The sequence below is a fragment of the Cnephaeus nilssonii genome (genome assembly GCF_951640355.1).
Source record: "Cnephaeus nilssonii genome assembly, chromosome: 20".
Lineage (NCBI taxonomy): Eukaryota > Metazoa > Chordata > Mammalia > Chiroptera > Vespertilionidae > Cnephaeus > Cnephaeus nilssonii.
Genome location: NC_137091.1, coordinates 45149340 through 45399137, shown reverse-complemented (window position 1 = coordinate 45399137; position 249798 = coordinate 45149340). Strand labels below are relative to the sequence as shown.

Here is a 249798-nt window from a genome sequence, read left to right as displayed (position 1 = left end):
CCCGCCCCTGTCTCCCCCCTTCCCACCCCTCCACCTGCTCCTGGCTCTCTCTTCCCTTCCTCTCTCCACACTCCTCTCTCTTTCTTTTCCATCCTGTTTTCTGGCCTCTTTCTCCTGTTCCGCTTCTGCTCTCTCCCCCTTCAGAACCACGTGCCGCTATCCCTCTCCCTCTGTCACCTCCTGCGCTCCCCTCCCGGTCATTTCCCCGTTTCTCTCGCCTCCTTCTCTCCTCTCTCTTCCTCCTCTCCTCTACTCTCCCTCCTCTCTCCTCTACTCTCCTCTCCTCTCTCCTCCCCTCTCATCTCCTCTACCCTCCTCTCTCCTCCTCTCTCCTCTCCTCTCATCTCTCCTCCTCTCTCCTCTCCTCTCCTCTCCCTCCTCTCTCCTCTCCTCCTCTCTCCCCTCCTCTCTCCTCTCCTCTCATCTCTCCTCCTCTCTCCTCACCTCCTCTCTCATCTCCTCTCCCCTCCTCTCCTCCTCTCTCCCCTCCTCTCCTCTCCTCTCCTCCTCTCTCCCCTCCTCTCCTCTCCTCTCCTCTCCTCTCCTCTCCTCTCCTCCTCTCTCCTCTCCTCTCCTCTCCTCTCCTCCTCTCTCCTCTCCTCTCCTCTCCTCCTCTCTCCTCTCCTCTCCTCTCCTCTCCCCTGGCCTGAGCTCTCTCTCCTCCCCGTCTTCCTTTCCTCCCACTTCTGCCTTCTCTCTTATCCCCCTTCCCTCCCTGCTCCCCGCCCCCTCAGCGCGATCCTCTCATCTCCCTCCTCCTCTTCCCCTAAGCTCCCCTTCTCTTTCTCCTGTAGTCCTAGTCCCTGCACTTCCCCCTCCCTTCTCTTCCATCTCTTTTCTCTCCTTTCTCCTCTTCCTTTGATTTCTCGCCTCTGAATCTCTCCTTTTCTTCTTCTCATCTCTCCCTCTCTGTCTTCTCGTTTCTCTCTCCGATCTCCCCCTCTCCTTTCCATCTTACTCCTTTTTCTCCTCCATGAATCTCCCCCCACCACCACCCCGGGGTTCTCCCCTTCCAGCAGCCTCCCTCCCTCTGTGCCTTGTCTCCACCCAGCATCTGTCCAGGCCCCCCCACCCCGCCATCCCTGCCCCCCTCACCCCCTCACCCCAGGGCTCCCCTCTCACTCTGCACCTCCCTCTCCTGTTCTCAAAGCTCTGGGGTTTCCCAGTCTGAGCAGGATGGGGAGCCACCCAGGGGTCCTCGCAGGCTTTGTGGAGGAGGCGGGGCGGCCAAGCCAGAGCCCTGGGGTGGGAGGACCCTTGTGACACCCATTTTCTCTCCTCTGTCTGTCCTGGACTCTGGACACTGCCTGGAGGAACCAGACCTGCCCCAGGCCCAGGAAGGAGGAAACGAAGAACAAGCTCAGAGACTGGGAGCAAGTTGCCTAAAGACACACAGCAAGTAAGTAAGTGGCAGGGCCAGGACTGGGCGGGCCTCCTGGGGTGGCCAGGAATCGGCTCCTTCATGCTGGGGACCCCTGGACTCCTGGCTAAGCTCACTGAGAAGAGGGCTACCTCCTTCCGGCTCCATTCTCCTCCCCAGCCCCCACCACCTCCTCTTCCTCAGGCCGCGGGGAGCAGAGCAGCCGCAGGGAGGACCTTGCCGCGGGCTCTCTCTGCACCGAGGAGAAAACAGGCGCCCAGTGTTCCTGAGGACCAGCATCTGCCAGGACCGAGGCTCCGTGGGAACCCGACCTTCCCCAAGGACAGGACACCAGTGCCCCCTGCAGGGCACGTCTCTCCACGGAGGGGGACCGCCTGGGTCGGCCTGAGGCCTGAGAGAATGTCTCCGCGTGACGTCCTCTGTCTCCGCCTAGTGGCAAAGGGTGGAACCGCAACCCAGCTGTATTAGACATGGGAATGGTCCACGCAAAAAGTGGACAGTGACTACAATGCAGGATGGGGAGGGGGCGCTAGTGGGGAAGGGAGGATTTCCAAAATTCTATAAAATTAAAATCCTTTTACTCCTAGTCAATACATATACATCATACTCAGCAAGCTTCTTGTGTGTGTACCAACGTAAACCTCTGGACTTCACGTTTTCAAGTCATTCTGGGGGTAGATTCTCTCCTGTGTTGCCATGGAGATACATATGGGACTGTATGGGAAACAAAGGAAGGTGGGATTTGGTGTCCACGGTTTGCTTGGGAGCCTATTTCTAGGAATTGGGACAAACTGAGTTTGTGTCCTTAGTAATGCCAGTTATAATCCTTACTGAATGGAAGTGGGTGCAAAGGTGAATGACAGCTAAAGGGGCCCCAACAATTGGCCCCTGGTCCTCACCATGGAGTCCCAGCTGAGAGATTTGCTTCCTGTAGAATTGCTTCCAGAAGCCACATGCTACAAAGCACAATTTTGGGTAGTAAAGATCTTTTAAAAATACTAAAACTAGCCATATACTAGTATGTCTTTAAAAATATTTTCTTGATTCAGTTTTATATTCTTGTGCTCTCCTTTTGTGGTTTCAGCATTAGTTTTATTTATTTTTAAATATATTTTTATTTATTTTGGATAGAAAGAGAGAGGGAGAGATAGAAACATCAATGATGAGAATCATTGATGGGTTGCCTCCTGCATGGCCGTACAGGGGACCGAACCTGCAACCTGGGAATGTGCCCTGACTGGGGATCGAACCATGACCTCCTGGTTCATAGGTCCATGCTCAACCACTGAGCCACACCAGCTGGGTGCCTTAGATATCTTTAAAAATTGTCAAACCCCATGCTAAGGACCCCCAAATGCCAACACGAAGCCCCAGGCTGGGGAAAGTGGGTTTCCCCGATGCCAGAGAGCAGGTGACATTTCGTAGGGCCAAGAGGGGCCTCCGAGGGTGAAACAGGGACACTCGCTGGGGTTACCTTGTAGGTGTTCCCCCATCTCAGACCAGAGGTCGGGAGGCTGGGGTGGGGTGTCCAGGAGGAACATGAGGGCTGAGCTAGGGGAGAAAGAAAAGAAGGGGCACAGCAGAAAGAGGGGCGGGGAAGAGGTGAGAACTGTGCCTGCCGTCCCGCCCGGTGGCCGCTAAGTGACTCCAGGCCTCAAAGGCCCGGCTGAGGGACTGTGGGACTTGGTCCTGGGGGCGCTGGGCAGCCATCGCTGTGAGCAGGAGAGGAGTGCGGTCCACTCAGCTGTCAGAAAGCCCCCATGAGGGGGGTGGGGTGGGCAGAGAGGGAATGATGGAGGCCGGGTGGAGGCGGGGCTGACGGTCCAGGTGGGAAGGATGAGCCCAGGGCTGTGGTCATGGAGACGGGATGGAGGGAGGCGGCGGCGGAGAGAGCGGTGAGGCAGGGAGCGCTCCAGCCTATGAGGCTGGGTGGGTGGTGGCACCGCTGGCTGGAATGAAGGACCCGCAGCAGCTCTGACGGGGCGATGGCGGCACCGGCTTCCCCGGTGGTTCCTGAGGCACTTCCAGGGCAGCAGCTGTGGGTCTGGAGACCAGCAGGGCCTGGGCTGGAGGCGGGTTTGGGAATCGTGGATGAGGAGGAGGTGTGGAACCTCAGCCCTCAGTGTGGCTGGGCGGGGACTGGCGCCCCCAGCAAGTCCCCACTGGGCAGTGGGGCTGCACCTACACACGCAGGAGCAAAGCGACGAGGTGCCTGGCGATTCCCACGGGAAACCCAAAGGGCCATGATGTGCCAAAGAAATCCACGGGAGCCGGTCCACAAGTGAGGACCCACTTTATTTCGTTCTTAATACAGTTTTATTGAGTTCAGAGAGGAGGGGAGAGGGAGGGAGGAACACCAGTGTGAGAATCATTGATCGGCTGCCTCCCGCACGCCCTGCACTGGGGACCAAGCCCGAACCCCGGGCATGTGCCCTGGCCAGGATTCGAACCATGACCTCCGGGTTCACAGGTTCACGTTCAACCACTGAGCCACACAGGCCGGGCTGAGGACACACTTTATATCAGAGATGGAAACCTCTCCAACTTATGTCCAGTGGGGGAGGGGGAATAAAGGCAACACGCTTTTGCAAAACTATGGACATACACGATTGACTGTCTACGTGGAGAATGCCTCCAGAACAGTGCACCGGACGGGACGGCCCAGGTGGGGGGAGACGGTGCTGGCCGGGTGAGAAGGAGGCTCTCTGCTGTGGACCCTTCTGTACCCTTTGAGGTTCATGCTGTAACCCCAGATTCCCCGGCCAATAAAACGGGGCCATGAGCGAGCTCTCCAGGGACAGGCAAGAAGCGGAAGGTTAGGAAGGACAGAGTCTGGGAGCCTGAACAGCTCAGACAAGGACTAGAACATACCACACCAGAACTGTGCCCACTTGAGAGGGATCGACAGGCTGAGAGGACAAGGGAATAGATAAAGATCTCAAACTGCAAACCACTAACGAATGACGAGCCCTGCCCGATGCGACTCCGCTGGTCGGGCGTCATCCCAATGCAGAGAGCTTGCTAGTTCAATTCCCGGTCAGGCTGGATCCCCAGTGGGGGGCGTGCAGGAGGCAGCCGATCAATGATTCTCTCTCATCATGGATATTTCTATCGCTTCCTCTCTTAAATCAATAAAAAATATATTAAAAAAGAAACAAAAAACTGGTGAGCCCTAACCGGTTTGGCTCAGTGGATAGAGCATCAGCCTGTGGACTGAAGGGTCCCGGGTTCAATTCCGGTCAAGGGCATGTACCTTGGTTGAGGGCACATCCTCAGTAGGGGGCATGCAGGAGGCAGCTGATCGATGTTTCTCTCTCATCGATGTTTCTAACTCTCTATCCCTCTCCCTTCCTCTCTGTAAAAAACCAATAAAATATATTTAAAAATAAATAAAAATTAAAAAACTGGTGAAATAACCCCAATGCTGCCGGGTGTGTCAGACACTGAGGAAATGTGGAGGCGGGACCCTGGGCCTCAGGCCGCCGGTCCCAGTGCAGGGCAGGGCTGCCTGTGGGGGCAGAGAGGGGTCACGGGAAGGGCCGCAGCTGGCCGAGGCCCCGGGCATCAGAAAACGGGGTCAGCAACACCCACGACTCCCAAGAGGATTTCAAAACGTAAACGCCACTGAGCCAAGGCCACGCTCTCAGACAATCCCGTGCCACCTCGCGCTGCCTCGTTCTGAGAGGCTGAGCTGGGCGCCTGCCGGAGGCTGCGGGAAAGCGGAGCCAGGCTGGAGGCAGCTCAGCGACGTGGGTCCGCCCAGCCTTCCGGTTCCGGGCTTCGTGTTTCTGTTAATCCTCGCCCAAGGATAGTTTCCCACCGATCTTTAGATAACGGGAGGCAGGAAGGGGGAGAGAGAACCATCGATGAGACACATTGATCAGCTGCCTCCCGCATTGGCCCCGCCCAGGGCCAGGATCCAACCTGCAACCCAGGTACGTGGCCCTTGACTGGGAATCGAACCAGAGATCCTTGGGGGTGCAGGCCAATGCTCTAACCACTGCACACACCAGCCGGGGCCCAGGGTTTTATCTTAGTTACACCTGCATGTCCCTGGTTAGCTGAGCTCAGGGGCCCCTTTTGGGGGAGCACAGGGACCAGGCCCCTCTGGGCACTGGCCAGGAAGACTGCAGCAGCGAAGCCAGTGGCAGGCGCGAGTGGAGTTCGATTCTGTGGATTCTGTGACCGGGCGGGGAGATCAACAGCGCCCCTGCTGGCCTGTGCTCATCCATCTCCAGGAGGAAAACCAAGGGGTAAAGTGATGGGGGACCACTTTCCGCCCCCGCCTCACCTGCTCATAAAAAGGCTTCTCAGCTGCCGGTGACCCCACTTCCAGTCACACGTGCCCAGGAAATCACTCCCACTCCCACCAGGGGGGCCGCGAGCTCACTGTGGGGCTGTACAACCACGTGAGGCGGGAAGCGAGCGAGACGGTGAACATTTGGGGACCAGTTTAATCAACTGCCCCCGGTACCGAGGAGCGTCCTGCAGCCGTGACAACGACGAGGCCATCCTCTGGGGTCTCTGAGTAATTCATAACGTGAACACGGGAACTCAGCAATGCCTACACCCGTACATACACGCAATGCACCAGGAGCCAGTCCCCAGTGCGCTTGGCTGCTGGAAGGGGAATATATTTCAATATGTTCTCTCAGTGGTTTAAATAGGTAAGCTTGGGGTGGGGGTAACCGCTGAGGCCCAGGGAAGGCCGCCGGCGGTGGGAGGGACATCCGGGCCTGCGCGCACGGAAGCCGTCTGCTCTGTGCGAACTCACACCTCACGGGGGCCTGGCATCCTGGGCAGAAAAGGGGCAGAGCAGGCCCGAGGGCAGGGCCAGGGAGGAGCGGAGCCAGGTGCCCACAGGGCCAGGCGCCCTCAGGGCACAGGGACGGAGTGTGGCCGACGAGGCAGGGGCCATGGAGCCCAGCGGGAGGCAGGGGAGAGCAAGGGCGCGGAGGCTGGGAGCTCCCGGACTGGGGGAGCTGGGGGACGAGGGGACGAGGGGACGAGGGGACACGGGGTCAGAGGGAGGCCTTTGGGGCTGCAGTGGGGCCACAGGGGCGGGCAGGGGGCAGCAGGGCCAGGAGTCCCACCGCCCCTCCAGACAGGAACACAGGGCCCAGGGGAGCGGCACGTGGGGAGGGGCAGCGAGTCCTTTTGGGGTGAGCAAGGCCCGGCTCTCTGGGCAGCAGGGAAGCCCCCGGCCCCTCACCGGCCACTGCCCCCTCCGCCCCCCCCCTCCCCCACCGCCCCCCTGGCCCCCGGCATCCGGTGCTCCCGACATCATGAGGAACAGGACGACAGGAATGATGTACATCCACTGTGGGCGGACAGGAGGACGGGCAACGGACAGAGAGAGAGAGAGAGAGAGAGAGAGAGAGAGAGAGAGAGAGAGAGAGAAGGGAGGTGAGTGTGAGCAGCATCCCCCCAGGGCAGGGAAGGTGGGGTCTGGCGTGAGGGGAGGCCGCGTGAGGAGAGGGCCCGGGTCCCCTACATCACTACGGGTCGGGGTCGGGTGGGGAGGGCAGGGGGGTGCACAGCGGGCAGAGGCGGGAGGGGCTCGGTCCTCACTCAGGCCTCCTGCGGAGATGGCGCGGGCCCCGGGGCAGCAGGACGCAGGGCTGTGAGCAACACGGCCCCCCCCAGGATGAGGTGCCACTGAGGAGGGAGGGGGCGCGGTCAGGGCCAGTGGTGGCCGTGGGGTCCTGCAGCCCTCGGGAGGGCGGCCAGGGAGGCCAGTTCTCGGCCTCTCTGGGCCTCAGTTTCCTCACAATCCCGAGGCTGGGCTATCCTCCGTCAGGTCCTGCGGGCACGGCGCCCAGCACTGCAGGGCTCAGCCTCCTCCCGCCCGTGGCCCTGGCTACGCCCCAGGCGGGCCGCCCCCTGCAGCAGCACCCCCAGGTCCCGGGACCCTGGGCCCGGGGCTTCTCTGGCAGCGCAGGCCTGGCCCCTCCTCAGCTCCAGACCGGCCTCCGGGCCCTTGGCCCCGAGCACTGCCACCCAATGCCCCTGCCCAGAGCCGCCTGCCTCCCGGACCTGGGGGACCCCACCAGCCCCTCCTTCCGAGCCACCCTGTTCCTCTGCCACCCTATCTCCAGCCTCACAGCCCGGCCCCGGCCCAGGCCGCGTCCTCCCCACTGGACTCTCGTCCCAGCTGCTCCTGGGGCAGCCCTTCCCCCTCCCCCACCGCCGCCCTCAGCCCTCCCCACAGGCCTCCGCTCACTGGGCTGCCTGCACCCCGCTGCCCCACCCGGCGCCCGGGCCGCACCCCAGCTCTGAGCCGCCCGCACTGAGACGGGCGCCGGGGCTCCAGCCCGCACGGCTCCGTCCAGGCCTAGGCTCAGCCCAGGGGGACACGCACCGAGGCCCGGGGGCCCGCACAGGGGCCGGGAGGAGAAGCAGGGCAGAGCGGGCCTGTCCGAAAGGGGGGGCAGGCGGAAGCGCACTCACATATTTGGCGAAAAAGGACTTCTGCTCCTGCGGGTTCTTGGCCTTCTGGGCCTGCTCCATCTCCAGGCGCTCGATGAAGGCCGCCGTCTCGGGGCTGCGGGGGAGGAGGAGACGGTGAGGGACGGAGGCAGCCACCCGAACACCAGCAGGCAGGGGGACGGCCAAGCCGGCGGGGCTGGGTGCGTCCCACGCCCTCACCCTGGGGCGGTGACCGGGCCCTCACCCTGGGGCGGTGACCGGGCCCTCACCCTGGGGCGGTGACGGGCGGCTGCAGCAGCACAGACGTGTTGAACAGCTCCAGGTCCACGTCCTCCACCTCATGGCCCCGGCAGCCCCCGGGGTGCGTCACCACCGACAGGCCCACCACGTTGCCAGCCACGTCCACATGCAGCGTCAGCTGATCCGAGAGGTGCGACTCCACCAGGGAGCACTGGGGGGGAGGGGAGCAGGGGCTGTTGCCCAGGCCTTGCCAGCACTGGGATGCCCGCCCCAGCCTCCAGCCCCTCCCACCGCCCCCACACCCACCGCCCCTCCCACCGCCCCCCACACCCACCGCCCCCCACACCCACCGCCCCCCACACCCACAGCCCCCCCACAGCCACAGCAGCATCTTTCAAGCTTCCGTGGCCACCTGCCCCTCGGGCACAAGCCCAGGCCCATGCCGCCCTGTGCTGCCCCCTCAGAGAACCCACGGCATGGACGCAGCTGGGAGGCCCTAGAGGACAAGGCCAAGTCCAAGTTCCCCTCATCCATAAATACTGGGGCACGAATGGTGGCAGCGAGGCCGGGACCAGTGGGAAGAACAAGGATGGAGGCCAGTCCTCGCCACTGACTCACCGCGGGGACGAAGGAGGAGACGTAGCCGCCAGCTTCGGGGCCATCAGGGGCGCCAGGCCGCCTCGGAACCCGGACCCGGTACAGGCCGTTGAGGGCTGCCACATCCTGCAGGGCAGGCAGCGGCGGCGGTGAGAGGGAGGACGCCAGGACCCTACCAAGCCTAGGCCCCACGGCCCGCAGCCAGGAAGGCCCGTCCACAGTCCCGCCCAGCCAGCACCACCCACTCCCGGCCGCAGCGCTGAGGATGCCCCGGGCTCTTCCCACGGGGATGGCCCTGCCCGGGGGTGAGCCCGGGACCCCCGGAGCTCCATCTGCCCAAAGGGACAGAGTGGAAGTGCACTGTGGTTTCTTTCGCCCGTTTCCCCAAAATATGGCTGTTCCCTCATCCCCTCCTCTCCCTTGTTCCCTGGAGCCTCACCGGAGCCCCAGGAACCCCTACACCTTCCTCGGGGAGGACCGAGCTGGCCTGGGAGTCCAGCCCTGGAGGAGGCCATGGAGCAGGGCTAGAGGTAACGTTCTCGTTCCATCATGGCTCCTGTGGGGTTCTCTCTCCTCAAAAGCAAACCTCATCCTAACGGACTGGCTGGTTCTGGCTGAATCTGGAAGGGTAGGAGCTGGTTGTGGGAAACTGACGGAGGAGCCCTGGCTGGTGTGGCTCAGTGGATAGAGCCTCAGCCTTCGGACTGAAGGGTCCCGGGTTCGATTCCGGTCAAGGGCACATGCCTGGGTTGCTTGCGGGCTTGATCCCCAGCAGAGGGCGTGCAGGAGGCAGGCGATCAATGATTCTCTCTCATCATTGATGTTTCTATCTCTCTCTCCCTTCCTCTCTGAAATCAATAAAAATACATTTTGTAAAAAAACTGACGGAGGAGAGGGTGTGCTGGGCGGAGGGGCAGCCCGGGCCAAGGCCCGGAGGCATGCATGCCACACGCTAGGGCACATGTGTCCCCCCTGCTCGCCGGGCCCCGGTCCCCTCCTCACCCGGAGTCGGCCGCGCTCCTCCTCGTTGAGCTGCCGCTGCGACAGGGACAAGGTGCTGTCCTGCTGGTTCCAGAGTATGGAGCCGCGCTTCCGGAAGTGGGCGTTGTCATCTGTGGGAGCCTGGGCTCAGCGAGCACCCCCCACAGCACCCTTCAACCCTTCAACCCTTGCAGTGACCAGCTTCCCCAACCTGAGCCCCCGTTTTCCCACCTGCAAGTGAGGGACACCCCACATCCTCACAGAGCAGGGCAGACGCCTGAACCCCACAGCTCCTAAGCCCTTCTGCCTTGCCAGGCGACCAGGGACATTCACATAACTGCTCTGAGCCTGTTTGCCCAGCTGCAAGATACCGGGCCGAAGAGTCCACACTCCCCCCTCAACCCACCCCCCGCCGGGCCATCACAATCAGCGTGGCTTTCTCAGGAAGATACCAGGTCTAAGAGGCCCAGCTTCAGTGTTTATAACAAGTGCCCCCCAGAGTCTGGGGCCCCAGGCTGGGCTTCCCCTCCACCCCATCCAAGTTTAAAACAAGCCGATGCTGCAAGAGGAAACTGTTACAAAAATGTACTGAGTCTGTTCAGCGGAGCCAGGAAGGGAAGCCATCTAGAAGGGGGGCAATTGGGGGAGGGACAGTGTGGGCTGAGGGGGCGACGGGCAGCGGTCAGCTAGAGATCAAGGCCTTTGTAAGCTGCAGAGGACAGCACTTGGCACGCCACCTGGGCCCCCGGCCCTGGTGGCCGGTCCTGGATGTTACATGGGGAGCTACTTCCCAGACTGGATTATTAACCCCTGGGCCTCACTGACGTCTGTGCTCTGGGGGAATCAAGGCAGTGCAGGCTGGGCCATGGAGTGTGGTGCCCTTCTGGGCCTCAGTTTCCTCTTCTGAAAAATGGGGCCATCCCTAACACCTACTCCCTTGCATGACTGTTGTGAGGATGTTGGGGTTACGACACGCAGAGCATCTAACCACTAGTGCAGGGCACAGGCAATGGGTCAGAGAAGTGCTCTCCGAGGTTCTCTCTGCTGCTGCCGTGACCTTTCTGAATTGGATTTGCCTTACAGTTAAAGGCACAGTTTCTATTCTAGTGCCCTCCCCGCCCTCCCCGCCCCCCGCCCTCCCCCCGCCCCAGGGCAATGCAAACACCCTCTCAGGGGCAAGGCTGTCAGTGAAGGGAGGGTGTCTCACACTGCACAGCACCCAAACCAAGGCTCCCGACTTCACGGGGCGCTGGGGACGCGTTCAGGCGAGGACACTGCTCGACTCACCGATCTCAAATGAGTGCTCCAGCAGCAGCCCCACGGTGCCACAGGCCTCGTCTCGACCTTCCACCCCGGCCTGCAGACAGAGGACCCCAAGTGAGGACCCACAGAGCCCTCACCTGACCCCGGACAGACTGGCATCCTGAGAGAGGAGCCTTCTTTTCATACTCATATCCAAACACGGACGCTTGCCCACGACTCCACCGCCCATTTCAAGAAAATTCAGGATCTGGACGGTCCCCAGAAAACCAGAGCCTGCAAGCAAGCTAACCTCGTTTCCAAGGCAACTATCCGCGGGTCACTTTCACGTCCAGTATCATTAATATGCCTGAGTTAAAAGGCACCCTGCGCTTCCTTTCTAAGCTAATAATATCCAAGTAGCCTCGTGTTCACCTTAACTGCCCCAAAAAGGAGGGATCCACGCCCTCCTCTTCTCCAAATCTCCAAATTTCTCCTAACTGTGCAGCATCCTCCACTCTCGGATCTGCGCAACCTCCGTTCCAGATTTCAATCCGCTCAAGATCCCGCCCCCCTCATGCATATTCAGCCACAGCACACCCCCTCCAATCTCGAGAGAGCCCTCCGCCCCGCCTTTTTCATTTTAGCGGCCCGACGTCTGATTCGCTAGTGTTCCATCCAGGCCACACCTCCTCATGCATATTCATGACTGCAGGTTCCCAGCGTCAGAACGCGGGAGAGGCGAGGCAGTCTGGCCCCGACCTTCACCGCACCGAGCGTACGAGTGCCTAGGACCTAGGTCCCACCCGAGCCCCGCCCCTCACGCTGCCCTCCCGCTTCTTGTGTGGCCTCTGCAGGTGCAGGGCTGCAAGCTCGCCTTCCACGGTGCTTTCACCTCTCTTCCCTCTCGGCCCTGCGTGGCCCCGTTCCCGCCTTAACCGACCTCACGATTTCTGTCGGCCGCGCCACTGAGTACTCACCCCCCGCGCAGCGGCCCCGGACCGGCAACCACTGCCCCGCGCGCGGCTGGGGGCTGCGGCCGCCATCAGCAAGAGCAGGAGCAGTCGAGTGGCCCTGGCGCCGGCCGCCGCCATTTTGGCCCCTTCCCACCAACCCACGGGCCAGAGTGAGCCGAGCGCCGCGGAGCACTCTGGGAGGAACGGACCGCATCCCGCCCGCGTGCGCCTGCGCCGGCTCCTCGCGTCTGCGCACTAGCGCCCACTCCCTACCGGGGCCTGACGTCAACGGGGCGGGCACCGCCCCTCGGGTGACGGCACAATCACGGGCGTCTCCCGGTCCGCTGCGTTGTGACGTCACACTGTCCGTGGCCACGCCCTCCGTTTTCTCCCCCGGCTCCTCCCTCCGATGAAGCAGAGACTAGAGCGTAGGCCGGCCCTGGATGGAACAGGTGTAGTGGGACCAGGTGGGATGGATGGCAGGTGAGAGGCGGAGCCATGCCTCAGGGGCTGGGCCAGGTGAGGGATGAGGCCGGCGATTGGAGACCGATAGCCCGGTAACCCCTACGCTCAGCGTCGGGCCCAGCCTCCTGGAATAGACACCTCCCCCGCCCCCGCCCCTGAACTTGACCCCCTAGACACACCCTCGTTTCAGCCTGTCCCACGGGCCGGCCTGGACGGCTCCAACGCCTCCTTCAGAGCGGGGAGTTCGACCAGCTGCGAGACTTCACCATCTTTGAGAGCAATTTCGTGCAGGTGTGAAGCCCCAGGACCGCCTGAGCCCCACCTCCTGACTTGGGGAACCCCGGCTCTCCCCACTTCTGACAACTCCCCCATTCCTGACCGACCCCTTTCCCCATACCTCCAGACCTTTAGCTTCTCTATGAAACCTGGCCTCTGATTCCCTTGCTTCAGTTTCCCTGACTTAACACCTATATGACTCTTGACCTTTGACCTCAGGACATCCGACTCCCGTCTTGGTGTTTCATTCACTAGGTTCATGAACCTTAATCCTTCTTGACCTCTGATCCCTCCCCAATTCTGCGCGCATGCACATACACACACACACACACACACAGCACCATCTATCCAGCTTCTAACCCTTGTGCCCCGCCCCAGGTGACCCGGTTAGGAGAAGTTGCCAACAAGGTAACCATGGGGGTGGCAGCCTCCAGTCCAGCCCTGGAACTCCCAGACCTGCTGCTGCTGGCGGGCCCTGCCAAGGAGAACGGACGCCTGCAGCTCTTCGGGTGACTGCCCCAGCCCAGCCCCGACCTCCTTCCCCAGCTCAGGGCATCCGGCTCCCTGCAGCTCCTCCTCTCGCCCAGATGACCGAGGAGCTGCCGCCACCCAGAAGAACCAGGACAGGCCGTCCACAGGGGCCAGGAACCAGGGATAGTTAGCCACGAGGGGGAGCAGTCCTCAGCCACAGCCTGGCCGGGGTCAAGAGAATGACCTGCAGCGCCCACTGCATGCCAAGCACCCCTGGGCCACTCGTCTCATCTCTGACGTCATACTCGTACAGGGTGGGGCCCTTTAGCCCCATCCTCCAAAGAGATAAACGGGGCCCAGAGCGGGGAGCCGCCTGCCCAGGGCCTCACAGTGGGTCAGGGCTGGGATCGGAACCTCAGGCTCCTCATGATGGCCGACCTCACAAAGCTCAAGCTCCTGTGTCCCACTACGCACTGCCCCTTCAGGTCTCTGGTTTTTCATGGAAAACGTAATGCAGATTCACCCCAAAGTACAAAACACACAACACAAAATATACATTTCTCCCATCCTAGGCTCCTGCATCCAACTCCAGCCGCAAATACCAAAACATGCCCATGGGTATAGTGTATTTAAAGAAGCATTCTGCCAGTGGCTTTGACTTTTTTTTTTTAATGTTTTATTTATTTTAGAGAGAGCGGAAGGGAGAGGGAGAGATAGAAACATCAATGAGAGAAACATCAATCCACTCCCTCCAGAGCACCCCCTACTGGGGATCAAGCCCAAAACCTAAGCATGTGCCCTGACCCAGAATTAAACCGTGACCTCCTGGTTCATGGGCCGATGCTCAACCACTGAGCCACGCCAGTCGGGCGGCTCTGACTTTTTTGTAATTCACTTGGTGGCAGAATCTGATTCTGACCTGAACTAAAGGCGTCTTACAGCCTTTATTTACCCCTGTCTCTGCGTTTAAAGCATTCCACAGAGCAGTATCCAGGCGTCTTATGGTGGTCTGGCATTTTCCACAACATTCCTTTTCTTTTTGGTGCTAATTGCATCCCACCAATTGATCTCCCTGCTCACTGAGCCGTGACCTGCAGTGGGAAGGATGCTAAGGGTGGCACTGAGGGAGGGCTTTGACCCCCATAATCTCCTTTAGCACCCTCCCCTCCTCCCCACCCCCGAATAAGCATACCATCCACGTAAAAGCATTGAGCTTGCTCTGCAAACTCAGCCTAAACACTCACCCTGGCCCCTCCCTGCTGACCAGCTTACATCCGGAGTTACTCTGGACCACTTCTAATGGACATCTAGTGTGTGTGTGTTGGCCCTTTAACAGTTGCAGGCACATGCTATAGGCTACTTTCCCTCCGCTCGCTCCCTCAGCAGGATGTCTATATCCACTTCCTATCAACGTGAGTACAGCCACCAGGGCCTCTTGTGGACACACACGACTGAACAGACTCTGGCCCCTCGGGCACCACTCTTTTTTTTTTTTTTAATATATTTTACTGATTTTTTTTTTTTTTCCCTACAGAGAGGAAGGGAGAGGGATAGAGAGTTAGAAACATCGATGAGAGAGAAACATCGATCAGCTGCCCCTGCACACTCCCCACTGGGCATGTGCCTGCAACCAAGATACACCCCCCTAACCGGAATCGAACCTGGGACCCCCGGAGTCTGCAGGCCGATGCTCTATCCACTGAGCCAAACTGGTCAGGGCACCACTCTTTTTTATGTGATTTTTTTTGGGGGGGGGCACCACTCTTGCTGTTCTAGGGACCATCCTTGTAATAGGGGCCATCCTTGAACAAAAGGCCACCCTCGGATGACCTAAGTTCAAATCCTGGCTTCCCCTCTTCACTAGCTTTGGCCAAGTTCCCTACCTGTCTGTGCCTCGGTTTCCTCACCTGGAACATGGGGATGAGGGGAGAGCCCCCATCCAGGGCTGCTGGGAGATAAACTGAGTAAAAGTGCTTAGAACAGCAGTGCCTGGCACAGCGTAAGCTCTGTCAATGCCAGCGGCTGTTCTTCCATTTTGAGAATATAATCATCGATAGTCCCCCCACGGAGGTTGTGTCTGGTGTCTTGGGGGCACAGCCAGTGTGGCAGGCAGGGGACACCCATGTGCCCAGGTATGAGGGTGTAAGACCAATTCCTAGAGGTAGGCTTGCTGGGCCAGAGCGGGCCTATGTGGCTCCCTAATTGCTGTGGTTAAGAACATGGACGACTGGGTCCAGATCCTGCTGTGTGACCTAGGCCAGCTTACCCACCCTCTCTGGCTTGTTTTCTCCTCTGCCTTGGACCTTGAATCAGGCTGGAGGCAGACAATCCATTTCTTCACATACTCAAGTATCCACGGCACTCGGTGTCCATCGGGGTGCTAGAGAAGCAGCAGTGACAAAATCAGCCCCAAATCTCTGCCCTCTGGCTCACCTTCTACTTGGCAGGCAGATCGAATAGATGGCAAGTTTGTCCAATGGGAGACGTATGGGGGCCCAGCGAGGGGGCCATGCGGAGGTCTGCAAGCGTGGACGTGGTTGCAAATAGGCCAAGGATTGTAAACAGACTTCCCTGAGAGAGATGAGGGGGCCAAGCCGCGGGGGTGGCTGGAGGAAGACTTCAGGCAGAGGGAACCGCCTGTGCAAAGGTCCTGAGGTCGGACCAAGCCTGGCCGGTTAATGGAACAGCGCGGAGGCCAGTGTGGCTGGAGCGGAGTGAGCCAGGGAGGTAGGCGGGAGGTGTGGGCAGAGAGGGGACAAAAGGGGCAGCCCCTGCAGGGCGTCCTGGCCAAGGTGAGGACTTTGCTTTTACTCTGAGCCACCACGGGAGGGACCCGAGCCAACTCAGGTGTTGACCGGCGCCCTCTGGCGGTCGCGTGGGGGACAGACGGGCTGGCGGCCCAGGCGGGACATTAGGGGCCGGCCCTGGTGGAGGTGCGGGGGGGTGGAAGTGGTGGGATTGTGGATAATTTTAGCAGCAGGGCCATCAGGATTCCTGGCAGGACTGCATGAGGGTGCGAGAGGGAAAGTCAGGAGCAACTCCAGGTTCCTGACCGAGCACGTGGAAGTAGTTAAAACCGGGAGGACGGAGAGGAGCGGGCTTGGGGTGGGGATAAGGTCAGAAACTGGGTGCTGGACATTTCCTGTGTCAGCTGTGGATCCAACATCCAAATGGAACTGGATTTCAAGGAGGCGGATGTGTATTCAACTCCGGGGTTTAGGAAAGAGGACTAGCCAGCGGGAGGCACACACGTGCTTTGTGGACGCCGGTAGCGGGTGGGTAAGATTCAAGCGGCAGAGAAAGTGAGAAGGACTCTGGGGAGAGACAGGGGCGGCCAGGGGGGCAGCCCCGACGCTGAGGGCGCGGGCTGCGGGGCCGGGGAAGGCGGGACCTGAGGCGCCCCTTCCGCCCCCCCAGGATGATCCCCTTGCAGTTCGTCCAGCTCTTCGTCCACGACGAAAGCCGCAGGCAGCTCAAGGTCAAGTTTCAAACCGGCCGCACCTTCTACCTGCAGCTGCGGAGTCCGCCCAGGACCGGAGACTGCGAGTTCGGCCAGTGGGTGCGGCTGCTCTACTGCCTGCGCTTCCGCTCGGCCCGGAGTAACCGGGAGGAGGACCGGGACGAGGAGGAGGATGGAGAGGAAGATGAAGAGGAGGAGGAGTATCTGACCGAGGGGGAGGAGGGAGGGATGGGGCTTCCAGGAGGGCGGTGGGTGGCGGGTGGCGGGTGGGTGGAAATGGGTTAGACCCCTGGGTCTGAGGGAGGAGGGGCTGGGGGCCTGGACCCCTGGGTCTGAGGGAGGAGGGGCTGGGGGCCTGGACCCCTGGGTCTGAGGGAGGAGGAGGCTGGGATCCGGACTCCTGGGTCTGAGGGAGGAGGGGCTGGGGTCTGGGACTCAGTGGGTCTGAGGGAGGAGGGTCTGGGGGCCTGGACCCCTGGGTCTGAGCAGGTGCTCGGGCCTGGACCCCTGGGTCTGAGGGAGGAGGGGCTGGGGGCCCAGATGCCTGGGTCTGAGGGAGGAGGGCTGGGGGCCTGGATGCCTGGGTCTGAGGGAGGAGGGCTGGGGGCCTGGACCCCTGGGTCTGAGGGAGGAGGGGCTGGGGGCCCAGATGCCTGGGTCTGAGGGAGGAGGGCTGGGGGCCTGGACCCCTGGGTCTGAGGGAGGAGGGGCTGGGGGCCCAGATGCCTGGGTCTGAGGGAGGAGGGCTGGGGGCTGGACCCCTGGGTCTGAGGGAGGAGGGGCTGGGACTCAGTGGGTCTGAGGGAGGAGGGGCTGGGACTCAGTGGGTCTGAGGGAGGAGGGGCTGGGGGCTGGGATTCAGTGGGTCTGAGGGAGGAGGGGCTGGGGGCTGGGATTCAGTGGGTCTGAGGGAGGAGGGGCTGGGGGCCTGGACCCCTGGGTCTGAGGGAGGAGGGGCTGGGACTCAGTGGGTCTGAGGGAGGAGGGGCTGGGGGCTGGGATTCAGTGGGTCTGAGGGAGGAGGGGCTGGGGGCTGGGACTCAGTGGGTCTGAGGGAGGAGGGCTGGGGGCTGGGATTCAGTGGGTCTGAGGGAGGAGGGCTGGGGGCCCGGATGCCTGGTTCTGAGAGAGGAGGGCTGGGGGCTCGGATGCCTGGGTTGACGGTGACAGTGACAGGGCTGGACTCCGAGTCCTGACAGGGTGTGCAGTCTGTGATGAAGGACAGCAGGGACGCAGCAGGGCGGGTCTCATGGCCGAGGGGGGCCAGCTAAGGTGGCTGCTGTTCCCTAACTGGGCCTCTCCCCTTCCAGCCTCTCTGCATAGGGGCATCTGGCGAGGGAATGCCTGGGCCTGAAGGGTGGGGCCAGCCAGGCCGATGCCCAGGTCCCCGTGGGTCTGAGGAGGGAGCGGCGCCTCTCTCTGAAGGTGGGGCCCCTGGAACCTGTGGGGCCCCTTGCTCTGGAGGTACCTGCTCCCCGCCTTCCCAGTAAGTACAGGGTCCCCTCCCGCCCCAACTGCAGCTACACCTGCAGCCACGGCCTCTGAGACAGACTCTGTCCGCAGCTGCGAGCCCTGGGACCGGGCAGAGCCCTCAGGCCTCCTAACTCGGGGACTCCCATTCCTCCAGCACCCTTGACGCCCCCAAAGGACCAGCGATCTAACCTCCCTACGTCAGGCGGACAGATGGATTATAAAGTGAATCAAGAACCAACAACCAGGTCATGAGCGGTTTGGCCATCGTCCCAAATTCCACGTGGGTGGCCACCCGGCCGAAGCAGCCTTCCCAGCATGCTCAGTGTGGTCTCCCACGCATGTCCTCGCACCACGTCTGGCTCCTTGAGGGCCACCCCTGAGACCTAGCGCCCCGTCCCACCGCGGCCACCTCACCAGGGAGCCTTCCCAGCCTGGCCTTGGGCTCCTCCCCGCAGCAGCCGGCCTGCCCGGTCCCCGCTCTCGGGCGCCAGTCTAAGAGGGGGGTCTTGGGTTCGCCCCTGACGCTCCGTGGTTGCCATAGCAACGTGGTTGCTCCACTAAAGTGGCTATTCCTGGACGGCGGCCTCCGGGTGGTCTGTTTCATCCAGGGGTTGCCTCAAGGCGGGGGCCGCTGCGACCTGGCTGTCCCCCCACTCCCGCCCCCCCCCCCAGGGGCCCAGCCCCTGCCCAGGAGGAAGGCGGGGCTACGGAGTCAAGAAGGACAGACACGCGTGTCTCCAGACAAGATTGTTATCTTCTCAGTGGCGGCTCCTGCAAAGAGCCGCTGTCGGGGCGGTCCGCGCAGGCTCAGCAGCCGCGATCCGGCGGTGGGGACTTCACTGCGGCACTGGGGGGACAGGAGGAGGGGGTGGCTGCGGGGGCGCCGGACCCGGCTTCCCCAAGGCAAGCGCCCCGCCAGGCCCCTCCGCCTGCTGGACTCGCTTGGCCGGCAGGGGGCGCCGTCTCCCCTTCACCACCCGGCTCCCCTCCCTCCTCTCTGCCGGGTGCCACCCCACGGCCAGCGTGCCTGTGAGGGCTGCAGCTTTGAACCCCAAACTGGGAGCATCTGAGCAGAGATTTCTGAGCAGCGGCTGGCAACAGGCTGACCCCGGAACCCTGGAGTGGGGCTATTTCTGAGCTGATTGAACAGCTGATAAAGGGGACTGAGGGGAAGACTTGGAGGTCTCTGAGCCCTGTGTAGGGTCCCTTCTGTCTGCTGTCTGGGGCCAGGGGAGGTCCCAGTCGGGGAGGGACTTCTCCGGCAGCCGCCTGGGAGGGACCTGGATAGCAGCCTCCCCACAGAGCCCGGCGTGGGGAGACGAGGAAGCGTGTTTTGGGTGGATGGAATGGCACGTGCAAAGGCCCGGGGCCAGGAGGAAGCACGGCCAGTCTGTCCTACTGCCCACAGCTCAGTGTGGCCTGAACAGCGTGGAGGAAAACGGGGGTGCATGAGGCGGGAGAGGGGCGGCGGGGGGGGGGGTCAGATGCAGAACCATGACACCAGGCTGAGGGGCGCCTGGGCTGCTGGGGAGCCCCTGGAGGGCAGGTCACCCCTGGACAGAGTGTCCTCTGGGGCTCTGTGTGGGGCGGGCTGGAGAGAGACACGAAGGCGGGGAGGCTGCCGGGGAGCATTCAGAAGGAAGAGGAGCCCTAGCCGGTTTGGCCCAGTGGATAGAGCATCGGCCTGCAAACTGAAAGGTCCCGGGTTTGATTCTGGTCAAGGGCACATGCCCGGGTTGTGGGCTCGATCCCCAGTGGGGGACTTGCAGGAGGCAGCCGATCCATGATTCTCAACATTGATGTTTCTATCTCTCTCTCTCTCTCTGAAATCAATAAAAATATATTTTTTTTAAAAAAGGAAGAGGACCAGCAGCTGAAGCTGAGGCTGTGGGCTGAGGAGGGGAAGGGGGGGGCGGGCAGAGTGGGGTTGGGGGACAGTCTGGGGCAGGCTGTGCAGGAGGGAGGTGTGCCCCCGGGCTCCCACAGCCCGGGGCCTCTGCCATAACCCACGTTTGTTTCGAGGCCGTGTCCACACGCCTCCCACTGGAGGCCGCAGGTCACTTGCTAAGCTCTCCTCACTCGCTTCTTTCTTGTCCTTCAACTCCCCTGGGGAACCTGGGACACCACCCAGGCTGGGTCAGCCGCTCCCACCCCGCCCTCCCGCCCCGGGCGGCCTCCCGCCGGTCTGACTCCCGTAGCTTTGCAAAGGGCAGGAGCGTGGGCAGCGGGCGGAGGGGTGGCCGCTCACCTCGGACCTCCAGCTTGCACTCGGCCAGCGCCTCCCCCAGCTCGTTGACCGCGAGGCAGGTGTAGGTCCCCCCGTCGAAGGGGGAGGGGCGGCGGATGTTCAGCGTCAGGATCCCCTGGTAGTTGGTCATCAGGTACTTGGGGTCTTCTCTGATTTCCATCTTGTTCTTCATCCAGACCACCTTCGGCTGCGGAGGGGGAGGGGAGGCGGGCAGCTCAGAGAGGGTGCCTGGGCCGTGGAGAACGGGCCCTGGGCGGGAGGTCCGAGTCCTCATGTTGGCTGTGCCGCCTCCTAATTATGGCCGCATGACCTTGGCCTGGTCGTGTTCCTGACCCTCGGTCAGAGGAGCTCACTCCTGTGGGTCTCCAGGGCCCAGCAGGATTTATTTATTTTTAATTTTTTATTATTTTAATATTTTTATAGATTTTAGGCAGGCTCCCACCCCAGGACCTTGGTGCTGGCCGCTTTCTCTTCCCTCCAGTCAGCACCTGCCCCACTTGGTCCTCAGCTCACACGTCACCCCCAACCTCTGGGCGGGGCCTGAGGCGTGTTTCACACTCGTGGCTGCCTGTGCTTCTCCGGCACCCTTACCGCCCTTTATAATTTACTAGAGGCCTGATGCACGAAGATTCATGCAAGAATGGGCCTTCCTTCCCCTGGCTGCTGGCATTGCCTTGGCTCTGGCCAGAGCCACCTTTCCGCCTTCCCACTCTGCCCAGAGGCCCAGAGCAGCTGGGGTGGTGCGGAATGCCTGCGTCGTTGTCATGCTGATGATGCAAGCGTCCTGCCCGCCCCCAGCTACTCCAAGCCTGTGTATGCAAATTAACCCGCCATCTTTGTTGGGTTGATTTGATACTCGCTCCTGATTGGCTGGTGGGTGTTATGAAGGTACGGTCAATTAGCATGTTACTCTTTTATTAGTGTAGATAGTCATTTGTGTGGCATTGAGTTAACCCTTTGCACTCGCTTGCTTTTTTCTCAATTCCTTTATTCTAATGCTAACGGTGTGGAGTCACACTCGACATCCGAGTGCAAAAGGTTAATGCTGTGTCCCCCAGCATATGGGAACTTCTCCAATCCACCAGCACATAAAAAGCCTTCAAAAATATGTGATAGACAGGGTGGATGAATGACTGAGTGAATGAATGATGTAAGTAAGCAAATGCAGTGAATGAATGAACTGAGGAAATGAATAGAATGGGAGGTAAATAACTAAGTGGCGTGAATGAATGAGTGGAGTCTGTGAATGAGCAGGTAGATGGAGATGGAGGAGGTGAACTCATGAACCACGGTGTGCCGACAGGGGCAAAGCTAAAAATGTGAAAGTCAGCCCTGGCCGGTGTTGCTCAATGGTTAGTGTCGGCCCAAGAATCAGAGGGTCACAGGTTCGATTCCCAGTCAAGGGCACATCCCTGGGCTGGCTGCAGGTTCGATCCCCAGCCTTGGTCACACTGTGAGAGGCAACCAATTGATGTGTCTCTCTCACATCAATGTTTCTTTCTTTCTCTCTCTCCCCTCCTCCTCCTCCTCCCACCTCATTTTCACTCTCTCTCCAAAAAAATAAATAAATTTTAAAAATGCCCGGCTGGCATGGCTCAGTGGTTGAGCATCGACCTATGAACCAGGAGGTCACGGTTCGATTCCCAGTCAGGGCACTTGCCCCGGTTGCGTGTGGGGTGTGCAGGAGGCAGCAGTCAATGATTCTCTCTCATCATTGATGTTTCTATTTCTCTCTCCTTCTCCCTTCCTCTCTGAAATCAACAAAATATATATTTAAAAAAATAAAATGAAATCAAATAAAAATGTAAAAAATATCCTCTGGTGAGGATTAACAAAAAAAAAAACACAAAACAAAACCAAAACCACTTGGAAGTCAGACCAGAAGTCAGCAAAACTTAGGTTGCAAAGGGCCAGGCAGTCACTATTTTAGGACTGTGGGCCCTGAGCTCTCTGCGGCCACAGACAATGCACAAGCGAGTGTGCAGGGCCATGTTCCAATAAAACTTTATTTAGAGAAACCGGTGGCAGGTGGGTTTGAGCAGCGGGTTGAAAGGGAGCAAAGTCCATGAACTGAGAAGAGACAAACCCGAGAGGCAGAGCTTGCTGAAGATTCCCCTTCAGGGACACACACACACACACACACACACACATACACACACACACACACATGCACACACACACGCACACACGCACATGCACGCACGTGCGCACACGCGCGCACACACACATGCACGCACGCACCTTGGGGTGGCCTCTGACGGCGCAGTTGAGAGCAGCGGTGTACCCAGCCACCACCACGCGGTCCAGCAGCGGCGTCAGGAACTTGGGGGCCATCCGGAAGTCATGCTCCTTGTACTCGGGCGGTTTCCAGGTGATGCCTGCAGACGGGCGGGCAGAGGAACCTGTGAGGCGACTGAGCCCCGCGTTCCCAGCCGCTTCTCTGCGGTCACCAGGTGCCATCCTCTTGGGGTCCAGGGGTGGGGGGTGCAGCCGAGGGGGGGACTGGACCCTGCGGAGGGGATGGCCTTACCCGTCTTGAGGATCCGGGCCGGGTCCTTAGAGACGCCGGGGGTCTCGCTGAGCCCACAGATGTTCTCACTGTAAACTCGGAAAAAGTACTCGTTGCCCACGATGAGGTCGGACACGGTGCAGTGGGTTTGGCGGTTGTGTTCATAGACGTTGAACCACTCCTGGCGGGGGGGACAGGGAGGGGCGGAAAAGTCAGGGACACAGACCCGGGAAGGGCCGGGGTGAGGACAGCACCCCCACGTGTGGGCGGAGCCAGCAAGCCCGCCCTTGGCAGCGGCCTGAAGACAGAACCACCCAAAAAGGCCCATCCGCGGATGAATGGAGAGGCACACGCGGCAGCCGCCAAGCCAGGGACTGTGCCTGGGCCAGGAAAAGGCAGGAAACACTGAAACCTGGAGAAGACCAGGCTGGGGGACAGCAGCCAGGCACTAAAGGCCACATATGGTGCGATTCCGTTCCTAGGCAACGCCCAGAAGAGGCACATCCCTAGACGCAGGGAGCGGAGTGGGGGTCGCCAGGGGATGGGGGGAGGGGAGAGGTGACTGCTTAGTGGATACGGGGTTTCCTTTCAGGTGTGAAATGCCTGGGGACTAGCCTGGCCGGCGTGGTTCCGTGGTTGGGCATCGACCTATGAACCAGGAGGTCACAGTTCGATTCCCGGTCAGGGCACACGCCCTGGTTGCAGGCTCCATCCCCGGTGTGGGGCGTGCAGGAGGCAGCTGATCAAGGATTCTCTCTCATCATGGATGTGTCTCTCTCTCTCTCTCTCTCTCTCTCTCTCTCTCTCTCTCTCTCTCTCTCTTCCTCTCTGAAATCAATAAAAATAAATTTTTTAAAAACATGTCCCGGGACTAGATAGAGGTGGCGGTTGCACACCACTGGGAATGTACTAAAAGCCACTTGAAAAGCAATGCTTAATGTTGTTATGTGAATTTTACCTCCATTTAAAGAAAGATGCCCTGGCCGGTGTTGCTCAGTGGTTAGGGGTCAGCCCTCCCACCAAAGGGCCGTGGGTTTGATTCCCAGTCAAGGGCACGTACCTGGGTTGCAGGTTTAATCCCCGGCCCTGGTCAGGATGCGTGTGGGAGGCAACAGATTGATGTGTCTCTCACATGATGTTTCTCTTTCTTCTCTCTCTCTCTCTCTCTCTCTCTCTCTCTCTCTCTCTGTCTCTCTCTCATACCCTCTCTCCTTCCCTATCACTCTCTCTAAAAATCAATGGGGGCCCTAGCCAGTTTGGCTCAGAGGATAGAGCGTTGGCCTGCGGACTCAGGGGTCCCGGGTTCGATTCCGGTCAAGGGCCCATGCCCGGGTTGTGGGCTCCGTCCCCAGTAGGGGGTGTGCGGGAGGCAGCCAATCAATAATTCCCTCTCATCATTGATGTTTCTCTCTCTTTCTCGCTCTTCCTCTCTGAAATCAATAAAAATATATTTTAAAATAAATAAATAAAAATCAAAATCAATGGGGAAAAATATCCTCGGGTGAGGATTAACAAAAAAAACAATTAAAAGGAAAGAAAACCCATCGTGCACCAAACCTCAGCCCCAGCCCGTTCTTCCAACCTCTCGGGGCCTCGGTTTCCCCAGCTGGAAAAGGGGGGGCGGCAGCGCCTGCTCTGACCCCCCTCCCGGTGGCTTTCCCACCCTGCCCCACCCCCCAGCTCACCCCGCCCCGCCCGGGCCTCCGCCTCTCACCATGGTCTTCTTGTCGGCTTTCTGGATGAAGTACCCCGTGACCTCACTGTTCCCGTCGTCTTTGGGGGGCTGCCACTCCACCAGCGCGTTGGTGCCCCACACCTCCTTCACCGTCACGTTCACCGGGGGCCCTGCCTTCTCTGGAAGGAGGTGGTTGCTACAGGCCAGCCTGGGGCCCCCTCAATGTCCACCCTCGCCTCCTCTCCTGTCCTGACCTTTCAGGCCTGCCCCCCACTCCCACGTCCTCACCTCCCACCCTGGCTCCCCCCCACCTCCTCTGTCCCCTCCTGGCCCAGGGCCCCCCGCCCGCCCCGGCCACGCACCCACGACCCGGATGCGGACGGTGGCCGTGTCCTTCATGTTCTCGATCTGCACGGTCAGCTCGTACTCCCCCGAGTCGGAGCGGGCCGCCTGGCGCACGAAGAACACGGTGTCGGTGTCGCTGGTGCGCACGTTCACGCGGGAGGCGTCCACGGGCGCCCCGCCCTTCGTCCACACCACCTGGGGCCGCGGCTTTCCCTGGGTGGGCAGCAGGGGGCAGAGGTCGGCCGGGGCTCTCCTGTGGGAACTGGCCCCTGACCCCTGACCCTGAGCCCCGACCCTGAGCCCAGCCACACACCTGGAAGGGGATGAGGAGGTTGATGGGCTCCCCTACTTTGCGGATGAAAGTCTGGCGCAGGTGGCGGGGGAGGCGGATCTTGGGTTGCTCTGCGGACACAAACCCAAGGAAGGTCAGCGCTGGGCTTGGGGGCCCTCGAGAGAGGGACGAGGAGACCGGGGTGATGAGACTGTAGGGGGGACCCTAGCGATGGCCTGGGAAGGGCTGGCCAGAAGACACCAGCTTGGTCTGCAGGAGAGCAAGGTCAGGGGTCAGGGGTCAAGGGCACTCACCCACAATCTCCCTGATGGTGACTGGCTGAGCCAGACTGGCCGGCTCGCTGCGCCCCGCGATGTTGACCCCCACGACCCGGAAAATGATTCTGGCTCCTGTGGGGAGATCCTTGACGGTGAAGCCACAGCGCTCGACGGGCTCCGTGTTGGCGGGGATCCACTCCTCGGCTGGAGAGAGGACGGGACCGGGGATCTGCCTTCCGACCTCCCGGCCGGCTGGCCCCGCAGCCCCTCGCCCCTCCCCGCCCTGAACTGGCAGCAGCTGACAGTGACTAAGCACTTATGACCAGGCTCGAAAGATGGGACTAGACTAGACACCCACGGGGACCCGGGAGCCGCCGCCCCGCCAGCCTGGCAGGCACTCACAGTCCTCCAGGCAGTACTCCACCAGGTACCCGTCGATGCCGCCCGCCCCGATCCTGTCTGGGGGCCTCCACTTGAGGGTGGTGGTGGTGTCTGTCACGTCCTCCACTGTCAGGTGCCGGGGTTCACTGGTGGGCGCTGTAAGGATCCAGGGAAAGGGGAGGTGGGGGTAAATGAGGGGTCAGGGGTCAGCAGGGAGGGTCAGGGGTCAGAGTTGGAGTCCCTGGTCAGAGAGTGGGCCAGAAGTCAATGAGCAAGGACACGTCATCAACGTGGCTCAGTGGATGCACATTGACCTATGAACCAGGAGGTCACGGTTCGATTCCCGGTCAAGGGCACGTGCCCGATCCCCAGTGGGGGGCATGTAGGAGGCAGCCGATCAATTATTCTCTCTCATCATTGATGTCTCTCTCTCTCCTTCCCCCCCCTTCCTCTTCCTTCCTCTCTGAAATCAATTGAAAATAAAAACAAGGTATCAAGGAAAAGTGAGGTCTCCAAGGACAGAGACGGATTAGTCTGCTAGGTCAGGGGTCAATGAGGTACTCAGGAGGCCAGGAATAGGCCAGGAGGGTGGGCGGGGCTCAGAGTCAATGCGCTGAGTTGTTGGATGAGAGGGGGCAGAAGCCAGCGGACTCTGTGGGGTCAGAGGTCAATGACTGCCAGGGCAGGGGTCAGAGGCAGGCAGGGGCTCAGCGAGGGGGAGGGGGGACCTCACCAATAGGCATGAAGGGCTTGGAGTTGACGCTGGGCTGGGACACCCCGATGGCGTTGACTGCGAAGACCCGCATCTCGTACAGGACGCCCTCGATCATCTTGGTGGCCTCGTAGGTCGTGTCCGTGAAGACCTCGAAGTTCAGCTTCATCCAGCGCTGGGAGCCCTTCTTCTTCCGCTCCAGGAGGTACCCTGCCCCCCCACAAGCAGAGAGTCGTGGGGGTCACGGGGAGGCCATGGAGGGGGTCGCGGGCCAGCTGGGGCAGGGAGGGTCACCTGAGACCATGACTAGCAGTCAGAGTTCACCAATCCTGGGGTCACGGATCAAGCAGGGTCACGGGTCATAAATCAGGGGGTCAGGGGTCACAGAAAATCCCAGGCTATTGCTCTGAGGGAGGATTCCGAGGTCGGTAGGGAGGAGAGTTAGGCAGAGACCAAAGGGATTGTGAGATGTCAAAGATGGAAACCAGCCCTAGTCAGTTTGGCTCGATGGATAGTGTCGGCCTGCAGACTGAAGAGTCCCGGGTTCGACTCTAGTCAAGGGCACATGCCTCGGTTGTGGGATCGATCCCCAGGAGGCAGCCGATCAGTGATTCTCTCTCATCATTGATGTTTCAATCTCTCTCTCCCTCTCCCTTCCTCTCTCTGAAATCAATAAAAATATATATTTTTTAAAAAGATGGAAACCAGGTCTCAGAGATGGGGAAGGCGGGTCATTGAGGATGCTAAGGACTCTGGGAGGTCAAAGAGAAGCCAGGGGGACCCGGAGGTCGGAGGTCATGGGAACTGGAATGCAGGCACTCACCGGTGACTGGTTGTCCCCCATCATACTTGGGTGGCTCCCAGACAAGGATGGCCCAATCCTCTCCAACGGAGGTGACGCGCACAGCCTCCGGGGGGTCGGGGACATCTGTGAGGGGAGAGAGGAGAGCCAGGGGGCTCCTCACGGCCTCGGGGAGCCACCTCCAAGCTCAGCCCCTTCGGCTCCCTCTGCTCACCCACAACCCGCACGAAGATGGAGGCCACGTCCTCGCCGGAGGGGTTGGTGACCTTGATGGTGTAGCGGCCCTCGTCTGCCCGCTCTGCACTCTCAATCACGAAGCTGCTGCACTCCACGCGCTGCTCGATGCGCATCCTGCCCTCCTTGGCCGTGAACACCTGGAACAGCGCCAGGGCCGTGGGCCGCCTCTCCCGACCAGACCTGCCTCTGCCCCTCCCCTGCTGAGTCTCCAGCAGCTTCCTGTCAGCCCCTCCTCCCCCAGACCCCAACCCCTCCTCCCTCAGACCCCCAGCCCCTCCTCCTCCAGACCCCCAGTCCCTCCTCCCTCAGACCCCCAGCCCCTCCTCCCTCAGACCCCAGCCCCTCCTCCCCCAGCCCCCCAGCCCCTCCTCCCTCAGACCCCAGCCCCTCCTCCCCCAGACCCCCAGCCCCTCCTCCCTCAAACCCCAGCCCCTCCTCCCCCAGACCCCAACCCCTCCTCCCTCAGACACCCAGCCCTCCTCCCCCAGACCCCCAGTCCCTCCTCCCTCAGACCCAGGAGTCGGGGCCCCAGCTACCAAGGCCTTGGGCCAGCACAAAGGACCCATTGGACCTGCACCGGCCTCACTCATCACTCCCTACTGCCCTCCTCGCCCTCCATTCAAAACACCAGACTGGCTCGTGCCAAGACTCTGCAGGCAATGTCCCGACCCACGGATCTCTCTGCTCTACTGCTCTCATCCTTCCGGACCTGCCCAGAAGCCACCTCTTCCAGGAAGCACTCTTGGATGCCCTCGAGGGAAAGTGACGGCCCATCCCCTGAATTCTCATCGCATCGGGCACCTCCCTGTCTCTCAGCCCCCTCACCCTGGACTCTGACTATCCGGGCGCGTGTCTGCTCTCTCCCAGAGCGAGGCTTCGGGCAGGCACGGGGCGTCTGATTCGTGGCTATCACCTATCACCGGGGTGCCTGCACGGAGAGCCTGACAGAAAGGAGAGCTCAGGGGGCGTTTGCCGACGGGAGGGATGAGTGAAGACAGAGTCTCTCCCTTTTACAGAAGGGGAAACTGAGGCCCAGAGCAGACACCTTGGGCTGTCCCAGGGCCTGGAGCATACAAGGTCAAAATATTTGTTGAGTGGAAGGTTGGATGGATGGATGGATGGATGGATGGATGGATGGATGGATGGATGGATGAGTGAATGGAAGGATGGATGGATGGATGGGTGGGTGGGTGGGTGGGTGGGTGGAAGGATGGATGAGTGGATGAGTGGATGGATGGATGAGTGGATGAGTGGATGGATGAGTGGATGGATGGATGGATGGATGAGTGGATGAGTGGATGGATGAGTGGATGGATGGATGGATGGATGGATGGGCAGATGGATGGATGGGTGGACAGGATAACTGGGTTGGCTAATGGACAAATTGATTAAGTACTGGATGAGTGGATGGATGGGTGAATTAATCGATTAACTGATGAGTGGGAAGACGGGTGGATGGAGAATGATGAATGGAGAGATGGATGGACAGAGCACCCACCATGTGCTGGGACAGTCCCCTGTGATGGACAAACTGAATCTCCAATCTTCAAAAGCACCCTCTGAAGAAGGAATCACAATCCTCGTTTTACAATGCAACGGGAGCTCAGAGAGGGAAAGCCGCTCGCCTGCAGTCGCCCAGCAGAGCCGAGCGGGACAGGTCGTCAGTGCGCGGGGGACGCCCCACATACCTCATCCCCCTTCAGCCAGGTGGCGACAGGAGGGGGCTCCCCCGTGATGGCCACGTCCAGCCTCAGCTTGTTTCCAGCCACAACCACGATGGAGTTATCCGAGGTCTTCCCCGAGCAGTCCAGGTGGATCTTCGGTGGCTCTGGGGGCAGAGACGGGATTCCGGGGACCTTGGGAGTCGGCAGCTGGTCCATCCCAAAGCCCTCCAGAGGGTCCCCGGAGAAGCTGGGTTCCCCCAGCCATAGAGACCCAGGAGTCCAGGCCCCCAGCCCCTCCTCCCTCAGACCCAGGAGTCCAGGCCCCCGGCCCCTCCTCCCTCAGACCCAGGAGTCCAGGCCCCCAGCCCCTCCTCCCTCACACCCAGGAGTCCAGGCCCCCAGCCCCTCCTCCCTCACACCCAGGAGTCCAGGCCCCCAGCCCCTCCTCCCTCAGACCCAGGAGTCCAGGCCCCCAGCCCCTCCTCCCTCAAACCCAGGAGTCCAGGCCCCCAGCCCCTCCTCCCTCAGACCCAGGAGTCCAGGCCCCCAGCCCCTCCTCCCTCACACCCAGGAGTCCAGGCCCCCAGCCCCTCCTCCCTCAGACCCAGGAGTCCAGGCCCCCAGCCCCTCCTCCCTCAGACCCAGGAGTCCAGGCCCCCAGCCCCTCCACCCTCAGACCCAGGAGTCCAGGCCCCCAGCCCCTCCTCCCTCAGACCCAGGAGTCCAGGCCCCCAGCCCCTCCTCCCTCAGACCCAGGAGTCCAGGCCCCCAGCCCCTCCACCCTCAGACCCAGGAGTCCAGGCCCCCAGCCCCTCCTCCCTCAGACCCAGGGGTCCAGGCCCCCAGCCCCTCCTCCCTCAGACCCAGGAGTCCAGGCCCCCAGTCCCTCCTCCCTCGGACCCAGGAGTCCAGGCCCCCAGTCCCTCCTCCCTCAGACCCGGGAGTCCAGGCCCCCAGTCCCTCCACCCTCAGACCCAGGAGTCCAGGCCCCCAGCCCCTCCACCCTCAGACCCAGGAGTCCAGGCCCCCAGTCCCTCCACCCTCAGACCCAGAAGTCCAGGCCCCCAGTCCCTCCTCCCTCAGACCCAGGAGTCCAGGCCCCCGGCTCCTCCTCCCTCAGACCCAGGAGTCCAGGCCCCCAGCCCCTCCTCCCTCACACCCAGGAGTCCAGGCCCCCAGCCCCTCCTCCCTCAGACCCAGGAGTCCAGGCCCCCAGCCCCTCCACCCTCAGACCCAGGAGTCCAGGCCCCCAGCCCCTCCTCCCTCAGACCCAGGACTCCAGGCCCCCGGCCCCTCCACCCTCAGACCCAGGAGTCCAGGCCCCCAGCCCCTCCTCCCTCAGACCCAGGAGTCCAGGCCCCCAGCCCCTCCACCCTCAGACCCAGGAGTCCAGGCCCCCAGCCCCTCCTCCCTCAGACCCAGGAGTCCAGGCCCCCAGTCCCTCCTCCCTCAGACCCGGGAGTCCAGGCCCCCAGTCCCTCCACCCTCAGACCCAGGAGTCCAGGCCCCCAGCCCCTCCACCCTCAGACCCAGGAGTCCAGGCCCCCAGTCCCTCCACCCTCAGACCCAGAAGTCCAGGCCCCCAGTCCCTCCTCCCTCAGACCCAGGAGTCCAGGCCCCCGGCTCCTCCTCCCTCAGACCCAGGAGTCCAGGCCCCCGGACCCTCTTCCCTCTGACCCAGGAGTCCAGGCCCCCGGACCCTCCTCCCTCAGACCCAGGAGCCCAGGCCCCGGCCCCTCCTCCCTCAGACCCAGGCCCCCAGCCCCTCCTCCGTCAGACCCAGGAGTCCAGGCCCCCGGCCCCTCCTCCCTCGGACTCAGGAGTCCAGGCCCCCAGCCCCTCCTGCCTCAGACCCAGGGGTCCAGGCCGTTACCAAAGCCATAGGGTCCCTACCTTGCTTGGGGACGTACTCCACCTTGATTTCTGGTGAACACAGGAGAGGGGATGGTTAGGTCTAAATCCATGGGGCCCGATCCCACCTTCACACCCAGAGGCAGGGGGGAGGGTCTGGGGTCACCCGGGCACCTGGGGTGCTGGGTGGGTTCAGGACCGTGACTGTCCCACAGGTCCCCACATGGTCACGCTGTGGCGGAAACAATGCTCTCCCTCATCTTCTGTCTGACTGCCCCCCCCGCCCCGTGGGCACTGAGGGACACTTACTCCTGAGGGGGCACCGGGCCCTGGGGGAGAGGAAAGGGGCCCTCACCCAGGAAGTTGAGCTTGGCGGAGAGAGACAGGGCGTAGCCATCGGGCACGAACGTGTAGTCGCCCTCGTCCTCCGGGCGGACATCATTGATCACCAGCTTGTGAATCCTAAGGGGTTGGGGGCACAGGGCAGAGGTCAAGCCAGGTCGCCCTGGGACCACCACGGAGAAACATCCTCCTCAATGCAATTTACATGCTCACACCCACCCTTTTCCTTTTTCTTTTTTTTAAAAAATATATTTTATTGATTTTTTACAGAGAGGAAGGGAGAGGAATAGAGAGTTAGAAACATCAATGAGAGAGAAACATCGACCAGCTGCTTCCTGCACACCCCCTACTGGGGATGTGCCCACAACCAAGGTACATGCCCTTGACCGGAATCGAACCTGGGACCCTTCAGTCCACAGGCCGATGCTCTATCCAGTGAGCCAAACCGGTTAGGGTACTTTTTTTTCCTTTTCTTTTCTTTTTTTCACCCTTTTTCTTTTTAATACGTTTGTTTTTTATTGATTTTAGAGAGAGGGGATAGGAGAGGGATAGAGATAGAAACATTGATCGGCTGCCTCCTGCACGCCCCCTACTGGGGATCACCCCCAATGGGGCATGTGCCCTGACAGAGAATCAAACCAGTGACCTTTTGGTTCATGGGTTGACACTCGACCACTGAGCAACCCCAGCTGGGCCACACCCACCCTTTTTATTCTGGCCTTTGGAACTCTGGGTTCAAATCCCAGCTTTGCCCCTTCCTAGCTGTGTGGCCTTAGGCAAGTTACTTAACCTCTCTGTGCCTCAGTTTTCATCTATAAAATACAAGCAATGATGCCCACCCGGTGTAGCTCAGTGGTTGAGTGTCGACCTATGAACCGGGAGGTCACGGTTTGATGCCCAGTCAGGGTGCATGCCCAGGTTGTGGGCTCAATCCCCAGGTGGGCGAATGCAGGAGGCAGCCGATCCGTGATTCTCTCTCCCTCTCCCTTCCTCTCTGAAATCAATAAAGATATATTTTAAAAAAGTACAGGTGCCCTAGCTGTTCTGGCCCAGTGGACAGAGCGTCGGCCTATGGACTGAAGGGTCCCAGGTTCAATTCCAGTCAAGGGCACATGTCTGAGTTGCAGGCTCGATCCTCAGGAGGGGGCGTGCAGGAGGCAGCTGATCGATGATTCTTTCTCAACATTGATGTTTTTCTCTCTCCCTCTCCCTTCCTCTCTGAAATCAATAAAAACATATTTAAAAAAAATACAGGCAGCCGTAACCGGTTTGGCTCAGTGGATAGAGCATCAGCCTGCGGACTGAAGGGTCCCAGGTTCTATTCCGGTCAAGGGGATGTACCTTGGTTGCGGGCACATCCCCAGTGGGGGGTGTGCAGGAGGCAGCTGATCGATGTTTCTCTCTCATCAATGTTTCTAACTCTCCTTCTCCCTTCCTCTCTGTAAAAAATCAATAAAATATATTTTAAAAAAAAAAAGGAATATGGAGGAAGCAACATGGGGATAGTTCCCAGCCCAGGCCACACAGTCACGTTCCCTTGCACGCCCTCAGAACCCATTTCTACCACATGACGATGCCAGGACCAGCCCTACTAGGAGATGAGGCATCACCAGGACCAGAGCAGACACAGCCCAGCGCCTCCAGGTCCCCACAGAGCACAGGAGGGTGAGCAGAGCTGACACTCAGCTGACCACACAAGCACCGGGAAGGCCATCCTCGATCAGCCAGCCGCCCATCGACCCACAGACTCGATTAAATAAGTCCTTGTTCTTTGAAACCACTAATTCCGGGGATGGTCGTTACGCGGCTAGAGCTAGCTGATACACACGCTCCATCCCCCAGTCACCTCCATAGTCTACTCCGCACCTCCCCGTGTGGGTCATGATGATCCTCTTGCTGGGCCGCACCTCGACCCCATTTTTGAACCATTTGCCCGTCACCTTTTCGTCAGACACCTCGCACTTGAACACGGCCTGATCTGAGGCCTTCACCGTCAGATCCGCAATGTCCTGCAGGACCTCCAGCGGTTTCACTGGACGAGGAGAGAAGGAGATGGGGCTGTCACAACTCCCGGCTGCCCACGGCCTGTGGGGGTACCCAGCGTGCCAAGGACTGTTCCGGGCACTGAGGACGCAGCCATGACCAGCCCAGAAGCAACCCACGGGCCTCGTGGAGCTCACACTGCAGCTGGGAGGCAGACAGTGAACGGGGAAACACATTCACACGTCACACAGGGAGCCGCGAAGCCTGCGGGAAGGCGGGACGAGTCCACAGGAGGATGCAGGGGCCCCGGGTAGAGAGGGCGGCATGCGCAGAGGCCGCGCGGAGCAGAGCGGGCTTTTGGAGTGGGAACAGCAGGCAGGCCAGCGTGGTAGGAGATGACACGGGCGGGGCAGCCGGGCCGACCCCGGGCTTGTGGCCCTGGAGAGGACTCTGTGTTGAGTCTGAGCAAGGCGGGAGCCGCGCGGGGTGATGGGAAGACCGCGGGGATCTGAATTACATTTTTAAAGTTTTGGCTTTTTTAAAAAAAAATAAAACAATGCAGGCCAGCGGGCGTGGCTCAGTGGTTGAGCGCTGGCCTATGAACCAGGAGGTCGTGGTTCGATTCCCAGTCCGGGCACATGCTGGTGATGATTCTCTCTCATTCTGATGTTTCTGTCTCTCTCTCCCTCTCCCTACCTCTCTGAAATCAATAAAAATATAATTTTTAAAAATGCAGTCCTGGCCGGTGTGGCTCAGTTGGTTGGAGCGTTGTCCTGTGCACCGAGAGGTTGCAGGTTCAAGTCTCAGTCAGGGCACATGCCCAGGTTGGGGGTTTGATCCCCAGCCAGGATGCTTACAAGAGGCAACCAGTTGATCTCTCTCTCTCTCTCTCTCTCTCTCTCTCTCTCTCTCTCTCTCTCTCCCTCGCTCCCTCTCTCCCTCCCTCCCTTCCCGCCTCCTCTCTCCCCTCCCCCATATGCAAATAAGAGCACTTTTGCTTTTTCTCCTAAAAAATATACAGCAGGTCCTTGAATAACGTCATTTCTTTCAACATCACTTTGTAGTAACATCGATCAAGTGTGATAGGAACTTAGCTCTTGTTTCTGTCACTTAGCCTTTGGTAAGAACGGTTTCGCTATTTGTCATTTCGCCACAGTTTTAAGAACCGATGGCGACGGGTAAGCAAGGACTTACTGTATCTTGGAAATAATTCCACATCAGTCACTTAAAAGCTGCCCATATTTATGGCTACATGTGAATATGACATAACTAACTTGGTCCCTAAATGGCTCGATTTTTTGTCATGTTTAAATATATTTTTATAGATTTCAGAGAGGAAGGGAGAGGGAAGGAGAGAGAGAAACATTAATGATGAGAGAGAATCATCGATCATCGATCGGCTGCCTCCTGCACACCCACCACTGGGGCCCGAGCCCCCAACCAGGAATCAAACCGTGACCTCCTGGTTCATAGGTCAATGCTCAACCACTGAGCCACACCGGCCACATGAGTTTTTGTCATATTTAAAGAATTATAGACTCACAGGAGTTTGCAAAAATAGTGCATGGAGTCCCATGTACTACCCTCCACCCAGCTTGCCCTGACGGTGACATCTTAGACACCCATAGTCCAATAATCAATCCAGGAGGTGGACATGGGAGCAATGCTAGTTGTCACCATCTGACTGACGTTTTACAAGGATCACTGGTTGGGGTGTGTGTGTGTGTGTGTGTGTGTGTGTGTGTGTGTGATGAGGGGAAGGCGTGGAAAGAGAACAACCAGCAAGGAGACTACTAGAATGGTCTGAGCATGAGGGGATGGAGACCGGGACCAGGGCCGGGGGGCAGGGGGGCCAGGGGGGAGGGGGGCCACGCAGGTGGGGGAAGTCAGATTCAGGAGCTCCTTTGAGGACTTGCTGGTGAACCGCATGAAGGGTGTGAGGCAAAGGGAGGCATCCGGGACAATTCCAAAGCAGCATGTGCCACGGCCCCGCCCCCCCCGGGCCCCCCCCCCCCCCCGTACCTTCCACAATGAGGTCAGCCTCGCACTGGCCGCCATTGGTCATGACCTTGAACCGACCCCCATCTTCCAGCGTCACTTCTGTGAAGATGAGAATGTGACGCTTCCCATCCTTCTTGAAGCGGTACCGCGCCTTGTAGGAGTCCTCCTTGGTCATCTCCACGCCGTCTTTCATCCTGGGCGGAGGGGACGCAAAAGCGGGGAGGGAGGGGTCTGGAGGTCAGAGGGTGAGCCATGGGCCGGAGCGACAGTCCTCAGGGGGGTCAGGGGTCCAAAGGGAGGTCACAGGAGGGAGGAGAGATTAAGGTTGGCAGAGGCAGCGGGAATGAATAGGTCACCGGTGAGGGTCACGGGGAGATGCCTCCAGGTCCCAGTTGCAGGTCAGGGGTCACAAAAAGAGGTCATGAGGAGAGGAAAGAGGTCACAGAGAAATGCCAAATAGTGTGGCCTCTGTGAATGGTGCTTCCCCTGCCTGGGACACTCCTTCCTTCCCACGTCTACCTCCTCATCACTCAACTCTCAGCTCAATCGTCACCTCCTCCAGGAAGTCTTCCCTGACTTCCTGAGTCCCTTCTTCCTATTAAAAAGTGGTTACAGCTCTAGCCAGTCTGGCTCAGTGGACAGAGCGTCGGCCTGCGGACTGAAGGGTCCCATGTTCAATTCTGGTCAGGGGCACATGCCTGGGTTGTGGGCTCGATCCCCAGTGAGGGGTCCGTGCAGAAGGCAGCCAATCAATGGTTTCCTCTCATCATTGATGTTTCTCTCTCCCTCTCTGAAATCAAAAGTAAAATATTTAGCCGAAACCGGTTTGGCTCAGTGGATAGAGCGTCGGTCTGCGGACTGAAGGGTCCCAGGTTCGATTCCGGTCAAGGGCATGTACATTAGTTGCGGGCACATCCCCGGTGAGGGGTGTGCAGGAGGCAGCTGGTCGATGTTTCTCTCTCATCGATGTTTCTAGCTCTCTATCCCTCTCCCTTCTTCTCTGTAAAAAATCAATAAAATATATATTTTTAAAAAAAGTAAAATATTTAAAAGAAAAAAAAAGTGGTCGGGTGGTTCAATGGGTTGGTGCATCATCCCATACACACACACACCCCGGTTGGATTCCTGGTCAAGACACATTCCTAGGTTGCAGGTTCGATCCGCAGTCAGGGTTCATACAGTAGGTAACTGATTGCTGTTTCTCTCTCTCTCTCTCTCTCTCTCTCTCTCTCTCTCTCTCTCTCCTTTCCTCTCTCTCTCAAATCAATTTAATAAACAACAACACATCCTCGGGTGAGGATTTTTTTTAAAGTGGTTACAGCATCAGTTACGGCTCCTCTGAAACGCTTGTCAAAACAGAACTTTAGTCTTTATTCATGTGATGACTTGACTAATGCCTGTCTCCGTCTCTCACACCCACGCTCTCCAGAAATTTACCAGATTACAAACTGCACGAGGGCAGGTGCCATGGTGACATATTATCTTCCCATGTATCTCAACATAGAGAAGGGTGCCAACACACAGTAGGTCCTTACTAAGTATCTGTCAGACGGGTGAACAGATGTGGGGACGCATGAATGGAGGGGTAGATGGGTGGGTGGGTGGGTGGGTGGGTGGATGGATGGATGGATGGATGGATGGATGGATAACTAGATGAGTGGATGGATGAGTGGATGGGGGATGGGGGATGGGGAGATGAATAGATAGGCTAGAGCAGGCGTCCTCAAACTACGGCCCGCGGGCCACATGCGGGTGTTTTTGCACATATATCAAAATAAGATATGTGCAGTGTGCATAGGAATTTGTTCATAGTTTTTTTTTAAACTATAGTCGGGCCCTCCAGCGGTCTGAGGGACAGTGAACTGGCCCCCTGTTTAAAAGGTTTGAGGACCCCTGGGCTAGAGGATGGATGATTGGTCAAATGGATGAATAAGTGATTTAATGAATCTGAAATAGCAGGGACCAGGAAAAGGGATGGCATAGATAGAAGTCAGATGTTCTTCTAGAATTTCTAGACGGTGAAGGTCAGAATTTAGAGAGAGAGGCTGAGGCCTCGGGGGGACTCTGGGGTAAAGGCCCAGGGTCTCCCAGGGAGGCCGTGAAGATCAGGCTGATGCAGAGAAGCAGTGGGCAGCTGAGTGGAGGTGGGGGGGTCAAGGGTCACTTACCACATGACCTGGGCACCTTCCTCAGACACCTCCACGGCCATTTCCACCCGGTCGCCCACAAACACCTGCTGGTCCTCAAGGGGTGTCACAATCAGCACTGGAGGTTCTGTGGGCACAGGCGGGAGGGACGGACAGGAGGTCAAGTAGTCTCAGGACCCCCTCCCGACCCCAATCCCCAAGCTCAGGCCCCAACCCCGGCCTCACCTTTGACGAAGAGCTCAGTGAAACACTTCTCGTCGCCGACAGCGACCTCATACGCGGCATCGTCCGCCAACGTGCACTTGTTGATGGTGAGAATCCGCTTCTTCCCGACGTTCTCAAACACGTACCTGGGGCAAAGGTCTCACCTCAGTCCGGGGCCTGGAGCCGACCCTGGCCCCGGGCTGAGCCGCCCACCAGTTCTCAGGGAAGGCACTCCCGCTCAGGGACAGACTGTGTGGGAGGGGTACACAGTCCGACTTCTTTTTCTTTTCTTTTTCTTTTTTTAAAATATATTTTTATTGGTTTTTTACAGAGAGGAAGGGAGAAGGATAGAGAGTTAGAAACATTGATGAGAGAGAAACATCGATTCAGCTGCCTCCTGCACACCTCCTACTGGGGATGTGCCCACAACCAAGGTACATGCCCTTGACCGGAATCGAACCTGGGACCCTTCAGTCCGCAGGCTGACGCTCTATCCACTGAGCCAAACCGGTTAGGGCTAATAAAACTTTTTATCTTATCCCAAATGCTCATGATGACAAATTGAGAAAACACAGCCAAGGGGAAATTTTGTTTTTAAAAGGAACCCATGTACATGTGCCTTGGTTGCGGGCACATCCTCAGTAGGGGGTGTGCAGGAGGCAGCTGATCCATGTTTCTCTCTCATCGATGTTTCTAACTCTCTATCCCTCTCCCTTCCTCTCTGTAAAAAATCAATAAAATATATTAAAAAAAAAAAAAGAACATAAAAGGAACCCATGTAGCCCTGGCCGGTGTGGCTCAGTCGGTTGGCTGTGGTCCCACGTACCGAAGGGTCAGTGGTTCAATCCCTGATCAGGCCACATGCCCCCGTTTCGGTCTTGATCCCCAGTAGGGGGCACGCAGGAGGCAGCTGATGGATGTTTCTCTCTCACATCGTTTTTCTCTCTCCCTCTCCCTTCCTCTCTCTCTAAAAATGAATAAAAAACCTTAAAAAAAAAAAGAACTCATCCATAACTGTCCCACCAAATGAAAACATTTTGGCCTCTGTCTTTCCAATCATTTTATCTATACACTAGAGGCCCGGTGCACAAATTCATGCATGGGTGGGGTCCCTCGGCCTGGCTGGTGATCGGGGCCATGAGGGCCGTGGGAGGTTGGCTGTGGGAGCGCACTGACCACCAGGGGCAGCTCCTGCATTGAGCATCTGCCCCCTGGTGGTCAGTGCACATCATAGTGACTGGTCAACCGGTCGACTGGTCGGTCCAGTTGTTCAGTTGCAACAGTCACTTAGGCTTTTATATATATAGATGTGCAGATAACATTTTGTGAAGCAGATGGGAACTGCGCTTCTGCACACAATAATCTTAAACAGCTTTCCAGGTTAGCATGTATTTTAGAATATCTTTACAGCACCTGGGCATGGAATTGTACATTTTGGCTGTTTTCCATGTTTTGCTATAATAGCCAAGGCTTAGGTCAGCATCCTTGCAGCTACATATACGTAAGCACTATGGTTCCCTTAAGACAGTGGTCGGCAAACTCATTAGTCAACAGAGCCCAATATCAACAGGACAACGATTGAAATTTCTTTTGAGAGCCGAAAACCAACTTCTGCACATGGGCCATGAAGTTTCGATCGCACTGTACGTGCGCACCCGCACGTGGTATTTTGTGGAAGAGCCACACTCAAGGGGCCAAAGAGCCGCATGTGGCTCGCGAGCTGCAGTTTGCCAACCACTGCCTTAAGATAAATACCTAAAATTGAATCATCAAAATGTTTTTTTTTTAAATCTTTCTTAAAATGTATTTTTATTGATTTCAGAGAGGGAGGGAGAAGGGAGAGAGAGAAACATCAGTGATGAGAGAGAATCATTGATCCGCTGCCTCCTGCACGCCCCCTACTGGGGATCGAACCCGCAACCCGGGCATGTGCCCCTGACCGGAATCGAACCCGGGACCCTTCAGTCCGCAGGCCGACGCTCTATCCACTGAGCCAAACCGGCCGGGGCTCCAAAGGCTTTTTCCTAGCACTGCCGGGTTAGTGGACTTAGCAATTCCCTTTCCCCGCAGCCGCACTGGGGACCCGCGTCCCTGAGTCCCCCTCAGCTCCGGGTCTTATCACTTTGTAACATCTCTGCCCCCTGGGAGGGCGGGAGGGCTGCCGGCTCTGACTGGCATTGTTACTGTCGCTGCTGTTCTTACCATTCGCAAGACTGAATGTGCGCTTCACGGCGCACTGGCCATTCGGGTTTGGTCTCCAGGGCTTTTGTCTAGTCTTCTCCTGAGGTACTTTTACATTTCACATGGGGGGGAGGGGGGAGTGCTCTTTCTGGGTTCAGAGGGGCCAGCCTCATTTCGGGGGGTTCTCTCTGGGCCCCAGGTCCCCGCCCCACCCCACGCAGAGACTGCCTCACACACATACTTGCTGCCCGGCTTGATCTCCTGGCCGTTCTTGTACCACTTGAGGGGAAGGTCGGGGTCGCTGATCTCCACCACCAGCTTGATCTTCTGGCCCCTGTCCACCTGGTAGGCCGGATCCAGCTTCTTCGTGAAGGCTGGAGGTGGAGGGACGCCGGGCGGGTGGAGCTCGGAGGTCCTCCCCGCCCTGGCCATCCCAGAGCTGCCAAGTCTCCCTCCCCAGACCATCAGCTCTCCAAGGTCAAAAAAAGGTCAAGGTCCAGAGCTCGGAGGTCCCTGAGAACAGGACTCTCTCTTGCTCTTCAGATCGGGGCCTCCAAAAGAGGGGTCCAGGCTCCCCACATCCGATGCCCACGATGCTGCGGTTCTTATGGACGGGGCCCCTCTCCCTCAGGCCAGCACTGACCTTCACTCTTCTTGACCTCGACCTTGGCCTTCTTGAGCCGCTTCAGCATGCCCCGGAGGTCGGTGATGCCGTACTGGAAGGCGATCTTCTCGTATTCGCTCTTCTTTGCCCCTTTCAGGAGCTCCCAGATCTCAGGCGGGATGCCCAGGTCATCGTCGTCCTTCTTCTTTTTCTTCTCCTGCTCCACCACCTCCCTGAGGGCGGGGAGAGCAGGCCAGGCCACCGCGGGGTCTCCCTCCGCCTCTCCGCCCACTCACTGCGTGCCCTGCCCGAACCCCTTTCCGTCTCTGGGCGCATTATCCTTTCTTCTCTCCCTCCTGGACCATCGCCCCAGCCTCCTCCCTGGCCTCCTGGCCTCCATCCTGTCTCTCCCCCTGCAGTCTGCCCCCCACCTGGCCTCAGAGGGACAGTTCTGGCCCCCACATCAGATGCCACCCCTTCCCTGTTCGGAACCGGGTGGCTCAGGGGAATGGCAGACGGACAGAAGGGCAGGCAGGGAGACGGCGGGTGGGTAAATGGACATGTGGGTAGACGGATGGGCAAAGGGCAGGTGGGTGGGTCGATGGATTAGTCCGCGGGTAAACAGGGAGCTGGTTGGATGGGCGGGTGAGATGGGTAGGTGGTGGGTGGGCAGATGGCGGGATCGGTGTTGGGTGGGGTGAACAAGTGGATGAGGAGGGGCCGGAGTGGATAGGAAAGTGGACGTGAGGGTGGAGGGTTAGAGGGTGGGTAGGGAGGTGAACTGGCGGGCAGACGGCTGGGTGGCTGCTGGGCGGGCGGGCAGTGGGAGGATGGAGGAGGCGGTGGAGGGGGGGGCGGGAGTCCATAGATGGCCTCGCCCACCCCCTCCTCCTCCCTGAGCCTCCGTCTTCTCCCTATGCCGGGGAGAGGGGGGGGCTCACCTCTTCTTCAGCAGGCCACTGAAATCCAGCTCGCCCGCGTCCTCGGACTTCCCTTCACCCCTGCGGCCGTGGAGAGTGGGTGTGAACTCCCCTGAGGTCCCCCCAGACTCACCTTGGGTCCCCACTCCTTGCAATCCCCGATCCTCCCTTCTCCCAAGGGGAACCCCGGGGTCCAGGGTCACTCACGAGCGCTTGAATTCTTCTAGAACCGGCCCGGAGGATTCCTGAGTCGCTGGAGAGAGGCAAAGGGGGAGAGAAGGTGAGCTGGTGGCACGTCCTGATCGAAGGCCAAGAGCAGCCCTCGGCGTGCCGCCCCCTCCGACCCGCCCCCCCCCCGCCGCCCCCTCCACCCCCTCTGGACCCTCGCCCCCCTCCAGGCCTCTGGTCCCACCTCGTGGACCAGCACCCCCTCTCTCTGAGGCCCACACACCCTCTGCTTCTGGACTCCTTTCCCTGGCTGCCACGCACCACCCTCTCGGCGGCCTATACCCCCTCACACCCGGGCCAGCACCCCCTTCTCCTCAGGCCTGGGCACCTCCTTCCCTGTGCCCTCCAGATTTAAGCACCCCCACTTCCTGGGCTATAGACCCCCGAGCCTGTGCACCCCCAGGGCTCCATGCACACGCCCCCAGGTCTGTGGAACCTCCCGCTAACCCGCACATCCTCCCCCTCCCCCACACGTCCTCCCGCTCCTGTCTCCGGCCCGGCCCGGCCCTGCAATGGGCTTCACCTGCCTCCCGAGCCTTCGCCAGCGCAGCCGACCACCCTGCACCCTTCCCCCTCACGCTCTGGGCATGCAGCCTGTCTCCCCAGTTTGGAACACCCTGGCCCCTGGGCCTGGTCCCCCACCCCAGACCCCAAACCCTCGGCCCCATCCCCGCCAGCGCACCCTCCACATCCACGTTGAAGCCACAGCTGTCGCAGAAGTCCTTGGCTTTGACCTCCAGGCGGTAATCGCCGCGGTCCCCCAGCACCACCTTCCCGATGTGCAGCTCCACGTCGTACACCTGGGGGCGAGGCCAGAGGGTGGGTGCCCGGGCCACCTCCCAGAGCCCACCCACAGCTCTCCCTCAAGCCCTCCCCACCCACCCACAGCTCTCCCTCAAGCCCTCCCCACCCACCCACAGCTCTCCCTCCAAGCCCTCCCCACCCACCCACAGCTCTCCCTCAAGCCCTCCCCACCCACCCACAGCTCTCCCTCCAAGCCCTCCCCACCCACCCACAGCTCTCCCTCAAGCCCTCCCCACCCACCCACAGCTCTCCCTCAAGCCCTCCCCACCCACCCACAGCTCTCCCTCAAGCCCTCCCCACCCACCCACAGCTCTCCCTCCAAGCCCTCCCCACCCACCCACAGCTCTCCCTCAAGCCCTCCCCACCCACCCACAGCTCTCCCTCCAAGCCCTCCCCACCCACCCACAGCTCTCCCTCAAGCCCTCCCCACCCACCCACAGCTCTCCCTCAAGCCCTCCCCACCCACCCACAGCTCTCCCTCCAAGCCCTCCCCAGAGCCCACCCACAGCTCTCCCTCAAGCCCTCCCCACCCACCCACAGCTCTCCCTCAAGCCCTCCCCACCCACCCACAGCTCTCCCTCCAAGCCCTCCCCACCCACCCACAGCTCTCCCTCAAGCCCTCCCCACCCACCCACAGCTCTCCCTCAAGCCCTCCCCACCCACCCACAGCTCTCCCTCCAAGCCCTCCCCAGAGCCCACCCACAGCTCTCCCTCAAGCCCTCCCCACCCCCCCCGCCGCCGTCCCCACCCCACCGCTGTCCCCCCCACCCCGCCGCCGTCCCCCCCACCCACCACTGTCTCCCCCACCCCCCCACCCTCTCCCCCTAGGCCTGACAATCTTGACCCTGGGCCCATGCCCTGACCCCCTGACACTTTTGGGGGAATGCACACACGGTGCCCAAGTGCCTGAAACCCAACGGTCTCCCCTCCTGCCCGACACCACCTCTACCAAGCAGCCCCGACACCTCCATCCCCGGGACCCCGGCCATGGTCACACCCAGGTGTTCACAGGCCTTCGGAGTAGCAGGGCCTGCACGGCTCCCGCCCAGGCCCCACCGTGTCCCCGGCCCCACCATGTCCCCGGCCCCACCGTGTCCCCGGCCCCACCGTGTCCCCTGACCCACCCCACCGTGTCCCTGGCCCCACCGTGTCCCCGGCCCCACCGTGTCCCCTGACCCGCCCCACCGTGTCCCTGATCCACCGTGTCCCCTGACCCGCCCCACCGTGTCCCTGATCCACCGTGTCCCCGGCCCCACCGTGTCCCCGGCCCCACCGTGTCCCTGATCCACCATGTCCCCGGCCCCACCGTGTCCCCGGCCCCACCGTGTCCCTGATCCACCATGTCCCCGGCCCCACCGTGTCCCCGGCCCCGCCGTGTCCCCGGCGCTCACGTTGTTGGCGGCGTCGTGGGTCTCCTTGAAGGAGAAGCGGGCCCCGCTCTTGATGTCCAGCTCCAGCCACTTCCCCTTGAACCACTTGATGGTCGGTTTGCCTGGGAGCTCCTTCCCGTTCACCTTGGCCACGATCACCACGTCCTTTCCTGGGGGGCGGGGGCGTGTGAAGGATGAGAGGGAGTGGTCAGGCAGGAGCCCCAGACTCCATAGAGAGGACTCTTCTCTCAGACCCTGGGGTCCGGGCCCCCGGCCCCTCCTCCCTCAGACCCTGGGGTCCAGGCCCCCAGCCCCTCCTCCCTCAGACCCAGGGGTCCAGGCCCCCAGCCCCTCCTCCCTCAGACCCTGGGGTCCAGGCTCCAGTCCCTCCTCCCTCAGACCCTGGGGTCCGGGCCCCCAGCCCCTCCTCCCTCAGACCCAGGGGCCCAGGCCCCCAGCCCCCTCCTCCCTCAGACCCAGGAGTCCGGGCCCCCAGCCCCTCCTCCCTCAGACCCAGGGGTCCAGGCCCCCAGCCCTCCTCCCTCAGACCCAGGGGTCCAGGCTCCAGTCCCTCCTCCCTCAGACCCTGGGGTCCGGGCCCCCAGCCCCTCCGCCCCCAGGCCCCCTCACCATTCTCCACAGACACAGACTCTGGCTTCTTCAGGAAAACACCAGTGGGCTCCTCGGCAGTGGGGGACTGCTCCTCAGATGGGGCTTCTGGTGGGAGACAGGGCTGGGTCTGAGGCAGCTGGGAGGGGGAGCAGGCCACTTTGGGGACGGGGCTTAGGGAGGGACCCTCTGCTCAGAAGCCAAAGGCCATGGTATGACGTGGCCTTGTCTGACCTGGGAAAGACCGCGTGACCCCAGGCAGCTGCGTGACCTTGGCCAGGCTGGCCTAGCCCCTTGGGCCTCAGTTTCCCCATCTGTGAACGGGAGGGTGGACTGCATGGTCCTGAGTGGGACTTTGCAATGGGAGAGGCACCAAGATGGAGGGGGCGCTCCGAGCGGGCAGGACTCAGTGACGAATCAGCCAGGTGTTGGGGGGCAGAAGGTGCTTGAAGGCCAGGCTGGGGGGCCGGGCTCTGTCCCAGGGGCACTGGGGAGCCATGGATGGCTGGGGAGGGGCGGGTCAGCTCTGGGGGCACCGTGGGGAGGACGGGGAGAGTGCAGAAGGGCCAGGGGAGCCTGGGGGATGAGTCCAAGCTCGGCTGAGCCCACGGGACACCATCTCACCTTTGGGGGACTCTGGGGGGGCCTCCTCTGGGGGGGCTTCCTTGGGAGCGGTTTCTTCGGGAGCAGGTTTGGCCTCATCTTTGCCTTTTGGGGCCGTTTTGGCCGCTGTGAGGTAAGTGTTCCCAAGTGAGCACAAACTCAGCGCCCTCCTCCCTCATACCCAGGGGTCCAGGCCCCCAGCCCTCCTCCCTCAGACCCAGGAGTCCAGGCCCCCAGCCCCTCCTCCCTCAGACCCAGGAGTCCAGGCCCCCAGCCTCTCCCACAGCCTCCTCCTCCCTCAGACCCAGGAGTCCAAGCCCCCGGCCCCTCCTCCCTCAGACCCAGGAGTCCAGGCCCCCAGCCTCTCCCACAGCCTCCTCCTCCCTCAGACCCAGGAGTCCAAGCCCCCGGCCCCTCCTCCCTCAGACCCAGGAGTCCAGGCCCCCAGCCCCTCCTCCCTCAGACCCAGGGGTCCAGGCCCCCAGCCCCTCCTCCCTCAGACCCAGGAGTCCAGGCCCCCAGCCCCTCCTCCCTCAGACCCAGGAGTCCAGGCCCCCAGCCCCTCCTCCCTCAGACCCAGGGGTCCAGGTCCCCGGCCCCTCCTCCCTCAGACCCAGGGGTCCAGGCCCCCGGCCCCTCCTCCCTCAGACCCAGGGGTCCAGCCCAGCCCCTCCTCCCTCAGACCCAGGGATCCAGGCCCCCAGTCCCTCCTCCCTCAGACCCAGGGGTCCAGCCCAGCCCCTCCTCCCTCAGACCCAGGGGTCCAGCCCAGCCCCTCCTCCCTCAGACCCAGGGGTCCAGCCCAGCCCCTCCTCCCTCAGACCCAGGGGTCCAGCCCAGCCCTGTTCCGGACAAATTAACTTTCCCTCTCCTCCTGAGTGTGTGGGATCAGGTTCCCGCGTCCTGGCCGGCTGTGCCCCATGCTCCAGGCCACAGGCCCTGACCTTTTGGGTCCTGAGGGTAAAATTAGCTCTTCCGCCCGGGCTGGAAATTGGACACCTGGTGCTGACCACAGCACCTCTGCGGCCGGCCGGCTTGTGGCTCCTGGCTCCAGGGGGGCCCGGGGGCAGTGAGGGGCTGGACCCCCTCCCCACTGCCTGGCTGGCCTGGTGCCAGTGGCCTGGACACCCGGGAGGTTCATTTCCCCACCGAGAGGAAGCCCCACCCCCATATCAAGGAGTGCCCCCCCATCTGCACATAAGGCTCGGAGCCCTTACAGGCAGGCAGGCCCCTGATTCTGTCCGGAAGGAGCGCCCTCGCCCTCAGAACTCTCCTCACCCCGCGGACAGGAATCCCTAACTCTGCCCGCGAGGACGGCGCCCCACAGAGAAGGGCCCGGGCCTCATGCAGAGGCCCGATCCGCACCCAGAGGACCCGTCCCCAAAGGCAGATGACCCCAGTCGCCACGCAGACACCCCGGGGTTCACACACACAGACTCCCAGGCCCCCCGGAAAGAGGACTCGAGTCCCCGTCAGAGGCAGTCCTTCCGCACCGACAGGGGCCTCCCAGGCCCTACAAAGGGACCCCTCACCCTCGCCCCACAGGGAACGGACCGTCCGCCCAGCACACAGGGTGGGACGCCCTCTCCCCACAGAGGAGGCGCCCCATTCTCCCAGCATCACAGGAGGAGGAGCCCCGTCCCCCTTCAGAGAGGACACCCCTCCGCAGAGAGGAAGTGCCCAGAGCCACCTGGTTTAGCCTCGGGCATGGCTGCGACCTCCTCCGCTCCTCTGGCCACAGCTGTCCGTCTGGGCCCTAGGGAGGCCAGGTGGGCCTCGGGGGGAGCCCTTTAAGGAGTGAGCTGACTCCCAGGAGTCTCCGGGAGGCATCCCCGGGCCTCCCCACCCTCCCATAGTCCGCCCTGGGAGCCAACAGGCACAGCCCAACAAGGGGAGAGGCTGAACGCCAGGTCCCCGGAAGGCTTGGGACGCCTGGGTCTGAGGGAGGAGGGGCTGGGGGCCTGGACTCCTGGGTCTGAGGGAGGAGGGGCTGGGGGCCTGGACTCCTGGGTCTGAGGGAGGAGGGGCTGGGGGCCTGGACTCCTGGGTCTGAGGGAGGAGGGGCTGGGGGCCTGGACTCCTGGGTCTGAGGGAGGAGGGGCTGGGGGCCTGGACTCCTGGGTCTGAGGGAGGAGGGGCTGGGGGCCTGGACTCCTGGGTCTGAGGGAGGAGGGGCTGGGGGCCTGGACCCCTGGGTCTGAGGGAGGAGGGGATGGGGGTATGGACTCCTGGGTCTGAGGGAGGAGGGGCTGGGGGCCTGGACTCCTGGGTCTGAGGGAGGAGGGGCTGGGGGCCTGGACTCCTGGGTCTGAGGGAGGAGGGGCTGGGGGCCTGTACTCCTGGGTCTGAGGGAGGAGGGGATGGGGGTATGGACTCCTGGGTCTGAGGGAGGAGGGGCTGGGGGCCTGGACCCCTGGGTCTGAGGGAGGAGGGGCTGGGGGCCTGGACTCCTGGGTCTGAGAGAGGAGGGGCTGGATCTGGACCCCTGGGTCTGAGGGAGGAGGGGCTGGGGGCCTGGACTCCTGGGTCTGAGGGAGGAGGGGCTGGGGGCCTGGACTCCTGGGTCTGAGGGAGGAGGGGCTGGGGGCCAGGACTCCTGGGTCTGAGGGAGGAGGGGCTGGGGCATGGACTCCTGGGTCTGGGGGCAGAAGGGACCTGGGGCCAGACCTTGGGTGCTGGGGGAAAGGAGAAGGATAAGGGCCTGAGCTCCTGGGTCCTAGGAAGAGGGAGAGAGGGGCTGGGGACTAAAGTGGGTGAATGGCAAGGGGGCGGGGTGGGGGCGGGGGGAGAAGACCGGGTCTAGAGAGCCATTCTTAGTATCTGCAAGTAAGGAGTTTTCGGGAAACCAGAGCCGGGGCTGGGGGAGGGGGGCCGGTTTCCCTGCGCAGGCGGGAGGGCGTCTCCGTGCTGGCAACGAGGGCCCTGGGGCTCGGGGACTCCGGAGCCCGCCCCCAGACGTGGGCACACCCAGGCCTGGGGCCCGGGCCCCCTGGGACCCCGGACTGGCCGTCACCCTCCTGGGACCGCGCCCGGCCTGTCCCCACGACGGTTCCCGGAGCGGGCGCGGCGGGCACCGGACGCGGGTGCCGCCAGCGGGGGCGGGCGGGGAGGACGGGAAGGCCCTGGAGGGGTGCCCGGGCGCTGGCGCCCTTCCCGGCAGGGAGACCTGTGGCTGCCTGAAGGAGGGGGTGGGGGACGCTCGGTGGGGGAGGGGATTGGGGGAGAAGAGGGTCTTGGGGACCCAGGTGTTGAGAGGACATGGTGGTTGGGAGGGAGGGGAAGGATGGAGGACTTGGGGTTAAGGAGGAGGATGGGGCTGGGGGGGGGGGGGTCGCAGGGCAGGGGACCCGGAGTGAGGAAGACAAGTCCCTCCCTGTGTTCTTCCGGCCCATCTCCCCCTCCCCCTTTCCAAAACCCCCTATGAGCCGGAAATGTCCCGCCTCCTAGGAGGGCCAAGCCAATCCGGAGGCGGCCTTCGTGTGGCGTCACGGGTTACCAGGCAGACTACCACACAGCTCCCCAGCCGGCGAGGGGGCAGCGCCGCGGGAGCCAGGAGGGCGGCGCTGCCACCTGGGGCCTGGGCCCTGCCCCGCCAGCCCGAGGCAGGACAGAAACCCAAGGAAGGACAGAGACCAGAAAGGGGCGGAGGGGTGGAGCCAGAGACCCAGAGAGAGAGCGCGGGCAAAGAAAGGGACGGGAGAGGACAGAAGGGCAGCAGGGCGGGGGCGGGAAGAATCCCCTTGGTCAGGAAGAGAGGAGACAAAAATTGGACGGAACCACCAGTGTCTGTAGCTCAAGCCCCTTACCCTGGCCTTCAAGGCTCAGCCTGGTCTGGCTCTTCCATCTCCTCTCTTACCCCCTCCCTGTCCCGGCGTCCCCGAGGGCCAGCAGGCCCAGTGTGCCAGCCTTGCCTTCCCCGACAAAGGGTCCCAGGAGGCCTGTCTACTTTGATTTGTTTTGTTTATTTTAGTTTATTCCACACTTGGGGTGATGATGGTTTCTGCAGAAGGTACCTCATTTGCAATGGAGGCCCCAGGGAGGAGGACATCTTGCCACCCCCCCACACGCTGGCCCCTCCCCAAGGCAGGGGGGGGGGGCGTTCTGCTCTTGCTGCTGCCAGCACCGGGCGCGCCTGCCAGGCCCTCCTCTCTCTGGGGCCCTGATGCGCCCTCCTCGGCATCCTCCGGCCATCCCTGGGGGGTGCGGTGGATTTCAGGAGATGCATCAACGGCCTGTGAGGGACTTTCACCATCTTCCTCCTCTTCCTCTCCCCTTTCACAGAAGGGACAACTGAGGCCCAGAAGCAGCAAGTCTTTGACTCGAGGTCCCCCAGCCACTGAGGCTCGAGGACTGGGCTCCGGGCCCAGCCACAGCCCCTGGCCTCGGGTTTCCAAGCCGAGCACCCACGCCCATCCAGGCTTCACCCCAGCTGGGTTCCCTCCAGGGGTCAAACTGCAGATGGCTGGGGGTCAAGGCAACTGAGAGAAGCCACCAGGGTATGACAGCCAAGGGGGTTGGGGTCCAGGACAGGTGGAGAACAGGGGCCCACGGGGAGCACCCCCTTGCTCCAGCCTCCACACCGCAAAGCCGGTCGCTGGATTGTGCAGAGTCTTAACTGGAGGATTTCACAAAATCTCCCTCCTTTGAAATGTCAGTTAAATTGGATGCCCCCTCCAAAAACAAAAGCAAAAACAAACGAACAAAACTGACCGTGAACTAAAGAAAACCCCACAGGGGGAAGGGGGCGGGGGAGGGGGACCTGACTTGCCCCGTGGGTGAGGGGTAAGGAGTGGGGAGGGGGGTCATCAGTTTGCGACCTCTGGTTAGAAATGATGGGGGTGGGGGCTGCCAAGATCACCCAGAAATCAGCTCAGTGGCCACAATGATCCGCAGAATGGGACCACAGAGGACACCCCAGGAGAGGGAGGGTTCCCATGACAACTCAGCTGCTAGTGGGGTCCCCATAGGGGGATATCAGGTGGAAATCCCAGGGAGGGGCACAGAGGTGGTTGGAGAATCCCAGGCAGACAAGGGGACACCAGACGTGGCCTGGACAGGACGAGGTTCAATGAGGTGCCCCCCCACCCCCAAACCTGACAAGTGTTTTCAGACATGACGGAAGGATCCCTGAGCCTCCCTAGCTGTGACTGGAGAATTCCAGACACAAAAAAGTGGTGGCAGGACGGTTCCAGAGAACTAGGGGATCCCAAAGATGACCGAGGGATTTGGGGGGACAGAGAGGACAAGAGTCGCAGCTGGGCACAGGGATCTGAGCTATGGTAAAGGGGTTCCAGGGGCCTCCGTCATAACTAGGAGATCTCAGATCTGACCGGAGGGACTCACAGGAGCAGAGCCCCCCCCCCCCCCGCCCCAGACCTTGGATGGGGCCTAGGCCTGCTGGCAGCGCCCCCTCCTGGTGTGAAGATCTGTGGGCTCACCCGCCCCCAGATGGGATTGTGGAATCACAGACACACAGAGGCCCCCCCAGCCTGGCTGGGGGGTCCCAGGGAAGCCCGCGGGGTTCCGGAAGCACTGGCCCGCTCCACTCCACACAGACACACAGTCCTGCGACCCAAGCCATTGAAGATCCTGGGGACCCTGGACATGACGCGGGAATCCCAGAGGGGCCCTGGGCAGGGCTTCGGGATTATGGCAGCCCCCCCACCCCCACACTGTGGGGGATCCACGGGTCCTCGGACCTTAGGGTGAGGGGACACCAACGTGACACCGGCCTGGAGCCCCGGAGAGCCCCCGAGAGCGCCCCGGGCTCAGGCGCGGCGGGCGGCCGGCAGCAGCGCAATGTCAAACTGGTAGGTGAGCTTGCGCTTGACCTTGCGGATCTCGCCCGTCTTGGCGTAGTTGCGCAGGGCGCGGGCCAGCTTCTGGTAGGTCATGCGCTTGCGGTTGCCCTTCTGCTGGCCCCAGCGGCGCGCCAGCAGCTCCTTGTGCTTGGACGAGAACTGGAAGACGCCGGCGCCCGGCTCCACCCACCACACGCACTCGCGCATGTCGCCGCGGGTCAGCAGCCCCAGCAGGAACTGGTAGAGGCGCAGCTTCTTGCGGGCCCCTGCGGAGGCGGGGCGTCAGGGAGGTGCCCGGCGGCCCGCCCCGGCCCCCCCAGCCTCAGTCTCCCCAGGGAGAGAATTGGGGAGAGGCAGGCGGCTGAGAGATACACCTGCCCGGCTCTGTCTGCGCCCCCCCGCCCCATCCCTGAAGCTGTCCCCCAGAACCCACGGCCCCTCCCTGCTCTTTCACAGGATCTGCTCCTCGCCTGTGCTCCGCCCCGCGGCCAGCGCCTAGGAATACGTATTGCCGAGCACAGGGAGGAGAGAAGCTGTGAAATGGGCTGACAGTGCGCCTCAAAGGCTCAGCACACAGCCCTGGCCGGCTTGGCTCAGTGGATAGAGCGTCGGCCTGCGGACTGAAGGGTCGCAGGTTTGATTCCGCTCAGGGCACATGCCTGGGTTGTGGGCTTGAGCCCCACTGGGGGGTGCGCAGGAGGCAGCTGATCAATGATTCTCTCTCATCATTGATGTTTCTATCTATCTCTCCCTTCCTCTAAAAAAAAAAAAAAAAAGGCTCACCACACAGCTGACTGGTGGTGGAGAGAGACCTGGGGTGGGTTCGAGTCGGCCTGGCTAGTCTCCAGCTCCGGGTCTCCCAGCCTCGCAGCCCAGAGGGACTGGGATCCTGGGAGAGGCCAGGGGCCTGACTGCCGGGCTCCTACAAGCAGCAAGGCCCCTCCCTGCCCCCCCCCAGAGCAGGGGCAGGGGGTCACAGCAGGGCACCGAGTACGAGAACCCCACCTCTGCCATTTCCAAGCTGTGTGACCCTGGGGTGATGACTTAACATCTCTGAGCGGGCCTCTCCTCAGCTGTAAATGAGGCTTACGTGTGTGTGTGTGTGTGTGTGTGTGTGTGTGTGTGTGTGTTTTACTTTTACAAACTCCGTGCCAGGTGCTTTACAATTATGAGCTCATTTCATCTTCACCACATGGGATGGGGTGACGGTGACATTTTACAGATGGGAGACTGGGGCCCAGACAGAGAAAGTGGCTAAGGACCAACCCCAACTTCCCGGAGGCTGTGCATAATGGCCGTCGGGCACGTGGGCGGAAGCAGGGCTGACGGGCTGGGACTGAGACTGGGATGGTTTCTGTTGTGCTGATGATGGTGGTGAAGACTTACTCAGCGCTCGGTCTGTGCCAAGCGCCGTTACCTCACAATATCCTCCCACTGAACCCTCCCAAACACCAGTGACGGCCACTAGGACCGTCACCCCTGTACAGACAGGAGGGCAGGGCACAGAGGCCCTGCCCCAGTCACAGCCTGGGCTGCCCTCAGAGCTGGGGTGCATAGTACACGCTTGGGAAGAAGCCACGGTCCTTCAGCCCCCTCCTCCCGCCTCCTGTGGGGGTCCCCCACCTGACCCGATCCCACTTACCTGCCTCGGATGCCCTCCCCTCGGAGCCAGCCACGAGGGCCTCATCCGACTCGCTGTCCGAGACCTCCAGGGCGGGGTTGTCCAGCAAGAGGTCCTCCTCTTCCGACAGCACGGGGCTGGGGTACGGGGCGTACGCCGGGGGGCCCAGGGTCTGCAGAAGGTCAGGGTCACCTGCCGTCCGGGCAGGGGGGTCCCCTGCTCTCCCTCCCTTGGCTTCCTCCTCCTGGGCCCTCCCCACTCCGTTTACAGCCTGGCCTCGGCTCAGACCACCATGGCGTGGCCAGGGGACTCCCGGCCACTTCCATGAAAGCCCGCCCCACACGGTGACAGCCACCTGTGCTGCCCCCGGCTCCTGCCTGTGTCTCTGGCACTGGTTTTGCAATAATGACAGCGCTCAGCCTCAGAGGGCTGTTGTGGGGAGGGAGGGAAGGAGGGAGGGAGGGAGGGGTTCAGTCACATGATGGGGGTGTCAGTGACCCCCCTGCCCCTCACCTGGCAGGCGAAGTCCTCCGTGGGGTACGCTGGGAAGCCAGGCCCCGGGGCCTCCAGGCTGGCGGCTGGGTTGAGGCTGCCCACGGGGCTGTAGGTCGAGGAGGGCCCATAGCAGAGCTGGGCGTCCTGGGGGTGGCTGAAGGTGGCCGTGGCTGGGTCGAAGGCTTCATAGGAGGTGGGGGGCACAGCCGGGACCTCCGTCCAGCCCCACAGGGAGTCTGGGGGAAGGGCCCTGAGTCAGATGCCAGGGGCTGTGGCCTTGGCCCCCTCCCCCTGGAAGCGCCAGCACAGAGGGGCCATTGTGGGCCATGCAAATGGCTGACCCCGGGGTTTGCATGGGCGAGTAGCCAGGGAGGAAGGGGAGGAGGCTGAGGGCCCGGGCTGCCCGTGCCCCGCTGAGCCATGGGACCACCCCCGCTGGGCCTCAGCTCCCCACCTGTGAAATGGGCCCAAGGGGCAGGTGGGAGGGGTCTGGGCCGGGGTCACTCACCAGGAGCCCCCTCTGAGTCGGGGTAGCCGGGGTGCTTGCAGCTGTCCAAGTCGTAGAAGATGCCATCTGGGTACTGCTGGGGGGAGGGGAGGGGGAGGGGTCAGCGGGCTGTGAGGAGCCCCCACCCCCACCCAGGACCAGCAGGGAGACGTCCACGGGGGCAGGGGAGAGGTGGGGAGAGGCAGGAGAGGCCCAGACAGAGAAGGCTGCTAACGATCAATCCCACAGACACAGGGACTCAAAGAGAGAGATGCACAGAGACAGAAAGAGACAGACAGACAGAGACCTGGCGCCAGAGAGAGACGCACAGAGAGACAGAGAGAGGAGACAGACACAACACGACAGCGGCCCGCGAAGACCCGCAGAGAGACACGCAGAGAAAGAGAGAGCAGCCCGCTCCTGCTGAGACGTCACCACCAGGAGCCCCGTGCCTCCCGGGGCTCAGTCATCGGCACAAGACTCCCCGGCCTCGCCTGCCCGGGCGGCGGGGTGAAGGGTGCGAGGGTGGAAGTTCTCTTTCGGTGTCCGTACTGCCTTTATCCACCTCCGCGTCATCGCGTCCGTTCATCTCAAGAATCGTCTGGCTTTAGCAATTAAAGACCCAAGCGGGAGCTATACCATCCCCATGCCAGCAATCGCGCGCCCAGATTTACCCGGGAAAACGCCTGTCCACAAAACAGCCTTGCCCAAGAATACCCAGAGCAGCCTCGTTCAGAGCGCCAGAGGGGACGCAGCCCCCGCGGCCACGGGCGGGGGAGTGGACACGGGCACTGTGGGGCGGGCAGGGGGACGGAGTACTATACAGCAAGGAAAAAGAGCAGGCGCCGGACACGCACTTGAGGTTGGGCAAAGGAAGCCAGACCCCACAGGGGACACTCTGTGATTCACTCAATGGAAAGTTCAAAACCAGGCAGAACGCATTCGTGGTGGAAAAGTCGGAGGGGGGATGGACGGCGAAGGGCGCGGGGTATTCCCGGGTGACGGAGCGCCGCGGCTCGGCTGGTTAGTGGTTGCGCAGGTGTGCGCCCGGGTCAGCCCTCACTGCGCTGTACACAAGATGTGTCATTTGACTGACATAAGTTATGCCTCAATTTTTTAGAAAAAGCAAAACTCGTCATGCGGGGGAGGGAGGGGCCCCGGAGGGGGTGTCTGTCAGGGCGGATGAGTAAGGCTTTATTTCTCGGACTAGACTGTGGGTTTTAGGTCGAGTATCGTGTGTCTGATCTATTACAGACTACATTTTTGAAAATATAAAGCAAGGAAGAGAAGGGAAGAGGAAGGAATGGATTTGCTGACTGTGGGCTGGACAGAGAACGAGATAGAAAGGCAGATACAAAGACCCTCCCCCCCACCCCCCACCCCGGCCCACGCCAAGGCAGCGGGCCCAGAGCCCGAGAGGAGAGACACGGAGAGACATCCGTGATGAGTGGCTGGAGGGTGGTGGCGGGAGACACTGAGAGAGTAGAAAAGACAGAGTGACAGGAAGGAGCAGAGAGGGAAACTGAGGCTGGGAGGTCATAGTAGGCCATGTGGGTCCCACCCTCCCCCCGCCTCCTGCCCTGGCCCCCAGGGCCTCAACTCACCAGACAGCTGAAGTGTGGCCCGTCGAGCCTGGAGGGGGAGAGACACAGGGGCATGTCAGGGGTGTCTGCAGCCACCTGAGTCTTGCGGTGGTTGGGGGGCCGTGGGGGAGATGGCTGCAGCTGTGACCACCGCAGCCGTCTGCTCTGTGCTCGTGTGGGAGACCAGCCCCCCACTCCCCCACTCTCTCACTGGGACAGGAAGTGGGGGGTGGGAGCCAGGCAAATGTCCCCCGTCCCCTGGGATTTGCATAGGCAGGGGCTGGTGGGGGGGGGGGGGGTAGGGAAAGTGAGGGAGAGAAAGTCCCCAGAGAGATGTGGGTGCCCGCGGGCGAATGGGGGCAGGGAGGGGGCTCCCTTAGCCGGTCCGTCTAATGGGTCCACCTTGGACCAGGAGCGCGACAGGGAAACGCCTGGGAAGAGTCTCCCCGGCGAGGGAAGGGAGAGCGGGGAAGGGAGAGAGGTATGGAGACGCTCGGCTTAGATGCAGAAGTATTTACTGAGCCCGGAGACAGAGGGATGGGGTGGGGGAGAAAAGGGGGACAGAAGTAAGACAGGTGGACAGAATTGGAAAGAGGCTGAGAGGGACAGAGGGAGCAAGAGGCAAAGGAGACCCAGAAGCGTAAAGTGGAGGCAGAACACAGAGACACAGGGAGCGGGGGGACCAGGGGGATCGGGGGGACCAGGGAGACCAGGGGGTGTCAGGGGAACAGGGTGGAGGGCCCTGGAGATGTCGGCGGGGGAGAGGGTGGGTGGCGGGGGAGGCAAGTCTCCCAGGAGGGGTCCGTGGGGTCCAGAGGGAGACAGGAGGAGGATGGAGAATCAGAGGTGGGAGGGAAGAGAGACCCAGAGGGGCAGGAGCGAGCGTGGACACCCCCCAGTGGGGCTGACAGCGGGGACCACCGCTGGGGGAGGCCTGGCAGGCGGGCAGGGGTGGGGGGGCCGGGGTCCCATGTGCAGGTTTAGGGGCCCCACTCACTGTGCAGCCTCCAGGGCGAGCATGGCGGTGCTGGGCTGGTTCACTGCCGGGCGCAGCCGCCACCCCTATTTATACCTTGGCCCGGCCCCCTGGGGGCAGGGGTGCCTGAGCTCAGCCCTCCTCGAAAATCCCCTCAGGGAGGGGGTCAGGGGAGGGGGCTGGATTGCACAACCTCTTGGTCACGTGGTGGGGAGGGCGGGCCCAGGAGCCGGCTGGATTTGGGGATCCCCACAGTTGGGAGCGGGGGTAACCCTGAGGGGTGGAAATGAGAGGAGCTGGATTTGGGGGGCCCTAAAGGGGGTCCTTGGTCAGTAAAGTGGGGGGGTCACAAGCAGGGGGGCGTGTCCCTGAGGAAAACCCAGGCCCAAAGCGGATGAGGACCCGAAGGTGGAAACATCGTGGGTGTGCGATGCGGGAGGGGGGTCCCCTGGGTCGTGGGGAGTGGGAGCCTGCGAGCCGGGGCTGCCCCAGGCCTGGAGGAAACGCCAGCACCTGGAGGGCCAGCTGCCGCAGGGAGGGCGCGCTGGGCAGAGCGGAGCTGTGGGCAGGGGGTGGGTGCCCGGAGATGCCCGCTCAGGCTCCGGGGGAGACGGGCAGGCCAGGGGGACAGGGTGGAGGGCCTGTGAGGGCTGGCAGCGGGGCGGGAGCCCAGGTGTCCTGCACAGAGGGGAGGCGGTCCAGTGGGGGTTTGGGGGTCAGGGCCTGACCGTGGACTTTGTCCCCGCCCCCAGACACCAATCACAAAGCACCAGGTAACAAAAGGTCCAAACTTTATTAGTTCTCCACCGGTCCCACCCGGCAAGGCCCGCCTGGGAAGCCCGCGGAGGTCAGAGGTCACCAGGCCTCGGGGCCAGGGGGCCCAAAGCGCCTCAGCAGCTGCTCCTGGTCCTCCAGGTCCTTCCGCACCTTCTTGCGCATGTAGAAGATGGGGCAGTCCCGGCTGCGGGCGGGCGGGCGGGCGGGTCAGGGCCAGGGCTGCTGCCGGGCTGCACCAGGCCCGATGCCCAGCCCAGGGATGGAGCGGACCGTTCCCAGGACTTTGGCCCCGGCCTGCCGCCCACCCGCCCCCCTCCCGTGTGGGGCTGTTTGCTCAGCGGGCATGGGGGGGGGGAGCGATAACAGCGGGTGCCCGAGGAGGCGCTGGGCCACCAGCCGTATATCACCTGTCACCTGGCGTGGGAACCCGCCCCGCCCACCCGTTCCCTGGGGAAAGCCCGGCCCCACCCTGGGGGAGGGGGTCGGTGCAGCCATCTCCCCCGGGGCAGATCCTGGGCGCCCGACCCTGCCCCACCCAGCAGCTCCCCACCCCGACCCCTGGGAGGGCTGGGTGAGCACGGCCGCTTTGCAGCCATGACGCTGAGGGTGAGGGGGGCTCTGCAGCCGGAAGGGGATGTGGGCGTGGGGCTGCCTGGGACCCTGGAGTGGGGGCCCAGCTCCCCGAGGGCCCGGGGCACAGGCTGCGCACCTGGTGCAGATGACGTCCTCGTGCAGGCTGCCCTGACAGCGCTGGCACTGCGTCCACAGGCGCGAGAAGCGCTCCTCAAGGGCGTTCAGGTGTGACACCTGCGGACGGACGGACGGACGGACGGGGGGCTCAGCAGCAGCCCAGGCTGGCCCCTCGCCCCAACCCTCCCCGAGCCTCACCTCCTTCTGATACAGCTCCGACTCCCGGGGCTTGCAGTACTTGCACACGGCTCCTGGGGGAGGGGGGGGCACGGGGGAGCTGGGGCCGAGCCAGGGCCCAGGCTACCCCACCCCTGCCCCTTCCCCGCCCGCTGCCCATCCCGACTTCTGAAAGTCCCCACAGACGGAGAACAAGGGAGAGAGTGTGCGGGGAAAACTCCCTGGGGAACTCCTGGGGTGGGGGGCCGGGACCCTCTTGGGGTGACTACAGAGAGGAGACCCCCACCCAGGGGAGACCCTATCTGGGCAGCCGTGCTAGCTTGTGGGCAGGGGCCGGGGACCGCGGGCGCCAGCGGAGGTGGGTAGAGGGCGGGGGGCAGGGCTGGGCCCGCTCACCCTGGTGGCTGAGGACAGTGCGGCAGCCGATGCAGCAGCTCTGCCGCTTGGCGAAGGCCAGGAGGCCGCCCACCTTGCCGGTGAGCACGGTCTTGCATCGTGTGTGGTCCCCCCCTGCAGGTGAGGGGTGAGAACAGGCGTGGGCTGGTGCCCCCAGTCCCAGGCACCCCTGCCCCCCCCCCACCCGGGGCATCCCTTACGCAGCAGCACGGCCTCGGCGCGGCCCTCGCCCAGGATGGGCTCGAAGATGCGCAGGAGCGGCTTGGCGAGCTGCTGCTCCAGGTAGTACTGCGTGTCGATGGGCAGGCTGTGCTCCAGCACGAACAGGGGGTCCTGCGGGCAGAGCGCAGGGTCACACCAGGACCAGAGCAGTGGGGGGACTGGGGCTGGGACAGAGGACACCGGGGTGACAGGCTCTGAGAACAGAGGGCTCCCCCAGCCGTGATTGGGACCATGGTGTGGGGCAGTCCCCTGGGCACAGCGCTGCCCTGCGGGGAGCAGCATCAAGGAAGGGGGAGGGAGGTTGGGATGAGGTCATAGGTCCCTGGGGGTCCCTGGCCACAGGGTCTGTGATCCATGCTGAGGTCCACAGGCGGGGCCCTCAGGTATTCAAGGAAGGGTCAGAGGTCACAGCGATGAAGGATGAAGGGGGACAAGAACTGGGTCAGAGGCTGGATAGGAACGAGGGACTGAGGAGGATGGGGTGTGGGGGTCAGAGGTTACAGACGTCTGGGCAGGATGGAGGAGGGTATAGATCTAAGGGACCCAGAGGCTGGAGGAGGGCCAAGGAGACAGAAGGGACACAGACACAGAGAGAGAAGGCGGGACGCCCTGTGCAGCGAGGCTGAACCCCTCGCAAGGGGGAGCGAGGGAGAGGTCAGACACGGGGGTAGGGGCACCCTCCAGAGGGCACAGGCGGCCTGGGAGCAGAGCACCCTGGAGCCGACGCCCGGGTGTGCTGGGGCGGCGGGCAGGGCCCCGCGGGGCCGCAGAGGGAAACACCTTCCCACCGCGGAAAGCAGAAGTGAGAGCGGGCGGGCTGGCGGCGGGCAGCCAGGTGGGCCTGACCTCGGACTTCATGTAGGCAGCCACGCCCTTGGCGGCCCCGATGATCACGTAGGGGACCCGGTCTCCCAGGCTGGGCGCGCTCCCGGGGTCCCGCTTCCTCATCCTGCGGGGAGACGGTGGGTGAGGGCAGGTGGACGGCAGGTGGGCGGGGCCAGGAAGTGGTGGGCGCAGCGGGCTGGAGGGGCTATTTCTGGACGGCCGGGCCCCCGGCGGACCTCTCGGCCAGCTCCACGTGGGCCTGCTTGCCGGCGTAGTCCGCGGCCGCGCGGGTCAGCTCCTTGGTGATGACCAGCTGCGAGATGTCGATGCGGTTGCACAGCAGGTCCGAGATGACGTCCTGTGCGTGGGACACGGCACCCGCGGGGTCTCTGTGGGCCAGATGGGGCATCACCAGTGGCTGCTGAGGGCCCGGCTGGCACCTCCACGCCCCCAAGGCTGGGGACCAGGACGGGCTCCGGGGCTGAGGTCCAGGACCCCACAGCTGTCCAGCCCCACACTCTTTCCACCGCTTCTCACTGAGGAAAAACGGGCCTGAGCCCTGTGTCCCCGAGGGAGGAGGGGCTGGGCTCCGGGTCTGAGGGCGGAGGGCTGGGGTCTGGACTCAGGGGTCTCATCCACACACCGGTCAATGAGCAGGCGGCGAAGTGAGGCGGTGACGAGGTTGGCCACCAGGGGGCAGTTGTCCCTGCGCACAGCCTCCAGGCCCTTGCAGTCCATTCGGTCATGGGTGTCCGGCCGGGAGGAGAAGAGCAGGCCAGCGTAGCGCTTCTTGCTGATGAGCAGGTAAGGGAAGTAGACCTGGGGGGGGACCCATGGCTGAGGCCCCTGAGACTGCAGGGTGTCCAATCCTGAGACACCCCCCCCAGAAAGTGACAGACAGGTGTGGTTCCTGCGATGTGGGATTGGGATGCTTGGGGGACTGGACCCTGAGACCCCAACACCTGAGCTCGGGAACACCCTCAGCTTTCCGGGGAACCCCAGACCAGGGTCCCCAAGTCTAAAACAGAGGCTGGACAAACCTAGAAACAGGCCCTAAACATGAGATCCAGACTCTGGGCTAAAGCCTTGGAAGCCCCAAATCTGGGTCTGGGGCAGAACTGAGGCAGATGGGGGCACCCCCAGAGAGGAGACGAAGGCCCAGAGTGAGCCCCGAGGCAGAGCCCTCCCCAAACTGGGAGGCTCTGAATCCAAGTGCAGGGGTGCCCCTGACCTGACCTGGTTTGAACCCTGGGGATAAAGTCCGTTGAGAGCCCCAGACAATGGCTCCCTGACCCAGGCCTGGCCCGTCAGAGTCCCCGCCCCCCCACAGGTACAGGGAAACTCCACACCAGAGACGCCCCGACTGTCACAAAACAGCACGCAGCGTGCAGAGTCCAGGCTTTGGCGGTTTCGATAGCCAAGGCCCCAAACTCAGGAGGATCCGGCAGCAAAATACCTTGACCCTGGGGCCCATGAACCCAAAGAACGGGACACCCAGAGTACCCCGATCAGCACCCCAAAAGGGAGACCCTGCGAACACTGGGTTTCCCAGATGCTGACCGGGGGAACCCCATATGTAGGCATCTGTGAGCTTTGCAGGCACCCTGAGAAAGAGGCCCCCCCGAAACTGCCAAGACCCTCACCGTACCTTCTCAAACTCCAGCCGGATGGGCGAGGGGAAGTGGCCGGACACCCAGTCCGCGGCCTCCCGCCCCAGAGCCATCGCTTCCGCCACAGAGGAGACGCCAAACCGGCACATGACGGAGTCGGTGTCGCCGTACACCACCTGGTGGGGAGGGGCGTGTGACCGAGAGGCCCCGTGCTCCCCGCACCAGGCCCACTCCGGGCAGCGGGCAGGGTGGCCCCTGACCTTGGCGCTGGCGCTGTAGCCGTTCTCCACGGTGTACTTGGACTCCACCAGCTGTTTTGTTTTCTCAATCATCTGGCGGCCAAACCCCGTGACGCTCTGTCGGGGAGATAATCACACAGTGAGGGCCCAGGAGCCCTGTGCAGTGGACACGAACTTGGGGTCCCACCTCCACGGCTTCTTGTAGGTGTGGGCTTGGGCAAGCCATCCTATCTATCTGTGCCTCAGTTTCCAAATCTGTAAAGTGGGGCTACGAAGCTGCTCCTTAACGGTCTGTTGGGAAGAGCGGACTCCTGGCACAGAGGAGGAACGGACTGCATCAAGTGGAGGTGCTGGAGCCAGAAGCAGCCATCAGCTCGGGGTCTCTCTCTCCGTGGGGGTGCCGTGACATGTGGTGACATGGCAGGCAGCTCTTCGTGGTGCAAGACCACCGATATTCATGGCCCCTTCCCTCAAAGTCAGCAGGGCCACCCTCCCCCAGCCCCCATCTTTGAGCAACTGGGAAGGACACTACACAGTCCAATGCCCCCAGGCAGGGGTTGGCACTGGCTCCGTGAAGAAACCATACCTTCCCAACAGCCTTACTTTACCGATAAGGAAACTGAGCCTGGGGGAGGGAGGAGGGGCACACGCGAGGGAAGACGGGGGTGACTCTTCTGTTTTTGTTTGTTTGGAGCCAGCCAGAAAAGCTTTGTCTTTTAACTAGAGCATGTAGGCCACTTACATTTAGTGTAATTGCTCATTCGATCTGGACTTCAACCCACCACTTTACTTAACCAGCCTTTTATTTGTTCCACCTGTTCCATGTTCCTTTTGCTTTCCAATTTTTTTTCTGGAATGATTGTGTATTTTTAAAGGATTCCATCCCCCTGCTCCCAAAAACTTGCGACAGAAATACGGAAAGAAGCTAAGAAACAGGGAAGGGACTGAGAGGGAAAAGACCTAGAGACAGGGCCAGGAAGCGGCAGTCCTCACCGAGGGGGCCCCGCGCCCCGGGGGAGCAGAGCTGCATTCCCCACCTGGCCTTGCTCAGGGGCTAAAGCCTCAGCGCCAAACACCCCGGCGGCTGAGGGAGGCCCAGGGACGGAGGGGCCCGTGGTGTGTGGTTAGCCCCTGGGGGTGAGCTTCTAGCCCTTGGAATGTCCTGCCTGGTAAGAGTCTTTGCTCGCCTGGGGCCACATGGCATCAGCTTGACCTCTACGTGGGCTGAGGACCCAGGTCAGCCACACAGGGGTCAGCCCTGCCGACGGGACCAGCCTCCAATAGAAACACTGGCGGGACGAGCGTCCCTGTGGGCCTCACCCGGGGATGCCGTCTCGCACCACCGACGGGAGGAATCAGCAGTCCGCACGACCCCCCTGGAGACAACGGACGCTGTGCCTGGTCTCCCGGGCCCTGCCCCACGGCCCTTCTCCTTCGGCTGATTTTAACCGCTCTCCTTTCACTGTATCAAATCGTAACTGTGAGGACGTGGCTTTTCTGAGTGCTCTGGATCCTCCCAGTGAGTCACTGCATCTGCGGGGTCTCGGGGCACCACTAACTGCAGGTGGGTGGGAATTCCTCCAAGCCTTTCGCCTAGAGGTGCATGAGGCCTGACACAACGGCCAGGCAGGGAGGGAGCTCCCCGTGGCTGGAGGTAACCAAGTCTGGACAGGAAGACTTTCTGAAGGACCTCTCAGGCCGTGAGCTGAGGCGCCGCTCCCAGCTGGGCAGAACCTCAGAGCCTCTGTGGTCTCACTGGGGATCTGTTTTCCTGTCCCAGGAGCACAGCTGCCTCCGGTAAACAGGCCTAGGATGCTACTGTGGGTGGGGAGCGAGGCCACGGGCCCAGTTCCTTCTCAGAGCGGAGCACTAACCAAGCACCCACTGAACATCCTCAGTGGGGTCCTCAGAGCTGGGGCAGGAGGGGGGACCCTCATGTCTAATCTGATGGTGACCAAGGGCGAGCCTGACTGTGCTTTTGGGTGACCCCCAGCCCTGCCCCCGGGCCCCCACCCCCAGCAGAGCCTGGCCTTGTTCGCCCCTGAGCAGGAGGGAGGGGGGCCTGCCCTCCACTCCCCCACCCCCATGGGGACCGGGGAGGATGTGGGCTGGGGTGCAGCTGCTGGGGACATGGGGGTGACGGTGGCAGATGAAGAATGAGCAAAGCCGCTGCTCTCCCCCACGGCCCTCGGCCTCTGCCCGCCCGGCCCCACCCCACCTGGTTCCGCCCCTGCTCGTGTGTCTGCGGGCCCTTGGAGATGACTGCCTTCCCGTGCACACTCACGCCCGCGGGCCTCTGTGTCCCCGATGGGCTGGGCGCTGCATGAGGGCAGGAACTTGCACTGGCCTTGCCACCTCTGGACCCACAGGGCACAAGGCCCAACCGCTGGCAGTCTGGCAAGCATTTGGTGAACAACGGAACGGACCCATCACTCAAGCACCCTCTCCAAAAGGCTGGCGAGCGGGGCGACCTGGGCCCTGACCTCCGGAGGCGGCCCCTCCACGTGGGCCCTGGTTCTCCCAGGACTGTGGTCGGCAAACTGCGGCTCGCGAGCCACATGCGGCTCTTTGGCCCCTTGAGTGTGGCTCTTCCACAAAATACCACGGCCTGGGCGAGTCTATTTTGAAGAAGTGACGTTAGAAGGAGTTTAAGTTTAAAAAATTTGGCTCTCCAAAGAAATTTCAATCGTTGTCCTGTTGCTATTTGGCTCTGGTGACTAATGAGTTTGCCGACCGCTGTCCCAGGAGGGTGCTGCCTGCCCCCAGCGCCCACCGTGGGGCCTGAGCACTCACCTGGGAGATCTCCAGGCACGGCAGCTTGCCCACCTGCGCGCCAGTGAAGCCGTACACAGAGTTGGCGCTCACTTTTAGCGCCAGCTGCCGCCCGTCCAGGACCTGCCGCCGCAGGGGGTCTGTCTCCTTGGCCAGCTCGGCCTTGGCCCTGGGAGGGGGGGGAGCACGGGCACTCAGGGGGCGTCCCAGGTCGCGGGGAGACGAAGCCCGGGTCTGGGCACGCAGTCAGGGCGCCTCTCCGGAAAGGCGTGTGTGGCTGTGTGGGCCGGGCACTGCACAGGGCGGCGGGCACAGGGGCGACGGGGAGCTGCCCGGAGGGGCGACCTGTTCTAATTCCCACACAGACAAAGGGAAGGTGCCCAGCAGCGCAGGGGGGACCCAGGAGGGACAGGGGGACCCACGAGGGAGCCTCAGCAGGGGGGGGCGCCGGAGCCCACCTCTTCCGGGCGCTGAGCAGGTTCTCCAGGATCTGGGGCAGCAGCCCCTTCCGCACCGACGTCTTCACAAACTCGTCCCCGGTGGGCGTCTTGATGAACTGGTCCTCAGTCAGGCTGGGTCGGGGGATGGCAGGGGGTGACGCCCGGCCTCCTCCTCGCCCCCCCCCACTCTTGCCTCTCCCCTTCCCACTATTTCTGTTCCCCACCCAACCCGCCTGAGCCCGGCCCGATGGTCTTGGGGCCCTCATGCCACAGAGGGCGCCATACCCCCGTTTCGTACCCCAGTTTCTGGGCAGCGCCGGGCCGCAGGAGCGTGGTGTAGCACAGGTTGTGGGCCATCATGATGGACGGGTACAGCGAGGAGAAGTCCAGGGTGGTGATGGGGACGTCGTAGTACCTGGGAGTGCCAGCAGTAAGGGCGAGACCCCTCGCCACCCCACACCAGCCCCGCCCGGCCAGGGGCCTCACCCTTTAAGGGGCTCGATGACCGTGGCTCCCGTGTAGTCCTCGCCGCCCTCTGTCTTCACCACGGGCATCAGCAGCCCCTCGCGCATGGCCTGGGGGGGAGAAGGCAGGAAACGGAGGGTGGGCGCGGACAGGGCAGCCCCAGGGGAACAGGCAGAGGGAGGGGCCGCCGCTGGGACCGAGACCCGCCGGGGCTCTGCCACTGACCTGCCGCAGCAGCTGCGACACCACCTTGACCTGCTGGCCGCGGGTGAGCAGGTAGCCGAGGGGCACGCCGGTGACGCGCGCCATCTCCATGGCGTTCACCAGCACCATGAGCCGCTCCAGCAGCCGCAGCGGCAGGAAGGCGTCCTTGAGGCAGTACACGGCCAGGCGGCGGCGCGTCTGGTCGTTCCCGTTCTGGGGACAGGCACCGATGGCGTCAGGGGGGCAGGGAGAGGGCCGGGGTCTGGGCGGGGAGCAGGCAGAGGTCAGGGAGTTGACAGGTGGGAGGGAGTCTGAGAGGCTGGTGTGGACGAGAACAGAATCAAGGTCATGAGAGTCGGCAGAAATAGTGACATCTGCAGGGCGGGGTCAGCGGTTAGGGGCAGGAGGACAAGGTGAAGGTCAGGAGCACAGGTGGGAGGTTGAAGTCCAAGGTCAGGAAGTCGGGTGGAAGGCTGAGGTCAGAGGAGTAGATCAGGGGCAGGAGGTGGGGTCAGAGGTCAGAGACGGGGCAGAGGTGAGAGACCAGGGGCAGGAGGTGGGGTCAGAGGTCCCGGCTGAGGGTCACCTGCAGGTCGGTGATGATGCTGTGCTGCACGTCCTCCTTCTGCTCCCCCAGGAAGTGGAAGCTCACGGCGTTGAGCGTGTAGGAGCGGAGCTTGTACTCCCGCAGCAGCACCTGGGGCGGAGGCGCAGGGTGGGCACAGGCCCCGGGCAGCGGCCCCACAAGGACACGCCCCGCCCACCGGCCCGGCCGCACCTGCAGCATGTCCATCTGCACGCGGCCCACCATGCTGACCACCTTGCTGTCCCGCCGGCCGGTCTGCTTCGACTGGAAGGACGAGTCCCGGATGGTGGAGCGGAGGCCAGCCACACGGCCCAGGAAGGGGAACCCCTGCACCTGAGGGCACAGCAGGTGGGAGCTGCGGACGGGGTCGGGCGCCTGACCCGGGACTCCCAGGCCTGTGCCAGCGGAATGGAGACCAGACCACCCATGACACTCCCCACAACACAGCTCTTCTGGCTGGGAGGGGACGGGGGGCAGGGGGGGCTGGGCGGGTGTGGACTAGAGGGGAGGACAGGAGACCGGACAGGGAGAGCCAGGGGCCTGAGGGCTGAGGGTAAAGGGGGCAAAGACGGCTCCAAATGGCTGGAGGGCTGCCCAGATGGGGAGCGGAGGAGCGGAAGGGATGATGCTCAGCTCAGCGGGAAGGTGGCGGGTGCACGGGGTGGGGGTGGGGAAGGGCCGGGTGGGAGCACAGGGTTGGCACAGAGAACCAGGTCTGGGGTCAGGAGAGGCGTCTGCCCTGGAGACGGTGGCCTGGGAGTGACCAGAGAGAGAGCAGCGGCCTGAGCTGGGCTGGAGCAATGGGGCAGAGCGGGGCGGGCCCTGACCCAATACGCCTAGATGCTCAGGACAAGGGGCGACTTGAGCAGACAGGTGCAGAGGCAGGGCGCAGCAGAGGCGGGAGAAGGCCATCTAAACCCAGGAACCCCGAGGCCACCAGACGCCGGAGAGGCCCAGAGGGCACTGAGCCTGCGGCCCCGGATCTGGGACTCCCAGCCTCCAGGCAGCCTGGTGAACTGACACACCTCACACCCTGAGCCGAGTGCAATAAGCATCTGGGTTCACCACATTCTTCAAGGAACACCCCCTCTTTCCTTATTGGTTTTTTAAAAGATTCTTTTAATTGATTTTTAGAGAGAGAGGAAGGGGTGGGAAGAGAGAGAAACATTGATGTGAGAGCAGAACACTCATCAGCTGCCTCCTGCATGCACCCCACCAGGAATCGAGCCCACAACCCGGGCATGTGCCCGGACTGGGAATCGAACCGGCAACCTTTCCATGCACAAAACATGTGACCAACTGAGCCACACTGGCCAGGAACCCATTTCCTTGTTTTGTTTATTATTATTTTTTAATCCTCACCCGAGGATATTTTTTCCACTGATTTCTAGAGAGTGGAGGGGAAGGAGGCGGGGTGGGGTGGGGGAGATGGAAGGGAGGAAGGAGAGGGAGAGAGAGAAACACCGACGTGAGAGAGACATATAGATTGGATGCCTCCTGCAAGTGCCCCTACGGGGGCTGGGGAACCTGCACCTGAGGTATGTGCCCTTGACCGGGAATAGAACCTGTGACCCTTTGGTCCAGGGGCCAACACTCTAACCACTGAGCCAACCAGCCAGGGCCCCATTTCCTTATTTGTTGCTGACGTGTGTGAAAGCCTAGATCAGGCCCTGCACCCTGCACACGCAGCCTGACCTCTGAAGGCACAAGCCTTCTGTTGCCTAACATAAACACCCTCCTAGCGTCCGCACGCACCCGGTGACCTGGACTCTGAGCAGAGCAGGGACTGGAGCTGCTGGGCGGCAGGTGCAGAGCCAGGTGGACCTCAGTGGGGACAGAGCCACGGGGGCGAGGGGGCGGGGAGAGGGAGGTGTAGGTGTTGTCTGAGGCAAGCCCACCCCCCACCCCGCCGTGGCGTGGCCTGCCCTACCTTGAGGTGCTGGGCCCGGGTGATGAGGTACGGAAGGTCGAAGTTCTGGATGTTGTAGCCGGTGATCACGTCGGGGTCTACGGTGCAGATGAAGTTCGACCAGGCCTGGCAGGGGGCGGAGGCACACGCAGGGTCACTCTGCTTGTCCTCCCGGTCACACCCCTACCACGGTCCCTCCCGCTCCTGGAATGTTCTGGAAGCCCCCAGAGCAGTCCTGGAGCCCTCCCGCTGGTGGTGCTTCTGGAAATAACCGTTCTCCCCTCCATGTGAAGGGATCCGAACTCTTGGATGTGAGTCTCAGGATCAGGAGAGCTCAGAAAATGGCCTCAAGCCCGGGCTATGAAGGTTCGGGCCGGGGGTGCGCAGGAAAGCGGGGGGACGAGGAACAAGAGTCACCTGGAGCAGCTCCTCCTCCCGCTCGTAGCTCTGCACCTGGGCCCCCAGGATGGGGGCGCAGGGCCGCAGGGTGAGCGCCAGGCGCAGGAAGGGCTCGGGCTCGCCCCAGCGCAGGCCCAGCGAGCAGATCTGGATCACGGGGTCCCGCTCGGGCTCGGGGAAGATGCCTGCTCAGGGAGGCAAGGAGGGGATGTAGGGACCTGACCCCTCCTCACCCTCAGGACACACCAGGGGGCTACACCTCTAAATCTCCCCTCTCTGTCCTGACTGCCCACAGACCCCGCCAGATCCATCCTGGCTGCCCTCTCTCTGCCTTCATTTCCCGCCTTCTCTCCCCCACACAGATGGGGATGGTCCTGCCCCAGGACCTTTGCACTTGCTGCTCTCGCTGCGGGGGGGAGGGGGGGGAATATGCTCTCCCCACCCCCACCCCGTCTGAAGCCCCCTCACGCCGCCACCACCCTGGCATCTTACAATGACCCGAGCACCTGCATGTTTACTTCCTCTTCCCCCAGAAGCACAGGGGCTCCCCGGGGGAGGCTGGCAAGTCACTGATCTAAAGGGAGGGGAGGGGAGCCCACGGCCTGGGGCAGACCTTTGCGGCCAGCGCACTCGATGTCGAAGCTGAGCACCCGCAGGGGTGCGATCCGCTGCCACTCCCCTTCGGGCGGGTGACTGACCACGTCTGACCACAGTACATCTGCCTCCAGCTGACACAGTGTGGCCTGTGGGGACAGGCGTGTCAGTGGCTGCTGGGTCCCCGGCTCCGTCCCGCACCCCTGGCAGGTTCCTACCTTCCCCTCCGGCCTCAGGACGTATTTCCCAGCAGGCAGTTCCAGCCAATTGCAGCCCACGATGTCCGCGTCCACCATGAACCTGGAGGGGGATGAGGTCAGTGGGCCGAGACCACCTGGGGGGAGTGGGGCGGGGGGGGGGGGGAGGAGAAGCGAGGTGGGGGCTGGTACCGGATCTCAAAGTCAACGTTGGCCTCGTAGGGTGCAAAGCTGGGGGTGCCCAGGCCTGCCACACGGACTCCCTGCTCCAGGAGGCGGCGGGCGGGGGCCACGAGGCGGGGCAGTGCCAGGGTGATGCGCAGGAACGGCGAGGGGCCGCGCCCATGGTACCCGAACATGCCTGCGGGGGACAGAGGAGGCTGGCACCGGCCCGGAGGGACCCCACCGGCTCAGCCCCGGGCGGCACTCACTCTCCCGGGAGCACAGCTCCACGGCCAGCACGGCCGGCCCCTTGAGCTCCTTCCCCGCGCGCTGGTCCCGGCTGATGGCCCCGTTCAGCTCCCGCTGCAGGTCCCCCAGGTGCTCGGGCCCAAAACCTGGGGGTGGGAGGGCTGGTCAGGGGCGCAGGGGCCGCCAGGGGGTCAGGAGTCAGAGGCATCGTCTGGGCCGGGGCCACTCACCCGGGGGCGCTGGGGTGTAGAAATAGGGGGCGAAGCCGTGGATGTGGCAGCAGACGGAGACGCCCTCATCGGTGACCCCAAAGGCGCGGAGCACGGGCACGGAGCTGTGGGATGGCGGAGGCGCCCCGGGCAGGGGCTGTGCTGGGCCTGGGGGTGTGACAGGGGAGGCAGGTGTCCCTCCTGCACGGGGAGCACGGCCCCCACTCCTGCAGCTCGAAGCCCTTCAGCCCCCACCAGCTTCCGCACGGCGTCTCGGCCCTTCTCCTTCCACCTGCCCCTGTGGCCCACTGCCCACCCACAGCTAGAGGGAGCCCCGCCTGTTTGTGAAAGAAAAAAAAATCTCTGAGAAAGGAAAATCGACTTGACGTGTTGTATGTGATGTTAGGAATTTGAACACGGGTGTAGGTTTGTGCAATCACCACCAAAATTGGGGATCGACCTGCAACCCCTGCAACTGAGGTCCATGCCCTTGACCGGAATCGAACCTGGGACCCTTCAGTCCTCGGTCTGACGCTCTATCCACTGGGCCAAAATGGCTAGCTGTCATTCTAAATAGCTCCCTTGAGCTGCCCCTTTGCAGTCATCCCCCCCCCCCCCGAGCCCCTGGCACATGCACCCTGACCCCCTCGCCAGACTCCTCGCTGCCCAGCCTGGGCAGCCCCAGCCCTGTCCCTCCCTCACACAGCCCTGGTCTCACAGTGGGGACTGCCTGGGACAGCTCCTCCCACACGGAGCCAGAGGGGCTGACCCGGGCCCCCCTCCGCCCAGGAGCCCGGGGCCCCACCTGCCACCCACCGGGCCTGGCCCCAAACTCACCCACATAATGGTCGATCTCCAACTGCTGGAAGATGAGGGGTTCTGTCTGGGGGTCCAGGGGGGGTGGGGAGGGCCGAAGCCAGCGGGCATCTCTGGCTGTCGGGGAGAAGTGCCCTGGGGGGGGGGTAACAAGGTGCTCAGTGATCCTCCCTCAGACCTAAGTAACCGCCCGCCCTCCCGGCCCAGCCCAGGAGGCTTCCCAAAATACAAAAGGAAAGTCAAGTGGAGGTGGTGGTGTAGATCAGGCGGGAAACTCGGAAGAGATTGCCAAGTCGAGGGGTCAAGGTCAGGGTAAAAGCAGCAGGCAACAGAGGGGGCATACTGGCATGGGGTCAAAGGTCAGCCCTTTGTGGAGCTCAAAGTGGGCCAGAGGTCAGAGTTTACAGGTCAGCTCTGTGGCTGACTCTCAGTTCAGAGGCAAGAAGGGCGGGGGTGCGGGGGCTCCCACTCCAGGTCTCACGCTCGGCAGCCCCCTCCTGGGCCGACTGCAGCTCCTCCTCCAGCTCCTGCAGCCTGCGCTCGGCCTCCATCTCCTCCATCAGCGCCAGCTCCTCCTCAAACTGGGATGGCCGAGGGGCCTCATCCTCATCCCAGAGGCCCCCGCGGGCCCGCTTCGGGGGCGCCCCGGCCCCGGCCCCCGGGCCCGGCCGCCGCTTGTCATACATCCTGGGGGCCAGTGGGGGCGGGGTGAGGGCTCCTGTCTTCCCCTCGGCCTCCCCCGCACCCAGGGCCTCAGAGGGCCTCCACCTGCAGGCTCACAGGGGCTGGCGCACCCAGACGCGCAGGCACCATCAGTGTCACTACACCCACTGCCACCCGCCTAGCCCTTCCCTCGCGTGCCCGAGCCCCCCACATCCTTCACCCGTCCGCTTGGCCCCTGCAGACCGATGTCATGGGCCCCGCACGCCCTGGCCCCCTCTCCGGCACAGGCTTGGTCCTTAGCTCACCCCTTTCTTTCCTACCAGATGCCCTCGATACCCTCGCCTACCCATCACCCATCATCACCCACTGGCCAGGCCTGTTCACCAAGCGGCTGGGAAGTGCCTCCTTCGGGCCAGTCCCGGTGCCGGGCGCCAGGGAGTGGCCCGAAACACCAATCTGACCAGGGCCCGCCCCAGCCGAACACACTTCAGAGGCTCCCATCCCGTTCAAACACAAAAACAAAAGCCCTTTTTATTTTGAACGTGAACCGTTCCCCCAGACTCCCCAAGCCGCAAGGTACTGCCCCCTTTGCTTCCACTCCCTCTACTCCCACACGTAATAGGCACGTATCAGTCATAACTTACGTATGTTTCTATGTCTTTTTTTAAAATATATTTTATTGATTTTTTTACAGAGAGGAAGGGTGAGGGAGAGAGAGTTAGAAACATCTACAAGAGAGAAACATCAGTCAGCTGCCTCCTGCACACTCCCCACTGGGGATGTGCCCGCCACCAAGGTACATGCCCTTGACCAGAATCGAACCTGGGACCCTTGAGTCCAAAGGCCAATGCTCTATCCACTGAGCCAAACCGGCTAGGGCTTGACAAGATATATTGATATAAAGGTACATATCCTCTGGTAGAGTGAAGACGGTACTCAGGTTAAGCCTATTCGATTTGGTAACTTCACTGTGGTTCAGTAAGAGAACATTCTAAGGAAATACACACTCAAGTATTCAGGGGTAAATGGCCATGATGTACACAAGCTATTCTGAAAGTGTTTTTTTAAAGTGTGCATGCAAGCCGAAACCGGTTTGGCTCAGTGGATAGAGCGTGGACCTGCGGACTGAAAGGTCCCGGGTTCAATTCCGGTCAAGGGCACGTACCTTGGTTGTGGGCATATCCCCAGTGGGAGGTGTGCAGGAGGCAGCTGATCAATGTTTCTCTCTCATCGATGTTTCTAACTCTCTATCCCTCTCCCTTCCTCTCTGTAAAAAAATCAATAAAATATATTTAAAAAAATAAACAAATAAAGTGTGCATGCAAATCAAACATAAACAGGGTAAAATGTGAAAACAGGTGAAGCTGGGTGAAGGGTAAACAAGTGCTCTTTGTCGTATACCTTCCTATACATTTGAAATTATTAAAAAAGAAAAAGTGGTAGCCCTAGCCGGTGTGGCTCAGTGGATAGTGTTGGCCCGTGCACGGAAGGGTCACCAGATCCATTCCCAGTCAAGGGCAGGGACCTGAGTTGCAGCTTTGATTCCCAGCCCCAGTCGGGGCATGTGCGAGTGGCGACCAATCAATGTGTCTTTCTCACATAAATGTTTCTCTCTCTCTTCCTCTCTTTCACTGTCTCTAAACATCAATGGGAAATATCCTTGGATGAGGATTAATATGAAAGGAAAAAAGGAAGGAAGGGAGGGAGGGAGGGGGGGGAGAGAGAGAAAGAAATGAAGAATTGTAAAATAGTACATGTCTCCCGTGGCTGAGACAGAGGATTATAGAAACCTACAGCAGACCCCAGACCCAGATGGGAGGGAGGAGGGGGTTAGGGACACATCAGCTGTCCCAGGTTCCAGGGAACACCTCTGGATCCCATAACCATCCCCCAGATCCAGTCTCTCTTTGGTCCTTTTTTTTTTGCCACACATCCTTGGTCTTGGAGGCACCACAAGCCGACAAGCTCAAGACTCCATTTCCCAGGATGCACGGCTAGGTGGTGGTCACATGATCCAGTCCTACCTAGCTCATGGACCTGGGGTGACTGTAAGGAGGGCGACTTTCAGGACAGCCTGAAGAGGAAGCCTGCTCTCCATCCTCTTTCTTCCCTCTTCCAGATGGCTGGAGCGTGAATGTGGTGCAACGAGCCGACCTTGACCACCAGGACAAGGGCGACATTGCAGGGAACACAGAGCTACAAGATGGAAGGAACCTGGGCCCTCAACAGCCTTCTGGAGCACACCTGCCTAGCTTTGGATAATTATGTGGATAAACAGATTTGTATCCTGTCTGGGTCACTGTGCCTTGGAACCTCTTTGTTACAGAGTTTAGCCTAGACCAGTGGTCGGCAAACTCATTAGTCAACAGAGCCAAATATCAACAGTACAACGACTGAAATTTCTTTTGAGAGCCAAATTTTTTAAACTTAAACTATATAGGTAGGTACATTGTTATTAACTTAATTAGGGTACTCCTAAGCTGGCCTTTGCTAAAAACTCAAGGGGCCAAAGAGCCGCATGTAGCTCGCGAGCTGCAGTTTGCCGACCACTGGCCTAGACCATGACATCACAGAAAAATTCTGGACTGGGATGTGTTACAGCAAATGCTGGTCCACAATGGAATTATTTCTCAGCATTAAAGAGGACGCAGTTCGCCCTAACCGGTGTGGCTCAGTGGATAGAGCGTCGGCCCGTGGACTCAAGGGTCCCAGGTTCGATTCCGGTCAAGGGCATGTACTTTGGTTGTGGGCACATCCCCAGTAGGAGGTGTGCAGGAGGCAGCTGATTGATGTTTCTCTCTCATTGATGTTTCTGACTCTCTCTCCCTCTCCCTTCCTCTCTGTAAAAAATAAATAAAATATATATTAAAAAGAAAAAAAAAAAAGGAGGCAGTTACTGATATACACACAGGATGGACGTATCGCAAACAGGTGTAAAAGAAGCCAGACACACGAGCGCACACTGGGGAAGTTGGGAGTGACGGCAAATGGGTGATGGAAATGTTCTTCCATTCTGTGATAACGGAAATGTTCTAGAACTAGAGAGGTGGTGGCTGCACAAGACTGTGAATGTCCTAAATGCCACTGGCTGTGCACTTTAAAATAGTTAATTTCACCTCAATTTTCTTTCCTTTTTTTTTTTGTTTTGTTGTTGTTGTTAATCTTCACCTGAGGATATTGTTCCCATTCCTTTTCAGAGAAAGTGGAAGGGAGGGAGGGAAGGAGAGAGAAACATTGATGTGAGAGAGACACATCGACTGGTGCCTTCCGCACGCTCCCTGATCGGGGTGGGGAGCAAACCCTAACCCAGGTACGTGTCCGTGACCAGATATCGAGCCTGCGACCCTTCAGTGCGCAGGCTGACACTCTAATCCCCGAGTCACACTGGCCCGGGCTCACGCCAATTTTTAAAAACTGAGTATATGTTATATGACGGCATTGCAGAGTTCTAGAATTGACTAACCCAGTGGTCGGCAAACTGTGGCTCGTGAGCCACATGCGGGCGCGCACGTACAGTGCGATTGAAACTTCGTGGTCCATGCGCAGAAGTCGGTTTTCGGCTCTCCAAAGAAATTTCAATCGTTGTACTGCTGATATTTGGCTCTGTTGACTAATGAGTTTGCCGACCACTGGACTAACCTCTGGTGCTAGAAATCAGGCTAGTGGCTGCACCTGGTGAGAGACTGACTGGGGAGGGGCCCGGGGGAATGTTCTGGGCGATGGAAACATACTGTACATCCAACTGTGCGCTTGAGACCGTGCATGTCCCTTTATGTAAATTAGACCTCAATTAAAAATGTAAAAGGGGGGGAGGCCATAATTCCACACCCAGGGGTTTATGCTGCAGGTATATTATGGCATGATGAAAAACTGCATTTACTAGGTTATTTCCGGCGGCATTGTTTGCCATCTCAAAAGACTGGAAACCACCTAAATGTTCTCCCCTGGGGGACTGTTTGAATAATCCCATTAATTCCGCCCGGTGGAATATTATGCAGCTGGATAAAGGAATGAGGAAGCGCTCTGTGTACTGATGTGGAGGGCTCTCAAAGACACATTGTTAGGGAGAGAAAGCAAGGTACCGACGGTGTACTTAGAGCGTTATCTTTTGTTCTCAAAAAGTTGTTTAAGAAAATGGGGGGCACCGGACGCTGAGGGGCTTACAGGAGCCCAGAGGGGAGGCCAGGCCCGGCCTGGCAGAGAAAGGCACCAGGGGGCCCACTGGCTGCCCTGGGTCAACGGGCCATGGCCAGCGGGGTGTGGGGCAGGGGAGGTGTCACCAGCAGCAAAGTGGAGGTTCCTTGGTGAGGCCCCTATTCAGGCACCACCCTAAATGCACCGTCAGGGAGGGCAGCATTAGAAGGAAGGAGGCCTGTGTGTCCCCTCAGGGGCCCTGGCACCAGACAGGAAGGAGCTTGGCCAGCTCTGTCCCCTTCTCGGCCCTCCCGCAGCAGAGCCTGACGGCGCCTGCAGCGCTAACACCCGCTGAGCGCCCACTGGGGTCAGGTGCTGGTTCCTCTGTGACCCGCACTCCCTCAGTGTCCCCGCTGCACTTCACCTAACCGCATGGCATTTTGTGGGGGTTTTTTGTGTGTGTTTTTAATTGCTTTTAGAGATAGAGAAAGGGAGAGGGAGAAAGAGAAGCTTCAATGTAAAAGAGAAACATCAATCGGTTGCCTCTTGTATGCTCTCCCCCGACCAGGGATCAAACCCGCAACCTGGGTATGTGCCCTGATGGGAACTGAACCCACAACCTTCCGGTGCGCGGGAGGATGCTCCAACCAACTGAGCCACACCAGCCGGGGCTCACCTCATGGCGCGAAGTGCCATCTCCACGCCGATCGCTCCTGCCTTTGTGCCTCTGGCCCAGACCTCTCCTCGGGCTCCAGGCTGACCGGTCCAGCTGCCCACTGGGAGGCTGTCTCTTCGGGCACCTCAGACTCCAAAGCCAGCCCCTGATCTCCCCCCAAACCTGCTCCTTGCACCTCATGGTCTCCCCCTATTCAATAAATGACAGCTCCCATCAGGCCAACAACTGTGGAGTCACCCCGACTTCTCTCTTCCCCTCGGACCACGCGCTCACTCTATCTGCAAACCCCGTCAGCTCTGCCTCCCGGGAGACCTAAGTCCCACAGCTTCTCAGCCCCCAGCTACTGGCCTGGCCCCTCTGTTCTCTAAGACTGTTGCTGGCGTCTTTATTTTGCGCATTGCTGTTGGTCTGTCTCCCCCTGCTGGAAGATGAGCTGTGATGGCCAGGATCGTCTGTTTGTTTACTGAAATACGGCAGGAGTCTACAAGTGCCTGACACAGAGAGGGTCCTCGAGAAATACCCGTTGAATGAGTAAAGAGCCTCTCCAGGGCTCCCTCATTCCACCCTGCCCCCCTCAGTGTATTCTCCACACAGCAGTCAGAAGGATCCTGTACAAATATGTCAGATCAGCCCATCCCTCCTCTGCTCAGAGCCCACCCCTGGGCCCATCTCATGCTGAGTTAAAGTCCGCTTCATGGCCCCCAAGACCTTGCACAATCGCTTCGTTTCCTTTCAGCCACCACCTCCCACTCTCTCCCCCCTGCTCACTCGGCTCCAGCCACTTGCCTCCTCTCGGCTCCTTAAACGCTCCAGGCTTAGTCCCTGCCTCAGGACCTTTGCACAGGCCGCTCCCTCTGCCCTGCCAACTGTTCTCCCCCAGATGGCGCTGTGGCATCCTCCCTCCCCTCCTTCAGGTCTTAGTTCAAATATCACAGTCTCAGTGAGGCCTGTTTAAAAGGGCAACCCCACTGCCCCATCCTGACCCTCTCCAACCCTTTTCCCTGCTTTCTTTTTCTTAAATATATTTTATTGATTTTTTTACAGAGAGGAAGGGAGAGGGATAGTTAGAAACATCGATGAGAGAGAAACATTGATCAGCTGCCTCCTGCAAACCCCCTACTGGGGATGTGCCCGCAACCAAGGTACATGCCCTTGACCGGAATCGAACCTGGGACCCTCAGTCCACAGGCCGACGCCCTATCCACTGAGCCAAACCAGTCAGGGCCCTGCTTTATTTTTCTTGATGCCACTTACCACTGTCTGGTGCCCTGTATCAGTTCTCCGAGTTCTGCAAGTATGGTCCCTGGATTAGCAGCTTGAGCTCTGGGTGGGAACTGGTTGGAATGCTGACTTTCAGGCCGCTGCCCAGACCCACTCAATCCGGCCCTCGGGAGTGGGGTCCAGCACTCGGGGCTCAGGTCTGAGAACCACTACACATCAGTCTTACTTACGGCCTGTCCCCACAAGGAGAACAGAGCTCTGAGAGCAGGGACTTATCTTTTGTTTCTGCTACATCTCACGCACCCTGACGAGCGCCGGGGACAGAGCACATGCTCAATAAACAGCTTCCAAAAGAATGATGGGCCCTGGCTGGTTTGGCTCAGTGGATAGAGCGGAGGCCTGGGGACTGAAGGGTCCCAGGTTCGATTCCAGTCAAGGGCACATGCCCGGGTTGCTGGCTCAATCCCCATTAGGGGGTGTTCGAGAGACAGCTGATCAATGATTCTCTCTCATCATTGATATTTCTATCTCTCTCTCTCTCTCTCTCTCTGCCCCTTCCTCTCTGAAATCAATAAAAATATATTTTTTAAAAAATAAAAGAATGATGGAGGGCACTCATGGAATTGTCACAAACACTTTTGAGGTCTGAGGTCGGTGCTGTCCTTACCCTCCAACACACACAATTACTGGGACCCAGGCCCAGAGGTGAAGCTACCGGCCCAAGGCGGCACAGACAGCTCAGAGGGAAAGCCAGGGTCCAAGCCAGGCAGGCACACTGTACTCCAGAATGCCGGCCTCCGGGCGCGCCGGGTAAGGTACACAGGGGAACTGCCCTCTGCCCAGCAGGGCAGAGACTGGGCCTCCCTGACTCCCGCTGCTCTTGTCATGCCGGGGGCCATCGGGCCTGTGTCTCAGACAGGGACCCCTCAGAGCGCAAGGCAGGGTCTGGCGCTTCTCTGAGTCGCCCGCATCGCCCAGCACAGGGCATGGCCTCCTCCTTTCCTCGGCCACCTTACTCCTCTGAATCCTCGGAGATTCCGCTGTGGCTCAAGGCCTCCCGACTGCCCCTCTGCCCCCTCGGGGCTCCCACAGCGCCTTGTGCTACTTCTGTTATTGCACATGTGCACCCCAAGCTGGGAGTGCTTCAGGCTGTGAGCGCCCCCAAAATCGGCCCAGGGTCTCGCTCAAGTCGGGGTGCCCAGCACAGTGCCAGTTTAGACTGCTCTCGAGTGTCACCAACCCGTGAGTCTTCCCTGAGCCCCAGCTCCCAGTTCCTGTCCTCCTCCCACCTGAACTGAATTTTCTTTTTTTTTTTTTAAATATATTTTATTGATTTTTTACAGAGAGGAAGGGAGAGGGATAGAGAGTCAGAAACACTGATGAGAGAGAAACATCGATCAGCTGCCTCCTGCACACCCCCTACTGGGGATGTGCCCGCAACCCAGGTACATGCACTTGACCGGAATCGAACCTGGGACCTTTCAGTCCGCAGGCCGACGCTCTATCCACTGAGCCAAACCGGTTTCGGCCTGAACTGAATTTTCACTGGTTCCCTCGTGCCCAGCAAGGGGCCTGGCACAGAGCAGTGACTGAAGGCCTGAAGAGGGAAGAGCACTGCCCAGGAGGGAAGGGCGTGGCAAAGGCCCCGAGTGGGGAAGGAACCTCTGTAAGAGATGCGGGGGGGGGGGGGGGGGGGGAGGTGGAGGAGACTGAGACATGGCAGCAACAGATTCTTGGAGTAGGTGGGGCTGCAACACTAGGACACTGACGTCACCCTGCCACTCACTCCATCTAAGCTCTGCCTGCAGAGTGGCATCCGCAAACCTGCTCTCCCTCAGCCTTCTCCATCCAGCCGCTTGCTCCGCTTCCAACAGCCCCACGTCCTGCTGGCTCAAGCCCCACAGACAAGCTGAGCCTGGCAGAGTCCTCCCGCCTGCTTGCCTCCTGCCTGGTCTTCCTCCTTCCCACCCTGGCTCCTGCTACCATTCCATCTTCACTCAGCAGGCGAGCTTCTCAAAACTAGGGCGGTTCACGCGGCTCCAAGGCTGAAAACCTCCCATGACGCCCTACTGAACCCAGAATAAAAGCCCCCCCCCCCCCCCAGCAAGGTTCACAAGGCCCTACAGGATCTGCTTCCCCGCCTCGTCCCCACCCTCACCTGTTCCCTTCCCACCTCAGGGCCTCGGCTCATGATGGTCCCTCTGCCCGGGTGTCTCTTTACATAGCTGACTTCTCTCCAATGTCACTCCCCGGAGAGGCCATTCCTGACCACTCCAGCCAAAGCAGCAGGCTACCCGGCTTACTCCACTTCGGATAAGGCATCGCAGCCTGAAAGCACTGCTTTGCCGTTACTACTAATTACTGGCCCACTCACTGTCCTGTCCTGAGGCAGGAAGCCTCTCTCACTAGTTCGTGCAGCAGCCCCTGCTTCTATAACACTGCCTGGCACCGAGTACTCAGTATTTGGTGAATAAAGAATAACACCATGCCCCCACGTGCACACTTCAGTCCTCCAGTGCCACCGGGATCCGGTGCCCCAAAGAGCGTCCAGAGTGCATGCCTCATCTCGCCCCGGGACCGGGTGCCCATCGCTGGGCCCCCAGGTGCAGGCCAAGGTACCCCCGCCCCCGTCATCTCCCCGCGCGCCCCCGCCCAGCCCCTCTTCCGCGCGCCCCCGAGCCAAGGGGGTCCCTCCCGCCGTCACGCCCTAGCGACCCCTCACGCTCCTCTCTCAGGCCTACGTGCCGGCTCCCCAAGCCCCCTGGCAGGGTCCTCGGCAATCCCCCTTGTCCCTTCACTCACCCGCTTCAAACAGCGTTTCCCGCCACGGACTGCGCCGCCGTGACCCCTGACTCCAGCGCGCGCAGGCCCAGAGGCGCAGCGCGCCGAGCCGGCCACGCCCCTCCCGCCCAAATAGGGCGAGACCACGCCCACCATAGCACCTGGCCACACCCCGTTCTTCCAATTGGGGAGAGGCCACACCCCCTCGTTCCAATTGCAGGCAAATTCTCGCAAAAACCCGCCCCCTGTTGACTTATGCGGCCCGAAGCCACGCCCCTCCTCGCGGAAGCTTCGCGGCCTTGTGAACGCTGCGCGCGCAGCCACCCTGAGGCACCACCCCCGCCAGCCCTCGGGCGCTGCGCGCGCAGCCTCCGCAACCCCTCCCGCCTGCTGCCCGCGGGGACCACCTGCGCACTGACCATCCTTGCACCGGCAGCCTGACGTCCGCCCTCCCTGCAGGAGCTGGGCTGTACGCGCTCAGGTCCCGGCCTGATCTGTTCGGTCTCACGGCCTCGTTTCCCCACCTGTAAACTAGACCTAGCGTGTGGCGGGCATACCAGTGGGGTGCCCAGCTCACCATTTGTAACTACTCTCATCTCTGCAGTCCTCTCTCCCCCGTCCCACAAACAACATAACCTTTCAGTAACCAGCCCATCTCTCTAAGCAAAACCCCCTTCACTCTCAACCAGGGCTGTCCATCCGGCTAAGAGAACTCCTCGGTGCCCCTCCCTATTCTGAACTCACCAGGGCCTCTCACCTTCCACACCCGGCATGTGCCCTACATCGTGGGGGCCCAGGCTCCTTGTTCTCAAGGTTTAGGTCCCAGCTAGGACGGGATCTTTGTGAAGCCTTGCCTTTCTCCTCCAGCACCCCCTCCCGCCTGCTGCCCCCATTCCCTTACATCCTAGCTGACCCCATTCACTCCCCCACTGCCACCTCTGAGGAGGGACTGTCTTGTTCGCTGGTTTCCAGTGCCTAAAATCGTGTTTGGCACCTAGGAAATGCTCCATAGAGACTAGAATGAATGACATGGTCTCAGAATGGACACAGGTGGCTTCAGCAAGTATTTAGGCAAGTACTTGACTGTGTGAACGTCCCAGTCCCCTCATCCACTTAAATTGTCTTCCATGAGCTGGCTCCAACTGGCCTTATACAGGGAGGTGACCCTGAGGCCACCAGGGGCCTCTCCTGAACCCACCAGTGCCTGATGACTGCGAACATCCCTCCCACCCGCCTAGCAGCCGTCTAAAGGGCCAGTGTGGAGGAAGACCCTGGCGGCCCAGCCCCAGCCCCTCTCACACTCACTCTGGCTCAGGGCAGGTTTCTATTCATATTTTATTTTCCCGTTTTTTTGTGTGTGGTTTTTCTTTTAGTTTTTATTAAATAAAAGCAGAAGGAGAGGGGACCTGTGGTCTCTCAGGCTGTGGGAGAGAGCCACGGGCCTCCCCTCCCTCTGTTCAAGGTGCACTGCGCAGTGGGCTTGAGTGTAAGCTGGGCGGGGAGAGCAGCTGGAAGTGCTTGGAGAGGTCAGAGGTCAGGGCCTGCGACCCATCCACACCTCCCAGGAAGACTCAGTGGGCAGGGAGGGAGCCCCCTGGACCCTGACTGGGGCTTATCCTGAGGGCTAAGGGCTGGCAGGGCCAGGGCTTGTGCTCCAAGCCACAAGGTGGGCCCCCAGGCTCGGCTCCTTCCCCCCACCCAGGAGGAGGAAGGCGTGGCCACGTCCATTCGTTGGAGGGTGCAGGGCTGCGGGCAGGGTTGCTGGACCCTCACTCGTGGACGTCCCAGATCTCAGACAGCAGAGGCGGCAGCTTCTTGTCCTGGAGCCGCAGGGCGAAGACCTGCTCCGAGTGCACGGAGCTGAGGGTGCGCAGGCTCACCAGCTTCATCAGCATGCGGGGGAAGCGCAGCTGGTCCTGCGGGCGGCAGGAGGACGGTGGGTGCTGGCCAGGCCCTGCGCTGTGAGGCTCGGGTCAGCCCACCGGGAGGGCCCCCTCCCCAGGCTGAGCCAGGAGAGCCAGAGTGGGCAGAGGCCAAGGAGAACGTGGGGACCCCACCCCTGTGCTTGGACCAGGCGAGCTCCTTGGTGCGGGGACAGGGCCTGAGCGCAGGCTCTGCTGAGAGGATACGGGCCAGAGCTCAGGGTGCTGCCAGGGAGGCAGACAAGCCAGGCTCAGAGCAGGAGGTGGGACCCCACGCGGGTGCCTCCCAGCCCCCAGGATTGGGTCTCCCCTGCGGGAGGGCGGAGCTGGTACCTGCGGCCTCTTGATGCGCGTGTAGGAGAGCAGCGCCTCCACGTAGGGCTGCTGCAGAGCCTCCACGCGGCTGGGCTCCTGCACGTTGGGCCGGTCGGCGGAGAAGATGTTGATGGCAATGAGGAGGGCGTACTCGGCGTCGTCCAGGCCCAGCCGCCGCATGGCCCGGGAGAACTCGAAGATGGGGTTGATGAACTCCACCTGCAGGCCTGCGGGGCGGGAGGCGGAGGCCCCCCCGATAAACACGCCGCCCGAAACCGGCCCCCACACCCCGCCTGACGCTGCCCAGCGGGATGAGGAAGACAGCAGCCACTCCAGTGTTCCTGCCTCCTCCGCTCACCCGTGTCCCCACGGCCTGGAGAGTGCCTGGCACGGAGTAGCTGTGCCATAAACCTGGCCCGAGGGGGGGAATGAGTTCTGAGAGCTGCCATTTATGCAGTAATGGCTACGCTATCGCCACCTTCACTTCTGGGCTTCTCGGGACCTCTCCTCAGGAAAAGGAAAGAGTTTTTGTTTTTGTTTTTATATATTTTTTAATTAATTTTAGAGAGGAAGGGAGAGGGAGAGAGAGATAGAAACATCAATGAGAATCAAACGGCTGCCTCCTGCACGCCCCCTATTGGGGATCAAGCCCGCAACCCAGGCATGCGCCCTTGACCAGAATCGAACCTGGGACCCTTCAGTCTGCAGGCCGAGGCGCTATCCACTGAACCAAACCGGCCAGGGCAAGGAAGGCGTTTTAAGCCCAGGTCACATTGTGTCACCCCCTGCTCTCAGTGGAACTCATTCCCAGGAGTGACTCATTCATTCATTCATTGGTCAAACTTCCTGGGGTACCTACTACGTGCCAGCGGAGAGAGCCATTTACAAGACAAAGTCCTTGCTCTGCGGAACTCACACGGGGGTTGAGGGGACAGATAACAGACAAATACGTTGCCTCTCCCGCCTGTGAGGTAGCAGTGAGGTCTAGAGAGCAGGGAAGGGTAAGGGGGCCGCTGAGAACCATGTCAGCGTCTCAGACAAGGTGGTCACCCGAGGGGGACACTGTCGGAGGGCCTCAGTGGAGGGTGACCTTGGAGCGAGGACCGGGAGGAGAGGGAGCGAGTTACGAGGAAGTGAGGGTTCCAGGCGGGGTACCACCATCTGTTCTGTCTGAACCTGTGTGGCTTTTTGGGCCACGAGACATTCGGTGTGAAAACTGGGAAGGCCCTGCGGGGGTGGCTCTGTTGGTTGTAGCATCAACCCGGGCACATACCTACCTAGGTTGTGGGTTTGATCCCCGGTCAGGGCGTGTAGGGGAGGCAACCAATTGATGTGTTTCTCTCCTTTCCCCTCTCTCTCAAATCAATAAAAACATATCCTCGGGTGAGGATTAAAAAAAAAAAATTGGGGAAAACACACACACAATCAGGAAAACAAAAACTGGGAAGGAACCGGGCACGCCAGGATGAGCTGGTGCCCTCGTTCTGGGCAAAGGGAGCAGCAAGTATAAAGGCTCTGAGCGGGAGTACGTTTGATGATTCAAATAAGAAAGAGGAGACCGGTGTGGCACGAGGAGAGTGAGTGAGGAGCGGGGGCAGGAGATGAGGAGGGAGAGGGACGGAGCCAGACCCCTCAGGCCCATGATACACGCTCCTCCCAGGGGGATGGGAGCCACGGAGGGTTCTGAGCAGCGGGACATGGGCCGATAGGGGGTTAATAGGATCCTTCTGACTATGTGAACAGACACACTGGGCAGGGGTGGAGGTGGGAGACCAGTGAGGGACCCCTGCCATGGGCTAGGGCAGTGGTCGGCAAACCGCGGCTCGCGAGCCACATGCAGCTCTTTGGCCCCTTGAGTGTTCTAACGCCACTTCTTCAAAATAGACTCGCCCAGGCCGAAAACCGACTTCTGCGCGTGGGCCACGGAGTTTCAATCGCACTGTACGTGCGCGCCCGCACATGGTATTTTGTGGAAGAGCCACACTCAAGGGGCCAAAGAGCCGCATGTGGCTCGCGAGCGGCGGTTTGCCGACCACTGGGCTAGGCAGACAACTGAGGCCTGGACTGTGGCAGTGGCAGAGGATGGGGGGGGAGCGGTGGGACCCCAACCTTTTCTCCAGCCTTATCTCTGTGCTGCAGCTGCCAAGACTTCCTTGTAGTTCCTTAAAACTGTCCAGCTCTTCTCCACCCCAGGGCCTTTGCACATGCTGACACCCTGCCCAAAACACTCCCCCGTGTGCCCTGCTGACAATCTCCCACTTAGAGGGTGACTGACCGTCCTGGGTGATGGGAGGGCCAGGAGTTGGAGGAAGGGAAGAGGGGGTGAGAAGCAGACAGGTGGCCCCGGTAGAGAGCAGGACTTCCTGAGAAAGACCAGAGGCCGAGAGAGAGGCCTCCGCACATGGGGTTCCCCTGGGCAGTGCTACTCCCACCCCCCTTTCCCGAGGTGATGCCGCTCACCCCTCAGCTTGCCTGCACCTCCTCCACCAGCCCACACCCCGGTTAAGTGCTCTGAGAGGGCGGGGACCGGGGTTGCCCTAAATAGCTGCGTAGGCTGCACACTTCACAATGGACTGCGATCCAGCCGCCCTCGGGTGGGACCGGGCTGTGGGTGGACAGACCGTCTTTTGAGTCCCACCAAGATGCCTTCCGTGACAGCAGAGACCTCTGCCTCATCCTGCACCGCGTCCTAGCGGGCGGTCAACAACCCATAAACGTGCTCTTACCGGACTGCGGGGGGGACTCAACCCTCACCCCACTTTTTTTTTTTAAAGACTTTTTTTTACTGAGAGGAAGGAAGAGGGAGAAAGAGAGAAACATCAATGTGATGTTTCTGCACGCCTCCTACTACCGGGGATCAAGGCTGCAACCGGGGCACGTGCCCTGACTGGGAATCGAACCGGCAACCTTTCGGTGCATGGGACGATGCCCAGTCCATTGAGCCACAGGCTCACCCCACTTTGGAGATGGAAAAACGGAGGCTCAGACGGGTGAGGCAGCCGAGGTCTCCCAGGCAGGTCTCCCCGCCCTGCGCCGTCCCCGCCTGCCCTCAGCCGTACCTGCGCGGTGGAAGTCGTCCTTGCTGTAGGTGAAGTCCTTCAGGAAGGTGATGCACTCCGTCTCGTGGTTATAGCGTCTGGCCGTCTCCAGCAGCATGATCTGCGGGCAGCAGGGAGGGGGGCAGGCAGGGGCGTGAGGAGGCCCTGTGACCCCTTTGGCCACCAGTCCCTCCTCTCCTGGCCTGAAAGGGGGCCCAATCTCACCAGGATCATCCCTGGTCCCTCTGCCCCCCCCTCCCCCATTCTCAGCCGCAGCAGCCTGCAGTCAGCACGCCGGACCCTCCCAGCTCTCTCCCTCCCTGTTCCAGCTCGCTCAGCACCTTCCGCTCAGGACACTCCCCCCCGGTGGTCAGGAGGCCCAGGGGAGGGATGTGTGTATTTTGTTCACTGACATGTGCCCAGCACTCGGAATGGAGCCTGGCACACACCAGGCACTCGATCCTTATTTGTGACCATTGTTTTGGTTCAAATGCCAACTCCTCCGAACAGCCTTTCTGGCACATTCTCTAAAGCGTGTCCCTCCGGCCTCAGCCCGTTTCCTTTCTCCCCCTGGCCCGTGAGAACCGCTGATGACCTTGCTTAGTATTCTGACATTCCTCCATCAGATACATCCCCACAAAGGCAAGGACTAGGGGGGGATCTTGCTTGTCCCAGGGCTTATCTTGCAGGCAGGAGGGAGGGGCCGGGCTGAGGATGGGAGGGCCGGCTGTTACCTCAATGGTAGACGCCTTTAGGAGGGCGATCTGGTCCTCACGGCCCAGCTGCAGGAAGCCGGGCACCTGCTTGGCAAAGTCCACGATCTCCTGGACTGAGATGATGGCCAGCTCCGTGAAGTGGGCAAAACGCTGCTGGCGGGCATCGCGGGACTGGGGGTCTGCGCCCAGAGGCCAGGGCTGGGACATGGGAGTGGGGGGTGGGGTGGGGGTTATTCTCTGAACTCTTCCCAAGAACCCAAGGCCAGGGGGGCAACTTGAGGCAAAGCCTGCACCCCGGGAGCTCCTCCTCTCCCAGCCCCTGCCCTCTAGAGCCTCATTCCCTTCCCATGCCAGGCCCCCGGCCCCTGAAGGCTGCGCCAGGGGCAGTACCGTGACTTTGGGCTGGTCGGAGAAGGAGCGCTTGTTGCACTGCAGCTGGGCCGCCACCAACTGCTGGATCATTAGTTCCTGAGCAGCTGTTAACTGGACACCCTCGCCTTCCCCGGAGCCCTGGCCACCCCCGTCGGACCCTCCAGGGGAGGCCCCAGGCCCCGAGGCTGAGCCGCTGCTGACTCCTGGCGTCGCCGGGGACTGCTGCTGCTGCTGCTGCTGCTTCCGGATCTTCTTCTTCCGGATCTGCTCCTCGGAGAGGACGCCTGTGGGGAGATGCGGGCCTCAGCGGGGGCCCCAGGCCTGGGCAGTGGCCAGGCTGGCTGCTCCCTCGCGGGCACTCACACTGCTCCCTCATCCCAGCCTCCTTGCACTTGCGCAGCCGGCATTGCTGGCACTTGCGTCGCATGAAGGCGTCCATCTGGCAGGTTCCACCGCCCCGGCAGGCGTAGCGCCCGGCCCCGCCTCGGACCACGCTGCGCCGGAAGAAGCCCTTGCAGCCTTCACAGCTGAGCACGTTGTAGTGGAAGCCGGAGGCCTTGTCCCCGCACACGCGGCACAGCTCGTGGCCCAGCATCTTTGGAGCCGGGCCCTTCTTACGCTTGCGCTCTGGCTCCTCCGCCGGGTCTGGGATGACTGGGGAGGGCGGACAGAAGCCACGAGAGAGTCACAAAAACAAACCGGCCAGAGAGGCCCGTGAGAGAGCAGACAGAGGCAAAGGGCCGGAGTACCGAGAGTGACCCAGGGAGATGGCGATTCAGGGGGAAAGATGTGAATGTCAGCGAACCCCAAGAACGAATCGAAATGAGAGGTGTCGAGGAGGAGAAGAAAACATATCAACAAGAAATCGGAGCCTCCTGTCCTCATGTCTGATCTTTCTCTCTTCCTGGATCCCTCCGCCTGCCTCCCATACCAACTCCCAGCCCGTTTCTGGGCCCCGTCTCACCCACGCTGCAGGCTGAGCCGACCCCATCACTGCCCGGGACATCAGGGTCCGGGCCCCCAGGCCACGGCTCAGGACGCTCCTCCTTCACAACGGGTTTAGAAGAGGGGGCGCTGGGCTGAGGGGGCGCATTTCCTGAGAGAGGGGGGTATAGTGAGTGTCTCCTGACACGTGTGTGATGGAGCAGTGGGCTGGGCTGGGCTGGGAAGGGGCTCACTCACCAGGCAAGGGGGTGTTCTGGGAACTCGAGGTAGGGGTGGACATGGTGGGGTCACGGAGCAGCCTGCAAAATTCAGGGGGACGGGGAGCCTTTGTGGGCCAGGGGAATTCAGCCACAGGTCTTGAGGGGAAACACCTTTCTTCCAGCGTTCCCAGATCCCCCCCCTCACGGCATAGAGAACCCAACCCCAGTCCCCCAATTCTAACAGGGCCCGCCCCTCCTGCTGCAGGACAGCCTCCGGCTTGGCCTCAAGCCACGTCCTCATCTAGACCCCGCCCTCCATAGGCCCCGCCCACTCCCGGCCCCGCCCACCCGCTCTGTCCTGGTACTGTCCCTTCTTCCCACTAAGTTTCATCCCACCTCCTCTCACTCCATCCCACCCCGGCTGAGGAAGGAAACCCCTCTCTCAGCCCATCCCCACCTCCTCCTATTCTGCTCCGCCCCCATCCTGTCCACCTTCCAGGTTCCACCCTCACTCCTCCCATAAAGTGCCTGCGGGTCACTTTGCCCCGCTCCATGGGTACCTTCCCCCGCCAGACCCCGACCCCTCCCCTCCCATTAAGCCCCGCCCCCACCCCGCCCATCAGGCTCCGCTCCCACACCTCTCTCCAGGTCCCGCCCCTCTCCAAACACCAGTGGGGGGCGGGGCTCATGGCTGCGCGCGAGGGTCTCGTGGGCGGTCTCTCGCGGGGTCTCCTGCTCCGGTTGCCCTGGAAACAGCCGGGGGCGACGCGAGCTACGGAAAGGAAGGGGGAGAAGGAGAGAAGGGCTGAGCAGAGAAGTGCGAGGAACTCCGGGAAGCCGCGGGCTTGGGGCGCTTCCCGCATCTCCCCACACTCGGATGCACCTGCGCCTGTCCCCTTACTCTGCTTCTCCTTCTCCTCTTCGGTGTCCCCTGTAGGCCACCGCCGCTCCGGTCTTCTCAAAAGTAACTTCGCCACTTCTTCCGGCAACCCCACTGTGTGTCACTTCCGGCAAGGGGAGGGGAGTCGGGGGTGACGGACTTCCGGTCCGCCTGGAGCTAGCCAAGTCAGTAGCCCCGCAGGGAAGTCGTGTGCCCTTTGGAAGTTGACCCTCCCGGCAGGTCCACTAGAGGCGAAAGCGTTCCGGACTCATTCGGTCAGTCGTGGCCAGTGCCAAACCTCCCCGCCAGGCGCGAGTGTTTCTCTGGGCTCCCGGGAAAAGACTTACTCGGCATATAGCTCCCCAACTAGAGCCCCTTTTCGCACAGGACGGAGTTAAAGCATGTTTGTCCCTTTTTGGTTGTTATAAGTTTCCTCATTTTGGAGATGCTCTGATTACTAGTTTTAAATAAGTTAAATTACAAATCTTGACCCAGCTTTTAAAGAAAACTCAGAATACTTGGACAGGTAAAAGATGGAAGTTGTTCCAAAGTCTTTTCTTCCCATGACAATCAGCTCTATATTGAGCATGTATACCTTTTTTTAAAAATGGGAATGTCTGACCCATGATTTTTGTAGCTTGTTTGGTCCATCTGGCATGGCCTTGAAGCTGTGAAGTTTTTCATCAGAGGATGTTACCATTAAAACGAATGGTTAAACCCAGCTGGTGTGGCTCACTGGTTGAACATGGACCTATGAACCAGGAGGTCAGGGTTCGAGTCCAGTCAGGCCACATGCCCAGATTGCCAGATGGATCCCTTGTGGGGGGCGTGCAGGAGGCAGGCAATCAATGATTCTCTCTCATCGATGTTTTTCTCTCTCTCCATCTCCCTTCCTCTCTCAAATCAATAATAAAAAATATATTTTTAAAAACACACACAAAAGAAGTGGTTAAGGTGGGCATCAGGGGGGATGGCTGAACCAATGCCTTCTTTCTCGCTGTGTAATGTTAAGCCAAGCTGTTTACCCGCCTTGTGTCTCTGTTTCTTCATCTGTAAATTGGGAACAAGACCTCACTGCACTGTCATTATGATTAATTGAAGTAAAACACATGAACTGGGCCAGGCTCAAATCAGGAGCCCGGTAAGTTGGAGCTATGTTTATTCTTGCGGATGTTAAAGTTGTGTTTAACTTTTCCCCATCAGCACAGTGCAAAGGGCTGAAATAGACTGGAGGTGAATTGCAACCGTTTTGGAGCAATTCACATTCCTCTCAGTCTCAGGGGAAATTATTTGTATTTCTTTTTGAGGCAGGACAGCAAGAAGCTAGGAGAATTCCTTCGCAAGTGGGATGAGGAAACTGAGACAGAGAGCTGAACACACCGGTGGAACAATTTACAGCCAGATACAGGTCACCAGGGCCAAAAGCCTTGGGTGCCTAGCAACGGGCAAAACTGGCGCTGAACCTGTCCCCCAGGGTGGGCTTCCCTCCCCTGACACATCCTTGGCCACTCGGTTTTGCCCCCCCCCCCCCCCCCGAGCTTTCCTCCCTGGAGATAACATCTAGGCCTCATTTGTATTTCAGCTCCAAGCCCCTGAAAAGCAAAAAGCAGCAAAACCAGGCCAGCAGCACCAGGACCAGCTAGATACTAATCACCCCTGACACTGATCAATCAGTGGAGACCGTGACCCTGAAACAATACAGCTGGAGGCCTAGCCGGGTTGGCTCAGTGGATAGAGCATCGGCCTGCGGACTCAAGAGCCCCTGGTTCGATCCCGGTCAGGGGCACATGCCTGGGTTGTCGGCTCAATCCCCAGTGCGGGGTGGGAGGCGGCTGATCAATGATCCTCTCTCATCATTAATGTTTTTATCTCTTTCTCCCTCTCCTTTCCTCTCTGAAATCAATAAAAAAATAAAAATAAACATATATATTAAAAAAGAAAACAATACACCTGGAAAAGCTGATAATATTCTGTTGAGATCCTTCCCTAAGACCTCTCCTAACTCCCAGTCTTTAAAACCCTCAAAACTAAGAACCCAGCCTGCACTTCGCCTCCAGGGAGCACGCCCAAGCCTTTCCCTTTCCCTCTTTCCCCCGCACAGGGTGCATCTCCTAAATTTTAAGGGACACCCCCCCCCCCCCATGAGACTTGCAACCAGAGGAGCAATGGGCGGCGGCAGCCAGCACACCCCCCACTGGGGATGGGCATCGAACTGTGACCTCCTGGCTCACAGGTCAATGTTCAACCACTGAGCCACGCCAGCCAGGCCCACGTGCCAATGTAAAAACGTTGTGTGCAGAGTCGACCAGTTTTATAGCGAGCATACTAATTTTTTTTTAAATATATTTTATTGATTTTTTACAGAGAGGAAGGGAGAGGGATAGAGAGTTAGAAACATCGATGAGAGAGAAACATCGATCAGCTGCCTCCTGCACACCCCCCACTGGGGACGTGCTCGCAACCAAGGTACATGCCCCTGACCAGAATCGAACCCGGGACCCTTGAGTCCGCAGGCCAACGCTCTATCCACTGAGCCAAACTGGTCTCGGCCGAGCATACTAATTTTTAAAGGACTTTCAAAAAATGTGTGTTGAGCCCTAACTGATTTGGCTCAGTGGATAAAGCCTCGGCCTGAGGACTCAAGGGTCCCGGTTCGATTCCGGTCAAGGGCATGTACCTTGGTTGCGGGCACATCCCCAGTATGGGGTGCGCAGGAGGCAGCTGATTGATGTTTCTCTCTCATCAATGTTTCTAACTCTCTCTCCCTCTCCCTTTCTCTCTGTAAAAAAATATCAATAAAATATATGTTTTAAAATGTGTGTTGAAATTTACGTGAAAAAGAAATGTAACTGTATTACTGGAATTCATGTAAAAATAGTCCATCAGAAAATACTTTCCTCATGCTGATTAGGAAATAATCACAAATCTAGCTGTTAGAAATATGGTTCATAAAGTTTGAAGAAGTCATAAACTAGGACTCTCTTAAAAGAAAACAAACAAAACCTGTGTGTGTAAATAGGACCACACCGCCACCTTGTGGCCATTTGGGAAAATGCAGGCTGGGACTGGGATAGTGCAGAACCCAGGTAGGATGATCCTGAAGGATCAAGATAAAATATTCTGCCCTGGCCGGTTTTTGGTCTCGGGTTCATGTGGGGTGCCAGATGTGAATGACCCACGTCCCGCGAGTTTCAGGGTTCAGGGTTCTGGACCTGGAAGAGGGGCCGCGCGCAAATGAAAGAGACAAGACAAGAAATAATAATTTGGAAATTGGGGGGCCAGGCGGGAGCCCAACGCAAGGGGAAGGACTTCCGCTGGTGCTCAGGCCTCGCCAACCTTTTATTCAATTTTGGATACACACCTAGCCCTTAGTCAGGCAGGTAATTGTGGTAACAGACAGACCATCCTAAAGGTCAGTAAATATTAGAAAGATTTACTCTGAGACTGTTTGGTCAGGAAATAGCTTGAGCCCTCATTGTCTGGACTAAACAATCTGTGCATAGCTCTGGCCCTTGCCAGGGGCTCAAGGGTCACCAGCGTTCTGGGATCCTTGTTTACACTTCTCTGATAGTGAGGACAATGGGTGGCTTCCCACAGGTTCAATTCTGGTCAAGAGCGTGTACCTCGGTTGTAGGCGTGACCCCCAGCCCTGGTCTGGTCGGGGCCGTGTGGGAGGCAACCAATTGAAACCAATCGATGTTTCTCTCTCTCTCTCTCTCCCTCCCCTCCCCCTCCCTCTCTCTCTCTAAAAAAAAAAAAAAATCAATGAAAAAATATCCTCTAGTGCGGAACGACCAAAAAAGAAAAGAAAGAAAGTATTCCAACTGTTGAGACAGAGGAGGGGGAGATGTGGTGAAAGTTACTAGAGAAACTGACTCTGTGCCTGCTGTGCCAGGGAAACCCCCACTGGTGCTCAAAGTGGGTTGTTAAAGAAATGGATTGAGCACTGGCTAGATGCCAGGCACTGTCCTAGGTGCTGGGGACACTGGCAAATGAAACTGACCCAGGTGCATGCCCTGGTGAAGATAAGATTCTAAGGGAAACAGGCATTAAAGGTAATAAGTAAATTACCAAGGTAGACACTATCACTGATGCTAACATGTACATGGCTCACCACCGATGACATCTTAGAATTAGGGACATGTAAGAAAGCCTTGAGTCTATGAAAAATACAGATCAGGGTGCACGGTGGGAGAATGGCTGCCATGTTCAATAGGGTGGCCAGGGTTGACTTCACGAAGAAGGGAACATTTAAGCAAAAATTTGAAGGAGGAGAGGGAGTGCCAGTGGTCTTAATCCAGCATCTAGAAGGGTTCAGGAATCTGGAGAAGGCGCTGTGTGTAAATTAATCAAGAGTCCAGAGATGAAACATGATTTTGGAAGGCATTTGGGGGGACCAGAGGAGCTTGGCTAAAGAAACCAAGTTCTCTCTTGTCTCAGGACCCCTGGCTTTTTATTAACACAAACTAGTGGAAGGGGATTAATTAGAGGAAATAATTTAATATTGCTATTTGCCCTTTCTCTATAATAGAAGTGTCAGAGATTAAAGAAAATTAGTAAAATGTATATGAAAACCTTCCTCCTGTCAGAGTCTGGGGCTCACCAGGGAACCCAGAGTCAAGTCCCCACCCACATGCGCCTCAAAATCGCATGAGACCCAGACCCGGCTGCCCCCCGCTCCGCTCCCCAATTGGGCTAGATCTAGACCTGGCCAGTCCCATCCTTGTCAAGCCCTGCTGGGCAGGGGGCGTAGCCTCAGGTCCCCTGGCCCAGTGCCAGGATGGGGGGACACGGCCTGAGATCCCTTGTCAAGCCCCACTGGGTGGGGGGCATGGCCTGAGGTCCCCCGTCAAGCCCCGCCGGGTGAGGGGTGCGGCCTGAGGTCCACAGGCCTGGTGCCAGGTGGGGAGCGTGGTCTGAAGTCCCCTGGCCTGGTGCCGGGGCAGAGGGTGAGGCCTGAGCTCCCCTGTCAAACCCCACGGGGGTGGGGGAGGGCACAGCCTCAGGTCCCTGCTGATTGCTCCTTAAGGCTCCTTAAAGGAACTTGGCCTCAGCTGTGGGTGAAGCCATCTTTGTGATGGAGTGATGGTCAATTAGCATATTCCCTCTTTATTAGATTGGATTGTCCTAAGGAACTACCTCCAGCAGTTCAGGTGTTTCACCAGGAGGAGGCAATAACATGTAGATTGAAATGCCCTCAGCTGTCTGGCAGCAAGCAATCATTTATGCATCCTTTTCAGGTTTGGGGAAATGCTCTCAGCCATCTCCAGATGATTCCGCCCTGCTCACATGCTGGAATTGGCTTCCAGCAAGGGAGCAAGGTTTTCTGGAGGGAAAACACTCAGGCAGATCAGCCTGTGCAAAGGCCCTGAGGCAGGAGCATGTCTGAGGTGTCTGAGGAATAGCAAGGAGGCCAAGGTGGCTGAATTGGAGTGAGTGAGGCAGAGAGGGAAGAGATGACGCCAGAGAGGGAGTGGGACCAAATCATAGAGGGCAGTGGTTCTCAACCTTCCTAATGCCGCGACCCTTTAATACAGTTCCTCATGTTGTGGTGACCCCCAACCATAAAATTATTTTCGTTGCTACTTCATAACTGTAATGTTGCTACTGTTAATGAATCGTAATGTAAATATCTGTGTTTTCCGATGGTCTTAGGCGACCCTGCTAGTGGCGACCCACAGGTTGAGAACCGCTGATATAGGGCCTTTCCATTCTGTAATGCCACTGGTACCTCTGACCCTTTCACCCCACCCATTTTTTCTCTCTGTTCCCTTCGCCCCCACGTCCTTCTTCAAAAGCACGGATTCTACGGTGAACCACCACAATGGAGTCCTGGCGCACGTAACGCGAACCCCCTGCTCTCTCTCCCCGGATCGTCCTTGTCTGGTGAAAGCGAACTCCCTGCCTTCTCGGAGCCGTGGGAGGACGCACTTCAGAGGTGCGACAGCGGAGACCAGCGGAGCCGTGGGAGGACGCACTCAGAGGTGCGACAGCGGAGACCAGCGGAGCCGTGGGAGGACGCACTCAGAGGTGCGACAGCGGAGACCAGCGGACCCTCAGCGGCAGCCCACAGCTCTCTTCTCCCGTCTCAGAGAAACCGTTTTCCACTTTCTCTTTCTCAACCTCCAGTACCCCTTCCTCTCTCCGTTCTCACTTCTTCTTTTGCTGCAAAAACAAAATAGAAGCGACCCCAGGGACGCTCCCCGCCCACCTGCAGAGGGGCTCGCTCGGCTGCCCCGCCCATGGCCGTGTTTGGACAAGCTGTAAGAGGCCTACCCTCCACTCAGGCGCCGACTCCCTTCCCGTCCCTACTCAACACTTGCGATATTTCCTCCTCTCCCTTGCATCATTATTTGTACAACCCTTGAGCCTTTGTTCCTTTAGGGTCCCCCTAAATGTCCCCCCTTCCTCATGGCGCTGCTGAGGAAGCTTTCTGAAACTGGGGGGGGGGGGAGATCTTAGACCCACCTCTTTGCCTGGGACACCCCCACCTTTGTAACTCCATCCTTGAAGATCCCTTTCCTCCAGGGTCCACCTAAGGGACTTTCCTTCTACACCAACCTAAACACACACACACACACACACACACACACACACACACAGGAAAACCCAAGTTCAAAAGTTGGGGCCCCCACCATCCCGAAAGCAGATCCTCCAGCCGTCAGATGACGATGACGGCAGCCTCGGCTGACATGTGTCTGCAACCCCGCGGCCAAACTGCTTTCACATTTCTAACTCAGGGAGATCACAAAAGATAATGTGGTTACTTCGGTCTTAAACCACTCCGTTTTGAGGTGATTTGTTACACAGCATTAGCTGACTAGTACACCTGCCCAAGTCTGCTTTTCTTTAGGGTTTTCCAAGTCTTGTAAATGAAAATAGCATTTACAGAGTTGTAATAATGTACATTCTAATAATGTACATTTCTGGCAATCATCTCTGTCTTTTTTTTTTTTAACTTTTTTCTGGCCCTGCCCAGGGTGGCTCAGTGGTTGGAGCATCAGCCTGTACACTGAAGGGTCTTGAGTTCAATTCCTGGTCAAGGGCATGTACCTGGGTTGCAGGTTCGATCCCCAGCCCCAGTTGGGGTTCATGTGGGAGGCAACCAATTGATGTGTTTCTCTCACATCAATGTTTCTCTCCCTCCCTCCCTCCCTATCTCTCTCCCTCACTCTCTCTTTCCCTCCCTCTCTTTCTCCTTCCCTCCTCCCCTCCCTTGCACTCACTCTAAAAATCAATGAAAATTAATCACAACAAAGACTCACAAAGATATAATATTGAGTGATAAAAATTGGACACCCAGGAAGAATTCATGTGATTCATTTTATGTGACATGCAAGAACAGGTGAAGCTAGTCTGTGGCCATAGACATCAGGGTACTCATTACTTCTGGGGGACACTGACCGGGAGACAGTGACAGAGAACTTTCTGGGGAGCAGGAAATGTGTTACATCTTGGTCCGGTATATACATAAAAGCCCAGTAAGCTGATCACGTAAATGCTCAAAAGTTAAAGGGTGAAATATGTGATGTTGGCAACTTACTTGAAATATATCTTGAGAACAGAGAGGTTGCTGGATGGAGCGGGACAACTGGTTAGATGTGTAATGAAGGAAGTCCCGCATGGTATGGTAATTGCAGAGGCTAGGTGGTGAGTAATGGGGTTTACTGTGTATTCTTTCGGCTTTGCTTCAAAATCTTCATAACAATACTAGAGGCCTGATGCACGACATCCGTGCACTGGGGGGAGGGGGAGTCCCTCAGCCCGGCCTGCACCCTCTCGCAGTCCGGGACCCCTCGGGGGATGTCTGACTGCTGGCTTAGGCCCGCGGACATCCCCCGAGGGGTCCTTAGCGCTGCTGAGGAGGCGGGTGAGCACCATCTCTGTGCTCACCAGCCGTGAGTCCGGCTTCTGGCTGAGAGGCGCTCCCTCTGTGGGAGTGCACTGGCTACCAGGGGGCAGCTACTGCATTGAGAGTCTGCCCCCTGGTGGTCAGTGTGCGTCATAGCGTCCGGTCATTCTGCCATTCAGTCGATTTGCATATTAGCCTTTTATTATATAGGATGTTTGAGAAGCTTCATCAGGGAAACATGGGGGGAGGCTTAGTGACAGAGAGTCCATGAGAATTATTTTTATGCTTTTTCTTTCTTTTTAAAATTTTCACTTATTGATTTGAGACAGAGAGAAAGATAGAGAAACAGCGGTGTGTTGTTCCACTTATTTATGCACTCATTGGTTGCTTTTTTAAAAAACTGATTTCTAGCCGAATCCGGTTTGGCTCAGTGGATGGAGCGTCAGCCTGCAGACTGAAGGGTCCCAGGTTCGATTCCGGTCAAGGGCATGTACCTTGGTTGCGGGCACATCCCCAGTAGGGGGTGTGCAGGAGGCAGCTGATTGATGTTTCTCCCTCATCGATGTTTCTAACTCTCTATCCTTCTTCCTTCCTCTCTGTAAAAAGTCAATAAAATATATATTTTTTTAAAAATTGATTTCTAGAGAGAGAGGAAGGGAGAGTGAGAGAGAAACATCCACTCGAGAGCAAAACGTGGACCGGCTGCCTCCTGCATGCCCCTGTCCTGGGGATCGAGCCTGAAACCCGGGCATGCACCCACCCGGACCAGGAATCGGACCCGCAACCTTCCAGTGCACAGGGTGACGCCCAACCATGGAGCCACACTGGCCAGGGCGGGTTGCTTCTTGTATGTGCCCAGACCAGGAATTGAACTCTCAACCTAGGCGGAGTGGGGGGGGGGGGGATGCTCTAACCAATGAGCTACCCGGCCAGGACTATGCTGTTTTGGTTGGTGGTGGGGCTATGGGCGACTTTTATTCGTGTTTCAGTTATTTCCCCAATAAAACATAGAGTGGGGGAGGGAGGTTCTGACACTCTCGAGGTCCCGCCTCACAGGGGAAGGAGAAAGTCTCGTCTAGTCCTCTCTCCCTTCCCCCAGCCCTTCCATCCACACCTCACCCACCCCTTCGCTTGCTCAAGAAAACCCTTGTGGTTAATGAGTCTCAGAAAGAGGAAGTGGAAGTTACATGTTAAAGCCAGAGTCGCTAACAGACGGGGGCTGGGGGCGCAGGAGACCCCCGCCATCACCGCCATCACCGCCACCGGAGCTGGGAGTGAGGCGCGACAGTGACACTGGATAATGCTTCTGCAAACTCCAAAAACACCCCGCACATCCGTCCAACAATACCCCCGCTTCCTCCCGAGTCAGCCCCCCTCCCCCAGGGACTCAGGTCGGGTCACCTCCAAAACCCGAGGTGGGCGGTGAGCAGGGCGGAGCCTCGGGAGAAAGAAAAGGGCGCTGGCAGGTCTGGCCCACACCCGGTCCCCGGAGATGTCACTGCCGCCTCAGCTGCTGCTGCTGCTGCTGCCGCCGCTGCTGACCGCTGGGCCCGCCGGCGCCGCGCTGATCCGGTACTGGGGACCCCCACCCCCAAACCTGGGACGGACTCTCCCCTCCTTCCCCTTCAAGTGACTGTCCACCCTGGCGCCCCAGACTCGTGAGGGCTTCCAGGGGCTCCAAACTGGGTTCTCACCCAAGGGCTCCACCCTGCCGTGTCCTAAGACCCCACTGATGTTTTTTTAGAGAGAGTGGAAGGGAGGGAGGGGAGGGAGAGAGAGAGAGAAACATCGATGTGAGAGAGACACATCCATGGGTTGCCTCCTGCAGGCGCCCTGACTGGGAACGGGGATGAACCTGCAGCCCAGGTACTGCCCTTGACCGTGAATGGCACCCACGACCCTGCAGTGCGCAGGCCCACGCCCTAACCACTGAGCCACACTCGCCAGGGCAGACCCCAGCCCTTTAAGTCCAAGATCCTCCAGCCCTGAAACCCTTGACTGGGGACCCTCCCCTCTTCTCCCTTCATGGTTTTGGGGGCCCTCTGATGAGCTGGTCCTGGGGTCTCCAGGTGCGGGAAACACCTCCCCGCAGGGACAGAGACCCAGGTCTGGGGCGTGTAAACGGGCACTCCCTCCATTCGCATCTTCCAAACTGTTTAGGTCTCAGTAAGTCCAGTTTTGGGGACGCCAATGATCCCCCCATCTGGCCAGTGCCACCCCAATCTCTCCCTTCCTCTCCCCACCCGCTGAAACTCCGGATGGGGAAGAGGGGTACACTGTTCCGGGAGCCCTTTCCCCCACTTCACATTCCTGAGCCTCTCAAGGACCAAGTCACGGAGTCACGGGGATGGGGGTGGGGTGGGGGGTGGAGGGGAGCAAAGCAGTGAGGGGGGGTGGGGCTCCAGGAGTGACGACAGGCAGGTACAAGAACTACCCCTGCACCCGAGGTTGGCTCACCGGCTGTGTTACCTAAGAGATCACGGCTGTCATTCCCCAAGTCCGGGGAGAGTGGTTCGCTGAGTGTTGTCCGGCCAACAGCAACCCCTGCAGGAACGTGTGAGAAATGCCACTTCTCAGGCTCCCTCCCAGGTCTATGCCATCAGAAGCTGAGCGCTGGGAACTTTTAAACGTACTTGTATTGATTTTAGAGAGAGAGGGCGGGAGCGGAGAGAGGAAGAGAGAGAAACATCGGTGTGAGAGCAGAACATCAATCTGCTGCCTCCTGCACACCCCCTCCCAGGGATCAAGCCTGCAACGCGGGCATTGTGCCCTGACCAGGAATCGAACCGGCAACTTTCTGGTGCATGGGACGATGCTCAACCAATTGAGCCACACCGGCCGGGCTATTTAAACATTTTACTTCTTTCTAGTGCTCTGACAATTTTACATGTCACATCAAGCTGTTGATATGTCTGGAATGTATCTATAATAATCTATAATAATAAAAGTATAATATGCTAATTAGACCGGACGTCCTTCCGGACGAAGCCAGAGGCCGGCCGGGGGAAGGCCTACTCTTGCACAAATTTCGCGCATCGAAATAGTATAAAGAGTGAAATTGGGATTTGGTGCTTATATTTTCCCCCCATGGTGGGAGAAATAGTCTCCAATGCCACCAACTAAAGCATGTGAGGATTTTTTTCACAAAGGCTAGTTTTATGTAGGGTCTTCGGAAAACTTTGTGAATGGCTTATCTTATGTTCATTGGAATGTGTCTATTACTGAAAGCTTTTGGGGTAGGTCTGGTCTGTTTCGGTTGGTTTGCTCTTGTAAAGTCTTGGGGAAATTTGCCATCATGGTCTGGTAGGTGTTTGGTAGGGTTTCTGCTAATGACTGTTACTGTCTGTAGGGCCACGAAGATGTTTGCTTTGCATCATATTCTACTAGAGGCCTGGTACACGAAATTTGTGCATGGGGGGAGGGTCCCCTCAGCCCAGCCTGCACCCTTTCCAATCCGGGACCCCTCAGGGGATGTCCGACTGCCGGTTTAGGCCCGACCCCAGGGATTGGACCTAAACCAGCAGTCGGACATCCCTCTCACAATCCGGGACTGCTGGCTCCCAACTGCTCACCTGCCTGCCTGCCTGATCGCCCCTTAACTGCCCCCCCTGCCGGCCTGGTCGCCCCCAACTGCCCCCCTCTGCCATCCTGGTCGCCTCCAAATGCCCCCCCTGCCAGCCTGGTCGCCCCTGCTGGCCTGGTCGCCCCACACAGCCTGCTGTTCAGTCATCCGTCAGGTTGTTTCAGTTGTGATGGCTGCTGGCTTTTTATATATTAGGACTAGAGGCCTGGTGCACGAAATATGTGTAAGGGTCTCAGCCCTCGCAGCCCCGGCTTTGTCTGGAAGATCGTCTGGAAGGATATCTGGAAGTTTGTTTGGCTGTCCGGTCTAATTAGCATGTTACGCTTTTATTATTATAGAGGACTAGCATTCCCGTTGCAGGAAAAATCCTGCAATAGGATTTCCTGCTGCACTCTACCCCGCCTCCGCTCCTCCCTTGTCTCCCGCCCCGCCTTCTCCGCCAGCCCGCCTGCTTTTCCCTTCGCCCCCGGCCCCGCCTTCGCTCCTCCCTTGTCGCCCGCCCCGCCTTCTCCGCCAGCCCTCCTGCTTTTCCCTTCGCCCCCGGCCCCGCCTCCGCTCCTCCCTTCTCCTCCCCCCCCCCCCGGCTTGCTTGCTTCTCCGAAGCTTTACTCCCTTCTGCAGCTCTTGGGTTCTTTGACGCTGTCTTGATATGCAAATTAGCTGCCATCTTTGTTGGGGTAATTTGCATACCCTTCCTGATTGGCTGGCGGGCGTGGCTTGGCTGGCGGGCGTGGCTTGGGTGTAGCGAAGGTGCAGTCAATTTGCATATTTGTCTATTATTAGATTAGATTTGGGAAAGACTGTGATAGAAGGTCTATGGGAAGGGTACCTTCCTAGCTGTCCGTATCCTCCTCCCCACAGGATCCCTCTTCACCGCGTCTACACTGGAAGCAGGACCCCGAACCCACTGAGGGGATGGGGGAACCCAGAAGAGCCCCTCGGGCTGGGGGCCCCATCCCCGGGGGGCAGGTCCGCCTTTGTGCCTCTCTCCAACTACATGAACGTGAGTGTCAGCCCCTCACAGCCCCGCTCTCCGGCCCTAAGGTCAAGTTCTTCACTCACCCTCTCTCCTTATTTTTTTTTTTTTTTGCCCTCAGGCCCAGTATTATGGGAAAATCGGGCTGGGGACGCCCCCACAAAACTTCTCTGTCATCTTTGACACTGGCTCCTCCAATCTCTGGGTCCCGTCCAGGAGATGCAACTTCTTCAGTCTGCCCTGCTGTGAGCTTTCGTGGGGGGGAATAAGGCTGAGTGGGGTTCAAGGGAGAAGGGGGCTAGGCCTTAGCTTCCCAAGGGGTTTTGAGGCCCCCTTCTCTTTTGACATACCCTTGCAAGGGAGACTCTGCTCCCCCAGTGACAGACCCCCGACCTTCTGACCTAGGGTTCCACCACCGCTTCGACCCCAAAGCCTCCAGCTCCTTCAAGCCAAACGGGACTACGTTTGCCATTCAGTATGGATCTGGGCGGCTAAGCGGCATCCTGAGTGAGGACAAGCTGACTGTAGGTGACCTTGACCCCAGGAAGGCTTGAACCTGGGAGAACCCCAATGTCTAAGATGATCTGGCTTAGGGAGGGGCTTGAGGAGGTGGAGCTTCCTGGGGAAATTTACAGGGCTTCCCAAGTGGGGAGGCGGGCTTCCCGGGTAAAGGGTGGGGATCCTTTGGTGGTGGGGGGGGGGGGATGAAGCTTCTCCAGCAGCTGGAGTTGTTTCCCGACGTTCCCCGGATTCAGGCCTTAGCTGGGGACCACTCAGGACTATATGGGAAATGTCCTCCCAGAAATAACTCGCCCCATTTGAATCTTCCCCTAGATTGGGGGAATCATGAATGCATCAGTGGTTTTCGGGGAGGCGCTGTGGGAGCCCAGCCTGGTCTTCGTGTTTGCCCGCTTCGATGGGATACTGGGCCTCGGTTTCCCCATTCTGGCCGTGGGAGGAGTTCGGCCCCCACTGGATGCACTGGTGGACCAAGGTCTGCTGGACAAGCCTGTCTTCTCCTTCTACCTCAACAGGTAACGTGGGAGGGTCTACCTTCCCGTGAGGCCCGGCCCCAAGGAGGAAGCTCTGCCCGCCTTCAGGAAGTCCCACCCTTCATTCAGGAAACCACTGAGCTCCTCTCCGTTTAGGAAGTCATCCACCCAACACAGGAAGTTCACATACCCCACATAAGAAACACCTGACCCCTACTGATAAGTCCCACTCACTAAGCAACACCCAAAAATATACTAGAGAAACTCGCCATCAGTTAAAAAGCTCCGTGTTTCCGACTCAGATGGGGAATGCCATGCCCGACCCCGTCAAATACTCAAGTTAAGAATCCTTCTTCACCACAAAGAAAGCCCGCCTTCCATTGGCGAGCACACAACAGAAGTCAGGAATTGCCCATTTTTTAAAAAACGTTTTTCTTGATTTCAGAGAGAAAGGAAGAGGGAGAGATTGAGACAGAAAAATCCATGAAGAGAGAGAATCATCAATCGGCTGCCTCCTGCACGTCCCCCACTGGGGATGGAGCCCACAACCCGGGCATGTGCCCTTGACGGGAATTGAACCTGGGACCCTTCAGTCCTCAGGCCGACGCTCTACCCACTGAGCCAAACCAGCTAGGGCAGGCATTGTCCATTTTAATCCAAGAAGACCCACTCACCTTTTAGGAAGCTCAGCTTTATGCTCAGACGGTCCAGGGGGGCTCCACCTTCCTGCCCAGGCCCATCTCAGAACACCCTACCCCCATTCAATGATTCTGACCTGAACCTACTCAGGAGTCGCCCACCTCTTAGTGGATCCTGCCCTCGCACACCTCCAGGAAGTCCCGCCCCCTGCCCCCATCACTCCCAGCCAACTCAGGAAAGCTATGGCCTCTGAATTGCAAGACATGGAATTCAAATAGTCTCCCCATCCACTAGGAAGCCACCCCATTCTAACACAATCCCATACGCCTTCCAGAGTCAGGTCAGAAACCCTAATGCTCCTCTTAAACACCCCTCCCCCCGCCCCCCGAAAGGAACATTGGAGATCTTGCTCCCTGGCCTATGTCGTCAGTTTTAGCTCAACTAAACTCATTAAAATTTACCCCCAAAAGTTCTACCTCCCACAGCCAAACCAGGAAGTCCCACTCCCACCCAGGCAGCCTGCAGGACCATAAAATCGGGAGGGGGGGGCAGGGCAAACTCTGGTGACACTGCAGCATTCTTGTCTCTGCAGGGACCCTGAAGCAGCTGATGGAGGAGAGCTGGTTCTGGGTGGTTCGGACCCAGCACACTACATCCCACCCCTCACCTACGTGCCAGTCACCATCCCTGCCTACTGGCAGGTCCACATGGAGCGGTGAGGGACCTGGTCTTCTAGGTTGGCAGGGGTGGGTGTTGTGTGTGTGTGTGTGGGGGGGGGAGGGCGGTGCTAAGATTGCTCTCCAGTGTCCTGGTGGGAAGGGAGCTGGTGGCTGGACTCCTGGGTCTGAGGGAGGAAGGGCTGGGGGCCTGGACTCCTGGGTGTGAGGGAGGAGGGGCTGGGGGCCTGGACTCCTGGGTTGAGGGAGGAGGGGCTGGGGGCCTGGACTCCTGGGTCTGAGGGAGGAGGGGCTGGGGGCCTGGACTCCTGGGTCTGAAGGAGCAAGGGCTGGGGGCCTGGGCTCCTGGGTCTGGGGAAGGAGGGGCTGGGGGCCTGGACTCCTGGGACACTGGCTCTAATGACTGCCCCCTTCTAAATCACAGTGTGAAGGTGGGCACAGGGCTGACTCTCTGTGCCCAGGGCTGTCCTGCCATTCTGGACACAGGCACATCTCTCATCACGGGACCCACTGAGGAGATCCGGGCCCTGCATAGAGCTATCGGGGGATTCCCCCTGTTGGGGAAGGTGAGGACCCAGTGTCTGGTAGGGGCAGGCTGGGGAGGCTGATAGGGGTTTACTGGCAGAACCTGAGCAGGATGCTGGGGCCCAAAGGCGAGAACTGGGGGCCCGGAGGCATTCCAGGGCGGAAGGCACTGGGCGCTGTGACAGGCTGGGGGGGGAAGAGGGAGGAAGCAAGGACACCGCCCACGTGTCTACAGAGTGACTCAGTGGATGGGAGGAGATGATGACAGAGGTCTGTTCAGGACTGGATGGGAGTGAGAAGGCTAGGGGACCCACGGATGTCAGCAGGGGGGCGTGTGGAAGAAGCTCAGGCGTCACATTTAGGGGCCACCAGCCCTCAGACAGTAATCACAGCCATGGAAAGGCGAGCCCTCCCGGGAGACAGAAGGGGTCCCAGGAACATCCTCGGGGAACAACCCCATGGAGTGAAAGTGGGGACAGGACAGGAGCAGCCAGAGGCAGGAAGGAGCGCCTGGAGGGGGTGGGCTCCCAGGAGCCACACAAAGGGTGTTTCCAGCATCGAGTGGGGCTCGGTGAAACCTAAGAGCTGCCCCCTCTTCCCCCTCCGGTCCTGCAGCGCCGGGTCCTTCCAGGCCTGAATCTCTGTGTCTCCATCCCTGTGCTCTTTGGCGCTTCGGAGAGGGTGGAGAGAACTCAGTTGCTGAGGTTCACGTTCAATGCCTAGGACGTCTGTAGGCCTGTAATGAGCTACAGGAGCCGGGATGTCCCAGAGGTTGTGACTGTGCGTTATCTAGGATGGAATCCAGCTCTGCCGTTTCCTGGCTGGCTGTGTGATCTTGGACAGGACAGTTAACATTCCTTGGCCTCAGTTTTCCAATCTCTAAAATGGGGCCACTGCCCTAGCCGTCTTGGCTCACTGGATAGAGCATCGGCCTGCGGACCAAAGGGTCCCAGGTTCGATTCTGGCCAAGGGCACATGCCTGGGTTTCGGGCTCGATGCCCAGTTGGGGGTGTGCAGGAGGCAGCTGATCAGTGATTCTCATCATTGATGTTTCTCTCTCTCTCTCCTTCTCCCTTCCTCTCTGAAATCAATTAACCAATCAATATATTTTAAAATGGGGTTACTAATACCCACTTCTCAGGTGTGTTGTGAGGACTGAATCGATACATCCACTTAAGGTGTTTGGAACAATGCCTTGATGCCTGTCTGTTGATATTTTCATCAACCTTGTTCTCATCATTTCCTGTCTTCCCAACTAGGTCATTCCTATTGGTTTTTCAGGAAGATAAACTTCTTGGGTTGCTAATAATAGTCTAATATTGTATTATTAGGACCTTGGGAGTGGTGGAAATTGAGGTTAACTGGAGAGGGCACACCCCATCAATCTAAAAGGGTAGCTCTCATCGACTCAGCTCCAGCCAAGTTTGCTGTCTGGGGAAAGCCAGCTCGCTGGTTTGTTGGAGAAACCTGAAATCATTTTTTTGAAAGCCCCTGATTTGTAAATAATAATAGCACTTACTATGTGTCAGGCATTTTCCCCAGCTAACTCATTTCTTTGTCACACAAGGTGAGTATTCTCACCATCTATATGTTCAGATTGGGAACTGAGCAGAGAGAGGTTAAGTAACTTGTATAAGGTTGCACAGCAGCAGGCTCCACAGGACACAACCTGTACCGCCATGGCATACAGGTGGTAATGAATTTTTAAATCATTTTAGCCTGGCCCATGTGGCTCAGTGGTTGAGCAAAGACCACAGTTCCATTCCTGGTCAGGGCGAGGGGTGGATCCTCAGTAGGGGGGCATGCAGGAGGCAGCCAATCAATGATTCTCTCTCATCATTGATGTTTCTCTCTCTCTCTCTCCCTCTCCCTTCCTCTCTGAAATGAAAAAAAATATATTTAAAAAAATCTTTCAAAAAACATTTTAGACCCAGTGTAAGACAAATTAAATACACCTGGGCACTCCAAAACGGGCTACCAGGTTTTTTCTTAAATGTCTTTTTTTTTAAATTTAATTATTGACTTTAGAGTCCTAACCGGTTTGGCTCAGTGGATAGGTCATCGGCCTGTGGACTGAAGAGTCCCAGGTTCGATTCCGGTCAAGGGCATGTACCTTGGTTGCGGGCACATCCCCAGTAGGGGGCGTGCAGGAGGCAGCTGATCAATGTTTCTCATCGATGTTTCTAACTCTCTATCCCTCTCCCTTCTCTGCAAAAAATCAATAAAATCTTTTTTTTTTTTTTTAATTATTGACTTTAGAGAGAGTGGAAGGTTGAGGGAGAGATAGAAACATCGATGAGAGGGCAACATCGACTGCCTCCTCCACGCCCCCTACTGGGGATCGAGCGCGCAACCCAGGCATGAGCCCTGACCCGGAATAGAGCTGGTGACCTCCTGGTGAATGGGTTGACGCTCAACCATTGAGCCACAACGGCTGGGTAAGGGCCACCAGTTTTTGATCTACAATTAGAGGAAAAGAAGGTCTGATCAAACAGGAGGCCAGGGGATGTGGCGACCATTACACAGGGTGAAAGAAGAGATGTGAAGGCTAGAGGAGGCAGCAGGGTCCGGCTCACAGGTTCAGAATACCCAGCTGCCCAGAACGTATGGCACTGGGGAGCCACGGAAGGAACTGGAGCAGAGCAGGAAGCCCTCATCTCCTCTTGCTCCCCTTCTCCCGCAGTACATCATCGAGTGCTCGATCATCTCAACGCTCCCTCCAGTGGCCTTCAACCTTGGGGGTGTCTGGTTTAACCTCACCTCCCAGGACTACGTCATCCAGGTAGGCAGCGGTCAGAAAGACGTCAGGGTGACGCGGTAAGTGGGGGGCGGGAGACCTCACACGCACAAGGACCGAGTAGGGGCCAGAGAAACCTTTCCTGTGCCCGGGGAGTGGGCGGGCGAAGCTTTGGCTTCCAGGGAAGAAGCAGGCTCGGAGGGCGTGACACCCCGTGGCCCGGCTTGTCACCTTGCAGATTGCTCGGGGTGGCGCCCGCCTCTGCTTGCTTGGCTTCCAGGCCCTGGACGTGCCCCCGCCGGATGGGCCCCTCTGGATCCTTGGCGATGTCTTCTTGCGCAGCTACGTGGCGGTCTTCGACCGCGGGAACCTGAAGAAAGGCGCCCGAGTGGGGCTGGCGCGCGCTCGTCCCCGCGGCGCCGGACCGCTAGGCGGTGGGTTCACGCAGGCGCAGTTCGCCGGAAGGCGTCCTGGTTAGACGCATGCGCACTGGGTGATAGCCGAGGTCCCGCTACTCAATAAAAATTCGCTATTTCCATTGAACCTACCTACCTACCTAAGTAGCTTTTATTTAAGTGTGTAGTTTTTGGAGAGAAAAACTAGTGTCTGGCTCTCTGTAGTTGAGGAAAGGGAGGATAAAGGTATCGCTCCTTTTCTTCAGGGCTCACACTGGTGTGGGTGTCTTATACTACGAGTCCCATGAAGCCCTGCGCCTACAACTGCCTCTTGTCAAAGGCTCCCGACATCGCGGAGCATCACGGACGTTGTAGTTCGGACTGTGTTCACGGCCTTGGGGGCGGGCGCAGACACAACATGCGTAGGAGGCGACAGGTCGCGGCGGCAGCGACAGGTGGCAATGGGGGTTGGATGAAATCGTAGAGTTTTCCGATTCTTATCCTAAGGGGAGGGGATATCGTCCCCGCAGACTTCATCTCCTGTTCCTCCTCTCTCCTCTTGGGTTCTCGGACCCCATAAAGGCGGGGCATGAAGCCCCTGGGTTGGGGGCGCTGTGCTGCCCCTCCTCCGGCGATGATGTCACTCCCCCTACGCAGCCTTTTGCTGCCCAGAGCTGGGTCACCCCTCCCCCCATCGCCAGCCCCGGATTCCCCCATCCCCGCCCCGCCTCGACTTGGGGTGAGTACAGAGAGGGGTAGAAGGCTCAGGGACCAGGGGCGGTGAGACAGCCCAAATCCTAGTTGTGGAGGAGGGGGACTCGGGAGACGGGGACTCGAAAATTACAGCGGAGGGATTCCCCCTTAGTAACGATCTCTTTTTTTTTGGGGGGGGGGGCGGGGGCAAGGTATTTGAAGGGTCTCGGGGGACCAAGGATCGTGGTCAGCTTAGTATCCGGGAAACCTTCTTTCCTGGATTTGGAACCGATAGGAATGGGGAGAAGGAACAATATCTTAGAAGTCCCCCAATTCCAGGGCTTTGGGGAATGGGGAAGGGAAGAGTTAGGAAGGGACGCAGAGGATGACAGGTGGAAGTTTGGAGCTTTCAGGAATTTTGTGCCTTGAGGGCCTGGGAAAGGATGGTTTGGGAAGGAGAAGGGGTGGGGAACTGATCTAAAGAGGCAGACAGGCATTGGCCTGCCCCAAACTGATGCCAGTGGCCACAAATCAAGTCCACTTGCACTGGTCTTTTTGCGAAGCTAGTGTCTCCAGAAGCACACCTCCCCCCCCCCCCCCCCTCCCGCCTCACCCCGTCCCTGCCGGGTGGAGAATCCGAGCTCACAAATCCCCCACATACTCTGCTGAGGCCTGGGGACAGCCATGGGGAGTGACGGCATCCAATTTCAAGGCCTGATGGAGTCTGGGCCATCCTGTTACTCCTGGCCCGAGGCCGCCTCCCGCCTCTCCTGGTCTCCATTCCAGGGTCTCGTGCCATACTCTCCCCTATCCAGCCCCCCACCCCCACCCCAGCCCGCACCTTCTCACACACCTGACCTTTGCAAAAAACGCTGATTTGGTAACTTGATCCCCTGCCTAGTTGCTGTCAAAAGCAGAAAATAAAAGTAGCATGGGGCGGAGGGGGGGGGGGAGGGGGAGGAGGGAAGGATAAGGGTGGATAGCTGACTAAGGTCCTTATCCTAGCCCCTACCCCCAGCCCCTAGTGCCTACCAAACCCCATGACTTGCCCAGAGCCTCATTCAACCCAAGCCCAATCCCTCACCTCAGGCGTCACTGCTTTTGCCTGGGGGCACACCAGAATTTGGGGCAGAGAGGAGTAGGAAGCCCCGATGTGTTTTCTCTGCCCTCCTGGGTCCTGTCGGGGTCTTCAGGACTGGAGGGTATGGGATCGGGGGCAGTGGGGAGCCCAGGGTCTGAGTGGTGATGGGAACTACCTCTCGGGTCTGCAGGACGAGCCCCGCTTCTGCAACTCCCTGCAGTGACGCAGCCTGGTGTCCTGGCCAGGATGGGGGTTAGAGGGGGTGATGGGGTGGGGGTGGGGGAGCCTGGAAAAAATGCCCAGAGGTCCAGAGACAGGGAAGGACAGCGGGACCGAGTCCCAAAGAAGTGGGGGCAAAGAGAGCAGGACAGAGACTCAGAGGGGGGGTGAAAAGACCTGGGGGCGGGGGGGGGGTAATAGAGACCAGTGGATGGGGACAGACAGAAAAAGGGCAGGAAGAGAAAAGGCAGTGGGGAAGTGCGGAGACAGAGGAGGGGGAAAAGGTACAGATAACAAGGGTGATGGGGACAGACCCAGATGAATGGGCAGAGATCCAGAGAGTGCGAGAATAAAGCCTGGGGTGTGGGGGGGGGCAGTGTAGGACAGAGAAACAAAGAGGGGGGACAGAGGCCCGGGAAGGTTGGGGGCGGGGGCGGGCAGAGGCCCAGAGAGCAAGGCAAGTCCCGAGGCAAAGGTATAAAGACCAACAGCAAGAGACTGGGGTTGGGAATACCGAGACACGGCGGTGGGAGCGGATACTGAGGCTTAGAAGAGGGGCAAAGCCTCTGAAGAAGGGGGACAACATTAAGAAAGCAATGGGACAGCGACCCAGAGGGAGGGAGACTTAGAAGTGTGAGAGCAGAGACGGGAGGACAAATGTTTAGAGAATGGGGCTAAAAAGAAACACAGAAATGGGAGCGGGGGTAGATGCGGTGGGGGGGGGGGCGATACGAACCAGCCGCCGCACCTGCAGGAGGAGGCGGCAGGCCAGGGACACAGCAGCGGGAGGAACCCCACAGCCCCTGACCCGCCCCCTCCGCTCCCACAGGCACCGCCTCCTCGCGCCGCAGCCCCGCCGCAGCCGCTGGCCCCGCCCCAGCCCTGCGCCCGCGCCTGCGCCCTGTCACCGCCTGCTAGGACCGCCTGGGGAGCCGGGCCGCCCGCCCCGGGACAGTAGACCTGGTTCTGGCCCCGCCCTCCATTAGCCCCGCCCACTTCCATCTCTCTCCTCCCACCAGGACTCGCCCCGCCCTATTTCCTATCGGCCCCGCCTATTGCTTCCGCCACTGTGCTCTCTGGCGCTTGGGTTTCTCCCCTCTTCCTGCCTCAGGGCTCCTTCTTCACCAGTCCTCATCCATCCTTTAGGCCTCTTCTCTGCAGTCTGCCGTCATCTAGACCTTGTCTTCTTTCCCTCACCGGTTGGAAGTTTTCGCCCCGCCCTCTAAGTCCCTATTGACCCTTTAGGACTCTCTCTCCGTTCCAGGTCCCCCCACCCCCTTGCAGCCTGGTAGCTTCGTACTCTTTCCAGGTCCCTTAGCATCCCCATCTCCCGTTCTTCCCCCTCCTCCCATCTCCCGTTCTTTACCCTCTCTTAGCCTTGCCTCGCCCCAGACTAGCCTAGTTGCTTTCATGCCCCTTAAAGCCTCGCTCCTCCTTTAGTCTCGTCTTCCCTCAGCTCATTCAAGAGGTTTTCTACCATTCTAAGACCCCGTCCACCTTCCTCAATCCTGACACTAATTATCCCGGTCCAGCCCCATCTAATGAGGCCAAGTTTGCAGCCCCGGTCCCGCCCCTTCTTTACCTTGCCCCGACGGGTATTCCTAGCCAGACGCTTTCAGGTTTACAGGGCTCGCTCATCTCCTCCCCTTCTCACTGGGTTTCAGTTCCTGTAACCCCTGCCCTGTCCCCTTTCAGTCCAGCAGCCTAGTGCCATTTCTCGAGACTGTACTCTCCACGCTCCATTTCCAGCTCCCGCCTTCGTTTAGTCCCGTCTCCTCACTCTCCAGACCAATCAAGAAGTTTCTACTATATATTTTTCCGACCCCGCCTCTTTTTTAAGATCCGCCCTTTCTAGTCCAAGTTAGGAGCCCAACCCCACAGTCTCCATCGGTCCTTCCCCACCAGATTCTGCTTATCCACTCTTTAGGTTCGGGCCCCCTTCTCTGTCCAATCAGAATGGTCTCTCTGATTGTGGCCCCGCCCCCTAGCTCAGTCTGTCAAGGCCAGTCCTGCCTCTTTAAATAGTTTGGACTTGTCCCTTTTCTCTGCTCCGCCCCATCCTTATTTTCAATTACATCTAACCCCGCCTCCTTCGTTCTCGGTGCTGCCAAGCCAGCCTACATTAGCGGTGCGTCCCGCCTTCTTTAACACCTCGCTCGCCCCTGTTTTCAGAAAGATCCAATCGGTGTGTTTCATTTGCTGCCCCGCCCCATTCAGCTCGGCCGGGTTAGAGTCCCAGCCCTTCTCTCTCTCTGCTTCAACTCCGCCCCACCACCCTCTAGGCCAATCACTTTCGTTGCTACCCTATTTAGGCCCCGCCCCCCGTTTATAGTTTCCCCCACCCAATCACGTCTGTCGTTCCCCTGAGTCCCCGCCCACCAAGGACCCGCCCCTCCAGCCCCGCCCCCTGTCCAATGCTGAGCTCAGTCTGCGTCTCGTCCTTCCGCGGGCGCCAGGGGGCCAGCAAGCAGCAGACCGCACAACCGCCGCAGCCTCCCGACTCCCCTCCGCCGCCGCTACCGCCGCCGCCGCCGCTGCAGCAGCAGCAGCAGCCTGCGCAGCCCGGCCCCGCCGCGTCCCCGGCGGGCGCCCCGGCATCCCGCGGGCCCGGGCACCGGCGCGCCGAGCCATGCCCCGGGCTGCCGGCGGCGGCCATGGGGCGGCACAGCGGCGGCGGTGGCGACAGCGACAAGATCGTGATCAACGTGGGCGGCGTGCGCCATGAGACGTACCGCTCGACGCTGCGCACCCTACCGGGGACGCGGCTGGCCTGCCTGACGGAGCCTGAGGCGGCGGCGCGCTTCGACTACGACCCCGGCACTGACGAGTTCTTCTTCGATCGGCACCCGGGCGTCTTCGCCTACGTGCTCAACTACTACCGCACCGGCAAGCTGCACTGCCCGTCCGACGTGTGCGGGCCGCTGTTCGAGGAGGAGCTCGGCTTCTGGGGCATCGACGAGACCGACGTGGAGGCCTGCTGCTGGATGACCTACCGGCAGCACCGCGATGCTGAGGAGGCGCTCGACTCCTTCGAGGCGCCCGACTCTGCGGGCGGCGCCAACGCTTCCAACGCCGCGGGCGCCCACGACGCGGGCCTGGACGACGAGGCGGGCGTGGGCGGCGGCGGCCTGGACGGCGCGGGCGGCGAACTCAAGCGCCTCTGCTTCCAGGAAGCGGGCGGCGGCGCCGGGGGACCGCCAGGGGGCGCGGGCGGCGCAGGCGGCACGTGGTGGCGCCGCTGGCAACCTCGCGTGTGGGCGCTCTTCGAGGACCCCTACTCGTCGCGGGCAGCCAGGGTGAGCGCGCTGTCGGAGCCCCCGTCCCTCTCCCCTCCCCACGCGCTCCCAGACCCTCAGGAGCGCCCCCATACAACCCTCAGATTCCCATGGGCATTCCAGCCCCTCCTGGGACTCCGCACTCCTTGGAACACACCCCTGTCCTGGCCATCCTCAGATCCTCAGAAGACGTTTCTCCAGCCTTCAGAATCCCCCAGATCCCTTCAACCCTCACCCCGCTTCTCTACATCACCCTGCCTAGACCCTTAGGAACTTCCTCCTGGGCTCCTCTGAACAACCCCCACCTTTCCTGGACCCCCGGAGACCTTCACAAGACCTTTCCCGGCCCTCAGTCACCGGGACCCCTCTAAGCTCCTTCTCACTTCTCTTGGGCACCCTCAGAAGACCCTTCCCCAGCCCTCAGTTTCTTGGACCTTCTCCAGACCCTTAGAAGACATCCTTGGCTACCCCTCAAAGTGTTCCAAGCTCTGTGAAAACTGCCTTCCTTCCTTTGCCCCCTACAGATCCCCTCCTGCACCCCCCTCCCCCCCCCAGCCTCCTCTCCAGCTCTCACTTCCTCAGACTCTCCCAACAGCTCCCCGATGCCTTTTCCCTTTGCCCCTCTCCCTGACCCCCTCCAAGTTAGAGTCTCCTGGCTATTTTTGAACTCCCCTGCTTCTTCTGCCCTCATAGTCTCAGAAGACTCCCGCACCCCAGTTTCAGAGCCTCCTGGACCCCTCTGAACCTCCAAACCACTTGCTCTGGCTAGGACACCTCCCCCTCCCCCTCACTGCAACAGTAAATCTTGGGACATTTTTACTCGTGGGACCTTCGGGACCCCTCTGTTCAAGTCCCTTCCTGCATCCTCCACGCCAACTCCCATCCCAAGGACTTTCCCATAAAGCTCGAGACTTCCCCAGAGCCTTTCCCACTCCTCAGTTTCCCCTGACCGCCCCCCCCCCCCATATGCTTGTCCCCTTTAGAGCCTCCAATATGATCTCCAGAATGCCTCCTCTTCACCCCCAGCTTCTCCCTTCCATCACTTACTGCACAGCCCACTCCCTCTCTCGGGGACAACCCCCTTGCCCCCCACCCTCCCAGCCGCTTTCCTAGTAGATAAATGACTTTTTCTTCTGCTGCAGAACTTTACCTAAGCTTAATCCTTGGGACCTCCCTCAAGTTATCAGCCCCAAAACTTTCTTCTCAAAACAGTTCCTACTTCTTCCCTGCCTTGGTATCTTTCCTCCTGACCCCAGCACTGCTCGCTCCCCCTTTCCCAAGACCCCCCCCCCCCACCACCACCACCACCACCACACACACACACAAACACTGAGGCACTCAGTCCTGGACTGAGTGCCTCAGCTTCTCCCCCATCCCCAAGGTGAACAAAGAGCGCACCCACTCCAGTCTTATCCTTGAAATTCCAGATTCCCCCCCCCCAGCTCCCTTTACTTCCCCCCAAAACTTTTATAACTTTAAACATTCCTAACTTCCTAGGCTAAATAGCCACCCTTCCCCCTAGTTCTCCCTTTCTCATCCTAACTTCCCGTGTTGGAAGAGAGGAGAGCAGTTCAAAATGGGGGGAATTAGAGGGAAAGAGTAGCGACTTCAGGGACCCCTCGTAGCCTCCTGGGGACACAAACACCCTGAGGAGCCGGTTCGGCCCCCTCCCCCCACCGTGCCGCGTCCTGAGCTGGGAAGGACACGGAGCCGCAGTGCCGCATTCACGCTGGGGGAGGGAACTAGGGGGAGGGGGGCCCGGAGGCACCGCATAAAGTTTGGTCCCCAGGAAGCGCTGAGTTGGCGAGATTTGGGGTTGGGTGGGGATAGGTGAGGAGGACGAGGTACAGAAGGGACATGGCCCTAGATGCCCCCTCAAGCTTCTGAGGGCTCTTTCCCCCCCATGGCCTGGGGTGCCCTTCCTTCTTGCTACCCCATTGAAGGGTCCTAAGGTGAGGCTAGATGTCCGGGACAGCTATGGGGGGAGGGGGGGTCACTCATTTACTCTGCAAATATTTTTTGAGTGCCCACAGCGTGCCAATCACTTTCCAGCCTCCAAGTAGACAGCTTGGTAGAGGCAGGAGCTGAGACCAATGAAAAGTGGAGGGTGTCTACCTATCCCCCTCCCTCCGCCCCCCTACACACACACACACACACACACACACACACACACACACACACACACTCCCTTCTTCGTAATCTCTCCTTTCCTTACAGGGACTTAAGGTCCTACTCTGCTTTTGAACCGTCTGGGGACAGGGGGTTAAACCAGCCCCCACGCTGTGCCGCCTCTACAACTGTGCACTGCGGGAGCCCACCTTCCCTTCTGTGTCCTGGGCGGGGAGGAGTTAAGCTAGCTCGGGGCCCGCGGCCTCCAGCTGTGAAGCGGCGGCACTGCGGCTGCGCACCGCCCGCTCAGTCGCGGCCCCGAAGGGGTTAAGGCGGCTCCCAGCTGCTGCGGCTGCGCACTGCGGCGGGGGAGCTGTCCGCGGTGCTGGTCGCCGCGCCCCGCCCCCCGGCCCGGCCGGCCCGCCCCCACTGCGGTGCCGCAGCCTGCGCCGCGCGCTCGGCTCGGGGCGGGCGGGGGAGCTCCAGGCATGCGCTCTGCGGCGGCCTGTGGCCTCTTAAACCACTGCGGAGAAACGGAGAGGGGGCGGGGCAGAGAGGGCACCCGCTGACCCTCAGTCCAAGGTTCAGGGTCTCTGCAGCCTGACCCTGGCCCCCGTCTTTTCTCTGCACCCCAGGCCCTTCCGCCTTCTCTCTCCATCTGATTAAAGCCTCCTCTTTGCCCGAACACTCATTCCCTTCCCTCTCCCAGGACTAGCCTCATAGCCCACTATCATCTCCAGGGGCCTCATCCATCCCCTTCTCCGAGATCTTGACCCGCCCTCTCCCTTCCTCAAGGCTTTCATCAAACCCCACAACGTTGTTGGGCAGGGTTCTAGTCCTCCCCCAAACTGAAATGACCAGGCTCGCTTCCACTAGCAATTCTCTGCACCTCTGAGAGGCCGCTCACCTTTCTTTGGCCCTAGTCCTGCCCTTTCCCCAAGGTCCAGGCCCCTGACCCTCCCTCCCTTTTGAGAGCCTTAAACCCCACTTTTCTTCATCTGTACCCCCTCCCCTTTTGCAGACTAAACACTTCACTTCCTTCCACCTTCAGGGCCCTAACACCTCCCTCCACTTTGTGGTTCCACCCCTGTCCTGTCCTCTTGGGTAAGGGCCTCACCCAGCCTTCCCGCTTTTCTGGGGCACAGACATTGGCACCAGGTCCTTACACCCTGGCTCCTTGCCCCCCACTAACTGATGCCCCCATGGCCTCATAAGAGCTCAGACGTTCCTGAGTTCCAGACACTGGGCCAAGCGCTGTTTTGCGGCGAGGCTTTTTGTCTACTCATCTAATGTAATCCTCGTAATAATCCTGTAAAAACCTGAGGTTCGGGAAGCTTAATTGCTTTGCCCAAGTTCGGCAGAGGGAAAGCTGGATTCAAACCCAGGATTTTACTGTTAGCACCTCATGATTCCACCTTCCCCCCTTCCCCTTCCCTCAGCTCCAGGCCCACCTCCAAACCCTCTGAGATATAGAGGGTGAGTGATCTCTGTCTCACCTGAGCCCAGAGATTGACACGGGGAACCGGAGGGGGGGGGGGCGGTCTAGGTCAGTGGTCGGCAAACTCATTAGTCAACAGAGCCAAATATCAACAGTACAACGATTGAAATTTCTTTTCAGAGCCAAATTTTTTAACCTTAAACTTCTTCTAACGCCACTTCTTCAAAATAGACTCGCCCAGGCCGTGGTATTTTGTGGAAGAGCCACACTCAAGGGGCCAAAGAGCCGCATGTGGCTCGCGAGCCACGGTTTGCCGACCACGGGTCTAGGCGGCAGAGCATGAGGCCAGCAATTGCTGTTTTCAGGACAGAAGAAGTTGCTCATGTGCTGCGGCTCCTGGGGCCAGCTCCTCTCCCGAGCCGGGGGACAGCGGCCTGACCCTCTGCCTTCCCTTTCGCAGCTTCAGTGGGGAGAGGGGAGCATTTGGGCTGGGAAAGGCGGCCCTGGGAGGGTCCTGTGGAGGCGGCTGGGTGACCAGATGCCCGGGTCACCTTCTGCCTTCTCTCTCCCTCCTGCCCCGCAGTATGTGGCCTTCGCCTCCCTCTTCTTCATCCTCATCTCCATCACCACCTTCTGCCTGGAGACCCACGAGGGCTTCATCCACATCATCAACAAGACGGTGACGCAGGCCTCCCCGATCCCCGGGGCCCCCCCGGAGAACGTCACCAACTTCGAGGTGGAGACGGAGCCCTTCCTGACCTACGTGGAGGGCGTGTGCGTGGTCTGGTTCACCTTCGAGTTCCTCATGCGCATCACCTTCTGCCCGGACAAGGTGGAGTTCCTCAAGAGCAGCCTCAACATCATCGACTGCGTGGCCATCCTGCCCTTCTATCTCGAGGTGGGCCTGTCGGGCCTCAGCTCCAAGGCCGCCAAGGACGTGCTGGGCTTCCTGCGGGTCGTGCGCTTCGTGCGCATCCTGCGCATCTTCAAGCTCACGCGGCACTTCGTGGGGCTGCGCGTGCTGGGCCACACGCTGCGCGCCAGCACCAACGAGTTCCTGCTGCTCATCATCTTCCTGGCGCTGGGCGTGCTCATCTTCGCCACCATGATCTACTACGCCGAGCGCATCGGCGCTGACCCGGATGACATCCTGGGCTCCAACCACACCTACTTCAAGAACATCCCCATCGGCTTTTGGTGGGCCGTGGTCACCATGACGACCCTGGGCTACGGAGACATGTACCCCAAGACGTGGTCGGGGATGCTGGTCGGGGCGCTGTGTGCCCTGGCGGGGGTGCTCACCATCGCCATGCCGGTGCCCGTCATCGTCAACAACTTTGGCATGTACTACTCGCTGGCCATGGCCAAGCAGAAGCTGCCCAAGAAGAAGAACAAACACATCCCCCGGCCCCCGCTGCCCGGCTCCCCCAATTACTGCAAGCCCGACCCGCCCCTGCCGCCCCTGCCTCCCCCTCACCATGGCAGTGGTGGCATCAGCCCCCCGCCTCCCATCACCCCGCCCTCCATGGGGGTGACTATGGCTGGGGCCTACCCTCCGGGGCCCCACTCGCACCCCGGGCTGCTCAGGGGGGGAGCGGGTGGGCTCGGGATCATGGGGCTGCCCCCTCTGCCAGCCCCCGGGGAGCCTTGCCCGTTGGCTCAGGAGGAAGTGATTGAGATCAACCGGGCAGGTGAGGAGGGGGCATGAGGGGCTGTGGGGGCACCGGCGGAGATGCATGGGAGGAGGTGGGGAGGTTTTGAGGGGGGCAGGAGGTGGGTGCCAAGGTTCAGAGAGACGGGATGGTCAGCAACAGAGAGGGGAGAGAAAAGGGAATAGCAATTGCTGAGGCCGGAGAAGTGGCACAGAAATAGACAATGACAGAGAGAGATTTCATGGGAAAGCCAGTTTTGGGGAGAAACAGGCTTGGAGCCAGAGCGTTCAGAGGGACCCAGGGGGAGAGGGTCGCGTACTGAACCTGGGCCGGCCACAGAGGAGACCAAGAGATGGTTTCAGCATCTGAGCTTCCCGGAGGAGAGCCTGAGAGAGTGGCCCAAAAGCCACAGAGTCTGAAACCACGAGATTGTCCCTGAGAAGGGGTGGGGGGCAGAGACGGAGAGAGCGGTGAGGGGTCGGCAGCCGAGAGTTCGGGCTTGAATCACAGTGAGACCAAGAGAGGAAGTAAGACTTCAAACTGAAATCGAAGGGTCCGAGAGTGTCTAGGGGAGACCGGCCGGAGGGTGGAAAGGCCACGTGACAGGACAGTGACGGGACCCAAGGCCCAGACTCGGGCTCCACAGAGAGGGTCCGAGAGGTTCAGAGAGATGCTGCCCAGAGGAGGAGGTGAGACCAGGGAGACAGAGGAGTGGACTGAGCCTGAGCCTGTGCCTGTCCCTCCCCCGGGGGAGCTGCCTCAGAGGCAGTGACTGGGGTGTCCGTCTGGGAGGAGGGAGAGGCCGGTGGGCCCCACCCCCATGTCTTAAGTAGGTCAAGAAAGGGAGCTGGGCCGCCCGGCCCCCATCTTGCTCCCTCAGCCACTGACCCAGTTTCACACCAATTAAAAATAGCCCGAGTCAGAGCCTGGGGACCCCCACTCCCCCCTCCCTCATCTGTCACCTTCTTAACCCTTCCCCACTGTGTCCTTTCCAGCGCCCCAGCCATCTACCCCAACCCAACACCCTACTCTCCCAACACCCTACCCCAGTCCTGCCTGACAGTTCACTTGACCCAACGACCCCCCAACACTCTGTCCCAGCCCCCTCTTGCCCATGTCCTCCCCCACCCATCCCTCCAAATGCCCAGCACCCAACCCCAGCCTGCCCTTCCCAGCCCTGGCACCTGGCCTGACTAGCATTCAGCACCCTCCTCCACTCACCTTCATCCAACCCTGTCCCCTAACCACCTCTGCCTCCCCTGTTGTCCTCAAAAGGCAACACCCTTCCGCCTTGGCCGGTGTTGCCCAGTGGTTAGAGTGCCAGCCTGTGCTCGGGTTCAGGCTCTCAGGTTCAATTCTCAGTCAAGGGCACGTACCTGGGTTGCAGCTTGATCCCCTGTGTGCAGGAGGCAAGCAATTGGTATGTCTCTCTCACATCAATGTTTCTCTCTCTGTCTCTCCTGCCCCCCCTTTCCCTCCCACTCTCTCTAAAAATCAATGGAAAAATATCCTCAGGTAAGGGTTAACAAAAAAACACACTCCAAAACTCAACATCCTTCCCCAGTGACCTGCTCCCCAAATCCACCAGCTATGTCCCCCTAACACCCCGCTCCCAACTGAGCCCCTTCTGTCATCTCCTGACACCCTGCCCTTTAGTCACCTCCCTGCACCCGAGCCCGCAAGCACCCTGTCCCTTCTGGTGTCCACACTCACTCCTCCCTTTGTGTCTCTGTCCGACCCTGGGACACAGATCCCCGCCCCAACGGGGACCCAGCAGCAGCCGCGCTCGCCCACGAGGACTGCCCAGCCATTGACCAGCCCGCCATGTCCCCGGAAGACAAGAGCCCCATCACCCCCGGGAGCCGGGGCCGCTACAGCCGGGACCGAGCCTGCTTCCTGCTCACGGACTACGCCCCTTCCCCTGACGGCTCCATCCGGAAAGGTGAGGTGCCCTCCGCTGGCCCCGGGACCCTCCCTCTCGCCTCCCCTAGGGGAGGGGGGAGGGGGAGGGGGGAGGAGGTGATGGACTGCCCTTTCCCCATTCCCTGGCCCCAAATCTCCTCCTTCCCAGAAACCCCCCCTTCCCCGAGTTTCCTCACCACTGACCCTTCACCTGTCTTTATTGCATCTCCATTTCCCCCACCCCGACCCTCTGGCCTCTTCCCCCACCCCCAGCCACCGGTGCTCCCCCACTGCCCCCCCCAGACTGGCGTAAGCCAGGCCCCCCAAGCTTCTTGCCCGACCTCAACGCCAACGCTGCGGCCTGGATATCCCCCTAGTGGACGAACCCCCTCCCCCCGGGGTAAGTAGCTCCTGTCCTCTGAACCCCCCCTCTCGACTAACCCCCCCGAGAACATGCAGCCCCCACTGACCAAGACTCCCGCCCCTCACCATGAAGAGCTCCATCTAATTAACCTTCGGTCCTGACGCCGACCCCACACCCACCCGCCGGACTTGCCCGCTCCTCACTAACCCCTGGAACTGACCCCAACCTCCCCACCATGTGCCTGACCTCCCAGCCCTCCCGACTGACCCATCCTCACCCCATCAACGCCGCTCACCTTGCCTCTCCTGGGTTTTAAAAATTCCACCAAGAAAACGGGGTTACATACCCAGGATACTCTTCAGGGCGCAAGATGGGATGAGAAAGATTCGGCCACCCAGTCAGTCCCTTGTGAATTGGCCAGCTTAGCACCCACAGGCCCCCGCCCGGGACTTCAGCCAGCAAAATGGGGCTCCCCTCCCCGGGAGGGAGCTGTCGGGGAGAGGCAGACGCAGTCGGAGAAAGTCGCTGTTTGAGGTGACATGTGCACGTGGAGGTGGCACAGGTCATACATGCAGTAAGAGGGACAGGCAGGGCCCCGGGTAGGAGGAAGCCCCAGCGAAGGCTTTCTGAAGGAATCGGTAATTGATGGGGAAGTGGTCCCATTAGACAGTAGTGACCAGAGCGACGAGCAGAGCAAAGCCAGAGACCGGGGCTCGGAGGTGGCCCCGAGGCAGGAAAGCAGGGCTGGCTGAGGGCTGGGACCGTGTCCAGGGACCGGGGAGAGCAGATCAGCTCTGGGCCCTTGGGGATCGACTGGAGGTCAGGCCTGGGAGGAGACCAGGACAAGGGTCCACGGGACAGGACAAGTCCCGAACCCGGTCAGGGCTGTGGGGATAGGAAGGAAGGAAGGGGGCAGAGGGCACAGGAGGAAAAGGGCGGGGGACTGGCCTGGGAGGTCGGGGGACACAGTGAAGAGAGAGTTGTTAGTCAGTGAATCATTCCGCAAACACAACCAAGCACTTACCACACGCCAGGAATTTAACATGCCTTCTGTAACCCTCACACCACCCTGCGAACCCCTAGCTCCACTCCCCCACCCATTCATTTATTTAATAACTGACTCCTGAGGGCACCGTAACCTAGTATTGCACAAAGCAAGGATCTGCCCTCAGAGTTTATACTCCAGAGCGCAGGTTGGCACACTCCAGCCCACGGGCCAGCTCTGTCAGCCAGCTGTTTTGTAAATAAAACTTTATTGGAACATAGCCACTGTAATGCTCCCAGAGTAGACTAGAATAGTTAGGACAGAGACCATGTGGCTCACAGAGCCGAAAATGTTTACTACCTGGCCCTTTAAGGAAAAGTCTGATGCCCCCTGATTGGAGGCAGCAGAAATTAAACAAGTAAAAAAATATATATATATCTGGCCACTCTTAGGTCTGTGGAAGGGCTTTGGGAGGTGACATGAAACCTAAAGGTGAAAAGGCCCGGCCAGGCAGAAGGAACAGCAAGTGCAAAGGTCCTGAGGTCCCAAGTGGGTGAGCTTAGTGCTGAAAGGAATTGCCAGGAGCGGGGTGAGGCCAGAGCTGAGCAGCCGCAGGGAGAGGGTGCGCACAGCCTGTGCGGAAGGAGCAGGAGGGCGCTGGCCACCGCGAGGGGCTGGCCTGGTCTGAGAGTGAGGAAGAGGCGCCTGAAGGAATGGGACCCATCACTTCCTCGTTCCACAAACCCCTGCGGACCCTTCCCTAGAAATAGGGACACATCCCACATCCCCGCCGCAGCCTCAGGAGAGGCTGGAGTGGGGCTCGGGAGCCTCCGGGGCGGCTTGCCCAAGCCCCCTTGTTTCACGGAAGCTCCGGGAGGGCCGTGACTGACCCAGGCCACACGGCAGAAGGGAGGACAGCCCAGGCTTCCGGGTTCGGACAGAACCACGAGGGGGCTGTCAGGCTCTTGTTCCGTCCCTCCCCCTCCTTGTTGCACCCCCACACGCCCTCTTCATTGTCATCTCATCACCAGCCCCTCCCCGCTCCCATCTCACCCCTCTCCCCCGCTTGCACCCCGTCCCCCCTCCCACTCTTTGTCCCCCTCCTTCATGTCTGGATGGGCCCCTTGGAAGGAGGGGCCGAGGGAGGGGGGGATGGGAATGGGGGTGAGGGAGGGCTGGGCTGGGCTGGGCGGGGCGGGGGGGGGGGGAGGTCTCTGCTTCTCTTGCCTCTGATGCCAAAATCCATTCATTGAACTCAAATAATGGCTGGAGCTGATGGGGCTGACTGGACCCTGGATCCCCCTGCCTCACTTTCCCCGCCCCCGCCCCCCATGGCCCACCCTCCACTGTTGCTCCCCTCCCCTCCTCCCACGACCCTTCCTCCTGGTGTGTCCCCCCACCTGCCCCAGGACTGCTCCCTTCCTCATCTCCCCTCACCAACCACCTGAGTCGAACACTGGACACAAGCTCCCCTTCCTCCCCAGCCTTCTCCTTCCTTCCTCCCTTCCCCCCCCAACCTCAGCCACCCCGGAAGCTCCTCCCATATTTGATGTCTCTGGCCGCCCCATTTCACTGCTCCCCTCCCCTGGAAAACACTAGAGAGGAGGAAGAGATCCGGCTTTTCTCCGACCCCCAACAGTGAGGCCATGTTGGGGGGGTTCCCCGTGACCACCCTCCCCCGCCATGACTCTGTGTATTTCTGTCCCCAGCTCTTGTCACCGCCTGAGGCCTCGAGAGACCCTCGGTCCCCCCCTGCCCCTTCCCCCCAGGTTAGCAATGGGGAATGGCTGGGAGGGGGTGTCCCCAAGGTACTGGGCTCCCGACCCCTCAGGCTCCCTCCTGTGGTCTAGACGCCGGCGCCCAGACAGGCCCCAGGCGCTGGCAGACGTCCCCAAGCTTCCGAGAGACACCCCACCCCCACCCCCATGCTCCTTGACCTTTGACCCCAGCTTAGTTAGAACCTTCCGGTTAGCAGGTTCCCATTGAAACTCCCCGACCCCTAACGTCCCTGCCACGCCTTCAGGTGAGCCAGCCTTGCCCCTCCGACTGCTCTGCAGCTGGGGGGCCGCAGGGGCGCCACCCGCTCAGCCCCTCACCCCCTCACAGCCCCTCTCCTCCACAAGTAGGTCAGCTCCCCCTGCAGCCCTGCCCGCGCCCTCCCCGGCTGCTCCCCTGTGCCTTCCACCTGAGCTCCCGCCCATGCCCCTGCTGCCACCATCCGCCTTGCTGCCCCCCCTTTATGCCTCAGATGAGGGGGCCTACGGGGGGCGGGTGGGGGGTACGGGCTGCGTGGGGATGGGATGGGTGGGGGAGGCTCGGTGGGCGCCACCTGCCTCCTAACCCTGAGTCTCTCCCCCCTCCCCATGTCTGAACCTTTCTCCTCGATGCGACTGACTGTGCGATTTGTTCACTTCTCTCTCTCTCCGTCTCCTTGGCCCGCTCTGTCCGTCTCCGCCTCGCCCTGTCCCGCTGTGTCTCGGCGCCTGACGGCTCTGTCTCCCCCCGTCTCTCCTCTCGCCTTCTCTGTCTCTTGCTCTCCCTGCCTCGATGTCTCTTTCTCCATCTGGTATCCTTTCTGTCTGTTTCTCTCCTGCCTCCTTCCCTCCCTCTGTCTTGGGGTCCCTCTGTCTATGGGACCCTCCCCCTGCACCCTGACTCCATGCTTGCTCCCCGTGTTTCCGCCCCTCCCCCCAGGTTACGAGAAATCCCGCAGCCTGAGCAGCATCGCGGGCCTGAGCGGGGTGTCTCTGCGCCTCGCGCCCCTAGCCACTCCCCCCGGCTCCCCCAGGGCCGCCCGCCGCGCTCCCCCAACCTTGCCCTCCATCCTCTAGCGCTCCCCTCCCCCCTGTGGGGGGACTCGGGGGTGACAGGGAAGAAGGTCAAAGGAGCTGGGGGTGGGGGAAAGGGTTTTTTAAAAAAAATCAAAAAGTCAATAATATGCAACGGAGACGACCACGCCAGCAGACACCCCCGGGCCCCTCACCCCCGCCTGGGCCCCAGGATGGAGGGGGAGGGGCCAGAACCCACGCCCTCCAACTCCCCACCCCACCCCCAAATAAAGCCTTCTCAGGTCTCCATGAGCCATAGGACACCCTCTCCCACCAACTCGTGTAAATACGTCCAAGTGATGCCAATTACATCGGGGCACCGCCCCCTACTGTGCATGCTCCAACCCGGACCCCTCCCCCAACTCCACCTCAGCAATAAGCGCCAGGGGCTGCATGCCACGCGGTTGAGGGTAGGGGCACTCTGGGAGGGGGCGGGGCCTCGAGGGGGTCGGGTGGGGCTGCAGGAGGGTCTCCTCGCCTCCTACCCTTCCCCCCTGGAGGGCAGCCCATCATGCATTGATTAAAAATAAAAATTAGCCACAATACGGGGGAAGGAGGGACAGTCATCCAGCCAAAAACCCGCGCTGAGCTCAGATAGCAGAAGCGGGGCGCTGCGGCCAGCGGCTCCCTCAGCCTTTAGGAGGATCCCTCTGGTGAATTGCACCCGTTCATCCCCACCCCCACCCCCACCCCCACGGGATCTGCTCGCCTCTGTTCTTGCTGCATGGACTCAGACCTCCCGTCCCAGAACCCCTGGGAAGTCTGGCCCTAGCACACACAAATCCCCCAGCACCCCTCCAGGTTCCCGGGACACGAGCCCTGCACCCAGAATTCCTGACACTGGCCCTGGCACCCCGCATCCTCCAAACCCCCCCCCCACGCACTCCTGGAACTGAACCCCTGCACACAGATGCCGCCCCCAACCCAGCCCCACGGCCAGCCACTCCCTGGAGTGCATCCCGGCGCCTCGACCCTCCAAGAGGCGCCCCAGCCTGCAGCTCACTCTCAGCCTTCGGGATGCTCCAGAACCTTCCCGGTCTCAGACACTTCCTGGACACCCCAAATCCTCAGGCCTCCACCCCACCAGACACCCCCAAATCTCTGCCACCAGACATCCACCTCAGGTTCCCCTGCCGCTAGGATTTCCGAGACGGGCCTGACCCGTCTGCAATTCCAGGGAACCTGATCTTTCCAGGGCACCCCGTTTCTTAGGCCCAACTCCGCCCCCCAACATGTCTTCCCTTGAATGGCACCCTCTGCACGGACACCAGTGTTTCCCAGAGGGTCGTGTTTGTGCCTCTGACGTGCTGAGGGCCAGGCAGTGCGAGGACAAGCGCCGGAGAGGGTCTGCCTTTTACGGACGGCGCTTCGCTCAGAGGCCAGCGAGTCCAGGCTGTGCTGCGCGGCCGGCCGGACGCCGTTTATTGAGGTCGCGTGTCTCCATCGAGACTCTAGGTTCTAGAGACTGTGCCGAATGGACGGACACTGGGACATGGAGGCTTAGGCAACAACCTGCCCACCTGGGCGGGGACCCCAGCCCGCGGTTCCCCGTGTTCCCCGCCACGCCCGCGGGTGGAGAATCACTCCTCATCCCATCCTGGCTCAAGGATGCGCTACCTCCCCCAAGCCTGGAGACCACACCGGTCCCAGAATCCTTAGAGAACCCCCCTTTTGGAGCTGGGGGCCCACAGAATTAGCAACCTTCCTCCCCGTGCTCCCACAGCCTCAGGAACCCCACCCGAGGGTTGGGGGGGGGGTGTCACCGAGCACGATTCTTGATGCAACGATTCCTATGCAAGGGGCACTTTGAGTCCCCCCCATCCTTCCCTCGGACCCTAAACCCTGGCGAATCTGGGGTGAGGGGTGGGGCAGGTTCTGCGGGGAGCGGGGCGGGGCAAAGGGCTAGGGGCCCCAGACACCAGGGTATGGGGGTGGGGACTGATTATATTGCCAAAGGGTTTAACTTCTTTAAAAAAAAAAAAAAGCCCCCCCCCTCCCATTCCCCAGACCCTCACGGAAGAGGAACGGTGCGGGGGAAGGGGGTGAGGACCTTTTCCAAAGGGTACAGACCTCGTCCCTTCGCCTCCCCCCTGCTCGCCAACCTGCCACACGTACCCAGCTTTTTAGTTCAGCTTTTAAAAATAACTACGATCATTACAAGCCTCTACACAACGTGATCCTCATCCCCCAAGTCAATAAACAACGTGGGATTCGGGGAGGGAGAGCGAGCTACAAGGACGACGTCCACGTCCCGCTCCCTTTCCCGCCCCGCGCCCGGCCGCCAGGGTGCCCGCAACCACACGCATGCGCTGCATGACGCTCCCCACTCGCATGTGGCGCCCTCCTGCGCCCGGGACGCACGGGCACGGGGCGGGGGGCGGGGCGGGGGGAGAGGAACGGACGGCGGGGGTCCTCCTGAGCTCAGCGGCTCCCCTCCCCAACACACACAGCAATAAGTTTCTCTCACTCCAATGTGGGCGGGGCGAGCCTGGCCTGTCCAGGTGGAGGGGGGTGGCCAGGGGGCGCTCTCAGGGATGGGGGCGGGTGTCCGGAGTCAGTGTGGGGAGGGGAGGTCTGCAAATCGTCCAACTCTGGTGCTAAAGGCGGGTCTTCTCAGCCCACCCCCAGGGCAGGGGGGGAGGGGTCGGCAGGCCCCTCCCCCAAGCCTCCCCCACGCCCACCCTGGGTGCATGAACCGCCCAATGCAGAAGCTGCCGCATGTCACCCCCCAAAAGAAAAAGTGTCATGCCCCCTTCCACCCACCCTCTCATTCCCCACCAAAATTAAAGTTTCCTTTTCATTTAAAAGCTGCGTCCTATTCGTGTGTTGGGAAGCCTCCCGGTGAGGGCTGGGGAGCTTTTGGGGGTCGACAGAGGATTGGGTCTTCAAGACCAGGGGGTCGGATTAAAGTGGCAGGCATGGGTGTGCATTCTGGGGGCCCAGACATCCCCGTGAACACCGGCTCTCCCTTGGTGATTTGGGGCGAGTGCCTGCCTACACCCCTAGCTGGGATATCTAAGGGCACCTGGATGATGTGAGCTCCGAGTGAGGGTGACTAGTCCCCAGGAGAGGAGTGACCTGGGTCCCAGGGTGTGCTCAGGGGCTCAGGGCAGCAAGCCTCAGCCTCTCTGGGCTTTTGCCACTCGAAAAGGCCAGGACGGACCGTGGCCGGTGTGGCTCAGTGGATAGAGCGGTGGCCTGAGGACTGAAGGGTCCCAGGTTCCATTCCGTTCAAGGGCTCCTGCCCGGGTTGTGGGCTTGATCCCCAGTTGGGGGGCATGCAGGAGGCAGCCGATCAATGAGTCTCTCATCATTGATGTTTCTGTCTCTCCCTCTTCCTTCCTCTCTGAGATCGGTAAAAATATGTTAAAAAAAAAAAAAAAAAAAAAGGCCAGGACTGGCGATCTAGTCATTCAGCAAATACATTATGAAAGCCAACTAGGTGCCAGGCACTGTCCTAGGTGCTGGGAAGCAATGAGATCTTTGCCTCTAGAGGTTGTGCTGGGAATTGAGACAAACGTCTTGTGTTCAGCACAGCTAAATAGAAGGTCACGGTCACGGCCACGGACTCAATTGTTTTGCAAAGATTAGAAGGTCAGCCCGAGGCCAGAGTACAGCAAGCACCCCTTTGCCACTCCTGGTTTAGAGTGAGGGGCATCGCAGCTCTTGAGCCTCAGCCTCCTCCTCTGTACAATGGACGCAATGCTTTGAAGGGAGGCTGGGGTGTGGGGCAATGTCCAGTACCAGGAGGTCCCCCAATACTGGCCAGCTGTGATCAGAATCAGCAGACTGCCCCACCTGCAGCCCCAGCAGGTGGAAGAAGCCAGTGCCCATCTGGACCCACCAGAGACCCCCCTGCAGGAACACACACCACCCCGACGGGGTCCAGTTGGGGCTGGAGTTTATTTCTGCCAGAGCTGGAGGCGGGAAAGTCAGGGAGACCCCTCCAGCCCCCACAGGGACTCTAACCAGACTGTGATCACACAATAGCAACAGAAGGGAGGGCAGAGCATGGGAAGAGGGGGACGAGACAGGCCCCCTGATCCTGCTCCTCTGCAGGAATCACAGGCTGGGAGACGGGGGGCGGGGGGTGGGGGTGGGTGAGGAGGGCAGGGGGGCACGCTCCCTTCCTAATAAAGACCATTAACATCTGAAGTAAGTATGGGAGCTGTATGGGTCCACAGCGTGCAAACTACACCCGAATTTCCACTCCAGCGAGAGAGCCCCAGTCCTTGCCTCCTGCTCCCCACCTGGGCTCTTCCGTGTTCTGCGTTTATGGAGGTCTCAGGGGGCCCTCTGGGGTGGGGCTGATAAGTGGGTGGTGCCAGCAGGTGGCACCATTTCCAAAGTGCAAGAAGCCACAGGTTGGGTTCATGGGACCTGCACCCTCCAGGGCCAGGGAGGGAGGGGTGATGGCTAGGAACAGGGAGGGGTCACTGGGGCTGCACTTCCTGGGGCCCGTCAGACTCCTGGGGCTGGGGCTGCGGTCCAGAACCTGGCTCTGCCTCCTCCGCCTCCTCGTCGGACGCCACACCCTCCTCCAGTCGGAACACCTGGCGCACCGTGCGGGTGGTGAAGGTGAGGGGCCCGCGTCTGTGGGCAAAAGGAGAGACCGGCAGACAGATTAAATGAAGGGAGTAGAGGAAAAGTGAGAGATAGAAAGATATGGAGAAAGACATAATAAAATGAGAGGGGAGAGATGAGATGGAGAGGGATGGGCAGAGGGCAAGGGTGGGTGCAGAGAGAAATGGGGGAACACAGGGACAGAGAGAGATGAGGACAAAGGGACTGAGAATGATGGGGACAGAAGACCAAAAAGAAAAAGAGGGTCAGAGAGTGATGGGAGGGCCGAGAAATGAGGGACAGAGGGGGGGGGGGACAGGTGTTTATGGAGTGAGGGTGTGTATGTGCAGGGTGGCCATACCGGAGCCGGTTCCTCAACGTGGTCACCTCGCGGTTCATGGACTCAGCAGACTCTGTGACATCCTCCAGCTCACGCTGCAGCCTTCGACGACCTGCCTGAGCCCTGGATGCCTCTTCCTCAGCCTCCTCCAGCTGCCGCTTCAGCTGCTTCACTCGAAGGTTCCCCTTCTCCAGCTTGGTGGGAGCAAGGAGGCCAGGTCATGTCTCTGCGTGTCGTCCTTGTCCTCACCCCTCATTCTTATCACTCAATCTGCCCCACCAACCAATTCTTCTCTGTAGCCACACTGGTAATCTTTTTGCTCCAAATTCACCAAGCTTATTTCCATACCCCAAGGCCTTTTCACCTGGTGTTCCCTCTGCCTGGCTCTCCCTCAAGCTTCAGGTATCAATTCAAATGTCACCTCCTAAGAGAGGATTCCCCAATCCTCTGTGTCTCCCTTGCTCTTCATTCTTTTTTCTTCATAGGCTTTGTCACAATCTGTAATTATCTTTGTTTGTTTATTGGTTTCTTGCCTCTTTTTCTGTTCTGAAAATGTGAGTTCTGTGAGGGCAGGGACCTTCTCTGTCTCATTCACAGCCATATCTCCAATGCCTAGCACAGTGCCCAGCATATAGTGGGTACTAAATAATTGTTTGTGGAATGAATGGTGAATACAGCTGAGCTTTTAAGGGCACAGTGATACTATATAGAGCAGCGGTCGCCAACCTTTCAAACCTCATGGACCTCCAGTGGTGCGCGAACCACCAGTTGGCGACCGCTGCTCCAAAGGTTTCCCTTAAACCAGTAGTTGCCAACCTTTCAGACCTCACAGACCACCAGTGGTCCGTGGACCATTGGTTGGCGACTGCAGTATAGAGTCTGGAATCTGATCCAGGCTCTGTCTTTACTGACTGACTTTGATGCAAATTATATCCCCTTTAAAAGTTTGTTTCCTCACCTGGGAAATCAGACTAGTGAGAGAACGCAAGCATGTATTTTTTTTTTTTTAAAAGTGGTACTTAACTAGTGGTAGTAAAGACCTGGCGGGGAAGGGAGGGGCTGGGAAGAGGGGGAAAAGGGAAAACAGGAGATACCTGTAATACTATCAACAATAAAAAAAATACATAAAAAATAAAGCAAGTGGCTCAGCCTCATGAACCTCTTGGTCACTGGTTTGATTACCAGTCAGGGCACATGCCTGGGTTGCGGGCTGGATCCCCAGTGGAGGGTGTGAAGGAGGCAGCTGATCGATGATTCTCTCTCATCAATGTTTCTAGCTATCTCTCTCCCTTCCTCTCTCTAAAACCAATAAAAACATTAAAAAAAAATTTAAAAAGAAAAAGCAGGTAGCACAGAGCTTGGGACTCAGTAACTGCTCAATAATTAAGAGCATAGGCTCTGCAGCCGTTGTGCTGGGATTTGAACCCTCACTCAAGCTCTTTCTAGCAAAATACTTCTGAGCAAGTTGTTTCACCTTTCTGTGCCTCCGTTTTCTCATCTGAACACAAGGGAAAAATAACAGTGTACCACCACAGAGTTCTGATAAAAAATAAATGGACTCTCTAGTATGTGTTTAGCAGAGTGCCCAGCTCATTGAAAGCACTCAATAAACAGTATGTGTTATTTTAGCCCTGGCCTAGCCTCTCCTTGGCTGTCTCAGCTCCCAGAAAGCTCAGCTTTCCCAGATTCAAAATTTATGGATCACAAAATCACTGACTCCAGCTCTGTGCAATGGCACCACGCCCTGGATGGTATCTGCGTTAGTTCCAGGCCAGCAGCACCCGCACGCTGCCTCTTGTGACAGGAACTCGCTGCCTCCAGAGGTAGCCTGTGCTATTTCTCTGTCAGTGGTCCCCACCCCCACTGCTCCCGAGTGAGGTCAGCCGCTCACCTGGTCCCTGAGCTGGTCGGCCACCCTCCGTTCCTCCTCCACCTGCAGCACCACCTCTTTAAGCCGCTTCTCAGCTCTGCGCACCAGTTTGCCGGAGAGGATGCGCTCCCTGGAGAGAGGCGTGAAGGGGAGAGTCAGGAGAGGCGTACCCTGGGTTTTGTCCTGGTTCTCGAACTGGCCTCTTCCTGCTTTCCTACCCCCAACCAACTTCCACAGTTCACTCAGACATTAGCACCCAGGCTCCCCACATCCTTGGCTTCTACTAAGATGCCTGGTGTTCTTTCTTTATTTACTAGAGGCCTAGTGCACGAATTCGGCCTGGCCTGTGGGATCGGGCCGAAACCGGCTCTTCGACATCCCCCCAGGGGTCCTGGGTTGTGAGAGGGCGCGAAAATGGTTGTTGTTTTAAGCCACTAAGTTTTAGGATATCTGTTATGCAGCTCTAGCTACCTGCTACATTACTGTTGAAATCATACTGTAGTGGAAGTAAGTACAGGTTCTTGCAGCTCAAAGCCTCTTAAATGATACAGGAAGTCAGCAACCATTAGCATTATGATGCCTTTGAGATATTTCAAACCAGATGTTTGTAATACAACTCCCCTTCATCTCACTGACCAGAATGTGGGGGTCGCCCCCCAGCCATGCCCCCTCTCCCACCTACCTGTTTTCCTGCTCCAGCTGCTCCTCGGCCTGGGCCAGCTTCGACTCGAGGGCAGCGATGGTCATCTTCTGGCGGGCCCGGGCCCCCGCGTCCTCCTCGCCCAGGCGTTCCCGGAGCTCCTGGATCTGCCGCTCCAGCTGCTGCCGCCCGCTCTCCGCCTTGGCTGAGAAGCTGCGCTCAGCGGACAGCTCTGTGGTCAGTGATTCCACCTGGAGCGGGGGGAGGGGGGGGAGAGGCAGGCTGTCACGGCGAGGCTCAGAGGAAAGGTGGTGGGTTAAGTCCAGGCACCTCCCACAACTAGGTGGGTGGATGACTGTCACGTGCAGAGCACGAAGCTGACACACACTAAAGACTCAACACACGCGAACGTGTGTCTTTCCAGATCGACCTATCAGCCAACAGCTTTACCTTTTGGATAGATTTGTGCTATTTTAGAAAAAAAAAATTATTGCTCGATTTTAGAGAGAGAGGAGAAGGGAGAGAGAGAAACATCAATTTGTTGTTCCAGGGGAGGGGTGTGGGATGGGAATGGGGGGATGAGGACAAATATGTGATACCTTAATCAATAAAGAAATTTTTAAAAAATCTGTTGTTCCACTCATTTATGCATTCATTGGTTGTTTCTGGTATGTGCCCTGACCGGGGACCGAACCCATAATATTGGCGTATCAGGACGATGTTCTAACCAAAACCAGAACAGGTTTTTGCTATTTTAATAAGCCCACAAGACTATCACAAACTTGCTTAAATGCTATAAATTCTACCTCTGACTGTGAATGAGCCTATTCCAAGAGTTATCACACTTTTTTTTTTTTTTTTGCAACAGGATCACCTGGGAAACTTATGAAAAAAAAAAAAAAATGCAGACTGCATGGTCTCACCCTCCAGAGACTGATACAGCAGGTCTGAGTGGCCTCCATGAATGCGCTTTTTTTTTTTTTTTTAAAGGGAAGTGGCTACTTTAAAAAAAAAATGTTTTAATTGATTTGAGAGAGAGAGGAAGGGAGAGGGAGAGAGGTAGAAACATCAGTGATGAGAGAGAATCATTGATCAGCTGCCTCCTGCATGCCCCACACTGCTCCACACCGGGGATCGAGCCTGCCACCCGGGCTTGTGCCCTGACCGGAATAGAACCCGGGACCCTTCCGTCCGCATGGCCGACACTCTATCCATGAGCCAAACCAGCTAGGGCTGGACCACAATTTAGATAGTGGGGGTGCTCAATGCTACTAGATTGATTATTGTTTCTAGGTCTTTTGGATGGACAGAGGATGGATCTATATAAAATAACTCATACACACAAGCGTGAACACATCCAAGTCAAATTCAGGATTACTGGTTCCTTCCTTCCTTCCTTTCTTTCCCTTCCTTCCTTCCTTCCTTCCTTCCTTCCTTCCTTCCTTCCTTCCTTCCTTCCTTCCTTCCTTCCTTCCTTTCTCTCTCTCTCTCTCTCTCTCTCTCTCTCTCTCTCTCTCTCTCTCTCTCTTTCTTTCACTTCTCTTCTCTCCTCCCTCCATCCCTCCCTCCCTCCCTTCCTCTTAGGGACACTGGTGATACCCAGTCAGGGCAACCAATGAATGCATAAATAAATAGAGCAACAAATCCATGGTCTCTTGTTCTCTCTCTCTCTTTTTGTGATCCTTGCAGAGACCAATTCCCGCTACCTCCCCCCTGGGCCCAGGATGCTTCGATTGCCGCACATGCCACCTGTAATGTGACCGTGTAGTTCATCTCTGGGCTCAGCCCTCGGGAAGCCTCAGAAATACAAGCGAATAAAAACATCACTACCTCCCTTCCTTGAGAACTCCTATTCAACCTTCAAAACCCAACCCAAGCATTCCTTTTCGTACGTCTGTTGAATTAGAGGCCTGAGGTTCCGGTCCGGTCCGGCCGCGGGGCCGGGCGTGCTCACCTGCAGCAGCAGCTTGCGGTACCGGTCACCCAGCAGCTCCGCGTTGCTCTGCTCCTCCTCCAGCTCCTCTTCCATTTGCCCCAGGCGCCCCTCCAGCTGCCGCTTCTCGTCCAGAATGGCTGCCCTAGGAGAACGCGACCGACCAGGCGGGTGAGAGGGCAGGACGGCCAGAGGGGGGCCCCTCGCCCCGCGTGACCGTGGGCCACTCACTTGCTAAGGCTGCCGTTGGCCACCTCATCTGCCATCTCGTCCCGTTCCTGCTGGGCCTGCCGCCGCGCGCGGTCGGAAGCGGCCAGTTCCTGCGATGACCAGGGCGGGGTGGTCAGCGGGGGCGCGGGGGCGGGGGGGGCCCACCTGGGCACCAGCCTCGCTGCCTCTCACGCCTGAAGTCCTGTGGCCTTTTTTCATTGCACATGAACGTGGGGGACTCTGGTGTGAGCTTCATCCACACACAGAATTCTCCGGGGCCCCTGACCGCTCTCACCTCCTGCTGTCTGTCCCCAGGCCCCGCACCCTCATCACCTCCTCACTGAGCTCAAGCGTCTCCTTTCAAACCTGCCCCCCTCCAGGTTCCCCCAGTCACCGGGCCAGACCCCACCTCCCTTCTCACGCCCTCTGACCCCTTACACCCACAGCCATGCCCATCCTGCCCTTCACTCTGCCTGGTTCCTTCCTCCGTGTCCCCAGGCCGGACTGAGGCTCATCCTCTCTCCCACCGCCCTGCTCCAACCCCTCTCACTCCTGTTCATCCTCCCTAAGGCCCCAGACCAGGCCGCCTCATGCTCAGAACCCTCCCCAGGGCTCCCCAATACCCCCAGGCCCAGTGTAGTTGGTACCACCCCCCACTTCCCAGCGTAGCCCACCCTCATCCCCACTCTCCACCCAGATCCTGTTCGTCCGGCCTCACCTCCTGCAGCCGCAGCACCTCCGCCTCCAGCCCTTTAAGGCGCTTGTCGCTCTCCCGGTTCAGGGCAAAGATCTCATCCCGGGAGGTGCGTGTCTCCTCCACCTCCCGCCACAGCTCCTTCATCTGGGCCTGCGCAGGACAGAGGGGAGGTTTGTAACTGGCCAGGGTGGTAAGTGGCGGGGCCGGGACTTGAACCCAGGCCATCCTGTTTCGGGGCTTACACTCTAGCTGCTTTGCTACCTGGTTATATGGCTCTGAGTGTGTAAAGATGCTGGCATAAAGGTTTTCTCTTCAAGGATGCTTAAAACAAAGGGAAATTAAACACAGCCCGGCCGGTGTGGCTCAGTGTTGGGTTGACTATGAACCAGGAGGTCACGGTTCAATTCCCAGTCAGGGCACATGCCCAGGGTGTAGGCTCAATCCCCAGTGGGGGGCGTGCAGAAGGCAGCCAATCGATTCTCTCTCATCATTGATGTTTCTCTCTCTCTCTCCCTCTCCCTTCTTCTCTCGGAAATCAATAAAATATATCTTTTTAAAAGAAAAATTAAACACAAGCCACCATTAAAACCCCCACTCTATTTTTACAACAGAATAGTGCACACGCTGAAACCGGTTTGGCTCCGTGGACAGAGCATCGGCCTGCGGACTGAAGGGTCCCAGGTTCGATTCCGGTCAAGGGCATGTACCTTGGTTGCGGGCACATCCCCAGTAGAAGGTGTGCAGGAGGCAGCTGATCGATGATTCTCTCTCATCGATGTTTCTAACTCTCTATCCCTCTACCTTCCTCTCTGTAAAAAATCAATAAAATATATTTTTTTAAAAATAGTGCACAGCTGTTAGTAACCATAGTGAGGGCAGCAGCGGGCTTGAGGGTAGTAAGACAATTGTCACTGTTATTAATGTTATTTGCTTGGCCCTAGCTGGTTTGGCTCAGTGGACAGAGCGTTGGCCTGTGGACTGAAGGGTCACGGTTCGATTCCAGTCAAGGGCACAGGCCTGCGTTGCAGGCTTGGTCCCCCATGGGGGGCATGCAGGAGGCAGCCAATCCATGATTCTCTCTCATCATCAATGTTTCTATCTCTCTCCCTCTCCCTTCCTCTCTGATATCAATGAACATGTTTTTAAAAAATATTATTTGCTTGATAATGATAGCTTTTCAGCGTAGGGGTTTTCTCTCGCCGACCACACCGTGGCAATTTTTACTTCCGGGCGGGATCTTTCTGCCCCATGCTGCCCGGTGGAAACGTATTAGGAGGACGCAAGCAGTTTCAGGAGAGGTGAAATGAGTGTGAAGGGTAATTTAGCCTAATACAGCCAAAAAGTTATTTCCGCTTCTAATAATATAAACATTATGGAGACATTTTATCTTTTTTTTTTTTTTGGTACTAAGCCTTCAGAATCCAGTAGGTAATCATAATTTTGGACCCACCACATTACAGATGCCCAATAGTCACACGGGGCTGGTTCCCACTCTGGACAGCCCAGTTCTATACGTAAGAAAAATAGAGACCTGGTGCCCTGGCCACGTGGCTCAGTTGGTTGGAGTGTTGTTCCATGCACCAAAAGGTTGTGGGTTCGAATCCCGGTCAGGACACATACCTAGGTTGCGGGTTCGATCCCCAGTCAGGGCGCATACAGGAGGCAAGTGATTGATGTTTCTTTCTCACATTGATGTTTCTCTCTCTCCCTCTCTCTAAAAATCAATAAAGACATATCCTTGGGCAAGGATTAAAATTTTTTTATTTTTAAAAATATATATTTTATTGATTTTTTACAGAGAGGAAGGGAGAGGGATAGAGTTAGAAACATCGATGAGAGGGAAACATCGACCAGCTGCCTCCTGCACACCCCCCACGGGGGATGTGCCCACAACCAAGGTACATGCCCTTGACCGGACCCCTGAGTCCGCAGGCTAACGCTCTAGCCACTGAGCCAAACCGGATTAAAATTAGTTGGATTAAAATTTTTTTAAAGAATAAAATAGACTTGGCTTTTTGGAGCAGTTTTAGGTTCAGGGCAATATTGGGCAGAAGGCACAGAGGTTTCCCATAGACCCCTGCCCCAGGCACCGCCTCCCCATCATCGACATCCCCCCCAGAGCGGGACATGTTACAAAAAAATTCTTTTTCTAAACAACCAAATATAACTTTCGCAATGTTATTTCCATTACAAAAATTAAATAAAATGGGTGAATTGGACTTAAAAATTAAGCATTTTAAATAAAGGCAATAAAAATATTAAAAGAACCAAGGGAGCCTTTGGGGCATGGACGTTTATAAGGCCGGTGGGTAATCTGGGTGCTGCTGGTGGGGTGAGGGAGGGGTCCACGCTGGTCTCGCAGGAGCGGAGGTGGGGCCATCCATCCCCGGGCTTTAGCCCCGCCCTCGCCGGTTTAGGCCCCGCCCCTCACCTGCATCCGGCGCAGCTGCTTCACCGCCTCCTCCTTGCCCTGCCCCGCGGCCGAGGTCTGGGCCTTCAGCTCCTCCAGCTCCGCCTCCAGCTTCTTGCGCGCGGCCACCGCCAGGGCGCGCTGCTTGCGTTCCTCATCCCGCTCCACCTCTGCATCCCGCAGCTGGGGGTGGGGGCGGGAGGGATGGGCTCAGGGCACAGGAGGCCCAGGCCCCCTCTACATGCCAGTGACATAGACGTCCACCCACTCGCTCCTGCCCAGGCCTGCAGCCCTGTTCCTCCTGCCCCTGCCTCTCCCACCCAAGTCCTCCCCTCTGCTCCCATCCCCTCCTCCCGCCATGCCCTGCAGGGCTCCAGAGGGTCTCTCTACACTCAGAGTTGACCCTGCCCCTTCCCTGCTCCTGGCCCTCGTGTGGCTCCCCAGTTCCCTGGGAGCCAAGTCTTGGGCCTTCACTCATGGCTGCATCAGGTAGATAAAAAATACCCAGAGATCTCGGCCAGCGTCGCTCAGTGGTTGAGTGTGGCCCTATGAACCAGGAGGTCACAATTCGATTCCCGGTCAGGGCACATGCCCAGGTTGTGGGCTGGATCCCCAGTGTGGGGTGTGCAGGAGGCAGCTGATCAGTGATTCTCTCTCATCATTGATGTTTCTCTCTCTCTCCCTCTCCTCTCCCCTCTGAAATCAATAACAAAATATTTTTTAAAAAATACCCAGAGACCCCCAGCCTGGCTCACAGTCTCCATTTCTCCTTCCAGGCCTCCCAGCTCCAGTTTCTCCCCCTCCAGTCTGCTGCTCACGTGGCCCCGAGGGGTCTTTCTGACACTCAGAGCTGCCCCCCCCCCCCCCCCCCCGCCCCATGCTCAGTGCCCATCACCTAGTAGAGGCCGCCACAGACCACAGGACTGAAGAGCAATGAATGAATGGTGCGGGGTGAATGGGTGGGACACGGGAGGAAGCAGGTGGAAGAGGAAGTGAACGAGGGAGTGAGGCTGTGGGTGAAGGGGGTGTGGACAAGCTGGTCAGTGAGCATGGGATGAGTGGGAGGGGAGGGTGGGGTGCTGCGGGCTAGGGCGGTGGTGGGCGCTGAGCTGGGGAAGAGGAGGCTGGTGGGCTAGCAGATGGGACTTGGGTAGAGGGCAGGTGGGTGGCAGGGAGGGTGGGACTTCCGGCCTCTCGCCCCCGGTCAGCCCCGAGGCACAGCCAACTGGATGACCCCCGGCCGCGCCCGCGGGCACCTGCTTGGCCAGCTGCCGCCGCCTCTCCTCGCCAGCCTCGTCCCGGCCCTGCAGGTCTCGCTCATGCTGGGCCTTGAGGGCCTGCACAGTCACTTCCAGGCGCAGCTTGGCGTCCTCGGCGGCCGTCAGCTCGTCCTCCAGCTCTGTCACCTGTGTTCGCAGGTCGCTGGCCGCCTGCTCCGCCACCCGGCGGGCTCGCTCCAGCTCGTGTACCTGGTGGGGAGAGAGAGCGAGCACGGGGCACCGGGGTCACTAGGGAGGGGGCAGGCCGGGACCCTGGGAGAGTGAGGGGACCCCAAACCCATGTGCCCATCCTAGTTCGTTCATTCACTCACTCCTCCAGCATCTCCTGGGTACCGACTTCCTGTGTCTCATTCTGAGCCATTCAAAACCATTTTAGGAAGCACCTAAGTATGATCGTTCTATTGTCTGAAAGCTCTTGAGAGTCCAACTCAAGTGTCTGTTAGGTCAGCTGACTCTGCCTCATGGTGGGCTATTTTCTCACGGGTTTTGTGATTTTGGATTGTGAGTTCATTTCACTGGGATTTCATCCTCGGGAATCTTGTGTGGAAATGGGTTGAAGGTGCATAACTCCAGACTCCCCAGGATATCTCAGCTTGGGGGGGGGGGGGGGGCGGCTCCCAGACCTTTCTGGGAAGCGTAAATTATTTAAAAAACAAACAAACAAATACACTGTGAAGCAGATCTGGGCTTATGGATTCTTAGAGAGACCCCCCCCCCCATCTCTCTTTGTCCTCAGAGAAGTGTCCCTTGACCTGTCAGGGCCGCCCTGTTACCCACACTCCTGGCGCTGAGCCCCTCTCCAACTCACCCCTCATGGCGTGGTCATTTAACACGCGCTTAACGGTCCTTTTGCAACACCCACCTCCCACACGGCACTGTGGTTCTACAGGGCAGGGACTCCGTCTGGTGTGACCACTGCTCAACGACCCCCCGGACACGTGTCAGTGACCGTGTCTACGTTTAGCCCTCTGAAGGGGGCATGGGTCTCCCCTCCTATTTGGCACCTGCCCATCAACTTGGTTTGCATGAAGGAGTCACACGTTGTCACATCAGTACCCTCTTTCCCAGAAAAGGCCCTTCGACTCACTGCACATAACTTGGCATTTTCCCCCAAGGATGGGCTTTAGCATGAGTTGGATTTTGGCTCCAGTCACTGGGGGTGCAGGCGAAGGGTACATTTCAGGTTTGGGGGGTTCTCTCCAGGCCTGGCTAAAAGCTCCATTGTATCGACGCCAACGCCCAGGGACTCAACTAAACACACAGTCAGGGCCTCTGTCATCAACCAGGTGCTCTGTCCCTGGCCTGGCCTGGCCGGTGCCGCACGAATATATTTCTTGGGTGAAGGAAGGAAGAAGTGGAGGGACACTGGCTGGGCGAGGGGGCGTGGGAACAGGCCTGGGGTGCCCCTCACAGGCCCTGGAGGGATGTGTGAGTCGGGGGAAGACAGAGGCCTGGTGGGGAAGGCCTGTGTGGGCTTCGGGGTGACGAGGTGGGGGTCTCCTCACACTCTGTGTGTGTGTGTGTGTGTGTGTGTGTGTGTGTGCACACATACTCATGTCTAGGGAGTGATTCAGAGCCTGTGTGTGTTGTAGTAAAATCTCTCCATGTTTTCTGTCTCAGAGTATTCACACACACGTGTGATGAGTGATTTTCATGCTCTTTGTGTACATGTGAACACCTGTGCTTAATGGGAGATTCTCCTCACATGCCATGGACACACACACAAACAGGTATGTTTTGTGGGCAGCTCTCACGTTTTGTGTGTGAACATGTGTGTTCGACGGAAGAGTCTCCACATGGTCTATGTGTATGTGAACACGTGGGTTTGGTCAGCAGCTCTGCTCCTGTTGTGTGCGTGTGTATGAACACGTGACATGGATGACTGGGTCTCCTCATGCTCTGCATGTGACAGCACACGTGTGCATGCAGTTGTCACATGGGTGTCTTGGGGAGAGGGCCCCCACTCACGCTCTTGCCCACGTCATCCTTGCTGCTCAGCAGTGCCTCCAGCTCCGCCCGAAGGGCCCGGTTCTGCCGCTCCAGCTCCTCACGCGCTTCCTGCTCCTCCTCCAGAGCCCGAGTCAGCGACAGGGTCCGGGCCTCACGCTCCCGGCCCTCGGCCTCCACCCGCTCGCGCTCCTCCACGGCCCGCAGCACAGCTGCCTTCTCCTCTGCCAGGAGCTTGGGGGTTGAGGGAGACAGGGTGGGGGAAATAGATCAGCTGAAAGGAGTGTACAAGGGGGTGGGGAATAGGGAGCAGCCAGGGACAGATAGGCAGACAGACAGACAGACAGACAGACAGATAGGCAGAGGCAGAGACACAAGAGGGAGGTAGAGGGATTAAAACCGCAAACTAGCTCCGCTCTTCAATGGATCAAACTCATTAGCTGCTCACTGTGGACACTGACCAGAGGAAAGGGCTTCTTCCTTTGGGGGAAGTGATAGGAACACACATATACCTCTATTTCCAAAATGCACTTGAGCCTTTCCTGTTTTTTTTCCAGGCACAGTGATTGAGAACAATAACATTTACAATACAGGCAAAGCAAGGGAGAGGGTGGGACTCAGTCAAGAGAAAAATCAGTCCATGAAAACAGATCAACAGATGACCTGGATATCATCACACAAGGGCTATGATAAGTACGTTTCAGGACAAGACGGATACAATGGACGAAGAGATGGTTATTTCAGGAGGTATTAGAAATGGTAAAACAGAACCAAACAGAACTGAAAACTATAATTTCCAAACTCAAAATGTCCCTGGAAGAAACTGAGGGTAGATTAGACACAGAAGAATTAGTCCACTTGAAAACCGGTCAATAGAAATGATCCAAATAGAGTGAAGAAAAAAAAAAGTGTAAAAAAATTAACAGTCCTAGCTGGTTTTGCTCAGTGGATAGAGCGTCAGCCTGCGGATTGAAGGGTCCCAGGTTCGATTCCAGTCAAGGGCACATGCCAGGGTTGCGGGCATGCCAGGTAAGGAGCCTGCAGGAGGCAGCCAATCAGTGATTCTTTCTCATCATTGATATTTCCATCTCTCTCTCCTTCTCCCTTCCTCTCTGAAATCAATAAAAAAATATTTTTTTAAAAAATTAACAGAGCTTTAATAACCCACGAGGCAGCACCAGGCAGTCAAACATACACGTGTTTGGAACTGGAAGAAACCCAATGGGATCTGGAAAAAAAATCTACCAGCACTAATAAGGGAGTTTAGCTAGATTGTAGGAAGCAACATCAAAATATACAAAAACTGATTGTATTTCTATACCCTAGCAGTCAGAAATTGAAACAAAAAGAATACTATTAAAATAGCATCAAAAATATAAAATGCTTAGAAATAAATCTGGAAAAAAGATGTGAAAGATATACACTGAAAACTACAAAACATTCCTGAGCTAAATGAAAAATCTAAGCCCCCACCCTCCACTCCCCAAAAAAGAAGATCTAACCCGGCTATCGTGGCTCAGTGGTTGAGCATTGACCTGGGAATCAGGAGGTCATAGTTCCATTCCCGGTTGGGGCCCAGTTAGGGCACATGCCTGGGTTGCAGGCTTGATCCCCAGTGGGGGGCATGCAGGAGGCAGCTGGTCAATGATTTTCTCTCATCATTGATGTGTCTATCTCCTTCTCCCTTCCTCTCTGAAATCAATAAAAATATATTTTAAAAAAATAAAGAAGATCTAAATAAATGGACCATGTTCCTGGGCCGGAAAACTCAATATTATTAAGATGTCAGTTCTTTCCAAATTGACCTAGAGATTCAACGCAATCTCGAATCAGGAGTATTTTTGTGGTGCAGAAATTGGCAAACTGATTCTAAAATACATATGAAAATGCGTAGGACCCAGAAGAGGTACCTATTGTCAAATGGCTAAATACCAATGATAAAGAGAAAAAAACTTAAGCCAGCTAGAAGAACATATCCCATGACCCTCAGGGAAACAAGGATTTCAGTGTCTGCTAACTTTTCCTTTGAGACAATGGAAGCCAGAGATCATGGAATGATCTCTCCCAAGTGCTGGAAGAATCAAACTACCTAGAATTCTCTACCCAGCGAAAACAGCTTTCAAAAGTGAAGGCAACGCCGAAACCGGTTTGGCTCAGTGGATAGAGCATCGGTCTGTGGACTGAAAGGTCCTAGGTTCGATTCCGGTCAAGGGCATGTTCATTGGTTGCGGGCACGTCCCCAGTGGGGGATGTGCAGGAGGCAGCTGGTTGATGTTTCTCTCTCTTCGATGTTTCTAGCTTTCTATCCCTCTCCCTTCCTCTCTGTAAAAAATCAATAAAATATATTTAAAAAAAAAAGTGAAGGCAAAATAATGATGCCTCCATTTTCTAGATGAAAAAACACAAACAAAAAACAGGCTCAGAGAGGGTGGAGCAGTTTGCCCAGCCACACAGCCTGAAAGGGACTGAGCGGAGATTCAAAACTCCAGGTTGGCTGATCTTAATGCTCTGGGGCTGTGTGATCTTTGTTTCATCTTCAGATCGCCCGATGCTTAATATTGTCCCCATTTCCTAGATGGGCACACTGAGGCCAAAAAGGGGAAAGCAGCTTGCCCGAGGCACACAGAGAGCCAGCAGGAGCAGTGACATGTGTTGTTTCATTTCGTCCTCGCCAGCACCCTTCGGTGCACCTTCGGGACCAGTTTGGGAGGAAAAGGAGGTGCTATCAATGGGTGTTCTGGGACAAGAGACATCCGCCAGGTTGGATGGGGGTCTTATTTTAGACTCAGAGCGAAGAAGCATCTTGCCTTAGGATTCCCCCCCCCACCCCGCCCCCGCCCAAGTTCATTCCTCATTGCCCACAATGACCATGGGAGGCAGGATTAGCATCCTGATGGCCCAGCAGAGTAACGGGGTCCGGGGTCCGGGGCACTGAGGCGGCCCACCTGGTCGAATTTGCGCTGCTTCTTCTCCAGCGTGCTCACGAGCTGCCGCTGCTGCTCCAGGTCCATGGTGGCGTCGTCCAGCTCCTGCTGCAGCCGCCGGCGGCCCCGCTCCAGCCGCTCCACCGCCTCCGTCTTTTCTGTCAGGCGCTGCGTCAGGGCCTCAGCCTCACGGGCCGCCCGGCGCCGAGCCTCCTCCCCTGCCTCCAGTGCCCCTGCCTCCTCCTCCTGGCGCCGCCGCCACTCTGAGAGCTGGGGGGAGGAGAGAGAGGGTGGGTGGCAGTCATGGCTGTGACCGAGGTGTGAGCTGGTAGCGTCCCATTTCCCAGATGAGGAGACTGAGGCCAGAAGAGGGAAATGGCTCACTGCACTGGAGGAGGGAGGAGGCTGTGAGGTCTACGACCCTCAGCTTTCCCAGGAGATTAAAATTATTCCCTCTGGGACCAAGACGGTGAGTCAGACCCGGGCTCTGCCCTGGGGAACCCCCAGTCTGATGGAGAGAACGGAGTGTCGCAGCCAGGGTGATGGAGGCTAAGGTATGGGAGCCAGGGGAGTCCTCAGGAGGGGCGCAGAATCGGTTTAGAACATTTAAGGGAGACTTCCTGGAGGAGGGAGCATTTGTAATGGATCTTAAAGTATGCATAGAAGTTTGCCAGTGGAAGGAGGACATTTGCAGGCATGCATCCAACACTCATTCATTCAGCAGGCATTTCTCAAGGCCTCCCATAAATCAGGCTCTCTGTTGGCCCATGTTGGGGACCAGATCTAACTCAGGGTCCCACTTGACAGAAGCTCTCCAGTTTGTGGGGGACTCATGGGCAGAGAGTGTTCCAGCCCAGGGTGACTGGCGTGGGAACGGGGAGAAAGAAGGGTTGGGGAGCTCAGAGGAGGGTGGCCAGGGACTTCCCACCATAGGGGGCGCTGATGCCGAGTCCTGAAGAATGAGAAGGTTTCCCAAGTGAAGCGGGGAAGGAGATGAGAGAGGAATGCAGCTAAAGACGAAGAGAACAGAACGCAGGGCCTCCGGCGCCCGGCTGAGAGGCAGGCGCTTTGTCCAGGGGAGCCGGGAGCCATGGCAGGGCTGTGAGCAAGGGAAGGGCAGGGCCAGCTCTGGGGCAGGAAGACCGTGTGGAGAATGAGCCGGAGGAGGAGAGACTGGAGCCAGGGAGGCGTGAAGGGAGGCTGAGAGGAGGATCTGGGGGCAGAGGACGAGGCTTCAGCAGGGCGGGGGCTGTGCAGGCGGAAAGTGGGCGATAAGACAGGCCGTCAGGGCTCTGCACTGACAGGTCGTGGGGCTGAGGGACAGTCAGAGGCGGGATTGGCACCCAGAAGTCTGGGCTCTGACTGGTCGGCTAACGGGGCCGTCTGAGCCAGGGAACCAGCAGGAGCAGGCTGGGGGACCAAGTGTCCCCTGGTCCCAGGACGTCTCACCTGGACCTGGGCAGTCTGCAGCTCACGGCCGGCCCGCTCCCTGGCGGCCGCCTCCTCCTCCAGCTGCTCCCGTAGTCCGGCCACGTCAGCCTCCAAGGCTCGTACCCGGGACCCCAAGGCCAGCTTTGCCCTGGTCTCCTCCTGCAGCAGCTCCTGTAGATGGAGAGGAGAATGGAGGTCAGGTGTGGGCAGAAAGGTGGGAGGGGCTGGGTACAGGGGCGGGGGCGGGGGTGGGGGGAGAGGTCACCTGCGCATCGTGCAGCTGGGCCTCTGTGCTGCTCAGCTCCTTGCTCAGCCTGATGGCTCTGGACTCGGCCTCACTCAGTGCCCCAGACACATTCTCGAGTTCAGCCTGCGGGAAAGGGGCACCTTCCAGTGTCGGCTTCCACCCAGCCGACCCAGCGGCTCCTCCACCTCCACACCCTACCACACGGCTGGTGGGAATGTGAATGGAACAGCCACTGGGGAAAACGGTTAAACATAGAGTTTCCTTATTGCCTAGCAATTCCGCTCCTAGGTGTGTGGACTCAAGAGAAATGAAAACATATGTCCAAGCAAAAACATGTACGGGGATGTTCATAGCAGCATTAGTCACCACATCACAATGGAGAAAGATAGAAACAACTCAGATGTCCACCAGCTGGTGAGTGGATAAACAGAATGTGCCCAGGAACTGTTCTAAGGGCTTTACAACTTTTGGCTCACTGGATTCACACACCAACCCTCAGAGGCAGATGCCACTGTTATTCCCAGTTTACATAAAGGAAAGCTGAGGCACAGAGAGGCCAGGAAAAGTGCCTGGGAGCTCAGGTGGAACTGAGATTTGAGCCCAGGCAGAATGGCTCTGGAGCTGTGCTGTCCGAGATGGCAGCCATATGTGGCCATTTAAACTAAAATGACATAAAAGCAAAAATCCAGTTCCTCGCTTGTACTTGGCCACATTTCAAGTGCTCGCTAGCCAAGTGGATAGCACAAACACAGAAAATTCCCAACACTAAAGAAACTTCTAGCCGAAACCGGTTTGGCTCAGTGGATAGAGCGTCGGCCTGCGAACTGAAAGGTCCCAGGTTCGATTCCGGTCAAGGGCATGTACCTTGGTTGCGGGCACATCCCCAATAGGGGGTGTGCAAGAGGCAGCTGATTGATGTTTCTCTCTCATCGATGTTTCTAACTCTCTATCCCTCTCTCTTCCTCTCTGTAAAGAATCAATAAAATATATACACAGCAGTCTTTAAAAAAAAAAAAAAGAAAGAAAGAAACTTCTGGATAGCGCTGCCTAGAACTTCCGCTATCAGCCACCAAACTGTACTGTTGATGCCACTTTTACTCTTGCAATATGCCAAGTGCTTAGCACAGTGGTGGCTGCATAGCATGGTTCCACTTGGGATAGACCCCCGTGTTCCCCCCAGATCCATTCTCCCTTGGTCCCACTGTGACAGGCTGTTAACTAGGCCCATGACTGTCAGCTAGAAACTACATTTCCCAGCCTCCCTTGCAGTGAGCTGTGGTCATGTGATCATGGTATGACCAATGAAATGCAAGCAAGTGATGGATGCAAATTCTGTCCCTCCTAAGCTGGAGCACAGACCCACAACCCAGATTCCACTCTGAAGACGAGGTCAACACCCTCGTGAACAGTGGAAAAGACGGGGCTCTTGAGCGACCACATGGAGCATAGGGTCGTCCCGCCAGCCTCAAATGCTTACCTTGAGCCTGTTTCTGGAGAAAAAGTGTGTATTTTATTCAAGCTGATGATTTCTGGGGTCTCTTTGTTATAGTAGCCTAAACTTTACTCTAAAGAATACACACTTTTCATCTGGAAATTAAGAAGTGTAACAGTGGGGTGTTTTCCCCGGGGGCTGGGGCGGGGAGGGTTGGGAAATTAAGTCTTCCCTCTGTTCTTTTTGCTGTTTGTGTCCTCAATAATGAATAGGTATTGGTCATTTATTTAAAAAGTCCAGAACCCACGGCTTGCCTCCCAGTCACAGACTGATACTGTCCTCACACGGTTCCAGGCATTCACCGTGGGCTCTTCTAATCAGACCACGGATCATTTAAGGCCCAAAGAGAAGCGTGGAGGCTGAGCTGTGGCAGGGGTCAGAGCTACGGGGTCAGGCAGGCCTGGGATCGAGTTCTAGCTCAGAATGACTTCAGACAACCAACCCCACCCCCCTGGGCCTCGGTTTCCTCGTATGTACAGTGGGAACAGTATGAGCACGGCCATCCACGAGACGTCGGGAGGAGGCCGTGAAACACACAGGATGTTTGGCACGTGGCAGCAACTCACCACGTACTCGCCCCTCCCCGTGCGTGATGATGCTGGAAACGTTGGAAGGGACGGACCACAGGGCTGACGTGGACCAAACAGAAGCCCAGAGAGAGGAGGTCTCACTCAAGGCCACAGAGCAGAGACCACCGCTGCCCCGCTCACCTGGGCTCGCTGCAGCTTCTCCGCAGCCTCTGCGCGGGCCCGCTCCCCGTCGCCGGCGCGGCCCTGCACCTCCTGCAGCTGGGACTCCAGGCGGCGCCTCCGCTGCTCGCCCTCCTGACGCGAGGCCTGCAGGTTACTCAGCTCTGCCCGGAGTTCAGACACCTCGGTCTCCAGAGCCAGCCGGGTCTTGTCCCAGACACCTTTGCCCTGGCAGGGGAGAGAGACAAGCACAGGTTTACGGTTCCCCCATCAGCCAGGCCGGGCACATTCCTGCCTCAGGGCCTTTGCACTGGCTTTTCCCTCTACCTGGAACTCACTTCCCCCCCTGATGCCGGGATGGCTCAACTCTCACCTCTCCCAGTTTAAAAAATATATATATATTTAAATATATTTTTGTTGATTTCAGAGAGAGAGGGAGAGAGAGAAGCATCAATGATGAGCCCAGCTGGCGTGGCTCATTGGTTGAGCATCAACCTATGAACAAGAAGGTCCCAGGTTTGATTCCCAGTCAAGGGCACATGCCCAGGTTGTGGGCTCGATCCCCAGTGTGGGACTTGCAGGAGGCAGCCGATCCATGATTCTCTCTCATCATTGACGTTTCTATCTCTCCCTCTCCCTTCCTCTTTGAAATCAATAAAAATGTATTAAAAAAATAAAGAAACATCAATGATGAGAGAGAATCATGGATCGGCTGCCTCCTGCAAGTCCCACCCTGGGGATCGAGCCCACAACCTGGGCATGTGCCCTGACCTCCTGGGTCAGAGGTTGACGCTCAACCACTGAGCTACCGTGGCCAGGCACCTCCCTCAGTTTAACTCAGACGTCCCCTTCTCACCCAGTCCCTCCAGGGTGCTATTTAAAATCACAAACCGCCCACCTCGCACCTGATCCCCTTTCCGGGTCATCATTTTCCCAAAGCACTTAGTACCCCAACAGCTGTTACGGATGTTTATATTGTCTGCTCTCTGCCTCTCCTGCCAGAACACGCACCCCACAGGGGAGGGGGCACTGTGTTTGTTCACTGCTGGTGCCTCGCATCATCCCTGGAGCACAGTGTGACTCAGTTAATGCTGAGTGAAGGGGAACCAGCACATGAATACGTAAGGAAAGAACCCCAGACAGATGGGCCGGCCTAGAACCCGCCAGCGGTACCTCCTCCAACCCAGCATCCTGACCTCCCTCCCCATGGCCCTTAAAACTGCCCTCCCTCCTCCCCCCAACCCCCCACTCCTGCCCTAACCCACCCTCCGGGCCTGCTCCAGCTGTTCCGCCAGCTCTCCCAGCGCCTGGCCGTGGCGCTGCCTCAGCTCCTGCACTGCCATCTCGTGAATGCGCGTCTCCTCCTCCAGAGCCTTCTTCAACTCCGTCACCTCCTGTTCCCTCTTGGATCTTTGGGGCAAGGGGAGGAGACAGAATTTCAGAACAGAGGAAGGCAAGGACTTTGGGGGAGCCCCTGACAGCTAGTATTTTTTTATTCTTTCTCTCCAAGGATGGGGACCTCACTCTACGTTCCTTAAAGAATCTAGGCATTGATGCTGTGCAAGGAATGTGGCTTTAAGGGTGAACTCCTATTCATCCTTCAAAACCCTGTTCAAAAGGCCCCTTGTCAGGGAAGTCTCCCTTAGGGGCCTTCGCTTATCATGTAACGCTACTCCATTAAAGCACGCTTTGTCCTGGATTGGGTCTGTTCTGTGCCCAAATCTTCCTCCCCCGAGACTGGAAGTTCCTGGGGGCAATGCCTGGGTGTGACTCATCTCTAACCCCAGGTTGGCCAGAGCTGGTACTCAATAACCAATTGCTGAATTACTAAATCTCTGTGTAGATGGAGAATTCTCACCAAGTCCTTCTCCCCTCCCCCGCCCCGCACGTGCCCAGGCTGTGCCAGCCGCGGGCAGCCCGCCTCACCGGAGCTCCTGCTGGGCATTGGTGGAGTCCAGCGTGTCCTCCAGCTCGCCCCGCAGGGCCTCCAGCTCCTCGCCCAGGTCCCGCCGCTGCTTCTCCGCCTTGGCCCTGGCCAAGCGCTCGGCCTCCAGGTCTTCCTGGGCCTCGGACAGTCCGGCTTGCGCCTCCCGCAGGGATTTGAGCAGCAGGGCGCGGGCCCCGCCCTCCTCCTCCACCCTGAGGGCAGACAAGGACCAAGGAGTTAGCCACAGGAGCAGGCAGGGGGCAGGATGACTTCTGGGGGCGAAGAGGCCAGATGAGGACTTTGGGGTGACCCGTCTTGGGTTCAAATTCAGCTCTGCCCCTGGGCATGTGCCTCCAGTACTCAGCCTCAGTTTACCTAGCTGTAAAATGGGAATGACGCTGACAGCAATCCCAGGGACATTTATGAAGCTCCTACCACATGCAAGCCCTTTACTCCATGGTCACATTCAATGCTTATGACAAATGAGGAAACTGAGGCACAGGGCAGGGAAAGCACTTGCCCAGGTCACACGGTCAGTGCGTGGCAGAGCTGAGGGCACAGACCCACCTCAGGAGCCCTAAGGGACACAGCCTCTTGCATAGAGGAGCTGAATGGAGCGCCCGCGCAGACCGGGGCTGTGCAGATGGGTTTGCATCCCCTGCCGGGCCACCATCTGCCTGGCTAGTGACAGCCTCTCGGAACGGCAGGTCCTGGTCTGTGAGAGGACGTGAACATCCACGTCCCAGGGTTGCTGCGGGCATGGCAACAAAAACGACGGGAGTGCAAAAGGCGACCTGCTGTACGAGCCCTGTTGTCAAGAACAGGAACGTCTGCCCTGGCCGGTGTGGCTCAGTGGATTGGGCATCGCCCTGTGCAGCGAATGGTGGCTGGCTCGATTCGATTCTGGGTCAGGGCACATGCCTGCGTCTCGGGTTCCGTCCCTGGTCAGGGTGTGTACTGGAGGCAACTGATCAATGTTTCTCTCTCACATCAATGTTTCTCCCTCTCTGTCTCTCTCTCCCTCTCCCTTTCTCTCTGAAATCAATAAAAATATATTAAAAAAAGAAAACATTCTGGAACTAGACAGAGGTGGTGTTTGCACAACATCATGAATGTGCCAACTGAATTGTCCACTTTAAAATGGTTAATTTTGTTATGTCAATTCCATCTCAGTATTAAAGAAAACAACAAGACCATAGGAATAAAATAATGAAAAGTGGTAACAGACACACCCAGCATTTACCGAGGGCCCAGGGTGTGCCAAGCGTTTCATGAGCACCTTCTTATTTAATTCCACACTAACCCCCATTCGACAGATGAAGAAACTGAGGCCACAGAGGTAATGTCACTTGGGCGAGGTCACATGGCCAGGAATGGAGCCCAGAAGTCAGACTCCAGGTGTGTGTTCTTAACCACAGACACACACACACACACACACACACACACACACACACACACACACACACCGTGTACCAGCGATTCTAAGAAGCACATCTTCCCTATAATCAAGGCGTCTCAGTTTGCATGAAGCACAGTGGGTCAAAAGCATCTGAAAAACCCACTGCCCTATCTGGCACACAGTAGGCGCTCAATAATCGTGAATGGCTGTCATAATGATTATGATTCCTAAGATGGTCAGACCACTTATCAAATCACCGACTCTGGGCTGCTGGGGGTTGGGAGGCGAGTAGGGGGAGAAGAAACCGCCTTTTCTTGCCTCTGTTCTGACCCGGAACCATGCAAGTTACTAGACACCAGGGCCTCGGTTCACGTTTCCCTCAAGCAGGTGGGCCTGGAACTCCCCGGGGCCGTTTTACACAAGGGGACAGCGAGGCGCAGAGGGCTGTGGCGTGTGCCGGGCGGTGAGCGGCTCTCCGCTGGGCTCTGCACCAGGAGGATCTCACGGCAGGCTGTGCTCTGTGCTTGGTGCCCCGCCAAGCCAAGCACTCCTCCCGCTTCCCCACGGCACCTGGCCAAGGCGGCCTGCAGCTCCTCCTCCTTGCGGCCCAGCTGGGCCCGCAGCTCCTCCACCCGCTGCTGCTGCTCCACCATCTGCTCCTGCAGCTCCGAGCTCTCGCCGTCCAGCCGCCGCTTCAGCTTCTCCAGCTCCTGGCGGCCCTTCTCCTCCTTCCGCAGGCGGTCTGGGGGCGGGAGGGGACCATGTGCGAGGGCTCCACACCCACACCCACAGCCGCAGCTCCCCAGGAGACCCACAGTCCCGCCCTCACTTGCCGGGTGTGAGGCTCAGCTCAGCACTTCCCTCTGTGCCTCCTCTTTCCAGCTTCCCCCTCTCCGGGAGCGCCCAGACCCTGAGCCAGACCCCAGACTCTGTCCTCCCCCCCCCCACTCCCCCAGCAAGGACAGTCCCTGCTCCTGCTCACTGCCTCTCTCTGCCCTGCCCTCTCCTCCGTCTCCCTAGCCACCTCCTGCGCTTGATCCCTTTGGCTTCTAATTCCGAGTGCAGAGCAATGGACAGAGACAAAAAAATGTCTGAAACAGTGGGTGGGACAGTCAGAGAGAGAGTGACCCAGGACACCAAAGAGAATGGCCCTGAGCGAGACAGAAACTCAGAGCTGAGAAGACACCCAACCTGTCTCCAGCCTTCTTTCCTGCCCCCATTTAGCAGATACAACCACTGAGGCCCCGCGGCACAGGCGGCCGGCCTGAGGTCCCCACTGCGGGCGGGCGCTCACCCTCCATGTCCGCAATGGTCGCCTCATATTTCAGTCGCAGCTTATTGAGGCTCTTGACCTTCTCCTCCTCCTCGGCGGCCTGGGATGAGAACTCGGCCAGCCGCTCCTCCAGCAGCCTCCGCTCCTGAGGGCGTGGGGGGTGGGGGCATCAGCGTGTCTGCTGTCTCCATCCGTCCCTGCCCTCCTGCCCCAACCCCGTCCCCGCTTCCATTCTCTAAGGCAAACATGTCAAACTCGCGGCCCACGGGCCACATGCCTTGTTTATCTGGCCCGTGTTAGCCTTTGAGTGTGACATGCTTGCTAAGGTTATCCTCCGCTCCAATCCACACGATGGGTGTAGACGTCCATTATTGCAAACACAGCACCATTCACTGACCACCAGCCCCTGATGGGCCCTGAGGGAGATTCTAATCATTTGCTCTCTTTTTTTTTTTTTTTTAAATTTTCACCTGAGGATACTTTTCCATTGATTTCCAGAGAGTGGGAGGGAGGGGGAGAGACAGAAAGAAACATCGATGTGAGAGGGACACAGCGATTGGTTGCCTCCACCAGGGCCAGGGATTGAGCCTGCAACCGAGATCCGTGCCCCTGACAGGAATCGAACCTGGGCCTTTCAGTCTGCAGGCGGACCCTCTATCCACTGAGCTAAACCGGCTGTGGGTCTAATCACTGGCTCTTATAAACAACACTGCGGCCAACGTCCTGCGCGTCTGCCCCATCCCTGTGTGAGCGCCGGACCCTGGCTGCGGCCCAAAGTAGGGATCATGGACCCAGAGCATCAGCCTCAAACCGACGTTTGCCGGAGAAGCCGAATCTCGCCCCACCCGGACCTGCTCGGTCAGAGTCTGTTTCCACAAGCTCCCCATGGGGTTCCGGGGCACACCGGGTTTGAGAAGCAAGCACAGGCCGGAGGAGTACTTTTCAAACCGTGAGCTGTTTCCAAAATCCATACAGGCATGTTCCAGAAAGCCCCGGGGCACCACTGACCTCCCAGCTCAGGCACCGAACCTTTGGGGAGCCCGAGGTCACCCTGATGGCCGGGAAGAGACCACTCCCCCACCCCCGTTTTCTGTTCTGTTCTGACACAGCTTATAATTACTAGTGAGTCACAAAGTGCGATCACATTGATTTCCTCTGGGGACGCAGCCCCCTCTCCCCGTGTGAGGGTGTCGATGGCTTTCCAGTTAGTTCCATGCCATCTCCCCGTGCCCAGCGCAGCCCTGGCTGTGGCTGGTTAAAGATGGCGGCAAATTCTCCCCCGTGTGCCCATCGGGGATGGAGTCTAATTCCCCACCTCTTGAATCTGTGGCTGCTTTAAGCTCAGGGGTCTGCAAACCAGAGTGCAGGCCAAATGCAGCCCGGCGCCTGCTTTTAGACCTAAAGTTCCACTGGGACACAGCCACCCCCATGCAATGATGGACGGTCTGGCTGCTCTCTCGCTACAATAATGGAATTAAGTGGCTGTGCCCCGGCCGGGTAGCTCAGTTGGTTACAGTGTCGTCCTGGTATGCCAAAGTGGTGGGTTTGATCCCCAGTCGGGGCACATACAGGAATCAACCAATGGATGCATAAATAAGTAGCACAACAAATCGATGTCTCTCTCTCTCAAATCAACAAATCCCATCTAATAAAGACAGAATATGCAAATTGACCATAACCCCGAGACAAAGATGGCAGTACCCACAGCCAATAAGGAGGGACTATGCAAATTGACACATCTGGCCAGAGCAAAGGTGGTGCTGGCAGCCAGGGGAAGGAAGGCCTATTCTTGCATGAATCTTCGTGCAACAGGCCTCTAGTTTAAAAATAAAATAAAAAAGAATTGGCTGGGTTGGCGTGGCTCAGGGGTTGAGTATTGACCTATGAACGAGGAGGTCACAGTTCGATTCCCAGTCAGGGCACATGCCCGGGTTGCAGGCTTGATCCCCAGTGTGGGACGTGCAGGAGGCAGGATCTCTCTCATTGATATTTCTTTCTTTCTCTCTCTCTCTCTCTCTCTCTCTCTCTCTCTCTCTCTCTCCTTCTCCCTTCTCTCTGAAATCAATAAAAAAATATTTTTAAAAAATAAATAATTGCATGGTTGTGGCAGAAGCGGAATGGCCCACAGATGTTCATGATCTGGAAACGTCTGCCCACACCTGAGCGATAGAATTCCCTGGAAGGGAGGCCACCGCTTCTGCTTCCCTCTCCTGGAGCCCGAGCTGCTGTGTCAGACACTCAGGCTCTGCTGGGGGGACAGAGGCCACACAGGAGCGCGGAGACACCAGACAGCCAGCCCGACCACCCTGGGACGGTGACCGCCTGCGAGGGCCACAGGCAGACAGGTGGGCCCTGTGCAGCCGACCCCCAGGATGATGGGATGCAATGCAACGGTGCTATTTTCAGCCACGCGGCTTTGAGGTGCCTTGTGATTCAGCGACAGGTGATGACACGCAGCCAATGCTCAGTCATGGCTGCTTGGGTGACCGTGTGACCAAGGGAGACGAGGAGAGAGAAAGGGCTCAAGGGAAACACAGCCCAGACGGAGCGTGACCAAGACGCTGGAGGCAGGGTGGCTGGGGGCGGGTGCACAGAGGGGCCCAGGCGCCACCAGCTCCCCCTCCCCCCCGGGGGGCCCCGGGCCACCCACCTTGCTCAGCTTGGCGTTCTGGTCCTCCAGGAGCAGCAGGTCTTCCTCAAATTTCTTCAGCTTTGCCTCCGTCGTCACCTTCTCCAGCTGCAGCTTCTGCCGGGCCCCCTCCTCAGCCTCCAGGTGGGTCTCCAGCTCCTGGGGTGGGAGGGGGCGGTGAGGACCCAGGGGCCAGGGGCCGGTGTGAGGGGGAGGACGGGGAGGGGATGGCCCATGGACCCCCGGGCTGGTGGCTCAGACAGGTCCACACACACTCTGAACGAGGCTGGGAAGGATAAAACCCTTCCTGGTCTGTTTCCTTCATCAGCTCGACAAGCATTTACCGAGTGCCTAGTGTGTGCCAGGCACTGTTCTAGGCACCGAGGACAGATGGAAGTCTTTTTATTTATTTACTTAATTTTACATGTATATATTTCTTTATTGATTTCAGAGAGGAAGGGAGAGGGAGAGAAAGATAGAAACATCAATGATGAGAGAGAACCATTGATCGGCTGCCTCCTGTACGCCCCCTACTGGGGATCAAGCCCGCAACCCAGGCATGTGCCCTTGGCTGGAATCGAACCTGGAACCCTTCAGTCCGTAGGCCGACGCTCTATCCACTGAGCCAAACCAGCTAGGGCTAGATGAAAGTCTTTGTCCTTGCCCTGGCCGGGTGGCTCAGTTGGTTGGAGCATCATCCCGTGCACCAAAAGGTTGTGGGTTCGATTCCCGGTTGAGGTGAGTACAGAAGGCAACCGACTGATGTCCCTCTATCGCTCTTGCTCTCGCCTTTAACATATTTGGGCCTGAAGAAAGAAGTCTCTGTTCTAAATCTTGGTCTCTCACCTAAAAACTTCCTATCCTTCCCTGGCTGTTCCTTACTTCTGTACAATCCCAAACATTCTCTCAAGGTCCAGGAGTAAAACTTTATTATGCGTAGCTAAATAAAGAAAAACTTTTCAATTGAATAATAATTAAAAAAAAATTGGCCCGGGCCAGTGTCGCTCAGTGGTAGATCATCAGCCCGTGTACCAGAGGGTCGCGGGTTCGATTTCCAGCCAAGAGTGGGTACCTGGGTGGTGGATTCATTCCCCAGACCCCAGATCGGGGCACGTGCTGGAGGCAATCAATCGTGTGTCTCTCTCACATAAATGTTTCTCTCTGTGTCTCTCCTCCTCCCTTCCACTCTCTCTAAAAAAATCAATGAGAAAATTACCCTCGGGTGAGAATTCACAAAACAAAACAAAACAAAAAACATCTTCGTCCTTGTGGAAACTGCATTCTTGTGTGTGAGATTTTTAAAAAATATATATTTTATTGATTTTTTACAGAGAGGGAGGGAGAAGGATAGAGTTAGAAACATGGATGAGAGAGAACCATCGATCAGCTGCCTCCTGCACACCACCTACTGGAGATGTGCCCGAAACCAAGGTACATGCCCTTGACCGGAATCGAACCTGGGACCCTTCAGTTCGCAGGCCGGCGCTCTATCCACTGAGCCAAACCGGTTAGAGTGAGAAGATTTTGATCAATAAATAATAAATAAACATATCATGTCGATGGGCACCGTCCCCTACGGCGGTGACCGGCACTCGTGGAGACCTTGGTGTGAAACCAGAAACTACGATGTCAATATTATGAGCTGCCTTGACACCTGGTAAAATTGGTGGGCCCAACCTCCTGCCACTCTGCTCCTGCGATCAGGGCCCCTAGCAGGTAACCTTCCGTATCACAGGGGCCAGGCACAGGCCTGCTGATCCCCGCGGACTGGATCTCAGGCGCCTGCCAGTTGGAATTAGTCAAACAAACCAATCGCTGCTTCCTGCAGGAACCGGGCCACCTCGCCCTCTTGTTGGTACAAAGCCTGCCTCCCACAGCCATGGCTCATTCCCTCTTCCCGAGTGCGCCCCCTCGCGGCTCTCTGTGGCGTGGTCTCCGCTCGCTCAGCTGTGAGTATTCTCCACTAATAAACTGCCGTCTGCCTCACCTGGTAGGCCATCTCGGTAACCAAAGGGCAGGATCCCACCCTCACCAACCAGGTAAAGAGGAGGCAATTCAAACACTCCAGCCCTAGCGGGTTTGGCTCAGAGGAGAGAACGTTGGCCTGCGGACTGAAGGGTCCTGGGTTTGATGCCAGTCAAGGGCACATGCCTGGGTTGCAGGCTCACTCCCCAGTAGGGGGTGTGCAGGAGGCAGCCGATCAATGATTCTCTCTCATCATTGATGTTTCTCTCTCTCCCTCTCCCTTCCTCTCTGAAATCAATAAAAATATATTTAAAAAAACAACAACAAAAAAAAACACTCCAGAGTTTGCCCGACCCTCATGGCTCAGTGGTTGAGCATCGACCAAAGACCAGGATGTCACCATGCCCGGGCTGTGGGCTTGATTCCCAGTGGGGGGCCTGCAGGAGGCAGCTAATCAATGATTCTCCCTCTCCCTTCTAAAATCGATAAAAATAAAAAATAAAAAAATCGATAAAAATATATTTTAAAAATAAACTCACTCCCGAGCTCTTAGTGTGGCCAGTGTGAACGAGCAACTGAATCTCCCTTTTCATTTCATTGTATTTATTTTAAATTTAAAGTCAGACACCCAATCAATCCCTGGAAAACTTTTAAGTATGTTTGGAACAACTTGGGTACATAAATCGACTTTTTCAACTGAAGAAATATGAGATATAAGTGCAGATGAAGTATATCGCCCATGGAAACGTGGCATCTGCATTGAGATGTGCCCTAAATGTAAAATACACGCTGGGCTTTGCAGGCCAACCACGGGAGGGCGCCTGCCTGCGAGTGCAGTGGCACCGGGGCCAATGGAGCCAGAGGGACAGAGGCCGAGTACTGAGGATCTGACTTCAGCACCTGGATCCAGCCATGCCTGAAGCTTATCCCTTCTGGAGCCTCCCAATACTTAAACCAAAAAAGAGTTCTTTCTGCTTGATCCATTTTGAGTTTTTTTCCTGCAAATTTATGGCCAAAAGAGACACTGTTTGCAGAAGCAAAGGGAGGCAGGGTGGACAGACGGAGGGGGCGGAGGAGGGGAAGGGGGCCTGTGGGGACGTGGGGACCGGACCTGTATGTGTTGCTGCAGCCTCTTCTTCTCATGCTGCAGCTGGCGGCTGCACTCCTCCTCCTCCCCCACGCGGGCCTCCAGCTCCGACACCACCAGCTCCAGCTCCTGCTTGCGGGCTGCCAGCCGCCCCCGGGTCTCCTCGGCCTCAGCGCACAGCTCTGCCTCTGCTCGAAGCTGCTCTGCCAGGCGGGTCCGCTCCTCTTCCAGCTGGGTGGGGTGGGGTGGGAGGTCAGAGGTCAGCACGCAGCGCCCCCAGGACGGCCCTCAGTGGAGCACCAGGTCCCTCCTGCCCCCTGATTTGTTCTTTGAGGTACAGCCCCCAATCCCATTCCTCCCCCAGGTCCTCATCTCAGGATGACCCCAGGGGTCCCCAGCCCTTTCCCTCTGCCCCCTGACTCCCTTTGCTTTGTCCCTCCTCTCTGTCCCTGTAGCCCCAACACTCTCAGGTTTCGTCCTCTCCCAATGGACATTCCCCCCAGCCTCTTCCCCAGCCTCCCCGCCTCCAGTCCACCCTCGAGACGGCCCCAGGAAAGCCTTTCTACCATCTCACATTGCATTTAACACTCCTACGCCCAGCAACTTAGCCAAGGGAAGTAATGCAGGAAAAGCAAACGGACAAATGCCCCAGAGGTTTGCTTCGGCATTATTTTAAGATACGAATGAGAGTCCACCGCCCGCCTACCAGAACCCGGCTTCACGGGTGGTCCCCGCCCTGCCCCGCCCCGTCCTGGAGCCCCGCCCCCTGAGCATCTTAGCCCCACAGGAACCAGCCCCCGACCCAATACCCTGGCTACACCCCAGGATCCTGCACAGCATGGCTCAAACCACACCAGTTTCTCGACCTCTATTCGGCCCCAATACACCTTGGCTCTGACCCATCCTACCCCTTCGCCCCACAGCCCTGCCCCCGCCCATCCCACTCAGCCACAAGCCCCGCCCCTTTGTGACCTGGCTCCGCCCACAGCCCCGCCCCCTCACCTGTGACAGCCGGCTCTGGAGCTCGCCCACCTCGCGGGCGCTCTGCTGCTGGAGCTCCTGCACCTTCTGCAGCTCCTGCGCCCGCGCCTGCAGCACCTCGTCCTGCCGGGTCACCTGCAGCAGCGGCTTCACCTGCGGGGAGGTCAAGGTGGCGGAGTGGCTGGGAGGCCGCTTGGCCCGGGAGCCAAGAGCTCACGCTCTGAATAGGCCGGACTCCTGGCTGCAAGGCCAGCTCCTCCAGCGGCAGCGGGGGACCAGGCAGCGGGGGACCTGGCAGGCACGGCAGCGCCCCATCTATAACGTGGGGGCCGTAGCAGCCCCACTGCACGGGGTTCCGGGTACGAGAACAGGGCGGGCAGCCCCGTCCGTGTTTCCTTTTTGCTCAGTGAACCCTTCGTACACAGAGACACTGGAACTCAATAGCAGGCGTTTCTCAGAGTCCTCAGCCCGGGGCCGTGGGGAGAAACGCACCTTACACGGTGCCATTAGGCGACAGGTGCCACGCACCCATCACCGAAATGACGGTTCACAAACCGCCCTCCCCTTGCCAACGGGACACGCTCTGACCATTTCTGTTCTGTCGCCTTCGACTCGGTTCTTAGCTGTTCCTGGCTCTTCTCTGCTCGAGTCCTTCCTAGTCTATTATTTTCTTTTCCGTAGCGTTTATCACAGCTATAGCTTTCTATTTATTTGTGGGATTCATGCACTGATGCCTGTCAAGCCTACCCCTCGCCCCCGTCCTAGGGTAGGCAAACTTTTTCTTAAAGGGCCAGCTAGTGCCCGGCCGGTGTGGCTCAGTGGTTGAGTGTCAACCTATGAACCAGGTCACGGTTCAATTTCCAGTCAGGGCACAAGCCCAGGTTGTGGGTTCGATCCCCAGGGAGGCATGTGTAAGAGGTAGCTGATTGATGTTTCTCTTTCATCAATGTTTCTATCTCTCTATCCCTTTCCCTTCCTTTCTCTAAAAAAAAAAAAAAAAAAAAGAAAAAATCAATAAAAACATAAAAATAAATAAAGGGCCAGCTAGGGAAATATCTGAGGCTCTGCAGGCCACTCTGTCTCTGCTTTATCGACTCCACTCTGCTGCTGTAACAGAAAAGCAGCCCCAGACAGCACACTATCCAGCAGGCACTGACAAAAACAGGCGTCTGGCTTGTGCGTTTGCCAACCCCTGCCCTGAACTATGGGCTCCATAGGGCAGCGCTTTGCCCATTTTTATTCACCATTTTATCACGGTCCCCTAAAACGTTACTGGCGCACAGTAGGTGCTCAGTTAACACTGGCTGAGGGCATGTAGGCTGACAGCTGAAACGTCATATGGAGAGTTACACTGAAGAGCTGCGTTTTCTCCTCCAGATCTCCACCCTCCTGCCTCCGCTCCATTCCCCTTTGGGGGAACACCCTGCTCCAAGTGCACAGGGGACCGGATGGCCTGGCTCTGCCCCTCTGCTTTGGGTGGGCACGGGCAGCCGGCCTGGCTCATCTGATGTGAGGTGAGGGGTCTGGATGGTCACATGACTGCCGCCGGGCCAGTGGGAAAGAACCCAGACTCTGAGCTCTGAGATAAGACAAGCCCACGTTGGCTCGCTGGGGGCTGGTCTCAGTCGGCGGGTGGCTCCTTTGCGGGTAAGTCTGCAGGTGACCGTCACGGAGGACAGTCAAGCGGGAGACAGAAGGCTGTAACTGACATCATTGTGTGGGCCCTGTCTGTGCAGTAAGGGGTTACTCAGCAGGCCTGGGGTGTCCAAACCCTCTCATTCCCAAAGGAAGGACTGGCCCTCGCCCGGCTCCTTGAGAAAACCTCTAAGCCCTTAGAGCAGTGGTCGGCAAACTGCGGCTCACGAGCCACATGCGGCTCTTTGGCCCCTTGAGTGTGGCTCTTCCACAAAATAGCACGTACGGGCGCGCACGTACAGTGCGATTGAAACTTCGTGGCCCATGTGCAGAAGTCGGTTTTCGGCTCTCAAAAGAAATTTCAATCGTTGTCCTGTTGATATTTGGCTCTGTTGACTAATGAGTTTGCCGACCACTGCCTTAGAGTATCGGTCTGATACCTGACTTGGTTTATCTGGGGGTTTGGGCCCACGTGGTATCAACTTGACCTCTGCAAGGGCTGGAGACTGTCACAAAGGTCAATTACGTGGGCGGTCAGCCATGCCTATGTGAGTGACCACAATCAAAACCCTGGACACTGCCCGGCCGGCGTGACTCAGTGGTTGAGCACTGGCCTATGAACCAGGAGGTCATGGTTGGATTCCCGGTCAAGGGCACATGCCTGGGTTGCAGGCTCAATCCCCAGTGGTGAGTGTGCAGGAGACAGCTGATCAATGATTCTCTCTCATCATTGATATTTCTATCTCTCTCTCCCTCTCCCTTCCTCTCTGAAATCAATAAAAATATATTAAACAAAACAAAACAATAAAACCCTGGACACGGAGGCTGGGTGAGCTTGCCCAGTGGACAGTTTCCCACGTGTGTTGTCACGCATCATTTCCGGAAGGTCCGAGCTGTCTGTACGCCACCCTGGGAGACACCCGGAAGCTGGCACCCGTCTCCCCTGAGCTTGGCCCTGTGCGCCTTTTCTCTTCACTGGTTTTAATCTGTATCCTTAACCTGAATGAATGGCAAGCATGAGTACAGCTGGCAGTAATTTCCCTGAGTTCTTCCAGTGAATCGTGGAATCTGAGGAGTCTTCAGGACCCCCTCATCCAGCCCTGGGTCCAGCTGCACCTGACGCTGCTCTGCACCTTTTATCCATGTTGGTGTGAGTCAGAGTTTGGGGTCCCTTGCTACCCATCGATCCTGCTGAGCAAAGGTCAGGCTGATGGGTCCCATTTTACAGATGCAGCCAACGGAGGCCCAGCAGCCCTGCCCCCGCAGTCCTGTCTCCTTGCTGCTCAGGCCACCTCCCCAGGGGCCCCCTCACCTTGATGAAGAGCCGCCACCACTGCCAGTGCCGCAGCTTGAGGTAAGCCGCGCAGTTCCGCTGCATCACCCGCAGCGCGCTCTGCTGCTGCTGCCGCTTCTGGAAGGCCCTGAGCGGGGAGATGGACGGACGGACGCATGGGAGGGGGGCTCGGCCCCTCCAGGCCCCGAGAGCCCCCTTCCACTCATCAACCATGATTAAATGCCTACTGTGTGCAAGCACCATTCTGTTATTGGCAAATCTTGCTGTGCACAGTTCATCAGTCCTCCTGCCCTTGACCCTCTCGGCCCTGCCCCCGCCCCTGCCCCTGTAGCCCCAGCCCCAATGCAGGCCTCACCTTCACCCACCGGGACCCTCACACAGCCTCCTCCCCAGCCTCCCGGCTTCCAGTCCATCCCAACGCGCCTCCAGAGGGTCTTTCTACACCTCCTCCCCTTATCACAGCCCTCCTGTGGCTCCCAGCACCCTAAACAGGGTCCCCGCCCCTCAGCCTGGGATTTGGGGCCCTGTATTTGCTGATCCTTCCTCTGGGTCAGTTCTGAGGGGAAGGCGACGCTCCTGTAGACTCCCTGCTCATTCCTGAACCTGGAACACCTTTCCCACCCCCTCGGCCTACCGGTCATCCAGTCTGACCGGGGGCGCCTGGTGGTCAGGGCCTCCCCCTGCACTCGTGTGACCCCATCAAAGCACAGCCATGCGCTCTGTGCCTGCGCTGTCTGCCCCTCCAGACTGCAGTCCCTCGCCCTTGAGGCCATAGGGTGACCACCTTGACCTAGTTTCCCGGGGGCTTTCTGTGTGTTAGCACTGAAACCCTGCACCCGGGGCACCTCCGGCCCCAGCTGGTCACCGACGACAGAGTCACCTCTTCTCGGTGGCTCCAGCATCGCTCAGCACTGGCCTGGCCCGCAGGGGCCGCAGGACCTGGTGGCCCCCTCCCTCTGTCTCTCAGCCCCTCTCCCATCTCCGAGGCCTGGACACCTGGGGCCATCTGGTCAACCCCTCCCTGCCAGCCTCAGCCAATGGGACCGCGGAAGACAGCGTGGGGCCCCACCTGCGAGCCAGGTATCCCCGGGCAGCCGCCTGGAAGGACACGATGATGTCCGTGACCTTCAGGTCCCGCTCCTCCTCCAGCTGGGCCAGGACCCCCGCCCGGAAGAAAATCTTACTCTGTCCCACGCGGTAGAGGTTGGGGTCCAGTTCTAGGGCTTGGATCTGTGAGGGGTGGGGGTGATACGGAGAAGATGCAATGACAGGGGAGGTCTTGCCCCCCCCAACCCCCCAGACTGTGTGCACGCACTGCCCCCCCCCCATCTTCCCTCACTCACCATCTTCTCACAGGCCTGCTTCCCGTCCATAAAGCCCTTGGGGATGGCATTGGGCGTCAGGATCTCATACCTGCAGGGATGGCGGGGGGAGGGGGGGAGATGGAGTTACAGCAACTGTCACCATGGCGGGCCCTGGGCTCAGAGTGACAAATAGCAAAAACCAGTGACAACAAGAACAGAAAGAAAAATGGATGTCCGATCTCAGCCACACACCGAGCTGAGCGTTAATGCGCCGGCTGCAGCGACTATAAAAGCCCCCAGTCATTGGACAGCTGCCACATGCGGACTAGAAGCATTTATTACATTGTCATACACTGAGTGGCCAGATTAGCTGGCCTGCCTGCCGGTCGAACTCCTGGTCGAGGGGACAATTTGCATATTAGCCTTTTATTATATAGGATATACACTGAGTGGCCAGATTATTATGCGTTCAGAGATCATAATAATCTGGCCACTCAGTGTATAGTTCATTGAGATGCAAACAGCGTCGGGTCTCAGAATGGGAACATGAGAATAACAAAAAACAGTGGCTGATGCTTTAAAAATGCATTTTTATTGATTTCAGAGAGGACGGCAGAGGGAGAAAGAGATAGAAACATCAATAATGAGAGAGAACCATTGATCGACTGCCTCCTGCACGCCCCCCCACTGGGGATCGAGCCTGGCACCCGGGCATGTGCCCTGACTGGGAATCGAACAGTGACCTCCTGGTGCATAGGTCGATGCTCAACCGCTGAGCCACGCCGGCCGGGCACCGCTGATGTTTGTAAACTTCTTAGGTGTCAGGCCCTGGGCTACGTGCTTTACAGCCATTTCTTTCAAATTTCTGAGTGGAACTGTGAATTTTAAAAATACATTTTATAAACAGATACGTGTCTGTTCTCAGTGCCTCTCCCCTGCCGTGCCCTCAGCATTTCCTACAAAATAATGTATATTATATATACAACTAGAGGCCCGATGCACGAAGATTCGTGCAAGAATGGGCCTTCCTTCCCCTGGCTGCTGGCACCACCTCCCCTCTGGCCCGGAGCCACCTTTCCGCCTTCCCACACTGCCCAGAGGCCCGGAGCTGCAAGCATCCTGCCCCGCCCCTGGCTGCTTGGCGCCTGCATATGCAAATTAACTCGACATCTTTGTTGGTTAATTTGCATACTCACTCCTGATTGGCTGGTGGGCATTGCAAAGGTATGGTCAATTTGCATATTTCTCTTTTATTAGTGTAGATATGTATACAAGTATGTACACATTTATATGTCACATATAATGTACATTATTTTGCCCTGGCCGGTGCAGCTCAGTTGATTGAGTGCCAACCTGTGCACTGAGAGGTCACTGGTTCGATTCCTGGTCAGGGCACATGCCCGGGTTGTGGGCTTGATTCCTGACAGGAGGAGTGCAGGAGGCAGCCCATCGATGTTTCTCTCTCCCTCTCCCTTCCTCTCTCTCTCTAAAATCAATTTTAAAAACATATATTTTTAAAATAGAATCCTTTAAAAGTAACTACATACATTATTTTATGGGTGGTGATTGAGAAACTTGTATGTGTGTCCCTAGGCATGTGCCCTGGTGGGAATCGAAACCACAACCTTTTGGTGTACGGGACGATGCTCCAATCAGCTGAGCCACCGCCCAGGGCCAACCGAACTAGATTTTTAACTGCATTTAACTTCCTTTTTTTGTTTTGTTATAATAGACATTTATTTAAAGTAATATATTGGAAACCCAGATGGCTCTAAATTGTACATTTCAGGTTTAACCAACATATTTAAATTCTGACGACAGATGCATCCACAGATTTCGACTGCATGACTACTTCTTTGCTCATTCTCCTCTTTCTTTCCCTTCCTGAATAACCTCTTTCAGGTACGGTGCGAGGCAGGATGTACCCTCCTCATGTCCTGTCCACTGCTCTTTAGGCAGATCTGCCGCCTGTGGGCAGGCCCAGTGCTCGCTTAATACAAAACGCCCTGTCGTCACCCAGGTTCTCAGGAAGCCTGCTTATGGCTTCTTTTACATCCTCATACACGTGTGCTGTGTCTCTCTCATTAACCTCGGTTTATGGAATCCTGCAGCACTGTAATACCATTTCCCAGGCCCCTCCAGCCACCGGCTTGATGCTGGCTCGCCATTTTGACCCAAGACTAACCGTATTTAATTTTTACTAACTGAAATTTAATTTTTTTTTATTGTCTAGAGTTTTACATATGTCTTCTTTTACCCCAGTTGACCCCTTCCCTCCCCCCCAGCCATTCCCACCCCGGGCAAGCCCCCACTGCCCCAGTGTCTGTGTCCATTGGTTATGCTAATACGCATGCATACAAGTCCTTTGGCTGCTCTCTAACCCCCGCCTGAAACTTAAATTTAAAAACTGAAGCAGCTCGACCGGCATGGCTCAGTGGTTGAGCATCATCCTATGAACCAGGAGGTCACAGTTCCATTCCCGGTCAGGGCACATGCCCGGGTTGTGGGCTCGATCCCGAGGGTGGGGCATGCAGGAGGCAGCTGATCAATGATTCTTTTCATCATTGATGTTTCTATCTCTCTCCCTCTCCCTTCCTCTCTGAAATCAATATACACTGAGTGGCCAGATTGTTATGGTCTCTGAACGCATAATAATCTGGCCACTCAGTGTATATCCTATATAATAAAAGGCTAATATGCAAATTGTCCCCTCGACCAAGAGTTCAACCAGCAGGCAGGCCGGCCAACTGCCCATGCCCTGACCCCCCGCCAGGCTGGCCGGACCGCACCCATGCACCAGGGCTCTAAAATGTGTATACATACACACACACACACACACACACACACACACACTGAGTGGCCAGATTATTATTCGTTCAGAGATCATACTAATCTGGCCACTCGGTGTATATTTGAAGAGGAGGAGGAGGAGGAGGAGGAGGAGGAGGAGGAGGAGGAGCAGGAAGAGGAGGAGAAGCAGCGGGAGGTTTTGGATGCAGGATGGGAGGAGAAGGAGGAGGAGGAGGAGGAGGAGGAGGAGGAGGAGGAGGAGGAGGAGAAGCAGCAGCAGCAGCAGCAGCGGGAGGTTTTGGATGCAGGATGGGAGGAGGAGGAGGAGGAAGAAGAAGAGGAGGAGGAGGAGGAGCAGCGGGAGGTTTTGGATGCAGGGATGGTGGCTTCCAGACCCGAGCCCCCTCACCCCGCCCCCCCCCCCCCTGCACCCCACTCACCGCTGCCGGAACTCCTGGAAGAGGATGCGGTTGGGGAAGCCTTGGCGACAGATGCGGATGCCCTCCAGGACGCCGTTACAGCGCAGCTGGTCCAGCACCAGCCGAGGCTCCAGCTTCCCGGCCTGTGGAGAGCAAGGCGGACACGCAGGGTCAGCAGCGGCCGCACGGGGGCGCCACTCTATGGACGGCCGCACGGGGGGCCATTCATTGTCCGACAGCCTTCGGGGGGAAACCACGTGGAATGGCCCGTTTGGCTGGTCAACAATGGCTGGCAATTTCGTGTCGTTTGGTCTATAATTTATTGAGCACCTACTACGTGCCAGGCAGAAACCCCTGCCCTGTGGGAGCTCACAGTCCAGTGGGAGAGCCTGGCAGTAAATGTGGTGGAGAAATCCCTAATAAATGAAATAAACAAATACCAATAAGTAGTAAGTAGAACAGAACAGGAGGGGGAGAGTAGGGAGGGCTGAATTAGCACATAGGACAGTCAGCCAAGGTGCGGTGTGAACAAAGCTCATGAACCATTATTTTTGGTAAAATTGGTAAAAATCTAAACTGTACATTGCCCGGCCGGCGTGCCCTGGGAGTGACACCCTAACACCACTGAGCACACCTGGCACCCAGATCTTCGACTCTAAGCACCATTCTCCACTAAAAAGTGCCAGGGCTTCCTGAAGAAACAGCTGTCTCTGTTACAGTTCATCAGATATAAGCCACCACCAACAGGAAGGCACACTGTTATTTTATATATCACCAAGAAAGCAAACCCCTGTCAGTTAAACTCTCTGACAAGCAACAATAAAAATGAAAAACAAAAAACCCACACAACACTCTGACACGCTATTGATTAATAGCACTTCCCAACTTCAGAGATGCTAAAGTGTCAGAAATAAATGCATCTTAGATTTGATAAAATACGGTGTCAGCAGACCTGAAAAAGGACACCCCCACCCCCACCCCCGCCCAGTAACCACAGCTGCCTTTCAAGGACAGTGTAAGCCTCAAGCACCTAACTTTGTGGCCTCGTTTTCCCTTTTCTATGGGCCTGCTCTTTGATTTTCCCAACAACAACAACAACAAAAATGTTCAGTGCCCTGGGAGGCCAGAGATGAACTCCCCAAACCTACATGTCACCCCCAGCCCCAACGGCCATCTTTCCACCCTTGTACCTTCCATGCTCTGACCTACCACTGGACCTTTGCACACGCTAGTCTCTGCTCAGAATACTACTTATCCTTCAGAGCTCAGTTGTCACCTCCTCCAGGGAGCCTTCCCGGAATTCACCGAGCAGAACAAGCCTTATGCGGTGCTGACCACCCTTACAAATGCAACCAGATGCTCCTTGTGGGTGGTTAGTTGCACGTCTGTGTTCTGCATGGGGCTGCGAGAATAGGGGTTGACTGTGCTTCTCTCCGGTGTATCCCTAGTACCTGGCACTTGATAGGTGCTCAATAAAATGTAAGACCCATGAACAAATGAATTTTCCGAACAGGGCACTCATTCTGGGAGGGGAGCAAGTCCCTCACGGTCACACATCTGGTCAGAGGTGAGCCTGGCACAGATGTGGCTCCAGCGGCCAGGCCTTTACCCGCTGCCAGGGCCTCCCCGGTCCCGGCCCCGGTCACTCACCCTCTTCTCGTGGTTGGGGACGATGCAGCGGACGAAGCTGGGGTTGGTGTTGCTGAGTGTGGCCATGAGGCGGCTCAGGGACTCCTTGTACAGCTGTCCCACGGTGCGGAACATGCCCCGGCGGGGTCGGCCCCCCGGGGGGCCATCCCCGAGGCTGCTCACCTGCTCCAGCCCCACGATGCCCTCCACTGTGTGAAGAGGAAATCAGGCGTAGCGTGAGAAGGGGGCCGGGGTCAGTTTGGGGGCACTGGGCTGGCCAAAGGTGAAGGGTCCTACTATTTATAGGGCTTGGCACTTTACATAGGAAACACCTCCCACAGCCTGGTAAGGGAGGTAGTCCCAGCCCCATTGGACTGGCGGGCAAACCGAGGCTCAGAAAAAGGGGGAAACTGCGCCCAAGGCCACACAGCTTAGAAATGTGGCTCAGAAACTGCAGGTCCAGGATTTAAACCCAGGCAGTGGGAGTCCTCTCAAACCCTGACCTCTGACCCCTCTCCTCCTCCAGGAATAAGCTCTCCGTTTTCCTTATTGGGCAGACATGACAAGGACAGCACATGCTCACGTAGCACGTATTCTCTGCCGGGCACTGTTCAAAAGCACTTTACCTCCTCTGGCTTATTCATAGGACAGTGAGAGTCGCTCCCATTTTACAGATGAGGAAACCAAGTCACAGAGAAGGGATTTTTAGGAACACCAAACAGTCACATTAAACATGGAATAGAGAGAGCCCTGGCTGGTTTGGCTCAATGGATAGAGCATCGGCCTGTGGACTGACGGGTCCCGGGTTCGATTCCGGTCAAGGGCACATGCTCGGGTTGTGGGCTCAATCCCCAGCAGGGGGCGTGCAGGAGGCAGCCGATCAATGATTCTCTCTCATCGTTGATGTTTCTATCTCTCCCTCTCCTTTCCTCTCTGAAATCAATAAAAATATATATATATTTTTAAATGGAATAGAGCGCTGGTGGGTGTGGCAGTCGGTTGAGTGTTGTCCCAGGCACCGAGAGGTTGCCGGTTCGATTCCCTGGTCAGGGCACATGCTCAGGTTGCAAGCTTGATCTCCAGTGGCGACATGTGGGCGGCAGTTGATCAATGTTTCTCTCTCTCCCCCTTCCTCTCTCTCTCAAAAAAAAATCAATAAAACACTTTTGAAAAATGGAATAGAGTCTGGCTTTTCTGTGCAATGTGTGAAATAAGGCAAGCTGCCTTCACATTAAGCATTTTTTCAGAAAGGCCTGATTTCACAGCAATTCTGTTTCTCTATTGTCACTTGATGGTGTCCCTTCAGCAAGTGAGAAATACCCACTCAACTCCGGTGACCGGTTTCTCAGGCCCCTGCAGCTGGGGCTGAACCTGCTGTCCCAGCGATGAGGGTCATAGGGGTCAACCAGACCATCTGCATTTAGGCAGGACCCGGTGTGTGGTGGGGGCTCAGATATAGCATTTTTCTACCCAGGTTTCAACGCTCCCTCCCACCGCCACACGTACAGTTATTACCAAAACGATAATTACCACTTATTAAGCTCTTATAGCACAGCTAAGAGCTGAGGCTCTGGGACTCGATATCCTGGGTTCAAACCCCGGCTCTGCCACTGACTGGCTGTGTGATCTCGGGCTGGTGACTTAACCTCTCTGTGCTTGATTTCCTCATCTGTGTAAGGGGCGGGTCATAGTACCAACACCTGCCTCAGTGGGCCACCCAGAGGATTCTATGTGTTAATCATCGTAGAAGGGCTTTGCACAAAGGGAGGCACGTAGTAAGTGCTCATTGAACGCCAGCTGATGTTAGCAATTTGGTTAGAGGAAGGCACCAAGTCTGGATGCCGTTGAGGGAGCTGACAAGGAGGAAGAGGAAGCGTGAGAGACCTCCTTGTGGAGAGAAAAGGGGACGGTGTTCAATACCAGGACCCGGTCCAACAGGCCCACCCTCCCCGTCTGGCAAATCTCACCCATCGATGCCGAGCAACACCCACCCCCTGGCGGAGAAATGGCAGAGCCGTGCCTCCCTGAAGATCCTGGGGGCGGCGGCGGTGGGAAGGAGCCCAGGAAAGAAAATTGCTGGAAGCCCCCCTGTTCTGGGGGGAGGAGACAGATGGGGGGCGGGGACAGATGGCGGGGAGAGGGCAAATGGCAAAGAGATGGGGGGATGCAAAGGGAGCAGTATGAGAAGGGAAGCGGGAGGGAAGGTGGCACAAAGAAAAAGAGAGGAGAGGATTGTTAGTCAACAGCACGAGGCGGAGCAGGAGGGAAAACTGAGTCCTGACCACAGACGTTTACAGCCAGGGCGGCGGCCCTGTTCACCTGCGTGTCCACCGCGGAGGGCGTCAGCGTGGCTGAGGGACGCGTGTCCTGTCTGTGAGGAACTCAGGCCGGGGGATGGTGGGGGGGAAAGGTCTCCCTCCCCAGAGGTTCCTTCTGTTTCTGTTTTGCTAGTGTCTCTCTTTTTTTAAAAAAAATATATGTTATTGATTTTTTACAGAGAGGAAGGGAGAGGGATAGAGAGTTAGAAACATCAATGAGAGAGAAACATCGATCAGCCGCCTCCTGCACACCCCCTACTGGGTAGGTGCCCGCAACCAAGGCACATGCCCTTGACCAGAACCGAACCTGGGACCCTTCAGTCCGCAGGCCGACGCTCTATCCACTGAGCCAAACCGGTTAGGGCTTGTTAGTGTCTCTTTTCTCCCTGCCTGCCAGGAAGCTCACGGACTCCCTCGGCGCTCCCCCCCAGTTTGCTGCGTTTGTCTCTCTGAGAACTTGTTCCATCTGCTTTCCCCCGGGGCTTCCAGGATGCTGGGCATCCGGCTGTGGGCTCAGGGCAGCGGGAACAGGGATTCTGGCCACAGCAGCACCTGTTTCCCACCCCTCCTGTGATGTGCAGCTCCTTGAGTCTGGGCTGGCCTGTGACTGCTGTGTTCAGGGGAGCTGGGGGGACCCTGTGCCACGTTCCCGTCTAGGACTCAGGGGGCCTTTGCTGCTTCCACTTTCCCGCTGAGAGTCGACCACAGATGGGGTGGCATGTGAGGGATCGCCGGGGACACCATGTGTCCGTGAACGAGGCACAGATTTTAAAGAAGTGGGGCAGGGGGTGATTTTCAGTCCGAGGGCGATGACGCTCATAGCAGGATCTGGTTTTGTTGCTGAGCATCAAACACTGCGTTCCAGGCCCTCTTGTGTAAACTAGATGAGACACAGATGTCAAAGCTTTCCTTCTCGAATCAGCGCACAAGATCCAGGCGCGCCACGCCCTTGTGCCCCGTGAGTTTGTCTCGGGAACCGCTCATCCTGCTCAGTTTGTTCTCTTGTCTAAGTGGCGTGGGCGGGCACCTCTACAACTACGCTTCTCACTTCCATCGAAGACTAAGGCAAACCGACACTATCTGGAAACCTGGGATCGGAAAAAAACTAAGATGCGGGTGCTGCCAGTTGTATCAAATCATCTCTCAAACCTCCTCTCAGGACGGGGGGTCACTGACAAGGCTTGGAACAGTACAGGGGCCCACCTCAAAGGCATTCGGCTCTTCTGCCCGGGGCTCTTAGAAGTGACATTCTGAGAAGACGAACGGCAAATTCACACGGGCCTTTTTGGAGCAAGAAAGCTCGTGCCCTAACCCGTTTGGCTCAGTGGATAGAGCATCAGCCCGTGGACTGAAGGGTCCCAGGTTCGATTCCGGTCAAGGGCATGTACCTTGGTTGCGGGCTCATCCCCAGTGGGGGGTGTGCAGGAGGCAGCTGGTCGATGTTTCTTTCTCATCGATGTTTCTAACTCTCTATCCCTCTCCCTTCCTCTCTGTAGAAAATCAATAAAACATATTTTTTTTAAAAAGAAAGAAAAAAATAAAAGAAAGCTCCAACACTATATCTCAGTCTGTTGCTTGCTTCCTTCTCCCCAGGGGCCCCGAAGGGAACTTAGTGAGAAAGCGAGTCAATAAAGGTCGAGCCCAGCCCGCGTGGCTCAGTGGTTGAGCATCGACCTATGAACCAGGACGTCACGGTTCGATTCCCGGTCAAGGCACATGCCCGGGTTTCAGGCTTGATTCCCACTGAGGGGTGTGCAGGAGGCAGCTGGTCAATGATTCCCTCTCATCACTGATGTTTTCTATCTCTCTCTCCATCTCCCTTCCTCTCTAAAATCAATAAAAACATATAAAAATAAATTTTAAAAAGTCTAAAAGTTGATCTACCTGTAAAGTTCTCCCTTCTGAGTTCTCTTGTTATTAATTCTTTTCCAGTCAAACCTCGTGTGTGTGTGTGTGTGTGTGTGTGTGTGTGTTTGGGGGGGGGGGTGATCATATGCCATTTACAAATAATGTTATCTCTTTCTTTACAATGCTCACACACTTGTTTCTTTTTCTCATCTGATTGCATAGGCTAGTATTGCCAAAAAAGTGTTTCACAGCAGTGTTGACCGTGGGCATCCTTGCCTTGTTTAAGGAGCAGTGTTTTATCATTGAACTAGAGGCCCAGTGCACAAATATCGTGCACTGGAAGGGGTGGTCCCTCAGCCCGGCCTGCACCCTCTCACAGTCTGGGAGCCCTCGGGGGATGTCCACCTGCCGGCTTAGGCCCACTCCCCCCGGGGATCAGGCCTAAACCAGCAATCAGACATCCCTCTCGCAGTCCTGGGCTCCCCTCACTCCGCTCCTTACTGCCCGCTGCAGCGGAGGCAGGAGAGGCTCCTGCCACCACCACTGTGCTCGCCAGCCTGAGCCCAGCTTCTGGCTGAGCAGCGTGCCCCCTGTGGGAGTGCACTGACCACCAGGGGGCAGCTCCTGTGTTGAGTGTCTGCCCCCTGGTGGTCAGTGCATGTCATAGTAAACTGTGTTTTGCCGCTCCATCGATTTGCATTTTACCCTTTTATTATATAGGAGTAGTGGCCCCGAAATTTGTGCACAGGGAGGGGTGTCCCTCAGCCCAGCCTGCACCCTCTCCAATCTGGGACTCCTTGAGGGATGTCCGACTGCCAGTTTAGGTACGATCCCAGGATCAGGCCTAAACAGGCAGTCGGACATCCCTCTCACAATCTGGGACCACTGGCTCCTAACCGCTCACCTGCCTGCCTGCCTGCCTGATTGCCCCTAACCACTCTGCCTGCTGGCCTGATCACCCCCAGCTGCCCTCCCCTGCAGGCCTGATCACCCCCAACTGCCCTCCCCTGCCGGCCTGATCGCCCCTAACCACCTCTGCCTCGGCCCCGCCACCATGGCTTTGTCCGGAAGTACATCCAGAAGGTCTCCCGGTCTAATTAGCATATTACCCTTTTATTAGCATAGAAAGGATGCTGGCTTGAGACATCAACCAACCACTCATTGAGAACACTACTGTGAGACCGTCTGGCCTGCCTGTGTAGGTTCTGCACCTGAGCAGACAACTCAGCCCCGGAAACAAGGTGCTCACACTGTGGGTTGGGAGAAGGGACGCCCAGAACTTCAGGGCCGGGGAAGCGGGTCCTCACCATCTTTCCAGATCTCCGCCGTCAGCCGGTCTGTGCTCTGGTGCAGCAGGGCTGCCACGTTGTCATTCAGAGGGTCCATGTTTTTCATCAGCCACTCATTGGCCTTGTAGTCGACCTGAGTGGGGTCGGGCACGGGAGGGAGTGAACGTGCAGGTTCGGGGGCTCTCCTGAGTTTTCCAGGAGCCCCCAAGAAGTTCTGAGGCTCCGGATCTAGGGCTCGCCACCAGAGAGCATTGGTGCCACCTTGTGTCCATATCTTGAACTGCACCCTCCGACAGCATGACCCCTCTCCCCGCACTTCCTGATCCAGCCCTGACCTTGTCCACCACCACTTTCTTCCTTATTCATTCCACTCCAGACACACGGGCTTCCACGCTGTTCCTCAAACGTGCACCCTCACTTCCGCCTCAAGATTTTACCCCCGCCGCCCCCCGCCTGGGATTCCCTCACCGTGGCATTTCCCACGGATGGCTGCTTGGGAGAATTCAGGGTTTTGCTTTGAGGCTCCTACAGAGTCACGGTCTTGACCACAACACCCTGCATATGTCCCCCCCACACACACCAGACAGGGGCTCCCTGAGGCCAGGGCCCGGGCCTATCCCAGCCCAGCACAGGGCTGGACACACAGGAGGTCTTAGAAAATGCTTGGGAAACTTAGTGCCAAACACAGGACACACGGGGTCCTGCCTCCCAGCCACCGCGCATGCTGTTCCCTCTGCCTGCAGAGCCCTCCCACCCTTCACCTGTCACATCATTTAGACCATAGAGCCCACAGGCCAAATCGGGCCTGCCCCCTCTTTTTGAAAGTGACGTTTTATTGGAATACAGCCTTCATTTATGTATTCATTTATGAATTACCCATGGCTTCCTTCACACTAAGTGACCTAATCGAGTGGTTGTGACACAGTGTCTGGCCCACGAAGCTGAAACTATTTACAGAAAATGTTCGCTGGCCCTTAGATTAGATTTCAGATCCAGCATTGCTCTTCTCTGTGACACCGTCCCCGGGGTGCTCCCTCTGGGCTTTGACTTTGACACTGCCCTTCGCTGCCCCGACCAAAGCACCCATCACCTTACATTCCAATAGTTCGTATTTGTCTTCCTTCCAGATAAGAAACTCAGTGAGGACAGAAACCGTGTCTGACTTGGGTCCCCAACTTTGCTCAGCACAGGGCTGAGTGCACAAAGATACATGTTTGCTGAATGAGTAGATTAAATGCACACGATTCTCCTCTTGGCGAACTCCTACCCATCCCTCAAAACCTACTGTAAAAACCCCCTCCTCGAGGAAGCCATGGTTGACTTCATCAGAGTCCTCACTCCTCCTGGGGCTTTCCTAGCCCCTGCCCTGGCTGTGTCCTGTCCCAGGGGACCTCCGGTGGCCCCTGCTTTCCATCTGCACCCTCCCCCCATCTGTAGCCCAGTGGTCTCTACTCCCACCCACGTGTCCCAAGGCTGGCCCGACCCCCTACCTTGCCCGCGTAGTGCAAGACGCTGAAGTCGGCCTGGTCCCGCAGGTGCCGCGGCCGCTGGAACTTGGGATGGCCGCCCTGCTCCTGCGCCACCTTCTCTACGAAGGACTTGTCCGTGGCCTTGGGGAACCAGCACTCCTCGTCCAGCAGGGCCAGGAGTCCAGGCGGGTTGGCCTGACCATTGACAGGAAGGGGAGAGGAAGTCAGGCCCCCAGATACGGGCACTTGGGCGGCGGCTAGTTTTTAGTTCTCATAACTGACACGTGGGTGTCGGACGGAGCAGGAGGACAACAGTGACAGTGACAGCCACGGACGAGCCCGTGGTTGGAGCCGGGCACTGCGGCAGCACGTCCCAGGATCACACAGACCTGGGTTGTTTTCTCCCTTTAACTGACGGGGAGGCCCGAGGCCGGCGGGGGCGGGCCTGGACCTCGGCCACAGGATGGCGGGGAGACGCCTGGGCGGCGGGCAGAGCTGTGGGCGGGCTCACCGGCCGCTCGATGAGGTCGATGCAGGGCTGCAGGTCGAGGCCGAAGTCCAGGAAGGTCCAGGGGATGCCCTCGCGCTGGTACTCCTCCTGCTCCAGCACGAACATGGTGTGGTTGAACAGCTGCTGCAGCTTCTCGTTCGTGTAGTTGATGCACAGCTGCTCGAAGGAGTTCAGCTGCGGGGATGAGGGGGAGCGTGAAAAGGGGGGGAGGGCCCAGAGGGAGGGGACAGGGACTCAGAGGGAGGGGGATGGGGGCCCAGAGGGAGGGGGACAGGGACCCAGAGGGAGGTGGACGGGGACCCAGAGGAAGGGGACGGGGACCCAGAGGGAGGGGATGGAGACCCAGAGGGAGGGGGACGGGGACCCAGAGGGAGGGGACAGGGACCCAGAGGGAGGTGGACGGGGACCCAGAGGGAGGGGATGGGGACCCAGAGGGAGGGGGACAGGGACCCAGAGGGAGGTGGACGGGGACCCAGAGGGAGGGGACAGGCACCCAGAGGGAGGGGACAGGGACCCAGAGGGAGGGGGACAGGGACCCAGAGGGAGGTGGACGGGGACCCAGAGGGAGGGGATGGGGACCCAGAGGGAGGGGGACAGGGACCCAGAGGGAGGTGGACGGGGACCCAGAGGGAGGGGGATGAAGACCCAGAGGGAGGGGACAGGGACCCAGAGGGAGGGGACAGGGACCCAGAGGGAGGGAGAGGGGGCAGCGTGATGGGCCCTCAGGCCTCAGCTGGCACAGAGCGCGGACCTGGAAGATCTCGAAGCCGGCGATGTCCAGGATGCCCAGGAAGGAGGCACCCTGCCGGGGGCTGCGGTCCAGGGCCCGGTTGAGGCGCAGGACCAGCCAGCGGAAGAGGCGCTCGTAGGTGGCCTTGGCCAGGGCTTCCAGCGCGAAGTCAGCCTGCATGCGGGACAGGATGCACAGTGAGGACCCAGCCTGCACACCGTAGCCCCAGCCGGTCCTCAGGGCCCCCACCCCCATGGTTCAAGCACGAGGTCAGGAACAACAGCCGACCATCACTCGAGCCCTGCTGTGTGAAACGCTCGGGGCTCACTGGTCCATTAGTCCTCCCCCTACTCCTTGAACCAACTAGACAGCATAACAGGCAAGAGGGTGGACTCTGGAGCTTGCCAACCTGGGTGTGAATCCTGGCTCTGCCATTAGAGGCTGTGTTACCTCGGGCATGTGAATAAACCTCTCTGTGCCTCCATTTCCTCCCGGTCAGTGTGAGCTCCGGTCTCTGGTCCCCCTCTCCCCCTCTGTGTCTTCATCCTAGCACCTCGGGTGCCCAGCCTGGGGCAGGCAGAGACCTCTGCCCAAGAGCTGGACCCGCGAACCTCTAGCCCATGTGACTTCCTTCCTCTCCCGCCACTGCCAGCCCGTCTCAGCCTCATTGTCATTGGCTCAGATTGTGGCAGCAGCCTCGTCGCTCCGCCGTGCCCCCTGCACTCAATTCTCCACATGGAAGATAAGGAGAGCTTGCCGGGCCGGCGTGGCTCAGTGGTTGAATGTCGACCCGTGAACCAGGAGGTCACGGTTCGATTCCCCGTCAGGCACATGCACAGGTTGCAGGCTCCATCCCCAGTAGGGGGTGTGCAGGAGGCAACCGATCAATGATTCTCTCTCATCATTGATGTTTCTGTCTCTCTCTCCTCTCCCTTCCTCTCTGGAACCAATAAAAACATTTTTTTATAAGAAGATAAGGAGCCCTAGCCGGGTTGGTTCAGTGAATAGAGCGTTGGCCTTTGGACCAAAGGGTCCGGGGTTCGATTCTAGTCGAGGGCACGCACCTGGGTTGCAGGCTCCTCCCCCGCCTGGGCTCTGCTCAGGGCTCGTGTAGGAGGCAACCAATCGATGTGTTTCTCTCACATCGATGTTTCTCTCTGTCTTTCCCTCTCTCTCCCACTCTCTCTAAAAATCAATGGAAAAATATCCTCAAATGAAGATTAACCAAAAAAAAAAACACAACAACAACAACAAAAAACAAAGGAGGAGGAGGAGGAGGAAAGGAGATTTTTAAAAAAACAAACTGAGTCAACTTGCTCCCTGGCTTAAACCCTCGCTGGCCTCCTGCTGCACTTTTAATAAAAGTCACCTCCTTACTGTGGCCTCTAAGACCCTGTACGATCTGCCCCCTCCCAACCTCTCTGCCTGCAGCTTCAACCACCCTCTTCCCCACTCTCGAGCCTCACCGACCTTCTTAATGTTCCCAACTAGCCAAGCTTGTTCCCACCCCAGGGCCTTTGCACGGGCTGTTCCCTCTGCCTTGAACCGTCCAGGTCTCAACTTGAACATCACCTCCCCGGAGAGGACCTTCCTGACCCCCCTGGCCCTCTCCTTCATGGAAGGCATCCCCGTCTCGAAGCTTCCTGGTTATCTTTCATTAACTGTGTTCCTACCACCAGCACCCAGACCAGGTCCGTAACTGGGCGAACACCCCGTAACTGGACGAACACCCAGCAAAAGTTGGTTGAGTGAGGAAAAACGGCATAAGCCACTGAGACCCGGGACCTTGGCTGGGGTTCTCCCCATCCCGCCCCCCCACCAGCACCGCCTCCCACCAGCACCGCCCACCTGCTCCTTGGTCTGCGCTTTCTGCACGTAGTCCCGGCCAACTTTGATGCGGGGGGTGAGCAGGGCGCGGGAGAAGTCCGTCACCCCCAGTCCCAGCAGGCGGCAGAGCTTCTGGGCAGCTGAGGACAGACAGGCACCCGGACCCTCAGCACCAGGAAGGGGCACCGCCCCCCCCCCCCCCCCACGCTGTGGGGAACGGAAGCCCCGCCTTTCCCACGACGGGCATCTCAGGTCCTAAAAGGGAGCACCCCCTTGCCCTAGCCGGCTTGGCTCAGTGGGTAGAGCGCCGGCCTGTGGACAGAAAGGTTCCGGGTTCCATTCTGGTCAAGGGCACATGCCCCGTTCTGGGCTCGTTCCCCACTAGGGGGCGTGCAGGAGGCAGCCGATGGATGATTCTCATCATTGATGTTTCTCTCTCTCTCTCTCCCTCTCCCTTCCTCTCTGAAATCAATAAAAATATATTAAAATAATAATAATAAAGCAGAGCTATTTTCAGTTGGATAGAAAATAGAATATCAACTATAATTCTGCTTTTGAAAGGCAAAAAAATATATATGCAAGCCCAGAGGCCAGGAGGAGAGATGCCCAATGCTAAAGGCAGGGTGGGCTGGGATGCCCGGGGACCCTGCTCCTCCCCTGCCACCCCCATGCCCTCTCCCCTCCCCCAGCCCCCGCTGGCACACTGGTGCTGGTCAAACTTTGAGCAGGGATCGCACCTTTTATAACCAGGAAGACGGTGGGAAAGGCTATTTTGGAAAAGACTCAGCCAAGGGCGGGACCTGAGAGCGCCCGGCTGGGCAGGGGTGGGGTGCTCTGTGGGTGGGCAGCAGGCAGGGGGCGTCACCTGTGTTGTCAGGCATGGAGGCCTGGTCGGTGTTTCGTTCTCGCTTCAGGACGATGTTGCCAAACTGGAGCACGGCCGAGACCATCCGCAGCATGGCTAGGGGCGGCAGAGAGAGAGGTCACCGCGGCTCCAGACCCTGTGGTGGTCTTAGCTACCCCCCTAGACACGGAGCTTCAAAACCCTGTCAGCCGGCCTGCGTGGCTCAGTGGTTGAGCGTCCACCCAGGAACCAAGAGGTCACTGGTTCGATTCCCATTCAGGGCACAGGCCGGGATTGAGGGATGGATCCCCAGTAGAAGGCCTGCAGGAGGCAGCTGATCGATCATCAATGTTTCTCTCTATCCCTCTCCCTTCCTCTTTCTCTAAAAAATCAATAAAAACATATTTAAAAAAAATAAAAAACCCTACGTCAGATCACATCACCACCTTCAGCCGCCTCCTGCACACCCCCTACAGGGGATGTGCCCACAACAAAGGTACATGCCCTTGACCGGAATCGAACCTGGGACCCCTTAGTCCGCAGGCCCACGCTCTATCCACTGAGCCAAACCGGTCAGGGCCCACCTTGAGCTTAAAATCCACCTGTGACACCGGGCAGGCCTTAAAGCACACAAAGGGAGAGATGCATTGTGCATTTTGTGTTCAAGGTCCGCTGTATCACCATGCGGTGTCTGCTCAGTTGTCTGTTTCATCAAGCGATGCGTACAAGATTTTAAAGGACTTAGAGAAATGAATGAGCAATACGGAAAGATTTTTAAAATATCGAGTGAAAGCTGCAAGGTGAGGAGGGTATAGGGGGCACACTCTGTGAAAAAGGCAGGAAATAGCAAGTACAGCTGATTCTCGTTATTTGCCATATTTGCTATGGCAGGCATCCTCAAACTACGGCCCGCGGGCCACATGCGGGTGTTTTTGCCATTTTGTTTTTTTACTTCAAAATAAGGTATGTGCAATGTGCATAGGAATTTGTTCATAGTTTTTTTAAAACTATAGTCCGGCCCTCCAACGGTCTGAGGGACAGTGAACTGGCCCCCTGTTTAAAAAGTTTGAGGACCCCTGTTCTATGGAGTCACTGAGAACACGGAAAGAGGGGGAAGTACAGGGTTCGGGTCCTGGGAGCTTCCGGTCACATGTTCATCAACCAGGCAATACATCACCTTGTTTTATGTGTGTTTCTGTTTAAAGACACCTTAGTGCCCGGCCGGCGTGGCTCAGTGGTTCAGCATCCACCTATGAACCAGGAGGTCACAGTTCGATTCCCGGTCAGGGCACACATCCGGGTTGTGGGCTCCATCCCCAGTAGGGGGCGCACAGGAGGCAGCCAGTCAGTGATTCTCTCTCATCATTGATGTTTCTATCTCTCTCTCCTTCTCCCTTCCTCTCTGAAATTAATAAAAACATATTAAAAAAAGAATTGCCCACATCCCGTGTAACTCCTAAATGTCCCACTGGGCAGTCACATCTGTGAAGTAATGTTTGCAGTGATCTGACAAGAATCCCTCCTGTTTTACTATAAACACGTAAGCATTTGGTTTGAATACACAGTTAATTTCCCAGAAGGGGGGCCACTGTCTAACCGGAGGAAAGACTGTTGTTGCTTTTGTTCAGAATTGTATGTAGATTTGGCCAGCATTTCACAACCCTCTGGCTTCCAACAGCAAAGCTGTGCCCGGCATTTGAGTCGCCCGTGTAGCACGCCCACAGCAGGCTGCCCTGGGCGTCCCAAGGGCGACCCAGAGGTGCCCACCGGCCTCTCTGGGAAGGATCCGGGGCTGCAGCCACACTGCCCCACCTCCCCGGACCTCTGTCTCCTTTTGTCAAAAGGACAGTCTATGAAAAGGTGACCCGCTGGCTCCACTCCTTGTACTAGTAGGTGAAACACAAAATCTAGCAAAAAGCTCACAAAGGTTGTGCCAGCGAGCAAGCACAGGGAATGGGAAACCAGCGCCACCTACTGGCCGGTGATGAGGTTGATTCTCTACAATTAAAATTAACAAGAGGGGGCGGTCAGAGGTGAAACCCAAAAACCTATGAGTGGGTACCTGCTGGTTCTGATGCCAGGTGCCCAGGGGTCATTACCCTCTGCTCTACTTGCACACGTGTTTGAAATTTCCCATAATAAAGAGATAATCAAAAATATTCAGCAATAAAAAGGAGTGACGCTCTGACACAGGCTACCTCACGGGTGCACGGGGAAACTCATGCTGAGTGACAAGCCAGCCACAAGGGGCCGCTATGATTCCATTGACAGGACCGGCCCAGGATGGGCAAATCCGCAGACAGGAAGCCGGCGAGTGGCTGCCGGGGCTGCTGGAGAGAACGGGCGGGTGACGGCAAAGGGCCTCCTTGGGCCACGGAAACGTCTGATATCACCGGTGGTGATGGACGCACACCTCTGCGAGTGCACTGAAGGCCACGGATTTGTGCCCTTGAACTAGGTGAACGGCTGGGTAGGTCAATCACATCTCACGAAAGCTGGTTATTGTATAAACAGGATAAAGACAAAACCTGCACCTCTCCCTGGATCCCCCATATCTCCTCTAAGAACTGAGCCTCAGACCTGTTCGCACATGAGCAGGAAGACCAAGGGACATGGGTATTCAGGGCATTTTTCCGGTCATTCAATAGCAGTGGAATGTAATCACCCCAAGGGTCTGCCTCCAAGGAACAGGGTTTGGAAGAAAGCCTCATAGTTCATCTAAGCCAGTGGTCGGCAAACTCATTAGTCAACAGAGCCAAGTATCAACAGTACAACGATTGAAATTTCTTTTGAGAGCCAAATTTTTTAAACTTAAACTATATAGGTAGGTACATTGTTATTAACTTAATTAGGGCACTCCTAAGCTGGCCTTTGCTAAAAACTCAAGGGGCCAAAGAGCCGCTTGTGGCTCGCGAGCCGCAGTTTGCCGACCACTGATCTAAACAATGAAAACTGCCCTGGTCCAGTGGCTCGGTTGGTTGGAGCATCATCCCATACACCAAAAGGTTGCCGGTTCAATCCCCAGTCAGGGCGGGTACGAGAGGCAACTAATTAATGTTTCTCTCGCACATCAATGTTTCTCTCTCTCTCTCTCTCTCCTTTCCTCTCTCTCTAAAAATCAGTAAACACATATCCTCAGGTGAGGATTAAAAAATATTCCTATATAATAAAATCTCTATGACATACACTCACCACCAGGGGGCAGACGCTTGACGCAGGAGCTGCCCCCAGCCCGCATGCCCTAGGCCAGCCAAGGCAGGTGCCAGCAGGGGCCCTCGATTGCCCCGCCAGTCACCCCACAGATCAGCCCTGATCGCGGCCAGGCCTAGGGACCCTAACCATGCACAAATTTTGTGCACTGGGCCTCTAGTATATTTAAAAACAATGAAAACTTGCGCAGCCACAAAAAAGGACTGAAGTTCAACTACACGGACTAAAACACAATGATGGCCAAAACGTATGGTTTGGTGGGAAAAGTGGGGAGCAAAGCCCCCGAGCACTGGGTGATGAGCTGACTAACCCCTGCGCCGCCTGGGACCCCACGTGGGGCTGACGTGCCAGATGGTTTTCACCTGCTGGTCGGGCATCTCAGGTGTCTTGGGAGGAAGGTCAGGGGGCGGGGCCCAGCTGGAGCCACGCTGTGTGGGACATTTTAAATCAGCAGAGAAACATCTTAACATTTGAATCACCAGGTCAGCTGAGCTCCAGCCCTCGGGCTAGAGAATGCCTGTCGTGGTGGAAAAAATATGTGCATCTCTTCTAAGTTACCTAAACTATTTCTAGAAGGAGAAGCAGGAAGCTTAATGGTGTGAAATTCAGGTGGGGGGGGGGTAGGAAGGGGGTTAGGAGACTTGGTTTTCCCGGGACGACCTTTGGCCTCATTCACCTGTCACTGCGTGCCATTCGTTGTGCCGGGAGGGCTATTTGAGGTGACATGTGTCAGGAGGTCAGGCGGAACCTGAGGGGCCAGGCGGGAGGCCCAGGCCCCCACCATCTGAATCTGTTTGCCAGCTGCCCAGGGAGGAGAGCGGAGACGGGCAGGCGGGAGTTGTGCAACCGTGGTTGGGAAATGCGGCAGGGGAGGCCGGGGACCTGTGTCCATGCGCCCCAGGAGGCGGCCTGTTTGCAGCCGGGGAGGCGGCCAAGCTGGCTCTCGGTCTGCAGCCCTCCCACCCACAGCGGCTCCCGGGGCCTCCCGCAGCGCCAGGGACCAGAGGAGGAGGAGGCGGGCCCGGCCCTGGAAATCAGGGCCTTTCTCCCGGCCTCGGTGAGCAAACCACAGGCCACCCAAACCACACAACCTCAGGCTCCGCCGAAACATGGCGGAGGTCAACCTCCATGTCAGTGGTTCTCAACCTTCCTAACGCCGCGACCCTTTAATACAGCTCCTCATGTTGTGGTGACCCCCAACCATAAAACTATTTTCGTTGCTACTTCATAACTGTAATTTGGCTACTGTTATGAATGGTAATGTAAATATCTGTGTTTTCGGATGGTCTTAGGCGACCCATGGGTTGAGAACCGCTGCTATAGAGCCTAAGACCATTAGAAAACACAGATATTTGCATTACCATTCATAACAGTAGCAAAATTACAGTTATGAAGTAGCAACAAAAATAGTTTTATGGTTGGGGTCACCACAACATGAGGAACTGTATTAAAGGGTCGCGGCGTTAGGAAGGTTGAGAACCACTGCTCCATGTGCTTGTTATAGGAGGAATCATGCCCTCCCCACAAGAGGTGTGTTGAAGCCCTAAGCCCAGGGGCCCTCAGAATGTGGCCGCATTTGGGTGTTGGGTCATGGCAGGGGTCATCGCTTCAGTTAAGATGAGGTCGAAGTGGGCCCCTAATCCGGTACGACGGGGTGGGCGTCCTGACACCAGGCGGAAGTGGCACACACAGGTGTGCGCACGGGGAGAGCGCCGTGTGAACACAGAGGCAGATCAGGTGACGCTCCGACAGGCCCAGGAACTGGGCAGGTTGCCAGGAAACCACCAGCAGCGAGGGGAGGGGCAGGGGACAGATTCTCCCAGGACCAGCCGACCCGCCCACGCCTGGTCTCCTGGCCGCCACAACGGGACACAATCCCTTCCTGCTGTTTGAGGGGCTCGGGGGGGTCCTTCGTTAGGGTGGCCCTAGTGAGCGAATGTAGCCCTGCCGCAGGACTAGGTCAAGACATACTGTTCGGTGACAAGTTCAGGGGCAAACCAGCATCACACAAGGTGGTGATCTGAGTATTCCACACTCGGAACAACACCATTTTCCCTGCACCCTCGCCTCAGCCCCCTCCCGACCTTCAGTCCATCCTCCTCAGAGCTGCCCCTGGCCTGCTCCGAGCTCTCCAAGGATTCCCAGAGCCCCCAGGACACGCCCCAGCCCCTCCTCAGGCTGGAATCTGAGGCCCCGCCTGCCTCTGCAGCTCCATCCCTTGCTCCCCTCTATCACATACTAGACGGAAGTTTCACCCTTCAAATATGCCATGCCTTCCCTGCCCCAGGGCCTTTGCACAGGCTGTCCCCCTGCTTGAAACGTTCTTCCCTGATATCACCAATGCTCACTCCCTGAGCTCCCCCAGGCCTTTGCTCACCATCTCCGTGGGCCCCTCCTGACCCGCTACTTAACGCCATCCCCTCCTCCCCCCTCCATCCCTTGTTCTATTTTCCTCCCTGGCATTCACCGCCTTCTCGGAGAGCACCGAATTCCTGATTTATCTGGATTGTAGTTCTCATCTAGCCAGTCTCCCGGAGGCAGGAATGCTTATCAGTCTCATACCCAGTGTGTGCACACAGTACTTGCTCAATAAACGCTTGAGCAAATAATCCAAGGAATGAATGACCAGCCCTCCCCTCCGCCTGCCCATGCACAGCCCACCCCGACCCTTCACGGGCCCAGGGCACACTCACAGGTGATTTCCTCGTGGGTGAATCCCAGGACACGCAGGGACTCCAGCGTCTCCTGGAAGAGCTCGCGCTCCTGGCCGGGGGAGGACGCGGGCCCGTTGGTGAGGAAGCGGTAGTGGGAGCAAGGCTCCAGGAGGAGGTCGGCTGCAGGGGAAGGAGTGGAGGCCGAGGTCAAGGGCGAACGGTGGAGGTCGACTCACATCCCAGCTTCCTCGGAGGCCACCCCAGGCCAGGCCCTTCCCCACTGGGACCCTCGGTCTCCTCGGATAAACGGATAAAGGAGCGAGGAGGCTTTCCTCACGGGCTCAGTTTGGACTGGGGGTGGAGGGGTGCGTACTTAGCACATCTCAGACCGTTAATCTTCCCTCCTTCCGTAGGGATCCTCCTGTGCTGGGGCTGCCCAGAGCAGGCAGGAGCCGCCGGTCAGCAGAAGCAATGGGCCCGAGGGGTCCCGAATTAGTGAGTTAGCGGAAGCCACGGCAGGGGCAGCAGCAGAGGGCATGTGGCTCAGAAGCCACCGTGAGCGGGAGCCTGGGTGAGGCGGAGCCAGGAAGGGGGCAGAAGCCAGAAGGAGAGGGAGCCTCGGGCAGCGGGGACATCGGCAGGAGGAGTCCGAGCGGGAGGAGCGAGGAGAGTGAGCGAGCGGCAGGAGAACCTCAGGCAGCAGCAGAGCGAGGAGAGCCGGGAAGCCGCCCAGACCAGGACCACGGGGACCGCGAGGCCGAGGGAGCCACGGCAAAGCTGGAGTCACACCCGCTGGAGTGAGCAGAGAGACGTGAGCGTGAACAGGAGCCACGTGGCCACGGGGCCAGTGTGACCAAGACCCGGGAGACAGCAGGGCCAGGGGGCAGCGTGGGCCAGGGAGGGGGGCGGGACTCTGTGGGCAAAAGTCGTGAGGCGACAGGAACCAGGGGCCGCGGGATCCAGGAGGCGGCAGCATCCACTGCCCGGCAGGAGCCGGACAGGCACCAGGGCCCCCCTTCCTCCTCCCGCGCCTCCTCCCGGGGCCCAGCAGCAACACGGACCCTTGAGCTGCTCGCCCGCGCCGCCCAGCAGCTGGTAGAAGATGTGGAAGCTGCACTCGTCCTTGGCCTGGCGGATGGCCCGCGACTTCTCCAGCAGATCTGGGTGGAGTGAGTCAAGGTGCCGAAGAAGAGGGGGGAGGGGGCCCCGCCCGGCCCCCTGGATCCCCTCGGCCCCCCTGCTATCCCGTAAGGCGATGGAGTCCTTCACAGCCCCGCCCGGGGGCCCTGCCACTAACTGGATGAGCGGCCTTGAGCATGTCACTGAAGCCCTGTGCCTCAGTTTCCTCATCTGTGAAAGGGGCTTGATCACAATACCCATCAAGGAGTCGCTGGGAGGGTAAACGAGTTACAGTGAGAATATCTCCTGCCATCATTACCCTCCCAGCCTCAGTTTCCCTGCACGGATATGGGGGCTACTGGCTCCTCCCTTCTAGGAAAGCCACGTGACTGGTTCACATACTAACAAGCGGCGACTCACCTCCGGGTAAATAAAATGCCCAACAACTCGTCTGCCCCTCGTACCCCCCGCGCACGGGCCACGGAGCACCTATGTTGGGTGACAGTCGTAACACAGAGCCTTGCCCCAGGCTGTCCATTGACTTAAACCCTGGGGTCACCAACCCCTGGGAAATGGGGAGCCGCAGTGGGGAGGGTCGCACAGGGCAGGGAGGGGTGGGGGAAGAGCACACGACCTATGTGACCCTGGGTGCAGAGAGCCCCAGCCTCAGTTCCCCCGTTACACGGGGTGATGATGGCACTCGCCTTGTGGGCTCAGAGAGGAGGGGCTGAGAGACAGACATGGGAGCTCTCAGGACCCACAGGAGCCTCAGAAAGCCTGGAGACACACCGAGGCCTCTCTGATGGCCCGGGCGGCACCTGCCCCGGCAGCATCAGTCCCAGGCTGTGACAGGCCCGGAGACAGACAGCGGAGCCCGGGGGCAGCCGCAGCGGCAGCGGCGTGGGGGGAGTGGACGGGAGAACGTGTCCCGGCACCGGTGGAGGAGACAGTATGAAGATAAAAGGAGGCTGCGGGAACCACGGGGCCAAAGGAGGCGCGAGCGGGCAGGGTGGACTGCAGGAAGGGCCCTGAGCCCACATGTGCAGGGGCCGATGCAGAGGACAGTGGGCCGCGGGGACTGTGGGAAGCAGGAGCGGTGGCTGCAGGGGACACAGGCCTCCCGGCCTCCCTGGCACCGGGATGTGGTTTCTTTTTTTCAAATATAGATACATATATGTTAAATATATTTTTATTGATTTCAGAGAGGAAGGGAGAGGGAGAGAAGGAGCTAGAAACATCAATGATTAGGGAGAATCACTGATCAGCTGCCTCCTGCACGCCCCCCACTGGGCATCAAGCCCGAAACCCGGACTGGGAATCGAACCGTGACCTAATGGTTCATAGGTTGATGCTCAACCACTGAGCCATGCCAGCCGAGCAGGGATGTGGTTTCTTATTAATATCGTGAACGTGATGATGAATAATTATTAATCAGTAATATTAACATCATTCCTGGCTGGGTGGCTCAAGTAGTTGGAGCCTTGTCTCACGAACCAAAAGGTTTTGGGTTCAATTCCTGGTCAGGGCACATGCCTAGCTTGTGGGTTTCATTCCCAGATGGGGCTTTTCCTGTCCAGGTGGCAACCGATCGATGTCTCCCTCCGTCTCTCTCTCTCTCTCTCTCTCAAAATCAATAAAAACATATCCTCAGGTGAGGATTAAAATAATAATAATATTATTATTAATTTACCTTTAATAACAAGAGCTCATTATTGACTGCTTACTATGCGGTGGGTGCAGTGCTAAGCATCTGACCCACGCTGTCCTCTACACCCTTTGGGGCAGGTTCTGGGATACTTCCCCTTCTACAGAGGGGAAACTGAGGCACAGGGCGGTCTCAACACGTGCCCAGGGTCCCAACAGCCTGGACTGGAGCCCAGCTCCCGCCTGGTTCCATCTGCACTCGGGGGCCCTGTGTTGTACCTTGTAAATCCCCTCTGCGCGCACAGACCGCTCCGTGCAAAACCTGGCAGTCACCGCAGGCCCGAGGCCCTTGCACGCGCGGCTGCCCCAGGCTGGAGTGCGGCGAGGGGGCTGGGCTTCGGGCGCGGCTCCCTGAGCCTAAACTCTCCCAAACAACGGGGCTTCTGCTGGCATCTGCTTTCCCTTGGGAGCTGGGACGTGGGCATGTTCCGGGCAGGGGGTGCTGCCTGGGGACCAGCCCCCAGTAAAACCCTGGGCGCCGCGCCTCTGAGGAGCTCCCTGGTCCCTCTCTGCTGGGGGATGCGCGGGCCCGTGCGGCTGCCCGGGGAGAGGGTCTGGAAGCCGGGCGATTCCCGGACTTCGCCCCGCGCCTCCCTGGCTAACTGTGCGTGTCCTTCCGCCGTGAGGAGACGGCGTGAGGGTGACTGTGTGCTGAGGCCCGTGAGTCCTCCGAGTGGATCACCGAACCCGGAGATGGTCCTGGGGACCCCGACCCACCGCCCCCCCGCGGGGCTGTGCCCGCCTTCTCCTAAAGCAGCGGGAGCCCCTGCCCTCCTCCCTCCACGGGGAGATGCTGTCTCTACCCTTTCCTGAGGTTCTGTGATCCTTCCCTTTCCACTGAGGGGGAAACTGAGGCACGGTTTCCGCGCAGCTTCCTGTGCGTGTAGACGCCTGTTCCCTGGAAGCGGTGAGATCCCAAGCGCCTCCCTCCCGCCCGCAGCCCCCAGGCCCTCAGGCCCCCAGGCCCGGAAGGATACAGGTCTCGATGTTGGCGCCCACGATGTACCCGGCAACGTCAAAGTTGATGCGGATGAACTTGCCCTGGGAGGTAAGCGCGTGGGGTTTGAAGAGCAGCCCTCACCCATACTCACCCCTCCCAGAGCCAGGACTGCCTCTTGTCTTTCTCTCTCCCTGCACCTGAACCCCGCCCCAATCATGGGGTCTCAGTGGGGGCTCCCTGGGGAATCCAAGGTCCCAGGCCCCTTTGACTTCTTTCCTCGGGACCCAGGACCCCAGCCCCCCTGCCCCTTCCCCCTCCGCTGACTCACACATCTTGCCTCCCCCCACCCCCTTCATGCCCAGCTGCTGCTTGGCGCCAGGCATGCAGGCATCCAGGCAGCGCCCTCCCAGCACTCACAAATCGGGAGGAGTTGTCATTCTTCACCGTCTTGGCGTTGCCGAAGGCCTCCAGGATGGGGTTGGCCTGAAGAAGCTGCCGCTCCAGCTCACCCTGGGAGGGGGCACCTCAGTGAGAATGGGGCAGGAGATTGGGGTCTGAGCTACAGCTGACTGAACGTGTGTAGGGGGGGGGGGGGGGCTTTTGTGTATCTGGGTGTGTGCCTACCTCCCTGCATCCGGGTGGTGCCTGTCAGTCTACTGTGAAGGGAACAAGCAAACATCTCCAAGATAAATTGTCAAGTGGAAACAAAGCAAAAAACAAAACCAAACCCTGCAGAACAATACCTACAGTGTGATCCCATTGATAAAAAATAAATTGAGAAAAAAACACCACCCTAAACAAGACTCCCGTTTCTACAGGTATATATACCTGGTACATGTTTGTAAACATTTAGAGAAAGGTCTGCAAGGATACACACCAAACTGTCAACAGTGTAAGCCACTCCAAGGAAGGGGCACTGAGAGGAAGAAAGGAATTCCACTTGATCTGATTTTGTTGTTGCTACAGGGAACATGTACTCATGCATTACTTGTGAGATGATTAAGGAAAAATCTATACCACCTGTACATAAAGTGCTTCAAAGTGGCACACTGTAGGCATGCAAGAAACAGCAGTTTCCTTCCCTATGGGTGGGGATCTTAACTCTGAACTTCCCCACAGCCATCTTGGTGTCAGAGCCAGGAACATAGTAGGTCCTCAATAAATGGCTATTTTCTTTTCCTCCTTCCTTGCCAGGCTCTCTAGAACATGGACTATTTCTTTAATTTCCTTGAGAGCCCTCAGAGACTAGCCTGAGCCGAGGGCCTGTAATACAAGGCAGTGTGTGTCCCTGGGTTGTGTGAATTCATGGTGTCTATGGGCCCCATCTACAAACATTTAGCAGGTCAGCAATAAATGGTACTTTTTGGTCTCTGAGTTATTTCATATTGCACACACCGTAGAGCTAACTTAAGTAGCAATTCAGACTGGGTCTGTACACACACAGTAGGACCACACTAAATGACAGCACGGGCCCTAGGTGTGTGTACACAGGGGGGTGGGGGGGCTGTGTGTACATAGCAGGGTTGCATTCAATGACAGTGCAGGGCCTGGTGTGCACCTAGTAGGACCACCATAAGCAGCAGTGAGACTCCCTGGCAGGTATAACCGTCAATGCCTTGGGCCCTGTCTGTCAGGAAGACTGTAGTTTGGGGTGACCTGGGTGTCATTATGACTCGAAGTGATTCCCTGCTACTCACATAAGACATGGTGCTGGTGGAGGCCTGAGGAAGTCACGGGACACGAGACACGGACCGGGACATGGATCAGGACACGGCACATGAAACGTGGACAGACACACAAGTGAACCGGTGGTCTTGGGTGGTGGGCAGGGCGGCGGGGAGACAAGGGGAAACTGGGCATGTGGAACGGGGTGGCCTGGGGGGACCACATGCCTGGGTCTGAATCCACTCTAGCCCTTGCTGGGTGTGTGACCTCCGAAACCGACTCCCCCAGCCGTGCCTTCGGTTTCTCATTTTGACACAGGAAAACAACAGCCCACCCACCTCACTGGAGCGTCAAATCAATGGGAGCACAGGGACAAGCGCCATATAAATGCCCACTTATAAAGCCAACAAGGGCACTGCAGGTATCTAAATTAGGCCTGGCACACAGTAGGTGCTCAGGAATGTAAGCACCTACTATGTGCCTGATACTGTTCCAAAGGCCAACAAGGCCAAGAACTGGCCCTTGCATTTCTTTTCCACCTGCCATGGCTCCCAGCAATATATTAGGCACACAGTAGGTGCTCAAGCAGCATGGGGAGCCAGGAGAAGACCCACAACTATGGCCCCCCTGAGGAAGATAGGGAATTATGGGGGAAGCAGAGCCTGAGATGGAGGGGGCATTGCAGGTGGTAGGCTCTAGAGCAGGTCACTTACCGGTACGCCCGGCTCCTTCCTGCCCTTTGGTGATGATGCCACGTGGGCGAGGTACTGGATGACCTTCTTGGTGTTTTCTGTCTTCCCGGCTCCAGACTCCCCACTATGGGGGGAACAAGGGGAAGCAAGAGGGGTCAGCAATGATTCTACTCCAAGGAGAGCCACAGCCAGCTGGGACCACCTCCACCAGGAAGCCCTCAGGACTACTCACGTGCAGAGAATGGACTGATCCTCACGATCTGTAGGGGAGAGAAGAGGACATGTCACCTGGGAGGGTCTCTCCTGCAGGACCCCGGCCCCTTATGCTGGCCACTCCCTATCTATATAATAAAAGCCTAAGTGACTGTTACAGCAGAACGACCAGAATGATCGGTCGCTATGATGCACACTGACCTCCCGGGGCAGACGCTCAATGCAGGAGCTGCCCCTGGTGGTCAGTGCGCTCCCACAGGGGGAGCACCACTCAGCCAGAAGCCGGGCTCACGGCCGGCAAGCGCAGCAGCGGTGGCGGGAGCCTCTCCTGCCTTTGCAGCAGTGCTAAGGAGCAGCGAGCCAATGCAGTAAGGAGCAGTGAGCAGGCGGGTGATAAGGAGCAAGGGGTCCCAGACTGCGAGGGGGATGTCCGCCTGCCAGCTTAGGCCCAGGGAGATTGGGCCTAAGCCAGCAGGCGGACATCCCCCAAGGGCTCTCAGACTGCGAGAGGGTGCAGGCCGGGGTGAGGGAACCCCCCCACAGTGCATGAATTTCATGCACTGGGCCTTTAGTTCAAAATAATTCCTGGAGAATAAGGGGAAGCTTGGGTTTTGATGTGTGACACCCTGGATTCTAATACAACACCCGACTCAGCCTCTTGCTTTCTATGTGTCCCTGGAAAAGCAGCTGTCCCTCTCTGAGCCTCAGTTTTCTCACCTGAGGAGACAATAAACTCCAACTGAACAGCATGTCATTCATTCAGCAAACTTCAATGTGAGCCCCCACCCTGTGCCCTATGAGATTCAAAGACATGAGAGGGGGATCCTGGACCCCAGGGAGGCAACAGTCGGGGACCCTGGGTTCAAATCCTACCTCAGCCACCAGGGGGGGCAATGACTGTACCTCAGTTTCCCCATCTGGAAGTCAGGGAGATGAGCTCACCAGCTTCATGGGGTTGCTATGAGGTTAAACGTGTTAATCCATGAAAAGTGCTTGGCTCAAAGTAGGCACTCACCCATACTTTGTTGTACAATTATCCCTAAGGCAGTGGTCGGCAAACTCATTAGTCAACAGAGCCAAATATCAACAGTACAACAACTGAAATTTCTTTTGAGAGCTGAAAACCGACTTCTGCGCATGGGCCACGAAGTTTCAATCGCACTGTACGTGCGCACCCGCACGTGGTATTTTGTGGAAGAGCCACACTCAAGGGGCCAAAGAGCCGCATGTGGCTCGCGAGCCGCAGTTTGCCGACCACTGCCCTAAGGTATAATAAGTGGGATATAATAAGAGCTGTATAAATAAATGTATAACAAATTAGATTATAGAACCAAATAAGTGTCACCAATGATGAAGTATAGATGTATAATGTGAATATAAAAACGTGATATCTAAACACGTTGTATTGCCGAAACCGGTTTGGCTCAGTGGATAGAGCGTCGGCCTGCGGGCTGAAAGGTCCCAGGTTCGATTCCGGCCAAGGGTATGTACCTTGGTTGTGGGCACATCCCCAGTTGCGGGTGTGCAGGAGGCAGCTGATCGATGTTTCTCTCTCATCGATGTTTCTAACTCTCTATCCCTCTCCCTTCCTCTCTGTAAAAAATCAATAAAATATATTTTAAAATATAAATAAATAAACAGGTTGTATTGCCTGAAACAGGTGCATTATAGATCATCCATTACACCCGCGAGCCTGCATAGGGTCTGCAGAAGGAGCCTGGGGGTCTCATTAAACACTGTCTGCTGAGCCTCCCCCCAGTTTCTGGCTCAGCAGGTGCTGCTGATGCTGCTGGTGAGGGCACTGCACGCTGAGAGCCACTGCATGCTACGATATAAATATATCATTATAGCCCTGACCGGTTTGGCTCAGTGGATAGAGCGTCGGCCTGCGGACTGAAGGGTCCCAGGTTCGGTTCCGGTCAAGGGCATGTACCTTGGTTGCGGGCACATCCCCAGTGGGGAGTGTGCAGGAGGCAGCTGATAGATGTTTCTCTCTCATTGATGTTTCTAACTCTCTATCCCTCTCCCTTCCTCTCTGTAAAAAATCAATAAAATATATTTAAAATAAATAAATAAATAAAATACTGGTAGATGACAGCGCTGGCTGGTGTGCTCAGTGGTTAGAGCATCAGCCCACACACCAAAGTGTTGTAGGTTTGGTTCCTGGTCAAGGCCATGTATCTGGGATACAGGTTTGATCCTGGCCCTGGTCAGGGCGCATGGGAAGCACCAATCAATGTGCCTCTCTCACATCAATGTTTCTCTCTCTTTTTTTCTCTCTCTCTCCCTCCCTCCCTCCATTCTCTAAAAATCAATGGAAAAAGTATCCTCGGGTGAGGATTAACAAAAAATAAAGTAAAATAGGTGATGTGTACTAAATAAGTAATGAGCACATTGTGGGCCGTGTAATTTTGCCAGGACTGATTTACATGGTTATGGCACAAATGGCGGCCCCTTTAACAGACACCCTTGTGCAGTGCACAAGCTGCCCAGCGGTACAGCAACCCCATCCGCCCATCATGTAAGGGGCTGCTATCCACCCACGTCAAGGCAGATCACACCAACCACAGAAACGGTGAGTGAATGAGCGCTCTGAGAATCACGGTCTCAAGAGAAATTTTGGCAGGACCCTGGCCCATGTGACTCCTAAATGGTGCTGGCTGAGAGAAGGGGTGGCCACAGAGGCCGATGAAGAAGGGGCTGGGGGGCAGGACTCAGAGCCCCACCCACCATTGTGTCCCCTCCTGCCCCACAAAGAAGCCGCAGAGTCTGAACCCGAGCCCCGGCCCACACTCACCCTGGAGCATGCTGCGGTAGGCCCCCTCGGTCACCGCGTACACGTGGGGCGGCACTTCGTGGCGCTTCTTGCCCCGGTACATCTCCACAATCGCCTCCGTGTAGATGGGGAGCTGCTTGTACGGGTTGATGACCACACAGAAAAGGCCAGAGTACGTCTGCAGCGGACGAGAAGGAAGAGGGCTCAGCTCCCGCCTGCGGCCCGGCCCGGAGGGCAGCACGGGGCTGCCACGGACAGCCGGGCGGGCTGCACACTGCACAAGGACATCCGTCAAAGGGGCTGCCATTCACAGCGACAATGTCAAATTTTTTAAAAATATATATATTTTATTGATTTTTTACAGAGAGGAAGGGAGAGGGATAGAGAGTTAGAAACATAGATGAGAGAGAAACATCGATCAGCTGCTTCCTGCACACCCCCCACTGGGGATGTGCCCACAACCAAGGTGCATGCCCTTGACCGGAATCGAACCTGGGACCCTTGAGTCCACAGGCTGACGCTCTATCCACTGAGCCAAACCGGTTAGGGCTCAAATTTTTTTTTTAAATATGTTTTTATTGATTTGTTTATTTTTTTAAGAGAGAGAAGGAAGGAGAGGGAGAGAGAGATAGAAACATCAATGAGAGAGAACCATCCATCGGCTGCCTCCTGCACGCCCCTTACTGGGGACCGAGCCCACCACCCTGGCATGTGCCCTGACAGGGAATCGAACCAGTGACCTCTTGGTGCTTGAGCTGGTGCTCAACGACTGAGCCACACCCGCCGGGCCATGTCGATTTTGAACATCTGTTACAAACACCGTCAGGCTGCTGGTGGGAAAGAATCTTTCCAAATTGCACGAAGGTGCTGTGTGGGCAAGGATGCACCCTGAGAGAGAATGTGGGCTTTGCAGCTGGCCAGACGGGGGTCCCAGCCTGTCGCTGCCTGAAGGGCCCTGTGCACACACCTGGAAGGGCCCTGTGCACACTCATCGATGCCAGCATTCTTCACACGGCAAAGGCTGGCCATGACCTGAACACATGTCTGTACATGGCCCTATGACGCTCTCCGTGATGGGGATGGAGTGATCTCGGAAACATTATCAAGGGACAGGAAACAAGGCGGGAGTGTTAGCATGGCACGAGGGGGGGGGGCGCGGGGGGGGAGCGGGATATTTTTGTGTACCTGCTGGAATACACTCAGTATCTGGGGAAGGGTGCTCGCAATCTCGGCAGCGACGGAAACATATTTTGTGGTTTCTATTAATACACTCACGGGTCTTGCTTACACGAATTCGATTATATAACCAAATAAGGGTTACCTATGATTAAGTGCAAATTTATAATGTGCACATAAAAACGTGACATTTCAATATGCTGCTGCATAGCCCGGCCAGCGTGGCTCAGTGGTTAAGCATCAACCTATGAACCAGGAGGTTACGGTTCAACTTCCAGTCAGGGCACATGCCCGGGTTGCGGACTCGATCCCCAATGTGGGGCGTGCAGGAGGTGGCTGATCAATGATTCTCTCTCAATGATGTTTCTCTCTCCCTCCCTCTCCCTTCCTCTCTGAAATCAATAAAAATATATATTTTTTAAAAATAGTAAGTATGTTGCTGCATAAAACAGGTGTAGTGTAGATTGTCTATTATACTCAAACTTGGGGTCCACTCTTATTGGAGGAAATGCTATAGTTCAGGTTCTAGGTGCATGGAAATTAAGATATAATTTTTTATTTTTTTTGGGGGGGGGGCATTCACGGTCACCGACTTCCTGAATTCGTGCGCACACCCATTGGGCCTGGATTCGGGACCCTGGGGCGGTCTAAGAACTGCTCCAGCTCACTCCGGGCACCGGGTAGACAACAGGCACTCAGGACTGATAGAGGCAGTTAGACAACTAGAGAGCTAGCTGGTTACCTGACTACACCAACCCAGAGAGCTAACTAGCTGAGCTAACCAGAAAATTTTTGCTTAGTGGCTTAGCTAGTTAACTACTAAACCAGTTAGCCACTTAGCCAGCGAGTCAGCTAGTCAGCTGGCTAGCCGGTTACTTAGCTGGTTCGTAGCAGGGCTGCGTTAAACTCCCCGACAGCTTGTGCCTCCCCAGCAGCGCAGGGTGTGGCCGCCACAAGCTGCCCGGCTCCCAGGTGCCAGGCTTTTCACGGGCGGAGGGTGGGTGGCCAGCCGGGAGCAGAGCAACCGGTTTGCTGGGAGCTCCGGGCTCTGCGAGGGCGGGGCGGCCGGACCACATTCCCTGCGAGGGTATCTCATGGCTGCTGGCGCCCCGGCCCCCACTCCTGGCTGGCGGACGAACCCACTCCCCACGCCACCCTCCCACCCCAGCCCCATCCTGCCAGCCACACCTTGTCGCCTGGGTGACACCTCAACAGGCACCTGAGCTGGCTGCCAAGGCCAGGGGCAAAGGGCAGAGGCTGGTGCACGCAGACAGCACAAGGGGAAAGCTGTCTGGAAGGTTCTGGAGCGGCTGTCCCAGCACGGGGGGGCGGGGGGGGGGGCCTGAAGGCAGACCCGCGGGGTCCAACTCCCGCCTCCACCTCTTCTCAGCCCCGAGACTCTCCCCAGTCTCGGTTTCCTCCTTGAGAAACCGGGGATGACACTCCCCACTTCATTACAGAGTCTGCAGGGATTAAGGGAGATAATGAATAAAAACCAGCCGGCCCAAGGCGGGGCCCATTAAGGCACTCGCACTATTACCCTGGGACGCTCTTACCCATCACCTGGGAGCTAGGAGCTCGCTCGGCCCGGGTGTCTAGCTGGGTGACTTCACACAAGGGGTGTGCCCTCGCTGAGCCTCAGTCTCCACTCCTGGAAAATGGGGCTTTTCACACCACCACCTAGAAGGACTCTAAGAGTAAAGGCCCAGCTCTAGCTGGTTTGGCTCCGTGGATAAAGCATCGGCCTGCAGACTGAAGGGTCCCGGGTTCCATTCTGGTCAAGGGCACATGCCCAGGTTGCAGGCTGGATCCCCAGTAGGGGGTGTGCAGGAGGCAGCCGATCAATGATTCTCATCATTGATGTTTCCATGGCTCTCTCCCTCTCCCTTCCTCTCTGAAATCAATAAAAACATATTAAATAAACAAATACATAAATAAAAATAAAAGTGAAGGCCCACAATGCACCTCCCGGTATCCCACAGAGCAAGGAACACTACGAATGCTCAACTGGTGCCCTCTGTACCCCAAGCGGCCCAGTCAAGGACGGTGACCCTGAGTGACTCTTAGAGGCAGAAACCAGATTTCTGGGGCCTCAGAAGCCCTACTTTCCACTGGGAAACACCACCTCCCCAACCTCAGTGGCCAGTCAGCAGACATGTATTAAGCAAGGCCTGGGCTTAATACATATACAAGCAGGGCACAGCTTGTGCCGCATTTCTGTTTTATTTTATTTTAATTTTTAAAAAACTGATTTCAGAGAGGAAAGGAGAGGGACAGGGAGAGATAGACACATGAACGATGAAAAAGAATCATTGATCAGCTGCCTCCTGCACACCCCACACTGGGGATCGAGCCTGCAACCCAGGCATGTGCCCTGACCGGTGCATAGGTAGACGTGACCTCCTGGTTCATAGGTAGACGCTCAGCCACTGAGCCATGCCGTGACCTCCTGGTTCATAAGTAGGCGCTCAGCCACTGAGCCATGCCGTGACCTCCTGGTTCATAGGTAGACGCTCAACCACTGAGCCATGCCGTGACCTCCTGGTTCATAGGTAGACGCTCAACCACTGAGCCATGCCGTGACCTCCTGGTTCATAGGTAGACGCTCAGCCACTGAGCCATGCCGGCTGGGCGCACCGCACTGCTAACATCCAGCTGGCGGCCTCAGCAGGCACCTTGCCCTTGCTGAGTCTCGTTTTCTCCTCAAATGGGGCCGGGAACCGTGCTCCCATCTAGGGATGCTGGGAGCCACCCACAAATTCACATTGCACGTACAGAGCCGAGCATGGGCCCCGGAACACCAAATGTGCATGAAACGTTAGCTGTTAACTTCTGCTGGGCCAGTGGCTGCTGCTCGCCAAGCTGTGGGAAAGGAGGGAGAATCCCTACCTCACAGCTTTCTGTAGAGAGGGGCCAACAAGGTCATATGGGAAGGAAGTTGACAACAGCACCCGATGGGAAATCAGGCGCTCACGCAGTGCGAATGACAGTATTAAGGCCCCGTTCCCTCCCCAGCTGGGCTTCTGGAATCTTTCATTTCACTTCCACTTGTCAGGCCCCAGTTCTCTGGTTCCTGGGCCACAACCTTAGCTCAGGCCTCACCATTTGTTTCCCCCTGAACTTTCCCACTGATCTTCCTACTGCGGTAGATAGGACGTGGTGTTTGGAGTCAGGTGACCTGGGTTCAAGTCCCAGTTTAGCCCGTTACTAGCGCTGGGGCTTCGTCCACATCCTGGCCCCTCTCTAAGGCTCAGTTTCCCCACCGGAAGAATGGGGGTGACAGCAGGTACCTTAGAAGGCTACTGAGAGCGTTCAGAGTATTTATTAAGAGGCAAAGCACCCAGGCCGGTGCTTCTAAGTGGTTAGAACCGTGGCCGGCAAACTGCGGCTCTTGAGCCACATGTGGCTCTTTGGCCCCTTGAGTGTGGCTCTTCCACAAAATACCACGGCCTGGGCGAGTCTATTTTGAAGAAGTGGCGTTAGAAGAAGTTTAAGTTTAAAAAATTTGGCTCTCAAAAGAAATTCCAATCGTTGTACTGTTGATATTTGGCTCTGTTGACTAATGAGTTTGCCGACCTCATCGGCCTGAGCACCACCGAAGGGTCTCAGGTTCAATTCCCGGTAGAGGGTATGTACCTGGGTTCCAGGTTAGATCCCCGGCCCTGGTCTGACATGTGCAGGAGGCAACCAATCGCAATGTCTCTCACATCCATGTTTCTCTCTCTCCCTCCCTCCCTCCACTCTATCTAAAATCAATGGAACAATATCCTGGGGTGAGGATTAACAACAAAGAGGCAAAGGGTGGCTGGGTGTGTGGGTGTCTCTCCGATCTCCCTGCCTTTGGTGAGCAGGGCCGTGGCCCCCTTCCCAGGGCCTGCAAAGGCGAGTGAGGAATCGGAAGAGGCCGGTGCAGCCTGGGGAAGGTGCCAACCCCATCCAGGGTCAGACAGCCCCCGATTCAAATCCACATCTGCCACCTCACGCTGCGGGGCCCTGAGCCAGCCACTGGCCCCGCCCAGCCTCAGTCTCCTCCTTTCCAATCAGGAGTCAAAATTCATAAAAATGTCTAATCTTGCCCGGCCAGCATGGCTCAGTGGTTGAGCATTGACCAATGAACCAAGCGATCACGGTTCAATTCCCGGTCAGGGCACATGCCCGGGTTGAGGGCTGGATCCCCTGTGTGGGGCGTGCAGGAGGCAGCCCATCAATGATTCTCTCGCAACATTGATGTTTCTGTCTCTCTCTCCCTCTCCCTTCCTCTCTGAAATCGATAAAAATATATATTATTTTAAAAAATCTAATCTTGTGCTTTGTGACCCTTACTAGGGTGGATATTAGGGCCAGTTTATTCATTTTCTTTTCTTTTTTTTTTTAAATATACTTTATTGATTTTATTTTATTTTTTATTTTATTCTTACAGAGAGGAAGGGAGAGGGATAGAGAGTTAGAAACATCAATGAGAGAGAAACATTGATCAGCTGCCTCCTGCACACCTCCCACTGGGGATGTGCCTGCAACCCAGTTACATGCCCTTGACCGGAATCGAACCCAGGACCTCTCAGTCCGCAGGCCGACGCTCTATCCACTGAGCCAAACCAGCTAGGGCAAGTTTATTCATTTTCGTATTTTTATATATCGTATCATTTATTGAAAAAATTTTATCACTCTCATTGAGTTTTTGTAGCTTTTTAAAATATAAAACCAGCACTTTGCCTTTTAGGGTTTTAGTTAGGCATTTTTATGATTTATTCGGTGTGGCCACTTTATTTTTTTAAATATATCTTTATTGATTTCAGAGGGGAAAGGAGAGGGAGAGAGAGAGATAGAAACATCAATGATGAGAGAGAATCATTGATTGGCTGCCTCCTGCACTAAAGCCCGAAACCCGGGCATGTGCCCTTGGCTGGAATCGAACCTGGGACCCTTCAGTCCACAGGCTGATGCTCTATCCACTGAGCCAAACCAGCTAGGGCAGGTGTGGCCACTTTAAATGAGCAAAGCAGTGAGACCCCAGCCCTCCAAGCTGGTGTTCAAATCCTGGCAGGACTCCATCATGTCTGTGTGACCCAGGACCCAAGTCACTTAACATTCCTGAACATCAGGCGATAGAGGTGAGCCGAGAACCCCACACAGCACTCAGAACAGTCCTTGGCACGGCGTGTGAGTGCTCAGTCAATATTTGCTAGCCACCCACCATTATTATTCTTCACTATTCTTCTCGACATTCCTTGTCAGTCTCTCTAATCCTGTTTGCTCTTAAAGCTCTGGCTGCCCTTTAAAACTGCCCTGGAAGCTTATTAAAAATGCCAAATACCCCGTCACACACCCTTCCCATCCCCCCCCCCCACCCCTGCCCTGAGAGCCTGGGTTTAATGGGTTGGAGTGGGACTTGGGTGTTGGTATTTTTTTAAAAAAATCCCCTGGTGATCCGAATGTGAAGGCAGGGGTAGGAACCGCTGCCCTAGTTCGTCTGTTTGCTGTAAAGATTACATAACGTGAGAGACGGGAAATGCTTAACAGAGACTGCCCAGCCACAGTCAGCCTCACTAGGGCCATTCCTGTCTTTTTGTTTGTTTGCTAATCCTCAACCTGAGGATATTTTTTCCATTGATTTTTAAAATATATATATTTTATTGATTTTTTACAGAGAGGAACGGAGAAGGATAGAGTTAGAAACATCGATGAGAGAGAGAAACGTCAATCTGCTGCCTCCTGCACACCCCCTACTGGGGATGTGCCCGAAACCAAGGCACATGCCCTTGACCAGAATCGAACCTGGGACCCTTTAGTCTGCAGGCCGACGCTCTATCCACTGAGCCAAACCAGTTAGGGCTCCATTGATTTTTTAAAATAATATATTTTTATTTATTTCAGAGAGGAAGAGAGAGCTAGAAACATCAATGATGAGAGAGAATCATGGATCGACTGCCTCCCGCACGCCCCCTATTGGGGATCGAGCCCGCAACCCCGGGCATGTGCCCTGACTGGGAATCGAAGGCTGACCTCTTGGTTCATAGGTTGACACTCAACCACTGAGCCACACCAGCTGGGCTCCATTGATTTTTAGACAGAGTTGAAGGGAGAGAGGGGGAGGGAGAGAAACATCGATGTGAGAGACACACATCAATTGGTTGCTTCTTGCATGCACCCGACAGGGGATTGAACCTACAACCAAGGTACGCACCCTTGACCGGGAATGAAACCCTGGGCCTTTTGGTGCGCCAGGCGAGGCTCTAACCACTTAGCCACATCGGCCAGGGCTCGTCAATCCCGTCTTAATCTCAGAGGCACCACGGCAAAACGGTAGAGCCTGGAGCTGGACCACTCATGTCCGCCATGTTCAACTGGGTGACCTTGGTCAAGGAACTTGACCTTTCTGTGCCTCCATTTCTTTATCTATAAAATGCTTTATAATTGTGAAGACGTACTGAGACAATATGTAGGCATTTATGTAAGCTATGTGTGCTCAGGCGTTTTTATCTCCTCGAAGTAATGCATTATTTCATTACAATCTGCCACCATCATTTTTTTTTCACCCACCCCCATGAGATAATATATTTTAGAGGGCCCGGTATATGCTTAATAAATGTTAGTTTAGGCCCAGCCGGTGTTGCTCAGTGGCTGAGTGCCGACCCATGAACCTGCAGATCCTGGCTCCACTCCCCGGCATGGGCCTGCAGGAGGCAGCCAATCGATGATTCTCCCTCATCATTGATATTTCTCTCTCTCCCTCTCTCTTCCTCTATAAATTAAATAAATAAATAAATAGATAGATAGATAAATAAATAAATGTTAGCTTGTATTGTATTAAATTTCTCTGGGCCTCGGTTTCCTTTTAGATACAGTGGGGACACTAATAGACTCTACCCGTATGAGGAAGGGGAGATGAATTCATACATGGCAGGCGCTTAGCACAGAGCCGGCCCGGCTTTTCCACACTCAGTGGTTCTAGTTGTCACTACAGACCCACTTCCCTTTCTCGGAGCAGGCTGGGTGCATCCCGGGGAGAATTCAGAATTCTTTCTACTTTAGGAAAATAATAAGGTACGTCTACCATACAATATCATGGGGCACCCCACGGGGGTCTGAGGCAGTCCTGGTAACCCCAGTAATTTATCATTTGGCAACTACGTGTGGGCATGGCCATGGCCACAGGGCGTGGCATAAAGATGATGAACAGCCCCACGTTCATTCACGGGCAGGGGGCAGGGGGCACTCACGTAGATGAGGCCGGAGTAGTAGCGCTCGCGGAGGTTGTGCAGCACCGAGGCCTCGTTGAGGCAGGTCAGCTCGGCCATGTCCTCGGCTTTGCTGAACTTGGGCGGGTTCATGCGCTGGACCTGGTCGCGCGGCAGCCGCAGCCGCCGGCCGCTCTCCGCCAGCTCCACCTCCGCCTCTTCCTCGCCCTCATCTCGCAGCGCCGCCGCCTCGAACCCGTGCAGCTCGGAAGGCACCCATACCAGGCGCCGCGCGGTCCACTCCACCTGCGGGGAGGTGCCCGAGCCCCCAGGCCCGACGCCCACGCTGGGCCCACGGGCTGTGAACAGGAAGGGCTGGGCCGCCTCGGGCACCGGGCCTGTCCTGGGGGGCGCCTTCCGCCCGGGCACCGTCATGGTCGCTGCTGCCATGGTCTGCAAGGGAAGAGAAGAGGATCGAGGTCAAGTGGGGCACGAACGCCCCCTCCAATCCCCCCCAGGCAGTCCCCACTGTCTTTCTTCACCGGACCTCTTTTTATACTTCTGTCAAATGGGTCCACAGACCTCTTAGTTCATTTATTCACCTCTTCATTCATTCATTATTCATTCATTCATTCAGTAATTATGGAATAAGCCAGCCTGTGAGCCAGGCACTGTTCAAGGCTCCAGGCATGCTGCGATGAACATGCCAGAAAACGACCCCTGACTTTATAAGGCCTTTACAGTCTAGCCCTGTGCTGTCCAATACGAAGCCACCGCACCATGTGGCCACTGGGCACATGAAATGTGGCAAGTGGGACTGAGGAAATAAATTTTTAATTGTATTCAACTTTAATTAAATTTAAATATAAATAGCCCCATGTGGCTATGGGGCATTTGAAATGGAGAATCCAAACGGAGATGGGGTTCTAAGTATAACATATACACCAGATTCCTAGCTGATGACATACTGCAATAATATTTTGGGCATACTGAGTTTTAAAAACTTTATCTTTAACATTAATTTTTATTAAAAAAAATTCCTCACCCAAGCCCTGGCCCATGTGACTCAGTGGTTACCAGAGGGTCCTGGGTTCGATTCCCAGTCAAGGGCACGTACTTGGGTTGCAGGTCCGATCCCTGCCCCCAGTTGAGGTGGGATTGGGAGGCAACCAATTGGTGTGTCTCAATCACATCGGTGCTTCTCTCTCTCCCTCTCTCTCCCCCTCCCCGCTCCCTTCCACTCTCTCTAAAAATCAATTGGGGGGGAATCCTCCCCCAAGATATGTTTATTGATTTTAGAGAGAGAGAGAGAGAGAGAGAGAGAGAGAAACATCAATCGGTTGAACCAAAAAACCTGGGTATGTGCTCTGACCGGGAATAGAACCTGCCACTTCTCAGTGTACGGGACAGTGCTTCAACCAACTGAAACACCTGGTCAGGGCTAACATTAATTTTTAGTTTTAAAAAAAGTTTAACGATGCTACTAGAAAATTTTAAATTATACAGTTGGCTTGCATTATGTTTCTATTGAATGGTGCTGCTGTAATCCCAGGAGACAGATAAAAAGATAAATAATTATATAGTATGTTAAATAATGAGAAATGCCCAGGGGAAAAATAAGGCCGGGAACGGTGGGAGCTAGGGTAGAGAGGTGTTGCAGTTTTTAATTGGAGAGGCCAGGGAAGGCCTCTCTGATGTGGCATTTGAAAACAGACCTCGGAGAAATGAAGGGAGCAAGTCATGGGAATGTCAGGAGGAGAGCATTCCAGGCTGGGAGAACAGCCCGTGCAAAGGCCCTGAGGCAGGAGTGGACCTGTAAGTCTGGCATTTCGAGAGGCCAGGGAGGCTGGAGTCTAGGGATGGAGGGGGAGAGGGTGGTAGGTGAGGTAAGACTGGGGGAGAAGCAGGCCAGGATAGGTCATGATGAAGAACTTGACCTCTTAGCTGGGAGCCCTAGAAGGGTGTCAATCTGATGTCTGTCTCTCAGGTACCCAGACTACCTCTGGTCTGCCCCGTGCCTGCAGAACAGACTTGAAACTCCACCTCAGTTAACAGTGCCTTCCTTCCGCCGGGCCTGGCTTCCTTCTCTGTATAATGGGGAGACTGGCCCCATTCATTCACTCTGCCATTCAGGCAGCCTTCCCTGAGGCCGAGGAGGCTGGGGGCCCGGAGACCAGTCGGCTCCCAGCCTTAAGGAGCTCCTGGTGATCCAGTTCTAGTCTCAGACGGTCACAACCCAACTGAGCAATAAGGGAGGCACTGGGTGAGCCAAAATGAGCAAGGTCCCTCTGCGCCCCCAATGGGGCCACAGACCGGGAGTGAACAGACCACAGCAATTCCGGAACGGTCTAAGCCCCATCAGGAAAAACATGCTCCCATCACTCGATGGAGCCTCTATTCTTTTTTTTTTTTTTTTAATTTTATTGATTTTTTACAGAGAGGAAGAGTGAGGGATAGAGAGTTAGAAACATCGATGAGAGAGAAACATCGATCAGCTGCCTCTTGCACACCCCCTACTGGGAATGTGCCCGCAACCAAGGTACATGCCCTTGACCGGAATCGAACCCGGGACCCTTGAGTCCACAGGCCGACGCTCTATCCACTGAGCCAAACTGGTTTCGGCGGAGCCTCTATTCTTTTGCACTGCCTCAGACATCCACATTTGTCTCCCCCACCTTGGTGCTTCTGCCTCTGCCCTCCAGGGCACCCACCTCCACGGCACCCCCAGATCTGGTCCCGTCTGGCTCTCCTCTTCCTGCAGAGCGTTTGCCCCTGGCCCACTGCCTCCCAGACCCTTGCCTCTCCTGCCCGCCCAGCACCAGCAGTCCCCACCCACAGCTATGCTTGCTCCCGAAGCTCTGAGGCCTCAAACCCTGGCCCCTGCACTCAAACAGGGTCCCATCACCAGCGGATGGCGTTTCGCCACCTCCCAGGCCCCAAATTGCCAAGGCTCACCCCAGGCCTCCAGGATGGCCCTGTTCCACCCGGAGCCCAGCCCATCCCTGGGACTTTACCCCCACCTTCACCCTACCCCGCCTCACCCACTTCCTCTCCGGCCCTCGGCCTTTGACCAGGAAAGGTTTGGGAGTTTTTGCAATGACCCAGGCCTGTATTTTCCCTCCCTAGAGCCAGGAGTCCAGGCTCCCAGCACCCTCACCACCCAGGACCAAGAAATCTAAACCCTCAGCCCCCTCTTCCCTTAGCCCCAGGAGTCCAGGCCCCCTCCCCTCACTGCGGTGGCTGGGGATAGAGGTGAGGATGCCTGGGGGCTGATTCTGAGGACTGACAACAGCCCAGGCCAGGCATGGCTGCAGGCCTCAGCCTGAGCCCCTCCGGAAGCCCCACCCTCTTTTGCCAGCAGGAACGCCTCTGCCCGGGCTCATTACTGTCACCAGGGCAGGTGAAAGCACCTGCCCTGGGAGGGGCAGAGACTGCTGGGCTAGAAAAGGAAAAGGAGCCAGGGATCCGCCCCTGGGGCAAGGGTTGGGGCCCTTGGCATCCAGCCCTCTGACCTCAGCAGAATGCTAGTATTCAGGAGCCCCTCTTCCCCCAGACCCAGAAATCTGGGATCTCAGCCCCTCCTCCCTCAGACCCAGGGGTCCAGGCCCCCGGCCCCTCCTCCCTCAGACCCAGGAGTCCAGGTCCCCAGCCCCCTCCCCCCTCAGACCCAGGGGTCCAGGTCCCCAGCCCCTCCTCCCTCAGACCCAGGGGTCCAGGTCCCCAGCCCCTCCTCCCTCAGACCCAGGGGTCCAGGTCCCCAGCCCCTCCTCCCTCAGACCCAGGGGTCCAGGCCCCCAGCCCCTCCTCCCTCAGACCCAGGAGTCCAGGCCCCCAGCCCCCTCCTCCCTCAGACCCAGGAGTCCAGGCCCTCAGCCCCTCCTCCCTCAGACCCAGGAGTCCAGGCCCCCAGCCCCTTCCTCAAACCCAGGAGTCCAGGCCCACAGCCCCTCCCGCAAACCCAGGATTCCGGACTCCCAGCCCCTCCTCCCTCAGACCCAGGAGTCCTACCTCCAGACCTGGAGTTCTGACCCGAGCGCCTTTCTCCCTCAAGACCTACGAGTCCCGGCTCCCAGCGACGTCCTTACGGAGACTGGGATTCCTGGCCCCCAACCCCCTCCTCGGAACCAGGATTCCGGCACCCAACCCACATTTCCCTGAGACCCAAGCGGGCGATCGCCGCCCCCCCTTACCCCGCAGATCCTCGCCACTACCTGGGGGCGCCGGCCGGTGCGGGAAGCGGGAAGCGGGAAGCGGGAAGCTGGGGAGGGGGCGCGGGAATCCCGAATCCCTTTCAGAGCTCTCAGGTGAGGCTACCTCCGCGGTCCAGCGCGGGGCGGGGCCACGTCGCGTCACTAGGAGGGAGCCAGGCTCTGATGTCACCCAGCACCTGCCCGGCTTGGGAAGGGGGCGGGTCCTGGAGCAAGGCCCTGGGCAGGGGGATGGGGGAGGCGGGATGAGCCAGTAGCCAGGTGGGCGGCCGCGGCGACGGCGCCAGGGGCCCCTCCTTCCAGCGGGTAAAGGTCAGGCGCCCGCTGCGGAGAGGGCTGGCGACTCCAGGGTTCGAATCCCGCTCCAGCTTTTTGGGCCTCAACGTTCCTCTCTTGTCAATTACCGCCAACGAAATAAATAAAACGATATGGGAGAAAGAGCCCAGCCCAGGGCTTAAATAAGCAACGCCCCAGGCCCTCACTTAATCTCTCTGAGCCTCAGTGTCCCCAGCCCTGGAAATGGGACAGCTGTCTGCAGAGGGTAAGTGCACCCAAGAAGACGACAAAACGCTGCTCTCTGTCCTGCGGAGCTGGTCTCCTCATGGGTGAAATGAGGACTAAATAGTGGCAAGCGCACCTACTACGTGCCAGGTGCTTTCTGCTCTTAGAACAGCTCTCGGAGTTTCAAGTCATAGAATGATCTCAAAAAAAACAAAACAAAATAAAACAAAACAAAACAAAAAACAATGAGATGGGGACAATGACCAGAATCTCTACTTCTCCGAGGGGGAAACCGAGGCACGGAAAGGCGAGGTAACGCGCTCAAGGTCAGTCAGGAAGAGGGAGAGTTGGGTTCAAGCCCAGGTCGTTTTCTGCCATTCTCAAGGGTTTCGGGGGAAACGTGTAGTATTGGGCCCTCAAAGATGTCCATTTTCTCCTCTCATTTGGTAACCCCCTCCAACCGGCTTCCCCCTCTAAGCCACACGGCCCGCCGCCTTCCTCAGTGGACTCCTGTGGGATGGGAAAGGCTAAGGGACCCAGCACACGGTCGGTCTCCCAAGTGCTATCCTCAACTCCGGCCCCTTGCAGTCACCACCTCTGCCCAGCCTCCGTGTCCCCCTCTCTGTGAAATGGGTACAATATAGCCCACTTTGGGTTATCATTAAGGGACACTATTTAGTTACAAAAAATAAAAGCGCCCAAGCGCCTTGTAGGTGCTTACATACGCCTTTCCCCACCGCTCTGCCTCGGCCAGTCCCGACCCTGGTTTCGGGTCCGCAGTTTTTACAAGTGAAAACCGAGACACTGTCTTCTGGGGGCGGGCATTGGAGGCGATGACTCAGGTATTAAAGGGTTCCAGGTCCCAAAGCGAGCCTCAGTTTCCCCGTCTACGGAATAGGCCCGGGGCCGCCGGTGAGGACCCCACCCGGCCGTGCACACAGTAGGAACTCGCGTTGGGGGGCGGGGATAGTCGCCCCGCGCCACCCCCCAATCTCCCCCCGCCGCAGTCCCGCAGAGCACAAGGTGAGTGTCCCCGTCACCGCTCCTGCCCCGCCACTTGCCCAGGCCTCCGGGGCCCGTTCGCAGCCCCGAGGCCCAGCCTCCCGGGCCCAGTCCGACTCCGCCGCCGCCGGCGGGCAGTGAACCCCGGCCACTCACCGGCTTCCAGGGCCGTCCCGAGGCTTCGGCCTGAGGAGAAAGAGGGGCGGGCCCGTCAGGAAAGCCACGCCTACACGAGCTCAGAAGAGGCCAATCGGAGCCCGCTGCGGCATGCTACGGCCCCGCCCATGGGGGCGACGCGCCACCCAATCAAGAGAAGCAGCTGGCGAGCGAGGCCAATCAGAAGTTGTCGGAGTGTGCCAGCCGTGGGAAAAGAACCGCGCCTGAGTTCGGAGTCTGGCGGCGCGGTTGTGGGCGGGACCCGAGGCCTGACGGGCAGCGCATTAGACCAATGGCGAGGCGCGGGGGGCGGCTGGGGGTGGTAGGCCCTAGGGACCCGGGTGAATGGGTCGCTTTGTAAGGGAAGATGAATGGGGGCCTTTGTGAGCGCCCGCGTTGGGGGGGCCGGCTGGAGGCCGGAATGCCTGGGTCCCCGGGGAACTGGCGGGCAGCAGAGACCGGAGGGAGAATTCACTTTTGTCGAACGCCGACCGCGTACCAGGCACTCTCCCAGGCTCTCACCCACCGGGGAGGTGTGGGCAGTGCCGTCCTTAATAATGATCATTCACTGAGTGCCCGGTGTATATGCCAGGAGCTGTGCTAAGCGCTTTACCTGCCTGATCTCATTTATTCCTTACAACTACCCTTCGGAATTGATGCTATTAAGATCTTCATCTTGCAGATGAGGTAACCCGAAGCTTAGGAAGAGGGTGTTAGTGGCGGAAAGCGACAGAGCTGGCAAGTGGCAAAGCAAGAACTCGGATCCCACTAAACCTGACTCCAGAAATTCTGCTTTTTTTTTTTTTTTGTCTCAGCAGGAAGTTATTTATTTGTTTGTTTATTGTTAATCCTCACCGGAGGATACCAGAGTTGAACCTCCTCCAGCCCACGCTCTATCCACTGAGCCAAACCAGCTAAGGCCAGAACTTCTGCCCTTAACCGCCATGCTACACCCAAACGTTGGTTAAAGCTTCCCAATTTACAGATGGGAAAACAAGCTCAAGAGAGTCAGGCGACTGCTCAAAGTCACAAAGAAAAGGCTCTGCTGAACCCCGAGGCGGTGACCAGGCGTGCAGCTAACCTGTTGCTGGTGAGCCCTGCACCATTGGTCTTCGAGCTGTGTCCCCATTTTACAGGTGGTCACTGAGGCTCCAGGAGGGGCAGTAGCTGGAGCTGCATGTCAATCAAGCCCACCCAGTCTGCCAGCCTGGCTCTGCTGTTCAACAGCTGTGCGGGCTTGGGCCAGCTGCTGGCCCCTTTTGAGGTTCCATTTATTCCTGCATGGGTAGAATGGGGATGATGGCTCTCTGCCTCCACTCTGACAACCCCACACACAGAGAGACTGTCTACTGCCGATGGGATCCTGTTAAACTTTTTTCTGACAGCTCCCCTCCTCTGTTTAGAACCTTCCATGGCTCCATCTCAGAGTAAAAGCCGATGTTCACACCAAGGCCCACAAGGCCCTGCGTGACACCTACCCCTCACCCCCCTACCCACCCCTGTCTGATCTCATCTCCTCTTTTCTTTTTTTGTTAATCCTCACCCAAGGTTATTTTTTCTATTGATTTTTAGAGATAGTGAAAGGAAGGAGGGAGAGAGAAAGAGAGAAAGAGAGAGAGAGAGAGAGAGAGATGTGAGAGGGACACATCAATTGGTTGCCTCCCACACTCGCCCTGACCGGGGCCAGGGATCAAACCTGCAACCCAAGTCCGTGCCCCTGACCAGGAATCTAACCTGAGACCCTTCGGGGCGCAGGCCCAAGGTCTAATCACTGAGTCACGTGGGCCAGGGCTCATCTCCTTTTCATATGACTCCAGCCACACGGGCCTCTGGCCCTTCCTCAATTCCTCAAATACTTCCCAGGCTCGGTCCTGCCCGAGGGCCTTCGCATTTACTTTTCCTTCCAGCAGGAATGCTCTTCCTGCTGCTTCCCTCTCACAGCCTCAGGTCTGCTCCAGGGTCACTCCCGCAGGAGGCCTTTCCTGACCGTTCCATACAGAGCCGCGCCCCTCCTCTCTCTCCCCATGGCCCTGCTCTGTTTTAGCTCGTGGCTCTGGCAGAGTTTATTTCTTTATCCTCTGTCTCCCCACTAGAATGCAAGTCCCACGAGGGCAAGGATCTTTGTTTTGTTCAGTGATGGCTCTTCAGGGCCTGGCACACAGTAGGCACTCAGTAAGTGTCGAGTCTATACTGATAAGTCTTTGCATTGTGTGAATTCAATGAGTCAGTGCATGCAGAGAGGAGTCCATGCGTGCAAAGAGCTGGTGCATTGGGAAAAGACTAAATAAACAGATAATGGCCCTAACCGGTTTGGCTCAGTGGATAGAGCGTCGGCCTGCGGACTGAAGGGTCCCAGGTTCGATTCCGGTCAAGGGCATGTACCTTGGTTGCGGGCACATCCCCAGTAGGGGGTGTGCAGGAGGCAGCTGATCGATGTTTATCTCTCATCGATGTTTCTAACTCTCTCTCCCTCTCCCTTCCTCTCTGTGAAAAGTCAATAAAATATATTTAAAAATAAATAAATAAATAAACAGATAATGACAAGTATCACCATCAATATTTATTTCCCTACAAACAGCCTTCTGATCTCATGTGGGAGAGGAATGAGAGGGAGAAAGTCCAGAACCAGGGAAAGAGCCAGCGAAGGGGAAAGGTTGAGAGGTAAGAGGTGGGGAACGAAGAGACAGGAGGAAAGGCTGGCGTTGGGGGGAGGGCAGATATTGGTGCAAGCATCCAGCCCCCAACGCACTGGCCTGGCAAGTCCTTGTGGGTAAGAAGCATTGACATGGCCAGGGCACTGCCCACTTCTATGCACTTGGGGACACCGAGCTCCAGGGAGGGGAGGACCTTTCTGAGGGCGTCTGCAGCTTGATGACGTGCTGGGAACATGACTGTCATGATCCCAATGCACCCTCGTGCCAGCCCCATGAGGTTGGCACTGTCATTTCCACACCTTATAGGCCAGCCATGTGCCCAGGGTCTCCTGGCTGCCACCGGTGGCGGATCTGGGCTCAGGCGGCACTAGGTCAGACCCCAGAGTGTGTGCTCTTAACCAAGACCGAGCTGAGGGCCCCTGTTACTCTGGCAGCGTGTCCTCCTTAGAAGTCTCCTGCACTGAGGGTGACAAGAGCTGCTGTTTAGCGAGTGCCGACTGTGTGCTGGATATTGTGTCCTATGTATGTATTAACTCACTCTACGGATTCTCTGGACAATCTTATGAGAGCGAATGCTTTTATTATCCCCATTTGACTGATAGAAAACCGAGGCTCAGACCCATAAAAATTCCATGTGCCTGAAGGCACCCGGGAAGAGTGTGGACTGGGACACAACTGACATTTCAACAGGAAAGCAAGCTCTGGCACCTGCATTCTAACCATATTCTGCTTGGTAACTGGCGATGTCATCAACCCTATTTAGGGCTAACTCTACCTGGCAACTAGGGATGTCATCATTCCCCAGGGACCTAAACTGGAGACGTCATGAATTCTGCTCAGTCTCTAGGGTCATTGATGACATCAGTGAATGATAACATCAAGCTGAGGGTGTTCTATGAACTGGACGCCTGTACAAAGCACTTTAATAGTTTCTGATATTTATTTATTTTCCTTCTTTTTCTACATTTTTCATGCTCATTTTATATATTTTTTATTGATTTCAGAGGGGAAAGGAGACAGATAGAAACATCAATGATGAGAGAGAATCACTGATCAGCTGCCTCCTGCATGCCCCCTACTGGGGATTGAGCATGTGCCCTTGACCAGAATTGAACCCGGGACCCTTCAGTCTGCAGGCCAACGCTCTATTCACTGAGCCAAACCAGCCAGAGCAGTTCCTGATATGTATGGAGTGCTTACTATGCGCCAGGCACAGTTCTGAGCCCTGCCTAGGTATTAAATTCCATAATCCTCCCAACAACTCTGGGAGGTACTAGAGTCATAGCCAATGTACAGATAAGTACCTCCAGGGAAGCTGCCCAAGGTTGCGCAGCTAGAAAGCATCAGAGTCTGGATTTGACCCCAGGCAGTCTGCCACCAGAGCTTGGGTCTTGGGTCGCTCTGTGAAACCACCAGCATGGCGGAGACCCGGGAAACTAAGTTGGAAGGAGGCACTCTGCTGCTCAGAGCCCTCCCTCTGTCCTCCATCCAAGTCTGCCAGAGGAGGTCTTAGGACAAAGCCCCAAACTCATTCCTCTGATAGTCAAGGCATCTCCACCATGCATCCACCCCCACCCTCACCCCAGGCAAGGTCCAGCTCCTGCTTATGTAAATAAAGTTTTATTGAAACACAACCACACCCATTCGATTACATATTATCTATAGCTGATTCCCTGATACAAGGTGGAATAGAGTATTTACAACAGAGACCATCTGGTTCTTGACCCTGAAATATTTACTGTCTGGCCTTTTACAGGAAATGTTTGCTGACCCCCGGTCTAGAACAAGGCCTGGCACATAGTAGGCACTCCATAAATATTTGTCATTGCAGAACAGAGCCCGTCACTCATGTGTGACCCGCATGAGGCCGCCAGCTTGCTCTTGTCTTACAGCCAGTTCCAGCTCTGAGTCACATTCAGGAAAACAAAAGCCCAGTGACCAAAAATAAATCGCTGGAACCATTCAAACCACTGCCACAGAGAAAATGCCGGAGCGGGATTAGGGTCAGGACCCACAGCGACACTTATATGCTCTTTGTCCTTCTCTCTTTATCTATTAACACTGGAATCCCCATAGCATCCCCTCAGGCATGAAAACTGCTCCCCCCAATTTTTTCCCCACTCAAAAAATACCCCCCAAAACTCTTCCATAGCGCAGCCCCTTCCTGGCTCTCCCTCATCCTCCCCTCTACGCTCCAAAGTTTTATCCTTTTAAAAAATATATACATTTTTTTAATTGATGTCAGAGAGGAAGGGAGAGTGAGAGAGAGATAGAAATATCAATTGTAAGTGCTGGCGAGGATGCGGAGAAAAAGGAACCCTCATGCACTGCTGGTGGGAATGCAGACTGGTGCAGCCACTGTGGAGAACAGTATGGAATTTCCTCAAAAAACTAAAAATGAAACTCCCTTTTGACCCAGTAATCCCACTTCTAGGAATATATCCCAAGAAACTAGAAACACCGATCAGAAAGGATATATGCACCCCTATGATCATAGCAGCACAATTCACCATAGCTAAGATTTGGAAACAGCCTAAATGCCCATCAGCAGATGAGTGGATCAGAAAACTATGGTACATCTACACAATGGAATACTACACTGCTATAAAAAAGAAGGAATTCTTACCATTTGCAGGTCCAGCATGGATGGACCTGTAGAGCATTATGTTAAGTGAAATAAGCCAGGCAATGAAAGAAAAATACCACATGATCTCATTCATTTATGGAAAATAAAGAACGTTATAACCTGATGAACAAAAAGATAGACACAGAGGCAGTAAAGCACCGAACAGACTGTCAAATTACAGCAGGAAGGCTGGGGAGTGTTGGGGAGGGGGGGAAAGAGATCAACCAAAGGACTTGTATGCATGCATATAAGCACAACCAATGGACACAAGACACTGGGGGTGGTGTGGGATGAGGGCATGCGACAGGGGGTAGGGGAGGCTGGGGGAAGGTCAATGGCAGGGGGGGGAAAGGAGACATATGTAATACTTTAAGCAATAAGAAAGAAAGAAAGAAATACCAACGATGAGAGAGAATCATTGACTGGCTGCCCCACTGGCTGCCCCCTCCTGGGGATCAAGCCCACAACCCGGGCATGTGCCCTTGGCCAGAGTAGAACCCGGCACCCTTCAGTCTGCAGGCCACGCTCTATCCACTGAGCCAAACCAGCCAGGGCCGAAGTTTTATTCTGATACATGAACTTGGCCCCGCACTGGCTTCCCCCCCACACCTGTGCTGCCCATTACTCAGATTTGGCATAACAAGGTGCTTATGACTTTAGGATAACGAGGGCTGTGCCAGCTGGTGGGAATCCCTCTCTTACTCCAGGAGCTCTGAATTCTCCCACATTCCCATTTCCTCCTCCCCTCCCCCAACCCCACACACACATCCCGGTATTCCATCTACCTACATTTCTGAGTTTCTGAGCTTTTTCTGCACCCTCAGGACCAACAGAGGCAGCTGAGTGGGTGAATAACTGAATAAATGGAGGGCGCACACAGTGGATAAATAAGTGGGCAGAGGGATGGAAGAATCAGTTAACGCATGAATGAACCGATGGAAGGTCAAGTTGACCTTCAGAAAGGATCCAGAACCTGACCCCTTGTTGCCACTCCGGTCTACTCAGCCCTCCATTGTCTCCTGCCTTGACCCTGCCGTCACCTCCTCTCTGGTCTCCCTGCTTCTGCTCCTCCCCTTCCTCCGTCTCACCCCCAAGATCGCTCATGTCCCTCCTCAGCTCAGAGCCCTCCCCTGGTTCCCAGCTCATTCCGAGTAAAAGCAAAGTTCTCGCCATGAGACCCAGCAGGATATGGCCCCTAGGTCTCCCCCTGACCTCACTGCCCACCCTCCCCGCTCACTCACTCCGCTCCATCCTCACCGCCCTCCCCTCTGTTCCTTGAACACACCTGGTGTGCTCCCACCTCAGGACCTTTGCACGGGCTGCTCCCTCTGTCCGGAAAGCTCTTCCTCCCAGGTATCCCCATGGCCCGCTCCCTCCATTCATTCAGGTCTTGGCAATGAGGTGTTCTCTGACCAGTCCGTTGGATATCACAACCAGCCCCCAGGGACACCACCCCCCCGCAACCCCTTTCACCGACTCTCCTGTTTCTGTTTTCTGTAGCACATCTAACCTTCCAACCTGTATGTCCTCTACTTATTTACTGTGTTTGCTATTTATTGTGTCTCTCTCTTGGGCCACAGACTATCAGCCCTAGAGGGGGTGGGACGCGGCTTCATTCCCGGCTCTGTGCCCAGCACCTAGGACAGTTCCCTGCACACAGTGAGTGCTGTATCCCTGTCCCGGGGATGAAATAAACCCTTGAGGAAATTCTGCCCGCTGGTAGAATGACCGGGAACTTTTACTTCCTCATTACTTTTACTTGCTGCTGGCATTTCTAAAACGGCAGTCCTTACCTTGTAATCAGGAAGGGTGAAAGGGCCACCCAAGCTATTTTTTTAAAAATATTTTTATTGAGCCCTAACCGGTTTGGCTCAGTGGATAGAGCGTCAGTCTTCGGCCTGAGGGGTCCCAGGTTCGATTCTGGTCAAGAGCATGTACCTTGGTTTCGGGCACATCCCCAGTAGGGGGTGTGCAGGAGGCAGCTGATTGATGTTTCTCTCTCATCGATGTTTCTAACTCTCTCTCCCTCTCCCTTCCTCTCTGTAAAAAAATCTTACACAGTCACCTCGACCAGCACCTTCCTTCTCTCCTGCCCTGCCAGATGTATTCCAGGTAATATTTTGGTGTGAATTCTTCCAAAAACTTGTACTGTTATTTACATCAGGGGTCAGCTGATGGCAGCCTGTAGGTCATATCAGGCCCTCTGCCTGTGTTTGTAAATAAAGCTTTATTGCACACAGCCAAGGTCATTCATTTGTCTATGTATCATCTATGGCTGTTTTCACACTACAAGGGTACATTAAGGAGTTATGATAGAGACCACATGATTTTCAGTTCAAAGCTAAAAATATTCACTCTTTGAGACTTCACAGAAAAAGTTTACCCGCCTCTGATTTATATACACTAAGTCCTCACTTAATGTAGTCGATAAGTGAAACACCATATGAGAAAACCCATTTTACCAGAGGCTCATGGATAGAAGCAAGAATTAAGTTTATGGCATCACATCAATGTTATAACCAACATCGAACAAAACAATGCTATTCAAGGAGCTGCTGAAGTAAATAACTAAAAAATATTCCTGATAATTTCATGTGATTAGTAAATCAGCTAATACTCAATATACTAAGCCAGTGGTCGGCAAACTCATTGGCCAACAGAGCCAAATATCAACAGTACAACGATTGAAATTTCTTTTGAGAGCCAAATTTTTTAAACTTAAACTTCTTCTAACGTCACTTCTTCAAAATAGACTCGCCCAGGCTGTGGTATTTTGTGGAAGAGCCACACTCAAGGGGCCAAAGAGCCGCATGTGGCTCGCGAGCTGCAGTTTGCCGACCACGGTACTAAGCTATTGAACTGTGACTTTTCTTACTAAGCAATGTATCCTGGGGAACTCTCCATGCCCCTAGATTTAAACTCACCTTGACCTTTTTCACGCCTGCGTAGTATTCCTCAGTCCCAGTCTGCAGTTAACTGACCCCTCTCCTAGGGATAGAGCTTTCCATTCGTCACCTTTAGTGACAGCCCCGTGACCTTCTTCCCGCTTCCTCGTGTGCTCACAGGGAGATGGCTGGGCCAAAGACTATAATGCAGTTAAGATTTTAAATAGATCTCGCCAAACGCCACCCACAGCAATACTAGCTTCCTTTTTAGGAAAAAAGAAGAAGAGAGCAATCCAGCAAGTATTTATGACGTGGCTGTTCTGTGGAGGCGCCACGCCTTGAGGAGGGGCGCCCATCACTTTCTGACCCCAGGACGCACCCCGGACTGTCTCGCCTCTGGGCTGGCCATGCCCTTCCCACCCTTCCTCTCCCTTCCCCACCCTTCTCCTCCCTTCTCCGCTAGGACCCCAACATCCACCTTAGAGGATATGACGAAATTTTTGTGGCATTCACTACACACTTACCCTGTGTCCCAGCAACCCCATCTCCCACTAGGAACCCCCAGGAAAGGTTGACCCAGGTGATAGTCAAGGACAGGTCTGAGGGTGCGGGGGCAGCATGGGGTGGGGGTGGGGTCTGTGAGTCAGAGGGAGTGGATTCCTCATGGGGTCCTAGAAGCAAGAGATCAGCTGCCTATGGGCACGTGGAGAGACCTTAAAAGCCTAATGTTGCGGGGCGGGGGGAGTAAGAAACAAAACCAGGTCTATAGCACCACCTGAAAGATACAATTCCTATCTTCCGTACCGATGGAGGAGGTAGGGTTCTACACAGCAACCCTGTCTGTCTGTCTGCAGGCCTTTGTCCCTCCCTACCCAACGGTGCACGGACGCGGAACCTGTCTGCTTTGTCCAAGGGCGCCGGGGAGGAAACAGGAATAAGCCGGAGAATTAAAGGGCAAAGGGGGGAGGAGCGGCGGGGGGAGCAAAATCGGGTGTGGACAAGTGACAGAGAGACAAAAGCTGAAAATATGCTGCAACTCTAGGAGCCTGACTCCAGGTCCTGGTCTTCCCCCACCCGCCACTCCCTCGGCTCCGTTCCCACCAATGCCTTCAGCTGCCACCATTCAAGTACAAGGTCACTAGGTGGAGACAGCCCGAGACTGTCTTCCCAACCAGAGCAGGAGCCTTTTGGGGTGGGAAACAGAGTCTGTGCCTCAGTTTTCCTAATCTGTAGAAGGGGGTGATGATTGAGGTATCTACCATATAGAGTTCTTTTTAAAATATATATATATTTTTTTGATTTTTTACAGAGAGGAAGGGAGAGGGATAGAGAGATAGAAACATAGATGAGAGAGAAACATTGATCAGCTGCCTCCCGCACATACTGGGGATGTGCCCGCAACCAAGGTACATGCCCTTGACCGGAATCGAACCTGGGACCCTTCAGTTCGCAGGCTGACGCTCTATCCACTGAACCAAACAGGTTAGGGCACAGAGTTCTTTATTTTTAATATATATGTTTTATTGATTTCAGAGAGGAAGGGAGAGGGAAAGAGAGATAGAAACATCAATGATGAGAGAGAATCATTGATTGGCTGCCTCCTGCACGCTCCCTACTAGGGATGGAGCCCATAACCCGGGCATATGACCTGGACCGGAATCAAACCCAGGACCCTTCAGCCCGCAGGCCAACGCTCTATCCACGGAGCCAAACCGGCTAGGGCAACCATATAGAGTTGTTGGAGGGTTAAGTCAATTGATTCCTTTCCTGTGCTTAGGACGTGATTTGGGCACATTGCAAACATTCAAAAAATATTGGCAGCTATTACTATCATGTATTTTTTAATTTTTTAAATATATTTTTATTGATTACAGAGAGGAAGGGAGAGGGAGAGAGAAATAGAAACATCAATGATGAGAGAGAATCATTGATTGGCTGCCTCCCGCACACCCCCCACCGGAGATCGAGCTGGCAACCCGGGTTTGTGCCCTTGACCAGAATCGAACCCCAGACCCTTCAGTCTGCAGGCCGACGCTCTATCCACTGAGCCAAACCGGCCAGGGTTCATGTATTTTTTTTTTTGAGATTGGCCTCAGGACATTGGGAAAGGCCTCCCCTAGTGCCTCCTCCTACAGGAAGCCTTCCGGGATTTCTAGTAGGGAGCTCTGCTGGCCCCTGTGGCCCCTCCACTAGAGCCTCTCTCCCAGGTGGGGCACTGCCTGCTCACCTGTGGGTCTCCCCCGCTGGTCTGAGACCTCCTCAAGGGTAGGGACCAGGGTCGGTTCGCCTCCGGTTCCTTAGAGCCCAGCATGGCGGCCCGTGTCCCTCGGGCCTCCAGAACCGTCTGCTCCCCTGAATAGAGCTCGGGCTGGGAGGGCAGATAAGGCAGGTGTATAATTAACGAATATATGGCAGGCTGGAGGCGATAACAGCCTGGTGACAGGGGAGAGACCGTGGACACCGAGAGTCCCCATCTGGTTTCAGCCTGCCTCCTGCCTCTTCCCCCCGGCCACTCCCTGCAGGCTCCCTGCATTCCAGGCCCCTGGTTGGCACACCCGTCCCAGGACCTGCCTCCGAGCCTCAGCCTGGGCCCGGGCAGGGCCCTTTGGAACATCCTTCCTTCCCCTCCCATCGGAATCTCGGCAGGTGATGCCAATGTGCCCAGGCTGTGCCCACGCCCGGCCCTGAGCCTGCCTCCTGCACCTGCTGGTTCTTATCTTGTGATGGATCCCTTCAGTGTCTGATAAAACACGCAGAGTCCTCAGAATAGGTTTTTTTTTAATATATATATTTTTTATTGATTTGGGAGATGGAGGGAGAGCTAGAAACACCAATGAGGAGAGAGAATCATGGATCGGCTGCCTCCTGCACGCCCCCCACTGGGGATCGAGCCGCATCCTTGGCATGTGCCCTGACTGGGAATCAAACCTTGACCTCCTGGTTCATAGGTCGATGCTCAACCACTGAGCCACGCCAGCAGGGCCTCATAATAGATTTTTAAATATGTTTTTATTGAGAAAGAAAGGGAGGGGGGAGAGAGAGAGAGAGAGAGAGAGAGAGAGAGAGAGAGAGAGAGAGGGAAAAACATCTATGTGAGAGTGGAACACCAATCAGCTGCCTCCTGCACACCCCCTACCAGGGATAGAGATGAAACCCCGGCATGAGCCCTGACCAGCAACCTTTTGGTACACAAGACGATGCCCAACCAACTGAGCCACATCGGCCACAGCTTTGGTCTCCTTTTTGAGGTAAAATGTATATGCAGTGAAATGCACAGTTCCTAAGTATACCATTCCATGTGTTTTAACAAATATATATCCAACTATTAAAAAAATAGAGCATGCTCTGACCGGTTTGGACAGAGCATCGGCCTTCGGACTGAAAGGTCCCAGGTTCGATTCCAGTCAAGGGCATGTACCTTGGTTGCGGGCACATCCCCAGTAGGGGGTGTGCAGGAGGCAGCTGATTGATGTTTCTCTCTCATCGATGTTTCTAACTCTCTATCCCTTTCCCTTCCTCTCTGTAAAAAATCAATAAAATATATTTTTAAAAAATAAAAAAATAGAGCATTTCCATATCCCAGAATGTTATGCTCTCTCCCTGTCAATCCCAACCTCCACCCACCCCCTAACCCCGCCCCAGACAGCTTCCACGCTGATTTTTATCACCATCGATTAGTTTGGTCTGTTCTGGGCCTTTTTACAAACAGAATCCTAGAGTAGGTGATCTTTTGCCCCTGATTTCCTTCATTCCCGTGATGCTTTTGATTTCCATCCAAGTTGTTATACGAACCAGGATTTTTGTTCCCTTCTATTGTCTGTGGTATTCCATTGTATGGACGGACCCGCTTGTTTACCCCTTCTCCCGCTGATGGACGCCTGGCGTGCTTCCAGGATGGGGCTATTGTGAATAGAGCTGCTATCAACATTCCTGTACCAGTCTTTTGTGGGCACATGTTTTTCTTTCTCTTGAGAAAATACCGGAGTGCAATTTCTTAGTCATGGAATAGGAGGTTTCATGTATTAAAAAAAAAAAAAAAGCCAGACCTTTCCCAAGGTAGCTAGCTGCTTTAGTTTTCCATGGCGACTTCAACAACTTGCCACAGTCCTAATGGCTTCACATAGCACAGGTGAATCTTCGTGTCGTTCTGGAGGTCAGATGCCTGAAGTGGGTGTTCCAAGGCTAGAGCCAAGGTGACAGCAGAATTCCCCGTCCCTTTGCAGCTTCTCAAGGCTGCCTGCATTCCTTGGCTTGTGGCCTCATCACTCCAGCTCCTACTTCCGTCATCACATCTCCTCTGAAACGGACCCTCTGCCTTCCTTTTATAACAACCTTTGTGATAACATTTAGGATCCGCCAGATAGTCCAGAATAATCTCCCCAACTCAAGATTCTTTTTGTACCCATCCGACATGGCTCAGTGTTTAAGTGTCGACCTATGAACCAGGAGGTCACGGTTCGATTCCCAGTCAAGGGCACATGCCCGAGTTGCGGGCTCCACCCCCAGGTTGGGGTGTGCAGGAGGCAGCTGATCAGCGATTCTGTCTCATCGTTGATGTTTCTATACCTCTCTCCCTCTCCCTTCCTCTGTCTGTAATCAATAAAAACATTAACAAATACAAGATTCTTTATTTAAAATATGTTTTTATTGTGTGTGTGGTGTGTTTTTTAAATATATTTTATTGATTTTTTACAGAGAGGAAGGGAGAGGGATAGAGAGGTAGAAACATCGATGAGAGAGAAACATCGACCAGCTGCCTCTTGCACACCCCCTACCGGGGATGTGCCCGCAACCAATGTACGTGCCCTTGACTGGAATCGCACCTGGGACCCTTCAGTCCACAGGCAGACGCTCTATCCCCTGAGCCAAACCAGTTTCAGCTGTGTTTTTCTTTTGAGAGAGAGAAAGGGAGAGGGAGAGAGAGAAACGTGGATGTGAGAGTGAAACATCAACCAGCTGCCTCCTGCATGGGGATCGAGCCCAAAATCCGGAAGTGTGCTCTGACCGGAATGGAACCTGTGACCACTTGGTACACGGGACAATGCTCAAGCAACTGAGCCACACCGGTCAGGGTGCCAACTCAAGATTCTTAACTTAGCCCTGGCTGGGTAGTTCAGATGGTTGCAGCAGCATCCCATGCACCAAAAGGAGGCAACCGATCAACCTTTCTCTCTCTCTCTCCCTCTCTCTGAAATCAATTTTTTAAATATTTTATTATTTATTTATTTATTTATTTATTTATTTATTTTTAATCCTCACCCAAGGATATTTTTCCATTGATTTTCAGAGAGAGTGGAAGAGAGAGAGAGAGACAGAGAGAAATATTTCTTTTTCTTTTCTTAAAAAAAATGTATTTTATTGATTTTTTACAGAGAGGAAGGGAGAGGGATAGAGAGTCAGAAACATCGATGAGAGAGAAACATCGATCAGCTGCCTTCTGCACAACTCCTACTGGGGTTGTGCCCACAACCAAGGTACATGTCCTTGACCGGAATCGAACCTGGGACCCTTCAGTCCGAAGGACGTCGCTCTATCCACTGAAGCAAACCAGTCAGGGCAAGAGAGAAATATTGATGTGAGAGAAACACATCGATTTGTTGCCTCCCACACATGCACCGACCAGGGCCCCGGGCCAGGGAGGAGCCTGTCACTGAGGTACGTGCCCTTGACTGGACTCGAACCCAGGACCTTTCGGTCCACAGGCCAACGCTCTAGCCACTGAGCCAAACCGGCTAGGGCTGAAATCAATTTTTTAAAAAAGATTCCTACTTGAATCCCATCTGCAAATTCCCCTTTGCTGTGTGAGGTCACACTCGCAGGTCCTGGGGAGTGGGATGTGGCCCTCTTTGGGGGATGTTGCTCTGCCTGCCTTTTACCTCCCCACCAGCTGCTCCGGTGGCATCAGCCGTTGGGCTGTGCCTGGCATCACACTTGGGGTTCCATTGGCCCTTCCCCGGTGACTCATGGCATGGTTATGTGCTTGCTGGCCATTTGCATCCGCTCCTTTGACAAGTGTCTGCTCAGATCTTTGGTCCGTGTTTGAATTGGGTTGTCTTTTTGTTACTGAGTTCCAGGAAGGACGCGTGTCTTTTTTATTTGGCTAATTCAGTTCACGCTCCCGTCCTCCATACGCCCTCTTTTGTTATTCTTCTCTCCCAGCTCTCATCTCCCCCGTCCCCTGCCACCGCAGCAGTCCTGGAGGCTTTGTGGACTGAAAGGTCCCGGGTTCGATTCCGGTCAAGGGCACATGCCCGTGTTCCTGGCTGGATCCCCAGTAGGGGGCGTGCGGGAGGCAGCCGATCAATGGATGCTCTCTCATCATGGATGTTGCTATCTCTCTCCCTTCCTCTCTGAAATCCATAAAAATATATATATTTTTAAAACCACATGGTAAATGTGTACACGTCCTAGGAAGTAGGCTTAGTTTTAGGACCAAACTGCCCAATATGGGAGCCACTAGTCACATGAGTACATTTAAGTTTAAATAAATCAAAACAAAATAAGATTGCCCGGCCAGTATGCCTCAGTGATTGACCATTGACCCATGACCCAAGAGGTCGCAGGTTCGATTCCCCGTCAGGGCACATGCTCAGGGTTGCAGGCTCCATCCCCAGTAGACGGCGTGTGGGAGGCAGCCAATCAATGTTTCTATCTTTCTATCCCTCACTCTTCCTCTCTCTCTCTAAAATCAATAAAAACATTACAAAATAAATAAAAGAATGAAATGAGATTCAAAATTCAGTTCCTCGGTCCGGCTGGCCACATTGCAAGCTCAGTAGCCACATGAGGCCGGTGGCTCCCAAGTCAGCAGCACAGACAGGCAACAGTCCCAACATCGCAGGACGTTCCAGAACTATCTACAGGGAAACCAACCTGCCTCTGGCCGTAGGACTGCCTTCCTACGGTCACACGGGTGTTTCTTGTGCCCGACCACTGCCTTCCCACTGGGGCCAGACCACTGCCTTCCCGCTGGGGCCAGACCACTGCCTTCCCGCCGGGGCCAGACCACTGCCTTCCCGCTGGGGCCAGACCACTGCCTTCCCGCTGGGGCCTGACCACTGCCTTCCCACTGGGGCCAGACCACTGCCTTCCCACTGGGGCCAGACAACTGCCTTCCCTCTGGGGCCAGACCACTGCCTTCCCGCTGGGGCCAGACCACTGCCTTCCCGCTGGGGCCAGACCACTGCCTTCCGGCTGGGGCCAGACCACTGCCTTCCCGCTGGGGCCTGACCACTGCCTTCCCACTGGGGCCAGACCACTGCCTTCCCACTGGGGCCAGACCACTGCCTTCCCACTGGGGCCAGACCACTGCCTTCCCTCTGGGGCCAGACCACTGCCTTCCCGCTGGGGACAGACCACTGCCTTCCCTCTGGGGCCAGACCACTGCCTTCCCGCCGGGGCCAGACCACTGCCTTCCTGCTCACGCCCTTCCCTGCCAAGCCGGCGCCCACACCTGCATCCTCCCTCTCCGTGAAAGACCTCTTAGGATGTCCAGGTATCTAAGTCAGGTAACAGGGCGCCGTGGTTGAAGTATGGTAGTAGAAATTGCTGTTTGGGTTCTGTACTTACTTGTTTGCTAAAACAATAGGAAGTTATTTTGATTTTCTGAACTTATGTATGCTATCCCAATAGTCCATTGATGATGGTTTGAATATCCCATTGATTGTGATCTCCCTGGTTACTGAAGCACATTCTTCTGGGACCCAGGACAGCTCAGTTATCCCAAATTGTCTCAGTAGCTACAGATAACTGAGTTTCGGTTGACTCAGTGGTCCCGTAATCAGAACAGACCCTAAATTGCCTCAGTAGCTACAGATAGTGCATTCCGGTTGACTCAGTGGTCCCGGAATCTGGACAGCACAATTATTCTAAATTGCCCCGGTGGTCCCAGATAATGTGTTTCTGTTGATTCAGTGATTCGTAGATACTTTAGATAACTAAGTTGCTCAATTTTGCTTCTGTAAAAATGCTTTGCACGAAACAGCTTCCTCATTCCAGACCCAAAGATGTAATCGATACCTTTGTGATATTCTGCCCATATAAGCCAGATGTGGCAAGCTGTTCGGGGCTGTGAGGTCTGGAGCGCTTTTGCTCCCTCGTTTGCCGCCGGCTTCTAATAAATGACTCCGTAATCCGACTTTTTGAGGCGTCCTTTGTAAGATGGGGGTTACACTACAATATGGTCACTGCCTCTCTGTCCCTGGCCCATCCCCCGCAGAGGGGCCCTCCTGCCCCCCACCCTGGTCTCTGCCCCAAGCCCTGCTCTCCATCCCATGGCCCCAACTTCAATTCAGGCCTCATCCTCTCCCCGCTGGGTCCTTATCCCAGCCTCCTCCCAAGGTGCTCCCCTCCGGCCTGTTCCCCATGTGGCCCCACAGGGTCTTTCTAATACTCAGAGATGACCCTCCCCTCCCCGGCTCACAGCCCTCCCAGTGCTTCTGAGACAATATCTCAGCTTTTCTTCCTTTTTAAAAAATATATTTTTTTTACTGATTTCAGAGAGGAAGGGAGAGAAATAGAGATAGAAACATCAATAATGAGAGAGAATCACTGATTGGCTGCCTCCTGCATGCTCCCTACTGGAGGGGGCGGGGGGATCGAGCCCACAGCTCGGGCATGTGCCCTTGAACAGAACTGAACCTGGGACCCTTTAGTCCTCAGGCTGACACTCCATCCACTGAGCCAAACCAGCCAGGGCTATCCCAGTCTTTCAATTTGGCATTGGAAGTACTCTTTTTCATCTCTGCATAAGCACAGCTCCCTTTACCCAGAATTCCCTCCCTTGTCTCTGCCTGGTGAACTCCTACTCATCCTTCAACACCCACCTCAAATAGCCCCTCTTCCAGAAACACTTTGCTGACTCCCTCAGACAGACCAGTGCACACCCTCTGAGCCCCTGCAGTCCCCTCTGACACTGTGGTCACTTACCCGTCTCTTGCAATTGTGCGTTTCTGGCCATCTATCAGTCTTCCTCGTGAGCGTGATCTCACTTCCCAGAGGGAAAAGTGTTACTCGTCTTTTTTTTAAAAAAAACACACACACACAAAAAAATAAACATGTCATTTTATTGGAACTACCTTTTTTGTTTGTTTTGTTCATCCTCACCCGAGAATATTTTTACATTGACTTTTAGGGAGAGTGGAAGAGAGAGGGAAAGACAGAGAGAAACATCGATGTGAGAGAAACACATGGACTGGTTGCCTCCTGCACGTGCCCGACTAGGGAGGAGCCTGCAACCAAGGTACGTGCCCTTGACTGGAATCGAACCCGGGACCCATGGTTCCGCAGGTCGACGCTCTACCCACTGAGCCAACCCAGCTAGGGCTGTTATTCGTCTTAGTTGCCACAGCCTCTGGGACAGGGCCTGGCATGTGGCACATGCTCAGTAAAGGTGGGAAGAAGGATAAGTAATAGTTACCCTAGTGGAACCTGTGTGAAAACTAGTTATGTTTACAGAGGAGAGGCTAGGAAGACAGTGTCTTTTTCTTTTTTTAAATATATATTTTTAAAATATCTTTTTTTATTGATTTTTTTTTTCTTTTACAGAGAGGAAGGGAGAGGGATAGAGAGTTAGAAACATCGATCAGCTGCCTCCTGCACACCCCCTACTGGGGATGTGCCCGCAACCCAGGTACATGCCCTTGACTGGAATCGAACCTGGGACCATTCAGTCCAAAGGCCGACGCTCTATCCACTGAGCCAAACCGGTCAGGGCTAAAATATCTTTTTATTGATTTCAGAGAGGAAGGGAGAGAGAAGAGAGACAGAAACATCAATGATGAGAGAGAATCATGGATCGGCTGCCTCCTGCACGCCCCCTACTGGGGATCGAGAGCACAACCCAGGTATGTGCCCTTGGCCAGAATTGAACCTGGGACCCTTCAGTCTGCAGGCCGACACTATCCACTGAGCCAAACTGGCTAGGGCCGTGGTCAGCAAACTGGCTCTTTGGACCCTTGAGTGTGGCTCTTCCACAAAATACCACAGCCTGGGCGAGTCTATTTTGAAGAAGTGGCATTAGAAGAAGTTTAAGTTTAAAAAATTTGGCTCTCAAAAGAAATTTCAATCGTTGTCCTGTTGATATTTGGCTCTGTTGACTAATGAGTTTGCCAACCACTGGGCTAGGGCATGGGGCTAGGACTTGAACACACCCTCACACGCGCTAAGGAAAAGCCCACGGCCGAGAAGGGGTGGGGCGAGCAGCGGCTGCCTCGGATCGGGTGCCTGGGCGGGTGTGTCTGTGGAGGGCACCCTTGAGTCGCAGCGAAGGAGCGGTGTTGACAATGCCCTCTATGAGAAACAAACGTGAATGTCATCACCTGGCATGGACGGCATTTCCCTGGCATCTCAGGGGTGCGGTGCTTCATCTGTTTTCCCCTGCTCACTTCCTGGTTTGGAACCCGTGCGGTTAGGAGGGAGTAGAGTCCTGAGGCGTGGTTCGTGGTTCGTTATTCTCGTAAGAATCTGAGAATTTTCCCACCGTTGGTGTCGATTTCACGCCATCAGCGGTGCTGAGAAGCCCCAACAGCTGTGAGGCTGAGAAGCCGGCACACCCACTTTCAGCCAGAGGTTGGGGGCCTCTGGTGTGTGCCAGCTGCCGTGCCAGGCCTCAACCGTCACAGCCAACACCCCGGCCAGCATTATTGACAATAACATGCCCACGAAACAGTCGCTCCCGAGAGAAACAGGCCTAGACTCTGGATGTCACTAGAAAGCTTTAAGGAATTAAGATTGACCTTGGCTCGGCTGTCGTGGCTCAGTGGGTAGAGCATCGGCCTGCGGACACAAGGGTCCCAGGTTCGATTCCAGTCAAGGGCATGTACCTTGGTTGCGGGCACATCCCCGGTAGGGGGTATGCAGGAGGCAGCTGATCAATGTTTCTCTCTGATCGATGTTTCTAACGATCTATCCCTCTCCCTTCCTCTCTGTAAAAAATCAATAAAATATATTAAAAAAATAAAAAGATTGACTTTGGCCCGGCTGGTGTGGCTCAGTGGTTGAACGTCCACCTATGAACTAGGAGGTCACGTTTTGATTCCTGGTCAGGGCACATGCCCAGGTTACGGGTTCCATCCCACGTGGGGGTGCGCAGGAGGCAGCCAATCGGTGATTCTCTCTCATCATTGATGTTTCTCTCTCTCTCTCCCTCTCCCTTCCTCTCTGAAATCAATAAAATTAAAAAAAAAAAAAGAGTGACTTTGAAGCCCATAAGCCCCTTGGAGAAATGGCCTGGGCCTTGTCCATTCTCATGGTCCAGGGCAGTCCCTCCAGCACCACTGATGCGAACAAGCCACACAGACTCCCTGAGCGCCTGCCCTCACCACCGTGGACAAACACAACACGACTCACTCACTGAAACTGCAGATAAAGAGGATCATCAGATCGCCCTGCTTGCTTTCATTCCAGGAAGAGAAACGTTGAGCCTTACATCTAACCATCTCCTTGGCTCTCCCTGGCCGGTGTGGCTCAGCTGGTTTAGTGCGATTCCCGGTCAGGCCACACGTCCGGGTTGTGCACTAGATCCCCAGTCAGGCAACCGATCAATGCTTCTCTCTCTCTCCCCCCCTCCCCCCGCCCCGCCACCCTTCTTTTCTCTCTAAAAGTGGACAAAAACGTATTTTTTAAAAATATATTTTATTGATTTTTTACAGAGAGGAAGGGAGAGGGAGAAAGAGTTAGAAACATCGAGGAGAGAGAAACATCAATCAGCTGCCTCCTGCACACCCCTTACCGGGGATGTGCCCGCAACCAAGGTACATGCCCTTGACCGGAATCGAACCTGGGACCCTTCAGTCCGCAGGCCGACACTCTATCCACTGAGCCAAACCGGTTTCGGCCCAGCTGGTTTTATTTGCTTCCAAGCTGTATGTCTTATCAAATAAAGTTTTATTGAAACATAGCTGGGTCCATCACTGATACACTGTATGTGGCTGCTTTTGGCTACAACAGAGCTGAGTGGTTCCAGCAGAGATCATATAGTCTGCAAAGCCAAAAATATTTACTATCAGAAGTTTGACAACCTCTGCCCTCTTATTAAAAGCTAACCCGGGATGGTGTGGCTCAGTTGCTTGGACATCCTCCTGTGCACCAACAGGTTGCCGGTTCGGGCTGCGGGGTGCAGGAGGCAGCCGATCGATGTTACCCTCTCACATCCATGTTTCTCTCCCTCTCCCTTCCTCTCTCTCTAACACTCAATAAAAGCATCTTTTTAAAAAAGCTAACATTATGCTGACTCTATGCTCTATAGATGGTTTCCCCCACATGTTTCGTTATATAATCTTCACTGTGACCTTTGAGACCACAAATATCCTGTGTTATAGATGGGGAAACGCAGGTGAAGAGAGGTGAGGCCATTTCCTCAAGGCCACACAGCGAGGGCGGGAGGGGCAGGGCAGAGTCCACTTGGCTCTGCACCCTGCGTCTGTCACTTAGACACACATCTTGAAGAGGGTCCTGTCAGGAACCTGTGTGTCAATCACATTCGGTTCGTCATGAGCTGGGGTTCCCGGGACAGCCCCCTCCTGATGAACACGTGGGCTGTTTGCCCCGCTGCTCTGACGAGTCGCGCAGTGATCATCCTTGTGCTCAGTCCTTGGAGTTCGTGGACGAGTGTTATCTGAAAGCTCAATTCCTAGACTTGGGGTGGCGGGGTCAAAGGGCATGTTCCCGGCGGTGGTTTTGAGAGGCGGGGAAGAGGAGAACGGGAGGGCCTCCCCGGTGAGAAAGCTGCACGGAACAGGGTGTGCAGGTGTGAGTCAGGCTGTGCTGAGCGCGGGAGTCCACACGGCAAAGGTGACAGGTGATGGCACGCCAGGGAGAGTGTGGCCTGGGGCCCCGCCTGCCAGGCTGGGCTCTGTGCTGGGGGCACTTTCTCTAAAATTAATTTAAAATATTTTTTTAGTTTTGTTCCAGTGGCGGAAAAGTTAGCAGAAGGCGGGGTTTAGGCATCACAGACCCCAGGCGCATTGGCAGGCTGAGCAAAGCCAGGAAGTGCGCCCCCTGGGGGCAGGAAGCGGCGGGTCAGGGCGACACCTAATTTTTACAGCCGGCTGCTGGGAACTACGGGGAAGCACTCACGAGCTTTGAATGAAGACACAGGAGAACAGGGATGCGTTTTTACTAACCTGAAAAAGACACCCGCCGGGCTTTACCAGCCCGCCTCCCAGCGATGGGCCTTTGCGCAGTCTCCAGCTGGGGCTCATCGCCAAGAGCGCGGCTGTGGGCGCCGGGCGCCGCCTCCCCTGGCAGCCGCGTGCACCCACTCCTGCTGGGTCCGCGCGAGGACGGGATGTGCATGTGGCCAGCGTTCACAGATTCTGCCAGAAGTTTTCCCGAGGGGTTGTGCCGCCCGCTGCAGCCTCCCACAGCGGTGCGTGAGGCCGGGTGGCTGTTCCTGCAACCACACGGAGTGGCCTGGGGAGGGGGCCGGGCACTGAGGGGAAACACTCCCACCAGCACCCACGGAGCCCGGGAGCTGCCGCCGCTAACTCCGCCTCCTGCACTGGGCTCAGAGCCACATCTCTCCAACCGTTTCCCTGATACTCCTCCCCGCCTCCCCCCGCCCCCCCCCCCCCCCCCCATAGCCTGACTTACACCAACAAACTGGGCCATTAGCGTCGCCCAGCAGGACACCTGGCGTGATCTCATCCTGGCTGCTGGCTGGACCCTGCCAAGCCTCAGTTTTTACATCTGTCAAATGGGGATGATTTAAAAAAGCTGTGTCCCAGTTAAATGTGCTAAGGCCTGCCTTCATTCAGGAATGCCCTAGCTCCGTGGTTGGCAAACTGCGGCTCGCGAGCCATATGTGGCTCTTTGGCCCCTTGAGTGTGGCTCTTCCACAAAATACCACGGCCTGGGCGAGTCTATTTTGAAGAAGTGGCATTAGAAGAAGTTTAAGTTTAAAAAAATTGGCTCTCCAAAGAAATTTCAATCTCTGTACTGTTGATATTTGGCTCTGTTGACTAATGAGTTTGCCGACCACTGCCCTAGCTCATGTCAATGACTCTAAGTTCATGGAGCACAGTGAACCCTCTGAAAATATTCCAGCAAAAGGCACACATTTTTACAGTCGCGATGTGTGCATAAAGCATAACATGTTTTCTTTTAAATTCTCACCAGAGGATATGCTGGTTGTTTTTTTTACAATGTTTTGTTGTTTTTTTCTAAAGTATATTTTTATTGATTTCAAAGAGAAAGGGAGAGGGAGAGAGCTATAGAAACATCAACGATGAGAGAGAATCATTGATCAGCTGCCTCCTGCACGCCCCCTACTGGGGACCAAGCCTACTACCCGGGCATGTGCCCTTGACAGGAATTGAACCTGGGACCTTTCAGTCTTCAGGCCAACTCTCTATCCACTGAGCCAAACCAGCCAGGGCTGGTGTTGTTTTTTAATTGACGTTAGAGCAAGAAACATCCATGCGAGTGAGAAAAACATCAATTGGTTGCCTCCCATATGCGCCCTTACCAGGCGACCAGGGATTGAACAGCAACCTAGGTTTGTGCCTTGACTGGGAATCGAACCCACAACATTTTGGGGCACAGGAACAATGCTCCAACCAATTGAGCCCCCTCCTGGGACATAACTTCTTTTCTTTATAACATAGTGTAATGGTCAAGAGCATGGACCCTGCAAACAGACTGCCTGGGTTCAAATCCCAGCTCTCCAACCAACCTGCTGTGCCACCTTAGAATAGTTCCTTAACCTCTCTGGTCCACAGTTTTGCCATTTGTCAGTGGGGGTCAAAACAGTGCCTGTCTCATTAAATTGTGAGATTAAATGAGCTGATACATATAAAGCACCTAGGACATGTAATAAGAGCTCAATAAATTGTAGGTGTTGCCCAACCGGCATGGCTCAGTGGTTGAGCATCCACCTATGAACCAGGTGGTCACGGTTTGATTCCCCATCAGGGCACATGCCCAGGTTATGGGCTTGATCCCCAGTCGGGGGCGTGCAGGAGGCAGCTGATCAATGATTCTCTCTCATCATGGATGTTTCTCTCCCTCTCTCCCTCTCCCTTCCTCTCTGAAATCAGTAAAAATATATTTTAAAAAAATACATGAGATTCAGAATTCAGTGTCCTTAAGTAGTTTTATCAGCACACAGCCACATCCATGCATATCTATATTGTCTGGCTTCTTTCCTGCCCCTCCCTTGGAGGTGGTGATATTGAAGCGAGAAAGTTAGAAGGTATTTGGGGAAATCTGAGTATGGTTCAATACATCAAAGCAATTTTAAATATCCTGAGTGTAAATTTGACTGTTTGGGGGAGTCTAAATACCTCATGTGAGCGGAATCATGTAGATTTGTCTTTTCTTGGCTGGCTTCTTTCACTTAGCATAATGCCCTCAAGGTCCATCCATTTTGTAGCGTATGTCAGAATGTCCTCCTTTTTTAAAAAAATATACTTTTATTGGTTTCAGAGAGGAAGGAAGAGGGAGGGAGAGATAGAAACATCAGTGATGAGAATCATTGATCGGCTGCCTCCTGAACGCCCCCTACTGGGGGATCGAGTCCACAATCCAGGCATGTGCCCTTGACTGGAATCCAACCGGGACCCTTCAGCCCCATAGGGCGACGCTCTATCCACTGAGCCAAACCAGCTAGGGCAGAATGTCCTTTTTAAGACTGAATACTATCCCATTGCCTAGACATACCACACTTTGCTTGACCACTCATTAGTCCATCGACACCTGGACTCTCTCCAGCGCCCGGCACATAGTGGGTGCTCCACTGATATCTGTTGGAACAAATGTATGTAAACGATGTGAGCAGAGACTGTTTGCCTCAGCCATCCATTGCAGAGCCTGGCACAGAGTAGATGCTCAGCAAACACCCGCCTGCAGGAGTGTCTCTCCCAGGGCCTCCCTGACCCCGCCCTCACCCAGGGGGCGGGGCCGGCGGGGGGGGGGGTCCTCTCTCTGTGACATCACACAGGCCCTGCCATGCCTCTGGCCTTGGCCGTCCTGCTGCTCGTGGGCCTCGGCGGGGGCTGGGGCTGCCTGCAGTGTGACCACTCCGTGCAGGAGGCCCTGCGCCAGCTGCGCCTCGACCTCATTCCCAGCCGCTTCGGCCGGGAGCACCTGCGGGCCCGCGCGCAGGCCCTGCTGCTGGGCATGGAGGGGCCTTTCTTCAGGGACTACGCCACGAACGTGTTTGTGGGGGGAATAGGTGCGCGCTGGGGAGGGGAGGGTGCCCACACCGTGGAGGGAGGGACAGTGCGGTCGGAGCCAGAGGCTGGGGTGGGAGACACTTTGGGACCACGCCCCCTAGAGGCGGGGAGGCCTATCCTGCAGGGAGATAGGGGGGGGGGGGGGGTCGCTTGGCTCTCGGAGGGACCCACTGGACTTCCCTCCCCTCTCTTCCCCAGAGGTGTATCACCTGGACCCTGTGGCGATCTTTGCGAAGAATCAAATAAACAAGTTAAGGGTTGATTCTCTGAGAGGTAGGAACTAAGGGAGAGCCTTTACCCTGCCCCTTCCCCCTCCCCCTCCCCTGCGGCCTGTCCACCAGCTTCCTCCTTACTTCAAAATACAAAGCAGCCCTAGCCGGTTTGGCTCAGTGGATAGAGCGTCGGCCTGCGGACCAAAGGGTCCCAGGTTCGATTCTGGTCAAGGGCATGTCCCTTGGTTGCAGGCTCCTCCCAGGTCCTGTCAGGGCCCGTGCAGGAGGCAACCAATCGATGTGTTTCTCTCACATCGATGTTTCTCTCTCTTTCCCCCCCCTCTCTTCCATTTCCTAAAAATCAATGGAAAAATATTCTCGGGAAAAATATCCTCGGGTGAGGGTTAACCAAAAAAAATAAATAAATGAAAATATAAGGCAAACACACGAGCATAGCCTTTACTGTGTGTCTGGTAGGTTTTACAGTGCTTTACTTACAAAAGTCTACCACAGTTTACCCAGAGGGGGAGACTGAGGCTCAGCCATGCCCGAAGTCACACAGCTGGGAAGAGAGGAGGAACTGAACCGGGGACCTCTGGCTCAGACCCTGTATTCCTCACCACCACCCAACCAGGTGGGGGGGGCGGGGGGCAGGCACCACTCACAGTTAGTCCTCGGAGATTCGCCTGGGCCTTATGACAGTTCCCCAGCAGAGGGCAGCAGAGGCCCTGTGGACTTACGGGAATTAGAGGAGCTGGGGGAGAGGGGTCTAAGCCCCAGAAGCCTTGCCCACCTAGAGGGATGGAACAGGGGGAAGACACTAAGGAAGAGCCCACCCATTTTTAAAAATACATATTTTATTGACTTTTTACAGAGAGGAAGGGAGAGGGATAGAGAGTTAGAAACATCGATCAGCTGCCTCCTGCACACCTCCTACGGGGGATGTGCCCGCAACCAAGGTGCATGCCCTTGACTGGAATCGAACCTGGGACCTTTCAGTCGGCAGGCCGACACTCTATCCACTGAGCCAAACCAGTTAGGGCAAGCCCAGCCATTTTTTAAAAGATGTAAAGCGTGTGTGTGTGTGTGTGTGTGTGTGTGTGTGTGTGTGTCTGCCAGATGAGAGTTTGTGACACTTCAACCCTAACTTCAACACTGACTTCAGCACTGAATTCTTGTCAAAGCCGGTTTGGCTCCGTGGATAGAGCATCGGCCCTCGGACAGAAGGGTTCCGGGTTCAATTCTGGTCAAGGGCACGGACCTTGGTTGCAGGTTCCCCAGCAGCCCTGGTGCTTGCAGGAAGCAGCCAATTGATGTGTCTCTCTCACATCAATGTTTCTTTCTCTCTGTCTATCCTTCTCCCACTCTCTCTAAAAAAATCAATGGAAAAATATCCTCCGGTGAAGATTAACCAAAACAGACAGACAGATAAAAAAACAAACCCACTGAGTTCTTCAGCGGGTGATCTCCTGAGAACAAGGAAGGACGTTCTCATTTTCTTTCCATCCTTGGTCTGTCCTGGGATCACATCTTGCATTCAGTTGTCTTTTATGACGCTGGCATTTTTGAAGAGCCCGGGGCCAATCGTCTGATGACTATCCCATTATGTTATTGGGGTTTGGTTACATCCCCCTGCGGAACCCAAGCGGCTGGCCTTGGTTACTCAGCCTCCAGCCCCTTCAGCGGTCCAGCTGCTACCACATGGCAAGGCCCTACCATCCATCGCCGTGTTAGCACAGGCTGCGGTGCGGCCCAAGGCTCCCAATAAAGGGGGACACTTACAGGGAGGGCAGTCCGAGGATTTGAGGTCACCCACAAGGAGTCGGGCAAGAGCCAAACCTTTCTTTGGGATGTGCGGGGTTTGGACAACCCAGGCCTGCGGAGTAAGCCTGCACTGCACCCCATAGTCAGTCAAAAGGGGACAAATACCATGAGGGGCTGGGGGAGGAGGAAATACAGCAGGGACAGGCAATGAGCAGTGCTGGGAGCAGGGGTGGGGGTTGCAATTTAGAGCAGGGCAGCCAAGACACTGAAGAGTCTCTTCGACATGTGAGGAAAGACGGGAGGAGGGGGAAGTAGCCGTGAGAGGGTCAGGGGTCAGGACTGCAGGCGGAAGTTGAGCTGGGTCTGTGCTTGGCATATTCCCAGAACCTCAAGGAGGCCAGGGAGGCTGCAATGGAGAGAGGGGGAGGGAGAGGAGTGGAAGATGAGTCCGAGAGGTAAGGGGGAGGGGACGGGGAGACCCAGAAGCACCTTCTAGGCCACGGTAAGGACCTTTGGCTTCTATTCTGGGTCACGTGGGAGGGTTCTGAGCGGAAGCGTGATGTGAGCGAGCTGACTGAGGTGGAATAGGATCCCTCCGGATGTGGAAACAGATGTTAGCATGGCCAGCGGGAAGGAAGGCTGGAGACCAGTGGGAAGTTACAGTGATGGCCCAGGCAAGAGATGATGCTGGCTGGAACCAGCAGGAGGGTGGCTGTGGAGGGGGTGAGAAGTGATGGGATTTCTGGATCGATTTTGAATATTGAACAGAAAGGACTTGCTGACATGCATGTTGGCAAATTGCATGTGGGATGTGAGAAAAAGGGGTCAAAGATCGCACCCAAGGATTCTGGCCTGAGCAAGCAGAACCATGGCACCTGAATCTACTAAGATGAAGACCAAGGGTTGGGAGCAGGTTTAAAGGATAATTTTTAAAATATATTTTTATTGATATTTGAGAGAGAGAGAGAGAAACATTGATGTGAGAGCAGAACATAGATAGGCTGCCTCCCGCACACCCCCTACCCGGGATCAAGCCCACAACCCAGGCACGTGCCCCAACCAGGAATCCAACCAGCAACCCCTTGGTGCTCAGGACGATGCCCAACCAATTGAGCCACACCGGCCAGGGCTGGAGGAGAATATTGGGGTTAAGTTTTGAACTTATTGAGCTTAAGATGCCTATTTAGACATCCAAGTGGAGGTCCTGATTGGATAGTTGCATATACACATCTGGACTTCAGTGAGCAATCTAGGAGAGTGACATAAACTTAGGAGGCATCAGTATCCAATGGAAATACAATTTCAGGCACAAATAGGTATCACATGTGTAATTTTTTATTTTCTAGTAGCCACAGTTTTGTTTTGTTTTTTAAATATATTTTCATTGGTTTCAGAGAGGAAGGGAGAGGGAGAGAGAGATAGAAACATCAATGACGAGAGAGAATCACTGATCAGCTGCCGCTTGCACGCCCCTACTGGGGATCGAGCCCGCAACCCGGGCATGTGCCCTTGATCAGAATCGAACCCGGGAACCTTGAATCCACAGACCAACGCTCTATCCACTGAGCCAAACCAGTTAGGGCTCTAGTAACCACAGTTCTAAAAAATAAGTTTTTATTGGTTTTTGAGAGAGAAAGGGAGAGGGATAGAGAGATGGAAACATCAATGAGAAAAACATCAATCGGCTGCCTCCTACACGCCCCCTACTGGGGACTGAGCCCATAGACCAGGTATGTGCCCTGACCGGAAATCACACCAGGGACCTCATGGTTCATGGGTTGATGCTCATCCAGTAAGCCACTCCGGCCAGGCTCTAGTAACCACATTTTTTAAAAGGTAGACAGAGCAGGTGAAATTAATTTTAATGTATTTTATTTAACCCCATACCTAAAATACTGCCATTTGAACATGCAACCAATATAAAAATGATTTATTGATATTTTACAATTATCTTTTTTCATACCACGTCTTCGAAACCTAGCACCCATTTTAGATGAACCGCACACACATCTCAATTCAGACTAACCCATTTCCAGTGCTCAGTAGCCATGTGTGGCTCCTGGCTGACATATTGGAGAGCGCAGGTCTAGGTAATCCAATAATAATAAAAGGCTAATATGCAAATCAACCAAACCGGAACGACCGGTCGCTATGACATGCACTGACCACCAGGGGGCAGACACTCAATGCAGGAGCTGCCCCCTGATGGTCAGTGCCCTCCCACAGGGGGAGCGTTGCTCAGCCAGAAGCCATGCTCACGGAAGCTAGATGCAGGACTTTGCAAGCCATGGGTTTGCCCAGTGGACCCCGAGTAAGACCTGGTCTTGGTACTCCTGGTGAATAAAAGAGAGTTTCCTCGTCCCTTCTCTTTGAAGCGGCCGATGGGGTGCCGAGTGCCTCCCAAGGATCTCTCTCTCTCCTCAGACGGGCCTCTGCTGGAAGAGCTGGTGACTCTTAGGAGGAAGGTGACCAAGAAACTCAAGACAGGTTTAAGGTCGTATGAACTAAAAGGTGCAGCATCCCTCTCCACCACGTGTCCTCCTCGTTATCACTCCATCCCCTTCTCTCACCTTTCCCCCCAAACTCCTCCCTCCCCTCCCCTCCGACTCCGCCTTCTCTGCCCCTCACTAATATGCCTTCCTCTTCTTTCCCAGACTCATTCCTCCCTCCCTCTCCTGGTTCCTTACCTTGATCAGATCCTCAAATTGCTGTCCCAACTTATCTCACCTCAGCTCTTTTCTCTTGCAGCCTGTGATCGGAAAATTTGCCGTGAGTCCTGATAGACTTCTTGTCTATCCCTTCCTGCTCTACCCTTCTCTATCTGTTTACCCACAAATCAAGCCCCACTGTCACACCTACTCCATCTAGTGCAGTGGTTCTCAACCTTTCTAATGCCACGACCCTCATGTTGTGGTGACCCCCAACCATAAAATTATTTTCGTTGCTACTTCATAACTGTAATGTTGCTACTGTTATGAATCGTAATGTAAGTATCTGTGTTTTCCAATGGTCTTAGGCGACCCTGCTAGCGGTTCTCAACCTGTGGGTCGAGATTCTAGTGGGTCCAAAGTTCTAGTGCTTATGGATATCTGATTTTTGAGAGCTTATGAAAGTTGCAACCTGCAAAAGAAAGTACTTTGGGGGAATGCTAGACAGGATAAGAGAGCTATGCCCTAGTAACAAACCTCAAATTTCAGTGGTTTAACAACAAAAAAAAGGGTTAGTTCTCTTTGACTCAAATTCCACTGAGTTGAGCAGTTCTTCCAAGTGCTGACTCAGGGATCCAGGCTGCACCCGGGGGTAGTGCCTCCTCAGCAAGCTTCAAAACGGAGAAAGAATTGGGAATTCTGCAGGAACTTTCATAGCCAAGCCTGGGAATTGGCTCTGCATTCCTCTGCCCGCTCTCCATTGGCCAGAACTCAGTCACATGTTCTCAAGCCTACTGCAAAGAAGCCTGGGAAATGTAGTCTTCCTGTGTGGCAGGAAGCTGAGGAGACAGCTGAGTGAGCATGTGGCCAGTCTATGCCACAGGTGGCTGCAAAATAGGAATAGAGATGTGAAAGCATTCCTTTGTAGATATTTAATTAAACATGTGTTTAATTTTGATTAGTTAAATGTCTACAAACAGAATGTTGGGTTATCTGAACAGCTGCAACTTAATCGAACTCTTCCATCAACTTGTATATATTTTATAAATATATATATAAACTAGAGGCCCGGTGCACGAAATTCATGCATGAGTAGGGTCCCTAAGGCCTGGCTGTTGATCAGAACCAATCAGGTTCCTTGCCCGCCCCCCTCCTCCTTCCCTCGCTCCCTCAGCGCCCTGCTGCCGCTGGTCGCCTGCCATGTTCCCTGCCACCCCTTGGTGGTCAGCTCACATCATAGCGAGCGATTGAACTCCCAGTCTCCCAGTAGAACTCCCGAGGGGACAATTTGCATATTAGCCTTTTATTATATAGGATTATTTTGAATGTGAATCGTCAGTGCATTATGCTCAGCTTGCTCTCTTGCACATGGGACCCCGAAATTCATGAGAGCCGAGGGATTCCATATCCTCTTTCCCCTTCTGTCTTCCCACCCCCTGCCAATTGTCTGATAGCTCCCCTCATCCCACGTCTCCCTTTCCCCTTGTCCAGACATGCTAACGGAAGAGGTCTTGGACTGTTTACATTGCCTGAAGACCAGCCCCAAATGCATGAAAAAGAATGACTGTTTCGGTAAGCTCTTGTGGGTGGCGGTAGACATGAGAGATGTCAGCCGGTCCCAGTGGATATGGGTTTTGGGGTCTCCCACATGCAGCCTTGAATTCTGCCCTGAACTTGCTTACAGTGAGGCCCAGGAGGTGCTTCCACATTATGAAATTCATTTGTCCCTGCTGTTAAAGGGGAAGACTCCTCTGTAACTTGACAATGCATCTACGACCAGAATGGCAGGTGCAAAAAGGTATTTTATTTTTAGCCAATGTCACACCTGGGGAGTCTGAAAGGATATGCTTAATTTATTCACTCATTGAGATTTTTTTAAAAAATACATATCTTCAGAGCAGAGAAAATAGTACAATGGACCCCCCAATACACATCAAGATTGAATAATCATGGCCCAAGCTGTTTGGCTCAGTGAATAGAGCATCGGCCTGTGGACCTGGATTTCAGTCAAGGGCACATACCTCAGTTGCAGGCTCCTCCTCCCTGGCCTGGGCCCTGATCAGGCTACATGTAGGAGGCAACCAATCAATGTGTTTCTCTCACATTGATATTTCTCTGTGTCTTTCCCTCTCTCTAAAAATCAATGGAAAAATATCCTCAGGTGAGGATTTAAAAACAAAAAAGATTGAATAGTCATGCTGGACCTTTTCATATGCAGTTCCCTCTCTCTGTCCCACTGCTCCTCTGACTCCCTCATTCAACAAAGTCTCAAACTTGACCTCCTCAGAGAGGATTCCCTGATCACACTCTTTAAAGTAGAGCTTTCTATCAAATGATCTTGACAATGAATTTTCTCCGATTTGATTCACTTATTTTTTGGCACAGTATTTTAAAAGAAATCGGGCATCATGAAATTTCACCCATTAATAATGTGTACTCTAAAAACAAGGACATTTCCTACATAAGCACAATGCCATTCCCACACTCAACAAACCTAACAACAACTCCTCAATATCAAATAACTCCAAGTTCCTTTTCCAACTTCCCGAATTGTCCCTTCATTCAAACAGAAGTCCAATGAAAGGACTTCTCATATCACTCAATGGTTAGGTTGTTTTTCACTTCATTATTTAATCTACATGTGTTTTTCTTACTATTTTCCCTCATGACATTGACAAACTGGAAAAAAAAAAAGGAATTTGTCTATTTGCTCCCTTAGAGCGGTGTTTACAACAAATACTTTGAGCGCCCTTCAATGCCCCAAACTTAGGATCAGCAGAATGGTAGACCCAAGTCATGGAGCCCACGTTTTGATGGAGTGAAGAGTTAGACTAGGCTTTCTCAACCTTGACACTACTGATATTTGGGGCTGGATAATTCTTTTTTTTACTGATTTCAGAGAGAGAGGGAGAGAGGGATAGAAACATCAATGATGAGAGAGAATCATTGATTGGCTGCCTCCTGCATGCCTCCTACTGGGGATGGAACCCACAACCTGGGCATGTGCCCTGACCGGGAATCGAACCTGGGACTCTTCAGTCCACCAGCCAACACTCTATCCACTGAGCCAAACCCGCTAGGTCTGGGCTTTTATTTCGAACTAGAGGCCCGTTGCATGAAGATTCGTGCAATAGGCCTTCCTTCCCCTGGCTGCCAGCACCGGTTTTCCTCTGGCACCCAGGACCCAGGCCTTCGCTCTGGCCGCAGCGGAGAAGCCAAGCCTCTTCAGTCTTCAGTCTTTGCTTGGGCCGGAGCCTCCAGTCTTTGCTCCGTGCCTGTGTATGCAAATTAACCACCATCTTTGTTGGGCTAATTTGCATACCCACTCCTGATTGGCTGGTGGGCGCCATAGAGGCACAGTTGATTTGCATATCTCTCTTTTATTAGTGTAGATGAGAGATGAGCTGTGGGAGGGCTCTGAGCAGAAGAGGGACATGAGTGGACTAAGGGGTTAACAGGTGCCCCTGGCGGCCATGTCGGGAACTGCAGGGGGAGAAGCCAGGATCCTGTGAAAGTGAGGATGGGCTAGACCAGGTCAGGAGCCCAGGAGGTGGTTCAGATACTGGATATATTTTGAAGGTTGAGCCAAGAGTCTTTGCTGACAGAATGAAAGGGTGCGAGTGGGAGGTGCAGAATGGCACTCCCAAGGCCACCTTCAGAGTCGCCAGCTAAGATGCAGGCTTCCTTCTTCTCATGAGATTGTCAGCATTTTGCATTCCTCTGTCATGTTCTTGGCAAAGGAGCGAACCAAGTCCCCCTCCCACCCTGACCCCCATCCAATGAGATGCATTTAGCACTGGGCTCTTGCTGGTTCTTCGCGGAGTGGGGGAGGGGGGCAGGGGTGAGTTCACACTGGTATCCCGAGCACCTTGAAAAGTGCCTGGGACACAGACTTCGAGGAATGGATGAATGGAGAGTAAGACCCCAGGAGAGGCCGCGGGCCACGAGGTGGGAAGGAGGCCCAGGTTGCTGTGTGAGCCGTGGGTGCGATCAAGGTCAAGGAAGGGTGGCAATGGAGGTTCCGGCTGTCAGTCGACAGGCAGCCCCGCACGGCCCTGCAGTATGGCACAGAGAGTGGACACCCGGGGAATCAGGTCCAGCTTGGCATCGTCGTTTCCCTGTGCCTGGCCGTCTTTGCCTTTGGGGTCATCGTGGCTTCGTGAGTCATCCCTGCCCTCACCTGAAGCCCCCAAAGGCCCCACTGAGCCCCTCCCAAGTGGCCGAGCACCCTGAAAATCTGCCCAGAGACCTAGATGTCATTGGCTAAGTCAAATAAGGCCGATGATTGGCTGGAAGATTTTTTTGCGGGGGGGGGGGGGCAGGGGGGCGGGTAGAGGAGGCATCAGTTGCCATAGAGGGGCCTGCAGTAATCTTTCTAACCCCCACGCCTTTCTCTCCGACCAGGGCTATTACCTACAGGCATAACCGGAAACTCCTGCTGCAGTAGGGTGCTGGTTTGGGGTTTGTAAAGGGGAAAGGAAAAGAAATTTAATAAAGTCTGTGACAGATTTCTCAATGGCTCCATCAGTTCCCGGAGGACCCTTCCCCTAACGGTCCAGCTCTGGACACCAACCTTCAAGAGGGATGGACCACCTACAGGGAGAGTTTGAAGGGACTACCATTCCTATTTGGGGGTGGGGGAGGGCAAAGCGTCCAAAAATGAGGTGACACCACAGTGGGACCGGAAAGGCCAGTCAGGCCAAGGTCAGCCGAGGTCAGCGTGGAGAATCCACCTTTCCCTATCTGAACTCTTATCTGTTCACCCTCTGTTGTTCCTGAATAGATTCAGGTGTGTTTTCATGGAAATCTTTTGCTGTGTGCACTCCTGCAACTCATGACTAACCCCAAGCAGAAAGCAATTAGATTTGGGTCACAGGGTACCCTTCTGCTTCCGAACCTGCTGGCAGCTCTGTTGCTCTCTCATTCAGGATTTAGATCATGAGGATGCTTGATGGGAGGGACTAATTGATTAAAAAACAACAACAAGCCATGGCTGGTGTATCTCAGTGGTTAGAGCATCGGCCCACGCATCTAAGGGTCTTGGGTTTGATTCCCAGTCAAGGGCATGTACCTGGGTTGCAGGTTCGATCCCCAGCCCTGGTCAGAACACGGCAACCAATCAATGTGTCTCACATTGATGTTTCTCTCCCTCTCTCTCTCTCTCTCTCCCCTTCTCTCTTCCCCTCCATCTCTTCCACTCTCTCTAAAAATCAACGGAAAAATATCCTCAGGTGAGGATAAATAAACAAATAAATAAAAAGAAACCTCATATATCTTATGGGTCCAGGTAGGTAAAGTGAACATGCAGGCCCCATTCCTGGAGGCTGTAAAAGGCGCAGCTCCATCCTATGGCGGTCCTGGTGAAATGGCCCCAGGGTTTGCAGATTTTCAGATTTTTCAATAGGACCCAGAAATTGAGATTATTTTATTTGAAATCTCTCCATTAAAGTAGTGTGGGCAACTAACTTTTTCAAACACTGAAGGCCAATTCAAGACTTGTTTTGCTACCATTCTGAGGTGACAGGAAAATATCTAAAACTGTTGCTTATATACTTTATTTTAGATATTAGCAAAGGCAGTTCTAAGTGTTGATGGATCCCACTGGACTCCCAATTAACTACATTTCCCAGAAACCTCTGCCTCCCACCGTGAGTCCTTTGCCCATAGATACTCTATCCCCGTCTAGTGAGCTGGACTTCTGATTGGCCAAACCATTAACTTCCTTGTTCCAGCCACCTGTTGCCAAGATACCAGTTTTGTTACCTGCCAGTAAAGTGCGCTTTCAATGGAGAGGTATTCTTTTATTTATTTATTTTTTATTAACATTTTTTTATTGATTTTTTACAGAAAGGGAGAGAGATAGAGAGCCAGAAACATCGATGAGAGAGAAACATCGATCAGCTGCCTCCTGCACACCTCCTACTGGGGATGTGCCCGCAACCAAGGTACATGCCCTTGACCGGAATTGAACCCGGGACCCTTCAGTCCGCAGGCTGACGCTCTATCCACTGAGCCAAACCGGTTTCGGCTTATTTTTCAATTACAGTTTATATTCAATATTATTTTGTGTTAGTTCCAGGTGTATAGATAGTGGTTAGACCATCATATACTTTACAGAGTGTTTCCCCCCCCCACCCCATATTTCTAGTACCCACCTGGCCCCATACAAAGTTATTACAATACTAGAGGCTCGGTGCAAGGATTCATGCACAGCTGGGGTCCCTGGGCCTGGCCTGCAGGAATTGAGCCGAAACCAGCTCTCTTACACTCCCTTAGGGCCGTGGTCGGCAAACTGCGGCTCGCAAGCCTCATGTGGCTCTTTGGCCCCTTGAGTGTGGCTCTTCCACAAAATACCACGGCCTGGGCGAGTCTATTTTGAAGAAGTGGCATTAGAAGAAGTTTAAGTTTAAAAAATTTGGCTCTCAAAAGAAATTTCAATCGTTGTAATGTTGATATTTGGCTCTGTTGACTAATGAGTTTGCCGACCACTGCCCTAGGGGTCCCAGATTGTGAGAGGGCAGTTCTCAAGTGACGCACCCCGGAATCGGGCTCCCTTCTCTCTGGTTCCAGGTGAGTCACCCAAGAACCCCAGCTGCCAAGTCACCACAGCTTGGCAGCTCCTGTGTTGAGCGTCTGCCCCCCGGTGGTCAGTGCGCATCATAGCTACCAATGGGACGGTCCAATGGTCAGACAGTCGCTTAGGCTTTTATATATATAGATAAATGTAGAGGTTTTGAAGAGGTGGAGAAGAGGCTGGGATCTCTAGACCCTACTCCAACCAAGAGGATTCTGGGAATGGTAGTTTCTGGCTCTCCACTGTCCCTGCCTCCCTTTCTTTCCCCACACTGGCGGTGCACTTGCCTGGAGTCTGCAGGTGCTAGTCGCCTTGGCAACACGGCTCTGAGCGCCCGTGAGGTCACCATTACCTGCGACTGGCTGGAGCAGGGCAACTGTAGACCCGTCCACGATGCTCTACTTCACATTCACACCAAAGCTCACTCCAGGAAAGGTGCCGGCTGGGGGGTTGCAAGCTGGTGTCCCCCAAGTGCTTTCTGCTTGGGTAGCGGTGTTGTTTTGGATTTTAAAACGTCTTCACGCTACTGGTCCAGCTACTCCCTTACCTTCTTGGGAATTTCCTGGGAGCGATGCACGATGCAGTAAAGGTATAATTACATTGAGCATCAATTATAGCGCGATGAGAACTCCCAGAGAGCGCAGAGCATGCAGCGGGAGAGACAGACGGTCACCAAATAATTACAACTCAACAATTATGATATTAGCAGCGCTAGGATTCTGGAACGTTCCTGTGGGAACCCAGGGAGGGCGTTGCCAACTCCAGCTGGGCCGGGTGGGAATCGGAGAGACTGTCCTACAGGAATGGCTTGTTCTCGCTCTGTCGGGGGGACCGCTTGGTAAAGTAGGTGAGTGTCTAACCACTATGCTGTACACCTGAAATGAATACAAAATATTGAATGTCAACTAACTGAAAGTAACGTTTCAAGTGTCCTTATACGAACAGGAAGAGACACCTGAACTCACCCTCTCTCTCTCCATGTGCTCATGTACCGAGGAAAAAGCATGTGAGGACACAGTGGGGTGTGGCTGTGTACAGACGAGGGAGAGAGCTCACACCAGAGAGGCAGTCAAGCAAGGCAGACCCAGGGCTCACGGGCTTCAAGTGCCAGGCTAAGGCCTCCACACTTTCCTGAGGGGGACGCTGAGCCAGGGGAAGGCCGGGGTGTGCTCTGGGGCTGTGTGGGGGACAGACTGGAGAGGAGACACGGGCGGCCACGAGGTGTGGAATGCAACTGGTATAAGCTTCCAGCCAGGGCCAGAGTCACGGGAATGAGAGAACAGCAGACCCGGGAACCTGGCAGTGAAAAGAGGGGGCTGTCCTGAACCGGCCGGCTGTGGCTGGGTCTCCAAGTCATGGAGATGCAAAGGCCCCCCCAGGGCTGGCTGACACCCCATTACAGGGTGGTTGTGCGAGTTTTAATAAACTAGTGAGGCCCACTGCGTGATGTCCGCGGTAGGTCTGATCAAATAATTGAATCAACACCCCTTCCCCTGGGAACTGACCTGTAGACCCCTTCACAACGGACACTCCCTTTTGCTTAGACCACATGCCACTTGCTAAGACCATTATCCTTCCCCTAGGACCTTCTTAGGATCCGGACCCGCCCAGAGAAGTCACTGCCCAGAAAAAGCCTGCCTAGAGTCCTTTAAAATCTCTGACACCCTGTCCCTGGGTGCCGGTGCCATTCTGGGGCTCAGCCCATCTGGTTTTCCAGATGACCTAATAAATGCATAATTCTGTACCCCTTTTGGCCTCGTGCATTCCTCCTTTGGAGACCCTAACCGTCAGAAGTGACAGCTGTTATTTTATTCTGGCAACGCTCCATCTGGCTTTTATTCACGTGCATGCATATATTCTACATCTTTATACACATGGAAGCTATGGACCTTTGCAGTTTTTGTTCTTTTTTTAAAATATATTTTATTGATTTTTTTTACAGAGAGGAAGGGATAGGGATAGGGATAGAGAGCTAGAAACATCGATGAGAGAGAAACATAGATCAGCTGCCTCCTGCACACCCCCCTACTGGGGATGTGCCTGCAACCAAGGTACATGCCCTTGACCGGAATCGAACCTGGGACCTTTCAGTCCGCAGGCTGACGCTCCATCCACTGAGCCAAACCAGTTAGGGCTCTTCATCTTTTAAATGAGAATAATAAGATTATATTACAAAGGATGTTCTGGGTTTTAAGTAATAGAAAACTTACCTCAAAATAGCCCAAGAAAGATAATTAACTAGCTCGAGCAGCCAAAAGGAACAAAAGCAAGGTATTCGTCCTGTTTATCCTAGTACTTCAGGATGCTGTTGTGGAGCGATCGCGACCAAATGACCACTGGAGTCCAAGCCAACTGAAATTTAGGGAGCCTTTATTAGCCGGCCGGCGACTGCTCACCCTTCCTCCAGGCAAGGAGTCCAGAGAGCAGCCCCAACCTCAGGTGCAAGGTAGCTTTTAAGCACCAAAACCACATCCTTGTTGGCGGGCTAAGTGGAACAATGGCAACCTCAAACAAAGCAGTTTTCTTAGCTATATTGGCACACTGTAAAGGTAGTAAACCCACATCCTAGGCACTCAGGCTAGCAATATCCTGTACAGCTAAGCTACTGGCATCCTGTTTTGCAAGGTGCAGCTGGGTTTCATGGTCAGGGCAGTCATAGGGAAGTGCAGTTAAAATTTTTCCACTCTCTAATAGATGCCTCAGTGGCAAGTAAAAGAAAACCCCACCTCAAGTTTCCCAAATACTGAAGAAATCTACAGGTGGCTATACATTAAATATTTATCTGCAATTTGCTTGAGACTTATATGGCTTTTATTTCACACTAGAGGCCTGGTGCACGAAATTCATGCACGGGTAGGGTTCCTAGGCCTGGCCAACGATCAGGGCCCATCTGTTGGGTGACTGGTGGGGTGATGTGAGGGGGCGGGCGTGGCGCCCTGCTGGCATGTGCCTTGGCTGGTCTGGGGCAGATCCTGCATTGAGCGTCTGCCCTCTGGTGGTCAGTGCATGTCATAGCGACCAGTCATTTCCCCATTTGGTCAATTTGCATATCAGGCTTTTATTATATAGGATTTACATTCTCAAGTAATTATTTTTCCTGATCATAATCACCCTTTCATTCTAATCTCAGCCCCTTGTCTGTTTACATTATATCAGTTATCATAATTTCCTATTATATGTCTATTTACTGCCTGCTCTCTGTGTCTCTGAAGGCAGGGTCCATGTGTGTCTTTCACCACTATATCCCCAGCAGCTACAGCATTGCCTGGGACATAGTAAGTTCTCAAGAAATATCGATTGATTGATGTACTTCCCCATCCCCACCTGCTCTACCCGGTTTTCCTCCCTTCCTTGTGCTCCAACATACTCATTCCATTAAGTTTTATGAGCACAGCACGCTCTTTTGTTGCACAGACATACTTCTTGAAGGTGTCTGCAATGAAGGGTGCTCTTGCCTAGAGCCATTGCTTAGACAGTTGCTATGGAGACCACTCTTCATTTCCACAGTTGACGGTTGCCCTGAAGACGGACGCTGGCGCTGGTTAGTTTTCAGAATGTAGCCTGTCTAGAGGAAACGAACTGTGTAGCCTTCTTCTTCTCCATCCCGCCTCCTGAAGCCAGAAGAAGCCTTTGACATCCGTGTACCCCAAGCGAGAGTCGCCCGGGACTCCAGGGCTCCTTCCTGCCTTTGCCGGCTTCACAGGACGATCGCCCAGAGAAGCCCGAATCCCAGGGGCATCTGGGAAGTGTAGTTCATGAGGCGCAGAGGCGTGGGGGCTGCGCACGCAGCGTCGCCGCAGTGGGGACATACCTATGGGAAGCGAACCAGAGGTCCAAGCCTCAATTGCCAGGTACTTGAGGACCCCGTCTTTGGCCAGAAGAGCGGTTTCGGGGGCCTAGGCCACCTAACGAGATTGAGAGGCGCGAGAAGCTAGCGCCGGCCAACGGGACACCCCCTTAAGGCTGGCTAGCTCGCGGCCAGAGGCCAGGCGGGGGCAAGATGAGAGGCAGGAGAGGGGAGGGTGGGGGCGGGGCTATGAGCAGGGCTAGCGCGGGGATTGGCTGGTAAGCGCAGGAGGCTTGAGCCAATGAAGCCGTAGTGAGCGGAACGCGCTGACGTTCGTTCTGAGAACGCTGGGACCCAGGACCCTTCTTAAGGCTTGGAGAGGATTGGGGGGTTTCGTCCAGGTTGGTCACTGCTCTTCTCTTGCTCTTGGTTTGGGGACTCACTGGCTGAATTGAATGGTGTGGAGCCAGTTTAGTTTCTCAGGTTGTGTTTTCTAAGCTCACTTTCTAAGGAAGTAAATGTTTAGGATAAATCTATTATTATTGTTTTATTAGTAATACATTTTCAATTACTTCTTGCTAGGTGTTGTGCTAAGGTCGAGGTTAAGCACTAGGGTTCCAAGTTTATAAATACTAATCTTACAAAATAAATAATTAAAATTTATAGTAATGTGTTGAGTGCTTATTATGAGCCAAGGGGAGTTAGTGTTGAAAAAAATACGGCGTTAGTTTTAGTGCTAATAATTACTAAAAAGTATTCATTATACTGAAGCAGCTCATATTTATGCATCTTGGGTGCCAGGCACGGCTCTAAACATTTCCCGCGTATTTAATCCTCACAACCTCCCAGTGGAGTACCTACTATTATTATTGCTGATATATATGAGGAAACGGGCTCACAGGGGTGATGGTGCCGCCCAGCGTCAGGAGCTGGTAAAGTACCGATCAGAGTCTGCCTTTAGCATAGTGGTTAGGGGGTCCCAAGCCTGGAGCCTGACTGCTTAGGTTCAAATCCTGCCTCTAGCATTTTCACCCTAAACAACAGGTCAACAGGGGCAACTTAACTCTTTGGCCAGAGTGTGTCCACTTTTATCTGTTTTGTGCAGTGAGTTCTTAGGTGTGATTTCTTTTTTAAAAAATATATTTTATTGATTTTTTACAGAGAGGGAGAGGGATAGAAAGCTAGAAACATCGATGAGAGAGAAACATTGACCAGCTGCCTCCTGCACATCCCCCACTGGGGACGTGCCCGCAACCAATGTACATGCCCTTGACCGGAATCGAACCTGGGACCTTTCAGTCCGCAGACCGACACTCTATCCACTGAGCCAAACCGGTTTCGGCGGTGTGATTTCTTAAAACAGTATCTTCTCAACATTAGGTTACCAGAAGCATCAACAGACTTGAAAAGGAAGTGACCTTCTTAGTGTGCAAGTTGATATTTAATATAGCATCATCTTCCAAAATATTGGTCTTTCCCACACTTTAGAAAACACTAATAAAAGAAAGAGTTGTGAGTAGAGAACTTGAAAACCATTATTCTAGGGCACAGTAACCCAAAAGAACCAGGCTGGGACTGGCATTTTCCAAAGGCTTTAGAAACGCATTAGATACACCTCTTCTATAGCAACCCAATACTTAACCTTTTGCACTCGGATGTCGAGTGTGACTCGACACGGTTAGCATTAGAATAAAGGAATCGAGAAAAAAGCAAGCGAGTGCAAAGGGTTAAACTACCAGGATCTGCACACGAAAGAGAGGACAGGCCCTAACCGGTTTGGCTCAGTGGATAGAGCGTCAGCCTGCAGACTGAAGGATCCCAGGTTCGATTCCGGTCAAGGGCATGTACCTTGGTTGCGAGCACATCCCCAGTGTGGGGTGTGCAAGAGGCAGCTGATCGATGTTTCTCTCTCATCCATGTTTCCAACTCTCTATCCCTCTCCCTTCCTCTCTGTAAAAAATCAATAAAATATATATATTTAAAAACAGAGAGAGAACAGGAAGCTAGTATGTACTAGGTGCAAGGGGTACCTTCAGGATGCTGCTGCAGATAGTAAGAGGGACTTTTGTTTTGTTCTGAATATTTTTATATTGCTGGAATCTATTTAAAAGGATGTGATCATGAATTACTTCTATAATTAAAAATGGTACCTGGTGAGCCGTAGCTGGTTTGGCTCAGTGGATAGAGCCTTGGCCTGAGGACCGAAGGGTCCCAGGTTTGATTTCCTCAAGGCACGTACCTTGGTTGCAGGCTCCTCCCCGGCCCGGGCCCTGGTCTGGGAGTGTGCAGGAGGCAACCAATCAATGTGTTTCTCTCACATCAATATTTCTGTCTTCCCCTCTTTCTAAAAAAATCAATGGAAAAATATCGCGTGAGGATTAAAAGAAAAAAATTTTAATGGTACCTGGCGATTTGGAAAGTCTGGGAAATACTACAAAGTATGAAAAAGGAACTTATTTAACTCAGAAACTGTTTCTCATTTTCAGAATTTGGTGAATTTCCTTCACCTTTCCCCCCTGTAATCACAGAATTATTTTTATTTGGAAATCTAAAGGCTGATTCGCTTTTATCACTTATTATATCATGAGCCCTTCCCAGTATCATCAGAAAGTCCTCAAGAAAGTGCTTATGGTGCTAGACATTACTGAGACCAGCACCCGGTTCTTTGATGGCATTTCCCGGCCCTTTTGCAGTTGGGCCGTGACCAAGGGGACGTGAATGGAAGTGGCCTGCAGCACTTCCAGGCGGAGGCAGTGATAAACTCCTGCAGCTTCCAGCTCTCTCCTTTCCTGCTGTGCTAACCAAGGCCACACGTTCAACTAAAGGGGCTCTACCCTGGTCTCTGAGTGTATAGGACAGAGCCAGCCACCCACCCACCTTGTCCCCACAGTGGACATGCAATGTGAACAAAATAAACCTGTTCTGTTCAACTACTGAGATTTGACACTTAACTGCATTGCCACAGCATAATCTAATTCAGCTAAGTCTATTGGCTTAGCAGTGCTAGGCTTAGTTAACTCAGTGTTCCCCAAGCCTCAGAAATTACATTCCACTCAATTTTTGCTGTACATGATGTGTACCACATATTTTCCCTTTAATTGTTTACTTACCCCACCCCCCTTAAACCAATTTATTTTTAAAGAGGACTTTTTCCTGGCTGGCATGGCTCAGTAGTTGAGTGTTGACTTATGAACCAGGTCAGTTCGATTCCCAGTCAGGGTATATGGGGGCTCAATCCCCCATGTGGGGTGTGCAGGAGGCAGTCAATCAATGATGCTCTCTCATCATTGATGTTTCTATCTTAGTCTCCCTATCTCTTCCTCTCTGAAATTAATAAAAAGGTATCTTAAAAAAATAAAAATAAAGAGGACTTTCTATCACTACCATGAGCAGGAAGGTAGTATCTCTTGTCAGTAAAGGAGAAAAAGTGGCAAGAATTAAAGTAAATACCAGCAGAGCCAAATAGTATTAAATTCTAGTTAAAATTATTGCCTGAGCCTGAGGCCTGCTGTGTCTTTGTAGAGAAAATACCATGCTTTCTCCTTGATGAATTAGGATTGCACTAAATGGAAGTGTTGTTTGTTGATATATCTGAGACTGGCTGAAATTGTGTGGTTCCCTCCCAGTCTTTGGGAAAACAGACTTAACTGCCCTCTTAAGGGATGGTTTTCACCACTGCAAGCCCTCCCCCACTAGAACGTGGAAACTGGTAGGTAGGGACACTGTATGCCCAGTATCTAGCCAGGCGTGTGGCACCAGGCTGAGAGAAGGAACCAACACTTTCAGACTCAAAACTTTAATCAGAGAATCAACATACACACAAGGAGGGCATTTCTACCCTGGCTCATAGCAACACAGGCCATTAGTTACAAAAACTGCCCCTCCCCGCAAGCTGCTGATTTTCCACAGGGTCTCTGACCTGTGAGTTTAGTATTAAAACTCTTCATTGAATACACTTCAACTCCTTTTGAGTTCCCACCTCTGCCCCATCCCGCAACACTTTGTACACCCCACCGGCCTGTCACCCAGACTAGACAGTTTCAAGGGCAGGGACCATGCACAGGGAGTGGGACATTTTGGCCATTAGAAAACCAGTAAGCTCCCCACTGCGCAGTCGGCCTAATAATTAACCATTTAAGTTCCCAATTTCAAGAACAAAACCAACCAGCAGAACTCAAGGTGCAAGGCTTAAAAAGCCCGAGAGCCACCGGAAACATACTCTTACACTTTTTTAGCACCAAGAATATGGAAGATATTAAGTGTCCAATGTCTTCCTAAGATTGTTTGCGCTTCAGCAAACATGTGACTTGTTCACTTAGTGGGTAGGGCCCAAAAGCCCAGGAGGAGCTGCCATCTAGAGGAGCAGGTTGTGTGGTTCCATGAGGTGAGTCTCTGCTGTAGCACAGGCCTGGCCGAGGTGAGCTGCCGACTTGATGGCTCCAACAGGAAAGCTCTTTTCCTTCCTGGAAAAGCTCTAACAATCCTCGGCGGCCCCAGAACTTGCTGTGACATGAGGGAATGTGGCATTTTAAGATGTCACTGGTCAACAAACAGCACTCCTCTGTGAAAATGGGACCACCAATTTCCCTTGGATTCCAGAAGCTTCGAGGCAAGGGCAGGGCTTACCATACTGACATTCCCTGTCCTGGCGCCTGGGAAAGTGCCTGGTGAGTAGCCAGCTTGGACAAATGGTGCATGAAGAAGATTCCAGCAGGCCATCACAAGTTTCACCACCAAGCACATCCTCTGTATAGTGTGCACTGTGACAATATCCAATGCAGCTTTCCTAACTGAATCCAGCTGTTCCAGGATCAT

The 249798-nt window shown here is 56.6% G+C and overlaps 11 protein-coding genes across 23 annotated transcripts in view; 4 read left to right on the top strand and 7 right to left on the bottom strand.

Moving 5' to 3' along the window:
- Window positions 1-6574: 6574 nt before the first annotated feature.
- On the bottom strand, window positions 6575-12005 carry EMC10 (ER membrane protein complex subunit 10). The gene is made up of 8 exons (XM_079799912.1): window positions 11848-12005; window positions 10916-10985; window positions 9650-9759; window positions 8669-8773; window positions 8080-8261; window positions 7832-7925; window positions 6953-7039; window positions 6575-6701 (listed from the first exon to the last, which is right to left on the bottom strand). The coding sequence occupies exons 1-7, from the start codon at window positions 11959-11961 to the stop codon at window positions 6953-6955; spliced, it is 762 nt and encodes a 253-aa protein (XP_079656038.1). The 5' UTR covers window positions 11962-12005; the 3' UTR covers window positions 6575-6701.
- Window positions 12006-12321: 316 nt separating this feature from the next.
- Window positions 12322-18592, top strand: GARIN5A (golgi associated RAB2 interactor 5A; the record flags this gene model as incomplete). Its single annotated transcript, XM_079799804.1, has 6 exons — window positions 12322-12380; window positions 12462-12579; window positions 12943-13073; window positions 16453-16594; window positions 17806-17981; window positions 18123-18592. 6 exons carry the CDS (start codon window positions 12322-12324, stop codon window positions 18154-18156), a joined length of 660 nt encoding a protein of 219 aa, XP_079655930.1. The 3' UTR covers window positions 18157-18592.
- A 118-nt stretch (window positions 18593-18710) lies between these two features.
- Window positions 18711-46856, bottom strand: MYBPC2 (myosin binding protein C2). Its single transcript, XM_079800515.1, has 28 exons — window positions 46628-46856; window positions 44959-45063; window positions 44356-44442; window positions 43747-43895; window positions 42234-42351; window positions 41531-41576; window positions 41345-41404; window positions 40443-40636; window positions 40041-40173; window positions 37640-37764; window positions 37436-37541; window positions 35289-35461; window positions 33150-33315; window positions 31297-31403; window positions 30984-31013; window positions 29115-29254; window positions 27404-27563; window positions 27211-27315; window positions 26409-26597; window positions 25697-25831; window positions 25331-25498; window positions 25059-25147; window positions 24763-24958; window positions 24440-24579; window positions 22747-22906; window positions 22458-22594; window positions 20217-20403; window positions 18711-18815 (listed from the first exon to the last, which is right to left on the bottom strand). Exons 1-28 carry the CDS (start codon window positions 46644-46646, stop codon window positions 18805-18807), a joined length of 3435 nt encoding a protein of 1144 aa, XP_079656641.1. The 5' UTR covers window positions 46647-46856; the 3' UTR covers window positions 18711-18804.
- Window positions 46857-50705: 3849 nt separating this feature from the next.
- Window positions 50706-54999, bottom strand: SPIB (Spi-B transcription factor; the record flags this gene model as incomplete). Of its 3 annotated transcripts, none has more annotated exons than XM_079799365.1 (5): window positions 50706-51004; window positions 52381-52531; window positions 52873-53090; window positions 53363-53438; window positions 54946-54999. In XM_079799365.1, 5 exons carry the CDS (start codon window positions 54997-54999, stop codon window positions 50706-50708), a joined length of 798 nt encoding a protein of 265 aa, XP_079655491.1. The 3 variants fall into 3 exon arrangements, with proteins under 3 accessions (XP_079655491.1, XP_079655492.1, XP_079655493.1); XM_079799366.1 differs by having other exon boundaries at window positions 53363-53435; XM_079799367.1 differs by lacking the exons at window positions 52873-53090; window positions 54946-54999 and having other exon boundaries at window positions 53363-53644.
- A 1667-nt stretch (window positions 55000-56666) lies between these two features.
- On the bottom strand, window positions 56667-79391 carry POLD1 (DNA polymerase delta 1, catalytic subunit). Of its 2 annotated transcripts, XM_079800110.1 has the most exons (27): window positions 79335-79391; window positions 70320-70525; window positions 69860-69973; window positions 69044-69190; window positions 68834-68959; window positions 68595-68763; window positions 68424-68505; window positions 68225-68354; window positions 67630-67796; window positions 67234-67338; window positions 65496-65636; window positions 65304-65414; window positions 64739-64930; window positions 64535-64623; window positions 64347-64463; window positions 64067-64180; window positions 63630-63777; window positions 60858-60953; window positions 60636-60773; window positions 59631-59806; window positions 59224-59376; window positions 59009-59111; window positions 58141-58273; window positions 57941-58054; window positions 57566-57618; window positions 57387-57484; window positions 56667-56861 (listed from the first exon to the last, which is right to left on the bottom strand). In XM_079800110.1, the coding sequence occupies exons 2-27, from the start codon at window positions 70522-70524 to the stop codon at window positions 56756-56758; spliced, it is 3327 nt and encodes a 1108-aa protein (XP_079656236.1). In that variant the 5' UTR covers window position 70525; window positions 79335-79391; the 3' UTR covers window positions 56667-56755. The 2 variants fall into 2 exon arrangements, with proteins under 2 accessions (XP_079656236.1, XP_079656235.1); XM_079800109.1 differs by having other exon boundaries at window positions 68225-68505.
- A 1243-nt stretch (window positions 79392-80634) lies between these two features.
- Window positions 80635-87593, bottom strand: NR1H2 (nuclear receptor subfamily 1 group H member 2). Of its 2 annotated transcripts, XM_079800577.1 has the most exons (9): window positions 87460-87593; window positions 86859-86920; window positions 86641-86772; window positions 86040-86330; window positions 85695-85960; window positions 85323-85502; window positions 84610-84709; window positions 81569-81777; window positions 80635-81229 (listed from the first exon to the last, which is right to left on the bottom strand). In XM_079800577.1, exons 2-9 carry the CDS (start codon window positions 86899-86901, stop codon window positions 81083-81085), a joined length of 1368 nt encoding a protein of 455 aa, XP_079656703.1. In that variant the 5' UTR covers window positions 86902-86920; window positions 87460-87593; the 3' UTR covers window positions 80635-81082. The 2 variants fall into 2 exon arrangements, with proteins under 2 accessions (XP_079656703.1, XP_079656704.1); XM_079800578.1 differs by lacking the exon at window positions 87460-87593 and having other exon boundaries at window positions 86859-86946.
- A 9415-nt stretch (window positions 87594-97008) lies between these two features.
- NAPSA (napsin A aspartic peptidase) lies at window positions 97009-106160 on the top strand (the record flags this gene model as incomplete). Its single annotated transcript, XM_079760024.1, has 9 exons — window positions 97009-97125; window positions 99998-100139; window positions 100234-100357; window positions 100518-100636; window positions 100947-101146; window positions 102336-102458; window positions 102845-102986; window positions 105629-105727; window positions 105921-106160. The coding sequence occupies exons 1-9, from the start codon at window positions 97046-97048 to the stop codon at window positions 106158-106160; spliced, it is 1269 nt and encodes a 422-aa protein (XP_079616150.1). The 5' UTR covers window positions 97009-97045.
- Window positions 106161-106538: 378 nt separating this feature from the next.
- KCNC3 (potassium voltage-gated channel subfamily C member 3) lies at window positions 106539-124462 on the top strand. Of its 5 annotated transcripts, none has more exons than XR_013815196.1 (7): window positions 106539-106816; window positions 108900-111366; window positions 115476-116583; window positions 118295-118486; window positions 118720-118846; window positions 121505-121564; window positions 122490-122621. XR_013815196.1 is itself a non-coding variant. In XM_079800018.1 (6 exons), the coding sequence occupies exons 2-5, from the start codon at window positions 110485-110487 to the stop codon at window positions 118821-118823; spliced, it is 2256 nt and encodes a 751-aa protein (XP_079656144.1). In that variant the 5' UTR covers window positions 106539-106816; window positions 108900-110484; the 3' UTR covers window positions 118824-118846; window positions 121505-122060. The 5 variants fall into 5 exon arrangements, 3 of the variants coding, with proteins under 3 accessions (XP_079656144.1, XP_079656143.1, XP_079656145.1); XR_013815197.1 differs by lacking the exon at window positions 122490-122621 and adding an exon at window positions 121771-122060; XM_079800018.1 differs by lacking the exon at window positions 122490-122621 and having other exon boundaries at window positions 118750-118846; window positions 121505-122060.
- Window positions 124463-126519: 2057 nt separating this feature from the next.
- On the bottom strand, window positions 126520-216183 carry MYH14 (myosin heavy chain 14). 5 transcript variants are annotated; one of them, XM_079760116.1, is made up of 42 exons: window positions 216051-216183; window positions 199834-200244; window positions 191459-191615; window positions 188681-188708; window positions 188470-188572; window positions 187789-187812; window positions 186509-186601; window positions 186129-186192; window positions 183390-183488; window positions 182368-182508; window positions 176486-176581; window positions 175642-175760; window positions 173815-173967; window positions 173064-173237; window positions 172574-172747; window positions 171102-171216; window positions 165650-165837; window positions 164021-164142; window positions 160830-160899; window positions 160556-160716; window positions 159505-159613; window positions 156579-156710; window positions 155601-155807; window positions 152546-152683; window positions 149917-150040; window positions 149193-149364; window positions 147223-147435; window positions 146562-146706; window positions 145318-145524; window positions 143134-143238; window positions 142887-143039; window positions 141459-141707; window positions 138535-138747; window positions 136543-136755; window positions 135308-135469; window positions 132898-133026; window positions 132201-132289; window positions 131991-132114; window positions 130079-130287; window positions 129418-129526; window positions 127548-127720; window positions 126520-127216 (listed from the first exon to the last, which is right to left on the bottom strand). In XM_079760116.1, the coding sequence occupies exons 1-42, from the start codon at window positions 216132-216134 to the stop codon at window positions 127057-127059; spliced, it is 6111 nt and encodes a 2036-aa protein (XP_079616242.1). In that variant the 5' UTR covers window positions 216135-216183; the 3' UTR covers window positions 126520-127056. The 5 variants fall into 5 exon arrangements, with proteins under 5 accessions (XP_079616242.1, XP_079616246.1, XP_079616244.1 ...); XM_079760120.1 differs by lacking the exon at window positions 216051-216183 and adding an exon at window positions 213863-213884; XM_079760118.1 differs by lacking the exon at window positions 216051-216183 and adding an exon at window positions 205659-205700.
- A 13588-nt stretch (window positions 216184-229771) lies between these two features.
- Window positions 229772-239069, top strand: IZUMO2 (IZUMO family member 2; the record flags this gene model as incomplete). Its single annotated transcript, XM_079799803.1, has 6 exons — window positions 229772-229997; window positions 234399-234485; window positions 234723-234743; window positions 236114-236194; window positions 238655-238781; window positions 239027-239069. 6 exons carry the CDS (start codon window positions 229772-229774, stop codon window positions 239067-239069), a joined length of 585 nt encoding a protein of 194 aa, XP_079655929.1.
- Window positions 239070-248705: 9636 nt separating this feature from the next.
- ZNF473 (zinc finger protein 473) overlaps window positions 248706-249798 on the bottom strand; it is a 14908-nt gene continuing 13815 nt past the window's right edge. The window contains exon 5 of the mRNA XM_079800016.1: window positions 248706-249798. This exon is cut by the window's right edge and continues 3461 nt beyond it. The gene's annotated coding sequence lies outside the window, so the exon portion shown is untranslated.

What these genes read in the sequence shown, in the direction of transcription:
- MYH14 (XM_079760116.1), bottom strand. Translation starts at nt 216,134, where the DNA reads ATGCTGGGCTCTAAGGAACCGGAGGCGAACCGACCCTGGTCCCTACCC. An exon ending in CGGGGATACCTGGCTCGCAG is followed by an intron (nt 159,614 to 160,555) that starts GTGGGGCCCCAC and finishes CTCCCCGCTCAG; the next exon opens with GGCCTTCCAGAAGCGGCAGC. An exon ending in AGAACGCCAAGCTGAGCAAG is followed by an intron (nt 150,041 to 152,545) that starts GTGGGTGGCCCG and finishes CCACGCCCTCAG; the next exon opens with GAGCGGAGGCTGCTGGAGGA.
- POLD1 (XM_079800109.1), bottom strand. Translation starts at nt 70,524, where the DNA reads ATGTATGACAAGCGGCGGCCGGGCCCGGGGGCCGGGGCCGGGGCGCCC. An exon ending in AACGTTGACTTTGAGATCCG is followed by an intron (nt 68,506 to 68,594) that starts GTACCAGCCCCC and finishes ATCCCCCTCCAG; the next exon opens with GTTCATGGTGGACGCGGACA. An exon ending in TCCGGCTGGAGTTTGAGAAG is followed by an intron (nt 59,807 to 60,635) that starts GTACGGTGAGGG and finishes GTCCCCCCCCAG; the next exon opens with GTCTACTTCCCTTACCTGCT.
- KCNC3 (XM_079800019.1), top strand. Translation starts at nt 110,485, where the DNA reads ATGCTGAGCTCAGTCTGCGTCTCGTCCTTCCGCGGGCGCCAGGGGGCC. An exon ending in ACTCGTCGCGGGCAGCCAGG is followed by an intron (nt 111,367 to 115,475) that starts GTGAGCGCGCTG and finishes CCTGCCCCGCAG; the next exon opens with TATGTGGCCTTCGCCTCCCT. An exon ending in GATTGAGATCAACCGGGCAG is followed by an intron (nt 116,584 to 118,294) that starts GTGAGGAGGGGG and finishes CCTGGGACACAG; the next exon opens with ATCCCCGCCCCAACGGGGAC.
- MYBPC2 (XM_079800515.1), bottom strand. An exon ending in CACTGAGCTCTTCGTCAAAG is followed by an intron (nt 37,542 to 37,639) that starts GTGAGGCCGGGG and finishes CTGTGCCCACAG; the next exon opens with AACCTCCAGTGCTGATTGTG. An exon ending in CGTCCGCATCCGGGTCGTGG is followed by an intron (nt 24,580 to 24,762) that starts GTGCGTGGCCGG and finishes ACCTCCTTCCAG; the next exon opens with AGAAGGCAGGGCCCCCGGTG.
- NR1H2 (XM_079800577.1), bottom strand. Translation starts at nt 86,901, where the DNA reads ATGTCCACCCCTACCTCGAGTTCCCAGAACACCCCCTTGCCTG. An exon ending in CCAGAACACCCCCTTGCCTG is followed by an intron (nt 86,773 to 86,858) that starts GTGAGTGAGCCC and finishes CCCCTCTCTCAG; the next exon opens with GAAATGCGCCCCCTCAGCCC. An exon ending in CCGACCAGCCCAAAGTCACG is followed by an intron (nt 85,503 to 85,694) that starts GTACTGCCCCTG and finishes CCCATGTCCCAG; the next exon opens with CCCTGGCCTCTGGGCGCAGA.
- EMC10 (XM_079799912.1), bottom strand. Translation starts at nt 11,961, where the DNA reads ATGGCGGCGGCCGGCGCCAGGGCCACTCGACTGCTCCTGCTCTTGCTG. An exon ending in GGAGCACTCATTTGAGATCG is followed by an intron (nt 9,760 to 10,915) that starts GTGAGTCGAGCA and finishes AGGCTCCCACAG; the next exon opens with ATGACAACGCCCACTTCCGG. An exon ending in AGTCCTTTTTCGCCAAATAT is followed by an intron (nt 7,040 to 7,831) that starts GTGAGTGCGCTT and finishes CTCCCTCCTCAG; the next exon opens with TGGCACCTCATCCTGGGGGG.